Genomic DNA, 288,358 nt, shown 5'->3' with positions numbered 1-288,358 from the left:
TATGATGTTGAAAGAGGAAGAACCTGTCAGTGGGAAAGTAAAATATTGAAAGCGATGCTGGGAAAATGTGTGAATGTACACTAATTAGAATGATAAATTAATGTTTTTTATTTACACTCCACAGAGAGTTGAGAACTACATGTATGTTTAAAAATATGCCGTAGGCAATTTATCAGGTGTACTGATAATTTATTGACTGGTGTACTGATCATTTATTTACAGGTGTACTGATCATTTATTGACTGGTGTACTGACCATTTAGTCACAGGTGTACTGACCATTTATTAACAGGTGTAATTCACAGGTGTAGTCATAATTTATTCACAGGTGTACAGACCATTTGTTCACAGGTGTGCTAATCATTTATTCGAAGGTATAATGACCATTTATTCATATGTGTACTGACTATTTTTGTACAGATGTACTGACCATTTATTCATAGGTGTACTGACCATTTATTCACAGGTGTTCTGACCATTAAGTCGCAGGTGTACTGACCATTAGGTCACAGGTGTACTGATCATTTAGTCACAGGTGTACTGACCAGAGATGGAAGCAATTCTGTATGCAGCTGATGTGGGAAAATATGCAAATGTCGCAGACCACAAGGAATGTACTGAGACTCCCACCTGCAACTTTGTAAATCCCAGCATATGCACACAGAGACACAGAATTGCTTGCAGATCATTCGCTTATTGCAGTTATGAATAACCCTACAGTCGCACAGAATGGCCACGCTAACTGAGACACTGGAGCCATTTTTACTGGATATGGGATCAGAGATGCAGGCTGTGACATGCCCAGAGGTGGCAACATGTCTGCGTTCTTTGTCGCCACTCCCTGTTGCCCTCCACAAATGTTCCTTGACTGTCAAACACACTATGTGTCACTGCGAGTGACTACAGTTATGTACCTTGGTGCATGCACAGTGCAATTTAGATGCATGCACAGGTTACCAATAATTTCTGGGCCTTAGCATGTGCAGAATGGGTCATGCGCTTGTGCAGTCCTCCATCGGGTTTGTGTACATTGTTGAATTAAGCCCCAGGCTACTTGTCTGGATTCTGTCTTGTGGAATGCGTGCATGAAGGGCTGCCATGAGAATTGTGAGGCCCAGTACAGATGAGGCATCCATGCCTTGGGCACCAGAAGTCAGGTGATCCCTGGTGCCCAGAGCAAGCTATGAGGCCCCTTCTCACATTTACTGAACACCTACACTGACTTTAAGAATACTTTAAGAAAGGAATTTGAACATCAATCATCTTATACCATATTCATACACTTAACTTGAGAGCTTTAAGTAATAGTGTGATTTGTGAGCATATTGTCATTCAGTTACATTTTCCTTTATTTGAAACACACATTTCTGAGTAACGTCCTTCCTGGTGCATGAACCCAAACTAGGAGTAATGGTCAAATAACTTCATAAAGTTAGAAATCCCAGTCATCCTTCACATGAGCAAATAGCTTCTTGTGTAAGGTATGTGACTGCAATGTTTGAGGTTGTGGGTCCAAGTCCCAGGTATGCTATTACTGCAATTTTAAATAAAGTATGATGTTACTGAAGATGGACATTTCCGCAACCCACACAACAGCTGAACATTGGACTCTGGGCCTGATTCAGCAGTGCATAATTATCGGGAATCTGTGAGCGCAGGACCCATTCTGCGAGTGTGCAGAATGGGTCCTGCATAGTTCATGTAGACTCTTGAATGCCTCTGCTTGTAAGGGGCAGTGCGGGAGCTGGGTCAGCCAGCATTACCAGAAATGGGTGTGTTTACACCCTTCTTTCCAGGAGTGGCCAGCCCAAGATCTGCGTTGATCAACACAGTGTGCTGGGCTCACAAGCCAACCAGCCTGAGTAAGCTGAGACTAACTCAGCTGGCCAGAGGCCCGGAGCCATCCACCATCATGACCATTGACCACCATCAGTCATGATGGTGATCCCAGCCTGCAACCTTTGTCACAGTGCTGGGATCACAAATGGGATCATATACCTCCTGCTGCATTTGCATAATATCGCAATTGCAAAGCTGCAAGCAGGCAGCTTTGCAATTGTGATCCTTGCTGAATAAGACTCTCTGAGTGGGAGCAGATATAAAACAGAATTTCAATGTCACCCAGAGAGCAACCAACTGCTCAGCTTGATATCAGATACAAAGATAGAGAAGAAAGAAGCAGCTTGTGATAAAATATAGTGCTTATTAAAGTATAAAATATTACTTTAATCTCTATTTTTTTAAGTATAGATTTTACAACTCTTATTCCAAAAATATAAAGAAAAATAAAGAAAAAATGTGGACATATAGAAAATAAGAGAATAAGTGGTTTGAATATTCAAAGACACTGATTTGCTCCTATACTGGGTGTTGTGTGGTCATGGTGGGCATGGTGATAGATGGTGGATTTACTGACAGTATGAGTGGCCCTGAGGTTATTTGGTAATCACCAATCTTTAGTAGCCTGAGCCACCACTATGAGTATCTCTTCAGCCAAACAACAGTCTACCTTTGAAAAAGCTGGGTGTCACCAGCGAAATGCTTTAGATGTTAAGCACCTATGAACTCTGGGGGATTCAACTTGATACACCTTTGCACCATTGTTGGCGATTATACCTGGACCTAACTCCATGGAACATACCATCCACTTGGGTATCAAGTGCAAGACGGACAGAATTTTTCTAAGCAAGAACTTTGCTTCTCCAGCATTTTTAACACTCCAATGGGACTTCATAGAGTGAGACCCAGTTCCGCTTGAATATTGGGATCCCTAAACATTGTGAGTCGGCAGGAGATGCAAGTATTTGGCTATTATCCATGGTCATCACTTTGCCCTTAAACAACAGGAGTTATAGAGGAACAGGACATTGCTACTAGTGTGCATATCAATCCCACCTTTCTTTCCTCCCACTCCCTCCTTGACTCATTTCAATCTGGCTTTTGTTCTCTACACTCGACTGAAACTCCCCTCATGAAAGTCAGCAGCAATCTCCTTCCTGCCAAATCCAAAGGCCACTACTCTCTGCTAATTCTCCTTGACCTCTCTGCTGTATTTGATACTGTAAACCACCCTCTCCTCCTGCAAATCCTTTACTCTCTCGGTTTATGTGGCACTGCCCTCTCCTGGCTTTCCTCCTACCTCTCTGGTCATTCCTTCTCTGTATCCTCTCATGACTCCTCCTCCCCCCACTTCCACTAACAGTAGGAGTTCCCCAAGGTTCTGCTCTTGGACCTCTCCTTTTCTCCCTATATACGTCCTCTTTAGGTGAACTCATTAACTCCTTTAACCTCCAATATCATCTCTATGCTGATGACACTCAAATTTACCTTTCCATCCCTGAGCTCTCCCCCTCGCTCCTTACCCGTATCTCCAACTGTCTCTCTGCTGTCTCTTCATGGATGTCCCAGTGCTTTCTTCAACTTAACATGTCTAAGACTGAGCTGATCATCTTCCCACCCTCTTCAACTACATCACTCCCCACAATTTCATTATCCATTTATGGCACAACTATCTCCTCTAGCCCCAAAGTGAGCTGTCTTGGAGTTATCATAGACTCCTCCCTCTCCTTTAAACCACACATTCAGCACCTCTCGCAGTCTTGCTGTTTCCACCTAAAAAATATCTCCAGGATTAGACCCTTCCTCACCCAGGATGCCACTAAAACCCTCATCCACTCACTAGTCATACCCAGATTGGACTACTGTAACCTTCTCCTAGCTGGCCTCCCAGTCTCTCACCTCCCTCCACTACAATCTGTTCTCAATGCTGCTAGTCGGCTCATCTTCCTCTCCAGACATTCTACATCTGCTTCCCCTCTCCTACAAGCCCTACACTGGCTCCCCTCCCCCTTCAGATTCCAATTCAAGGTTCTTACACTCGCCTACAAAGCCCTCACCAAATCCTCTCCCACATACATTTCTGACCTTCTTTCCCTTCACACTCCCGCCCATCCACTTTGCTCAACAAATGCATGCTACCTCTCTTGCCAACTGATTACTTCCTCCAACTCCCGCATCCAAGGTTTTGCCCGTGCTGCTCCCTACCTTTGGAATGCTCTTCCTCTCCCCATCAGAATCTCCACCTCTCTACAAATCTTCAAACGGGCTCTCAAGACCCACTACTTTATCAAGGCCTTCCAGCACTCATCCTAATCCACCTCATACTCTTTACTCCCTATATTCCCCTTCTGTGTCACACTTGTCTGTCTGCCCCTCCCCTTTAGAATGTAAGCTCTCACAAGCAGGGACCTCTTACCTCATGTGCTTCTCTTTACATTTTCTTCTACTCTTTACTCCCCATAAGGGCACCTAACACGTGACTGCAAACTCCCGGCTGCTTATTGTGAGTGCTTTAATCACTATTGCAGCAATGTATATAAATTGTGTCCTTTTCCTTCACTGTAATGTACTGTAAGTTACTTGTTTCCTGTTCACCTATTAGTTCTATGTACTATGTAAGGCGCTGCGGAACACTTGTGGCACCATATAAATAAAGGATAATAATAATAGGTGAAGTATGCTATTATATTGGCTTGAAAAGTTTTAATGTGTCATTGATTGTTGTATTTTGCATATTTATTTTATTCAATTGATCATTGCAAATCTATGCATCTACCATATTAAACTATATACATTATTGTACTTCATCTGGTTTAGTTACATCTACTTATTTCAGCTCAAGCACTGTATTTTTCTTGTATTTTTCTGAATATGAGCCTTGGCTGGGCCAATTCTGTGACCTTTGTGTGACTTTATATAACTTAGCAATGTTACTTCAAACGTTCGCTTTTCATATAATTGTGTTATTCTTTTATCTTTCCCAAGCTAATCTCACCTGTATATGATACTATGAAATGCCATGCAAATAGACAACCATTAGCTTACCCAAAAAATCTCTGAAAATTTAATAAACAAAGTCCGGATATACAGACAGGATCTCTACATACCCCAAATGGCATTACCATAAGCTCATAGTGTCCAGATTGAGGTGTAAACCGCATTTTACACTGTATATTTTTTTAAATTCAGATACAATTGTATGTTTCAATTGTATATTTTTTTATTTCCCGATGTTTTGGTACTTTCATGACAGAATAAGTTGAACTGTCCTATGTAAGGATAAGTGGCTGCAGCTGGATAAACACTTTTTATTGAAGATCCTACTTTGTGTTTAAAGTCCATAAATTGCCCGGAGATCAATCACTATCAATCACTATCAATTACTATCAATCACCATCAATTACAATCAATCACTATCAATCACTATCAATTACTATCAATAAATGCTACTTGCACAATGGACAAATCACCAAAAGTAACCATAAACGGTAACAATAATGAATATTTCATTTAAAGACACATTTATGGTCCATCCTTGAACACAGCAAGTCCCTGTCATTTCCCAATATACATGAGCTTGAATGAGTAAATTTCCCACAGTATAGGTAGAGACCTAATAGGTGCATTGATCTAATTACTGTACATTAAGTATGTAGGGATTTTTCTTTCTTGCTGATATTGCTATAAAGGTAATATGGCAAGAAGGAATGTAGTTAGTGTTAATTAGACTTGAGTGGATTAGTGAGGGTGCCATGTGTATAAAGAGGGTGAAGGATGTTGAAATTCTAATTACAATGTTATTATAAGCATTGTTAGTTATTATGAGATTAATAGAGGTTTCAGTATATGTGGCAAAGCACCAAGACACAGAGAACAGTGATGATGATCGCAGATACTGAATGGGGCAGCTGAAGATCATTAAGAGAATGACGAACAAAAATAAACAGCGCTGAAAGTTCACTTTGAATGATGGGTGCAGAGCTTAATAAATCTACAGTATAGCTCAGTCTGAGAAACCTTATAGTAGTATATAACATGTAATGCCTGATTCTGAGCCAGAAGCAATGCCGGGCACAATTGTGCGAGTTTTTCTACTGCACTTGCGTCTAATTTGCACTGTGCATGCGCCCAGAGAAAGTGCGCATGTAGTGTGAATGGGAGGTGAGACAAGGAGGTGGCTATGCAGATTTACAGAGATGGTTCATCTTATGGGCATGTTATGGAGATGTCGCGGGTGTGATGCAGAAATGGCTGCAAACTCTGATGCAGTATCACTCACATTGGAGGCCGTACTCTGATGACAGTTCTCACCTAGCATGGAAGGTTTAATGGTGTCTCCGATGGTTGCATCTGTAGATGCACCAAACAGTATTTGAGCATCTACAGGTACGACTCAGACTCAGTCACATAGGAGCTAATGAAGAGTTTATGTGGACAAATATTTGGTTGTTTCTGCATGGCATACTGTATGCCCATCAGCAGGGGTGGCTCTAGGGGTGTTCGACCAGTACGGTCAAACAGGCATGCCACCCATAGAAGCACAGTCCTTCCAACTGTAATGATTTCAGTTTTACAAACCTATTTTTCAGGCACTGCCCTCTGTTCCACCAATGGGCTGAAATATCTTGTGGGTGGTCGGGAGGTTGGGGATACCCACCACCGCAGCTCTTGTTTGCTAAGCAGAGAGCAGTGGTGCTGGTGAAGTTGAATTGATGGCATGTGCATGTGCGTGGAATCCATTCAGTGCAGGGAGATGGCTAGGGGCAGCCCAGCTGCTGACAGAGTACAGGGCTCACCCCCAGCATGACCAAAAACAGGAGGTGTGCCATATGGGCATGCCCCCAAAATGGCACCAACTTGGGGAATGACCTATGTGAATTAGGCAATGCCCTATATTCACTGCAAGCTGGAGGGCTGGGGTGATACAAAATAATGGAACAGGGTGCCACTCCACCAGGAGCCGACCCTGCCCCTCAGTCCAGCGCATGTACAGTATGGCTGAATCCCAGTCATACACAACTTAGTCAAATCTCCATTTGTGGCTGAAGGGCTGGAACTGGCTAGTGATGAGGCATTCATTCAAAGGCTAAATTTATTAAGGGTCTGTTTAGGTTATCTGCCTGAAAGTACAGGCTATGCTGGGCTTGATTTCAGGCTTCTCTTATACCAAGGATAGGGCTTGTGCAAATGCATGCTGATAGTGATGATGGCTATAAAACAAATAAATGCATACAACTCAGCACTCAGGCGCATATCCACACAGCCAATGTTAATACAACTACAGTATATATCTGCCCCATAGTGTATAATAATTAAAGTGCTCGCATAGTTGGACAAATGTCTGTGGTTTTGTGTGTGAGATATTTTCTAGTACTGCACATGAGAATGTGTTCATTAGTTTTTTTGCCTATGGATGACTTGTGCTTTATATGTCTGGTGAGGTGTATTGGGGGCAGGAAAGTTTAGGTGAGGTTGTTTTCACATAATTGGGACACATTTAAACTTATTTAAATTGTCAGGGAACTCTTTGCTGTCAGTGTTGAGCTGGTATTTCAAGGTCTGACCTGAGCATACATATTAGTTCAACCATTTATTGTTACAGTGGCTCCAGCTGTATAAAGCACTCAATGCTAGGTGATTGTCTACTCTGTCTAAGACCAGCTGCTGCTCCTCAATCTTGTGATAGTCTTTTGTGTAAGGATTTTGGCTAAAATGCCCTGATTTTTCTCTCTGACTGGTCACAATACCAACTGCCTGCTTTGTGAACCAGACCTCTACTATGGAACCTGACCATGTACTTGCCAGCTATATTTGAAACTGTATATCCCATTAGTGCATCATTGGGATCCTTGCTGGAATGAGTTAAGATAGTTATACTATAACCTAACAGCAAAAAGGACACTGTGCTAAACACTGGGTAACATGATATGTTGATGAGAAATAGAGTGTCAATACACAACTGAATCAATTACTGAAATAGTTTTACTCATAACATTCTTGATAAAAAAAATACAAAGTAATTGACATATAAAAACAATCCGACAACATTAATAGACACAATGATACCTATGGACCAGTGTTTATGGACCATTGCAGAGCCGTAACTAGACAATGAGAGCATTGGCCCATTTTTTAGAGACATAAGATAGTGCACCTGAAAAAGGGCCATGACCTCATGGGGAAGGGCCAGGGAAGAGATAGGGGAGACTTGTAGATAATGGGGATAAAAGAAGAGAAAGATACAAGTGAGAGGTGACTCCTACAGTTTATTATGTGATTTATATTTATATTTATTCATCAATCTATTAATTATTTCAACTTTTCATCATTAAACCATTTATATTACCTATCAGTTGTACTGCTCTTCTCTTTTCCTTTTTTTTCAAACCTCAGCAGCTGCCTGCAGACAAAGGATACTAGCATTAAGCATTTGAATATTACCGCAATCGTGGCTCCAGCAACAGATGCAAGTGCGGGTGCAGGAGCATCCACCGATGAATCAGGCCCTTCATGTGGAACTTCAAACCTTCACATATATTATTTAGTGCCAAGACAATATTCTCTTTTGTGTATATAATATTTTGTTCCATTATTATTCTGTGTACATATGATCATTAGAATGCTCTTTATGCTGTATGGAAGACATTATGATACACTCTGTATAGCAGTCATTGGAATGCTTTCTATTGTATAGTGAACTCTCAGGACACTAGAATGCACTCTGTATTGTGTGGTGGTCACCGAGACACTCTCTTTATTGTATATCAGTTGCTAGAATGCTCTCTGTGTGATGCTAGTGCATACAGTTATTAATTGTTCTATTTTAAAGTATGTGCATTTTTATTATCTTTTAATTCCACTCCTGCTCCTACAAAGGAGTACAAAGGGCATTAGGAGGATGGAATCTCTTGTAGGGATATGTCCCTACAAGAGGGATGGATGGGGATGGATTTATTTATTTATTACCAGCTATTACCTGGATTGGCCATAGGACTCATAGTGAACTACCCTGGTGGGCCGATGGCCTCTCTGCGGGTGATTTTTTTTAAATTCAGGTGCTTTGTAGCCCACTCTTGTCTCTGTTATGAGCTTATGAGTGGGAACCCTGGGACCTAGGTTTGGTGGTCTGCAGTTATCAAGGTACCTGTATGCCCTATCATTGGAATGGAAGATGTGTTATCAAGGAGGTAGGTGGCATACAGAATACATATGGGATGCAGACATTCAGGATCCCGATGGTCAGAATCTCAATACTGGCATCCCAACAGGGTTAGAATACTAACACTTTGTTGGGTGGTATCCTAACCCTCCTCCTGTCCCTACCCTATCCCTCCCTTCCCGGTGCCTGACTATAACATACCCCCCAGTTCCTAACTCTAAACCTCCCCCTAATTCCTTACTCCAAATAGAGATGAGCAGGTACAGATTAGTTCGGATTTTCCTGCCAAAAATTGTGTCTTAGAAACAGGCAAAATGTCATCTTTCATGGACAAACATCATCATTCCTTGTACAGGAATGATGATTCCTACACACATACACACACACATACATACACACACATACACACACACATATACACAGACATACCCATACACACATACACATACACACTAGGGTTATTTTTTTTGTTGGGAGCCAATTAACCTACCAGTATATTTTCGGAGTATGGGAGGAAACCGGAGTACTCAGAGCAAACCCACACAAGCCCAGGGAGAATATACAAACTCCGCACAGTTAGGGCCGTGGTGGGATTCAAAACTCCTGACCTCAGTGCTGTGAGGCAGTAATGCTAATCACTACACCATATGTGCTATGTACATAGTCCTGTACATGGTTACACTGTCACATGAAGCTATATATGGTGATGTTGGCATATTATGACATATATGGCTCTGTCAGAAGTTGGCAAGGATCTCCTAAGCTGGCATGGGACAAAATGTTGTACTTATAATAATATGTAATAGACAGTGAAATGGCAATGTATGTAACACTAATACTGTCATTAGATAATTACAGAGCTAAACTGATTATAGACACCAAACCAAATGTACATGGAGGGCTTGGTGCTGACCACTGTATAGATTGTGTTGTAATAAAATATATAATTAATATGAAATATTTCTATCTCCTGATCAATGTCAGCTGAGGATAGTCAGCTGGGTGGCAGCAGCTAAGAGCAAACCCTGGAAGGTGATTGCTCAGACACCAGGATATGTATATATAGATGTATACAGAATATCCACAGACATTCAGCCGAGGGGCAGGAGGAGAGGAGAGGTGAGATCATAGCAGCAGCTTGGAACAAAGTAAGTCTTATTGTAATGTGACAATTTACTGATTGTGTCATTTCCTTTATATTTCACTAATCTGTAGTGTTACCTTTTATACTAGCACCTGAAATAGTAACTTCTGAAAAATCCACTTATCAAACCTGTTTACTCCTCCAATAAGTTCTTTTCTGAGCCCTCACTGCTATTCTTCTTTACATAATACATACACTGTAGTTATACCTAACCAGTAACACACAGAAATATGCCAACATTGTTCTCCCTAATATTATTATTAATACTTTTGCTTATTATGTACTAGCTGGGATACCCGGCATTACCCAGGTTGAATATTGGACCCTGAAATACACCTACAGACTTTATTTGTTACATTGTCCTCGCCTATAACCCCATTCCATTGTCCTCACCTATAACCCCATTCCATTGTCCTCAACAATAACCCCATTCCATTGTCCTCACCTATAACCCTATTCCATTGTCCTTGCCTATAACCCCATTCCATTGTAATCGTATATATAATTTCATTCCATTGACCTCACATATAACCCCATTCCATTGTCCTCATATATAACCTCATTCCATTGTCCTCGCCTATAACCCCATTCCATTGTCCTCACCTATAACCCCATTCCATTGTCTATGCCTATAACCCCATTCCATTGTCCTCACCTATAACACCATTCCATTGTACACATATATAACCTCATACCATTGTTCTCGTATATAACCCCATTCCATTGTTCTCGTATATAACCTCATTCAATTGTCCTTGTATATAACCCCATTGCATTGTCCACATATATAACCCCATTCCATTGTCCTCATATATAACCTCATTCCATTGTCCTCGTAAATAACCTTATTAAATTCTCCTTACCTATAATCCCATTACATTGTCCTCACCTATAACTCCATTCTATTGTCCTCATATATAACCCCATTACATTGTCCTCGCCTATAACCCCATTCCATTATCCTTGCCTATAACCCCATTCCATTGTCCTCATATATAACCTCATTCCATTGTCCTCGTATATAACCCCATTCCATTGTCCTCACCTATAACTCCAATCCATAGTCCTTGACTATAACCCCATTCCATTGTCCTTATATATGACATAATTAAAATGTCCTCTTATATAACCTCATTTCATTGTCCTCGCCTATAACCCCATTGCATTGTCCTTGTCTATAACCCCATTCCATTGTCCTCACCAATAACCACATTCCATTGTCTTCACCTATAACCCCATTGCATTGTCTTCACCTATAATCCCATTTCATTGTCCTCACCTCTAACCCTATTCTATTGTCCTCATATATAACCCCATTACATTGTCCTCACCTATAACCCCATTCCGTTGTCCTTGCCTATAACCCCATTCCATAGTCCTCATCTATAACCCCATTCCATTGTCCTCATATATGGCCTATTCACATTGTCCTCTTACATAATCTCATTCCATTGTACTCACCTATAACCCCATTCGCATAGTCCTCACCTATAACCCCATTGCATTGTCCTCGCCTATAGCCCCATTCCATTGTCCTCACCAATAACCCCATTCCATTGTGCTCACCTATAACCCCATTGCATTGTCCTCGCCGATAACCCCATTCTATTGTCCTCGTATATAACCTAATTCCATTGTCCTTGTATATAACCTCTTTCCATTGTACTCGCATATAAACCCATTCCATTGTCCTCGTATATAACCTCATTCCATTGTCCTTGCCTTTAACCCCATTCCATTGTCCTCAACTATAACTCCATTCCATTGTCCTCGTAAATAACCTCATTCCATTCTCCTCATATATAACCTCATTCCATTGTACTCGTCTATAACCCCATTCCATTGTCCTCATATATAACCTCATTCCATTGTCCTTGCCTATAACCCCATTCCATTGTCCTCATCTTTAACCCCATTACATTTTCTTCACCTATAACCCCATTCCATTGTACTCGCCAATAACTCCATTCCATTGTCCTCGCCAATAACCCCATTCCATTGTCCTCATATATAACCTTATTACATTGTCCTCATATATAACCTTGTTCCATTGTACTTGCCTATAACCTTATTCCATTGTCCCCATATATAACCTCATTCCATTGTCCTTTTATATAACCTCATTTCATTGTACTCACCTAAAACCCCATTTCATTGTCCTTGCCTATAACCCCATTCCATTTTCAGTTGGGTAACTACTGTGGGTGCAAGGTGTGCTGCTGCTATGGTGCCCAAGCTGCCTCTGTGACCCGCTGCTCCCCCTGCACCCAGTCATGCACACAAGATGGGCCAGTCTAGTCAGGGCCACTGAGGAGTGCCCAAGTGTCAGTGAAGTTGATTTGTTGCTGGCCCATCAGCTGGTGCACTAGCAGGCAGACATGGAATGACAGTGCCACCATTCACGAAGCAGTCAGAGCTCGATGACCGGCAGCCAATCACCAGTGGTGGCTAGTAATTGGCAACTGGTGCGCAAGCTTTGACTGGCTTGTGTCCAGCACCAAATTCAAATTGCATCAGTGTTGTCTGACCATGTCTGCTGCTGCCTGCTGGTGCATCAGCTGTAATTTTCTGTGGCCCCCAAAACCAAATCCACACCTGCTGGGTACTGATGGCACATAGGAGGAGACAAGAGGCTGCTGGAGGGACAAACAGAGGTGAGTTGCTGGGGGAGGCATAATGTGTAAGGGGCAATACTGTGTGGCATGATGTGTAAGGGGCACTATTGTGTGGAATAACGTGTTATATGGGGCACTTCTACTATTTAGCATAATTTGTAAAGGGCATTACTGTGTGGTATAATGTGTAAGGGGCATTACTGTCTAGTGAAAGGGGCATTACTTTGTGGCATAATGTTTAAGGGGTAATGCTACTGCATGGAATAATGTGCATAAGGGGTACTACTGTGGGGCATAACCTGAATGGGCAATGTGTGGCATAACATGAATGGGCTCTGTGAAAATGTATGTGTTTTTTTTTACCTCTTGCTATGTGGCCCACAACATTCTAGTTATGCCCTTGCATGCAAGCACAGAGGGCTGACTAATGTATATGGTCACTTTAAAAAGGACTAACTCTGGATATAATATGAACTTGCATAAGTCATAAAGTTTGACACTTGCTCAGACTGTGAGGGTAAAATTATACTTTTAAAGCTTTCACATAGATTTTTGGCAGACTGCCAATTTCCACTGGAGCCAGCCCTGGAACCTATGTAATTTAAGAGTGTCCCCATATTTAGGGATTGAGTGACAGTGTGTGGCATTGATGAAGTTCCAAAATAGGCAAAAACCTAATCCTGATCAAACTACACCACCATGCCAAATATGGTGAAACTAGGTTTAACACTCTGGGCATGCATAAAGGACAAATAGACATAGACAGACAGACACACTTATACCCCATTTCCACTGGTCAAAATACCCGGGTTATTGCCGTGTCACCCCGGGTAGAGTCTCAGTGGAAAAGGCTCCTTGGAAAAAATCCTGCGAAAGAACTGGGATTTTGGTGGAAAATGGTCACTACTTGCTTATTATATAGATAAAGATAACACATATTATGTGGCTCTGTAAAATAGGGGAGTATTGCAGATCTACTCTGATATCAGGAATATGCAAGAACATACTGTAACTTGAGACATAATATATGAGGACTCTGGGCCTGATTTAGAGATTTTCTCTACAGGTGGCTGTGTGTAAAATATGTAATAACTGCAGGCAGCATCTTAAGTAAAAAGGCACACACTGCCAGCTTCTCTGATATACTGCTACGTCCAAAGACTCAGCATCAGACCAACTGTGTGACCATCGGACAGCTGAGTAACCGTTAGGTTACTCAGGATGTACGTCAAAATTATTCCAAGGACACAGACACTATCTTCCGCATGCTCAGAACATAGGACAAACCCCACTCATTTTCTGTAATGCTCTCTGCTGCTGCCCCCAAATACCAGCGGCATGTCATTCACATACTGTGGCTTTTGGTGTACTGCAGCCAGGTCTACACATTCACAGAGTGACCCTACCTGCTAAGAAGGGGCGTATCTACCTATTGCCCAGGATGGCACTCGCCAGGGGCATTGACCAAAGGGGTGGCACCGTCCAGCAGTGTCACCAGCAGCCAATGGGTGCACTAAACCTGCTAGTCCCCTGGCCCCACAAGTGTAGGGCAGACCATGAGAGAAGTCTCCCTTACACAGTTTACAAATGGAATCGGTATGATATACCACCTATAACCCCATTTCATTGTCCTTGCCTATAACCCCATTCCATTTTCAGTTGGGTAACTACTGTGGGTGCAAGGTGTGCTGCTGCTATGGTGCCCAAGCTGCCTCAGCGGCAGCCCGACAGGAGCAGAGTGCAACGCAGTGGAAGCCCGACAGCGCTGGAAATCCCAATCGTGGATAGGTAAGTATCCACTAACCTAACCTGACCCCCCTAACCCTAACCCTCCTTAGGGTTGCCTAATGCTAACTTCCCCCCCAAAGTGCCTAACCCTAATCCCCCCTCTAAGTGCCTAACCCTAACCACCCCCTTCCCCGCTACCTAAACCTAAGTCCCCTGGGGGGGTGCTTAACCCTAACCCTCCCCCTAGCCAAACCCTAACCCTCCCGGGGGGTGCCTAACCCTAAGTCCCCCCCGGGAGCCCTAAACCTAACCCTCCCCCCCGCAGCTGTCCGCTCACGGCGCCCGGCAACACTACGATCGTGATGCCGGGCGCCGGTTTCCTGGCGTCGGGGAAATGCGGGCATCTACATATAGATGCCTCGCATTTCACCCATGCCTGGATAAGACAATTGGGAAGTCGGCTGCCGGTATATAGGCAGTCGGCTTCCTGATTGCTTCCCTTTACAAACACACTGCCACCAGCGGCATCTGTGTGTTTGTTATAGCAGCCAGCCAATGAGAGTCAGACAGACTCTCATTAGCTGCTGTGTCATCCACGGAGGGAGCCGGCTTGAGCTCTCTCATGAGCTCTGTCTTCCGGCTCCCCCCACAGCAGGTGATGGGAGCGACGCAATGACATCTCTCCAATAATGCAAGAGAAGAGCCGGGACTCAGAGCAGACAGCGGCCATCACATCAGGAGCTGGAATTAGGTAAGTTGTATTTTATTTTCTTCTGTGTGTGTTTGTGTGTAAGCCTGGCACAGCAGGGGGGCACTGTATGGGGGGTGGCAATTACTGGGGCCACTTTATTGGGGGGTTAACGCTACTGGGGTCACTGTGTAGGGAGGCTGATAATGGGGACACTGTATGGGGGTCTACTACTGGGGGCACTGTATAGGGTGGACTACTACTGTGGGCACTGTATAGGGGGACTACTACTGGGGCACTGTATAGGTGGGACTACTACTGGGGCACTGTATAAAGGGACTACTACTTGGGTCAATGCAGCATAGTGGGGACTACTACTCGGTGCACTGTATAGGGGGACTACTACTGGGGGCACTGTATATGGGGACTAGTACAGGGGGCACTGTATAGGGGGACTAGTACTGGGGGCAATGCAGCATAGGGGGGACTACTACTGGGAGCACTGTATAGGAGGACTATAACTGTGGTTAATGCAGCATAGGGGGACTACTACTGGGGACACAGCATAGTGGTACTACTACTTGGAGCAATATATAGGGGGACTGCTACTGGTGGCACTGTATAGGCAGACTACTACTTGGTGCAATGCAGCATAGGGGGGGACTTCTACTGGGGTCATTGTATAGGAGGACTACTACTGGGGGCACTTTATAGGGGGACTAGTACTGGGGCACTGTATAGGAGGACTACTACTGGGGCACTGAATAGGAGGACTAGTACTGGGGCACTGTATAGGGGGACTACTCCTGGGGCAATGCAGCATAGGGGGATTACTACTGGGGGCACTGTATAGGGGGGCTACTACTGGGGGCACTGTATAGGGGGGATTACTACTGGGGGGGCAATGCCGCACAGGGGGGACTACTACTGGGGACACTGCATAGGGGTACTACTACTTGAGGCAATATATAGGGGGGACTGCTACTGGTGGCAATGTATAGGTGTACTACTACTGGGTGCAATGCAGCATAGGGGGGACTACTACTGGGGGCACTGTATAGGGGGACTAGTACTGGGGCACTGTATAGGAGGACTACTACTGGGGCACTGTATAGGGAGACTAGTACTGGGGCACTGTATAGGGGGACTACTACTGGGTGCAATGCAGCATAGGGGGGACTAATACTGGGGGCACTGTATAGGGGGACTACTAATGGGGGCACTATTTAGGGTGACTAGTACTGGGGCACTGTATAGGGGGACTACTACTGGGGTCAATATATATGGGGGAGTGCTACTGGGGGCACTGTATAGGCAGACTACTACTGGGTGCAATGCAGCATAGGGGGGACTACTACTCGGGGCACTGTATATGGGTGACTACAACTGGGGGCACTGTATAGGAGGACTACTACAGGGGGCAATGCAGCATAAGGTGGACTACTACTGGGGGCAATGTATAAGGGGGAATACTACTGGGGGCACTGTATAGGAGGGACTACTATTGTGGGCAATGCATAGGGGGTTAGGGGGGGCACCAGTCCATTACATTGCCTGGGGTGCTTGGATCCCTAGATACACCACTGCTGCTAAGCCTTAGAATTCATAAGAAATTGGGAAGATAAACTATTTTGCTTAATGAATGGTTGAGCCATACTATAACCCTTTTCTCTCTTCACTGTAATTGTTCTCAGTTATCCATGATCCCTGCTTATTTATAGCGGAAGCCCAGGCTACCAAGTTATTTTTTTTCCACTTAAATTGCATCTTTACAAATCAGGGATAATGTAATAGCCTCTAATTTTTAAAAATGCGACCATGCAAAATCCATTAGATTCACTCACAACTGAATGCAGGTCACCGTACCCATTTTTTAACATCAAACTAGAGATGTGCGCTGACCCCCGTGTTTGGTTTCGGATCTTTTTTTTTTTTATTGATCAAATGTTTTTAAAAACAGCTTAAATCATGTATTTTGCAATCCAAAACCTGAAATTCGGATTTAAAATCCAAATTCTGAACAGTGGGATCTATCCGAAATTGAATTACACATCTCTATGTCAAATATGCAAATTGTGAAATGTAATAGCCTGCAATGGTGCTGGAAATACATCATAAAAACTGGAATAATAATAGAGGTTCATTACAACACATGCACTGTATGTTGTATGTTATCTATCGTGGCAGTTATGTCCCCCTCACAAAAAATAGAATATCTTAATGGGCCATAAGTATTAAATTATTGTTGGCGCAATAATGGTAAAAATAAGAAAATTCTAATATTGAAGACAATAAAATATATATATATATTTTTTTTTTAATGCTTGTTATTGATATTTTCAATACAGTAAATTCAAATGTGAACATTTCAATACCATTAATTCAAATATTATACACTGAAAGTATCAGACAAAACTTGTTTGAAAGAAATATATGAAAAACCAAATATCTTTGTCAGTATATATATTAAACAGCATATAACATAACAAAAAGATATGTAGAGATCACTAATATAGATAAACAAGGAGAAAAAGAGTAGGGGGCAAAAAGTAGGGTTTTATATGGGGGGGAGGGTCACACCAGCAGGGCCGCCAAAAGCCGTCCCCAGCCTGGGTGACAGGGGGCGTGGTCTAATCACGGGAGGTGTGGCCATCACCCTTAGGAAAAAAAAACGAAACAAAAAACATTTTAGCAGCGCTGGGAGGGGGGCGCTGTGTGCCCCTCAGCCCAGCGCACAGCCAATGGGGGGCATGATCAGCATGATCGCTCACCCCATAGGCATAGGAGACTGCTCCAGCAGCGGCTTAGCAACAGCAAGCAGTCTCACACTGCAGCCCAGCACACAGCAGGGTGTGGAGGGAGGGGGAGAGCAGTGCCAGACCTGGACCCCCGCCGGGCCCTTCCAGCAAGCCTGGGCCCAGAAAGGTTGTACTTGCTCCCCCCCTCTCGGCACCCCTGCACACCAGTCAGGGTGACAATAATATTTTTCTGTTAATTAAGGCCATATTAATTACTTAATGAATTAATGAATGATAGAAGTTACATCCATGCTGGCACTTGTAGTGCCACAGGTTTGTACTGTAATCGGGGCACCAAGAGGGGGTGGAGCAGGTACAATTTAACTGGGCCTGGGCTTCCAGAGTGGCCAGTGAGGGCACCTTGTCTGGCACCGCCCCCCCCTCCCTTCTCTTTCCCTCACAGCAGCCCAGCTCACTGTATGTGCTAGGCTGCATTGGGAGATTGCCCAAAGCTGCAAAGCAGCAGCCACAGAAATCTCTTATGCCTGAGGGGAGGGGGGATCACACTGATTGCACCCCCCCTGGCTTTGTGCCAGGCTGAGAGGCTCACATCGCCCCCTCCCATGTGCGCATCTGCAAAGGTGTGTGGTTTTTTCAAGGAGGCGTGAGCATGCCTCTCACAAATAGGCCATGCCATCTCTTTACCAGGGACCGGTGCCACTCTCTAAGGCCCTGACTGTAATTGGTGCTTCTATCATTAATTGATTTACATGTCCCCGATTAACTAAAAAATATTATTGTCACCATAATTAGAAATGTTATTAATTTTAACCATTATTGCTAACTTTACTAAAATATATATTTTTTTATTTTGGGGCCCTTAATTGAGTATCAATGAGTGACAAAGTATTACCTATATTTGCCATCTGCCTCCCGGGCCGGTACAATTCTAGTGTTTCAGGGCCACCAGAATGCGGCAGGCAGAAGATGCGATGCAATACAATTAACGGGGGCTAAAATAAAATGGCTGCCCCTTTATCGGGCTACAAAAAGATGGCCGCTGTCGACCAATGGGCAGCCAAGTTTCCCTACCCACAATTCCAAGAGGCTGGGGAATGGGAAAGGGGGCATGGCCTAATGGGGAAATGGGAAGAGGCTAAGAAGAGCTGATTGATAAAATATATCACAACCATGGAGGAGAGAGGGCAGCGATGAGGAGTGCCTGCTTCATGTCTGCTACACCCATACCAGGTAAGTGGAGGGTGGAGTGGGGCAGATATATGTAGAGTGTCACAGTGGCATAAACTTTGCATTATTTTGTTATTTAAAATATGTGTGTGCTGACTAAGTGTGACTGTGTGTGTAATATATATCCAGTATATATATTATCTGGTTGAAGTAGACATTTTGAAGTGGCAGTATGGAAATATCAGGGGGGCTTTACTTAGGTAGGCCCAAATTCTGAGCCCCCTAAAATTTCCATACCCCCACTTCCTCCTAAACACAGCACACCTTCCCTCACAGTCACAGCACAGCACACCACACATCATAGCTCATAGCATACTTCATACCACAGCACACTGCCCACCTCACCCTGCTCTGCTCTGGTTGTCGCGGTGCTCCCTTCAATGGACCCTTCCCCAATCTTTCTCCTTGGTTGCACTGGCATTTTGAATTTAGCCCTGGCTGTGAGCAAATGACAACTCGTGAACTGGCAGCCAATTGAGGGAGGCCACGTGGCCGCTCCTGATTGGTTGCTAGTCTGTTGACCGTAATTGGCTTATGACTGAAGCCAAATTTAAACATGCAGCTGCTTGGTGACTGGCGCTGAGACAGTTATAGTCCCAGCGCCGGCCTCCCCTGATTGGCTGCCGCTCCGCGAGACATGATTGATTCTTGGCCGGAAATAAATTTAAACAAGCAGAAAGCAGCCGCTTGTTGTCAGTCCCAGTGCCGGACGGGTGCCGAATTGAAGTGACAGCATGACATACCACTTCATTTCAGCACACTTCAAGCACTGTATATACAGTATATATATATATATATATATATATATATATATATATATATATATTTGACAGAAGGTGGAAAACAAGCAACTTGTAGTGTAATAAATTTAATGTCATTGAAGTAAAAAAATTGTAATTTTTATGTGCACCATATAGGTTAAAAAATCAGGCATGTAGTAGTTTACTTTGTCATCAGGCCATGGTACATACCCCTAACATTATTGTCATGCCCATTTTTAAATTTGCATTCACCGGTAGAAAAGCTGGGCCACTTGCTCTGGTTTGCCCCCCAGGCTGAAAGTTGCCAGCCATACCTGTCTCCCTTTAATGCCAGATACATCTGGCTCTATAGTTCCTGTGACTCTGTACGCACACACCGTGGGACGCATGCAACTTTGTGCAATTTAGATGCACGCCCAGTCACAAAAAATCCCCAATTTACATTAAGGGGCCTATTCATCATCACTAAATATTTACAAAAGCAGCTATTCATCAAGAAGGTAAAGCGGGATATATCACAATTATCTCCTGCTTACCTTCCTTTTTGCGGAATGGCCCACTGTCCCCATGTACTAGTATGGGGACAGAATTCATCAAGCTTGGAAAATACAACGTTTGGAGCTTGTTTGTGGTAGCATTTGCCATCTTCAGATGGCAAATGCTCCCGCTTGTGGATTGCAACCCTCTCCTTCCCTACGGGAAGTAGGTCCAGCTTGCGAAGAGGGATACTCTTGGATCCTTCCACCCTGTCCATCTCCTTCCAACGGATGCCAGGGCTCTTGTGCACATGCGTGATCTGTAGGTCATGCATGTGCACTCCCGTTACTGGTCTGAAAGGAGCAGTGAAAAGATTTGGAGTGAAACCGCTCATGGGGATATCTGATTTCGCATCAGCTGTCACCATGCTGGAGCAATGATGAATTGCTCCAGATTCTGCTCGGGCACCTATAATTAACATCATGAATAGGCCCCTAACTATATCTAGTTTAGAATCAGCCTCTAAGCCGCAAAGGCATCTATGTACTAAACCTTGTAGAGAGATAAAGTACTAACCAATCAACTCCTACAGTACTATAACTGTCACATTACAGGCTGTGTTTGAAAAAAGACAGCTAGGAGCTGATTGGTTGGTACTTTATCTCTCTCCACTTTATCTTTCTTCAAGGCTTAGAATATAGACCCCAAAATCTCCTTCTATTACATTCCCTGACTTTGACTGGAAAGTCGCTGGAATCACACCACAATTTCCAGCGAATTTAATCTCTCTGAAAATCTGCAGCCTATTACATCCCCTAAGAGGATTGTAACACAACTAATTACAGTAATTATAACACATAACTTGGGATTAAATGTTCTCACAGCACAGAAATACATATTCCATATTGCCTTTATTCTTCAAAGACTCTGCATCCTAGATATAGATTAATGTCATTTGTCAAGGTCACATATGTGCTTGTGGGAATGAAAAAATCAGTGCAGACATCACTTCAAAATAACCACATGGGGGCGGTGCTGATCATGAGTAAATATTAGACTTTAGTCATCTAATTCATGCTATAGAATACACATTTTTTGTTTCATGGCATTAATCTAGACTGTAATGTAGCAATGTTTTTTGTACCTGCAGATCAGCAATGGGCCATCTTGGGGACCTGCTACTATCTATCTGCACTTTGCTGCTCTGTGGTAAGTTACCTAAAATCTAATAAATAAGTGTAAGATTGTACTGTAGTTATCAGAACTAAATTGTCATTGTATGAAATCTAACACTACAAATTTTACCTGTAAAACTAGAAGGAACATTGGTAAACTTTTCCTCAGGTTTGAGGGATAACTCAGAGATGACCCACACATAACAAATAACACATAATATATAACAATATGACCCTGGTGGATAGACTTCGGCCACAGACTTAGGGGCCTATGTATTAATAATCACGTCACACCCACGATTATTAACAGTCCGTATCGCAATGATTATTTTGAATGAAAATATCCCTGCTATGTACTAAAGTTAACACGTAGGGATAGCGGTAGTGAGAACCACTGTCCCTGAGTTACATTTCTGACATATCAGGGGAGTCTTTCACATTTTTGAAAGACTCCTTCGGGGATTCTGACACTGTGTCAAATGTTTTTGTGAAATTTTATGACAAATTTTTTTTTATAAATTGGCCCCTTAACAAGTTAACCCAGAAGATAGGGAAAGTGCACCACCTGGTGGTCACCCTTGTTACTGCCTTTATTACATTTAGCTTTAAAGTAGTACAGTAATTGAAGTATTTTTTACATATTGGTAAGGGGAAATGCAGGATTTCTAGTGTTGGTTTCCAAATCATTAAATAACACATCCCACTATTTATATGTGACAGTTTTTTATCTGCAGATATATCTTATTAATGTTAATGTGTATCACACATTATTGTATTTATATAACAATTGACAACTCTCCCAGAATGTCAGGGAGAGTCCCAAATGTAAGGCTCTCTGACAGAGTTGGCCCATCCCCTTCAACCTGCCCTCTTCCCGACAGAAGTGTGCAGTCCTGGGGTTGGATGAAGTGATTCTCAATAAACTGTGTTGTAAAGCCCCACCCTTCCACTATAAAATCTAGCAAATTGTGGCTATGAACAGCAGGCGAGTGGTTCTATGACATAATCTTGGCCCATCAGAAATTGCTTCCCCCAGGACTCTCATAAAGGGGGCTTTTTAAACACGGTTATAGCAGTAGTAGTTAGTGAGGGTTGGATTTTAGACCAGCCCTGTGTACTGTTTCCCAAATAATCATTTTCCTATAAATGATAGTTGTGATGTTGATCTAATACTGTGTTTTTGAACTTAGGCGTCGGATCAGAGATGCCGGCAGGAGGTGATTTTTTTTCTTTGGATGCCCCCCCAAGCATTAGTGTATTTTTGCAAAGCAGCTGCATCCAAACAGGGGCATTTCTAGTGAAGAAGGGGCCCATGTTCAGTCTCCGTCACAGGCACCCTCCTCTCCATTTGGCAACCACTCTGAGCTGTGCGTGGCCAGCACTGTAGTTATAGACTCTGGGCTCTAGTGTGCCCAGAGTCTATAGCGCAGGCACAGGTCACTTGGAAAATGTCTGCAGCGGCCTTTCTCCCTGTACTGCGCATGTGCAAATGATGGGCAAACGGCCACTGTGCCCATTTTAAAGACGTTTTAACAACGCCGGACCCCCACGCCGACACAGGACTCCGGAGAGGTAAGTTTATTATGGGTGCAGGGTGTGCGGTGTTGGGCCCTCCTGGACCCAGGGGCCTGTGTGCCCCACACACCATGCACATGCTATAGATATGCCCCTGCATCCAAATAAGATTCCTTATTGCCGCAATATGCACTTTTCACCTTATATGCCCCTAATGGAGTTGTGTAGTTTTCTCAATAAAATTTCCTTCCATATGACAAATATTATACTGATGTGCCCAGCTATAACATGGCATCACAGCGCTATCTCTAACGCCACGCATGGCGCACCACACACCACGCCATGAGTCGCACCACAAAGAAAGTTTAGTAGTGAAAAAAGTCATTACGTGTAATACAACATTTTGCCCACCAGATGTCACTTTTCCTAAACTACATAGCGCATGCGTCTGATTTCATTACGTGTAATACAACATTTTGCCCACCAGGTGTCACTTTTCCTAAACTACATAGCGCATGCGTGTGATTTCATTACGTGTAATACAACATTTTGCCCACCAGGTGTCACTTTTCCTAAACTACATAGCGCATGTGTGTGATTTCCAATGTACCGTACGGTATGTTCTGTATCACCGCCCGATGATTGTTTGACAGAAGCGGTGATTCGGTACACTATACAGTATTACAGCGTTTTCCACATGGAATCAGGAATGTATGGTATAATAAAGCGGTAGAAGAATGTCTAATCCAGTTTGAAATCATTAAGCTCTGTATTATCCACTGACTGTGCGGTTGAAATCATACTGTGTTTGCGCAAATGTAAATGCTGTTGGCACTGTCCCAGACTTAGACATTAGACTTTACAAACTACAGAACTCTAGTAATGGGTGAAGCATGTGGCCTAGCGGTCTAATGCCTAGTCTCACTGCTTCTCCCCTCTTCTTGTTCTGTGGGTTCGAGACCTTGAAAATACAGTATGTTTTTTTAATTTATTTTTAAAATCTTCACTTAAAATATTCAGTATTCAACACAGTACATGTGGAGCGCATGTCTGCCCAGTGCTTCAGGAGTCAAACAGCAAAAATAGGATTTTTATTATTGTACATACAGTGCTGTACCTTAGAACGCAAACTTGCGTCAATGCCGGCGCTGACATGAACGTGAACATTATAGTGATTTATTATGACCATCAAGTGGCAATGGGCCCTGTTAAAGAGACTGGTTTCTGTATATCAAACTGACTGCGCGTTTAAACTGCAAGATTGCGTCAATGTCTGCGCGTGCCCAGTGGTCGGGCTTTAATCACAATGGAATGTGTGCCGCATGTCCAGTGGAGCCAAGCCGTACATTAAGTACCGCTATTTTATGGCGCATGCCCAGTTGTCTGTATTGCTAACAGTACTGTTGAATTTTCACACTAGTGCCATTCTGCACTGTCCGAGACTTACCGCACAGTATACACAATAGTAAATTCATGACTTCATAAGGTGCTACAGTAGTGGACTAACAGCAGTTTGTAGGGCAGATGCAGATGCAGAGCGCAAACTTGCATCAATGAAAATGCTGTCCTAGACTTGGAAACTTTAGTAATTTAATATGTTTAGTAACTGATAGTTGACTGTGTATAAGAGAGGGGTCTCAATAGTACAAACTGACTCCGCGTTTAAACTGCAAAATTGCGTCAATGTCAGCACAGTTTGCATTGTGGTAACTTATAGCCAGTTCTGATGGGTTACGGTACAAATAGGATCTCTGGCGCGTGCCCAGTGGCGGGGTTGCAATGCATTGCCAGTGGTGCTGCGCCATAGCCATACCCTTGTAGCGCTATGGCTATGTACTGTACACCATGGCGTACAGTATGGAATATCATACTGTACAGTAGCGGGTCATGATTCACACACAGTGAAAGTGTTGTTATTATTATTATTATTATTATTACACTGACTGTGTAATAATAATATTAAAAATAAAAAGTGTAACCATCACTGTCTAATAATAATGAAAAAAAAGTTTAAGCTTCCTGGTTTCGAACCCAGAACTGGGTTGTACAGATGTCTGCAATGTAGAAGTTCGATTTCTTACCTCTATGCTACAGACGCCTGAGTACTTCATCGTATGGTACTGTAGATGTCACATAAAGTACTGTAGAGGACTAGGAGAGACTGGTGAGCAAGGGCTTAGGTGATCAATCTTGCTTACACTTCTCTCCTTATTTTCGAGACCTTGCTAATTTAATTTATTTTTTTAATGTTCACTATAGTACTATAGTTCAGTCTTGTTATCCAACCCTTACAAAAATCAATCTATTGTACTGTAGATGTGCCCAGCTACAGTACTGTAGTTTGTTGCTCCATACGGTACACCATACAGTATACCGCATTGCTAGTTGCGTGCTACACTGTGGCGTATTGATTCTCATAGCACTGCGCATGCCCAGTTGTCTGTATTATACGGTACTTATAACTGTAGTTGTAAGTACAATACGGTAGACATTGTAGTGATTCCCTGACTCTAGGAACTACAGTACAGTTGATGCAGTAGTCTAGGGGGCTAATGCCTAGCCCTACTGCATCTACCATTTTCTTGTCCCACTGGTTCGAGACCTTTAAAGAACATACTGTATACGGTAAATTTATTTTGATTTAAATCTTCACTAATACATTATCCAGAAATTCTGGTATTTCTATGCCACAGTACTTTATGACAAAAAAGTGTAACCTTGACTGTGTAATAATAAAAAATAAAAAGTGTAACCTTTCAAGCTTCAAACCCGCAAATGGGTTGTACAGGCAGCGTAATGTATTGGTTTGATTATTTACCATTACACTACAGCCGCCTGCAATACCAGGGTTGCACCTGGCTTGAGTGTTTCCTACAATACTGTACGTCATCGTATCTCAGGCGCATGCCCAGATCTACTGTATACCCATGTAGCGCTTTTTTTTTTTAATTTGAATTCTTCGCTACTTTGGTCCAGTATTGTTATCCAACCCTTACTAAACTCAGTACATTTTATATATTAGGGGGTAAATGTACTAAGATGGGAGTGCTATTAAGAAGTGATGTTGCCCATAGCAACCAATCTGATTCCAGGTATTACTGTACAGTATCTTCTAGAAGGTGCTACTGTAGATAAATGCTAAGTAGAATCTGATTGGATGCTATGGGCAACATACAGTAAAGTAACTTCTTAAATAGATCTCCCATCTTAGTAACTTTACCCCTACAAGTTTCACTTTTCCCCCCAAATTTTTTTTCTTCCGCCCCCAAAATGAAAGTGAATTTTTAGTGTGTTCTGACTTTTTTTTTTTTAAAGTTACGCAGTTTACAGTACCTTTAGGGGACGTTGAAGGCTTCCCGCAACATTGCATCCCAATTCACCAAATTTTTCCGCCTGCTATTCATACAGTAGGCGAAACTTTTTCACATACTGTCTTACTGTACTTTGCATTGACTTCCCGCCTATGGTAGGCAGAAAAGCTTTCAAATTGAATACGGCGAGAGAGAAAGACAGAGGGAGAGAGAGAGAGAGGGGGGAGAGGGAAGGAGAGAAAGAAAGAGGGAGAGAGAAAGAGAGAGAGAAAAAGAGAGAGAAAGAGACAGAGAATGAAAAAGAGAGAGAAAAAGAGAAAAAAAGACAGAGATAAAGAGAAAGAGAGAGAGAGAGAGGGGGGGGAGAGGGAAGGAGAGAAAGAAAGAGGGAGAGAGAAAGAAAGAAAGAGAGAGAGGGAGAGGGCAAGAGAGAAAGACAGAGGGAGAGAGAGAGAGAGGGGGTAGAGGGAAGGAGAGAAAGAAAGAGGGATAGAGAAAGAGAGAGAGAATGAAAAAGAGAGAGATTGAACAATGTACTGTACTTACGCAGACTGTCGCTGGGGCTGGGTGGGGGTACGGTCTCTGGAACTGTGGGAAAAAAAAACATGTAAAGAGAGAGAAAGAGAGAGAGAAAGAAAAAAAAGAGAGAGAGAAAGAGGGAGGGAGAGAGAGAGAGATAGAGGAGGAGAGAGAAAGAGAGAGAGAGAGGGAGAGAGAAATAGAGAGAGACTAGGGAAATAAAGCAGAGAGATACAGTACTGTACTTACATGGCATTGGGAGGCCACTAGTTGGTGATGCTGTTGAAAAAAATGACAGTACACTATGTTACAGAAAAGAGAGAAGACGTTGGAGATGTTTTAAGAGAGAGAGAGAGAAACAGAGGGAGACAGGGAGAGAGAGAAAGAGAGATAGATAGGGGAAGAGGGAAAGAGAGAGAAAGACAGAGGGAGAGAGAAAGAGAGAGATAGAAAAAGAGAGAGAGAGAGAGAAAGAGAGAGAGAGAGAGAGAGAGAGAGAGAGAGAGAGAAACAAAGAAAGGTTTACTGGATTCGCTGCTGTCCAGCTCCAGAATCACTATATGGAGGTGTTCTGCATAAAGAAAATAATAATACACTGTAACATGTAATACTCAACTGTAACATTACTACAGTATACAGTATACTGTACTGTATTACAGTACAGTATTAATACAAAATGTCCTACAGTATAAAACTGTATACAATACTTACTTGGCTGGGGAGGGGAGTCTGGGTCCTCCTCTTGCCCTGGGGAGGGCTGAGGCACTACAATGTCTTCAACTAAAACACACAAGGACAGAAACAATTATTGTGTAAGGAGAAGACGTTGGAGGTGTTTTAAGAGAGAGAGAGAAACAAAGGGAGACAGGGAGAGAGAGAAAGAGAGAGAGAGAAAAAGAAAGAGAGAAAAACAGGGAAAGAGAGCGAAAAAGAGAGAGAGAGGAAAATGAAAGAGAAAGAAAGATAAAGAGAAAGAAAGAGGGAGAGGGAGGTGTACTTTACTTACAGGGCAGGGGGCTTCCTACATCCTCCTCATCAATGACGAGTCTGTCTGTGTGTACAGTATAAGAAAAAAATATATTATACAAAAAAATCAAAAAGGCAGTAGCATGACACTATTGTGTCCATACTGTAACTGTTGTAATCATTACCACTGTCATTTGAGGAGGCTGGAGAAGGTGGTTGTGGTTGTGGTTGTTGTCGTGGAGGTAGGACTGTGGAAAAAGAACACTGTCCTGTCAGTTTCCCTCAAAACCATTTTTAAACAAACAAACTGTACAACTTTTGACCAAAGTCTCCATAACACCAAAAACACCAAAAACAAACACACAAATGAGAGAGAGAAAGAGAGAGAGGGAAAGAGAACAGTGTACAGTAGTGTGTACTGTACTTACTCTGAAAATTCAGCCCACTGGGCCCAGCTGCTGGTGGTGATGGGGGTGGTGGCAGTGATGGTGGCGGCGGTGGTGGCGCTGCCGGGGCAGGGGTGGCTTCTCGCCCTGTGGGGAAAAATACATGTCGTCATTAAGGAGCATTTGAAAACAAGAGTTCAGATCTCTATTCCAAATTGGAGAGGGATTACGGTACAGTACTGTAAATGGCCTTAGGGAATTAGCTATTGATTAAAATACAAACCAATACAGTATACTGTAGTACATAAACTACTGTAGCCTGTGAATCTGGCATTGGGCCCAAAATAAAACAGTATGGTACTGTACTGTACTGTACTGTATATAAAAAAATATACAGTCCAGTAAAGTACTGTATGACCAAGTGGTGCAACGTTACACATAGGCTATGTGGGTGGCACTGTCACCACCCCACGAGCTGTACAAGATGGCACATGCACATGACACTGGAGCCCTAACCCAGCGGAGGACCCCGCTGAGGACTTTGCGAGACCTCGCCAGAGGGGTAAGTATGGTATTAATAAATACAGTACCAGTGGAATTTTCATTTGTATCACAGTAATACCAAACAAAAATTCCCCCTGGTATTTCCCTTCGTTTGTAAAAGGGGCACAGAGTGAGAAGTGATAAGATACCAGCCAATCAGCTCCCAAATATCATTTTTCAAACACAGCCTGTGAGATGACAGTTGGGAGCTGATTGGAGACCCCCTGAATCTGTCCATGACGTACAGTAATAATGTCAGACTTAAAGGGGGCAGGCCCAGCACAGACAAATAGTGTGTACAGTACTGTAGGTTAACATAGATTTGGTCGACAGACATTAGAATGGTGGATCAATCAACTTGCCTTTTGTTACTAATTTATTAATCAAACAAGCCATGTCGACCAATAGTGTGTAACCCTTTAGTCCATGTACAGTACTGTAGATTTAATCAGCCTGTCAATCAAATGTCTGCCAGTCATGTCAGTATGTGTTAAAAACTGTCAGTCATCGTCAGATACTGTACTATCCAACACCCTACAGTGCAGTGTACAGTAATGTAGAGTATGTCACAGTCGTGCATTGTACTGTATTCGTTATTGTACAGTATACTGTAATTCATGTGATTATACAGCAATGCTGTACTTACTTCGAATTATTCACCTCCGAATTTGCTCTAGGCGAGGCCATTCCCTCCTCAGCAGGTCCGACCACCTGCGCTGGAGTGACCGTACTTTTCACCGAATGCCATATAGGCGATAGATTTCTCGACTCGCTCTTCTATAGGCGAGCTCTTTGTCTTGGTTTGTGGCGAACGCTTGGTCCAGCCACTTTGCCAAGACAAAGAGCTCGCCGGACGAGTAGCGTCTTGCCCTGATAGAAGCCATTTTCGCTAACCAGTGACGCACGTCGTACATCACACGTCGTACATCGCACGATGCACGTCGACACTAATTCACTCGTTACAGCAGGCGTCTGTCGTGCACTTTAATGTAGTCATAACCGTAGTGGCAAAGTAGTGTGGGCATCACGGGATTGAAAAGTTTCTAAAGTTATGAAATCACTATGACTACATTGTCACAAGTTTGTGGCGTAATGCTATATACACAGCACCGTCAGCCCTGTCTCTCATTTAAGACAGTAGATTCACTAGCAGTTTCTGCAGTTATGAAATCACTATTCTGTGGTGCTAAATTGTACGGCACCATCAGTTTTTAATATTCAGTACAGGCACATTCATAGCGGCACACTAGTTGTCCTAGCAGACGGGGGATGGTGTCCTTGGCAATGGTGACAATTCATAGCATTTTTCAGGACACTAGGGCAGAGCTGACTGCTTACAGTAAATGGATTAACAAAGCTTCCTTTATTATGGTAATGTGAGGCTCTTTGCTTGCTTTGGGGGAAGGGACCTGATGCACTGTGTATGACTCTTGGCCCACTGGGCATGCGCCAATAATCCCATCGCAACCCTCCTACTGGGCATGCGCCCACCAGAGATGGAAATGCATGAGCATACAATACTGTACCGACTGCAGTAATACAGCAAACTGCGCATGCTCAGTGATAGCATAGCGCTACATGGCATATGGCTTGGTGCCACAGATCCCATTGTACCCCCTCCATTTCTAGTCCATCGCAGATGGCTGACAGCCACCATAGCGCCAACCGTGTAATACAGAGAGCTCTCTCTCATACAGATCCCACTACTACCGTACTTAGGGCCTGATTCAGAGCCAGATGCAATTAGCGCTCGCTCATTCAGAAAAAGGGGGTGACTATTCAAATGAACTGTTCGCTCTTTGCGGTCTGTTGATGCCTCCATGTCTGAACAAGCGAACAAAACATGCGGACGTTTATTTGAAAAATACGCCCCCTGGCCGCTCGCATCATACGTCATGTCCGCTATTGATTAGATTAATCGAGTACATCGATCAGCGTATGAACTGCTCGCTATTCTTGTGGTTGGTTTTTCCAACCACTGTATTGCGAGCAGTTCTGACTATAAAACAACCAGGTGACGTGGTCAATGACGCTGCTGTATTAATTATGCACACCCATAAAATGCCCGTTTTGACCTTTAAGCATGCCTGCGTTCTTGATTCCACTCCCCGTTTTAAAGCACCTTCCCCTGTTATCACCCACATATGCCTCATCCTGTCACTCAAAGTAGCAGGCATTCGCTATATAGCGAACAAACAATTTTCGGCCGCACTGACTGGTTCGCGCATGCGTATTATAAACCATACGCATGCGCAGATGTGCGAACATCGCTCGGAAAGAGCGTACTGTCGCTTACAAACGGCTCTGAATCAGGCCCTTAGTGTGCAAGGTTGGAGCAGCATCACCAATGTCATAAGTTTGCGATGCAACGCTATTTTGCGCTTCAAACACACAGTCAGGTTTGAACACAGAGCGCTCTCTCACAGATGGAAACCACTCTCAGACACAGTCCAAGGGACGTAGCCATAGTGCACAAGGCTAAGACCGCATATGCGTTGTCGCATGTTTGCGTTTTGCGTTTTGGGCACACAGTTTGTGATGCAGAGCCCAGTCTCACATTCTAGACAGTAGATTCACTAGCAGTTTCTGCAGTTACAGTATGAAATCACTATTCTGTGGTGCTAAATTGTACGGCACCGTCAGTTTTTAATATTCAGTACAGGCACATTCATAGCGGCACACTAGCTGTCCTAGCAGACGGGGGATGGTGTCCATGGCAATGGTGACAATTCGTAGCATTTTTCAGGACACTAGGGCAGAGCTGACTGCTTACAGTAAATGGATTAACAAAGCGTCCTTTATTATGGTAATGTGAGGCTCTTTGCTTGCTTTGGGGGAAGGGACCTGATGCACTGTGTATGACTCTTGGCCCACTGGGCATGCGCCAGAAATCCCATTGCAACCCTCCTACTGGGCATGCGCCCGCCAGAGATGGAAATGCAACAGCATACAATACTGTTCCGACTGCAGTAATACAGCCAACTGCGCATGCTCAGTGATAGCATAGCGCTACATGGCGTATGGCTTGGTGCCACAGATACCATTGTACCCACTCCATTTCTAATCCATCGCAGATGGCTGACAACCACCATAGCGCCAATCGTGTAATACACAGAGCTCTCTCTCATACAGATCCCACTACTACCGTACTTAGTGTGCAGGGTTGGAGCAGCATCACCAATGTCATAAGTTTGCGATGCAACGCTATTTTGCGCTTCAAATGCACAGTCAGCTTTGAACACAGAGCGCTCTCTCACAGATGGAAACCACTCTCAGACACAGTCCAAGAGACGTAGCCATAGTGCACAAGGCTGAGACCGCATATGCGTTGTCGCATGTTTGCGTTTTGCATTTTGGGTGCACAGTTTGTGATGCAGAGCCCTGTCGCACATTCTAGACAGAAGATCACTAACAATTTCTGCAGTTACAGTATGAAATCACTATTCATTGAAATACAGAGCCCTCTCTTGGCACTACAGATCCCATTGTAAACCCTCCACTGGGCATGCGCATGAAATCCCATTGCAACCCCTCGAAGCAGACAGCCACCACAGCGCAGACATTGACGAAAGTTTTGCACTATTGAAACAAACAATCTGTTTGTAATGTCTTACTTTTAAGCAGCCTTATAAACATCAACACTGCAGTATTACAGTACAGAACAACACTACTAAAGTAGTTTCACTATAGTGTCCATAGCAGACAGTGACAATAAAAAAAAATATACGGTACGGTATATTCTTTTCCAGGGATCGAACCCGGGACCATAATTCTACCAAAGTGATCACCTAACCACTAGCCCACACGACAGCTACAGTGAACGACAGAGAGTGGTCTCATCCTTGTGCACTCCTTCCGCTGCTGTTTTTTAATAATAAAAAAAAAAATTGTCAAACTGTAATGCATCCCATATCAGTGAAAGCTGTGCTGCATCTCATTAATCTACAGTATCGGTTATACCGTGACAACAACTCCGGCAACTTCTCTACTATTCAGTTACTGCACCGTACCGTATGTACAATACAGTATGTGCAGTGATTTGCATCCTGTTATAAGATGTTACGTACAGTACAGTACTAAATACTGTATATGTATATTATGTGACATTAAAAATACAGTATGGGTTGTGCATACATGCAAATGCTGTGAATGTGATATCCATCAAATTTAGTGTACAGTAAGTTTAACAGTATGGCATTCAGTACAAATTACAACAGTGGAGCACTCGCCACCCAGCGGTTAAGCACTATATTACATGCAATTACAAAAGTGGAGCACTCGCCACCCAACGGTTAAGCACTGTATTACATGCCATAGCATATCCTTCATTGAAGAATACCACGGTATTCCACAAGTCCATGGCACGACTCAGAGGCCTGCACGCCATGCCACAAGCCCATGGCGTGACCCACGCCATGCCATGAGCAACAAAATAGCTGGGCAGATCTGTATGCTGATATTTATTTTTTATCTTGGAGGTATAAGCCATGTGACAGGACAGAAGACATGTGAGCATTCCATATATCCAGGTAAGTATTCCATACATCATAGTACAGTGTGAGACACACTAATGTGCTAGACCTTTACCCCTGTATAGTGGTCCCCATTGTGAGTGATATACCTCCCCCCTGTGGCTGAGGGGTTAGCTCAGATTTCAAATAATTTTATATTAACTGTTACTGTTTTGTGTTACTATCTTCATTAATGGGTCGGGGGCGCTGAGGGTGAGTTTATGGTACAGAGGGGTCAATGGCTCAAAAATTTTCGAGAATCACCATCCAATAGAAGTTTCATTTGAAAAAACACTAATAGAGTCCTTAAAAAAGGCAAAGTGCATGGTAGTAAACGGAAAGGGCAGTTGCCTATGGTGTGGTGTTTATATAATCCAGAAAGGGTCACCTAGGTTATCAATTACTGTGTGGACCATTTAACTGTCCCTGTGCATCAGTCTCACGGGGTCAGCATTAGAAACTTATTTCATAACTGTACACTGTACCCTCTATTAGAAACCTGCAGTTACTACATTCACCCAAACCTAAAGTGCACATACAGAGCATGATCTGCCCTCTTGGTCCGACTGCCACCTCTGGCCATAGAAGTACATACACAAGTGTGGCCACAGTATCTGACTGCTGACTAGGCATCACCAGGCTGCATGCATGGTCAGATACATCACCCTCCTTATCTCCATTCCAGTACCTAATCTCCAAATTGGCGGGCATTTTAGGGTCCATATGTGCTACAATTTCAGAACCAGCCCTAACCAATTTGGTGTCCTAGGCACGATTTTTGCTGGTACCCCTTAGAAGATAATCCGACCATACTGCACTCTTCAGACACTGCAACATTAAGGACCTCATTCAGAGTCGGTCATTGTGGCCGCACGGTCGTAAGGGAAAAGGGGCCGGATATGCAAATGATGCACTCGCAAGTTGCGTCCTTAAGATCGGATCGGTAGCTGCACGTCCAAGGGGAGGATGCGGCCGTAAGACAAAAAATACGCCACCTTCTCGTATGCATAGCATGTCATCTCCGGGCATATAAGGATTAATCAAGACCATCGGGAAACATCGAAACTGGTCGTAGAACTTAAGGTTGACCATACCCTCTCTTAAGCACTACTATTATGTCAGTGTAAAAACCTCCCATGTCACGTGTGCTATGACACTACTTTGTTAATTAGGCACTCCCATAAAATGCCGTTCGCATAATTAGGCACGCCAGCGTTCGGATCTCCACTCCCCCGTTTTCAAGCACCTTCCCCTGTTACTACCCACAAACGGTTCATTCTGTCACTCAAACTAACGACCTGGCTGTGTTCAAGGAGAGACACATTTCTGATCGTAAAAGCTAGTTTGCGCACGCGCATTGTGAACTTTACGCATGCACAGTTTAGTGAACATCGGTGGCGTACGACCGTGCAGCCGCAACGACCGACTCTGAATGAGGTCCTGTATCTTTAAGGTTCTGGCTTTCTTCCCAGATACCTCTGAATATGGACACTGGTGCTCTTAGCAGCAGAGCTGATGTAATGCTCATATAACTTACACTGCTAGAGCGGATGTTACTTATATAACTCATGCTGCCAGACTCAATTTAATTATCGTTTTTGAGCTGATGTAATGCTCATATACATAATGCTGTTAGATTGAATTTAATTATCATTATTGAACTCAACTAATGCTCAGATAACCCTTGCTGTCAGACTCGTCTGCATGCTATCTTGCAGCCAAATGAACAGCAAATGATCACTTAATATCATGTTTAGGGTGATATATGTTGATAATCTGGCAATATATGATGCCATTCCCCTATTTTCACATGGTATTTTTGAGATTAAGTAAATTAGCGTATTAATCTATCAACTTTACGACTCTACTTAATAAACTACACAAGTTGTTCTATATTGACTACATGGTTGCTAGTTTATAAGACATCATCATCTCTATACAGCTACATGCGTTGTTAACACAATATTATTACATGGAGGTATTATAACATTGTATTCTTGAGGATCTGGTTTGAACATAGCTACCGGTTCTCTTAGCAGCCAATATTATTTATTACATGAATGATAGCTCTCTTTTATTAAAGTCTCAGTTGGCAACCTAGGTATATGGACACAATACGGCCACAACAAATGTGTATATCTAAGCAATCTTAGAATGCAGTGGATATTGTAGATTATTATCCCATATTTGGATAGGGATGTCATATTAACACTACTCCACATATAATTGGTCCCAATTAAATGCATTATTGATTTGCTATTCTGGATTTACACATGTTGTGACCTTTTTGTGATAGATTAGATTTTCAATATACCAGTATCCATCCTCAGTTGCCACTGCACGCGTGGGTGTGACAATAAGACAAGATATCGTGCAATAAACAAAAAAAGATGGTTTTCTTATATTTAACAATATTTCACTGGAGAGAATTTAATTTATTATATAAGCTTTTAAACATTAATTAATAAAGGTTCATTTTTAATAAATTTCCATGTAAGTAATCCAGCAAAGAGGACATTTCTGTTTTCTTTTTCTTTTTTCTTGCAAGACTATTCTTGTCCTTGGCAGCAAACCCCGGGACTGTACAAATATCTGTATTTACTACATTTGATATTGGGGTTTAATATCTTTTTACCAGGACACTATATCATTCACTGGTGCAGAAGCTTTTCCCCGATCCCTTTTCCCTCATCATAATGAGTATTGCCCCTTATACATGTTATGCCACACATACTGTAGAAAGTGTGAAAAGAATAAGTGTGCTGGAAAAAAGCTGCCCAGTGGTTCTTTTTGGTGTAGTGGTATCACCTCCAACCACCAAGAAAAGACAACAAGAACAAATATCACCAAAAAATTATACTTTAGGCGCTCTAATCAATATGCTTCTTCTGAATCAGGATATCTCATTCTCAGAATAACACTCAAAAAAGAAGAAAGAACATATCTTCCATAGTGTAATACAGTTTATATAAAATATAGCAGTGTTCTAATCCTGCAGAATGGCTCTCCTACCAGATATGATGGTCTACTATAAAAGTAGACTATCAGGCATGTATTTAAATACTTTTTTCTGTATGGGTATTTTCTCCTTTCTTTGGTTCCTCTGTTCAATATAACAATTCCATATGCAGAGGGTATAATTAAAAAGAGAAATTCTCCATAGTGTGATATTGCATGTATTAACAAATCAGACAATGAATAAATAACACACAGAAAAAAGGAGAAGACATGGCCTCTCACCAGATGTCAATGTCTACTAAATAAAAGTAGACAAACAAGCAAGTTAAACAAAGTCCATCAGGCATCCCAGGTGAACTCTTAACTCCAGTTAAGGTGCCACTGTCCTCCACAAATCAGTCTTTCCCAGACTACGTGTTTCGATACTTGTATTGTGTATCTTTATCAAGGCATACTTTGTTTAAATACCCCACCTATTAAGCTCAATGAAATTCCTAATTCCAGTCATAGATTTCCTAACGACTGTTACATTCATATAAATCCTAAAAAGATTTATATCTTCCATTCCCGTTCAGATTGGGATTTCCTTTAACCCGGTTCCCCGCTATGCCATACACTTAGGTTAATCCTCTTGTCATTGCCCTGCGCATCTTCCAGCAATGATGTGTTTCCGGCGAAACTGGATGTGTCACGGGCGGTATACCGTGATGACAACTTCCTTTGAAATGACACGCACACACCTCTCTCTGACTTCCGATTGAAAATTGAATCTATTATTTCCTTTTCTATAGCAATCCACAATGATCCATTGGCGGTGGCCATTTTGTTGTGGCATTTTTTGGATATTCTCATAATAAATACATGCAAAAGGTAAAAAGAGAACTTTAAAATCATACATACAAACATATAATTAAGAACTTTATAGTAAACATCATAAAAACATCATAAAAACCATTTAACTTCAAAGTCTTTATTAAGACCCATAGGAATTAATGTTTTATACTCATAAATAAATTGCATCTCTTCCCATTCCAATTTTTGTGTTATGTCCTTAATTCTAGCCCCGGGAATAATCTTTTTTAATCCATAACAATTTCTTATCTCTCTAGTATTGCACTGATGTATCTCTTTAAAATGCGCTGAAAGTGCGTGTGTGTTCAATCCACTTTTAATATTTCGTAAACATAAAATTTGTTTCAAGAGCATTCAATACTGTAAATCACATCCTGGGAGTGACAGGTAATATAATGTTTAAAATAGTGAACCTTTTGATAGATCTCCACATTAGTTTTCTTCTGACCTAAATTATTGGGTGTATTTCTACATCCTACACACATCCCACACCTGAAGAAACCTTCTGATATTACAATGTTCTTTTTTGAGGTTGATGGACATAGGCTTTTAACTAGCTTAGTTTTTAGATTCGGGGCTTTTCTAAAAATATAAACAGGATTTTGAGGTATCTCATCCCCTGTTATAGGGTCTTTCCTCAAGAGATGCCAATGGCGTTTCAATATTTTTCTAACCTGTTGGTGTTGGGCTGTATAATTGGTTATGAATGCCCATTTTCCAATATTAGAGTCCTTATTTTAATTAAGTCATTGCCTTTCATCAAAACATCCCTATCCATATTGATGACTTGATCTAATGATGATTTTACTTTTTCTTTATCGTACCCACAATTAAAAAATCGTCTACTCATGTCTTTTGCTTGAGATATAAAAACTTCTTGATTAGATCAATTCCTTTGTAGACATTTAATTGTCCCATAGGAATTGTATTTAACCAATTGACATGATGACAACTACTATCATTTATATATGCTTGTGAGTCTGTGGGTTTGATCAAATTCTTTGTCCTTATTTGATTATTTTCAATATAAATAGTGAGATCTAAAAAATCAACATTACATTCACTAATATTTAAAGTCAATTTTATATTTTTATCGTTTCCATTAAGAAAAGTGCAAAATTTATTTAAAAGTTCACGATCTCCTTTCCAGATAAATAAAATATCATCAATATACCTGTGCCAGGACACTAGGTTCGCCCCAAATGGGTTGTTACTCCAAATATACTCATTTTCCCACTGCCCCATAAAAATATTGGCATAACTGGGGGCGAACTGAGTGCCCATGGCAGTCCCTCTTTTTTGGATAAAAAATTCATCTTTAAAAATAAAATAATTATTAAAAAGTGAAAAACTTATCCCCTCCAACAAAGATTCTTGTAAATCCCATTGGAGGGAAGAGCCTAATAAAGCCTTTTGTATTGATTCCAAACCTTGTTTGTAATCAGTTATCGTATACAATGCAGGGACATCAGCTGTTATTAAAAATTGGTAACTGTCCCATACTATAGTTTCTAAAACTTTAAGAACATCTTTAGTATCTCTTAGATGTGAAGAATTATTTAAAACCAAGGGTTGCAGATATGAATCTATCATCACAGAGAGTGGTGCTGTAAGAGAATCCACTCCCGATATGATAGGTCTCCCTGGAGGGTAGAGGGGGTACTTATGGACTTTGGGCAAAATGTATATAGTAGGTATTGGCTGAATATCATTGAACAAAAATTGACATTCTTTATCATTAAGGATACCTTAATTTTTGTACTTATTGATCAAATTTTTAAGTTGTAATGTGATCTTTTTTGTCGGGTCACCTCTTATCTTACGATAAGTCTCTTTATCGCCCAATTGTTTATATATTTCTGTTTCATAATCTTTTAAATTCAAAAGCACAACTCCTCCACCTTTATCTGCAGGCTTTATAATTACATTTTTGTCTTTTGTTAAGGGTCTTAATAGCTCTTCTTTCTTTGAACGTTAAGTTGAAGTTAATTTTACTTTTATCTAATTTTTCTAAGTCTTCTTTCATCAAGATATTAAAAGTCTCTAAAAAATTACCTTTTAAATATGATGGATAAAAAGACCATTTTGGTTTAAATTCTAAATTATCTGGATTATCCTGGATTTCATTATCTGTATTATTTTTTTAAAAAAAATTTCAAAGTTAACTTTCTTAAAAACTTTTGTACATCAACAAAACATCAAATTGATTAATTTTAGATGATGGGGCAAATTTAAGTCCCTTTTCCAATAAGGACCTCTCCTTTTCCAATAAAATATGGGAACTGAGATTGAAAATTTTTACTTTCTCTAAGACACTGTGTTCTAGCTCTACTTCTTCTGTAGTCTTTTGTTTCAATTATTTTTTCTTTTTCTTTTTTTTGACTATTTTGGGTCTCTTACCCCCTCTTTTCCCTGATAAGGAATCAATGAATTTGGGGGAACCTCCCCCTTCTTTCTAAAAAAGGGGATGAAAAATTGGTATAATCATATACTAATGGAGCAAAAAAGTTTCTTTTTTCAATCAGAGTATATTTAGATCTGTAAAATCTATTCCTCTCATAATTCCTTTTCTTTCTTTATTTGGTATTCTCCTCCAGTCTGGTACTGACGTATCAGGTTCTGGGGATAATCTAGTCCTCTGGTTACGTTGAATCTTAAATTGGAGATTTCTCTCACTTCCTTCTATCCTATTCCATCTATTATCCTGTATTTTGCTAATCATTGGGTGATTTTGTAATTTTTTTGTATGTTTTCTATTTGGTGTATTCTTACAGTGGGTATATTTCCAATTATCCTGTAATGTGTGAGCTTTTAAATTTATCTTTCCCTGTTCTTCCTGGGGTTTCTGGTCTCTAAAAAAATTTGAGCTTTTCTTATCAATTAATTATTTTTCTAACCTCTCTATTTTCCTTTCTAATGATATTTCTTGTTCTTTAAAATAGTTTTGGTCTGAGAAAGGTGTTATTAGCATCCTATACTCATTGATTTCTATATCCAAATGGGTGAATTCTCTTTTCCTTTCTTCAATAATTAAAGATAATAGTTCCCTTGAACATCTTTCTAAAATAATTTGCCATATCTCTTTAAAATGTTCTATGGCCATAGTAAAACTTGAAGTTTTATGGATACTCAACCCTTTAGGAATCATCTTATTCACCATATATTTCTCCAAAGTGGCTAATTCCCACCATATTTTTGTCTCTTTCATTAAAGTGTTTTCCAATTTATACATTAAATTTTCAAAATTTTCATCAGACACATTAGTATTAACTTTTGAATCAAAAAGTTCATTCAACCTTTTAGCTCTATCTTCCCAAGATTTAAACACTTTTTTAGCAGCACTTTACCAATCCACTAGATGAAGAAACATAAATAACAAAGAAAGTGTGAAAAGAATAAGTGCGCTGGATAAAAAGCTGCCCAGTGGTTCTTTTTGGTGTAGTGGTATTACAGCCAACCACAAAGAAAAGACAACAAGAACAAATATCACCAAAAAATGATCCTTTAGGTGCTATAATCAATATGCTTCTTCCGAATCTGGATATCTCATTCAAAGAATAACACTCAAAAAAAGAAGAAAGAACATATCTTCCATAGTTTAATACAGTTTATATAAAATATAGCAGTGTTCTAATCCTGCAGAATGGCATTCCTACCAGATATGATGGTCTACTATAAAAGTAGACAAACAGGCATGTATGTAAATACTTTTCTCTGTATGGGTATTTTCTCCTCTTTATTTCCTCCATTCAATATAACAATTCCATATGCAGAGGGAATAATTAAAAAGAGAAATTCTCCGTAGCGTGATACTGCATTTATTAACAAATCATACAATGAATAAAAAACACACAGAAAAAAGGAGTAGAAATGGCCTTTCACCAGATGTCAATGTCTACTAAATGAAAGTAGACAAACAAGCAAGTTAAACAAAGTCCATCAGGTGTCCCAGGTGAACTCTTAACTCCAGTTAAGGTGCCACAGTCCTCCACAAATCAGTCTCTCCCAACCAACGCGCTTCAATACTTGTATTGTGTATCTTTATTAAGGCATACTTTGAGACTGTTCATGGTGGGTTTAAATACCCCACCTATTAAGCTCAATGAAACTCCTAATTCCAGACATAGATTTCCTAACGACTGTTACATTCATATAAATCCTAAAAAGATTCCAGTCCATTCCCGTTCAGATCGGTATTTCCTTTTAACCCGGTTCCCTGTTCTGCCATACACTGATGTTAATCCTCTTGTCATCGCCCTGCGCGTCTTCCGGCAATGACGTGTATCCGGCGAAACTGGATATGTCACGGGTGGCATACTGCGATGACAACTTCCTTTGAAATGACACGGACACACCTCACTCTGACTTCCGATTGAACATTGGATCTATTATTTCCTTTTCTATAGCAATCCACAATGTTCCATTAGCGGTAGGATTTATATGAATGTAATAGTCGATAGGAAATCTATGTATTTTAACCCACCTTGAACAGTCTCAAAATATGCCTTAATAAAGATACACAATACAAGTATCGAAACACGTTGGCTGGGAGAGACTGATTTGCGGAGGACTTTGGCACCTTACCTGGAGTTAAGAGTTCACCTGGGACACCTGATGGACTTTGTTTAACTAGCTTGTTTGTCTACTTTTATTTAGTAGACATTGACATCTGGTGAGAGGCCATTTCTACTCCTTTTTTCTGTGTGTTATTTATTCATTGTCTGATTTGTTAATAAATGCAATATCACACTATGGAGAATTTCTCTTTTTAATTATACCCTCTGCATACAGAAAAAAGTATTTACATACATGCCTGTTTGTCTACTCTTATGCCACACAGTAGTGACCCTTATACACATAACTACACACAGCCCCTTATACACAAGCTACACTGCCACACAGCACCTACTTTATAGAAGAACGCAACTGCTGGAAGGAGAGTGGGGAATAGGGGAAGTTATCACTTTATCTACCTGATAACAGCAAATTCAAATATCAGACTCTTGATTGACTGAAATCCACAAACACCTTCTACAAACCAGGAGTGGAATGACCTCCCTTGAGGCACAGCCTCCTGGTTAGGTCACATAGAGAAACCTGTTGATCTCCAGCTGTTGTGATACTACAAGTCCCAGCATGCCCTCCCATACAATGGCTGTCACAGTTTTGAGAAATTTGTAGTTCCATAGTAGACCAACATATTGCCTAAGCCTGATCTAGCAGCAGGACAAGTGTTTTTATGGACAAAAAAAACACTACTTCTGCTGCTCAGGGGCACCGAGAGGGGGGGGAACAGGTACTAATTACCCGGGACCTGGCTTGCTGGAGGGGCCCGATGCTCCCCCCTCCTTCTTACATCAAAGCAGCCAGCACACACTGCTGTATTCTGGGCTGCACTGGGAAACTGCTCGTGGCTGCTAAGCAGCAGCCACAGGAGTCTCCAATGCCTGGGGGAGAGTGATCACACTGATTGTGCCCCCAACTGGCTATGCACTGGGCTGGGAGGCACACAGTGCCCCCCTCCCCAGTATGCAGCACTGCTTTGGTATGGCGTCTTCTGCCCCTGGGCCTGGCATGACTCTCAGCGCCCCTGCTTCTGTAACTACTTAATTAAGAGACAACAAAAATAACTAGTCCTGCTGCTAGATTAGGTTTAGTCTGGGGGTGGCATTAGAATGTAACTAATAAATAATAGAACAAAAGTCTAAATAATAAAAATTGAGACAATATAAAATGCATTTGAAGTTAGGACACCTCTTTACTAAATCTAACAACACTATTTCTACACACTTTAACCTACACTAAGAACCTACAGCCAATGCTTTTGGAGAAAATACTTACTATTGCTGGAGCTCAGGGAGGATGAACTGGTCCTGAGTTTACTGCAGACAGGGAGGGGGGAGATGGTCCCAAACCCAGGCCATTGTAATGCAACTGTGGAGTGAGCTATTTATAAAATGGCCAACAACAAGGGGGGTCCTCACTCTCCTTTTATATCTCTAGACAGACAGGAGGGCTGGGTGTGCCTCAGTGGGAAGAAGTAAACCCAGCACTCCTGTCTGTCCCCAGAATCCATCCAATCCCTGCTGCTGGCTGCAAATGTGGAGGGGGAGCACTGAGCACTGCAGAATGACAGCCGGAAAATGCTGACACTGCCAGAAAGTGACTTCAGGGAAGTTCACCAGCTAGTAGGTCAGATGATGCCCAATTGGCAGGTCACTTCAGGCTGTCACTGTCACTGTACAGGGAGACAGGAGAGTTATGCTTCTGCAGGTGCACCGGCTGGGCAGAACTTTTATCCTTTTCCCACTCCCCCCATGTAACACAGTTGCTGCTGCTGCAGCATGATCACATACCTCCCGATGGACTGACTGAGTATGCGCACGGTGATCTATACCGGCAGCGCATGTCAGTCTGAGTCAGTGCAGTATGCGGCGGCAGCCATTATGGGACATGCAAGCTGCTGTCATGGGAGCACAGTCTTACACCCATTATACCTATAGGACATACCCACAGCCAGGGGAGAGCAGCCTCGCAGCCATTATAGCTATAGGACATACCCACAGCCAGGGGAGAGCAACCTTGCAGCCAGTGTGACCGGGACGAATTTCAGAGGGGTTGGCCCAACCACAGGCCCCTTAGGACCCTGCCAAGTTCTAGGCATCATCCTAGGTTCTCTAGCAGTAAATCCAGCTCTACTAGGGACAATGTAAGTATGTAGTGTGATTGCAGGTGAGTGTGAGAGTGATATTTATATCAAGAAAAAAAGAAAAGGAATCAATTTAAATAAGGGTGCACTCAAACCGCTTCTGATAAATAAAATATATAATTTTTTATTGGATATGCTTTAAACAATAGTTTTTAATACTCTGGCTGGTAAGTATATAATAAAGGAGGTTATATATTGCCTCTTCAAGTTGTCAGTTAATAGACTATATAAATGCTCACTATTGCTCAAAAAAATTCAAAAAGTACCCCATTTTATCAGTATGCCCTGAAATAGGGCCTTCTAAAGTGAAATATAATTAAAATATGTTTATTTTCTTATTACACATGGGCACAAAATACTAATTCCTATTATTAGTTAATTAGAAAAAAGTTGTTACAGTTGTCATTAAATACTGGTTAAACCAGCAGATATAAATACTGTTAAATAGATATATTTCTGGATAATTATCCAGATTATGTTGAAGCTGTTAGCTAATGCAAAAGGTCTTTACCACAGATCATAAACACAGTGTTACTTATTATTGTAGCAAATTTAGAGAAGGAAACATTTGTTGCAATTTCCATTAACCAGTAGTGACAGGCAAGTTGTTATAGTTCTAGAGACACAGGAATAAACTGTTTCTGCAGCAATTTATCTTTGCTATTAATTTCTATTCCTTCAATTTGTGTGCCGTTTAACTTGTTGTTATTATCCCTGTATTGTTCTCCCTGTGCTCATACAATTTAACAGAGTAATAAAACTGTCAGTGATTTAGATGAATGAATCAAGATGGCCGTACATCTCACTAGTGTGCCAAAGTGTAACAGTCTTAATACATTCTACATGTGGTGCCGGGATCTAGCAATGTTTGTCCCAAACATAGCCACATTTATTCTTATTTTATAGCAGTCCTTGAGTCCCAGTGCACTACACATCTGATGCCGGGAATGGCATTACTAACGTGCCATCCGCACTATTACTGATATCTCCCCTGAATCATGAGCTTGGTATCTCGTTTACTGTTTAGGGCAAGTTAGATCTTTTTATATCAAATAGACAATCCTCGTCTTAACAGTATCACACATGTAAATATTTGGTCATTTCACATTATATAGAGCAGCACGCGACAGACACCAATGCGCATTTCGCTTAATAGCTTTTTCAAGGCTTATAGAGCTGAGGCCCACCAGAGGGAAGATTTAAATAGCACTGTTCAGCCAATCCCATCGGGCAATAGTTCTCTCCTATCATCACCAGGGTGACTTCTATACTGCTCCGGTTTTGTTTTCCTATAGGTCAACTCAAGTTATAATCGAAAGAACTTTCTATTCTCCTTTCTCTGTATCTTAATGAAATTTATATTAGTCAGATAATGATGAATGTACCAACAATTATACACTAAAGTAGGTTCTATCATATAGTAGGTTTATAATATTTAAATCATCTTCCTACTTTTAAAAATCCCATATGTTAATTATATTTCTATATACAAAAAAATATAGATTTTTCATTTTTATGTTTTCAGATTGTATTCTGGTGTAATTCTTTTGTTTAGCCAAAATAAAAGTTTATATAACTATAGAATTACTATTATACTATTTATCAACAATAAACCTTTCCTATCCATAATTATTCTATAAAAATTATTTTAATTTTTAGTTAAGGTGAGTGTCTATTGTTATAAAATATGAAAGTTTTGTGATACATTAATGTGTGTAAATCAAGTAATGTAGTGAACTCGTGTGACCAATACCAAACAAAAAACAAATTCTTAAAATGAAAAAAACTGTGTAAAACTTATATGTGAATAATCCTATTGAGTGCTAATATGTAATATTATTATATATAGAACACAACCTTAGTGCTATACAAATGTATAGATAAGTGAGCCAGCATGACTCACTCTACTATTGAGTACAATGGATGAGCCGTTCATTGGCTGAGAGGCGGTACCTGACCTCTCTCAGCCAATTAACGCACAGACACGGAGCTTCAAAGGATGAAGCCACATCTGTGCGCTTAATTTGGGAAGGAGTAATCATTCTGGTTAGGATGGTTACTCCTTAATGCGATGGTTGGGTTTTCGTTTTCTTATTTTAACCCATGGATGCCTACTGCAGAAGGGGACCAATGGAGGTAATATAGGTGAGTATGTATGAGTGTGTATGTATGTATGTATTAAAGTTATACTTTGTAAGGTGTCTTTGTGTTTCTTGCAACATTTTTTTACAGGTGAACTGCAAGTCCCAGTGGGCCCTTACTGACCCTCATGCTAGTAATTGTGGCTATCCAAGTACCAGCATGCAAGGGAGGCTTGCTTGCTGCTACTCATTCCCTCATGGCCCAATCTCACCCTTTACTTGTGTATATTTGTATGCAGCCCTACTGGTGTGACTTAGTCATGCCTAATTGAATTGACCCATTTGAATGTTTAATATCCACCCACAATGTTTTTTTCCCCACACTGAAATAAAAAAGGTGTTTCTCTGACTCTCTTTGAAGCTGGCAATAAATAAAATAAAATCTCTAAGATTTTGGGGCTCATTCTGTGTTTAGCGCAAATAAGAATAATCAAGTAACTTTGCATCTGGAACAAACCATGTTGTAATGCACGGGGTGCAAATATATATATATATATATATATATGATTATTTATTTTTGCATGCATGATATATACTAGAGATTATGTATTGTCCCCCATGTTTTGGTTTTGGTTTTACTTCATCATCATGTTTTGGTTTTGCCAAAACCATCCTCATGTACTGTATTTTGGTTTTTGATCTGGATTTAAAATAAATTTATAAAATCAGTTAAAATCATGTAATGTGGGTCTGTTTTTTGTTTGTACAGTATTATTAATCTAATTAAGATTAATTTCCAGTAATTTCCAGTAAATTTTGACCACCTCTTAGCTCCCAATATTGGTCACCAATATTGGCCATAGACTGCAGCGAGCTGGATGGCTAAACTAAGTAACAGAGCAGCGGCACAAACACAAGGCAGTTTAAAATAATATACACTAGCACACCCATAACACAGTGTCTCAACACACAGCATAGTGCCTCTAAGCGCTCCTAGTAACACACAAAATAGAGCCTCACACTGCTGCAGCCCACAGTCCACATTGCCTCTATGGCATTTTCTTTTTTATTATGACACAACAACCCTTTATCACAGTGTTCCAAATGGCGTTTTCTAGTGCCCGGCCTTGAACACAGACACAGCACAGTGCCTCACACTGCTGCAGCACACAGTCCACAGTGCCTCAAAGTGCTCCAATGGCATTTGATTAAAAATGACTGTGCCCATTTATGTTTTAACACAGTGATCCAGTCCTAATGGAGTTTTTAGTGCCTGTCCCTGAACACAGACACAACACAGTACCTCACAGTACTGTAGCCTACAGTCCACAACCCCTCCCTGTGATCTGTGTGAAACCATGCCTGATCACGAGGGAGGAACTTTTATATGCAATCCAAAACATGTGAGATCTGGCACTGGGAATATGATGTTTTGCCTTGTTTTGGGATCTGAGCAAATGCTGGACAGCTTTATTCTTACACTGCACCTTAGATATGAGTTTGGACATGCTCCTGTCCCAAATCTCTCTGCACATTGTACATGCGCCTTATCTGCAGCACATCATAGTTTTACCAATTGTGCACAGTTACTGGCTTTTTTTCTGTTTTGCTCCCAACTCAGAATCTGATACTTTGTGACAGTCCTGAGTGTATCTATAATTTGCAGTAGCTAGAAGAACAATTACAGAAAATAATTTCCTTTTTTATATTTTTTTTAGGTAAATGTATCACTGTCACAGTAATTCCAGAAAACCCTGAGAAAGTTAAACCAGGTGAGTTCAACTACATGAATAGTCTGAACCTGATGTTATATCCAGAAAACACTATTTTGGACACAACCTCTACGTTATCTGTCTGTAGATGCTAAGTTATGTCCTAGGCCCAGGGCAATCAATATACCATGGTTATCATTATAATATGAGCAGACAACGCTCAAATAATTAGCTACACCCCCCAAAAAAAGGTAAATGACTTAATGCAAAGTATAATATTCCTTTGTTTTGTTGATCTAATGACACTTGAAGCTGACAATTCAGATGCAGTACTAATTCTGTCATGATTGACCAATGTTTTCGGCACTACGCCTGCCTCGGAGTTGCAGTGCACACATGTTGTGATGCTGCTGCGGCTCTGGTTACAGTATGGTGGGTAGCCATTTGTGGGCGGCGACAGGGAGGAGCATCTAAAGTGCAGGTATGTCACCATATCAGAAGCAGCTTCACTGGCTAGGCAGCAGGATATTCTGAGCAACCGTCGGGTAGTGCAGATGTCCAATGGGCCGGCTGATGCTCGCGATGATGATCCAATACTGCATCTTTGGAAGCAGGCAGCAGATCTGAGCAGCCGGCAGTTGGTGTCTTTTTATAAAGGTGCCTCCTCTCAGATCCGCTGTGGCCAGACACACTCACCAATCACTCCTGTGTCCATCTCTAAATTATGTCCTTAGGGCCTGATTCAGCAAGGATAGCAACTGCAAATATGCACGCAATCGGCCAATTGTTGCGTTCTGAGCATGCATATGCATCACAGTGCACGTGCGTGAACCAGTCACCGTGTTCAGAACTGCAATTGCAGTGACTACGCAGACCCATTGCAGAGTGATTCATTGGAAGGACCATTTGTGGGTGATGATGGGGGGATGGTTGGTGAAATGCATGCATGCTAGTGCCTTTGAAAGCCGATGCATGGGCGTGCATAAATTATCCATTGATACGCCATATGCAGCTTGGGCTTTCACTACGTGTGATGAGGTTAGTAATTCCTGAGTAAGGTCCGAGCCTGTGTATGTGTGTGTGAGGCTGCGATGGTACTCAATGTTACTGATGGTTTGGCAGTCTTGCTAAGTATTATGGATGTATATAAGGTAAGGTGGGCGCCCTTATGTAGTGCTGCAATGGCATAGTGATCTCAAAGGATTAGCATACAATCGCAGAGAGATGGAATCGCTAAAGCAGTCGCAGTTGTGATCTATACTGGATCAGGCCCATAGCTCTCTATGATGCACCTCTAGAACAAATTCAGAACCATTTTGCAGCTTATGTATCATTGCTCATTTATCCTCTCACCCCATAGAGGTGTAGAAAAACAAATGAGCAAAGATTCCATTTCATGGTGAGATCTGGCACCATGAAACTGGTGATGAGTGCAGACAGCCATCCAGAGAATTATCCCCAAAGAGTAAAATGTTTGGTTCTTAAAATGCAGACAACTCATATAGAGAGATTGCTGGTATTGCATCTGATATCCACATATTCAATACATAATGATTTCTCAATCCCCCAACAAAACTGTGTTCTACAGTAATCTGGGGTCTATTCATCATTGATGGCCGATGATAAAGAATCCACCTCACTGTGGGGGATACTTATTATAACCAGTGCATTGCTCTAGTGTGTATCAGTTGTCCCTGAGATCAGTATTCTGTATCAGGGGCTAGCTAGCAACTTTTAGCCTGGGGGGCAAATGCATGCAGGTGGCCCTGGCAGAGGAGTAGCATGTAGCCAGGGTGACCAGAGCACATGCGTGCTATGGCGCCCCCCCTCTCAAGTGTTCCAGGGAGGAGGCAGGTGCATATGGAATTAATGTAAAGTAAAAATAAAGATTAGGGACAGCCCCTTGTAGTGGTGCCCATATGCAGTGCCCCCTGTGCCCCAGGAGAGGGCCCCCTTATGCAGGCCTAAAGTAGTGCCCCCAGTAGTGATCCCCCTATGCAGTACCCCTCATACAGTGCCCCAAGTAGTGGTCACCCCTGTGCAGTGCCCCTTGTGCCCCCAGTAGTAAGCCCGTTATATAGTGCCCCCAGTAGTGGTCCCCCTGTCCAGTGCCCCTTGTTCCCCCAGTAGTAAGCCCATTATATAGTGCCCCCAGTAGGGGTACCCTTTATGCAGTGCCCCCAGTAGTAGTCCCGCCTTGTAGTGCCCCCAGTAGTGGTCTCCCCCTTGTAGTGCCCCCAGTAGTGGTCTCCCACTTATAGTGCCCCAGTAGTGGTCTATCCCTTGTAGTGCACCCAGTAGTAGTCTTCCCCTTGTAGTGCCCCCAGTAGTAGTCCCCCCCTTGTAGTGCCCACATAGTAATCCCCCCTTGCAGTTCCCCCAGTAGTAGCCCCACCTTGTTGTGCCCACAGTAGTAATCCCCCTTGTAGTGCCCCCAGTAGTGGTCTCCCCCTTGTAGTGCCCCCAGTAGTAGTCCCCCCTCTTGTAGTGCCCCCAGTAGTGCTCTCCCACTTGTAGTGCCCCCAGTAGTAGTCCTCCCTTGTAGTGCCCCCAGTAGTAGTCCCCCAACTTGTTGTTCCCCCAGTGGTGCTCTCCCCCTTGTAGAGTTCCCAGTAGTGCTCTCCCCCTTGTAGTGCCTCCAGTAATTGCTCGCCCCCTTGTAGAGCTCCCAGGAGTAGTCCCCCCATTGTTGTGCCCCCAGTAGTAGTCCCCCCTTGTAGTGCCCCCAGTAGTGCTCTCCCCCTTGTAGGGCACCCAGTAGCGGTCTCCCCCTTGTAGTTCCACCAGTAGTTGCCGCCCTCCCCAGTAGACACACGTAATAAGAAAACCCCCACTTAACTGAATCCCCACTCCCGCCGCCGCCATCTGCTCTTCCGTTTGTCCTCCCAAGCCGGGTCACTCTGCATTATGGTAGATACGTCATGACCTCTCTCCCATTACCCACTGCAGGAGCCGGAAGATGGAGCAGCTCCTGCAGTGGGTGCAGCAGCAGTCAGTGAGAGTTTTACAGACTCTCATTGGCTGCTACTTAAAACAAACAGCGTGTAGTATTGGCTTCTAACCACACAGCCAATACTACATGCTCCCAGAAGAAGACCACACAGGTCGAAACACATTGGAGAGTGACACCCTGAGACTCTATTCATCATAGTGGCGGACCATCTATATTCACCCACCACTGAGACACCCGTTCAGCAAGCCACCAGTAAGAAAGGAGACCGTCACAAGCCCACTACCAACAGGACTAGAAGAAGGGACAGGAAGCGGACAGGACAGGAAGCGGAGCCCCTCTGGATAAGTATCCTCTGTTGTGGGTTAACGTCCACGGCCCCCGGCTCATCCGAGCCAAAACCTCTGCCGTGTCCCCCCTGCTTGCTGGTGCACTTTGAGCGCACTCGTGGTCCTGACCCCGGTTGCAGGGACATATCCGTGAGTGTGCGGAACAGTACGCAGCAGCACAGAGAGATCCCCGCTGTCGGCTCCAGCTGGATGTCCCCGGACCATAAGAAGAATCCCCCCGGGCAACGCGCACAAAAACTGATTCAAAGGTACTGTGTTTTGAGACTAACGGGACGCCGCTAGATTTCACAAGTCTCCACTCCATCATCATTTTACCTTCTTATTGGAATACAGACTGCCAGTGGGAAGATATAGGTGGTGACACGACATATATGACTTTTTATGTTTATTGAACACTACTATCATTTTTCATTCATTTATGTGCAGGATATCCTCAACAGGACATCTATTTTTGCTATTTTTTCCTTTTTTTATATTTTTTCATTTATACATGATCTAAATTACCGTTGATTTATGTAATCAATGACTGATTAGACCATTTTGATATTTAGGACCTTGCGATTAGCAACATTAAACACGATTCCTTTACTTATTTCCATGTTTTTTGACATCTCATTAGTATACGTCTATTTAGTATAAGGGTTGTGCGCAGCATCTGGCTTTCTTTCTATATTGCAATTCTTTGGATGAGGTCAGACATCCCCCAGGGCAGCAGCACACTTTTTTCCAGTCCACATTATCTACATAAGGTGCACTAGACCACGATCCCACATAATATCATCTTCCACTAATACCCAGTAATTTTTGTGTAATATTTATATTTCCAATAGTTATGAAGTTGAGTTATAAGACAGCTAAGATATATATATATATATATATATATATATATATATATATATATAATGAAAATAAGCCATTTACCCTTTTTTCTCTAGTCCTCAATCAACCCCACTTCTTGACAGCCTGCTCTGGTCTGTCTCATATATTATATAGAATTTATAACAAAACAGTGGGCAAAATGTAGACATACACACACATTATTTAAAGGATATTTATTTGAATAAAATAACCCCCAAATCCTCATTCACCATTTAATAAAGTTAAAAAAAAAAATCTACTTTCTTGATCAGGAGTAAAGCAAATCTGAGAAATTCCCCCCAAAAAATTCCAATAACAACATCAACAGAAATTACTAAAATATTAAGAGTTTCTTGGATTCATCTTCTGATGAAGCCAATGGTAAAGATTTTTTTCTTGATGGCATCTTGTGATTGGCTGGCTAGGGAGCTACTGACACTAGTGTTCCGATCTACGGTTTTTGTATGGATTGTTTTGTTTTTGAAAACAAGTTTAAGCTGGCTAAATGCAGGTGTGCAAAAGTGTCATTCCCCCTGTATCAAATTGTGTACCTTTCTACTAGTGTTATGTGCCAGGGTACATTGGGTGATCATCCATTTTAATATTGCTGTACAGTAGTTCTTACACCTAGTCAGCATTACGAGTAGATCTCAGAGAGAAAATTACTTCCTTAAACTGTGTTATGCTGTATTTATATATTGTTGTTACTTATGCTAATTTTAACCTTTCTAAGAAGTGTATTGGGGAAACTATACTCAGATTATCTTTTCCTGAGAGTGGGGGAAGGGGTGGGGGGTAGGGGTGGGGGGGTCACACTGTGATTGTTGCCAGCAGGATTGCGTTTCACAATATCAGGGCACCAGGAAAGTTCTTCAGTTCTTCATGTCAGCCTGAAAAGAATACAATATTAAAATTCCTGTGGTAAATTTACTAAAAATCCGATTTTGGTTCCATTTAAAATAAACCAAAATAGAACCAGCATCCCCACAAAATTGACCACATTGTTTCTATTCAAATTAGATCATTTACTAGCAGACAATTTTGAGTTCCATTCTGATTTTGATGGCACATTGGTTTCTATTTGAGGTTCTAAATGTGTTATATTCACATTTCAGAGATAAAGTACCAACCAATCAGCTCCTAACTGTCAGTGTACAGGCTGTGTTTGAAAAATAACAGTAAGTAGCTGATTGTTTTGTACTTTATCACTCTTCAAGGCTTATACCATCTCCCCATGGTAATATTCCATGCAACTATACCATCCTGCTGTATCCCACAACTTTTAAAGAGTAATTCCATTGTGCACATTTGCAGAACTGAATTTATCCTGCTCCTCAGTCCACCCTAACCCACCCTCTGCTGTGCTCTTCATGTGGGAGAGGGGTAATGTCCCATGGGAGTGTGGGGATTGCAAATGGGGGGGCTCTATTGGCACTGGGAGTGGGGGTGTAGTGCACTATAATGAATTGACTCTGGGGCTTGGAGGAATTTAAAATTAGTTATAAAAACAACACTTTCACTGGGGAGAAGGGGAACTGTGTCTAAAAATCGGTATCTATTACTTTTGTAGTTGGGGGTTTACATAAATTTGAATCCATTACCTCTATGGGGTGGGTAATGCTAATATACACTGGGAGGTTAATTCACTAAGGGTCAATTTTCAGTTCCATTCAATTTTGTGGTGATTTTGAGGTGAATTGGTGGTGATTTTGAAAATCTTGTATTTACTAAAGTTAAAACTGACTCAAAATCTTCATAGAAAACCCAAGAAATTTGACCTCACACACAAATAGCACTTCAAATAGACCATCGGTAAATCTCCATAGCCATTAGTAGAAAAATCTTATTTACTAACAGTCGATTTTAATAGAGATCAAAACTAGACCAAAAATCGACCATAAATCTTTATTTTGAGTAGAACCATCAGAAACATTTTTATTTGATTTAAATCATGTAGAATTGTCAAAAAACTCACTATTATGGAAATAAAAACTTGAGAGGCATGTGGGACACCCTGGATGCATAAATCAGGCATTTAAAGGAGTAACAATGACTTTAAAAAAATCATGGATATGCAAATTAGCACTGGGAAAAAGGTGTTTGTGGGTAATACAGTGCATGTGACATGTTTTGGCCAATATGAATGCTTTTGTATAATTCCGGGTTCTTTTGAGGTTGAATAGAACACATTTAGAACTTCAAATAGAACTTCAAATAGAAACCAGTGCACCATCAAAATCAGAATAGAACCCAAAATTCGACTATTAGTAAATGATCTATTTTGAATAGAAACACTGTGGTCGATTTTGTTGGGGTGTTGGTTCTATTTTAGTCTATTTTAAATGAAACCAAAATCAAATTTTAGTAAATTTACCCCTGGGAGGTTCAAGACACCCACTAATCATATTTCTTATAAATAAAATATTTAAATTCATTTCATTTTTAAAATTGCTTTTTTTAAATTACATTTAAAAACAAACAAACAAAAATTTTTCAGGCCAATTGCACTAATAAAAACATTCAGGTAACTGACTAAGTATCAGGATTTGAAGTAAAGTTTTTTTTTTTTCAAGATGTAATAAAGAAGGAGTTCCACTGCAACAAGGTGATGTATAAATGTGGTATGCTGGCCGTACACGGGACAATTTGAAAACATACGACACCTCGGTACGTTTTCAAATTCAGCCTGATGCATTGCATGCTGCTATGAATGGTAAATGATGCATCTTACAAAATGCTTCATTTACCTATTTAACAGCATGATGGATTGCAGATCTTATGGTTTTTCCATAAGATCTATGATGCTGATGTACGATGGCGGGGACGCGCATTGCCGATGCACAGCATGCCAAAACACACACGATATGCGCGACTGATCATTGCAATCAATCAAAATTGTGCATATCGTGTGTGGGGGCCTATAGTACACGATGTCTGTGATACAATAAATGCAATCTCTCAAACAAGTAGCTTATTAACCAACAAACAAACAGTTTCCAAGAAAGGAATAGTTTAAGCTGTAGTGGCACTAGCACTAATGATAATATGAATCACAGCATTCTCTAAAGAGGCAGGCTGAATTTATTAAATTAATAACATAATAATAATGATAAAACAAATATGAGATAAAAATAGCAGATATTAAGAATGCATAAAATCACAGATTAATTCTCTGTTAAAGTGCATCAAATAACAAACTTCAAAGTGCTTGAGGAATAGCAGCAAATACAATGAGTTAATAGTACCTTAGATAAGTAAATAGCAATCAGAATAGCTCCATAAGGTGATACAAGGCAAAACAAAATGGTCCATACCATATAATGGTGGTGAGTGTCAAAAGCATGCTAAAGCAGCCAGAATTTACCAGTGGTGTAACTAGGGTGTTTGGAGCCCAGGGCAAGTAAAAAAATTGAGCCCCTCCCAAGTATGTGCATGTGCTGAAAAAAGTGGGCATGGTCACATGGCACAAGGGGCGTGACCACTGGAAAATGGGGACGTGTCAACATGACACACCACCGTTTCTTGTCACTCTGGGAACATTCCTTTCCATTCTATATGCACCTTAATGCCCCAAGTAGTAGCACCCCTATTGCAATGCCCACTGCAGTAGTGCCCCTTATGCAATGTCCCCAGTAGCAGTGCCCCTTATGCAATATCCCCAGTAGCAGTGCCCTCTATGCAATGTCCCCTGTAGCCATGACCATTATGCATTGCCACTGTAGTAGTGCTCCTTATGCAGTGCCCCAGTAGTGCCACTTATACAGTGCTGCTTATACAGTGCTGCCAGTTATACCCCCCATGCCACCGGTCCGATGGTGCCCAGGGCATGAGCCCTGCTAACCCCCCCTAGGTACGCAGATATGCCACTGGTATTTACCCCACATGCAAAGAAGTATGTATTTGCACCCCTTACATTGCAGCATGGTTTGTCCAGGTACACAGTTACTTACTCTATCTCCAAGTCTGAATCAGGCCAGGGGGCAGTTAATCATTAATAGCAATGGCCAAAGTAACTCGGACCCCATGCAGTTGGAGAATACATTAGCTACCAAAACTAGGTCAGTTTTATGCACTAGCCACAAGGAAGAGAGTATATTGTACACTAAACCTCAAGGAGTCAGTGCAGTAGACCATGAACAAAATGAAGAGGCCCTGATTCAGAGGAGCACACAAATCCATTTTTGTGGACAGGCAAATCACAGTTCAATCATATCTTTATTTGCATCTTAATGAGACTAACCGGGCAGCAAGTGGGTGTTGGCTCGCAGCCTAAATTTTCGGAGCCATGGCGAGTACATGGAATTGCGGTCTATGTAGAGTTGCACATATGCATTGATGGGGCAGATCTCTTGCACCATGTGTAGGAATGGTGTAAATATGTTGTGATAGTGGTGACAGTTGCCTCAGCAAGCAGATGGGTGTTGGCAGTGCGTCTGCATAGATGTGCGGAACTCTGCCTACTGTTGAATATTGGCAATTATTTCTGAACATGCGGTGTGGCCACATTCGCATGCAAATTAGGCTCAAAGTGTCTCCTTTCAGTCATTTTAATGTATAATATTTTAAGATATATATGGGTTGCAGCAAATGATGTTTTGTTCATGCTGATGAGATAGGCCAGCATGGAACATACAGTACTCTGATTTCAATAACCATATAAAGTGATGTCAGCTCAGAGCCAGAAAAGGGTTCACGGTCAACCTGTGCTGGCCCCAGCCGAGAACCGATGACATCATGGCAGGAGAATGTGTAGAGCTCGCCAGATGCTCCGGGTGGCTCTATGCACTGCAGGCTGCATGCTTGGAGAATCCTTTGGATGCTCTGTGCAGCACTGCAGCAGAGCTACTGGCCACAAGTTGCTGTTTCATGCACCCTGCTAGCCAGATGCAGGGACCACAGGAAAGCAACCGTACCACCCCAATGGCTCTGGGCAACAGTACCACTCACACACCCATTCTTATGGCCCTGTGTCTACTTGCATCAAAAAATATATATATTTTAATTGTATCTTTATTTTTTGCAATGCAAAAAACCAAGAGACTAAAATAAATGGTAAGCAGACAAGCACTGTAGATGCAAAACTTGATTAAATACAACTGACAATTAGAATGGTAATCAAAAGAAAATGGGAATATAAAATGCTTTTTTTTAGCAACTGCTGAAACTATTAAGAGTAAACACCTGCTGCCTCTAGAAATACAAAGTGTAGGTTCCACTATGGCAACAAAGGACAATAATTAAGTAAATGAGGGGAGGTAAAGTGTTGTATCTGCCTCCAAAAATGTTAAATAGAGGGGCAGTCCCTCATTCAGTGGAAAAAGAAGGTGTCACCAAAGCCACACTTTAAACAGGTGATGGCAGCAGTAATACAAATAGCAAAACACAGTGTGGAACATGTTCAGGAACATCTCCCTGTACAAGTTAGCTGCATGAGTAGCAGAATAAAAGGAATGTAGTTTGTGAAGCAAGTCAGGGAAGAGATAACAGAAAATTTCCATCCAGGGGAAAACAACACTTTTTATGGTGGTATGATCCACAATAGAACAGAGATGATTATAATAGGTAGAGGTGGCCTTGCGAGCTCCGTGGACAAAATAGGAGCAAAATGATTAGACCAATCCATAGGAGAGAGTGAATGAGTGACAGTGGAGACATTATTAGGAGCCTGATTGGCAGCAAAGGTGTGACTCAAGACCATTATGGATTTCTGGATTGTGAATAAGGGGCAAAACAAGAAGTGGAAACCATTGAGACCCAATGTCTTGCAAACAGCCTTCCAAGTAGCCCAAACAGATATAAGAAGGAGGTTATCAAGAACATCCAAAAACAGTTCATATTTGTGAGAATTAAAAAAAGGGAAAATATCTGATTACATTGGTATTAGTGTAAATTTGAGTTGTACGAGGCCAATCCCAAATAATTTGAAGGTTAAAAGCCAAACTATAATGAGTAAGGTTGGGGAATTTAATACCACCACTGGCAGAGGCTACTGGAGTTTGAGGAGGCTAACTCTGGGGTGACAATGTTATGGGGAGCATTTGAATGAGGTAAATGAGTTTAGGAAATCTTATCATTCTAAGAGGGTTAGTCCAACCCAAATAACACAGAGGGAGTATAAAATAGATATTTATTTTTAGCAAAACAGACTTGAAAATGTGGCTTTATATTAAGAGACTAGAGAGAATCAATGCACCTGGGAAGATGTATAGTCTTGATTACCAAAGATTTGTCTTGATTAACAGAAAAAAACTGAACTTGGCCATAGTCCATCAACCTGTTGAAGATATGAGGCAAAAATTGGAGGTGTCAGAAATGTGCAGTAACAGATCATTTGTGAAAGCAGTGACTTTGGCGTTCACCCTGCCTAAAGTTATCCCCTGAAAAAAAAGGCAAAGCTTGAAAGATGCAGAGAAGGAAGTCGAGGCCTCAAATGAAAAGTAGGGGCTATATTTACTAAAGTACAGGTTTTTAGAAGTGAAGTTGTTCCTCATAGCAACCAATCAGATACTAACTATTATATTCTACAAGTGCTAGATAACTGATAAGTAGCGAGAACTCCACTTCTAAAAACTAGCACTTTAGCAAATATATTCCAAAGGGTGAGAGGACAGGCCTGACGTGTACCTCGAAATGTGTTAATTCCCACACCCAACAAACCATTAATATTAAAAATGTAGCATAGCGAGGTGTAGAGAAAGTGAATAAGACAGGATAATATGGCATGGAGGTGAAGCTAGGACATGGAGACAAAATCTTTCTCAGCATCTAAGGTGAGAAGCCTGAGTGAGAGGGAGCCTGGGGAAAGGTGATAAGCTAGCAAAACAGATGTTAGAGCAAGCTGCACACAATTAATACTGTAGTGTGCCACCCAAGGGTAAAGCCAATATGGGTGAGAGTGAGGAGAGAAGGAACATTCGAATGAAGCCTATTGGCAAAAGTCTTATCCATGATAGTCCTGATTAAGGAGAGTTATAGGCCTATAAGAAGAGACCTTCTCTGGATTTTTGTTGGGTTTACGAAGAAAAAAATGTGTCAGCATCATTATAAGAAGGATAAAGGGGACATGATACATGGAGCTTTTGATAAGAGAAGTAAGAAAAGGCACAATGTGCAATCCACACTGCTGAACAGTGAAATTATGTGGGCTAAATCCTGTACTAAATCCTGTACTTGATGTCAGTAATATATACAGACAGCGGCTTCTTGCTAGTCGGAGCCTTGGAAATGTCTGTGCACTTAATGGGTTGCGTTACTTCCTTTACATCCAAGTGCCAGGGATGTTCTTAATAGGGAAATGAGCTGGGCTACTAGAGTGTTAAATGGTCTCCAGACTTGACCTCCACTCCATGAGACCAGACAGCCAATGCCTATGGGCAGACGACCCCTGGGGTCTTTCACATAGAGAGTCGGCTGCCATCTGTGGAGGGGAAGCACTGGTTATGGCTTCATAGAACCAACTGCCAGGCATCACCTCCATTACAGAGACTCATCTCTTTCCAACTCAACAGCTACTCGCTCCTGCCCTTTTACAGCTTGCTACAGTGGTGTGCATTGCCTTGTCCCAGATGTCTGAAGATTCCAGGTTAGTGCGTTACATGACCATAGTTGGAACTTATAGTAGAGTCGAAGCTGGTATCAGGTAATGGCTGCAACAACTTATGGTGGATATACTGTGGTAATAGGTGTGTTCCAGCACCTTTCAACCATCGAGGCCTGGGAATATTGTCTGTATGTGGTTCCTTACAGTGGTGTTATGACTAATCTTATAGAAGACCACGATCTTTATATGATAATTGCTTATTCCTGATAGGTTGTCTGTTGTGAGGTCCTGATAGGCAGCTCCAATCTGTCAATTTCTTTAATGGGGAGGTATTCCACTTCCCAGTATGAGCTTTGTTTCTCTTTGTGTTGATGTTCACTTGTTTCACTTGCATGCATTGGTCATAATAATTGATCGATAGATATATAACATAATAACATGCAAACATATCACGTACCATAATCTTGTCTCTAATAGATGTTAGTCTGATTCTGAAATGTAACTATATATATATATAAATATATATATATATATTGTGATAGAAGAACAGGAGAAGTGTTGACTTTCTTCTATGTCAGTCCCAGGTTCCTCTCATATGTGTTCTGAAACCCCCAGGAGAAGTCTGTTAGGAAAGCAGACTAGTAGTGTCGGCTTTTGGAAAAGCTGGTTTGGGTCCTGGGGGTGTGGATGTGAGGAGATGGAGGGCTCCATCCACAGGCCACTCCGGGTCTTGGGCCTCATTAGGGCTTCCACCTGGAACTGGCTGATTTAAGCTGGGTTTGCTTGTGGCTGAGTGTCTCACACCTGGGAGAGCAGGCAGACTAGCCTGTTCAGAATCACTTGGTTACTGGCCTTGTAAGTACTGTGCACATGTTTTGTTGATGGTGAGGGCAATAGGCCCTACCATTATTATAGAGAGGGAATCTGCTGTGTAGCTAGTGCCCCGCCAGGCTAGGACTTATGTTTATGTTTTGTTTATGTTTGCATTAATTTGGCACAAAAAAGACTGGCGCCAACCAGTTTGTATGAGAACCCCAGACATGTATCCTGTTTCTACGGCTGCTGTGTGTGTAAAGAGGGAGTCCATCTACACCAGGAGAGGGACCCCTTACCTGACCGTGTCACATTTGGTGGAGAATACGGGCATAAACACACATTGAAGTTTGCAGCAAGGAAAAATTTCCGTTTAAAATTTAAAGGGACAGGTACCAATTCGTCAGGCTGGATATAAAGTTGTGTCCTTTGTAGTCCATAGAGGTGGCATCCGCAGATACTTAGAGAAGCCAGATTCTTCTTCCAAACTACACCGCAGGACAAAATGGAGGACATTGTTAAAGCCTTGCTCCAAGCTACAGCAGCTCAGCAGAAAATGAACAAAGTTCAGCAAGAAACTACCAGGGCTCAGCAGGAATCCACACGGGTGCAACTAATGGCCTTGGAGGCAGCCCAGAGGCAACAACAAGTCACCATCGAGGAAACTCGCCAGGCAATAACAGCTTAAATGCACAGTCGAGCACCTCTGGAGAAAATTTTGCTCTTTGGCGGACTTCCTTCACTTCAAGTTTGTCCTCTCTTCCTACAGCTCGGCCCTCTCCCTCACCAAGCAATCCTTCTTCCAGTCGCTCATCTCCTCTCAGTCCTCCAAGCCCCACTGCCTCTTTGGTACTTTCAACACCCTCCTCCTCGGCCCCCACATCCACCCCTTCCATCCTCCTTCACTGCATTTGACTGCCTCCTTCTTCTCTTCCAAAATTTAGGCAATTCATCACAGTATATCCTCCAATCTCCCTGCTGCAAACCCACCTCCCCCACCATTCGCACCTCCCGGCCACCCCATCTTGTGCTCCTTCAGCCCCACCACGGGTGATGAGGTCCACTCCCTCATCTTGTCCTCTCCCCCTTCCACCTGCCCTCTTGACCCCCTCCCTTCTCACCTTCTACGCTCCCTCTCCTCCACTGCCTGCTCCCACCTTGCTCATCTTTTCAACTTATCTCTCTCCACCGGCATCTTTCCCTCATCGTTCAAACATGCTCTTGTCACACCTATTCTTAAAAAACCCAACCTCGACCCGTCCTCACCAGCCAATTACTGCCCTATTTCTCTTCTCCCTTTTGCCTCCAAACTACTTGAGAGGCTTGTCTATAGCCACATCACCAGCTATCTCTCTGACAACTCCATCCTTGATCCTCTCCAATCTGGCTTTCGCCAACGTCACTCCACTGAAACTGCCCTGGCCAAAGTCACCAATGACCTGCTTGCAGCCAAATCCAGGGGCCACTTCTCTCTGCTCATCCTCCTGGACCTCTCTGCATCCTTTGACACCATGGATCATACTATCCTCCTTTGCACCCTTCAGACCTTTGGGATCTCTAACACCGTCCATGCCTGGTTCACTTCTTACCTCACCAACCGCTCCTTCTCTGTGTCTTCCTCCGGCTCCACCTACCCCCCTTCCACCCTTCCTGTTGGTGTCTCACAGGGTTCTGTCCTGGGCCCAATGCTCTTCTCCCTGTACACTTCTAAACTAGGAGAACTCATTAGCTCCTTTGGCCTCCAATACCACTTCTATGCCGATGACACACAACTATACCTCTCCTCTCCTGAACTGTCCCCTTCCTGGATGTCCGAGCACTCTCTGAAGCTCAACATGGACAAAACCGAACTCATCATCTTTCCCCCTAATAGAGTCTCCACTCCAACCAATCTCGCTATCACTGTTGACAACACAATCATCTCCCCTGTCCCCCAACTTCGCTGCTTGGGTGTCACCCTTGACTCCACCCTCTCCTTCACACCCCACATTCAATCTCTGGCTCAATCCTGTCAGCTCCAGCTATGCAACATCGCTCCTATTAGGCCTTTCCTCTCCCAAACTGCTACCAAACTGATTATTCATTCACTAATCATTTCTCGGCTTGACTACTGCAACCTTCTCCTTACTGGCCTCCCACATTGCCATCTTGCTCCCCTCCAGTCTGTTCTCAATGCTGCAGCTAGACTTATTTTCCACTCCCGCCGTTCAACTTCTGCTGCTCCACTCTGCCAAAACCTGCACTGGCTCCCATTCCCCTACCGAATCCTCTTTAAACTCCTCATCTTCACATATAAGGCCCTCTCTAACTCTACTGCTCCCTACATCTCAAATCTCATCTCCTTACACACTCCCTATCACTCACTTCGGTCTGCCAATGACTGTTACCTCTCCTCCACCCTGGTTACTTCATCTCATGCTCGTGTCCAAGATTTTGCCCATACAGCCCCTCTTCACTGGAAAGAGCTCCCTCACTCGATTAGGCTCTCCCCGACCTTGCAGAGCTTCAAATGTGCACTGAAAACACACCTGTTCATCAAAGCATACGCTTGCACCACATCTCTTGGACCAAGTCTCTGTCCCTCCTGCCTCAGCCATCTCTACCTCACCTACTTCCTGCACTCAGGTCCCCCTCTACACACTCTTGCCTCATGTCATCTGTCCATCTCCCCTCTCCCCTAGATTGTAAGCTCCTAGGAGCAGGGTCCTCCTCCCCACTGTCTCACAGCCTTCTTCTCTAGCACTTCTATGACAGCCTTCACCTTCCCAGCTGTATTGTGAATGGAGAATTGTGTTGCTAATTGTTTCTTGTGCTCTGTGTATAAGTTGGTTACTGTACTGTAATGTAATGTTCTGTGTACCCTTTACTGTATGTACGGCGCTGCGGACCTCTTGTGGTGCCCTATAAATAAAATGTAATAATAATAATAATCCAATTCATTGTTTCCTATGTGGTGGTTTCTGCCATATTGCAGCTAATTGTTCGCTTACCTCTGAACTTATGCAATGTGATACTGCCCAAGTGGACCACAGGATGTCTTTCTTTGCACAGCCAGCCTGTACTGCTGACCGGCAGGCTGAGACAGACAAGCACATGTGTATACTCACCATAGAAGACAACCTAGTAGAGGCTCTGTTAGATTCTGGTAGCCTAGTTACACTTATGAAAGCTGAACTGGTGAACCCCGTGAAGCATAAGGGGAAAACTGTTGGTGTGACCTGCATACATAAAGATACTCAGTATTATATTACTGCAGAAGTGAACATCGAGACACCATGTGGTTCCGCGATAGTCTCTGTGGGTTTGGTACATGGCTTAATGTATGATGCCATATTGGTGAGAGACTTTACTCACATCTTGAAGTTGTGGGAAAGCCCGATTTAGCACAGAGGTAAATCACCCTGACCCATTTGAGAAGGTTACTGGTGTAGTAGCAAAGGAAGTGTCTTCAGAGTCAGAGATGTTCCCATTTTCTAGTATGATTGGCAAACTAGAGAATGCGGACCATGATGGTGGCTCGCCAAGTGATGTGCCTCCCACTGAGGTGGGAAGTGTTGTTGAGCCAGTTGATTGTCTGCCTGATTTAGAGGTCAGAAGGGAGGTCTTTGACGTGGAGCAATTAAATGACCCTACTCTGGTAAAAGCCAGGGAGAATGTCAAAGTGATTGATGGTAAACCCATAGACCCTGATAGTCCATTGTCATATCCTCACATGGCAATATGTCAGGATTTTTTGTATCAGGTGACTAAGAAAGGTGAAGATATTGTGGAACAATTAATAGACCCAAAGCATACAGGAGAACAGTGTTAGATCTAGCTCATGGTCATATAATGGCAGGTCACCTCAGGGTAGATAAAACCACTGAGAGAATTTTGCAGAGGTTTTTCTTGCCCGGGGTCCATAAAGAGGTATCTGACTATTGTGCATCATGCCCTGAATGTCAGTATCATGCTCCAAGGCCACATTTCAAAAATCCCCCGTTCCCATTACCCATTATTGAGTTACTGTTTGAAAGAATAGCTATGGATTTAGTTGGGCCATTAATGAAATCTGCCCGGGGCCATCAATATATTCTGGTGATAATGGATTACACTACCAGGTACCCAGAAGAGATACTTTTATGCAATACGTCAACCAAGACCATTGCTAGAAAATTATTCCATGTCTTTAGCAGGTTGAGAATACCTAAGGAAATCCTGACTGACCAAGGTACCCCATTTATGTAAAAAATCATGAAGGAATATGCCACCTGTTTAAAATTGACCAATTAAGAACCTCTGTGTACCATCCCCAGCCCGATGGATTAGTGGAGAGGTTTAATAAAACTTTAAAACACATGCTAAGGAAAGTAGTGGACAAAGATTGGTAGAGATTGGGATTACTTGTTACCTTATTTGCTGTTGGCCATAAGAGAGGTTCCCCAATCCTCTACAGGGTTCTCCTCTTTTGATTTGTTGTACGGGAGACATCCAAGGGGGTTACTTGACATTGCCAAAGAGACATGGGAGGGACAGTCCAGTCCGTATAAAACAGTTATTGAGCATGTTTCTCCAATGGAAGAAAGAATTGCTGCTGTGGTGCCGATAGTAAGAGAGCACTTGGAACAGGCCCAAAAGGCACAGCAGAGGGTAGACAACTGCAATGCTCGCTTACACAACTTTGCTCCTGGGGACAGAGTGGTGGTGTTGGTTCCCACAGTAGAAAGTATAAAGTGTACCAGCTGGGGGAAAGAAAGCCAGAACAGATATACCATGTAAATCTTATAAAACCCTGGAAGGACAGAGCAGCACTGTCAGCTGCACGAGCCCCTCCAGTAAACCCAGGGCCCATGGTACCTGAAGTGACAGTGGCAAAAACCCTGTCAGCCAGTCAACAGCAGGAAATAAGGAATTTCTGATCAGAAATAGGGCGCTGTTCTCTGAAATACCAGGGAAAACCATAACCATTAAACATGACATAATCACTGATCCAGGGGTTAAGGTTAACCTAAAGCCCTATCGGTTACCAGAAGCCCAAAGAGAGTCAGTGTCGAAGGAAATTAAAAAAATGTTAGAGTTGGGTGTTATTGAAAAATCGCATAGTGAGTGGTCAAGTCCCATTGTGCTCATTCCTAAGCCCGACGGGAGTGTGCGATTATGCAAACACTTCCGGAAATTGAACAGTGTGTCAAAATTTGATGCCTACCCTATGCCTAGGGTGAATGAACTAATTAAAAGGCTGCGGACAGCCAGATATTTAACTACTCTTGACTTAACCAAAGGGTATTGGCAAGTGCCTTTAACTGAGAATGCCAAAGAAAAGACAGCTTTTTCTGCACCAGAGGGGTTGTTTCAATATAAGATGTTGCTCTTTAGGCTACATGGGGCACCTGGTACCTTCCAAAGAATGATGGATAGGATTCTAAGGCCCCATAGACAGTATGCTGCTGCTTATCTGGATGATGTGGCCATTTATAGTCCTGATTGGGAGTCTCACTAGCCCAGAGTACAAGCAGTGTTGGACTCCATCTTTTAGGAAGGTGTGACAGCCAACCAAAAAAAATCTTGTCTAGGGATGGAGGAAGTAAAGTATCTTGGGTACACCATTGGCAGAGGTTTGATAAAGCCACAGCTCAATAAGATTGGGGCAATACAAAACTGGCCACGACTCCTGAATAAGAAGCAGATGAGAGCCTTCTTAGGGATCACTGGGTATTATATGAGGTTTATACCCAATTTTGCCACCATTGCAGTCCCACTGACTGACCTTACCAAAGGCAAACAGAAAGTCATGGTGGAATGGAGTCCTGAAGCAGAGAAAGTATTCCAGGAGTTAAAAATAGCGTTATGTACCCAACCAGTCCCTATTTGAACCACTATCTGCTATTCACAGTCAGACAGGCAGCCCCAGGGGAGGGTGGTGCTCTCTCCCACTGGGACTTCCAATCAGGACAGAAAGTAGCAGAGTGAGTGCTTATAATGGGACTTCTCTGCCTTTTGTCGAGCCCTACCCAGTTTCTAGGGGCAGCAGCTGATGCAGTCCCTAGAGGTCAGCGTTTGTACATGGAATGGGTATGAAATACCGGCAGTCGGAATACCGACTGCATCATACCAATGGTTGGTATTCCGACAAGGGTCAGAAAAGTATACTAACCCTCCCCCTTCACCCCTAACTCGCCCTTCTTGTAGCCTAACCCCAACCCTCCTCACTTGTACCCTAATCCTCCCCATTTGTGCCTAATCCTAAATCTCCCCCATTTGTGCCTAAACCTACTGCCCCCAGTAGTGCCTAACCCTAATGCCCCCAGTGGTGCCTAACCCTTACTCCCCTAGTGGTATCTAACCCTAACTCCCCTAGGGGTCCCTCACCTCTGCCCAAAACCTAACCCTAACCAGGCTATGCTTTCTAATCTTAACACTCCTCACCTGCAGATAACAGCTAATATGGCCCAATTTACCTAGTTAGGGATGGCATCTGCCTAAATTCTGGCATCAGAATTAAGATAGGTGACAGTATTTCGATGCCTATCTTTAGTCACGTGTTGGGCTTGTGATGTCAGGATTTCGAATGGTGGTATCCCGTCCGCCAGTCTCCTAACTACTTTCCTTGTGCACATGTGCCCATCACAGGCCCTACTAGATATATTGCACATGTGCCCATCACAGGCCCTACTAGATGCATTGCACATGTGCCCATCACAGGCCCTACTAGACGCATTGCACATGTGCCCATCACAGGCCCTACTAGATGCATTGCACATGTGCCCATCACAGGCCCTACTAGATGCATTGCACATATGCCCATCACAGGCCCTACTAGATGCATTGCACATGATCCCATTACAGGCCCTACTAGATACATTGCACATGTGCCCATCACAGGCCCTACTAGATGCATTGCACATGTGCCCATCACAGGCCCTACTAGATACATTGCACATGTGCCCATCACAGGCCCTACTAGATACATTGCACATGTGCCCATCACAGGCCCTACTAGATGCATTGCACATGTGCCCATCACAGGCCCTACTAGATGCATTGCACATGTGCCCATCACAGGCCCTACTAGATGCATTGCACATGTGCCCATCACAGGCCCTACTAGATACTTTGCACATGTGCCCATCACAGACCCTACTAGATGCATTGCACATGTGCCCATCACAGGCCCTACTAGATACATTGCACATGTGCCCATCACAGGCCCTACTAGATGCATTGCACATGTGCCCATCACAGGCCCTACTAGATGCATTGCACATGTGCCCATCACAGGCCCTACTAGATACATTGCACATGTGCCCATCACAGGCCCTACTAGATACATTGCACATGTGCCCATCACAGGCCCTACTAGATGCATTACACATGTGCCCATCACAGGCCCTACTAGATGCATTGCATATGTGCCCATCACAGGCCCTACTAGATGCATTGCACATGTGCAATACACCTGGCAGGCGCAGATGGGGCCAGGACGCTTTTTGGACCGCACCATAAGGGCAGTGCCCTTAACATAAAAAGGTATAAGACGTTACTGCTTTTATTATAATATCAATAATCTGTGCCCCTGTAATTAAAATAATTAAAAATTAATAGCAATAATCTTAGTTACCCTTAGAAAAAAATACCAATAATTGGTGCCGCTTTTATTAGATTAGCAATAATTCACACACACGCACACACATACATAACAGTGTGTACGTGTGTAAGTATATATATATATATATATATATGTATATATATATATACACACACAATGTCCACATACTGTAGGTGCCCGGCATTGCAATCATAAATAGTAAAAGGCACTCTGGGACTGGTTATAATTAGAAACTTGCAAAGTACCATCCATACACACATTGATCGATATAACTATATATATATATATATATATATATATATATATATATATATATACACATACATAATACTATGTAATATGCAGATATACTGCAGGTGTAGGAAACGTACGACATGCTGTGGAAACCCAGTATATATATATAAATATAAATCTTACATTTATCGTCTTATGGCCATTAGCAGGGGTGCACTCATCGTGTGTGTGTTTAATCTATAGGTATGAGCTGACATAATATCCAACAGGTAAAAACAGGGAGGCATTCAGCCATCCTCTGCAAACAATAGAAACATATTTAATTCATTGTAAGAGAAATATAGCAGGAACAACAGTACAAACTGAGCAATGTTGTGATCTCCTCTGGGATCTTAATCATGTCACAATAAAGTGATTAGTTGCAGCCTTACAAAGGATTGTATATATTTATTATGCTTTTGGAAGACAAGTGAGTTCATCTCTGTGTTTATCTGCAGGAGAAGAGAGAGAGAGATAGAGAGAAAGAGAAAGAGAGAGAGAGAGATATTCCATTAGAATGCAAAGTAAAAATGCACTGTCACTTACCACACATAACTGTCATTGAAAATGCAGACAGTCACTCAGAGTTGTCTCTTCCACTTCTTGATTGCTGTGGCTGCCTCATGGTAGGAGGGTGGAGTACTGTAAGTGGTAGTGGTGCTGCTGCAGCTGCTGTGTGGGGTGAGCGGGCAGTGCTGGAGCTTGCTGCTTGAGGTCAGTTCCATTCACACTCCTGCTCCACCTAGGTGATCACAGCGGCAGGGACTCGGGAGACTTATACCCCTTTTACACTGGATCTAAAACCCGGGTTTTTGAAGGGTTAACCCGGGCAGCTCCCTGGTGTAAAAGGGCAGAGGGTTGGATCGCCGGGTCGAGTGACCCGGCAATCCAACCCAGGTAACTAGCAGGGTTTAACACGGGCGTAGCCCGTGAAACCCTGCTATGGGAACAGCGCACTCCAGGTCACGAAGACCTGGAGTGCGCTGCTAGCCGGCCGATTGGTCCGGCTTCAGTGGTGCTTGGAGATGACGTCATCTCCAAGCGTCCACTTTCACTCCACAAAAGCCGGGTCTATGCAGACCCGACTGCGGTGTGAGCGGCGATGACTCGGGAATATCCCGAGTCAGCGCCGGCAAAATTCCGGGTCTGATCCGGATAGGAACTTTGTTCCAACTACGGGTCAGACCCGGAATTTAGGTGGAAAAGGGGTATTATACACCACCAGGGGAAAGAAGCAAAGGGCCGGCTTGGGCACAGCATAATTACATCATTCATTACTGTTTGCTGCATAGTATGGACCAGGTGACTGGAGGGATAGGCCAAGGGGAGGGAGGCTTGAATGATTGCATTTTTAATCCTAGTTGCGTGGCTATGCACGGGCGGAACATGAGATCAGTTTGGGACTGGGCCCCTCTGAAACTTGGGGCCCAGGATGGGGGTACCCTTTGTAACCCCCTGTCACTGGGCCTGCTCCTACCAGGGGACCTGTTGCTATCCCTCCCTATACAGAGCCACTGCTTTGCCCAAATACTAACATAGCAACACCATCGTACTATAGCAGTTTTTATGTGACATATTCACAATGGTCACCCTATAGCATTGTTGGCTAACCTTGACACTCCAGCTGTTGTGGAACTATATATCCCAGCATGCCCTGCCACAGTTTTAGCATGCCCTAATAGCAAAACTGTAGCAGTGCATGCTGGGTTATGTAGTTCCATAACAGCTGGAGTGTCAAGGTTAGCGAACACTGCCCTATAGCTATCTGGAGACTGCATATATTTATTGCAATTCTGGCTTTTTAGTGTTACAGTTAATAGTCATAGGGCCTTATGTACCAACACCAAAGATGAATTGTACCAAGAGCTTCTACACATATATATATATATATACATACATACATATATATATATATATATATATATATATATATAAAACGTCACCAAGGGTGGCACTCCCTTATTGATAAAAACTTGCAGGTGCCTTCCAGTCAAAGCCAGCAGCTGATGGCTTTAACAATAAATAGTCCACATCGGCGGCACTCAGATAAATATCAAATTATACAGGAGAATGTGATGAATATTCATCACATTCTTCTGTATCATTTGATATTTTTCTGAGTGCCGCCGATGTGGACTATATATATATATATATATATATATATATCAGAGAGGGAGAGAGAGAGTTTTCAATTATTTTACGTAATTAATTCTATGTTTTGATTTGTATGTGGCAATGAATGACATATATTTTTGATCCTAAGTGGTCACTATTGTTTGTAATGTGAATTGTGCAGCCAATCATCCTCTAAATTCAGTGCAGCTTAGTCTGCATTAGGAAATAATCTATCAGAAGATTCCAATTTCAAGAGATCTGATTGACCCCTGAACATGTGGTTCCCCTCCCAGTGTGTCCCAGTCACTGCTGGCAACAGTGATCAAGTAGCCCAGTGACATCCCCACCAAATGGTTTCATAGCAGCTGAAGCTGTACTGCAAATGTAGCAGCCATGGTTCTTGATAGCAACAGCTTCTCTCCTGCAGTGTTCCAAACACTGTGGTCAGCATGGAATAGGTAGCCCAGCGACTCCTCCTCCTACTGGCTTCACTGCAGCTTAGTCTGCATTAGAAGCACAGTACCATGGATCTGTCCCCCAGAGTGTCCTTATCACAGTGAATAGCATTGATTGGGCAGCCCAATGGCACTCCCTCCTGCAGACTTCAGTGCACCTAAGTCTTGATTAGAAGCACAGCATTCATTGCACTGCACCTAGTGTGTGCCAATAACTGTGGCCAGCAATGATTGGGCAGCACAACAACACTCCATCCTGTTGTGTTCAGTGCATCTAAGTCTCCATTAGAAGCACAGCAGCCACAGCTCTGCCCTCCTGTGGGTGTCCCAACCACTGCTGGCCACAGTGATTGGACAGTGTAGTGTAACTGCCCACAGCAGCTCCTCTCCCAGGTATTATGGCAACAGTGAATGGTGATCATCACTCACTGCGGCTGGCTTTTCTTTCAGGACTGTGAAGTCATGCAAGAAATAGTTTTACAGTTGAAAAAGAAAAGCTGACTAAATGTGTGTATATATATATATATATATATATATATATATATATATATACAGCTTAGCCCTGCTCCCCGTTCACTACTGCACATGCTAATCTCATCATTCCCATGCCACTGCTCCATCCTGATCCATCCCCACCCCACTCTCTCTGATACATCACCCACACTTTGTATGCACACACATTTATTTATTTACGTAAGTACCCGGTGTTGCCTGGGTTTAAATCTTCAAGTTATTACATTTAATTATGAGATGTCATCGAAATCTTTCCAGTGGAAGGCCAAGAACAGGATCCCTGGATCAAAGTTCAGCCTGGTGCACTCTCCCATGAGGTTCAACCAAGACCCCAACCACTCCATTTTGCATCCAAGAACAAATTGAACCCCATTGTAAAGTTCTCATCCAATTCCATCCACTGGAAGGCCCACAACAGGCTCCCCAGGTCAAAGTCCTGCCCAGCATCCCTTGGTAAAAATTCTGCCCAGCATACATTAATAGGAGGTCTGACCAGGACCCTAATCCCCCTGAAACCTGGACAGGATCCAACTGGACCACCTCATGTTAGTTTCATCCCAATCAGTGCAGGGATGTCTGAATGCATAACCATAGAGACAGACAAACAAGCAGACCATTTAATTTTTCATATAAGGTACACATGCACACACACACACTAATATATATACTGTATTTTTTCTAAAATGAGAATCCACAATCTTTTTTACCTCATACTCATCACCCTGTTCAGTTTGGACAGCAGGAAAATTCGATTTTTGGGAACAAAATTTATTCAGAACAATGGGCCTGATTCAGACCCACTCGCGAGCGGCTGTCCGCTCGCAAGTGGGTCGATGTTATGCACTGAGCATGTGCACGATGGAGGGAGCTACGTCGTGCGCATGCGCCAGACGCGACGAGCGAAGGAAAGTCCTTCGCTCGTTGTGTCCGATCAAAGGGGGCGTGCTGTCAATGTTGATTGACAGCACGCCCCCTTTGGTGGGCGTGCCGGGGGCATGCCTCCCTGACGGGGGCGTTCCCACGGGAACGCCTCCCGTCAGAAGCCGGCCCACTGACATCACTAGTGATGTCAGTGGGAGTGATTTTGGCTCTGATAGAGCCAAAATCACTCTGGAGCTTGCGGTTGAAAACCTCAACCACAGGCTCAGGCTCGCAATTTCGATGGTCGCGATGGTCTCGACCATCGCGGCCATCAAAATGCACGCTCGTATAGCCTGTGGGTGGTGATCCACAGCTATACGAGCGTCCAGGAGGACGCTCCATGAAAATGGAGCCCGGCCCTCATTCAGAGCGTGCGCTCTGCTCAGAGCGTACGGCTCTGAATGAGGGCCAAAGTGTTTAAGCAGAGAAGCATGAAATGAGTTCGGTATCCTGAGTTATGACTTGTATACTTTGAAATAGGCTGATGAATTGAGGTACAAATTTCATGGTTGGTACTCTAAGATGAAGATTATGGGTGAATAACCAAACTTTGTGTTCAACTTTCATGCTGACTATAAGTCTGCATTTATTGTCTGCTTGCACTTTGTAACATTTGGAATACTTCAGCAAGGCTTCTCTCATACAAAGCCAAGTGAAGCAGAAATGAACATGCAAAGAACGGTCTCCAAATCCTGATTGATTTTCTTGGTCTGTCCATTGAATTGTGGATGGTACGCAGATGAGAAGTTGAGTTTAACTTGCAGATCTTGGCACAGTGAATGCCAAAATTTGGCCATTATTTGAACACCTCTGTCCAATATAATATCCTCAGGACACCCATACAATCGGAAACAATTACCCAAATGGTAGTGAAGCCATCAGAGTTGGGTAAGTCAGTCATAAAATATATAGAAATATGAATCCATGGTCTATGTGGTAATGGCAGAGGTAGAAGTTTACCAGCTTTTCCCAGCTCAGAGCTCATGTAATGAGCACAGATGGCACAAGCAGATACAAATTGCTGAACATCTTGAAGAAGTTTGGGACACAAGGATGCCTAGGTCATCTGAGGATTTTTGTCAAAGAACTGCCCCCACTCCAACAAAAAGATGCATCTACATCGAGTTAAAATTTATTATTGATCTCCAGCTGTTTCAGGATAGGAGCTGGAATGATGGCTTATTTCAACTGCTGAAATGCCAATTGGGTTTATTCAGGTCATTTAGCAGATTTGGCCCCTTTTTTGGTTAATGCTGTGATGGGTGCAACTACAGTGGAATAACCTCGGAAGAACCTCCAGTAGTAGTTGGCAGACCCCAAGAAACATTGTAATGCCCATAAGGTGGTTGTCTGTGGCCATTTCAGAATGGCTTGCACATTTTCAGGGTCCATGGCCAGACCAGTGACAGAAATAATATATCCCAGGAATGGAATGGATGTGGTTTCAAAGGTGCATTTCTCCATCTGTAGTACAATTGAATTTGACAAAGCCTTGGAAGCACTTCCTTCACATAATAGATACCTGTTTTTTACTATTATCTCATTGAGACCTCAAGAATCAATGCATGGCCGCAGTCCTCCATCTTTTATTTTACAAAAAAGAACCCTGTTCCAGCTGGAGATGAAGAAGGACTGATGAATCCACATTACAAGTTTTCTTTGATGTAATCAGACATGGCTTGGGTCTCAGGAATAGACAACAGATAAACTCAGCCACATGGAGGAATCTTCCAGGAATGAGATCAATTGGGCAGTACCACAGCTTGTGAAGTGGTAAAGTCTCTGCTGCTTGCTTACTGAAGACAGTGATGAATTTTCTGCGGTGAACAGGTTGTCCAGAGACTTCAGCATTAGAGGGAGAATGATGTGGTAAAATAGTCTGGAGACAGGGCTTGATACAATTGGGATCCCAGGAGAAAATATGTTAGGATGACCAGTCAATGTGTGGGTTATGATACCAAGGGTATCCAAGGACAATTGGACTGGTAGATTCAGGAATTATGAAAAAGGATTTAGTCTCTGAATGTAATACTCCAATGAGAACTGTCATAGGTACAGTAAGGTATTTTATATGACCTCCAGGAATCCAGCTGCCATCTACAGCCATATGAGAAAAATGAACAGTTAATTCCTGTAGAGGTATGGAAAGTATTTTGACTAGTTTGGCAGAAATAAATTTTTTTGTAGCTCTAGAATCCATCAAGGCTGTGATGAAATTATAACTTTGTGGGTATTTCACTTGCACTGATATAGAACACTCTTTATTTTTAGGAGAGCGAAGATACACTGTGATTAATCTCTCCACCATTATCGAAGTGGAAGCATTTCCCAAATTACAGGAGCAATTCTTCAAAGAATGATTAGTGGCTGCACAATAAATGAATAATTTCTCTTTAATTCTTTAATTCATCAATCACATTCTTTAGTGGAAAAGTGAGCATTGCCAAGCTGCATGGGGTCATCTACTGAAGTTGGCATTTACATTTTTTTAAAAATGGATTGAACCTTAGAATGCTCTAATTATTCTTTTCGAATGTTTCTCTCTCAACCAAATATCTACATGATTGTATATGGCTGAGCTTCCCAAACTTTTTTGAATCACAGTGCCCGAGTAACAGCATTGTTTTTATGGTACCCCTAAGTCAAACATTTGTTATTCAGAAATTCAGAAAAAAAATTTGTAAAGTGAAGTCAATTGTTCTTACCTGTCATTCTTCGGTTCAGTTATGTGATTGTGGACAGGTTTAAACATCAACATAATTACAATATACTGACCATAAATAATTTGATTTGGCACTGGATCACCAACCTGAGGCACCTCTGGAAGTGTCCTGAGGCACTCCTGGGTGCCATAGTGCACAGTTTGGGAACCACTGGTTTTTGGTAATTATATTGTCCAGGTTGGTGGGTAATTCTCTGGATGCAAGATCATAAAAAACGTGATCATATAGTGTTTGCCAGAAAACTGCTACTAGAGCCTCATTATTCCATGATAGTTCAGAGGATAATGTCCTGAAACAAATAACATATTGCCCCACATACTGATGACCCTGTCTCAGTTGTATGATGTCAGATGCTGCTGAAGGAGATCTGCCTGGTTCATCTCATATATTTTGTGGAATGTGGATAGAATTCCTTGGATGTCTGATAGGATAGGATTTGACTTCTCCCACAAAGGATAAAACTTGACCTGTTAGGAGGGAAATGATTTATGCAGCCTTAAACCTTCCAGTGGGGAAATTTGTAGCTTTAAATTCAAAATGAATACTGCATTGGTTGAGAAACTCTAAGCAATTTTTAAGGTTAACATCATACTTATTGGAAGTAGGGATGAGCGGGTTCGGTTCCCTGAGAACCGAACCCACCCGAACTTCGGGGATCCAGGGCGATCCGAGCCCAAGCTCGGATCTCCCTGTCTGCCCCGGATCCCTCTCCCGAGGCAAAACCTCGAGATCTGCTGTCGGATCTCGAGGTTTTGCCTCGAGCGGCCATTTAAAAAAAAATGCCTTTGCCTTTAATGGGCAAAGTGCTGATTGGCTGACAGAGCCGTCTGTCACGGCTCTCAGCCAATCAGCATTATGGTGCTCATTTGCATGTAGCACGGACTCGTGAGATCCGTGCTACATGCATCTGTGTGATTGACAGTGACACAGAGCACAGATGGGTCAGTGAGACCCGTCTGTGCTGCTGTGTATTTCAATGACACAGATGCACGCACGGACCAGGAGATCCGTGCTACTTGCATCTGTGTCATTGACACAGAGCACTAACGGGTCCGTGAGACCCGTCTGTGCTGCTGTGGTAAATAAAAAAAAAAAAACCTGTGTAAAAAGAGAAAAAAATGGCGTCCTCCCCCCCAAAAAAAGAGCAACCAGCCCCGGGCATTAGTGACCCAGTGCTGGGTGTGCTTAAATACAGGGGACAAACGACATAGGGGTCCCCTGTACTTAAACACAACCAGCACCGGGCTAGTCAGAACCAGAGCTGGTTGCCAAAATACGGGGGACAAACGACGTAGGGGTCCCCCGTATTCTGCGCAACCAGCTCTGGGCTCTGATCCGGTCCTGGTTCTGGAAATACAGGGGAAAAAAATGAGTAGGGTTCCCCTGTATGTTCCAGAACCAGCACTGGACTTTTTCTAGCGGGGGGCTGATGCCACAGCCAGGGGAGCCCTTTCACCGGGCCCCCCAGCCGCAGCATCAGCCCTGACCGCTAGTCAGCCCAGGCCGGGGATCCCTGGAGAGCTGGGGACCCCCCCAATAAAGGGGTCACCCTCTCCAGGGCACCCCAGGCCCAGGCTGATAGCCCGGGGCTATCCCCGCCACCCCTGGTGGCGGTGGGTGGCGGGTTGATTGTGTGGTGTGGTGTAAATAAAGAATATCAAACATTGTCTTTACAAGTAGAACTGCAAGTCCCAGCAAGCCTGCCCCGCATGCTGGTACTTGGAGAACCACAAGTACCAGCATGCAGGGCATTAAGGGCCCACTAGTACCTGTAGTTCACCTGTAAAAAAATGTTTAAAAAAAACACAGAACACACACACCGTGACAGTATAAGTTTATTAAACATACATACACACACACACACACACACACACACATGTACACATACTCACCTATGTAACCCTGTAGCATCGGTCCACTTGTCCGGTAAAGTATCCATAGGGGACCTGTGAAAAAAAACATACTCACCATCTCCTATGCGAGGTTCTGTCCTCTTCGTTCCAAAGTAGGCATCCCCGGACTTGGCAAAAAAAAAAAACGAAAACGCGATCCACGAACTTAGTACCGTTCTATAGAACGGTACTTCCCGAATGAGAGCTTAGCGGCGGGGTATCACCATGGAAACCCCGCTGCTAAGCGTTCATTGGCTGAGAGAGGTCATCTCCCGTCTCTCAGCCAATGAACGGCTCCCTCCATTGTAGTCAATGGTGGGAACCGCAGGGTAAACTTTAATAACCTTGCGGCTCCCAGCATTGACTACAATGGAGGGAGCCGTTCATTGGCTGAGAGAGACGGGAGATGGCCTCTCTCAGCCAATGAACGCTTAGCAGCGGGGTTTCCATGGTGATACCCCGCCGCTAAGCTCTCATTCGGGAAGTACCGTTCTATAGAACGGTACTAAGTTCGTGGATCGCGTTTTCGTTTTTTTTTTTTGCCAAGTCCGGGGATGCCTACTTTGGAACGAAGAGGACAGAACCTCGCATAGGAGATGGTGAGTATGTTTTTTTTCACAGGTCCCCTAGGGATACTTTACCGGACAAGTGGACCGATGCTACAGGGTTACATAGGTGAGTATGTGTACATGTGTGTGTGTGTGTGTGTGTATGTATGTTTAATAAACTTATACTGTCACGGTGTGTGTGTCCTGTGTTTTTTTAAACATTTTTTTTACAGGTGAACTACAGGTACTAGTGGGCCCTTAATGCCCTGCATGCTGGTACTTGTGGTTCTCCAAGTACCAGCATGCGGGGCAGGCTAGCTGGGACTTGCAGTTCTACTTGTAAAGACAATGTTTGATATTCTTTATTTACACCACACCACACAATCAACCCGCCACCCACCGCCACCAGGGGTGGCGGGGATAGCCCCGGGCTATCAGCCTGGGCCTGGGGTGCCCTGGAGAGGGTGACCCCTTTATTGGGGGGGTCCCCAGCTCTCCAGGGATCCCCGGCCTGGGCTGACTAGCGGTCAGGGTTGATGCTGCAGCTGGGGGGCCCGGTGAAAGGGCTCCCCTGGCTGTGGCATCAGCCCCCCGCTAGAAAAAGTCCAGTGCTGGTTCTGGAACATACAGGGGAACCCTACTCATTTTTTGTCCCCTATATTTCCAGAACCAGGACCGGATCAGAGCCCAGAGCTGGTTGCGCAGAATACAGGGGACCCCTACGTCGTTTGTCCCCCGTATTTTGGCAACCAGCGCTGGTTCTGACTAGCCCGGTGCTGGTTGTGCTTAAGTACAGGGGACCCCTACGTCGTTTGTCCCCTGTATTTAAGCACACCCCGCACTGGGTTACTAATGCCCGGGGCTGGTTGCTCTTTTTTGGGGGGGTGCACGCCATTTTTTTCTTTTTTTACACAGGTTTTTTTTTTTTTTTTTACCACAGCAGCACAGACGGGTCTCACGGACCTGTCATTGCTCTGTGCCAATCACACAGATGCATGTAGCACGGATCTCCCGGGTTCGTGCTACATGCAAATGGGCACCATAACGCTGATTGGCTTCCTGTCTGCCACTGCAGTGCCACTCCTAGATGGGCCACGTGTTTGTGCCGCCCCCTTGTGTCGCTTAGCATAGTCATCCAGCTTCCTCGGTACAACCTTTTGGCCTAAAAACAATATTGTGAGGTGTGAGGTGTTCAGAATAGAGTGGAAATGAGTGGAAATTAATGTTATTGGGGTTATTAATAGCGTAGGAACAAAAAAAGGCCCATTTATGTGATTTTAGCGGGTTTTTTTTATTTTTTAAGAAAAAATCCAGATCCAAAACACAAAACCCAGAACCCAAAACACGGAAGGGTGGTTTTGGCAAAACCAATCCAGATCCAAAACACGAAGAAAGATCCAGATCCAAAACCAAAACACAAAACACGAAAAGTGTCCGGTGCACACCCCTAATTGGAAGTGGTTAACCTGAAATTGGATGTTGGAGGAGAAATAACAGTCCTTAGATTTTTGGCTGAAAAAGCCTAAAAAGTTTTATCTGAATATATAACTCCTGTAGATACTGTATGATCTGTTGTTGCACTGTTTCCTGTTGGTTCACATGATAAGTCAAATCTGACATCATGTCTGCCTTTAGGGTATGTTTTTCCTGCCCGATCCTTTGTTCCTGAACAAACTGTCAGAGTCTGCATTTTAGGTAGATGCAGCTCAGGACCATTAGGGCTGACTGGCATGCATAGGAAATGAGGTGGCTTGATGATACTTTAACTCATGGGTATGAACAGGAGCTTAGGTACACTACTGACAATGTAGGAACCACAGACTTTTGATATGCATGGTTATTGGACTGAAACCAGAATAAACAGACCAGATCCACTGAGAAAGCCCTCATCTAGTGACCTGTGAAGGCCAGTAAGAACAGGAATATACTCCAGGGACAAGGGTGACCTCCAGGACACAGAACAATACAGTACTGGTAGATAGGAATTCAAACCTGTGACAAACTCAAAAACTGAGAGTCAGGATAGGTAATACAGTTTCACACAAAACCCTAGCCCTGGAACGATCACCCTTCTCTGTACCAGCACAAGTCAATAGACAGTGCAGGGAAACCAATACAAGATCCTGGACCACCACAAAGCATAGAGTAAAACCACATAAGCAACTTGCTTGCACTGTCATAGTGGTATGATGGAATGAAGACTGCAGATGAACTTGCTGGTTCAAGTAACAAGTTGGTATGCAGTGTAAGAGTTATCCTGCTGATAGATAATGGTACATAGCGGTATATCAAAAGTGGTATACCTGCTGGCTCAGACATAGTGGTTGAAGCAGGTCTGTATGCAGCATGGATGCTGTGGTGCTGTCCGGTAATGGAGCACAGAAGCAGATGGAAGGCTGATCTGTAAGCAGATTGGAAGTTGCCGTGCCTGGCAGGTGATGAAACTCAGCGCAGATGCTAAATAGTGAGAATCCATGAAGTAGCATATAGAGTCACAGAGGACCCGATCAAAGGATACAGGAGTAAGCCTGGAGCTTAGAACTATATATAGAAGCAGTCGTGGTGATAATTTGAGAATAATTAAGCATCCAAGTCAATACATATAATTAAAAATTCTAAAAGGTTTTTATTAAGAAGAATAAATAAATCATACACAAAGTATTTATCATATGTAACAATAATAAAAAATAGAACAATGCCTATTAATCTCACTATAAAACAATATAGCAACCTGTAATGGTAACATAGCAATGCACGTAATGTTAATTGTAAAGCCCCTTCTGTTTTGAAGGGTGGATGTGACAGGATATCCAGAAATGAAGGACAGAAATAAGCTCCAGCATGTAATGAAGGGGAGTAGCCGGGAGAAGGGAGAGAGCAATCGGGGGAAGTTAATCACCCCAAGATCTCCCTATTAATTGTACTCAGAATTATTGGACAAGGGTATGGATGATCAGTACCTCAGTAAGTCCTGTCTGCTCCGGCAGAAGCTGTGGACTGAATAATAAAGGATTCCTCTGTATAAGCTCCTATGCTCCAGCAAAAGTCATGAATAGCTCCCAGGTATTTCTCAAGGTCGCCTTCTGCTCCTGCAGTGTTAGAGCATTACCATCAGGTAAGTAAGCTGTCTCCGTCCTCCGTCTCCGTCCTCTCTGCTCGCACCTGCTCAAATGAATGTACAGGCACAGGTGTGAAGGTGTGATTATTCTCAAATTATCACCACAACTGCTTCTATATATTGCACTTTTTCTCTTATGAGGCTGACTACCTAATTTCAGTCATTAGGAGATAATTTGATTTTTAACTCGAGAAGCGCCTGGGTCCTTTTTTTGGTTATTTTGGAGCTTAGAACTATCCTGGGTAGAAATACGTTGTTCCGTGAATGGGTTGCTCACAGGAACTGGTTTAAATATGAGGTGGCCATTGGTCTAGGGCTGGTTATATTTCCCTTTCAACTTAAGGACATGGACATGACATGAGAGTGAGAACAGAAGTGTGGTTGCATGCCCTCACAGTGCTGTTATTTCATCTCAGCTGGAATATCTGCACCACGATAGTGGAAATTTACACCCTGATGGGCTCACTTATGTATATTTATTAAGAGACATTCAAAGTACACACAGAAATAGTTAATTTATGTGAACATTATGTAAATAACTTATTGGATTGTCACTTATATACAACCACTGTAAAAACCATCAGTCCTAGGTCCAAATGTCACACAATGATGCCCTGGTGCCTTCCCAATCCATAAGTAGAGAAACACATGTCCATCATAAGAAAGACGCAGGTGGCACTCTGGGACTTGTTTAATACAAAAGTTTATTCAAGTCCCTTAATATACATATTAAGGGACATCTAATGTAAACACATAAATAGTTCATTTATGTGAATACCATGTAAAGAAAAAGGATGAAATTTAGTATTTACTTCTTACAATACTGTTACCAGTGGAATTTGTATATCTTTATAGAGCACTAATATTCCCAAAATATATTTGTGGCCCCAGATTCTTCATATGCACTCCAATATTTGATTGTATCCAATTAATTCAGTTTACTAACAACTTCTTTTCTGTTCTTCATATATGTTGTATTTCATATTCAGCAATATTCACTTAGTAGTGAGTACACTGACTTCATAAATAATTTAAATTAGTACTATCTGCCAACACCTCTATGTTCTTTTTATCTTCATGGTAGATGACTACGATACTATCTTTGAAAAAGTGGTTTATTTTATTCACCGACACATAGGAAAATTGTGTTATTGTTCAACAGCCCTTAGATATCAGATTAGTGTTGGCTCTATACTTCAAAACATGAATCTGTCTATGTCCAGAAGCTACAGATAATAATTATCAATATTTATGTTATAAACTATAAAATTACCACTAAAAGAGTGAAACCTGCAGAGCGACTGTGGACCACATTGGGAATTTAAAATATTGATTTTACTGTTCTTGCAGAGTAATTCTGTGTATTTTTATATCAATGAGTTATACAATTTTTGCCTAAATTTAATTTAAATAAATTAGCTCTAGTAATTAATTCTTTATTTTTATTAATAATAAAGTTATATCTAACAACATAAACTTCCTGACATTTTTATTTTTTCTGTCAAAGGAAAATTGCCACTTAGAATTGGAAAACAGAGTTGGCACATCATTTAACAATTTAATGAAACCTAATTAATGCAATCAATTTCGTTTTTACTTTATCTTACTGAAATGTTTTAAACATAAATACTCTACCTGGGGGGTGATTTTCACTGAAGACTTGCAATTTTTAGTTCAGTTAACTAGATTTTAGTGGGGGAGAGGGAAATAAGAATTCATTAAGCTGCTAAATTATTTCTACTAGTAGTTCTAGTAGTGTTGTTCAAGAAGAAAGTTAACTAAAATGAGGCATTTATTAATAAATAATCAGAGTTGAAAGAAAAATACAAAAAGGGCAATTTAATAATTTTCTTAAAACAATCGTCCAAAAAAATGCATTTTTATGAAGTTTGTGAATTGGCCATCTCCACCTCTACTGATAATTAACTGATTGTAGAAAAAAATTATAAAATATAAAAACTATTTCTGAGATGATAGGAGAAAGTTTTCAAATATACTTGATCAACTAAAGTTAACTAAATTACATTTCATAAGTCAAGTTTTAGTAGAGGGTTATTTAAGTTCTAATTTGTGTGAATTCATGTTAGTGAAGCCTCTGGAAATTATTTATATTGCACTGTTTGTTGTACGTTTGTTCATGGTGCTGAAAACATGTTATAAAAATCACAGGAGTTATTTAAAAATTTTATTACAAATTATTATAGTTATAACAAATGACTTTACTGTTTATATGCACAACTTTGAATTTATCATTGCTTCTTTTTATAACTAATATTTTACTAATGGTTTTTGTTGTAGGATGTTACATAATGCATCACTTGACCCATTTAAAATGCAGTCAGATAAAAGACATATAGATAAAAATGTAAGAATTACTTTTATTGCAGGTTCAAATGTAATTTCACTTGGAAGAGACTTCGTCACAGTATTCTTGCAGAATCAAAACTCTGATGAGATCCCTCAGCAGCAAATTCTCATTTCTGGAACTGTTCCTGACACCGTGGTTTCTGTTTCTGTACTCAAGTCTGATTTTAAGAAGAATGTGACAGTTTCAAAAGGAACAACAATAACAGTTACTATAACAAATCCTGTAGAACCAAAAGGATCAGGAATGTCCCAACGTGCTGTGGTCATTACAGCTAATGCAGATGTCACTGTAATGACTCGTAATTATAAAAAAAATAGTGGTGATCTGGCTTTGATTTATCCCTCTCATCAGCTGGGACTTGAGTATTATATCTTTACCCCTCCAAATGGCCCTGTCAATCAATATAAGCAGTTTTCTGTGGTTTCACATAAAAGCGCAATAACAGTTAACATCTACCTAAAAGGAGAAGTAACACTGAATGAAAAGAGTTATAAAAAGGGAGACAAGATGACATTGAACCTAGAGCCTTTCCAATCGGTGCAAATTCAGAGTAAAGATGATCTCTCAGGCACCAGAGTGGTTTCTGACTATCCTGTTGCTGTCATAACAGGGCACACATGTGCTCAGAATAGCGGAGGTTGCAGCCATGTCTACGAACAGCTCCAACCTGTTACTTCTTGGGGAACTACATTCTTTGTCCCAGCAATGTCCTTCCAGACTAAATTTGATATTGTTTATATTTTGGCTTCCGAAGTCACTTCCATTGAGTACCAGTCTGGTGATAACAAAGTAAAGACTACTTTAAAAGCTGGAGAACGGATTCTGGTTACTCTATCTATATATTCACCACTAACTATCCAAAGCACAAATAAAATTCAGGTCTTACTTTATGGCACAGGTGGAATCAACAACAACAAACAATTTGGCTCATTCCTTACCAAAATACCCAATATTAATTTATTTGCCTCTGGATATAACATCATTGGACAGTTGGGTTTTGACAATAATTTGGCTATTATTACAATCAAAACCTCTGATTGCTCTGGGATCACTTTTAATAGTAAAGTTCTAACTAATATTAAATGGAATGTATTTCCTGGATCTGAATACTCCTGGGCAGAATACAATTATGGTTCCGGTGCCACTTCCAATGTGGTTGAACACTCTACAACCTCCTTTGGTCTCTTAACCATTGGCTACTCCATGAACATGGCCTATGGATCTGTGGCACCCAGTATAAAAGGTATATTTTCCCAAATGTAATTTTGGTTAAGGTTTATTTCAATTCATTTGAAGTAAAGGTACTGTGCTGTGCTATTAAAACAAAATTATTGTTAAAAAGGATCAGGGTCTTCACCTTGATCAAAAAAGAGTTTAGTAGTTGTACCATGGGACTGATGTAGAGTTTGATTAATTTTGCATAATAAAAAGCAAACTCTTTTTTTTGCTTCAGCTGCAGAACTGCAGACATCCCATGATGCATCCATCTTTGTAAGGGTAGCATATGGGCCTGTTTTAGACCATGAGAAAACAGTGTTATTTGTACCAGAATTAGACCAGGACAGAACAGTATAATAAGCACTTTTACATTAGGAGAATTGGCTCAACAGGTTTAGCAAATAAAATGCTAAAGACACAATTCATACCCAATATAGTACTTTAATGATATTTTAACACAAAATAGTCTATGTCTGACCAATATTAATAATAATTAATAAAGTTGCATGCACCATGTAAGATATATTTTGATACAGATGCAAAAACAGAAATAAAGTGATTTTTAAGTTCAATTAAATTGAAAAATATGTTGTCTTCACCCTAAAAAAATGTAAAAGAAATCTGATTTCTTGCCATGGACCTGTTGCAAATATCAGATAAATAAGACAAATAGATCCCAGCATGGTGACTATGTATATATAGTCTGCATTCTAGCACCCTGCACCTCTTATAACCTGTGCAGTTTATCTTTCCTGCCTGGAGTGTCACTCTCTACTCTGGTGCTTCTAGCTCACTCAGCTGATGCAATAAACATCTGATATAAAGGCCAGTTTGTGCTAGAAGCAACGGAGCAGAGAGCAACACCCCAGGCACGAAATAGGAACTGCACAGGTTGTGCCAGGTGCAGGGGGTTAGAATGAAGACTATATAGATCACACACTAATAACATTAACATTAGCAGTGGGATGGAACAAGACTCAATCAGACAATCAAAAGCAGATGCCAATTGCTATTATCAGCATGCATATTTTGCACTAGGATTTCAGGTCCTTCAAGTTATACTGTACAGCTGCTTACAGGTACATATGTGGCTTTGCTGTGGTCTGCATAAGCCTATTGAATCCCAACAATCCTTGCATGCTACTCCCTCCTCCATTCCTTCACTTGGGCCTGATTCAGCAGCAATCACTACTATGACGGCAGCTGCTAATTCACATGGAGCGTATCTGTGAAGATATTCTAATGCTTGCCAAGGCTCTCCGCCCACTACTACTTTCTCATATCCGTCCGTGGTAGCTCTTCTGTGTAAACATCGGTACCATCGATTCACATCAGGCAGTCATGCAGCATTTACAGCTGGTCTTACCAGCAACAGACACTGCAAGTCTCCTGGCACGCAGAGAGATCTCATGCTGCGTATGCAATCGCAGTGCCTAATTGATGCATTCCCATGATACGGCATTCAAGTGGACAGACACGCCTGCATTATTCTATCCACCCCCCATCACCAACCGCAAACACTGACAGCCTGTCACTCACTTTGTGATGGATTCCTCTGTGCATCTATAATCACAATGTAACCGCTGCACGTGCACAGTGCGTCTTATACACATGCATAATGCCATACAATCACCCAATGTGCATGTATAATCACAATGTAACTGCTGCACATGCACAGTGCATCTTATACACATGCACAATGCCATACAATCACTCAATGTGCGTCTATAATCACAATGTAACTGCTGCACATGCACAGTGCATCTTATACACATGCACAATGCCAAACAATCACCCAATGTGCATGTATAATCACAATGTAACTGCTGCACATGCACAGTGCATCTTATACACATGCACAATGCCATACAATCACTCAATGTGCGTCTATAATCACAATGTAACTGCTGCACATGCACAGTGCATCTTATACACATGCACAATGCCAAACAATCACCCAATGTGCGTCTATAATCACAATGTAACTGCTGCACATGCACAGTGCATCTTATACACATGCACAATGCCAAACAATCACCGAATGTGCGTCTATAATCACAATGTAACTGCTGCAGATGCACAGTGCGTCTTGTACACATGCACAATGCCAAACAATAACTCAATGTGCGTCTATGATCACAATGTAACTGCTGCACATGCACAGAGCGTCTTATACACATGCACATTGCCAAACAATCACCGAATGTGCGTCTATGATCACAATGCAACTGCTGCACATGCACAGTGCGTCTTATACACATGCACAATGCCAAACAATCACCGAATGTGCGTCTATAATCACAATGTAACTGCTGCACATGCACTGTGCGTCTTATACACATGCACAATGCCAAACAATCACCCAATGTGCGTCTATAATCCCAATGTAACTGCTGCACATGCACAGTGCATCTTATACACATGTACAATGCCAAACAATCACTCAATGTGCGTCCGTAATAACAATGTAACTGCTGCACATGCACAGTGCATCTTATACACATGCATGATGCCAAACTATCACTCAATGTGCGTCTGTAATAACAATGTAACTGCTGCACATGCACAATGCCAAACAATCACCCAATGTGCGTCTATAATCACAATGTAACTGCTGCACATGCACAGTGCATCTTATACACATCCACAATGCCAAACAATCACCCAATGTGCGTCTATAATCACAATGTAACTGCTGCTCATGCACAGTGCATCTTATACACATCCACGATGCCAGACAATCACCCAATGTGCGTCTATAATCACAATGTAACTGCTGCACATGCACAGTGCATCTTATACACATGCACAATGCCAAACAATCACCCAATGTGCGTCTATAATCACAATGTAACTGCTGCTCATGCACAGTGCATCTTATACACATGCACAATGCCAAACAATCACCTAATGTGCATCTGTAATAACAATATAACTGCTGCACATGCACAGAGCGTCTTATACACATGCACAATGCCAAACAATCACCCAATGTGCGTCTATAATCACAATGTAACTGCTGCACATGCACAGTGCATCTTATACACATGCACAATGCCAAACAATCACCTAATGTGCGTCTGTAATAACAATATAACTGCTGCACATGCACAGAGCGTCTTATACACATGCACAATGCCAAACAATCACCCAATGTGCGTCAATAATCACAATGTAACTGCTGCACATGCACAGTGCATCTTGTACACATACACGATACCAAACAATCACTCAATGTGCATCTATAATCACAATGTAACTGCTGCACATGCACAGTGCATCTTATACACATGCACAATGCCAAACAATTACCCAATGTGCGTCTATAATCACAATGTAACTGCTGCACATGCACAGTGCGTCTTATACACATGCACAATGCCAAACAATTACCCAATGTGCGTCTATAATCACAATGTAACTGCTGCACATGCACAGTGCGTCTTATACACATGCACAATGCCAAACAATCACCCAATGTGCATCTATAATCACAATGTAACTGCTGCACATGCACAGTGCATCTTATACACATGCACAATGCCATACAATCACTCAATGTGCGTCTATAATCACAATGTAACTGCTGCACATGCACAGTGCATCTTATACACATGCACAATGCCAAACAATCACCCAATGTGCATGTATAATCACAATGTAACTGCTGCACATGCACAGTGCATCTTATACACATGCACAATGCCAAACAATCACCCAATGTGCATGTATAATCACAATGTAACTGCTGCACATGCACAGTGCATCTCATACACATGCACGATGCCAAACAATCACCCAATGTGCGTCTATAATCACAATGTAACTGCTGCACATGCACAGTGCATCTTATACACATGCACAATGCCAAACAATCACCGAATGTGCGTCTATAATCACAATGTAACTGCTGCAGATGCACAGTGCGTCTTGTACACATGCACAATGCCAAACAATAACTCAATGTGCGTCTATGATCACAATGTAACTGCTGCACATGCACAGAGCGTCTTATACACATGCACATTGCCAAACAATCACAGAATGTGCGTCTATGATCACAATGCAACTGCTGCACATGCACAGTGCATCTTATACACATGCACAATGCCAAACAATCACCGAATGTGCGTCTATAATCACAATGTAACTGCTGCACATGCACTGTGCGTCTTATACACATGCACAATGCCAAACAATCACCCAATGTGCGTCTATAATCCCAATGTAACTGCTGCACATGCACAGTGCGTCTTATACACATGCACAATGCCAAACAATCACTCAATGTGCGTCAGTAATAACAATGTAACTGCTGCACAGGCACAGTGCATCTTATACACATGCACAATGCCAAACAATCACCGAATGTGCATCTATGATCACAATGTAACTGCTGCACATGCACAGTGCGTCTTATACACATGTACAATGCCAAACAATCACTCAATGTGTGTCAGTAATAACAATGTAACTGCTGCACATGCACAGTGCGTCTTATACACATGCACGATGCCAAACAATCACTTATTGTGCATCTATAATCACAATGTAACTGCTGCACATGCACAGTGCATCTTATACACATGCACGATGCCAAACTATCACTCAATGTGCGTCTGTAATAACAATGTAACTGCTGCACATGCACAATGCCAAACAATCACCCAATGTGCGTCTATATTCACAATGTAACTGCTGCACATGCACAGTGCATCTTATACACATCCACAATGCCAAACAATCACCCAATGTGCGTCTATAATCACAATGTAACTGCTGCTCATGCACAGTGCATCTTATACACATCCACGATGCCAGACAATCACCCAATGTGCGTCTATAATCACAATGTAACTGCTGCACATGCACAGTGCATCGTATACACATCCACAATGCCAAACAATCACCCAATGTGCGTCTATAATCACAATGTAACTGCTGCTCATGCACAGTGCATCTTATACACATGCACAATGCCACACAATCACCTAATGTGCGTCTGTAATAACAATATAACTGCTGCACATGCACAGAGCGTCTTATACACATGCACAATGCCAAACAATCACCCAATGTGCGTCTATAATCACAATGTAACTGCTGCACATGCACAGTGCATCTTATACACATGCACAATGCCAAACAATCACCTAATGTGCGTCTGTAATAACAATATAACTGCTGCACATGCACAGAGCGTCTTATACACATGCACAATGCCAAACAATTACCCAATGTGCGTCAATAATCACAATGTAACTGCTGCACATGCACAGTGCATCTTGTACACATGCACAATGCCAAATAATCACCCAATGTGCGTCTATAATCACAATGTAACTGCTGCACATGCACAGTGCGTCTTATACACATGCACAATGCCATACAATCACTCAATGTGCGTCTATAATCACAATGTAACTGCTGCACATGCACAGTGCGTCTTATACACATGCACAATGCCAAACAATCACCCAATGTGCGTCTATAATCACAATGTAACTGCTGCACATGCACAGTGCGTCTTATACACATGCACAATGCCAAACAATCACCCAATGTGCATCTATAATCACAATGTAACTGCTGCACATGCACAGTGCGTCTTATACACATGCACAATGCCAAACAATCACCCAATGTGCGTCTATAATCACAATGTAACTGCTGCACATGCACAGTGCGTCTTATACACATGCACAATGCCAAACAATTACCCAATGTGCGTCTATAATCACAATGTAACTGCTGCACATGCACAGTGCGTCTTATACACATGCACAATGCCAAACAATTACCCAATGTGCGTCTATAATCACAATGTAACTGCTGCACATGCACAGTGCGTCTTACACACATGCACAATGCCAAACAATCACCCAATGTGCGTCTATAATCACAATGTAACTGCTGCACATACACAGTGCATCTTATACACATGCACAATGCCAAACAATTACCCAATGTGCGTCTATAATCACAATGTAACTGCTGCACATGCACAGTGCGTCTTATACACATGCACAATGCCAAAAAACCACTCAATGTGCATCTATAATCACAATGTAACTGCTGCACATGCACAGTGCATCTTATACAAATGCACAATGCCAAAAAACCACTCAATGTGCATCTATAATCACAATATTACTGCTGCACATGCACAGTGCATCTTATACACATGCACGATGCCAAAAAACCACTCAATGTGCATCTATAATCACAATATCACTGCTGCACATGCACAGTGCATCTTATACACATGCACAATGCCAAAAAACCACTCAATGTGCATCTATAATCACAATGTAACTGCTGCATATGCACAGTGCATCTTATACACATGCACGATGCCAAAAAACCACTCAATATGCGTCTATAATCACAATGTAACTGCTGCACATGCACAGTGCATCTTATACACATGCACAATGCCAAACAATCACCCAATGTGCATCTATAATCACAATGTAACTGCTGCACATGCACAGTGCATCTTATACACATGCACAATGCCAAACAATCACTCAATGTGCGTCTATAATCACAATGTAACTGCTGCACATGCACAGTGCATCTCATACACATGCACGATGCCAAACAATCACCCAATGTGCGTCTATAATCACAATGTAACTGCTGCACATGCACAGTGCATCTTATACACATGCACAATGCCAAACAATCACCGAATGTGCGTCTATAATCACAATGTAACTGCTGAAGATGCACAGTGCGTCTTGAACACATGCACAATGCCAAACAATCACTCAATGTGCGTCTATGATCACAATGTAACTGCTGCAGATGCACAGTGCGTCTTGTACACATGCACAATGCCAAACAATAACTCAATGTGCGTCTATGATCACAATGTAACTGCTGCACATGCACAGAGCGTCTTATACACATGCACATTGCCAAACAATCACCGAATGTGCATCTATGATCACAATGCAACTGCTGCACATGCACAGTGCGTCTTATACACATGCACAATGCCAAACAATCACCGAATGTGCGTCTATAATCACAATGTAACTGCTGCACATGCACTGTGCGTCTTATACACATGCACAATGCCAAACAATCACCCAATGTGCGTCTATAATCCCAATGTAACTGCTGCACATGCACAGTGCGTCTTATACACATGCACAATGCCAAACAATCACTCAATGTGCTTCAGTAATAACAATGTAACTGCTGCACAGGCACAGTGCATCTTATACACATGCACAATGCCAAACAATCACCGAATGTGCATCTATGATCACAATGTAACTGCTGCACATGCACAGTGCGTCTTATACACATGTACAATGCCAAACAATCACTCAATGTGCGTCAGTAATAACAATGTAACTGCTGCACATGCACAGTGCGTCTTATACACATGCACGATGCCAAACAATCACTTAATGTGCATCTATAATCACAATGTAACTGCTGCACATGCACAGTGCATCTTATACACATGCACGATGCCAAACAATCACTCAATGTGCGTCTGTAATAACAATGTAACTGCTGCACATGCACAATGCCAAACAATCACCCAATGTGCGTCTATAATCACAATGTAACTGCTGCACATGCACAGTGCATCTTATACACATCCACAATGCCAAACAATCACCCAATGTGCGTCTATAATCACAATGTAACTGCTGCTCATGCACAGTGCATCTTATACACATCCACGATGCCAGACAATCACCCAATGTGCGTCTATAATCACAATGTAACTGCTGCACATGCACAGTGCATCGTATACACATCCACAATGCCAAACAATCACCCAATGTGCGTCTATAATCACAATGTAACTGCTGCTCATGCACAGTGCATCTTATACACATGCACAATGCCAAACAATCACCTAATGTGCATCTGTAATAACAATATAACTGCTGCACATGCACAGAGCGTCTTATACACATGCACAATGCCAAACAATCACCCAATGTGCGTCTATAATCACAATGTAACTGCTGCACATGCACAGTGCATCTTATACACATGCACAATGCCAAACAATCACCTAATGTGCGTCTGTAATAACAATATAACTGCTGCACATGCACAGAGCATCTTATACACATGCACAATGCCAAACAATCACCCAATGTGCGTCAATAATCACAATGTAACTGCTGCACATGCACAGTGCATCTTGTACACATACACGATACCAAACAATCACCCAATGTGCGTCTGTAATAACAATGTAACTGCTGCACATGCACAGTGCGTCTTATACACATGCACAATGCCAAATAATCTCCCAATGTGCGTCTATAATCACAATGTAACTGCTGCACATGCACAGTGCATCTTATACACATGCACAATGCCAAACAATCACTCAATGTGCATCTATAATCACAATGTAACTGCTGCACATGCACAGTGCATCTTATACACATGCACAATGCCAAACAATCACCCAATGTGCATGTATAATCACAATGTAACTGCTGCACATGCACAGTGCATCTTATACACATGCACAATGCCAAACAATCACCCAATGTGCATGTATAATCACAATGTAACTGCTGCACATGCACAGTGCATCTCATACACATGCACAATGCCATACAATCACTCAATGTGCGTCTATAATCACAATGTAACTGCTGCACATGCACAGTGCGTCTTATACACATGCACAATGCCAAACAATCACCCAATGTGCATCTATAATCACAATGTAACTGCTGCACATGCACAGTGCATCTTATACACATGCACAATGCCATACAATCACTCAATGTGCGTCTATAATCACAATGTAACTGCTGCACATGCACAGTGCATCTTATACACATGCACAATGCCAAACAATCACCCAATGTGCATGTATAATCACAATGTAACTGCTGCACATGCACAGTGCATCTTATACACATGCACAATGCCAAACAATCACCCAATGTGCATGTATAATCACAATGTAACTGCTGCACATGCACAGTGCATCTCATACACATGCACGATGCCAAACAATCACCCAATGTGCGTCTATAATCACAATGTAACTGCTGCACATGCACAGTGCATCTTATACACATGCACAATGCCAAACAATCACCGAATGTGCGTCTATAATCACAATGTAACTGCTGCAGATGCACAGTGCGTCTTGTACACATGCACAATGCCAAACAATAACTCAATGTGCGTCTATGATCACAATGTAACTGCTGCACATGCACAGAGCGTCTTATACACATGCACATTGCCAAACAATCACAGAATGTGCGTCTATGATCACAATGCAACTGCTGCACATGCACAGTGCATCTTATACACATGCACAATGCCAAACAATCACCGAATGTGCGTCTATAATCACAATGTAACTGCTGCACATGCACTGTGCGTCTTATACACATGCACAATGCCAAACAATCACCCAATGTGCGTCTATAATCCCAATGTAACTGCTGCACATGCACAGTGCGTCTTATACACATGCACAATGCCAAACAATCACTCAATGTGCGTCAGTAATAACAATGTAACTGCTGCACAGGCACAGTGCATCTTATACACATGCACAATGCCAAACAATCACCGAATGTGCATCTATGATCACAATGTAACTGCTGCACATGCACAGTGCGTCTTATACACATGTACAATGCCAAACAATCACTCAATGTGTGTCAGTAATAACAATTAGGGGTGTGCACCGGACACTTTTCGTGTTTTGTGTTTTGGTTTTGGATCTGGATCTTTCTTCGTGTTTTGGATCTGGATTGGTTTTGCCAAAACCACCCTTCCGTGTTTTGGGTTCTGGGTTTTGTGTTTTGGATCTGGATTTTTTCTTAAAAAATAAAAAAAACCCGCTAAAATCACATAAATGGGCCTTTTTTTGTTCCTACGCTATTAATAACCCCAATAACATTAATTTCCACTCATTTCCACTCTATTCTGAACACCTCACACCTCACAATATTGTTTTTAGGCCAAAAGGTTGTACCGAGGAAGCTGGATGACTATGCTAAGCGACACAAGGGGGCGGCACAAACACGTGGCCCATCTAGGAGTGGCACTGCAGTGGCAGACAGGAAGCCAATCAGCGTTATGGTGCCCATTTGCATGTAGCACGAACCCGGGAGATCCGTGCTACATGCATCTGTGTGATTGGCACAGAGCAATGACAGGTCCGTGAGACCCGTCTGTGCTGCTGTGGTAAAAAAAAAAAAAAAAAACCTGTGTAAAAAAAGAAAAAAATGGCGTGCACCCCCCCAAAAAAGAGCAACCAGCCCCGGGCATTAGTAACCCAGTGCTGGGTGTGCTTAAATACAGGGGACAAACGACGTAGGGGTCCCCTGTACTTAAGCACAACCAGCACCGGGCTAGTCAGAACCAGCGCTGGTTGCCAAAATACGGGGGACAAACGACGTAGGGGTCCCCTGTATTCTGCGCAACCAGCTCTGGGCTCTGATCCGGTCCTGGTTCTGGAAATATAGGGGACAAAAAATGAGTAGGGTTCCCCTGTATGTTCCAGAACCAGCACTGGACTTTTTCTAGCGGGGGGCTGATGCCACAGCCAGGGGAGCCCTTTCACCGGGCCCCCCAGCCGCAGCATCAACCCTGACCGCTAGTCAGCCCAGGCCGGGGATCCCTGGAGAGCTGGGGACCCCCCCAATAAAGGGGTCACCCTCTCCAGGGCACCCCAGGCCCAGGCTGATAGCCCGGGGCTATCCCCGCCACCCCTGGTGGCGGTGGGTGGCGGGTTGATTGTGTGGTGTGGTGTAAATAAAGAATATCAAACATTGTCTTTACAAGTAGAACTGCAAGTCCCAGCTAGCCTGCCCCGCATGCTGGTACTTGGAGAACCACAAGTACCAGCATGCAGGGCATTAAGGGACCCACTAGTACCTGTAGTTCACCTGTAAAAAAAATGTTTAAAAAAACACAGGACACACACACCGTGACAGTATAAGTTTATTAAACATACATACACACACACACATGTACACATACTCACCTATGTAACCTGTAGCATCGGTCCACTTGTCCGGTAAAGTATCCCTAGGGGACCTGTGAAAAAAAACATACTCACCATCTCCTATGCGAGGTTCTGTCCTCTTCGTTCCAAAGTAGGCATCCCCGGACTTGGCAAAAAAAAAAAACGAAAACGCGATCCACGAACTTAGTACCGTTCTATAGAACGGTACTTCCCGAATGAGAGCTTAGCGGCGGGGTATCACCATGGAAACCCCGCTGCTAAGCGTTCATTGGCTGAGAGAGGTCATCTCCCGTCTCTCAGCCAATGAACGGCTCCCTCCATTGTAGTCAATGGTGGGAACCGCAGGGTAAACTTTAATAACCTTGCGGCTCCCAGCATTGACTACAATGGAGGGAGCCGTTCATTGGCTGAGAGAGACGGGAGATGGCCTCTCTCAGCCAATGAACGCTTAGCAGCGGGGTTTCCATGGTGATACCCCGCCGCTAAGCTCTCATTCGGGAAGTACCGTTCTATAGAACGGTACTAAGTTCGTGGATCGCGTTTTCGTTTTTTTTTTTTGCCAAGTCCGGGGATGCCTACTTTGGAACGAAGAGGACAGAACCTCGCATAGGAGATGGTGAGTATGTTTTTTTTCACAGGTCCCCTAGGGATACTTTACCGGACAAGTGGACCGATGCTACAGGGTTACATAGGTGAGTATGTGTACATGTGTGTGTGTGTATGTATGTTTAATAAACTTATACTGTCACGGTGTGTGTGTCCTGTGTTTTTTTTAAACATTTTTTTACAGGTGAACTACAGGTACTAGTGGGCCCTTAATGCCCTGCATGCTGGTACTTGTGGTTCTCCAAGTACCAGCATGCGGGGCAAGCTTGCTGGGACTTGCAGTTCTACTTGTAAAGACAATGTTTGATATTCTTTATTTACACCACACCACACAATCAACCCGCCACCCACCGCCACCAGGGGTGGCGGGGATAGCCCCGGGCTATCAGCCTGGGCCTGGGGTGCCCTGGAGAGGGTGACCCCTTTATTGGGGGGGTCCCCAGCTCTCCAGGGATCCCCGGCCTGGGCTGACTAGCGGTCAGGGCTGATGCTGCAGCTGGGGGGCCCGGTGAAAGGGCTCCCCTGGCTGTGGCATCAGCCCCCCGCTAGAAAAAGTCCAGTGCTGGTTCTGGAACATACAGGGGAACCCTACTCATTTTTTTCCCCTGTATTTCCAGAACCAGGACCGGATCAGAGCCCAGAGCTGGTTGCGCAGAATACGGGGGACCCCTACGTCGTTTGTCCCCCGTATTTTGGCAACCAGCTCTGGTTCTGACTAGCCCGGTGCTGGTTGTGTTTAAGTACAGGGGACCCCTATGTCGTTTGTCCCCTGTATTTAAGCACACCCAGCACTGGGTCACTAATGCCCGGGGCTGGTTGCTCTTTTTTTGGGGGGGAGGACGCCATTTTTTTCTCTTTTTACACAGGTTTTTTTTTTTTTATTTACCACAGCAGCACAGACGGGTCTCACGGACCCGTTAGTGCTCTGTGTCAATGACACAGATGCAAGTAGCACGGATCTCCTGGTCCGTGCGTGCATCTGTGTCATTGAAATACACAGCAGCACAGACGGGTCTCACTGACCCATCTGTGCTCTGTGTCACTGTCAATCACACAGATGCATGTAGCACGGATCTCACGAGTCCGTGCTACATGCAAATGAGCACCATAATGCTGATTGGCTGAGAGCCGTGACAGACGGCTCTGTCAGCCAATCAGCACTTTGCCCATTAAAGGCAAAGGCATTTTTTTTTAAATGGCCGCTCGAGGCAAAACCTCGAGATCCGACAGCAGATCTCGAGGTTTTGCCTCGGGAGAGGGATCCGGGGCAGACAGGGAGATCCGAGCTTGGGTTCGGATCGCCCCGGATCCCCGAAGTTCGGGTGGGTTCGGTTCTCAGGGAACCGAACCCGCTCATCCCTAATAACAATGTAACTGCTGCACATGCACAGTGCGTCTTATACACATGCACGATGCCAAACAATCACTTAATGTGCATCTATAATCACAATGTAACTGCTGCACATGCACAGTGCATCTTATACACATGCACGATGCCAAACTATCACTCAATGTGCGTCTGTAATAACAATGTAACTGCTGCACATGCACAATGCCAAACAATCACACAATGTGCGTCTATAATCACAATGTAACTGCTGCACATGCACAGTGCATCTTATACACATCCACAATGCCAAACAATCACCCAATGTGCGTCTATAATCACAATGTAACTGCTGCTCATGCACAGTGCATCTTATACACATCCACGATGCCAGACAATCACCCAATGTGCGTCTATAATCACAATGTAACTGCTGCACATGCACAGTGCATCGTATACACATCCACAATGCCAAACAATCACCCAATGTGCGTCTATAATCACAATGTAACTGCTGCTCATGCACAGTGCATCTTATACACATGCACAATGCCAAACAATCACCTAATGTGCGTCTGTAATAACAATATAACTGCTGCACATGCACAGAGCGTCTTATACACATGCACAATGCCAAACAATCACCCAATGTGCGTCTATAATCACAATGTAACTGCTGCACATGCACAGTGCATCTTATACACATGCACAATGCCAAACAATCACCTAATGTGCGTCTGTAATAACAATATAACTGCTGCACATGCACAGAGCGTCTTATACACATGCACAATGCCAAACAATCACCCAATGTGCGTCAATAATCACAATGTAACTGCTGCACATGCACAGTGCATCTTGTACACATACACGATACCAAACAATCACCCAATGTGCGTCTGTAATAACAATGTAACTGCTGCACATGCACAGTGCGTCTTATACACATGCACAATGCCAAATAATCACCCAATGTGCGTCTATAATCACAATGTAACTGCTGCACATGCACAGTGCATCTTATACACATGCACAATGCCAAACAATCACCCAATGTGCGTCTATAATCACAATGTAACTGCTGCACATGCACAGTGCATCTTATACACATGCATAATGCCAAACACTCACTCAATGTGCGTCTACAATCACAATGTAACTGCTGCACATGCACAGTGCGTCTTATACACATGCACAATGCCAAACAATCACCCAATGTGCGTCTATAATCACAATGTAACTGCTGCACATGCACAGTGCGTCTTATACACATGCATAATGCCATACAATCACTCAATGTGCGTCTACAATCACAATGTAACTGCTGCACATGCACAGTGCGTCTTATACACATGCATAATGCCATACAATCACTCAATGTGCGTCTATAATCACAATGTAACTGCTGCACATGCACAGTGCGTCTTATACACATGCACAATGCCATACAATCACTCAATGTGCGTCTACAATCACAATGTAACTGCTGCACATGCACAGTGCGTCTTATACACATGCACAATGCCAAACAATCACCCAATGTGCGTCTATAATCACAATGTAACTGCTGCACATGCACAGTGCGTCTTATACACATGCACAATGCCATACAATCACTCAATGTGCGTCTATAATCACAATGTAACTGCTGCACATGCACAGTGCATCTTATACACATGCACAATGCAAAACAATCACCCAATGTGCGTCTATAATCACAATGTAACTGCTGCACATGCACAGAGCGTCTTATACACATGCACAATGCCAAACAATTACCCAATGTGCGTCTATAATCACAATGTAACTGCTGCACATGCAGAGTGCATCTTATACACATGCACAATGCCAAACAATCACCCAATGTGCATCTATAATCACAATGTAACTGCTGAACATGCAGAGTGCATCTTATACACATGCACGATGCCAAACAATCACCCAATGTGCATCCATAATCACAATGTAACTGCTGCACATGCACAGTGCGTCTTATACACATGCACAATGCCAAACAATCACCCAATGTGCGTCTATAATCACAATGTAACTGCTGCACATACACAGTGCATCTTATACACATGCACAATGCCAAACAATTACCCAATGTGCGTCTATAATCACAATGTAACTGCTGCACATGCACAGTGCGTCTTATACACATGCACAATGCCAAAAAACCACTCAATGTGCATCTATAATCACAATGTAACTGCTGCACATGCACAGTGCGTCTTATACACATGCACAATGCCATACAATCACTCAATGTGCGTCTATAATCACAATGTAACTGCTGCACATGCACAGTGCGTCTTATACACATGCACAATGCCAAACAATCACTCAATGTGCATCTATAATCACAATGTAACTGCTGCACATGCACAGTGCGTCTTATACACATGCACAATGCCAAACAATCACCCAATGTGCGTCTATAATCACAATGTAACTGCTGCACATGCACAGTGCATCTTATACACATGCACAATGCCAAACAATCACTCAATGTGCATCTATAATCACAATGTAACTGCTGCACATGCACAGTGCGTCTTATACACATGCATAATGCCATACAATCACTCAATGTGCGTCTATAATCACAATGTAACTGCTGCACATGCACAGTGCGTCTTATACACATGCACAATGCCAAACAATCACCCAATGTGCGTCTATAATCACAATGTAACTGCTGCACATGCACAGTGCATCTTATACACATGCACAATGCCAAACAATCACTCAATGTGCGTCTATAATCACAATGTAACTGCTGCACATGCACAGTGCGTCTTATACACATGCACAATGCCAAACAATCACCCAATGTGCGTCTATAATCACAATGTAACTGCTGCACATGCACAGTGCATCTTATACACATGCACAATGCCAAACAATCACTCAATGTGCATCTATAATCACAATGTAACTGCTGCACATGCACAGTGCGTCTTATACACATGCATAATGCCATACAATCACTCAATGTGCGTCTATAATCACAATGTAACTGCTGCACATGCACAGTGCGTCTTATACACATGCACAATGCCATACAATCACTCAATGTGCGTCTATAATCACAATGTAACTGCTGCACATGCACAGTGCGTCTTATACACATGCACAATGCCAAACAATCACCCAATGTGCGTCTATAATCACAATGTAACTGCTGCACATGCACAGTGCGTCTTATACACATGCACAATGCCATACAATCACTCAATGTGCGTCTATAATCACAATGTAACTGCTGCACATGCACAGTGCATCTTATACACATGCTCAATGCCAAACAATTACCCAATGTGCGTCTATAATCACAAAGTAACTGCTGCACATGCAGAGTGCATCTTATACACATGCACGATGCCAAACAATCACCCAATGTGCATCTATAATCACAATGTAACTGCTGAACATGCAGAGTGCATCTTATACACATGCACGATGCCAAACAATCACCCAATGTGCATCCATAATCACAATGTAACTGCTGCACATGCACAGTGCGTCTTACACACATGCACAATGCCAAACAATCTCCCAATGTGCGTCTATAATCACAATGTAACTGCTGCACATACACAGTGCATCTTATACACATGCACAATGCCAAACAATTACCCAATGTGCGTCTATAATCACAATGTAACTGCTGCACATGCACAGTGCGTCTTATACACATGCACAATGCCAAAAAACCACTCAATGTGCATCTATAATCACAATGTAACTGCTGCACATGCACAGTGCATCTTATACACATGCACAATGCCAAAAAACCACTCAATGTGCATCTATAATCACAATGTAACTGCTGCATATGCACAGTGCATCTTATACACATGCACGATGCCAAAAAACCACTCAATATGCATCTATAATCACAATGTAACTGCTGCACATGCACAGTGCATCTTATACACATGCACAATGCCAAACAATCACCCAATGTGCATCTATAATCACAATGTAACTGCTGCACATGCACAGTGCATCTTATACACATGCACAATGCCAAACAATCACTCAATGTGCGTCTATAATCACAATGTAACTGCTGCACATGCACAGTGCATCTCATACACATGCACGATGCCAAACAATCACCCAATGTGCGTCTATAATCACAATGTAACTGCTGCACATGCACAGTGCATCTTATACACATGCACAATGCCAAACAATCACCGAATGTGCGTCTATAATCACAATGTAACTGCTGAAGATGCACAGTGCGTCTTGAACACATGCACAATGCCAAACAATCACTCAATGTGCGTCTATGATCACAATGTAACTGCTGCACATGCACTGAGCGTCTTATACACATGCACATTGACAAACAATCACCGAATGTGCGTCTATGATCACAATGCAACTGCTGCACATGCACAGTGCGTCTTATACACATGCACAATGCCAAACAATCACCCAATGTGCGTCTATAATCACAATGTAACTGCTGCACATGCACTGTGCGTCTTATTCACATGCACAATGCCAAACAATCACCCAATGTGCGTCTATAATCACAATGTAACTGCTGCACATGCACTGTGCGTCTTATTCACATGCACAATGCCAAACAATCACCCAATGTGCGTCTATAATCACAATGTAACTGCTGCACATGAACAGTGCATCTTATACACATGCACAATGCCAAACAATCACCAAATGTGCATCTATGATCACAATGTAACTGCTGCACATGCACAGTGCGTCTTATACACATGCACAATGCCAAACAATCACTCAATGTGCGTTAGTAATAACAATGTAACTGCTGCACATGCACAGTGCGTCTTATACACATGCACAATGCCATACAATCACTCAATGTGCGTCTGTAATAAAAATGTAACTGCTGCACATGCACAGTGCTTCTTATACACATGCACAATGCCAAACAATCACCCAATGTGCGTCTATAATCACAATGTAACTGCTGCACATGCACAGTGCATCTTATACACATCCACAATGCCAAACAATCACCCAATGTGCGTCTATAATCACAATGTAACTGCTGCTCATGCACAGTGCATCTTATACACATGCACGATGCCAAACAATCACTCATTGTGCGTCTATAATCACAATGTAACTGCTGCACATGCCCAGTGCATCTTATACACATGCACAATGCCAAACAATCACCTAATGTGCGTCTGTAATAACAATATAACTGCTGCACATGCACAGAGCGTCTTATACACATGCACAATGCCAAACAATCACCCAATGTGCGTCTATAATCACAATGTAACTGCTGCACATGCACAGTGCATCTTATACACATGCACAATGCCAAACAATCACCTAATGTGCGTCTGTAATAACAATATAACTGCTGCACATGCACAGAGCGTCTTATACACATGCACAATGCCAAACAATCACCCAATGTGCGTCTATAATCACAATGTAACTGCTGCACATGCACAGTGCATCTTACACACATGCACAATGCCAAACAATCACCTAATGTGCGTCTGTAATAACAATATAACTGCTGCACATGCACAGAGCGTCTTATACACATGCACAATGCCAAACAATCACCCAATGTGCGTCTATAATCACAATGTAACTGCTGCACATGCACAGTGCGTCTTATACACATGTACGATACCAAACAATCACCCAATGTGCGTCTGTAATAACAATATAACTGCTGCACATGCACAGAGCGTCTTATACACATGCACAATGCCAAACAATCACCCAATGTGCGTCTATAATCACAATGTAACTGCTGCACATGCACAGTGCGTCTTATACACATGCACGATACCAAACAATCACCCAATGTGCGTCTGTAATAACAATGTAACTGCTGCACATGCACAATGCCAAACAATTACCCAATGTGCATCTATAATCACAATGTAACTGCTGCACATGCACAGTGCATCTTATACACATGCACAATGCCAAACAATTACCCAATGTGCATCTATAATCACAATGTAACTGCTGCACATGCACAGTGCATCTTATACACATGCACAATGCCAAACAATTACCCAATGTGCGTCTATAATCACAATGTAACTGCTGCACATGCAGAGTGCATCTTATACACATGCACGATGCCAAACAATCACCCAATGTGCGTCCATAATCACAATGTAACTGCTGCACATGCACAGTGCGTCTTATACACATGCACAATGCCAAACAATCACCCAATGTGCGTCTATAATCACAATGTAACTGCTGCACATACACAGTGCATCTTATACACATGCACAATGCCAAACAATTACCAAATGTGCGTCTATAATCACAATGTAACTGCTGCACATGCACAGTGCGTCTTATACAAATGCACAATGCCAAAAAACCACTCAATGTGCATCTATAATCACAATATTACTGCTGCACATGCACAGTGCATCTTATACACATGCACGATGCCAAAAAACCACTCAATGTGCATCTATAATCACAATATCACTGCTGCACATGCACAGTGCATCTTATACACATGCACAATGCCAAAAAACCACTCAATGTGCATCTATAATCACAATGTAACTGCTGCATATGCACAGTGCATCTTATACACATGCACGATGCCAAAAAACCACTCAATATGCGTCTATAATCACAATGTAACTGCTGCACATGCACAGTGCATCTTATACACATGCACAATGCCAAACAATCACCCAATGTGCATCTATAATCACAATGTAACTGCTGCACATGCACAGTGCATCTTATACACATGCACAATGTCAAACAATCACCCAATGTGCATCTATAATCACAATGTAACTGCTGCACATGCACACTGCGTCTTATACACATGCACAATGCCAAACAATCACCCAATGTGCGTCTATAATCACAATGTAACAGCTGCACATGCACAGTGCATCTTATACACATGCACAATGCCAAACAATCACCCAATGTGCATCTATAATCACAATGTAACTGCTGCACATGCACACTGCGTCTTATACACATGCACAATGCCAAACAATCACCCAATGTGCGTCTATAATCACAATGTAACTGCTGCACATGCACAGAGCGTCTTAAACACATGCACAATGCCAAACAATCACCCAATGTGCATCTATAATCACAAAGTAACTGCTGCACATGCACAGAGCGTCTTATACACATGCACAATGCCAAACAATCACCCAATGTGCGTCTATAATCACAATATAACTGCTGCACATGCTCAGTGTGTCTTATACACATGCACGATGCCAAACAATCAAAAAAGGTGCATCTATAATCACAATGTAACTGCTGCACATGCACAGTGCATCTTATACACATGCACAATGCCAAACAATCACCCAATGTGCATCTATAATCACAATGTAACTGCTGCACATGCACAGTGCATCTTATACACATGCACAATGCCAAACAATCACTCAATGTGCGTCTATAATCACAATGTAACTGCTGCACATGCACAGTGCATCTCATACACATGCACGATGCCAAACAATCACCCAATGTGCGTCTATAATCACAATGTAACTGCTGCACATGCACAGTGCATCTTATACACATGCACAATGCCAAACAATCACCGAATGTGCGTCTATAATCACAATGTAACTGCTGAAGATGCACAGTGCGTCTTGAACACATGCACAATGCCAAACAATCAATCAATGTGCGTCTATGATCACAATGTAACTGCTGCACATGCACAGAGCGTCTTATACACATGCACATTGCCAAACAATCACCGAATGTGCGCCTATGATCACAATGCAACTGCTGCACATGCACAGTGCGTCTTATACACATGCACAATGCCAAACAATCACCCAATGTGCGTCTATAATCACAATGTAACTGCTGCACATGCACTGTGCGTCTTATTCACATGCACAATGCCAAACAATCACCCAATGTGCGTCTATAATCACAATGTAACTGCTGCACATGCACTGTGCGTCTTATACACATGCACAATTCCAAACAATCACTCAGTGTGCATCAGTAATAACAATGTAACTGCTGCACATGCACAGTGCGTCTTATACACATGCACAATGCCAAACAATCACTTAATGTGCATCTATAATCACAATGTAACTGCTGCACATGCACAGTGCTTCTTATACACATGCACGATGCCAAACAATCACTCAATGTGCATCTGTAATAACAATGTAACTGCTGCACATGCACAGTGCTTCTTATACACATGCACAATGCCAGACAATCACCCAATGTGCATCTATAATCACAATGTAACTGCTGCACATGCACAGTGCATCTTATACACATCCACAATGCCAAACAATCACCCAATGTGCGTCTATAATCACAATGTAACTGCTGCTCATGCACAGTGCATCTTATACACATGCACGATGCCAAACAATCACTCAATGTGCGTCTATAATCACAATGTAACTGCTGCACATGCACAGTGCATCTTATACACATGCACAATGCCAAACAATCACCTAATGAGCGTCTGTAATAACAATATAACTGCTGCACATGCCCAGAGCGTCTTATACACATGCACAATGCCAAACAATCACCCAATGTGCGTCTATAATCACAATGTAACTGCTGCACATGCACAGTGCATCTTATACACATGCACAATGCCAAACAGTCACCTAATGTGCGTCTGTAATAACAATATAACTGCTGCACATGCACAGAGCGTCTTATACACATGCACAATGCCAAACAATCACCCAATGTGCGTCTATAATTACAATGTAACTGCTGCACATGCACAGTGCATCTTATACACATGCACAATGCCAAACAATCACCTAATGTGCGTCTGTAATAACAATATAACTGCTGCACATGCACAGAGCGTCTTATACACATGCACAATGCCAAACAATCACCCAATGTGCGTCTATAATCACAATGTAACTGCTGCACATGCACAGTGCATCTTATACACATGCACAATGCCAAACAATTACCCAATGTGCGTCTATAATCACAATGTAACTGCTGCACATGCAGAGTGCATCTTATACACATGCACGATGCCAAACAATCACCCAATGTGCGTCCATAATCACAATGTAACTGCTGCACATGCACAGTGCGTCTTACACACATGCACAATGCCAAACAATCACCCAATGTGCGTCTATAATCACAATGTAACTGCTGCACATACACAGTGCATCTTATACACATGCACAATGCCAAACAATTACCCAATGTGCGTCTATAATCACAATATAACTGCTGCACATGCACAGTGCGTCTTATACACATGCACAATGCCAAAAAACCACTCAATGTGCATCTATAATCACAATGTAACTGCTGCACATGCACAGTGCATCTTATACAAATGCACAATGCCAAAAAACCACTCAATGTGCATCTATAATCACAATATTACTGCTGCACATGCACAGTGCATCTTATACACATGCACGATGCCAAAAAACCACTCAATGTGCATCTATAATCACAATATCACTGCTGCACATGCACAGTGCATCTTATACACATGCACAATGCCAAAAAACCACTCAATGTGCATCTATAATCACAATGTAACTGCTGCATATGCACAGTGCATCTTATACACATGCACGATGCCAAAAAACCACTCAATATGCGTCTATAATCACAATGTAACTGCTGCACATGCACAGTGCATCTTACACACATGCACAATGCCAAACAATCACCCAATGTGCGTCTATAATCACAATGTAACTGCTGCACATACACAGTGCATCTTATACACATGCACAATGCCAAACAATTACCCAATGTGCGTCTATAATCACAATGTAACTGCTGCACATGCACAGTGCGTCTTATACACATGCACAATGCCAAAAAACCACTCAATGTGCATCTATAATCACAATGTAACTGCTGCACATGCACAGTGCATCTTATACAAATGCACAATGCCAAAAAACCACTCAATGTGCATCTATAATCACAATATTACTGCTGCACATGCACAGTGCATCTTATACACATGCACGATGCCAAAAAACCACTCAATGTGCATCTATAATCACAATATCACTGCTGCACATGCACAGTGCATCTTATACACATGCACAATGCCAAAAAACCACTCAATGTGCATCTATAATCACAATGTAACTGCTGCATATACACAGTGCATCTTATACACATGCACGATGCCAAAAAACCACTCAATATGCGTCTATAATCACAATGTAACTGCTGCACATGCACAGTGCATCTTATACACATGCACAATGCCAAACAATCACCCAATGTGCATCTATAATCACAAAGTAACTGCTGCACATGCACAGTGCGTCTTATACACATGCACACTGCCAAACAATCACCCAATGTGCGTCTATAATCACAATGTAACTGCTGCACATGCACAGAGCGTCTTATACACATGCTCAATGCCAAACAATCACCCAATGTGCATCTATAATCACAAAATAACTGCTGCACATGCACAGAGCGTCTTATACACATGCACAATGCCAAACAATCACCCAATGTGCGTCTATAATCACAATGTAACTGCTGCACATGCTCAGTGTGTCTTATACACATGCACGATGCCAAACAATCAAAAAAGGTGCATCTATAATCACAATTTAACTGCTGCACATGCACAGTGCATCTTATACACATGCCAAACAATCACCCAATGTGCATCTATAATCACAATGTAACTGCTGCACATGCACAGTGCATCTTATACACATGCACAATGCCAAACAATCACTCAATGTGCGTCTATAATCACAATGTAACTGCTGCACATGCACAGTGCATCTCATACACATGCACGATGCCAAACAATCACCCAATGTGCGTCTATAATCACAATGTAACTGCTGCACATGCACAGTGCATCTTATACACATGCACAATGCCAAACAATCACCGAATGTGCGTCTATAATCACAATGTAACTGCTGCAGATGCACAGTGCGTCTTGAACACATGCACAATGCCAAACAATCACTCAATGTGCGTCTATGATCACAATGTAACTGCTGCACATGCACAGAGCGTCTTATACACATGCACATTGCCAAACAATCACCGAATGTGCGTCTATGATCACAATACAACTGCTGCACATGCACAGTGCGTCTTATACACATGCACAATGCCAAACAATCACCCAATGTGCGTTTATAATCACAATGTAACTGCTGCACATGCACAGTGCGTCTTATACACATGCACAATGCCAAACAATCACTCAATGTGCGTCAGTAATAACAATGTAACTGCTGCACATGCACAGTGCATCTTATACACATGCACAATGCCAAACAATCACCGAATGTGCATCTATGATCAGAATGTAACTGCTGCACATGCACAGTGCGTCTTATACACATGCACAATGCCAAACAATCACTCAATGTGCGTCAGTAATAACAATGTAACTAATGCACATGCACAGTGCGTCTTATACAAATGCACGATGCCAAACAATCACTTAATGTGCATCTATAATCACCATGTAACTGCTGCACATGCACAGTGCTTCTTATACACATGCACGATGCCAAACAATCACTCAATGTGCGTCTGTAATAACAATGTAACTGCTGCACATGCACAGTGCATCTTATACACATGCACAATGCCAAACAATCACTCAATGTGCGTCTGTAATAAAAATGTAACTGCTGCACATGCACAGTGCGTCTTATACACATGCACGATGCCAAACAATCACTTAATGTGCATCTATAATCACAATGTAACTGCTGCACATGCACAGTGCTTCTTATACACATGCACAATGCCAAACAATCACTCAATGTGCGTCTGTAATAACAATGTAACTGCTGCACATGCACAGTGCTTCTTATACACATGCACAATGCCAGACAATCACCCAATGTGCGACTATAATCACAATGTAACTGCTGCACATGCAAAGTGCATCTTATAAACATCCACAATGCCAAACAATCACCCAATGTGCGTCTATAATCACAATGTAACTGCTGCTCATGCACAGTGCATCTTATACACATGCACGATGCCAAACAATCACTCAATGTGCGTCTATAATCACAATGTAACTGCTGCACATGCACAGTGCGTCTTATACACATGCACAATACCAAACAATCACTCAATGTGCGTCTATAATCACAATGTAACTGCTGCACATGCACAGTGCATCTTATACATATGCATGACGCCAAGCAATCACTCAATGTGCGTCTGTAATAACAATGTAACTGCTGCACATGCACAGTGCGTCTTATACACATCCACAATGCCAAACAATCACTCAATGTGCGTCTATAATCACAATGTAACTGCTGCACATACACAGTGCATCTTATAAACATCCACAATGCCAAACAATCACTCAATGTGCGTCTATAATCACAATGTAACTGCTGCACATGCACAGTGCATCTTATACACATCCACAATGCCAAACAATCACTCAATGTGCGTCTATAATCACAATGTAACTGCTGCACATGCACAGTGCATCTTATACACATCCACAATGCCAAACAATCACTCAATGTGCGTCTGTAATTACAATGTAACTGCTGCACATGTACAGTGTGTCTTATACACATGCACAATGCCAAACAATTACCCAATGTGCATCTATAATCACAATGTAACTGCTGCACATGCACAGTGCATCTTATACACATGCACAATGCCAAACAATCACCCAATGTGCATCTATAATCACAATGTAACTGCTGAACATGCAGAGTGCATCTTATACACATGCACGATGCCAAACAATCACCCAATGTGCGTCCATAATCACAATGTAACTGCTGCACATACACAGTGCATCTTATACACATGCACGATGCCAAAAAACCACTCAATGTGCATCTATAATCACAATATCACTGCTGCACATGCACAGTGCATCTTATACACATGCACAATGCCAAAAAACCACTCAATGTGCATCTATAATCACAATGTAACTGCTGCATATGCACAGTGCATCTTATACGCATGCACGATGCCAAAAAACCACTCAATATGCGTCTATAATCACAATGTAACTGCTGCACATGCACAGTGCATCTTATACACATGCACAATGCCAAACAATCACCCAATGTGCATCTATAATCACAATGTAACTGCTGCACATGCACAGTGCATCTTATACACATGCACAATGCCAAATAATCACCCAATGTGCGTCTATAATCACAATGTAACAGCTGCACATGCACAGTGCATCTTATACACATGCACAATGTCAAACAATCACCCAATGTGCATCTATAATCACAATGTAACTGCTGCACATGCACACTGCGTCTTATACACATGCACAATGCCAAACAATCACCCAATGTGCATCTATAATCACAAAGTAACTGCTGCACATGCACAGAGCGTCTTATACACATGCACAATGCCAAACAATCACCCAATGTGCGTCTATAATCACAATGTAACTGCTGCACATGCACAGAGCGTCTTATACACATGCACAATGCCAAACAATCACCCAATGTGCATCTATAATCACAAAGTAACTGCTGCACATGCACAGAGCGTCTTATACACATGCACAATGCCAAACAATCACCCAATGTGCGTCTATAATCACAATGTAACTGCTGCACATGCTCAGTGTGTCTTATACACATGCACGATGCCAAACAATCAAAAAAGGTGCATCTATAATCACAATGTAACTGCTGCACATGCACAGTGCATCTTATACACATGCACAATGCCAAACAATCACCCAATGTGCATCTATAATCACAATGTAACTGCTGCACATGCACAGTGCATCTTATACACATGCACAATGCCAAACAATCACTCAATGTGCGTCTATAATCACAATGTAACTGCTGCACATGCACAGTGCATCTCATACACATGCACGATGCCAAACAATCACCCAATGTGCGTCTATAATCACAATGTAACTGCTGCACATGCACAGTGCATCTTATACACATGCACAATGCCAAACAATCACCGAATGTGCGTCTATAATCACAATGTAACTGCTGCAGATGCACAGTGCGTCTTGAACACATGCACAATGCCAAACAATCACTCAATGTGCGTCTATGATCACAATGTAACTGCTGCACATGCACAGAGCGTCTTATACACATGCACATTGCCAAACAATCACCGAATGTGCGTCTATGATCACAATGCAACTGCTGCACATGCACTGTGCGTCTTATACACATGCACAATGCCAAACAATCACCCAATGTGCATCTATAATCACAATGTAACTGCTGCACATGGACAGTGCGTCTTATACACATGCACAATGCCAAACAATCACTCAATGTGCGTCTGTAATAACAATGTAACTGCTGCACATGCACAGTGCGTCTTATACACATGCACGATGCCAAACAATCACTTAATGTGCATCTATAATCACAATGTAACTGCTGCACATGCACAGTGCTTCTTATACACATGCACGATGCCAAACAATCACTCAATGTGCGTCTGTAATAACAATGTAACTGCTGCACATGCACAGTGCTTCTTATACACATGCACAATGCCAGACAATCACCCAATGTGCGACTATAATCACAATGTAACTGCTGCACATGCAAAGTGCATCTTATAAACATCCACAATGCCAAACAATCACCCAATGTGCGTCTATAATCACAATGTAACTGCTGCTCATGCACAGTGCATCTTATACACATGCACGATGCCAAACAATCACTCAATGTGCGTCTATAATCACAATGTAACTGCTGCACATGCACAGTGCATCTTATACACATCCACAATGCCAAACAATCACCCAATGTGCGTCTATAATCACAATGTAACTGCTGCACATGCACAGTGCATCTTATACACATCCACAATGCCAAACAATCACTCAATGTGCGTCTATAATCACAATGTAACTGCTGCACATGCACAGTGCATCTTATACATATGCATGATGCCAAGCAATCACTCAATGTGCGTCTGTAATAACAATGTAACTGCTGCACATGTACAGTGTGTCTTATACACATGCACGATGCCAAACACTCAATGTGCGTCTATAATGACAATGTAACTGCTGCACAAGCACAATGCATCTTATACACATGCACGATGCCAAACAATCACCCAATGTGCGTCTATAATCACAATCTAACTGCTGCACATGCACAGTGAATCTTATACACATGCACGATGCCAAACAATCACCCAATGTGCGTCTAGAATAACAATGTAACTGCTGCACATGCACATTGCGTCTTATACACATGCACAATGCCAAACAATCACCGAATGTGCGTCTATAATCACAATGTAACTTTTGCACAAGCACAGTGCATCTTATACACATGCACGATGCCAAACAATCACCCAATGTGCGTCTATAATCACAATGTAACTGCTGCACATGCACAGTGCGTCTTATACACATGCAGGATGCCAAACAATCACCCAATGTGCGTCTATGATCACAATGTAACTGCTGCACATGCACAGTGCGTCTTATACACATGCAGGATGCCAAACAATCACCCAATGTGCGTCTATAATCACAATGTAACTGCTGCACATGCACAGTGCGTCTTATACACATGCACGATGCCAAACAATCACCCAATGTGCGTCTATGATCACAATATAACTGCTGCACAAGCAGAGTGCATCTTATTCACATACACAATGAAAAACAATCACCCAATGTGCATCTATAATCACAATGTAACTGCTGCACATGCACAGTGCGTCTTATACCCATGCACGATGCCAAACAATCACCCAATGTGCATCTATAATCACAATGTAACTGCTGCACATGCACAGTGCGTCTTATACACATGCACAATGCCAAACAATCACCCAATGTGCGTCTATAATCACAATGTAACTGCTGCACATGCACAGTGCATCTTATACACATGCACAATGCCAAACATTCACCGAATGTGCGTCTATAATCACAATGTAACTGCTGCACATGCACAGTGCGTCTTATACACATACACAATGAAAAACAATCACCCAATGTGCGTCTATAATCACAATGTAACTGCTGCACATGCACAGTGCGTCTTATACACATACACAATGCCAAACATTCACCGAATGTGCGTCTATAATCACAATGTAACTGCTGCACATGCACAGTGCGTCTTATACACATACACAATGCCAAACAATCACCCAATGTGCATCTATAATCACAATGTAACTGCTGCACATGCACAGTGCGTCTTATACACATGCACAATGCCAAACATTCACCGAATGTGCGTCTATAATCACAATGTAACTGCTGCACATGCACAGTGCATCTCATACACATGCACAATGCCAAACAATCACCCAATGTGCGACTATAATCACAATGTAACTGCTGCACATGCACAGTGCGTCTTATACAAATGCACGATGCCAAACAATCACTCAATGTGCATCTGTAATCACAATATAACTACAGCACATGCACAGTGCATCTTATACACATGCACAATACCAAACAATCACCCAATGTGCATCTATAATCACGATGTAACTGCTGCACATGCACAGTGCGTCTTATACACATGCACAATGCCAAACAATCACTCAATGTGCATCTATAATCACAATGTAACTGCTGCACATGCACAGTGCGTCTTATACACATGCAAAATGCCAAACAATCACCCAATGTGCATCTATAATCACAATATAACTGCTGCACATGCACAGTGCATCTTATACACATGTACAATGCCAAACAATCACCCAATGTGCGTCTATAATCACAATGTAACTGCTGCACATGCACAGTGCATCTTATACACATGCACGATGCCAAACAATCACTCAATGTGCGTCTATAATCACAATGTAACTGCTGCACATGCACAGTGCGTCTTATACACATGCACAATGCCAAACAATCACCCAATGTGCGTCTATAATCACAATGTAACTGCTGCACATGCGCAGTGCGTCTTATACACATGCACGATGCCAAACAATCACTCAATGTGCATCTGTAATCACAATATAACTACAGCACATGCACGGTGCATCTTATACACATGCACAATACCAAACAATCACCCAATGTGCATCTATAATCACAATGTAACTGCTGCACATGCACAGTGCATCTTATACACATGCACATTGCCAAACAATCACTCAATGTGCGTCTATAATCACAATGTAACTGCTGCACATGCACAGTGCATCTCATACACATGCACAATGCCAAACAATCACCCAATGTGCGTCTATAATCACAATGTAACTGCTGCACATGCACAGTGTATCTTATACACATGCACAATGCCAAACAATCACCCAATGTGCATCTATAATCACAATGTAACTGCTGCAGATGCACAGTGCATCTTATACACATGCACGATGCCAAACAATCACCGAATGTGCATCTATGATCACAATGTAACTGCTGCACATGCACAGTGCGTCTTATACACATGCACAATGCCAAACAATCACCGAATGTGCGTCTATAATCACAATGTAACTGCTGCACATGCATTGTGCTTCTTATACACATGCACAATGCCAAACAATCACTCAATGTGCATCTGTAATAACAATGTAACTGCTGCACATGCACAGTGCATCTTATACACATGCACAATGCCAAAAAATCACTCAATGTGCGTCTATAATCACAATGTAACTGCTGCACATGCACAGTGCGTCTTATACACATGCACAATGCCAAACAATCACCCAATGTGCGTCTATAATCACAATGTAACTGCTGCTCATGCACAGTGCGTCTTATACACATGCACGATGCCAAACAATCACCCAATGTGCGTATGTAATAACAATGTAACTGCTGCACATGCACAGTGCGTCTTATACACATGCACAATGCCAATCACTCAATGTGCGTCTATAATCACAATGTAACTGCTGCACATGCACAGTGCGTCTTATACACATGCACAATGCCAAACAATCACCCAATGTGCGTCTATAATCACAATGTAACTGCTGCTCATGCACAGTGCGTCTTATACACATGCACGATGCCAAACAATCACCCAATGTGCGTATGTAATAACAATGTAACTGCTGCACATGCACAGTGCGTCTTATACACATGCACAATGCCAATCACCGAATGTGCGTCTATAATCACAATGTAACTGCTGCACATGCATTGTGCTTCTTATACAAATGCACAATGCCAAACAATCACCGAATGTACGTCTATAATCACAATGTAACTGCTGCACATGCACAGTGCGTCTTATACACATGCACAATGCCAAACAATCACTCAATGTGCGTCTGTAATCACAATTTAACTGCTGCACATGCACAGTGCATCTTATACATATGCACAATGCCAAACAATCACCGAATGTGCATCTATGATCACAATGTAACTGCTGCACACGCACAGTGCATCTTATACACATGCACAATGCCAAACAATCACCGAATGTGCATCTATAATCACAATGTAACTGCTGCACATGCACAGTGCATCTTATACACATGCAGAATGCCAAACAATTACCCAATGTGCATCTATAATCACAATGTAACTGCTGCACATGCACAGTGCATCTTAAACACATGCACGATGCCAACCAATCACTCAATGTGCGTCTATAATCACAATGTAACTGCTGCACATGCACAGTGCGTCTTATACACATGCACGATGCCAAACAATCAACGAATGTGCATCTATGATCACAATGTAACTGCTGCAGATGCACAGTGCATCTTATACACATGCACAATGCCATACAATCACCCAATGTGCGTCTATAATCACAATGTAACTGCTGCACATGCACAGTGCGTCTTATACACATGCACAATGCCAAACAATCACCCAATGTGCATCTATAATCACAATGTAACTGCTGCACATGCACAGTGCATCTTAATCACATGCACGATGCCAAACAATCAACGAATGTGCATCTATGATCACAATGTAACTGCTGCACATGCACAGTGCATCTTATACACATGCACATTGCCAAACAATCACTCAATGTGCGTCTATGATAACAATGTAACTGCTGCACATGCACAGTGCGTCTTATACACATGCACAATGCCAAACAATCACCGAATGTGCGTCTATGATCACAATGTAACTGCTGCACATGCACAGTGCATCTTATACACATGCACAATGCCAAACAATCACCGAATGTGCGTCTATAATCACAATGTAACTGCTGCACATGCACAGTGCATCTTATACACATGCACAATGCCAAACAATCACTCAATGTGCGTCTGTAATAACAATGTAACTGCTGCACATGCACAGTGCGTCTTATACACATGCACAATGCCAAACAATCACTCAATGTGCATCTGTAATAACATTGTAACTGCTGCACATGCACAGTGCATCTTATACACATGCACGATGCCAAACAATCACCCAATGTGCGTCTATAATCACAATGTAACTGCTGCACATGCACAGTGCATCTTATACACAAGCACAATGCCAAACAATCACTCAATATGCATCTGTAAAAAAAATGTAACTGCTGCACATGCACAGTGCATCTTACACACATGCACGATGCCAAACAATCACCCAATGTGCAACTATAATCACAATGTAACTGCTGCACATGCACAGTGCGTCTTATACACATGCACAATGCCAAACAATCACTCAATGTGCGTCTATAATCACAATGTAACTGCTGCACATGCACAGTGCATCTTATACACATGCACAATGCCAAACAATCACTCAATGTGCGTCTATAATCACAATGTAACTGCTGCACATGCACAATGCATCTTATACACATGCACAATGCCAATCACTTAATGTGCATCTATAATCACAATGTAACTGCTGCACATGCACAATGCATCTTATACACATGCACAATGCCAAACAATCACCCAATGTGCGTCTATAATCACAATGTAACTGCTGCACATGCACAGTGCGTCTTATACACAAGCACAATGCCAAACAATCACTCAATATGCATCTGTAAAAAAAATGTAACTGCTGCACATGCACAGTGCATCTTACACACATGCACGATGCCAAACAATCACCCAATGTGCAACTATAATCACAATGTAACTGCTGCACATGCACAGTGCGTCTTATACACATGCACAATGCCAAACAATCACTCAATGTGCGTCTATAATCACAATGTAACTGCTGCACATGCACAGTGCATCTTATACACATGCACAATGCCAAACAATCACTCAATGTGCGTCTGTAATAACAATGTAACTGCTGCACATGCACAGTGCGTCTTATACACATGCACAATGCCAAACAATCACCCAATGTGCAACTATAATCACAATGTAACTGCTGCACATGCACAGTGCTTCTTATACACATGCACAATGCCAAACAATTACCCAATGTGCATCTATAATCACAATGCAACTGCTGCAAATGCACAGTGCATCTTATACACATGCACAATGCCAAACAATCACCTAATGTGCGTCTGTAATAACAATTTAACTGCTGCACATGCACAGAGCGTCTTATACACATGCACAATGCCAAACAATCACCCAATGTGCATCTATAATCACAATGTAACTGCTGCACATGCACAGTGCGTCTTACACACATGCACAATGCCAAACTATCACTAAATGTGCAACTATAATCACAATGTAACTGCTGCACATGCACAGTGCGTCTTATACATATGCACAATGCCAAACAATCACCCAATGTGCGTCTATAATCACAATGTAACTGCTGCACATGCACAGTGCATCTTATACACATGCACGATGCCAAACAATCACTCTATGTGCGTCTATAATCACAATGTAACTGCTGCACATGCACAGTGCTTCTTATACACATGCACAATGCCAAACATTCACCGAATGTGCGTCTGTAATCACAATGTAACTGCTGCACATGCACAGTGAATCTTATACACATGCACAATGCCAAACATTCACCGAATGTGCGTCTGTAATCACAATGTAACTGCTGCACATGCACAGTGCATCTTATACACATGCACGATGCCAAACAATCACTCAATGTGCGTCTATAATCACAATGTAACTGCTGCACATGCACAGTGCGTCTTATACACATGCACAATGAAAAACAATCACCCAATGTGCGTCTATAATCACAATGTAACTGCTGCTCATGCACAGTGCATCTTATACACATGCACAATGCCAAAAAATCACCCAATGTGCGTCTATAATCACAATGTAACTGCTGCACATGCACAGTGCATCTTATACACATGCACGATGCCAAACAATCACTCAATGTGCGTCTATAATCACAATGTAACTGCTGCACATGCACAGTGCGTCTTATACACATGCACAATGAAAAACAATCACCCAATGTGCGTCTATAATCACAATGTAACTGCTGCTCATGCACAGTGCATCTTATACACATGCACAATGCCAAAAATTCACCCAATGTGCGTCTATAATCACAATGTAACTGCTGCTCATGCACAGTGCATCTTATACACATGCACAATGCCAAACAATCACTCAATGTGCGTCTATAATCACAATGTAACTGCTGCACATGCACAGTGCGTCTTATACACATGCACAATGAAAAACAATCACCCAATGTGCGTCTATAATCACAATGTAACTGCTGCACATGCACAGTGCATCTTATACACGTGCACAATGCCAAAATATCACCGAATGTGCGTCTATAATCACAATGTAACTGCTGCACATGCACAGTGCGTCTTATACACATGCACAATGCCAAACATTCACCGAATGTGTGTCTATAAACACAATGTAACTGCTGCACATGCACAGTGCATCTTATAAACATGCACAATGCCAAACAATCACCCAATGTGCGTCTATAATCACAATGTAACTGCTGCACATGCACAGTGCGTCTTATACACATGCACAATGCCAAACAATCACCGAATGTGCGTCTATGATCACAATGTAACTGCTGCACATGCACAGTGCGTCTTATACACATGCACAATGCCAAACAATCACACAATGTGCGTCTATAATCACAATGTAACTGCTGCACATGCACAGTGCATCTTATACACATGCACAATGCCAAACAATCACCCAATGTGCTTCTGTAATAACAATGTAACTGCTGCACATGCACAATGCCAATCACTCAATGTGCGTCTATAATCACAATGTAACTGCTGCACATGCACAGTGCATCTTAAACACATGCACGATGCCAACCAATCACTCAATGTGCGTCTATAATCACAATGTAACTGCTGCACATGCACAGTGCGTCTTATACACATGCACAATGCCAAACAATCACTCAATGTGCGTCTATAATCACAATGTAACTGCTGCACATGCACAGTGCGTCTTATACACATGCACAATGCCAATCAATCACTCAATGTGCGTCTGTAATAACAATGTAACTGCTGCACATGCACAATGCCAATCACTCAATGTGCATCTATAATCACAATGTAACTGCTGCACATGCACAGTGCATCTTATACACATGCACAATGCCAAACAATCACCGAATGTGCGTCTATAATCACAATGTAACTGCTGCAGATGCACAGTGCGTCTTATACACATGCACAATGCCATACAATCACCCAATGTGCATCTATAATCACAATGTAACTGCTGCACATGCACAGTGCGTCTTATACACATGCACAATGCCAAACAATCACCGAATGTGCGTCTATGATCACAATGTAACTGCTGCACATGCACAGTGCGTCTTATACACATGCACATTGCCAAACAATCACTCAATGTGCGTCTGTAATAACAATGTAACTGCTGCACATGCACAGTGCGTCTTGTACACATGCACAATGCCAAACAATCACCGAATGTGCGTCTATGATCACAATGTAACTGCTGCACATGCACAGTGCATCTTATACACATGCACAATGCCAAACAATCACCGAATGTGCGTCTATGATCACAATGTAACTGCTGCACATGCACAGTGCATCTTATACACATGCACAATGCCAAACAATCACCGAATGTGCGTCTATAATCACAATGTAACTGCTGCACATGCACAGTGCGTCTTATACACATGCACAATGCCAAACAATCACTCAATGTGCATCTGTAATAACAATGTAACTGCTGCACATGCACAGTGCATCTTACACACATGCACGATGCCAAACAATCACCCAATGTGCAACTATAATCACAATGTAACTGCTGCACATGCACAGTGCATCTTATACACATGCACAATGCCAAACAATCACTCAATGTGCATCTATAATCACAATGTAACTGCTGTACATGCACAGTGCATCTTATACACATGCACAATGCCAAACAATCACTCAATTTGCATCTATAATCACAATGTAACTGCTGCACATGCACAGTGCGTCTTATAAACATGCACGATGCCAAACAATCACTCAATGTGCATCTATAATCACAATGCAACTGCTGCAAATGCACAGTGCATCTTATACACATGCACAATGCCAATCACTCAATGTGCGTCTATAATCACAATGTAACTGCTGCACATGCACAGTGCATCTCATACACATGCACAATGCCAAACAATTACCCAATGTGCGTCTATAATCACAATGCAACTGCTGCAAATGCACAGTGCATCTTATACACATGCACAATGCCAATCACTCAATGTGCGTCTATAATCACAATGTAACTGCTGCACATGCACAGTGCATCTTATACACATGCACAATGCCAAACAATCACCTAATGTGCGTCTGTAATAACAATTTAACTGCTGCACATGCACAGTGCATCTTATACACATGCACGATGCCAAACAATCACTCAATATGCATCTATAATCACAATGTAACTGCTGCACATGCACAGTGCGTCTTATACACATGCACAATGCCAAACAATCACCGAATGTGCGTCTATAATCACTAAGTAACTGCTGCACATGCACAATGCATCTTATACACATGCACAATGCCAATCACTCAATGTGCGTCTATAATCACAATGTAACTGCTGCACATGCACAGTGCATCTTATACACATGCACAATGCCAAACAATCACCTAATGTGCGTCTGTAATAACAATTTAACTGCTGCACATGCACAGTGCATCTTATACACATGCACGATGCCAAACAATCACTCAATATGCATCTATAATCACAATGTAACTGCTGCACATGCACAGTGCGTCTTATACACATGCACAGTGCCAAACAATCACCGAATGTGCGTCTATGATCACAATGTAACTGCTGCACATGCACAGTGCATCTTATACACATGCACAATGCCAAACAATCACCGAATGTGCGTCTATAATCACAATGTAACTGCTGCACATGCACAGTGCGTCTTATACACATGCACAATGCCAAACAATCACTCAATGTGCATCTGTAATAACAATGTAACTGCTGCACATGCACAGTGCATCTTACACACATGCACGATGCCAAACAATCACCCAATGTGCAACTATAATCACAATGTAACTGCTGCACATGCACAGTGCATCTTATACACATGCAGAATGCCAAACAATTACCCAATGTGCATATATAATCACAATGTAACTGCTGCACATGCACAGTGCATCTTATACACATGCACAATGCCAAACAATCACTCAATGTGCATCTATAATCACAATGTAACTGCTGCACATGCACAGTGCATCTTATAAACATGCACGATGCCAAACAATCACTCAATGTGCATCTATAATCACAATGCAACTGCTGCAAATGCACAGTGCATCTTATACACATGCACAATGCCAATCACTCAATGTGCATCTATAATCACAATGTAACTGCTGCACATGCACAGTGCATCTCATACACATGCACAATGCCAAACAATTACCCAATGTGCGTCTATAATCACAATACAACTGCTGCAAATGCACAGTGCATCTTATACACATGCACAATGCCAATCACTCAATGTGCGTCTATAATCACAATGTAACTGCTGCACATGCACAGTGCATCTTATACACATGCACAATGCCAAACAATCACCTAATGTGCGTCTGTAATAACAATTCAACTGCTGCACATGCACAGTGCATCTTATACACATGCACGATGCCAAACAATCACTCAATATGCATCTATAATCACAATGTAACTGCTGCACATGCACAGTGCGTCTTATACACATGCACAATGCCAAACAATCACCGAATGTGCGTCTATAATCACTAAGTAACTGCTGCACATGCACAATGCATCTTATACACATGCACAATGCCAAACAATCACCCAATGTGCGTCTATAATCACAATGTAACTGCTGCACATGCACAGTGCATCTTATACACATGCACAATGCCAAACAATCACTCAATGTGCGTCTGTAATAACAATGTAACTGCTGCAAATGCACAGTGCATCTTATACACATGCACAATGCCAAACAATCACTGAATGTGCGTCTATAATCACTATTTAACTGCTGCACATGCACAGTGCGTCTTATACACATGCACAATGCCAAACAATCACCCAATGTGCGTCTATAATCACAATGTAACTGCTGCACATGCACAGTGCATCTTATACACATGCACGATGCCAAACAATCACTCAATGTGCGTCTATAATCACAATGTAACTGCTGCACATGCACAGTGCGTCTTATACACATGCACAATGCCAAAAAATCACCCAATGTGCGTCTATAATCACAATGTAGCTGCTGCACATGCACAGTGCGTCTTATACACATGCACAATGCCAAACACTCACCCAATGTGCGTCTATAATCACAATGTAACTGCTGCACATGCACAGTGCTTCTTATACACATGCACAATGCCAAACATTCACCGAATGTGCGTCTGTAATCACAATGTAACTGCTGCACATGCACAGTGAATCTTATACACATGCACAATGCCAAACATTCACCGAATGTGCGTCTGTAATCACAATGTAACTGCTGCACATGCACAGTGCGTCTTATACACATGCACAATGAAAAACAATCACCCAATGTGCGTCTATAATCACAATGTAACTGCTGCACATGCACAGTGCATCTTATACACGTGCACAATGCCAAAATATCACCGAATGTGCGTCTATAATCACAATGTAACTGCTGCACATGCACAGTGCGTCTTATACACATGCACAATGCCAAACATTCACCGAATGTGTGTCTATAAACACAATGTAACTGCTGCACATGCACAGAGCGTCTTATACACATGCACAATGCCAAACAATCACCGAATGTGCGTCTATAATCACAATGTAACTGCTGCACATGCACAGTGCGTCTTATACACATGCACAATGCCAAACAATCACCGAATGTGCGTCTATGATCACAATGTAACTGCTGCACATGCACAGTGCGTCTTATACACATGCACAATGCCAAACAATCACCGAATGTGCGTCTATGATCACAATGTAACTGCTGCACATGCACAGTGCGTCTTATAAACATGCACAATGCCAAACAATCACCCAATGTGCGTCTATAATCACAATGTAACTGCTGCACATGCACAGTGCGTCTTATACACATGCACAATGCCAAACAATCACACAATGTGCGTCTATAATCACAATGTAACTGCTGCACATGCACAATGCCAATCACTCAATGTGCGTCTATAATCACAATGTAACTGCTGCACATGCACAGTGCATCTTAAACACATGCACGATGCCAACCAATCACTCAATGTGCGTCTATAATCACAATGTAACTGCTGCACATGCACAGTGCATCTTATACACATGCACAATGCCAAACAATCACTCAATGTGCGTCTGTAATAACAATGTAACTGCTGCACATGCACAATGCCAATCACTCAATGTGCATCTATAATCACAATGTAACTGCTGCACATGCACAGTGCATCTTATGCACATGCACAATGCCAAACAATCACTCAATGTGCGTCTATAATCACAATGTAACTGCTGCACATGCACAGTGCGTCTTATACACATGCACAATGCCAATCAATCACTCAATGTGCGTCTGTAATAACAATGTAACTGCTGCACATGCACAATGCCAATCACTCAATGTGCATCTATAATCACAATGTAACTGCTGCACATGCACAGTGCGTCTTATACACATGCACAATGCCAAACAATCACCAAATGTGCGTCTATGATCACAATGTAACTGCTGCACATGCACAGTGCGTCTTATACACATGCACATTGCCAAACAATCACTCAATGTGCGTCTGTAATAACAATGTAACTGCTGCACATGCACAGTGCGTCTTGTACACATGCACAATGCCAAACAATCACCGAATGTGCGTCTATGATCACAATGTAACTGCTGCACATGCACAGTGCATCTTATACACATGCACAATGCCAAACAATCACCGAATGTGCGTCTATGATCACAATGTAACTGCTGCACATGCACAGTGCATCTTATACACATGCACAATGCCAAACAATCACTCAATGTGCATCTGTAATAACAATGTAACTGCTGCACATGCACAGTGCATCTTACACACATGCACGATGCCAAACAATCACCCAATGTGCAACTATAATCACAATGTAACTGCTGCACATGCACAGTGCATCTTATACACATGCACAATGCCAAACAATCACTCAATGTGCATCTATAATCACAATGTAACTGCTGTACATGCACAGTGCATCTTATACACATGCACAATGCCAAACAATCACTCAATTTGCATCTATAATCACAATGTAACTGCTGCACATGCACAGTGCGTCTTATAAACATGCACGATGCCAAACAATCACTCAATGTGCATCTATAATCACAATGCAACTGCTGCAAATGCACAGTGCATCTTATACACATGCACAATGCCAATCACTCAATGTGCGTCTATAATCACAATGTAACTGCTGCACATGCACAGTGCATCTCATACACATGCACAATGCCAAACAATTACCCAATGTGCGTCTATAATCACTAAGTAACTGCTGCACATGCACAATGCATCTTATACACATGCACAATGCCAATCACTCAATGTGCGTCTATAATCACAATGTAACTGCTGCACATGCACAGTGCATCTTATACACATGCACAATGCCAAACAATCACCTAATGTGCGTCTGTAATAACAATTTAACTGCTGCACATGCACAGTGCATCTTATACACATGCACGATGCCAAACAATCACTCAATATGCATCTATAATCACAATGTAACTGCTGCACATGCACAGTGCGTCTTATACACATGCACAATGCCAAACAATCACCGAATGTGCGTCTATAATCACTAAGTAACTGCTGCACATGCACAATGCATCTTATACACATGCACAATGCCAATCACTCAATGTGCGTCTATAATCACAATGTAACTGCTGCACATGCACAGTGCATCTTATACACATGCACAATGCCAAACAATCACCTAATGTGCGTCTGTAATAACAATTTAACTGCTGCACATGCACAGTGCATCTTATACACATGCACGATGCCAAACAATCACTCAATATGCATCTATAATCACAATGTAACTGCTGCACATGCACAGTGCGTCTTATACACATGCACAATGCCAAACAATCACCGAATGTGCGTCTATGATCACAATGTAACTGCTGCACATGCACAGTGCATCTTATACACATGCACAATGCCAAACAATCACCGAATGTGCGTCTATAATCACAATGTAACTGCTGCACATGCACAGTGCGTCTTACACACATGCACGATGCCAAACAATCACCCAATGTGCAACTATAATCACAATGTAACTGCTGCACATGCACAGTGCATCTTATACACATGCAGAATGCCAAACAATTACCCAATGTGCATATATAATCACAATGTAACTGCTGCACATGCACAGTGCATCTTATACACATGCACAATGCCAAACAATCACTCAATGTGCATCTATAATCACAATGTAACTGCTGCACATGCACAGTGCATCTTATAAACATGCACGATGCCAAACAATCACTCAATGTGCATCTATAATCACAATGCAACTGCTGCAAATGCACAGTGCATCTTATACACATGCACAATGCCAATCACTCAATGTGCATCTATAATCACAATGTAACTGCTGCACATGCACAGTGCATCTCATACACATGCACAATGCCAAACAATTACCCAATGTGCGTCTATAATCACAATGCAACTGCTGCAAATGCACAGTGCATCTTATACACATGCACAATGCCAATCACTCAATGTGCGTCTATAATCACAATGTAACTGCTGCACATGCACAGTGCATCTTATACACATGCACAATGCCAAACAATCACCTAATGTGCGTCTGTAATAACAATTCAACTGCTGCACATGCACAGTGCATCTTATACACATGCACGATGCCAAACAATCACTCAATATGCATCTATAATCACAATGTAACTGCTGCACATGCACAGTGCGTCTTATACACATGCACAATGCCAAACAATCACCGAATGTGCGTCTATAATCACTAAGTAACTGCTGCACATGCACAATGCATCTTATACACATGCACAATGCCAAACAATCACCCAATGTGCGTCTATAATCACAATGTAACTGCTGCACATGCACAGTGCATCTTATACACATGCACAATGCCAAACAATCACTCAATGTGCGTCTGTAATAACAATGTAACTGCTGCAAATGCACAGTGCATCTTATACACATGCACAATGCCAAACAATCACTGAATGTGCGTCTATAATCACTATTTAACTGCTGCACATGCACAGTGCGTCTTATACACATGCACAATGCCAAACAATCACTCAATGTGCGTCTGTAATAACAATGTAACTGCTGCACATGCACAGTGCGTCTTATACACATGCACAATGCCAATCACTTAATGTGCATCTATAATCACAATGTAACTGATGCACATGCACAGTGCATCTTATACACATGCACGATGCCAAAAATCACTCAATATGCATCTATAATCACAATGTAACTGCTGCACATGCACAGTGCGTCTTATACACATGCCCAATGCCAAACAATCACTCAATGTGCGTCTATAATCACAATGTAACTGCTGCACATGCACAGTGAATCTTATACACATGCAGAATGCCAAACAATTACCCAATGTGCATCTATAATCACAATGTAACTGCTGCACATGCACAGTGCGTCTTATACACATGCACAATGCCAAACAATCACTCAATGTGCGTCTATAATCACAATGTAACTGCTGCACATGCACAGTGCGTCTTATAAACATGCACGATGCCAAACAATCACCTAATGTGCTTCTGTAATAACAATGTAACTGCTGCACATGCACAGTGCATCTTATACACATGCACAATGCCAACCACTCAATGTGCATCTATAATCACAATGTAACTGCTGCACATGCACAGTGCATCTCATACACATGCACAATGCCAAACAATTACCCAATGTGTGTCTATAATCACAATGCAACTACTGCAAATGCACAGAGCGTCTTATACACATGCACAATGCCAAACAATCACCCAATGTGCGTCTATAATCACAATGTAACTGCTGCACATGCACAGTGCATCTTATACACATGCACAATGCCAAACAATCACCTAATGTACGTCTGTAATAACAATGTAACTGCTGCACATGCACAGAGCGTCTTATACACATGCACAATGCCAAACAATCACCCAATGTGCATCTATAATCACAATGTAACTGCTGCACATGCACAGTGCGTCTTATACACATGCACGATGCCAAACAATCACCTAATGTGCGTCTGTAATAACAATGTAACTGCTGCACATGCACAGTGCATCTTATACACATGCACAATGCCAAACAATCACCCAATGTGCATCTATAATCACAATGTAACTGCTGCACATGCACAGTGCATCTTATACACATGCACAATGCCAAACAATTACCCAATGTGCGTCTATAATCACAATGTAACTGCTGCACATGCACAGTGCATCTTATACACATGCACAATGCCAAACAATTACCCAATGTGCGTCTATAATCACATTGTAACTGCTGCACATGCAGAGTGCATCTTATACACAAGCACAATGCCAAACAATCACCCAATGTGCATCTATAATCACAATGTAACTGCTGCACATGCACAGTGAATCTTATACACATGCAGAATGCCAAACAATTACCCAATGTGCATCTATAATCACAATGTAACTGCTGCACATGCACAGTGCGTCTTATACACATGCACAATGCCAAACAATCACTCAATGTGCGTCTATAATCACAATGTAACTGCTGCACATGCACAGTGCGTCTTATAAACATGCACGATGCCAAACAATCACCTAATGTGCTTCTGTAATAACAATGTAACTGCTGCACATGCACAGTGCATCTTATACACATGCACAATGCCAACCACTCAATGTGCATCTATAATCACAATGTAACTGCTGCACATGCACAGAGCGTCTTATACACATGCACAATGCCAAACAATCACCCAATGTGCGTCTATAATCACAATGTAACTGCTGCACATGCACAGTGCATCTTATACACATGCACAATGCCAAACAATCACCTAATGTACGTCTGTAATAACAATGTAACTGCTGCACATGCACAGAGCGTCTCATACACATGCACAATGCCAAACAATCACCCAATGTGCATCTATAATCACAATGTAACTGCTGCACATGCACAGTGCGTCTTATACACATGCACGATGCCAAACAATCACCTAATGTGCGTCTGTAATAACAATGTAACTGCTGCACATGCACAGTGCATCTTATACACATGCACAATGCCAAACAATCACCCAATGTGCATCTATAATCACAATGTAACTGCTGCACATGCACAGTGCATCTTATACACATGCACAATGCCAAACAATTACCCAATGTGCGTCTATAATCACAATGTAACTGCTGCACATGCACAGTGCATCTTATACACATGCACAATGCCAAACAATTACCCAATGTGCGTCTATAATCACATTGTAACTGCTGCACATGCAGAGTGCATCTTATACACAAGCACAATGCCAAACAATCACCCAATGTGCATCTATAATCACAATGTAACTGCTGCACATGCAGAGTGCATCTTATACACATGCACGATGCCAAACAATCACCCAATGTGCATCTATAATCACAATGTAACTGCTGCACATGCACAGTGCGTCTTATACACATGCACAATGCCAAAAAACCACTCAATGTGCATCTATAATCACAATGTAACTGCTGCACATGCACAGTGCATCTTATACACAAGCACAATGCCAAACAATCACCCAATGTGCATCTATAATCACAATGTAACTGCTGCACATGCAGAGTGCATCTTATACACATGCACGATGCCAAACAATCACCCAATGTGCGTCCATAATCACAATGTAACTGCTGCACATGAACAGTGCGTCTTACACACATGCACAATGCAAAACAATCACCCAATGTGCGTCTATAATCACAATGTAACTGCTGCACATGCACAGTGCGTCTTATACACATGCACGATGCCAAACAATCACCCAATGTGCGTCTATAATCACAATGTAACTGCTGCACATGCACAGTGCGTCTTATACACATGCACAATGCCAAAAAACCACTCAATGTGCATCTATAATCACAATGTAACTGCTGCACATGCACAGTGCATCTTATACACATGCACGATGCCAAAAAACCACTCAATGTGCATCTATAATCACTAAGTAACTGCTGCACATGCACAGTGCGTCTTATACACATGCACAATGCCAAACAATCACTCAATGTGCGTCTGTAATAACAATGTAACTGCTGCACATGCACAGTGCATCTTACACACATGCACGATGCCAAACAATCACCCAATGTGCAACTATAATCACAATGTAACTGCTGCACATGCACAGTGCATCATATACACATGCAGAATGCCAAACAATTACCCAATGTGCATATATAATCACAATGTAACTGCTGCACATGCACAGTGCGTCTTATACACATGCACAATGCCAAACAATCACTCAATGTGCGTCTGTAATAACAATGTAACTGCTGCACATGCACAGTGCATCTCTTACACACGCACGATGCCAAACAATCACCCAATGTGCAACTATAATCACAATGTAACTGCTACACATGCACAGAGCATCTTATACACATGCACAATGCCAATCACTCAATGTGCGTCTATAATCACAATGTAACTGCTGCACATGCACAGTGCATCTTATACACAAGCACAATGCCAAACAATCACCTAATGTGCGTCTGTAATAACAATTTAACTGCTGCACATGCACAGAGCGTCTTATACACATGCACAATGCCAAACAATCACCCAATGTGCGTCTATAATCACAATGTAACTGCTGCACATGCACAGTGCGTCTTATACACATGCACAATGCCAAAAAATCACCCAATGTGCGTCTATAATCACAATGTAGCTGCTGCACATGCACAGTGCGTCTTATACACATGCACAATGCCAATCACTCAATGTGCGTCTATAATCACAATGTAACTGCTGCACATGCACAGTGCATCTTAAACACATGCACAATGCCAAACAATCACTCAATGTGCGTCTATAATCACAATGTAACTGCTGCACATGCGCAGTGCGTCTTATACACATGCACTATGACAATCACTCAATGTGCATCTATAATCACAATGTAACTGCTGCACATGCACAGTGCGTCTTATACACATGCACGATGCCAATCACTCAATGTGCATCTATAATCACAAAGTTACTGCTGCACATGCACAGTGCATCTCATACACATGCACAATGCCAAACAATTACCCAATGTGCGACTATAATCACAATGTAACTGCTGCACATGCACAGTGCATCTTGTACACATGCACAATGCCAAACAATCACCCAATGTGCGTCTATAATCACAATGTAACTGCTGCACATGCACAGTGCATCTTATACACATGCACAATGCCAAACAATCACCTAATGTGCTTCTGTAATAACAATGTAACTGCTGCACATGCACAGTGCATCTTATACACATGCACAATGCCAACCACTCAATGTGCATCTATAATCACAATGTAACTGCTGCACATGCACAGTGCATCTCATACACATGCACAATGCCAAACAATTACCCAATGTGTGTCTATAATCACAATGCAACTACTGCAAATGCACAGAGCGTCTTATACACATGCACAATGCCAAACAATCACCCAATGTGCGTCTATAATCACAATGTAACTGCTGCACATGCACAGTGCATCTTATACACATGCACAATGCCAAACAATCACCTAATGTACGTCTGTAATAACAATGTAACTGCTGCACATGCACAGAGCGTCTTATACACATGCACAATGCCAAACAATCACCCAATGTGCATCTATAATCACAATGTAACTGCTGCACATGCACAGTGCGTCTTATACACATGCACGATGCCAAACAATCACCTAATGTGCGTCTGTAATAACAATGTAACTGCTGCACATGCACAGTGCATCTTATACACATGCACAATGCCAAACAATCACCCAATGTGCATCTATAATCACAATGTAAATGCTGCACATGCACAGTGCATCTTATACACATGCACAATGCCAAACAATTACCCAATGTGCGTCTATAATCACAATGTAACTGCTGCACATGCACAGTGCATCTTATACACATGCACAATGCCAAACAATTACCCAATGTGCGTCTATAATCACATTGTAACTGCTGCACATGCAGAGTGCATCTTATACACAAGCACAATGCCAAACAATCACCCAATGTGCATCTATAATCACAATGTAACTGCTGCACATGCAGAGTGCATCTTATACACATGCACGATGCCAAACAATCACCCAATGTGCGTCTATAATCACAATGTAACTGCTGCACATGCACAGTGCGTCTTATACACATGCACGATGCCAAACAATCACCCAATGTGCGTCTATAATCACAATGTAACTGCTGCACATGCAGAGTGCATCTTATACACATGCACGATGCCAAACAATCACCCAATGTGCGTCTATAATCACAATGTAACTGCTGCACATGCACAGTGCGTCTTACACACATGCACAATGCAAAACAATCACCCAATGTGCGTCTATAATCACAATGTAACTGCTGCACATGCACAGTGCGTCTTATACACATGCACGATGCCAAACAATCACCCAATGTGCGTCTATAATCACAATGTAACTGCTGCACATGCACAGTGCGTCTTATACACATGCACAATGCCAAAAAACCACTCAATGTGCATCTATAATCACAATGTAACTGCTGCACATGCACAGTGCATCTTATACAAATGCACAATGCCAAAAACCACTCAATGTGCATATATAATCACAATGTAACTGCTGCACATGCACAGTGCATCTTATACACATGCACGATGCCAAAAAACCACTCAATGTGCGTCTATAATCACAATGTAACTGCTGCACATGCACAGTGCGTCTTATACACATGCACAATGCCAAACAATCACTCAATGTGCGTCTGTAATAACAATGTAACTGCTGCACATGCACAGTGCATCTTACACACATGCACGATGCCAAACAATCACCCAATGTGCAACTATAATCACAATGTAACTGCTGCACATGCACAGTGCATCATATACACATGCAGAATGCCAAACAATTACCCAATGTGCATATATAATCACAATGTAACTGCTGCACATGCACAGTGCGTCTTATACACATGCACAATGCCAAACAATCACTCAATGTGCGTCTGTAATAACAATGTAACTGCTGCACATGCACAGTGCGTCTTATACACATGCACAATGCCAAACAATCACTCAATATGCGTCTGTAATAACAATGTAACTGCTGCACATGCACAGTGCATCTCTTACACACGCACGATGCCAAACAATCACCCAATGTGCGTCTATAATCACAATGTAACTGCTGCACATGCACAGTGCGTCTTATACACATGCACTATGACAATCACTCAATGTGCATCTATAATCACAATGTAACTGCTGCACATGCACAGTGCGTCTTATACACATGCACGATGCCAATCACTCAATGTGCATCTATAATCACAAAGTTACTGCTGCACATGCACAGTGCATCTCATACACATGCACAATGCCAAACAATTACCCAATGTGCGACTATAATCACAATGTAACTGCTGCACATGCACAGTGCATCTTGTACACATGCACAATGCCAAACAATCACCCAATGTGCGTCTATAATCACAATGTAACTGCTGCACATGCACAGTGCATCTTATACACATGCACAATGCCAAACAATCACCCAATGTGCATCTATAATCACAATGTAACTGCTGCACATGCACAGTGCATCTTATACACATGCACGATGCCAAACAATCACTCAATGTGCGTCTATAATCACAATGTAACTGCTGCACATGCACAGTGCGTCTTTTACACATGCACAATGCCAAACATTCACCGATTGTGCGTCTATAATCACAATGTAACTGCTGCACATGCACAGTGCATCTGATACACATGCACAATGCCAAACAATCACTCAATGTGCGTCTATAATCACAATGTAACTGCTGCACATGCACAGTGCATCTCATACACATGCACGATGCCAAACAATCACCCAATGTGCTTCTATAATCACAATGTAACTGCTGCACATGCACAGTGCGTCTTATACACATGCACAATGCCAAACAATCACCGAATGTGCGTCTATGATCACAATGTAACTGCTGCACATGCACAGTGCGTCTTATACACATGCACAATACCAAACAATAACTCAATGTGCGTCTATGATCACAATGTAACTGCTGCACATGCACAGTGCGTCTTATACACATGCACAATGCCAAACAATCACCGAATGTGCGTCTATGATCACAATGTAACTGCTGCACATGCACAGTGCGTCTTATACACATGCACAATGCCAAACAATCACCGAATGTGCGTCTATAATCACAATGTAACTGCTGCACATGCACAGTTCGTCTAATACACATGCACAATGCCAAACAATCACTCAATGTGCGTCTGTAATAACAATGTAACTGCTGCACATGCACAGTGCATCTTATACACATGCACGATACCAAACAATCACTCATTGTTCATCTATAATCACAATGTAACTGCTGCCCATGCACAGTGCGTCTTATACACATGCACAATGCCAAACAATCACTCAATGTGCGTCTGTAATAACAATGTAACTGCTGCACATGCACAGTGCGTCTTATACACATGCAAGATGCCAAAAAATCACTCAATATGCATCTATAATCACAATGTAACTGCTGCACATGCACAGTGCGTCTTATACACATGCACAATGCCAAACAATCACTCAATATGCGTCTGTAATAACAATGTAACTGCTGCACATGCACAGTGCATCTCTTACACACGCACGATGCCAAACAATCACCCAATGTGCGTCTATAATCACAATGTAACTGCTGCACATGCACAGTGCATCTTATACACATGCACAATGCCAAACAATCACTCAATGTGCGTCTGTAATAACAATGTAACTGCTGCACATGCACAGTGCGTCTTATACACATGCACAATGCCAATCACTTAATGTGCATCTATAATCACAATGTAACTGCTGCACATGCACAGTGCATCTTATACACATGCAAGATGCCAAAAAATCACTCAATATGCATCTATAATCACAATGTAACTGCTGCACATGCACAGTGCGTCTTATACACATGCACAATGCCAAACAATCACTCAATATGCGTCTGTAATAACAATGTAACTGCTGCACATGCACAGTGCATCTCTTACACACGCACGATGCCAAACAATCACCCAATGTGCGTCTATAATCACAATGTAACTGCTGCACATGCACAGTGCGTCTTATACACATGCACAATGCCAATCACTCAATGTGCGTCTATAATCACAATGTAACTGCTGCACATGCACAGTGCATCTTACACACATGCACAATGCCAAACAATCACTCAATGTGCGTCTATAATCACAATGTAACTGCTGCACATGCGCAGTGCGTCTTATACACATGCACTATGACAATCACTCAATGTGCATCTATAATCACAATGTAACTGCTGCACATGCACAGTGCGTCTTATACACATGCACGATGCCAATCACTCAATGTGCATCTATAATCACAAAGTTACTGCTGCACATGCACAGTGCATCTCATACACATGCACAATGCCAAACAATTACCCAATGTGCGACTATAATCACAATGTAACTGCTGCACATGCACAGTGCATCTTGTACACATGCACAATGCCAAACAATCACCCAATGTGCGTCTATAATCACAATGTAACTGCTGCACATGCACAGTGCATCTTATACACATGCACAATGCCAAACAATCACCCAATGTGCATCTATAATCACAATGTAACTGCTGCACATGCACAGTGCATCTTATACACATGCACGATGCCAAACAATCACTCAATGTGCGTCTATAATCACAATGTAACTGCTGCACATGCACAGTGCGTCTTTTACACATGCACAATGCCAAACATTCACCGATTGTGCGTCTATAATCACAATGTAACTGCTGCACATGCACAGTGCATCTGATACACATGCACAATGCCAAACAATCACTCAATGTGCGTCTATAATCACAATGTAACTGCTGCACATGCACAGTGCATCTCATACACATGCACGATGCCAAACAATCACCCAATGTGCTTCTATAATCACAATGTAACTGCTGCACATGCACAGTGCGTCTTATACACATGCACAATGCCAAACAATCACCGAATGTGCGTCTATGATCACAATGTAACTGCTGCACATGCACAGTGCGTCTTATACACATGCACAATACCAAACAATAACTCAATGTGCGTCTATGATCACAATGTAACTGCTGCACATGCACAGTGCGTCTTATACACATGCACAATGCCAAACAATCACCGAATGTGCGTCTATGATCACAATGTAACTGCTGCACATGCACAGTGCGTCTTATACACATGCACAATGCCAAACAATCACCGAATGTGCGTCTATAATCACAATGTAACTGCTGCACATGCACAGTTCGTCTAATACACATGCACAATGCCAAACAATCACTCAATGTGCGTCTGTAATAACAATGTAACTGCTGCACATGCACAGTGCATCTTATACACATGCACGATACCAAACAATCACTCATTGTTCATCTATAATCACAATGTAACTGCTGCCCATGCACAGTGCGTCTTATACACATGCACAATGCCAAACAATCACTCAATGTGCGTCTGTAATAACAATGTAACTGCTGCACATGCACAGTGCGTCTTATACACATGCACAATGCCAATCACTTAATGTGCATCTATAATCACAATGTAACTGCTGCACATGCACAGTGCATCTTATACACATGCAAGATGCCAAAAAATCACTCAATATGCATCTATAATCACAATGTAACTGCTGCACATGCACAGTGCGTCTTATACACATGAACGATGCCAAACAATCACCCAATGTGCAACTATAATCACAATGTAACTGCTGCACATGCACAGTCCATTTTACACACATGAACGATGCCAAACAATCACCCAATGTGCAACTATAATCACAATGTAACTGCTGCACATGCACAGTGAATCTTATACACATGCAGAATGCCAAACAATAACCCAATGTGCATCTATAATCACAATGTAACTGCTGCACATGCACAGTGCGTCTTATACACATGCACAATGCCAACCACTCAATGTGCATCTATAATCACAATGTAACTGCTGCACATGCACACTGCATCTCATACACATGCACAATGCCAAACAATTACCCAATGTGTGTCTATAATCACAATGCAACTGCTGCAAATGCACAGAGCGTCTTATACACATGCACAATGCCAAACAATCACCCAATGTGCGTCTATAATCACAATGTAACTGCTGCACATGCACAGTGCATCTTATACACATGCACAATGCCAAACAATCACCTAATGTACGTCTGTAATAACAATGTAACTGCTGCACATGCACAGAGCGTCTTATACACATGCACAATGCCAAACAATCACCCAATGTGCATCTATAATCACAATGTAACTGCTGCACATGCACAGTGCGTCTTATACACATGCACGATGCCAAACAATCACCCAATGTGCGTCTGTAATAACAATGTAACTGCTGCACATGCACAGTGCATCTTATACACATGCACAATGCCAAACAATCACCCAATGTGCATCTATAATCACAATGTAACTGCTGCACATGCACAGTGCATCTTATACACATGCACAATGCCAAACAATTACCCAATGTGCGTCTATAATCACATTGTAACTGCTGCACATGCACAGTGCGTCTTACACACATGCACAATGCAAAACAATCACCCAATGTGCGTCCATAATCACAATGTAACTGCTGCACATGAACAGTGCGTCTTACACACATGCACAATGCAAAACAATCACCCAATGTGCGTCTATAATCACAATGTAACTGCTGCACATGCACAGTGCGTCTTATACACATGCACGATGCCAAACAATCACCCAATGTGCGTCTATAATCACAATGTAACTGCTGCACATGCACAGTGCGTCTTACACACATGCACAATGCCAAAAAACCACTCAATGTGCATCTATAATCACAATGTAACTGCTGCACATGCACAGTGCGTCTTATACACATGTACAATGCCAAAAAACCACTCAATGTGCATCTATAATCACAATGTAACTGCTGCACATGCACAGTGCATCTTATACAAATGCACAATGCCAAAAACGACTCAATGTGCATATATAATCACAATGTAACTGCTGCACATGCACAGTGCATCTTATACACATGCACGATGCCAAAAAACCACTCAATGTGCATCTATAATCACAATGTAACTGCTGCACATGCACAGTGCGTCTTATACACATGCACAATGCCAAAAAATCACTCAATGTGCGTCTGTAATAACAATGTAACTGCTGCACATGCACAGTGCGTCTTATAGACAAGCACAATGCCAAACAATCACTCAATATGCGTCTGTAATAACAATGTAACTGCTGCACATGCACAGTGCATCTTACACACATGCACGATGCCAAACAATCACCCAATGTGCAACTATAATCACAATGTAACTGCTGCACATGCACAGTGCATCTTATACACATGCAGAATGCCAAACAATTACCCAATGTGCATATATAATCACAATGTAACTGCTGCACATGCACAGTGCGTCTTATACATATGCACAATGCCAATCACTCAATGTGCGTCTATAATCACAATGTAGCTGCTGCACATGCACAGTGCATCTTACACACATGCACAATGCCAAACAATCACTCAATGTGCGTCTATAATCACAATGTAACTGCTGCACATGCGCAGTGCGTCTTATACACATGCACTATGACAATCACTCAATGTGCATCTATAATCACAATGTAACTGCTGCACATGCACAGTGCGTCTTATACACATGCACGATGCCAATCACTCAATGTGCATCTATAATCACAAAGTTACTGCTGCACATGCACAGTGCATCTCATACACATGCACAATGCCAAACAATTACCCAATGTGCGACTATAATCACAATGTAACTGCTGCACATGCACAGTGCATCTTGTACACATGCACAATGCCAAACAATCACCCAATGTGCGTCTATAATCACAATGTAACTGCTGCACATGCACAGTGCATCTTATACACATGCACAATGCCAAACAATCACCCAATGTGCATCTATAATCACAATGTAACTGCTGCACATGCACAGTGCATCTTATACACATGCACGATGCCAAACAATCACTCAATGTGCGTCTATAATCACAATGTAACTGCTGCACATGCACAGTGCGTCTTTTACACATGCACAATGCCAAACATTCACCGATTGTGCGTCTATAATCACAATGTAACTGCTGCACATGCACAGTGCATCTGATACACATGCACAATGCCAAACAATCACTCAATGTGCGTCTATAATCACAATGTAACTGCTGCACATGCACAGTGCATCTCATACACATGCACGATGCCAAAAAACCACTCAATGTGCATCTATAATCACAATGTAACTGCTGCACATGCACAGTTCGTCTTATACACATGCACAATGCCAAACAATCACCGAATGTGCGTCTATGATCACAATGTAACTGCTGCACATGCACAGTGCGTCTTATACACATGCACAATGCCAAACAATCACCGAATGTGCGTCTATAATCACAATGTAACTGCTGCACATGCACAGTGCGTCTTATACACATGCACAATGCCAAACAATCACCGAATGTGCGTCTATGATCACAATGTAACTGCTGCACATGCACAGTGCGTCTTATACACATGCACAATGCCAAACAATCACCGAATGTGCGTCTATAATCACAATGTAACTGCTGCACATGCACAGTTCGTCTAATACACATGCACAATGCCAAACAATCACTCAATGTGCGTCTGTAATAACAATGTAACTGCTGCACATGCACAGTGCATCTTATACACATGCACAATGCCAAACAATCACAAAATGTTCATCTATAATCACAATGTAACTGCTGCCCATGCACAGTGCGTCTTATACACATGCACAATGCCAAACAATCACTCAATGTGCGTCTGTAATAACAATGTAACTGCTGCACATGCACAGTGCGTCTTATACACATGCACAATGCCAATCACTTAATGTGCATCTATAATCACAATGTAACTGCTGCACATGCACAGTGCATCTTATACACATGCACAATGCCAAACAATCACTCAATGTGCGTCTATAATCACAATGTAACTGCTGCACATGCACAATGCATCTTATACACATGCACAATGCCAAACAATCACTGAATGTGCGTCTATAATCACTAAGAAACTGCTGCACATGCACAATGCATCTTATACACATGCCCAATGCCAAACAATCACTCAATGTGCGTCTATAATCACAATGTAACTGCTGCACATGCACAGTGCATCTTATACACATGCCCAATGCCAAACAATCACTCAATGTGCGTCTATAATCACAATGTAACTGCTGCACATGCACAGTCCATTTTACACACATGAACGATGCCAAACAATCACCCAATGTGCAACTATAATCACAATGTAACTGCTGCACATGCACAGTGCGTCTTATACACATGCACAATGCCAAACAATCACCTAATGTGCTTCTGTAATAACAATGTAACTGCTGCACATGCACAGTGCATCTTATACACATGCACAATGCCAACCACTCAATGTGCATCTATAATCACAATGTAACTGCTGCACATGCACACTGCATCTCATACACATGCACAATGCCAAACAATTACCCAATGTGTGTCTATAATCACAATGCAACTGCTGCAAATGCACAGAGCGTCTTATACACATGCACAATGCCAAACAATCACCCAATGTGCATCTATAATCACAATGTAACTGCTGCACATGCACAGTGCATCTTATACACATGCACAATGCCAAACAATCACCTAATGTACGTCTGTAATAACAATGTAACTGCTGCACATGCACAGAGCGTCTTATACACATGCACAATGCCAAACAATCACCCAATGTGCATCTATAATCACAATGTAACTGCTGCACATGCACAGTGCGTCTTATACACATGCACGATGCCAAACAATCACCCTATGTGCGTCTATAATCACAATGTAACTGCTGCACATGCACAGTGCATCTTATACACATGCACAATGCCAAACAATCACCCAATGTGCATCTATAATCACAATGTAACTGCTGCACATGCACAGTGCATCTCATACACATGCACAATGCCAAACAATTACCCAATGTGTGTCTATAATCACAATGCAACTGCTGCAAATGCACAGAGCGTCTTATACACATGCACAATGCCAAACAATCACCCAATGTGCATCTATAATCACAATGTAACTGCTGCACATGCACAGTGCATCTTATACACATGCACAATGCCAAACAATCACCTAATGTACGTCTGTAATAACAATGTAACTGCTGCACATGCACAGAGCGTCTTATACACATGCACAATGCCAAACAATCACCCAATGTGCATCTATAATCACAATGTAACTGCTGCACATGCACAGTGCGTCTTATACACATGCACGATGCCAAACAATCACCCAATGTGCGTCTGTAATAACAATGTAACTGCTGCACATGCACAGTGCATCTTATACACATGCACAATGCCAAACAATCACCCAATGTGCATCTATAATCACAATGTAACTGCTGCACATGCACAGTGCATCTTATACACATGCACAATGCCAAACAATTACCCAATGTGCGTCTATAATCACAATGTAACTGCTGCACATGCACAGTGTATCTTATACACATGCACAATGCCAAACAATTACCCAATGTGCGTCTATAATCACAATGTAACTGCTGCACATGCACAGTGCATCTTATACACATGCACAATGCCAAACAATTACCCAATGTGCGTCTATAATCACATTGTAACTGCTGCACATGCAGAGTGCATCTTATACACAAGCACAATGCCAAACAATCACCCAATGTGCATCTATAATCACAATGTAACTGCTGCACATGCAGAGTGCATCTTATACACATGCACGATGCCAAACAATCACCCAATGTGCGTCCATAATCACAATGTAACTGCTGCACATGCACAGTGCGTCTTATACACATGCACGATGCCAAACAATCACCCAATGTGCGTCTATAATCACAATGTAACTGCTGCACATGCACAGTGCGTCTTATACACATGCACAATGCCAAAAAACCACTCAATGTGCATCTATAATCACAATGTAACTGCTGCACATGCACAGTGCATCTTATACAAATGCACAATGCCAAAAACGACTCAATGTGCATATATAATCACAATGTAACTGCTGCACATGCACAGTGCATCTTATACACATGCACGATGCCAAACAATCACTCAATATGCGTCTGTAATAACAATGTAACTGCTGCACATGCACAGTGCGTCTTATACACAAGCACAATGCCAAACAATCACTCAATATGCGTCTGTAATAACAATGTAACTGCTGCACATGCACAGTGCGTCTTATACACATGCACAATGCCAAACAATCATTCAATGTGCGTCTGTAATAACAATGTAACTGCTGCACATGCACAGTGCGTCTTATACACATGCACAATGCCAAACAATCACTCAATATGCGTCTGTAATAACAATGTAACTGCTGCACATGCACAGTGCATCTTACACACATGCACGATGCCAAACAATCACTCAATGTGCATCTATAATCACAATGTAACTGCTGCACATGCACAGTGCATCTTATACACATGCACAATGCCAAACAATCACTCAATGTGCATCTATAATCACAATGTAACTGCTGCACATGCACAGTGCATCTTATAAACATGCACGATGCCAAACAATCACTCAATGTGCATCTATAATCACAATGCAACTGCTGCAAATGCACAGTGCATCTTATACACATGCACAATGCCAATCACTCAATGTGCGTCTATAATCACAATGTAACTGCTGCACATGCACAGTGCATCTCATACACATGCACAATGCCAAAAAATTACCCAATGTGCGTCTATAATCACAATGCAACTGCTGCAAATGCACAGTGCATCTTATACACATGCACAATGCCAATCACTCAATGTGCGTCTATAATCACAATGTAACTGCTGCACATGCAGAGTGCATCTTATACACATGCACAATGCCAAACAATCACCTAATGTGCGTCTGTAATAACAATTTAACTGCTGCACATGCACAGAGCGTCTTATACACATGCACAATGCCAAACAATCACCCAATGTGCGTCTATAATCACAATGTAACTGCTGCACATGCACAGTGCGTCTTATACACATGCACAATGCCAAAAAATCACCCAATGTGCGTCTATAATCACAATGTAGCTGCTGCACATGCACAGTGCGTCTTATACACATGCACAATGCCAATCACTCAATGTGCGTCTATAATCACAATGTAACTGCTGCACATGCACAGTGCATCTTACACACATGCACAATGCCAAACTATCACTCAATGTGCAACTATAATCACAATGTAACTGCTGCACATGCACAGTGCATCTTAAACACATGCACAATGCCAAACAATCACTCAATGTGCGTCTACAATCACAATGTAACTGCTGCACATGCGCAGTGCGTCTTATACACATGCACTATGCCAATCACTCAATGTGCATCTATAATCACAATGTAACTGCTGCACATGCACAGTGCGTCTTATACACATGCACAATGACAAACAATCACTCAATGTGCATCTATAATCACAAAGTTACTGCTGCACATGCACAGTGCATCTCATACACATGCACAATGCCAAACAATCACTCAATGTGTGTCTATAATCACAATGTAACTGTTGCACATTGCACAGTGCGTCTTATACACATGCACAATGACAAACAATCACTCAATGTGCATCTATAATCACAAAGTTACTGCTGCACATGCACAGTGCATCTCATACACATGCACAATGCCAAACAATTACCCAATGTGCGACTATAATCACAATGTAACTGCTGCACATGCACAGTGCATCTTGTACACATGCACAATGCCAAACAATCACCCAATGTGCGTCTATAATCACAATGTAACTGCTGCACATGCACAGTGCATCTTATACACATGCACAATGCCAAACAATCACCCAATGTGCATCTATAATCACAATGTAACTGCTGCACATGCACAGTGCTTCTTATACACATGCACGATGCCAAACAATCACTCAATGTGCGTCTATAATCACAATGTAACTGCTGCACATGCACAATGCGTCTTATACACATGCACAATGCCAAACATTCACCGATTGTGCGTCTATAATCACAATGTAACTGCTGCACATGCACAGTGCATCTTATACACATGCACAATGCCAAACAATCACTCAATGTGCGTCTATAATCACAATGTAACTGCTGCACATGCACATTGCATCTCATACACTTGCACGATGCCAAACAATCACCCAATGTGCTTCTATAATCACAATGTAACTGCTGCACATGCACAGTGCGTCTTATACACATGCACAATGCCAAACAATCACCTAATGAGCATCTATAATCACAATGTAACTGCGGCACATGCACAGTGCATCTTAAACACATGCACAATACCAAACAATCACTCAATGTGCGTCTATGATCACAATGTAACTGCTGCACATGCACAGTGCGTCTTATACACATGCACAATGCCAAAAAATCACCGAATGTGCGTCTATGATCACAATGTAACTGCTGCACATGCACAGTGCGTCTTATACACATGCACAATGCCAAACAATCACCGAATGTGCATCTATAATCACAATGTAACTGCTGCACATGCACAGTTCGTCTAATACACATGCACAATGCCAAACAATCACTCAATGTGCGTCTGTAATAACAATGTAACTGCTGCACATGCACAGTGCGTCTTATACACATGCACAATGCCAAACAATCACCGAATGTGCATCTATAATCACAATGTAACTGCTGCACATGCACAGTTCGTCTAATACACATGCACAATGCCAAACAATCACTCAATGTGCGTCTGTAATAACAATGTAACTGCTGCACATGCACAGTGCATCTTATACACATGCACGATACCAAACAATCACTCATTGTTCATCTATAATCACAATGTAACTGCTGCACATGCACAGTGCATCTTATACACATGCACAATGCCAATCACTTAATGTGCATCTATAATCACAATGTAACTGCTGCACATGCACAGTGCATCTTATACACATGCACGATGCCAACAATCACTCAATATGCATCTATAATCACAATGTAACTGCTGCACATGCACAGTGCATCTTATACACATGCACAATGCCAAACAATCACCCAATGTGCGTCTATAATCACAATGTAACTGCTGCACATGCACAGTGCATCTTATACACATGCACGATGCCAAACAATCACTCAATGTGCGTCTATAATCACAATGTAACTGCTGCACATGCACAGTGCGTCTTATACACATGCACAATGCCAAACATTCACCGATTGTGCGTCTATAATCACAATGTAACTGCTGCACATGCACAGTGCATCTTATACACATGCACAATGCCAAACAATCACTCAATGTGCGTCTATAATCACAATGTAACTGCTGCACATGCACATTGCATCTCATACACATGCATAATGCCATACAATCACTCAATGTGCGTCTGTAATCACAATGTAACTGCTGCACATGCACAGTGCATCTTATACACATGCACGATGCCAAACAATCACCCAATGTGCTTCTATAATCACAATGTAACTGCGGCACATGCACAGTGCGTCTTATACACATGCACAATGCTAAACAATCACCGAATGTGCGTCTATAATCACAATGTAACTGCTGCACATGCACAGTGTGTCTTATACACATGCACAATACCAAACAATCACTCAGTGTGCGTCTGTAATAACAATGTAACTGCTGCACATGCACAGTGCATCTTATACACATGCACAATGCCAAACAATCACCGAATGTGCGTCTATAATCACAATGTAACTGCTGCACATGCACAGTTCGTCTAATACACATGCACAATGCCAAACAATCACTCAATGTGCGTCTGTAATAACAATGTAACTGCTGCACATGCACAGTGCATCTTATACACATGCACGATACCAATCACTTAATGTGCATCTATAATCACAATGTAACTGCTGCACATGCACAGTGCATCTTATACACATGCACAATGCCAATCACTTAATGTGCATCTATAATCACAATGTAACTGCTGCACATGCACAGTGCATCTTATACACATGCACAATGCCAAACAATTACCCAATGTGCATCTATAATCACTAAGTAACTGCTGCACATGCACAATGCATCTTATACACATGCACAATGCCAAACAATCACCCAATGTGCGTCTATAATCACAATGCAACTGCTGCACATGCACAGTGCATCTTATACACATGCACAATGCCAAACAATCACTCAATGTGCGTCTGTAATAACAATGTATCTGCTGCACATGCACAGTGCGTCTTATACACATGCACAATGCCAAACAATCACTCAATGTGCGTCTGTAATAACAATGTATCTGCTGCACATGCACAGTGCGTCTTATACACATGCACAATGCCAAACAATCACTGAATGTGCGTCTATAATCACAATTTAACTGCTGCACATGCAAAGTGCGTCTTATACACATGCACAATGCCAAACAATCACTCAATGTGCGTCTGTAATAACAATGTAACTGCTGCACATGCACAGTGCGTCTTATACACATGCACAATGCCAATCACTTAATGTGCATCTATAATCACAATGTAACTGCTGCACATGCACAGTGCATCTTATACACATGCACGATGCCAAAAAATCACTCAATATGCATCTGTAATCACAATGTAACTGCTGCACATGCACAGTGAATCTTATACACATGCAGAATGCCAAACAATTACCCAATGTGCATCTATAATCACAATGTAACTGCTGCACATGCACAGTGCGTCTTATACACATGCACAATGCCAAACAATCACTCAATGTGCGTCTATAATCACAATGTAACTGCTGCACATGCACAGTGCGTCTTATAAACATGCACGATGCCAAACAATCACCTAATGTGCTTCTGTAATAACAATGTAACTGCTGCACATGCACAGTGCATCTTATACACATGCACAATGCCAATCACTCAATGTGCATCTATAATCACAATGTAACTGCTGCACATGCACAGTGCATCTCATACACATGCACAATGCCAAACAATTACCCAATGTGTGTCTATAATCACAATGCAACTGCTGCAAATGCACAGAGCGTCTTATACACATGCACAATGCCAAACAATCACCCATTGTGCGTCTATAATCACAATGTAACTGCTGCACATGCACAGTGCATCTTATACACATGCACAATGCCAAACAATCACCTAATGTACGTCTGTAATAACAATGTAACTGCTGCACATGCACAGAGCGTCTTATACACATGCACAATGCCAAACAATCACCCAATGTGCATCTATAATCACAATGTAACTGCTGCACATGCACAGTGCGTCTTATACACATGCACGATGCCAAACAATCACCCAATGTGCGTCTGTAATAACAATGTAACTGCTGCACATGCACAGTGCATCTTATACACATGCACAATGCCAAACAATCACCCAATGTGCATCTATAATCACAATGTAACTGCTGCACATGCACAGTGCATCTTATACACATGCACAATGCCAAACAATTACCCAATGTGCGTCTATAATCACAATGTAACTGCTGCACATGCACAGTGCATCTTATACACATGCACAATGCCAAACAATTACCAAATGTGCGTCTATAATCACATTGTAACTGCTGCACATGCAGAGTGCATCTTATACACAAGCACAATGCCAAACAATCACCCAATGTGCATCTATAATCACAATGTAACTGCTGCACATGCAGAGTGCATCTTATACACATGCACGATGCCAAACAATCACCCAATGTGCGTCCATAATCACAATGTAACTGCTGCACATGAACAGTGCATCTTACACACATGCACAATGCAAAACAATCACCCAATGTGCGTCTATAATCACAATGTAACTGCTGCACATGCACAGTGCGTCTTATACACATGCACGATGCCAAACAATCACCCAATGTGCGTCTATAATCACAATGTAACTGCTGCACATGCACAGTGCATCTTATACACATGCACAATGCCAAAAAACCACTCAATGTGCATCTATAATCACAATGTAACTGCTGCACATGCACAGTGCATCTTATACACATGCACGATGCCAAAAAACCACTCAATGTGCATCTATAATCACAATGTAACTGCTGCACATGCACAGTGCATCTTATACACATGCACAATGCCAAAAAACCACTCAATGTGCGTCTATAATCACAATGTAACTGCTGCACATGCACAGTGCATCTTATACACATGCACGATGCCAAAAAACCACTCAATGTGAGTCTATAATCACAATGTAACTGCTGCACATGCACAGTGCGTCTTATACACATGCACAATGCCAAAAAACCACTCAATGTGGGTCTATAATCACAATGTAACTGCTGCACATGCACAGTGCGTCTTATACACATGCACATTGTCAAACAATCACCCAATGTGCGTCTATAATCACAATGTAACTGCTGCACATGCACAGTGCGTCTTATACACATGCACAATGCCAAACAATCACCCAATGTGCATCTATAATCACAATGTTACTGCTGCACATGCACAGTGCGTCTTATACACATGCACAATGAAAATCAATCAACCAATGTGCGTCTATAATCACAATTTAACAGCTGCACATGCACAGTGCATCTTATACACATGCACAATGCCAAACAATCACCGAATGTGCGTCTATAATCACAATGTAACTGCTGCACATGCACAGTGCGTCTTATACACATGCACAATGCCAAACAATCACTCAATGTGCGTCTGTAATAACAATGTAACTGCTGCACATGCACAGTGCATCTTATACACATGCACAATGCCAAAAAAACGACTCAATGTGCGTCTATAATCACAATGTAACTGCTGCACATGCACAGTGCGTCTTACACACATGCACAATACCAAACAATCACTCAGTGTGCATCTATAATCAAAATGTAACTGCTGCACATGCACAGTGCGTCTTATACACATGCACAATGCCAAACAATCACCCAATGTGCGTCTATAATCACTAAGTAACTGCTGCACATGCACAATGCATCTTATACACATGCACAATGCCAAACAATCACCCAATGTGCGTCTATAATCACTAAGTAACTGCTGCACATGCACAATGCCAAAAAAACGACTCAATGTGCGTCTATAATCACAATGTAACTGCTGCACATGCTCAGTGCGTCTTATACACATGCACAATGCCAACAAACCACTCAATGTGCGTCTATCATCACAATGTAACTGCTGCACATGAACAGTGCGTCTTACACACATGCACAATGCAAAACAATCACCCAATGTGCGTCTATAATCACAATGTAACTGCTGCACATGCACAGTGCGTCTTATACACATGCACAATGCCAATCACTCAATGTGCGTCTATAATCACAATGTAACTGCTGCACATGCACAGTGCATCTTATACACATGCACAATGCCAAACAATCACCTAATGTGCGTCTGTAATAACAATTTAACTGCTGCACATGCACAGAGCGTCTTATACACATGCACAATGCCAAACAATCACCCAATGTGCGTCTATAATCACAATGTAACTGCTGCACATGCACAGTGCGTCTTATACACATGCACAATGCCAAAAAATTACCCAATGTGCGTCTATAATCACAATGCAACTGCTGCAAATGCACAATGCATCTTATACTCATGCACAATGCCAATCACTCAATGTGCGTCTATAATCACAATGTAACTGCTGCACATGCACAGTGCATCTTATACACATGCACAATGCCAAACAATCACCTAATGTGCGTCTGTAATAACAATTTAACTGCTGCACATGCACAGAGCGTCTTATACACATGCACAATGCCAAACAATCACCCAATGTGCGTCTATAATCACAATGTAACTGCTGCACATGCACAGTGCGTCTTATACACATGCACAATGCCAAAAAATCACCCAATGTGCGTCTATAATCACAATGTAGCTGCTGCACATGCACAGTGTGTCTTATACACATGCACAATGCCAAACAATCACTCAATGTGCGTCTATAATCACAATGTAACTGCTGCACATGCACAGTGCATCTTACACACATGCACAATGCCAAACTATCACTCAATGTGCAACTATAATCACAATGTAACTGCTTCACATGCACAGTGCATCTTAAACACATGCACAATGCCAAACAATCACTCAATGTGCGTCTATAATCACAATGTAACTGCTGCACATGCACAGTGCGTCTTATACACATGCACGATGCCAATCACTCAATGTGCATCTATAATCACAAAGTTACTGCTGCACATGCACAGTGCATCTCATACACATGCACAATGCCAAACAATTACCCAATGTGAGACTATAATCACAATGTAACTGCTGCACATGCACAGTGCATCTTGTACACATGCACAATGCCAAACAATCACCCAATGTGCGTCTATAATCACAATGTAACTGCTGCACATGCACAGTGCATCTTATACACATGCACAATGCCAAACAATCACCCAATGTGCATCTATAATCACAATGTAACTGCTGCACATGCACAGTGCGTCTTATACACATGCACGATGCCAATCACTCAATGTGCATCTATAATCACAAAGTTACTGCTGCACATGCACAGTGCATCTCATACACATGCACAATGCCAAACAATTACCCAATGTGAGACTATAATCACAATGTAACTGCTGCACATGCACAGTGCATCTTGTACACATGCACAATGCCAAACAATCACCCAATGTGCGTCTATAATCACAATGTAACTGCTGCACATGCACAGTGCATCTTATACACATGCACAATGCCAAACAATCACCCAATGTGCATCTATAATCACAATGTAACTGCTGCACATGCACAGTGCATCTTATACACATGCACGATGCCAAACAATCACTCAATGTGCGTCTATAATCACAATGTAACTGCTGCACATGCACAGTGCGTCTTATACACATGCACAATGCCAAACATTCACCGATTGTGCGTCTATAATCACAATGTAACTGCTGCACATGCACAGTGCATCTGATACACATGCACAATGCCAAACAATCACTCAATGTGCGTCTATAATCACAATGTAACTGCTGCACATGCACAGTGCATCTCATACACATGCACGATGCCAAACAATCACCCAATGTGCTTCTATAATCACAATGTAACTGCTGCACATGCACAGTGCATCTTATACACATGCACAATGCCAAACAATCACCTAATGAGCATCTATAATCACAATGTAACTGCGGCACATGCACAGTGCATCTTAAACACATGCACGATGCCAAACAATCACCTAATGTGCGTCTATAATCACAATGTAACTGCTGCACATGCACAGTGCGACTTATACACATGCACAATACCAAACAATCACTCAATGTGCGTCTATGATCACAATGTAACTGCTGCACATGCACAGTGCATCTTATACACATGCACAATGCCAAACAATCACCGAATGTGCGTCTATGATCACAATGTAACTGCTGCACATGCACAGTGCGTCTTATACACATGCACAATGCCAAACAATCACCGAATGTGCGTCTATAATCACAATGTAACTGCTGCACATGCACAGTTCGTCTAATACACATGCACAATGCCAAACAATCACTCAATGTGCGTCTGTAATAACAATGTAACTGCTGCACATGCACAGTGCGTCTTATACACATGCACAATGCCAAACAATCACTCAATGTGCGTCTGTAATAACAATGTAACTGCTGCACATGCACAGTGCATCTTATACACATGCACGATACCAAACAATCACTCATTGTTCATCTATAATCACAATGTAACTGCTGCACATGCACAGTGCGTCTTATACACATGCACAATGCCAAACAATCACTCAATGTGCGTCTGTAATAACAATGTAACTGCTGCACATGCACAGTGCGTCTTATACACATGCACAATGCCAATCACTTAATGTGCATCTATAATCACAATGTAACTGCTGCACATGCACAGTGCATCTTATACACATGCACGATGCCAAAAAATCACTCAATATGCATCTATAATCACAATGTAACTGCTGCACATGCACAGTGAATCTTATACACATGCACGATGCCAAACAATCACCTAATGTGCGTCTATAATCACTAAGAAACTGCTGCACATGCACAATGCATCTTATACACATGCCCAATGCCAAACAATCACTCAATGTGCGTCTATAATCACAATGTAACTGCTGCACATGCACAGTGCGTCTTATACACATGAACGATGCCAAACAATCACCCAATGTGCAACTATAATCACAATGTAACTGCTGCACATGCACAGTGCGTCTTATACACATGAACGATGCCAAACAATCACCCAATGTGCAACTATAATCACAATGTAACTGCTGCACATGCACAGTGCGTCTTATACACATGCACGATGCCAAACAATCACCTAATGTGCTTCTGTAATAACAATGTAACTGCTGCACATGCACAGTGCATCTTATACACATGCACAATGCCAACCACTCAATGTGCATCTATAATCACAATGTAACTGCTGCACATGCACACTGCATCTCATACACATGCACAATGCCAAACAATTACCCAATGTGTGTCTATAATCACAATGTAACTGCTGCACATGCACAGTGCGTCTTATAAACATGCACAATGCCAAACAATCACTCAATGTGCGTCTATAATCACAATGTAACTGCTGCACATGCACAGTGCGTCTTATAAACATGCACGATGCCAAACAATCACCTAATGTGCTTCTGTAATAACAATGTAACTGCTGCACATGCACAGTGCATCTTATACACATGCACAATGCCAACCACTCAATGTGCATCTATAATCACAATGTAACTGCTGCACATGCACACTGCATCTCATACACATGCACAATGCCAAACAATTACCCAATGTGTGTCTATAATCACAATGCAACTGCTGCAAATGCACAGAGCGTCTTATACACATGCACAATGCCAAACAATCACCCAATGTGCGTCTATAATCACAATGTAACTGCTGCACATGCACAGTGCATCTTATACACATGCACAATGCCAAACAATCACCTAATGTACGTCTGTAATAACAATGTAACTGCTGCACATGCACAGAGCGTCTTATACACATGCACAATGCCAAACAATCACCCAATGTGCATCTATAATCACAATGTAACTGCTGCACATGCACAGTGCGTCTTATACACATGCACGATGCCAAACAATCACCCAATGTGCGTCTGTAATAACAATGTAACTGCTGCACATGCACAGTGCATCTTATACACATGCACAATGCCAAACAATCACCCAATGTGCATCTATAATCACAATGTAACTGCTGCACATGCACAGTGTATCTTATACACATGCACAATGCCAAACAATTACCCAATGTGCGTCTATAATCACAATGTAACTGCTGCACATGCACAGTGCATCTTATACACATGCACAATGCCAAACAATTACCCAATGTGCGTCTATAATCACATTGTAACTGCTGCACATGCAGAGTGCATCTTATACACAAGCACAATGCCAAACAATCACCCAATGTGCATCTATAATCACAATGTAACTGCTGCACATGCAGAGTGCATCTTATACACATGCACGATGCCAAACAATCACCCAATGTGCGTCCATAATCACAATGTAACTGCTGCACATGCACAGTGCGTCTTATACACATGCACGATGCCAAACAATCACCCAATGTGCGTCCATAATCACAATGTAACTGCTGCACATGCACAGTGCATCTTATACACAAGCACGATGCCAAAAAACCACTCAATGTGCATCTATAATCACAATGTAACTGCTGCACATGCACAGTGCGTCTTATACACATGCACAATGCCAAACAATCACCCAATGTGCGTCTATAATCACAATGTAACTGCTGCACATGCACAGTGCGTCTTATACACATGCACAATGCCAAAAAACCACTCAATGTGCATCTATAATCACAATGTAACTGCTGCACATGCACAGTGCATCTTATACAAATGCACAATGCCAAAAACCACTCAATGTGCATATATAATCACAATGTAACTGCTGCACATGCACAGTGCATCTTATACACATGCACGATGCCAAAAAACCACTCAATGTGCATCTATAATCACAATGTAACTGCTGCACATGCACAGTGCGTCTTATACACATGCACAATGCCAAACAATCACTCAATGTGCGTCTGTAATAACAATGTAACTGCTGCACATGCACAGTGCGTCTTATACACAAGCACAATGCCAAACAATCACTCAATATGCGTCTCTAATAACAATGTAACTGCTGCACATGCACAGTGCATCTTACACACATGCACGATGCCAAACAATCACCCAATGTGCAACTATAATCACAATGTAACTGCTGCACATGCACAGTGCATCTTATACACATGCAGAATGCCAAACAATTACCCAATGTGCATATATAATCACAATGTAACTGCTGCACATGCACAGTGCGTCTTATACACATGCACAATGCCAAACAATCACTCAATGTGCGTCTATAATCACAATCTAACTGCTGCACATGCACAGTGCGTCTTATACACATGCACAATGCCAAACAATCACTCAATGTGCATCTATAATCACAATGTAACTGCTGCACATGCACAGTGCATCTTATACACATGCACAATGCCAAACAATCACTCAATGTGCATCTATAATCACAATGTAACTGCTGCACATGCACAGTGCATCTTATAAACATGCACGATGCCAAACAATCACTCAATGTGCATCTATAATCACAATGCAACTGCTGCAAATGCACAGTGCATCTTATACACATGCACAATGCCAATCACTCAATGTGCGTCTATAATCACAATGTAACTGCTGCACATGCACAGTGCATCTCATACACATGCACAATGCCAAAAAATTACCCAATGTGCGTCTATAATCACAATGCAACTGCTGCAAATGCACAGTGCATCTTATACACATGCACAATGCCAATCACTCAATGTGCGTCTATAATCACAATGTAACTGCTGCACATGCAGAGTGCAACTTATACACATGCACAATGCCAAACAATCACCTAATGTGCGTCTGTAATAACAATTTAACTGCTGCACATGCACAGAGCGTCTTATACACATGCACAATGCCAAACAATCACCCAATGTGCGTCTATAATCACAATGTAACTGCTGCACATGCACAGTGCGTCTTATACACATGCACAATGCCAAAAAATCACCCAATGTGCGTCTATAATCACAATGTAGCTGCTGCACATGCACAGTGCGTCTTATACACATGCACAATGCCAATCACTCAATGTGCGTCTATAATCACAATGTAACTGCTGCACATGCACAGTGCATCTTACACACATGCACAATGCCAAACTATCACTCAATGTGCAACTATAATCACAATGTAACTGCTGCACATGCACAGTGCATCTTAAACACATGCACAATGCCAAACAATCACTCAATGTGCGTCTACAATCACAATGTAACTGCTGCACATGCGCAGTGCGTCTTATACACATGCACTATGCCAATCACTCAATGTGCATCTATAATCACAATGTAACTGCTGCACATGCACAGTGCGTCTTATACACATGCACAATGCCAAACAATCACTCAATGTGTGTCTATAATCACAATGTAACTGTTGCACATTGCACAGTGCGTCTTATACACATGCACAATGACAAACAATCACTCAATGTGCATCTATAATCACAAAGTTACTGCTGCACATGCACAGTGCATCTCATACACATGCACAATGCCAAACAATTACCCAATGTGCGACTATAATCACAATGTAACTGCTGCACATGCACAGTGCATCTTGTACACATGCACAATGCCAAACAATCACCCAATGTGCGTCTATAATCACAATGTAACTGCTGCACATGCACAGTGCATCTTATACACATGCACAATGCCAAACAATCACCCAATGTGCATCTATAATCACAATGTAACTGCTGCACATGCACAGTGCTTCTTATACACATGCACGATGCCAAACAATCACTCAATGTGCGTCTATAATCACAATGTAACTGCTGCACATGCACAGTGCGTCTTATACACATGCACAATGCCAAACATTCACCGATTGTGCGTCTATAATCACAATGTAACTGCTGCACATGCACAGTGCATCTTATACACATGCACAATGCCAAACAATCACTCAATGTGCGTCTATAATCACAATGTAACTGCTGCACATGCACATTGCATCTCATACACTTGCACGATGCCAAACAATCACCGAATGTGCGTCTATGATCACAATGTAACTGCTGCACATGCACAGTGCGTCTTATACACATGCACAATGCCAAACAATCACCGAATGTGCGTCTATGATCACAATGTAACTGCTGCACATGCACAGTGCGTCTTATACACATGCACAATGCCAAACAATCACCGAATGTGCGTCTATAATCACAATGTAACTGCTGCACATGCACAGTTCGTCTAATACACATGCACAATGCCAAACAATCACTCAATGTGCGTCTGTAATAACAATGTAACTGCTGCACATGCACAGTGCGTCTTATACACATGCACAATGCCAAACAATCACCGAATGTGCGTCTATAATCACAATGTAACTGCTGCACATGCACAGTTCGTCTAATACACATGCACAATGCCAAACAATCACTCAATGTGCGTCTGTAATAACAATGTAACTGCTGCACATGCACAGTGCATCTTATACACATGCACGATACCAAACAATCACTCATTGTTCATCTATAATCACAATGTAACTGCTGCACATGCACAGTGCATCTTATACACATGCACAATGCCAATCACTTAATGTGCATCTATAATCACAATGTAACTGCTGCACATGCACAGTGCATCTTATACACATGCACGATGCCAACAATCACTCAATATGCATCTATAATCACAATGTAACTGCTGCACATGCACAGTGCATCTTATACACATGCACGATACCAAACAATCACTCATTGTTCATCTATAATCACTAAGTAACTGCTGCACATGCACAATGCATCTTATACACATGCACAATGCCAAACAATCACCCAATGTGCGTCTATAATCACAATGTAACTGCTGCACATGCACAGTGCATCTTATACACATGCACAATGCCAAACAATCACTCAATGTGCGTCTGTAATAACAATATATCTGCTGCACATGCACAGTGCGTCTTATACACATGCACAATGCCAAACAATCACTGAATGTGCGTCTATAATCACAATTTAACTGCTGCACATGCACAGTGCGTCTTATACACATGCACAATGCCAAACAATCACTCAATGTGCGTCTGTAATCACAATGTAACTGCTGCACATGCACAGTGCGTCTTATACACATGCACAATGCCAAACAATCACCGAATGTGCGTCTATAATCACTAAGAAACTGCTGCACATGCACAATGCATCTTATACACATGCCCAATGCCAAACAATCACCCAATGTGCAACTATAATCACAATGTAACTGCTGCACATGCACAGTGAATCTTATACACATGCAGAATGCCAAACAATTACCCAATGTGCATCTATAATCACAATGTAACTGCTGCACATGCACAGTGCGTCTTATACACATGCACAATGCCAAACAATCACTCAATGTGCGTCTATAATCACAATGTAACTGCTGCACATGCACAGTGCGTCTTATAAACATGCACGATGCCAAACAATCACCTAATGTGCTTCTGTAATAACAATGTAACTGCTGCACATGCACAGAGCGTCTTATACACATGCACAATGCCAAACAATCACCCAATGTGCATCTATAATCACAATGTAACTGCTGCACATGCACAGTGCGTCTTATACACATGCACGATGCCAAACAATCACCCAATGTGCGTCTGTAATAACAATGTAACTGCTGCACATGCACAGTGCATCTTATACACATGCACAATGCCAAACAATCACCCAATGTGCATCTATAATCACAATGTAACTGCTGCACATGCACAGTGCATCTTATACACATGCACAATGCCAAACAATTACCCAATGTGCGTCTATAATCACAATGTAACTGCTGCACATGCACAGTGCATCTTATACACATGCACAATGCCAAACAATTACCAAATGTGCGTCTATAATCACATTGTAACTGCTGCACATGCAGAGTGCATCTTATACACAAGCACAATGCCAAACAATCACCCAATGTGCATCTATAATCACAATGTAACTGCTGCACATGCAGAGTGCATCTTATACACATGCACGATGCCAAACAATCACCCAATGTGCGTCCATAATCACAATGTAACTGCTGCACATGAACAGTGCATCTTACACACATGCACAATGCAAAACAATCACCCAATGTGCGTCTATAATCACAATGTAACTGCTGCACATGCACAGTGCGTCTTATACACATGCACGATGCCAAACAATCACCCAATGTGCGTCTATAATCACAATGTAACTGCTGCACATGCACAGTGCGTCTTATACACATGCACAATGCCAAAAAACCACTCAATGTGCATCTATAATCACAATGTAACTGCTGCACATGCACAGTGCATCTTATACAAATGCACAATGCCAAAAAACACTCAATGTGCATATATAATCACAATGTAACTGCTGCACATGCACAGTGCATCTTATACACATGCACGATGCCAAAAAACCACTCAATGTGCATCTATAATCACAATGTAACTGCTGCACATGCACAGTGCATCTTATACACATGCACAATGCCAAAAAACCACTCAATGTGCGTCTATAATCACAATGTAACTGCTGCACATGCACAGTGCATCTTATACACATGCACGATGCCAAAAAACCACTCAATGTGAGTCTATAATCACAATGTAACTGCTGCACATGCACAGTGCGTCTTATACACATGCACAATGCCAAAAAACCACTCAATGTGGGTCTATAATCACAATGTAACTGCTGCACATGCACAGTGCGTCTTATACACATGCACATTGTCAAACAATCACCCAATGTGCGTCTATAATCACAATGTAACTGCTGCACATGCACAGTGCGTCTTATACACATGCACAATGCCAAACAATCACCCAATGTGCATCTATAATCACAATGTTACTGCTGCACATGCACAGTGCGTCTTATACACATGCACAATGAAAATCAATCAACCAATGTGCGTCTATAATCACAATTTAACAGCTGCACATGCACAGTGCATCTTATACACATGCACAATGCCAAACAATCACCGAATGTGCGTCTATGTTCACAATGTAACTGCTGCACATGCACAGTGCATCTTATACACATGCACAATGCCAAACAATCACCGAATGTGCGTCTATAATCACAATGTAACTGCTGCACATGCACAGTGCGTCTTATACACATGCACAATGCCAAACAATCACTCAATGTGCGTCTGTAATAACAATGTAACTGCTGCACATGCACAGTGCATCTTATACACATGCACGATGCCAAACAATCACTCAGTGTGCATCTATAATCAAAATGTAACTGCTGCACATGCACAGTGCGTCTTATACACATGCACAATGCCAAACAATCACCCAATGTGCGTCTATAATCACTAAGTAACTGCTGCACATGCACAATGCATCTTATACACATGCACAATGCCAAACAATCACCCAATGTGCGTCTATAATCACTAAGTAACTGCTGCACATGCACAATGCCAAAAAAACGACTCAATGTGCGTCTATAATCACAATGTAACTGCTGCACATGCTCAGTGCGTCTTATACACATGCACAATGCCAACAAACCACTCAATGTGCGTCTATCATCACAATGTAACTGCTGCACATGCACAGTGCATCTTATGCACATGCACAATGCCAAACAATCACCCAATGTGCGTCTATAATCACAATGTAACTGCTGCACATGCACAGTGCGTCTTATACACATGCACAATGCCAAACAATCACCCAATGTGCATCTATAATCACAATGAAACTGCTGCACATGCACAGTGCATCTTTTACACATGCACGATGCCAAACAAACACCCAATGTGCGCCTATAATCACAATGTAACTGCTGCACATGCACAGTGCGTCTTACACACATGCACAATGCCAAACAATCACCCAATGTGCATCTATAATCACAAAGTAACTGCTGCACATGCACAGTGCATCTTATACACATGCACGATGCCAAACAATCAACCAATGTGCGTCTATAATCAGAATGTAACTGCTGCACATGCACAGTGCGTCTTATACACATGCACGATGCCAAACAATCAACCAATGTGCGTCTATAATAAGAATGTAACTGCTGCACATGCACAGTGCGTCTTATACACATGCACGATGCCAAACAATCAACCAATGTGCGTCTATAATCAGAATGTAACTGCTGCACATGCACAGTGCGTCTTATACACATGCACGATGCCAAACAATCACCCAATGTGCGTCTATAATCAGAATGTAACTGCTGCACATGCACAGTGCGTCTTATACACATGCACGATGCCAAACAATCACTCAATGTGCATCTGTAATAACAATGTAACTGCTGCACATGCACAGTGCATCTTATACACATGCACGATGCCAAACAATCACTCAATGTGTGTCTGTAATTACAATGTAACTGCTGCACATGCACAGTGCGTCTTACACAAATGCACAATACCAAACAATCACTCAGTGTGCATCTATAATCAAAATGTAACTGCTGCACATGCAGAGTGCGTCTTATACACATGCACAATGCCAAACAATCACCCAATGTGCGTCTATAATCACTAAGTAACTGCTGCACATGCACAATGCATCTTATACACATGCACAATGCCAAACAATCACCCAATGTGCGTCTATAATCACAATGTAACTGCTGCACATGCACAGTGCATCTTATACACATGCACGATGCCAAACAATCACCCAATGTGCGTCTATAATCACAATGTAACTGCTGCACATGCACAGTGCGTCTTATACACATGCACAATGCCAAACAATCACTCAATGTGCATCTGTAATAACAATGTAACTGCTGCACATGCACAGTGCATCTTATACACATGCACGATGCCAAACAATCACTCAATGTGTGTCTGTAATTACAATGTAACTGCTGCACATGCACAGTGCGTCTTACACAAATGCACAATACCAAACAATCACTCAGTGTGCATCTATAATCAAAATGTAACTGCTGCACATGCACAGTGCGTCTTATACACATGCACAATGCCAAACAATCACCCAATGTGCGTCTATAATCACTAAGTAACTGCTGCACATGCACAATGCATCTTATACACATGCACAATGCCAAACAATCACCCAATGTGCGTCTATAATCACAATGTAACTGCTGCACATGCACAGTGCATCTTATACACATGCACAATGCCAAACAATCACCCAATGTGCATCTATAATCACAATGTAACTGCTGCACATGCACAGTGCATCTTATACACATGCACAATGCCAAACAATCACTCAATGTGCGTCTGTAATAACAATGTAACTGCTGCACATGCACAGTGAGTCTTATACACATGCACAATGCCAAACAATCACCGAATGTGCGTCTATAATCACTAAGTAACTGCTGCACATGCACAGTGCGTATTATACACATGCACAATGCATCTTATACACATGCACAATGCCAAACAATCACCCAATGTGCGTCTATAATCACAATGTAACTGCTGCACATGCACAGTCCATCTTATACATATGCACGATGCCAAACAATCACCCAATGTGCGTATATAATCACAATGTAACTGCTGCACATGCACAATGCATCTTATACACATGCACAATGCCAAACAATCACTGAATGTGCGTCTATAATCACAATTTAACTGCTGCACATGCACAGTGCGTCTTATACACATGCACAATGCCAAACAATCACTCAATGTGCATCTGTAATAACAATGTAACTGCTGCACATGCACAGTGCGTCTTATACACATGCACGATGCCAAAAATTCACTCAATATGCATCTGTAATCACAATGTAACTGCTGCACATGCACAGTGCGTCTTATACACATGCACAATGCCAAACAATCACCGAATGTGCGTCTATAATCACTAAGAAACTGCTGCACATGCACAATGCATCTTATACACATGCCCAATGCCAAACAATCACCCAATGTGCAACTATAATCACAATGTAACTGCTGCACATGCACAGTGAATCTTATACACATGCAGAATGCCAAACAATTACCCAATGTGCATCTATAATCACAATGTAACTGCTGCACATGCACAGTGCGTCTTATACACATGCACATTGCCAAACAATCACTCAATGTGCGTCTATAATCACAATGTAACTGCTGCACATGCACAGTGCGTCTTATAAACATGCACGATGCCAAACAATCACCTAATGTGCTTCTGTAATAACAATGTAACTGCTGCACATGCACAGTGCATCTTATACACATGCACAATGCCAATCACTCAATGTGCATCTATAATCACAATGTAACTGCTGCACATGCACAGTGCATCTCATACACATGCACAATGCCAAACAATTACCCAATGTGTGTCTATAATCACAATGCAACTGCTGCAAATGCACAGAGCGTCTTATACACATGCACAATGCCAAACAATCACCCATTGTGCGTCTATAATCACAATGTAACTGCTGCACATGCACAGTGCATCTTATACACATGCACAATGCCAAACAATCACCTAATGTACGTCTGTAATAACAATGTAACTGCTGCACATGCACAGAGCGTCTTATACACATGCACAATGCCAAACAATCACCCAATGTGCATCTATAATCACAATGTAACTGCTGCACATGCACAGTGCGTCTTATACACATGCACGATGCCAAACAATCACCCAATGTGCGTCTGTAATAACAATGTAACTGCTGCACATGCACAGTGCATCTTATACACATGCACAATGCCAAACAATCACCCAATGTGCATCTATAATCACAATGTAACTGCTGCACATGCACAGTGCATCTTATACACATGCACAATGCCAAACAATTACACAATGTGCGTCTATAATCACAATGTAACTGCTGCACATGCACAGTGCATCTTATACACATGCACAATGCCAAACAATTACCAAATGTGCGTCTATAATCACATTGTAACTGCTGCACATGCAGAGTGCATCTTATACACAAGCACAATGCCAAACAATCACCCAATGTGCATCTATAATCACAATGTAACTGCTGCACATGCAGAGTGCATCTTATACACATGCACGATGCCAAACAATCACCCAATGTGCGTCCATAATCACAATGTAACTGCTGCACATGAACAGTGCATCTTACACACATGCACAATGCCAAACAATCACCCAATGTGCGTCTATAATCACAATGTAACTGCTGCACATGCACAGTGCGTCTTATACACATGCACAATGCCAAAAAACCACTCAATGTGCATCTATAATCACAATGTAACTGCTGCACATGCACAGTGCATCTTATACAAATGCACAATGCCAAAAAACACTCAATGTGCATATATAATCACAATGTAACTGCTGCACATGCACAGTGCATCTTATACACATGCACGATGCCAAAAAACCACTCAATGTGCATCTATAATCACAATGTAACTGCTGCACATGCCCAGTGCATCTTATACACATGCACAATGCCAAAAAACCACTCAATGTGCGTCTATAATCACAATGTAACTGCTGCACATGCACAGTGCATCTTATACACATGCACGATGCCAAAAAACCACTCAATGTGAGTCTATAATCACAATGTAACTGCTGCACATGCACAGTGCGTCTTATACACATGCACAATGCCAAAAAACCACTCAATGTGGGTCTATAATCACAATGTAACTGCTGCACATGCACAGTGCGTCTTATACACATGCATAATGCCATACAATCACCCAATGTGCATCTATAATCACAATGTTACTGCTGCACATGCACAGTGCGTCTTATACACATGCACAATGAAAATCAATCAACCAATGTGCGTCTATAATCACAATTTAACAGCTGCACATGCACAGTGCATCTTATACACATGCACAATGCCAAACAATCACCGAATGTGCGTCTATGTTCACAATGTAACTGCTGCACATGCACAGTGCATCTTATACACATGCACAATGCCAAACAATCACCGAATGTGCGTCTATAATCAAAATGTAACTGCTGCACATGCACAGTGCGTCTTATACACATGCACAATGCCAAACAATCACTCAATGTGCGTCTGTAATAACAATGTAACTGCTGCACATGCACAGTGCATCTTATACACATGCACGATGCCAAACAATCACTCAATGTGCGTCTGTAATTACAATGTAACTGCTGCACATGCACAGTGCGTCTTACACACATGCACAATACCAAACAATCACTCAGTGTGCATCTATAATCAAAATGTAACTGCTGCACATGCACAGTGCGTCTTATACACATGCACAATGCCAAACAATCACCCAATGTGCGTCTATAATCACTAAGTAACTGCTGCACATGCACAATGCATCTTATACACATGCACAATGCCAAACAATCACCCAATGTGCGTCTATAATCACTAAGTAACTGCTGCACATGCACAATGCCAAAAAAACGACTCAATGTGCGTCTATAATCACAATGTAACTGCTGCACATGCTCAGTGCGTCTTATACACATGCACAATGCCAACAAACCACTCAATGTGCGTCTATCATCACAATGTAACTGCTGCACATGCACAGTGCATCTTATGCACATGCACAATGCCAAACAATCACCCAATGTGCGTCTATAATCACAATGAAACTGCTGCACATGCACAGTGCATCTTTTACACATGCACGATGCCAAACAAACACCCAATGTGCGCCTATAATCACAATGTAACTGCTGCACATGCACAGTGCGTCTTACACACATGCACAATGCCAAACAATCACCCAATGTGCATCTATAATCACAAAGTAACTGCTGCACATGCACAGTGCATCTTATACACATGCACGATGCCAAACAATCAACCAATGTGCGTCTATAATCAGAATGTAACTGCTGCACATGCACAGTGCGTCTTATACACATGCACGATGCCAAACAATCAACCAATGTGCGTCTATAATCAGAATGTAACTGCTGCACATGCACAGTGCGTCTTATACACATGCACGATGCCAAACAATCACCCAATGTGCGTCTATAATCAGAATGTAACTGCTGCACATGCACAGTGCATCTTATACACATGCACGATGCCAAACAATCACCCAATGTGCGTCTATAATCACAATGTAACTGCTGCACATGCACAGTGCGTCTTATACACATGCACAATGCCAAACAATCACTCAATGTGCATCTGTAATAACAATGTAACTGCTGCACATGCACAGTGCATCTTATACACATGCACGATGCCAAACAATCACTCAATGTGTGTCTGTAATTACAATGTAACTGCTGCACATGCACAGTGCGTCTTACACAAATGCACAATACCAAACAATCACTCAGTGTGCATCTATAATCAAAATGTAACTGCTGCACATGCACAGTGCGTCTTATACACATGCACAATGCCAAACAATCACCCAATGTGCGTCTATAATCACTAAGTAACTGCTGCACATGCACAATGCATCTTATACACATGCACAATGCCAAACAATCACCCAATGTGCGTCTATAATCACAATGTAACTGCTGCACATGCACAGTGCATCTTATACACATGCACAATGCCAAACAATCACCCAATGTGCATCTATAATCACAATGTAACTGCTGCACATGCACAGTGCATCTTATACACATGCACAATGCCAAACAATCACTCAATGTGCGTCTGTAATAACAATGTAACTGCTGCACATGCACAGTGAGTCTTATACACATGCACAATGCCAAACAATCACCGAATGTGCGTCTATAATCACTAAGTAACTGCTGCACATGCACAGTGCGTATTATACACATGCACAATGCATCTTATACACATGCACAATGCCAAACAATCACCCAATGTGCGTCTATAATCACAATGTAACTGCTGCACATGCACAGTCCGTCTTATACATATGCACGATGCCAAACAATCACCCAATGTGCGTATATAATCACAATGTAACTGCTGCACATGCACAGTGCGTCTTATACACATGCACGATGCCAAACAATCACCCAATGTGCGTCTGTAATAACAATGTAACTGCTGCACATGCACAGTGCATCTTACACACATGATCGATGCCAAACAATCACCCAACGTACATCTATAATCACAATGTAACTGCTCCACATGCACAGTGCATCTTATACACATGCACAATGCCAAACAATCACTCAATGTGCATCTATAATCACAATGTAACTGCTGCACATGCACAGTGCGTCTTATACACATGCACAATGCCAAACAATTACCCAATGTGCGTCTATAATCACAATGTAACTGCTGCACATGCACAGTGCATCTTATACACATGCACAATGCCAAACAATTACCCAATGTGCGTCTATAATCACAATGTAACTGCTGCACATGCAGAGAGCATCTTATACACATGTACAATGCCAAACAATCACCCAATGTGCATCTATAATCACAATGTAACTGCTGCACATGCACAGTGCATCTTATACACATGCACGATGCCAAACAATCACCCAATGTGCATCCATAATCACAATGTAACTGCAGCACATGCACAGTGCGTCTTACACACATGCACAATGCCAATCAATCACCCAATGTGCGTCTATAATCACAATGTAACTGCTGCACATGCACAGTGCGTCTTATACACATGCACAATGCCAAAAACCACTCAATGTGCATATATAATCACAATGTAACTGCTGCACATGCACAGTCCATCTTATACACATGCACAATGCCAAAAAAACACTCAATGTGCGTCTATAATCACAATGTAACTGCTGCACATGCACAGTGCATCTTATACACATGCACAATGCCAAAAAAACACTCAATGTGCGTCTATAATCACAATGTAACTGCTGCACATGCACAGTGCATCTTATACACATGCACGATGCCAAAATACCACTCAATGTGCGTCTATAATCACAATGTAACTGCTGCACATGCTCAGTGCGTCTTATACACATGCACAATGCCAACAAACCACTCAATGTGCGTCTATAATCACAATGTAACTGCTGCACATGCACAGTGCATCTTATGCACATGCACAATGCCAAACAATCACCCAATGTGCGTCTATAATCACAATGTAACTGCTGCACATGCACAGTGCGTCTTATACACATGCACAATGCCAAACAATCACCCAATGTGCATCTATAATCACAATGCAACTGCTGCACATGCACAGTGCATCTTTTACACATGCACGATGCCAAACAAACACCCAATGTGCGCCTATAATCACAATGTAACTGCTGCACATGCACAGTGCGTCTTATACACATGCACAATGCCAAACAATCACCCAATGTGCATCTATAATCACAAAGTAACTGCTGCACATGCACAGTGCATCTTATACACATGCACGATGCCAAACAATCAACCAATGTGCGTCTATAATAAGAATGTAACTGCTGCACATGCACAGTGCGTCTTATACACATGCACGATGCCAAACAATCAACCAATGTGCGTCTATAATAAGAATGTAACTGCTGCACATGCACAGTGCGTCTTATACACATGCACGATGCCAAACAATCAACCAATGTGCGTCTATAATAAGAATGTAACTGCTGCACATGCACAGTGCGTCTTATACACATGCACGATGCCAAACAATCAACCAATGTGCGTCTATAATCAGAATGTAACTGCTGCACATGCACAGTGCATCTTATACACATGCACGATGCCAAACAATCAACCAATGTGCGTCTATAATCAGAATGTAACTGCTGCACATGCACAGTGCATCTTATACACATGCACGATGCCAAACAATCACCCAATGTGCGTCTATAATCACAATGTAACGGCTGCACATGCACAGTCCGTCTTATACATATGCACGATGCCAAACAATCACCCAATGTGCGTATATAATCACAATGTAACTGCTGCACATGCACAGTGCGTCTTATACAAATGCACGATGCCAAACAATCACCCAATGTGCGTATATAATCACAATGTAACTGCTGCACATGCACAGTGCATCTTATACACATGCACAATGCCAAACAATCACACAATGTGCGTCTGTAAAAACAATGTAACTGCTGCACATGCACAGTGCATCTTACACACATGCACATTGCCAAACAATCACTCAATGTGCATCTATAATCACAATGTAACTGCAGCACATGCACAGTGCGTCTTATACACATGCACAATGCCAAACAATTACCCAATGTGCGTCTATAATCACAATGTAACTGCTGCACATGCACAGTGCATCTTATACACATGCACAATGCCAAACAATTACCCAATGTGCGTCTATAATCACAATGTAACTGCTGCACATGCAGAGAGCATCTGATACACATGTACAATGCCAAACAATCACCCAATGTGCATCTATAATCACAATGTAACTGCTGCACATGCACAGTGCATCTTATACACATGCACGATGCCAAACAATCACCCAATGTGCGTCCATAATCACAATGTAACTGCTGCACATGCACAGTGCGTCTTACACACATGCACAATGCCAATCAATCACCCAATGTGCGTCTATAATCACAATGTAACTGCTGCACATGCACAGTGCGTCTTATACACATGCACGATGCCAAACAATCACACAATGTGCGTCTATAATCACAATGTAACTGCTGCACATGCACAGTGCGTCTTATACACATGCACAATGCCAAAAAACCACTCAATGTGCATCTATAATCACAATGTAACTGCTGCACATGCACAGTGCATCTTATACAAATGCACAATGCCAAAAACCACTCAATGTGCATATATAATCACAATGTAACTGCTGCACATGCACAGTCCATCTTATACACATGCACAATGCCAAAAAACCACTCAATGTGCATCTATAATCACAATGTAACTGCTGCACATGCACAGTGCATCTTATACACATGCACAATGCCAAAAAAACACTCAATGTGCGTCTATAATCACAATGTAACTGCTGCACATGCACAGTGCATCTTATACACATGCACGATGCCAAAAAACCACTCAATGTGCGTCTATAATCACAATGTAACTGCTGCACATGCACAGTGCGTCTTATACACATGCACAATGCCAACAAACCACTCAATGTGCATCTATAATCACAATGTAACTGCTGCACATGCACAGTGCATCTTATGCACATGCACAATGCCAAACAATCACCCAATGTGCGTCTATAATCACAATGTAACTGCTGCACATGCACAGTGCGTCTTATACACATGCACAATGCCAAACAATCACCCAATGTGCATCTATAATCACAATGTAACTGCTGCACATGCACAGTGCATCTTTTACACATGCACGATGCCAAACAAACACCCAATGTGCGCCTATAATCACAATGTAACTGCTGCACATGCACAGTGCATCTTACACACATGCACAATGCCAAACAATCACCCAATGTGCATCTATAATCACAAAGTAACTGCTGCACATGCACAGTGCATCTTATACACATGCACGATGCCAAACAATCAACCAATGTGCGTCTATAATCAGAATGTAACTGCTGCACATGCACAGTGCGTCTTATACACATGCACGATGCCAAACAATCAACCAATGTGCGTCTATAATCAGAATGTAACTGCTGCACATGCACAGTGCGTCTTATACACATGCACGATGCCAAACAATCAACCAATGTGCGTCTATAATCAGAATGTAACTGCTGCACATGCACAGTGCGTCTTATACACATGCACGATGCCAAACAATCACCCAATGTGCGTCTATAATCAGAATGTAACTGCTGCACATGCACAGTGCGTCTTATACACATGCACGATGCCAAACAATCAACCAATGTGCATCTATAATCAGAATGTAACTGCTGCACATGCACAGTGCATCTTATACACATGCACGATGCCAAACAATCACCCAATGTGCGTCTATAATCACAATGTAACTGCTGCACATGCACAGTGCGTCTTATACACATGCACAATGCCAAACAATCACCCAATGTGCATCTATAATCACAATGTAACTGCTGCACATGCACAGTGCATCTTATACACATGCACAATGCCAAACAATCACTCAATGTGCGTCTGTAATAACAATGTAACTGCTGCACATGCACAGTGAGTCTTATACACATGCACAATGCCAAACAATCACCGAATGTGCGTCTATAATCACTAAGTAACTGCTGCACATGCACAGTGCGTATTATACACATGCACAATGCATCTTATACACATGCACAATGCCAAACAATCACCCAATGTGCGTCTATAATCACAATGTAACTGCTGCACATGCACAGTCCGTCTTATACATATGCACGATGGCAAACAATCACCCAATGTGCGTATATAATCACAATGTAACTGCTGCACATGCACAGTGCGTCTTATACACATGCACGATGCCAAACAATCACCCAATGTGCGTCTGTAATAACAATGTAACTGCTGCACATGCACAGTGCATCTTACACACATGAACGATGCCAAACAATCACCCAACGTGCATCTATAATCACAATGTAACTGCTCCACATGCACAGTGCATCTTATACACATGCACAATGCCAAACAATCACTCAATGTGCATCTATAATCACAATGTAACTGCTGCACATGCACAGTGCGTCTTATACACATGCACAATGCCAAACAATTACCCAATGTGCGTCTATAATCACAATGTAACTGCTGCACATGCACAGTGCATCTTATACACATGCACAATGCCAAACAATTACCCAATGTGCGTCTATAATCACAATGTAACTGCTGCACATGCAGAGAGCATCTTATACACATGTACAATGCCAAACAATCACCCAATGTGCATCTATAATCACAATGTAACTGCTGCACATGCACAGTGCATCTTATACACATGCACGATGCCAAACAATCACCCAATGTGCGTCCATAATCACAATGTAACTGCAGCACATGCACAGTGCGTCTTACACACATGCACAATGCCAATCAATCACCCAATGTGCGTCTATAATCACAATGTAACTGCTGCACATGCACAGTGCGTCTTATACACATGCACGATGCCAAACAATCACACAATGTGCGTCTATAATCACAATGTAACTGCTGCACATGCACAGTGCGTCTTATACAAATGCACGATGCCAAACAATCACCCAATGTGCGTATATAATCACAATGTAACTGCTGCACATGCACAGTGCGTCTTATACACATGCACGATGCCAAACAATCACCCAATGTGCGTCTGTAATAACAATGTAACTGCTGCACATGCACAGTGCATCTTACACACATGAACGATGCCAAACAATCACCCAACGTGCATCTATAATCACAATGTAACTGCTCCACATGCACAGTGCATCTTATACACATGCACAATGCCAAACAATCACTCAATGTGCATCTATAATCACAATGTAACTGCTGCACATGCACAGTGCGTCTTATACACATGCACAATGCCAAACAATTACCCAATGTGCGTCTATAATCACAATGTAACTGCTGCACATGCACAGTGCATCTTATACACATGCACAATGCCAAACAATTACCCAATGTGCGTCTATAATCACAATGTAACTGCTGCACATGCAGAGAGCATCTTATACACATGTACAATGCCAAACAATCACCCAATGTGCATCTATAATCACAATGTAACTGCTGCACATGCACAGTGCATCTTATACACATGCACGATGCCAAACAATCACCCAATGTGCATCCATAATCACAATGTAACTGCAGCACATGCACAGTGCGTCTTACACACATGCACAATGCCAATCAATCACCCAATGTGCGTCTATAATCACAATGTAACTGCTGCACATGCACAGTGCGTCTTATACACATGCACAATGCCAAAAACCACTCAATGTGCATATATAATCACAATGTAACTGCTGCACATGCACAGTCCATCTTATACACATGCACAATGCCAAAAAAACACTCAATGTGCGTCTATAATCACAATGTAACTGCTGCACATGCACAGTGCATCTTATACACATGCACAATGCCAAAAAAACACTCAATGTGCGTCTATAATCACAATGTAACTGCTGCACATGCACAGTGCATCTTATACACATGCACGATGCCAAAATACCACTCAATGTGCGTCTATAATCACAATGTAACTGCTGCACATGCTCAGTGCGTCTTATACACATGCACAATGCCAACAAACCACTCAATGTGCGTCTATAATCACAATGTAACTGCTGCACATGCACAGTGCATCTTATGCACATGCACAATGCCAAACAATCACCCAATGTGCGTCTATAATCACAATGTAACTGCTGCACATGCACAGTGCGTCTTATACACATGCACAATGCCAAACAATCACCCAATGTGCATCTATAATCACAATGCAACTGCTGCACATGCACAGTGCATCTTTTACACATGCACGATGCCAAACAAACACCCAATGTGCGCCTATAATCACAATGTAACTGCTGCACATGCACAGTGCGTCTTATACACATGCACAATGCCAAACAATCACCCAATGTGCATCTATAATCACAAAGTAACTGCTGCACATGCACAGTGCATCTTATACACATGCACGATGCCAAACAATCAACCAATGTGCGTCTATAATCAGAATGTAACTGCTGCACATGCACAGTGCGTCTTATACACATGCACGATGCCAAACAATCAACCAATGTGCGTCTATAATAAGAATGTAACTGCTGCACATGCACAGTGCGTCTTATACACATGCACGATGCCAAACAATCAACCAATGTGCGTCTATAATCAGAATGTAACTGCTGCACATGCACAGTGCATCTTATACACATGCACGATGCCAAACAATCAACCAATGTGCGTCTATAATCAGAATGTAACTGCTGCACATGCACAGTGCATCTTATACACATGCACGATGCCAAACAATCACCCAATGTGCGTCTATAATCACAATGTAACGGCTGCACATGCACAGTCCGTCTTATACATATGCACGATGCCAAACAATCACCCAATGTGCGTATATAATCACAATGTAACTGCTGCACATGCACAGTGCGTCTTATACAAATGCACGATGCCAAACAATCACCCAATGTGCGTATATAATCACAATGTAACTGCTGCACATGCACAGTGCATCTTATACACATGCACAATGCCAAACAATCACACAATGTGCGTCTGTAAAAACAATGTAACTGCTGCACATGCACAGTGCATCTTACACACATGCACATTGCCAAACAATCACTCAATGTGCATCTATAATCACAATGTAACTGCAGCACATGCACAGTGCGTCTTATACACATGCACAATGCCAAACAATTACCCAATGTGCGTCTATAATCACAATGTAACTGCTGCACATGCACAGTGCATCTTATACACATGCACAATGCCAAACAATTACCCAATGTGCGTCTATAATCACAATGTAACTGCTGCACATGCAGAGAGCATCTGATACACATGTACAATGCCAAACAATCACCCAATGTGCATCTATAATCACAATGTAACTGCTGCACATGCACAGTGCATCTTATACACATGCACGATGCCAAACAATCACCCAATGTGCGTCCATAATCACAATGTAACTGCTGCACATGCACAGTGCGTCTTACACACATGCACAATGCCAATCAATCACCCAATGTGCGTCTATAATCACAATGTAACTGCTGCACATGCACAGTGCGTCTTATACACATGCACGATGCCAAACAATCACACAATGTGCGTCTATAATCACAATGTAACTGCTGCACATGCACAGTGCGTCTTATACACATGCACAATGCCAAAAAACCACTCAATGTGCATCTATAATCACAATGTAACTGCTGCACATGCACAGTGCATCTTATACAAATGCACAATGCCAAAAACCACTCAATGTGCATATATAATCACAATGTAACTGCTGCACATGCACAGTCCATCTTATACACATGCACAATGCCAAAAAACCACTCAATGTGCATCTATAATCACAATGTAACTGCTGCACATGCACAGTGCATCTTATACACATGCACAATGCCAAAAAAACACTCAATGTGCGTCTATAATCACAATGTAACTGCTGCACATGCACAGTGCATCTTATACACATGCACGATGCCAAAAAACCACTCAATGTGCGTCTATAATCACAATGTAACTGCTGCACATGCACAGTGCGTCTTATACACATGCACAATGCCAAAAAAACAACTCAATGTGCGTCTATAATCACAATGTAACTGCTGCACATGCTCAGTGCGTCTTATACACATGCACAATGCCAACAAACCACTCAATGTGCATCTATAATCACAATGTAACTGCTGCACATGCACAGTGCATCTTATGCACATGCACAATGCCAAACAATCACCCAATGTGCGTCTATAATCACAATGTAACTGCTGCACATGCACAGTGCGTCTTATACACATGCACAATGCCAAACAATCACCCAATGTGCATCTATAATCACAATGTAACTGCTGCACATGCACAGTGCATCTTTTACACATGCACGATGCCAAACAAACACCCAATGTGCGCCTATAATCACAATGTAACTGCTGCACATGCACAGTGCGTCTTACACACATGCACAATGCCAACAAACCACTCAATGTGCATCTATAATCACAATGTAACTGCTGCACATGCACAGTGCATCTTATGCACATGCACAATGCCAAACAATCACCCAATGTGCGTCTATAATCACAATGTAACTGCTGCACATGCACAGTGCGTCTTATACACATGCACAATGCCAAACAATCACCCAATGTGCATCTATAATCACAAAGTAACTGCTGCACATGCACAGTGCATCTTATACACATGCACGATGCCAAACAATCAACCAATGTGCGTCTATAATCAGAATGTAACTGCTGCACATGCACAGTGCGTCTTATACACATGCACGATGCCAAACAATCAACCAATGTGCGTCTATAATCAGAATGTAACTGCTGCACATGCACAGTGCGTCTTATACACATGCACGATGCCAAACAATCAACCAATGTGCGTCTATAATCAGAATGTAACTGCTGCACATGCACAGTGCGTCTTATACACATGCACGATGCCAAACAATCACCCAATGTGCGTCTATAATCAGAATGTAACTGCTGCACATGCACAGTGCGTCTTATACACATGCACGATGCCAAACAATCAACCAATGTGCATCTATAATCAGAATGTAACTGCTGCACATGCACAGTGCATCTTATACACATGCACGATGCCAAACAATCACCCAATGTGCGTCTATAATCACAATGTAACTGCTGCACATGCACAGTGCGTCTTATACACATGCACGATGCCAAACAATCACCCAATGTGCATCTATAATCAGAATGTAACTGCTGCACATGCACAGTGCATCTTATACACATGCACGATGCCAAACAATCACCGAATGTGCGTCTATGATCACAATGTAACTGCTGCACATGCACAGTGCATCTTATACACATGCACATTGCCAAACAATCACCCAATGTGCATCTATAATTACAATGTAACTACTGCACATGCACAGTGCGTCTTATACACATGCACAATGCCAAACAATCACCGAATGTGCGTCTATAATCACAATGTAACTGCTGCACATGCACAGTGCGTCTTATACACATGCACAATGCCAAACAATCACTCAATGTGCGTCTGTAATAACAATGTAACTGCTGCACATGCACAGTGCATCTTATACACATGCACGATGCCAAACAATCACTCAATGTGTGTCTGTAATTACAATGTAACTGCTGCACATGCACAGTGCATCTTATACACATGCACAATGCCAAACAATCACTCAATGTGCGTCTGTAATAACAATGTAACTGCTGCACATGCACAGAGCGTCTTATACACATGCACAATGCCAAACAATCACCCAATGTGCGTCTATAATCACTAAGTAACTGCTGCACATGCACAATGCATCTTATACACATGCACAATGCCAAACAATCACCCAATGTGCGTCTATAATCACAATGTAACTGCTGCACATGCACAGTGCATCTTATACACATGCACAATGCCAAACAATCACCCAATGTGCATCTATAATCACAATGTAACTGCTGCACATGCACAGTGCATCTTATACACATGCACAATGCCAAACAATCACTCAATGTGCGTCTGTAATAACAATGTAACTGCTGCACATGCACAGTGAGTCTTATACACATGCACAATGCCAAACAATCACCGAATGTGCGTCTATAATCACTAAGTAACTGCTGCACATGCACAGTGCGTATTATACACATGCACAATGCATCTTATACACATGCACAATGCCAAACAATCACCCAATGTGCGTCTATAATCACAATGTAACTGCTGCACATGCACAGTCCGTCTTATACATATGCACGATGGCAAACAATCACCCAATGTGCGTATATAATCACAATGTAACTGCTGCACATGCACAGTGCGTCTTATACACATGCACGATGCCAAACAATCACCCAATGTGCGTCTGTAATAACAATGTAACTGCTGCACATGCACAGTGCATCTTACACACATGAACGATGCCAAACAATCACCCAACGTGCATCTATAATCACAATGTAACTGCTCCACATGCACAGTGCATCTTATACACATGCACAATGCCAAACAATCACTCAATGTGCATCTATAATCACAATGTAACTGCTGCACATGCACAGTGCGTCTTATACACATGCACAATGCCAAACAATTACCCAATGTGCGTCTATAATCACAATGTAACTGCTGCACATGCACAATGCATCTTACACAAATGCACAATACCAAACAATCACTCAGTGTGCATCTATAATCAAAATGTAACTGCTGCACATGCACAGTGCGTCTTATACACATGCACAATGCCAAACAATCACCCAATGTGCGTCTATAATCACTAAGTAACTGCTGCACATGCACAATGCATCTTATACACATGCACAATGCCAAACAATCACCCAATGTGCGTCTATAATCACAATGTAACTGCTGCACATGCACAGTGCATCTTATACACATGCACAATGCCAAACAATCACCCAATGTGCATCTATAATCACAATGTAACTGCTGCACATGCACAGTGCATCTTATACACATGCACAATGCCAAACAATCACTCAATGTGCGTCTGTAATAACAATGTAACTGCTGCACATGCACAGTGAGTCTTATACACATGCACAATGCCAAACAATCACCGAATGTGCGTCTATAATCACTAAGTAACTGCTGCACATGCACAGTGCGTATTATACACATGCACAATGCATCTTATACACATGCACAATGCCAAACAATCACCCAATGTGCGTCTATAATCACAATGTAACTGCTGCACATGCACAGTCCGTCTTATACATATGCACGATGGCAAACAATCACCCAATGTGCGTATATAATCACAATGTAACTGCTGCACATGCACAGTGCGTCTTATACACATGCACGATGCCAAACAATCACCCAATGTGCGTCTGTAATAACAATGTAACTGCTGCACATGCACAGTGCATCTTACACACATGAACGATGCCAAACAATCACCCAACGTGCATCTATAATCACAATGTAACTGCTCCACATGCACAGTGCATCTTATACACATGTACAATGCCAAACAATCACCCAATGTGCATCTATAATCACAATGTAACTGCTGCACATGCACAGTGCATCTTATACACATGCACGATGCCAAACAATCACCCAATGTGCGTCCATAATCACAATGTAACTGCAGCACATGCACAGTGCGTCTTACACACATGCACAATGCCAATCAATCACCCAATGTGCGTCTATAATCACAATGTAACTGCTGCACATGCACAGTGCGTCTTATACACATGCACGATGCCAAACAATCACACAATGTGCGTCTATAATCACAATGTAACTGCTGCACATGCACAGTGCGTCTTATACAAATGCACGATGCCAAACAATCACCCAATGTGCGTATATAATCACAATGTAACTGCTGCACATGCACAGTGCGTCTTATACACATGCACGATGCCAAACAATCACCCAATGTGCGTCTGTAATAACAATGTAACTGCTGCACATGCACAGTGCATCTTACACACATGAACGATGCCAAACAATCACCCAACGTGCATCTATAATCACAATGTAACTGCTCCACATGCACAGTGCATCTTATACACATGCACAATGCCAAACAATCACTCAATGTGCATCTATAATCACAATGTAACTGCTGCACATGCACAGTGCGTCTTATACACATGCACAATGCCAAACAATTACCCAATGTGCGTCTATAATCACAATGTAACTGCTGCACATGCACAGTGCATCTTATACACATGCACAATGCCAAACAATTACCCAATGTGCGTCTATAATCACAATGTAACTGCTGCACATGCAGAGAGCATCTTATACACATGTACAATGCCAAACAATCACCCAATGTGCATCTATAAACACAATGTAACTGCTGCACATGCACAGTGCATCTTATACACATGCACGATGCCAAACAATCACCCAATGTGCGTCCATAATCACAATGTAACTGCAGCACATGCACAGTGCGTCTTACACACATGCACAATGCCAATCAATCACCCAATGTGCGTCTATAATCACAATGTAACTGCTGCACATGCACAGTGCGTCTTATACACATGCACGATGCCAAACAATCACACAATGTGCGTCTATAATCACAATGTAACTGCAGCACATGCACAGTGCGTCTTACACACATGCACAATGCCAATCAATCACCCAATGTGCGTCTATAATCACAATGTAACTGCTGCACATGCACAGTGCGTCTTATACACATGCACAATGCCAAAAAACCACTCAATGTGCATCTATAATCACAATGTAACTGCTGCACATGCACAGTGCATCTTATACACATGCACAATGCCAAAAAAACACTCAATGTGCGTCTATAATCACAATGTAACTGCTGCACATGCACAGTGCATCTTATACACATGCACGATGCCAAAAAACCACTCAATGTGCGTCTATAATCACAATGTAACTGCTGCACATGCACAGTGCGTCTTATACACATGCACAATGCCAAAAAAACGACTCAATGTGCGTCTATAATCACAATGTAACTGCTGCACATGCTCAGTGCGTCTTATACACATGCACAATGCCAACAAACCACTCAATGTGCGTCTATAATCACAATGTAACTGCTGCAAATGCACAGTGCATCTTATGCACATGCACAATGCCAAACAATCACCCAATGTGCGTCTATAATCACAATGTAACTGCTGCACATGCACAGTGCGTCTTATACACATGCACAATGCCAAACAATCACCCAATGTGCATCTATAATCACAATGTAACTGCTGCACATGCACAGTGCATCTTTTACACATGCACGATGCCAAACAAACACCCAATGTGCGCCTATAATCACAATGTAACTGCTGCACATGCACAGTGCGTCTTATACACATGCACAATGCCAAACAATCACCCAATGTGCATCTATAATCACAAAGTAACTGCTGCACATGCACAGTGCATCTTATACACATGCACGATGCCAAACAATCAACCAATGTGCGTCTATAATCACAATGTAACTGCTGCACATGCACAGTGCGTCTTATACACATGCACGATGCCAAACAATCAACCAATGTGCGTCTATAATAAGAATGTAACTGCCGCACATGCACAGTGCGTCTTATACACATGCACGATGCCAAACAATCAACCAATGTGCGTCTATAATCAGAATGTAACTGCTGCACATGCACAGTGCGTCTTATACACATGCACGATGCCAAACAATCAACCAATGTGCGTCTATAATCAGAATGTAACTGCTGCACATGCACAGTGCGTCTTATACACATGCACGATGCCAAACAATCACCCAATGTGCGTCTATAATCAGAATGTAACTGCTGCACATGCACAGTGCGTCTTATACACATGCACGATGCCAAACAATCAACCAATGTGCGTCTATAATCAGAATGTAACTGCTGCACATGCACAGTGCGTCTTATACACATGCACGATGCCAAACAATCAACCAATGTGCGTCTATAATCAGAATGTAACTGCTGCACATGCACAGTGCGTCTTATACACATGCACGATGCCAAACAATCAACCAATGTGCGTCTATAATAAGAATGTAACTGCCGCACATGCACAGTGCGTCTTATACACATGCACGATGCCAAACAATCAACCAATGTGCGTCTATAATCAGAATGTAACTGCTGCACATGCACAGTGCGTCTTATACACATGCACAATGCCAAACAATCAACCAATGTGCGTCTATAATCAGAATGTAACTGCTGCACATGCACAGTGCATCTTATACACATGCACGATGCCAAACAATCAACCAATGTGCGTCTATAATCACAATGTAACTGCTGCACATGCACAGTGCGTCTTATACACATGCACGATGCCAAACAATCAACCAATGTGCGTCTATAATAAGAATGTAACTGCCGCACATGCACAGTGCGTCTTATACACATGCACGATGCCAAACAATCAACCAATGTGCGTCTATAATCAGAATGTAACTGCTGCACATGCACAGTGCGTCTTATACACATGCACGATGCCAAACAATCAACCAATGTGCGTCTATAATCAGAATGTAACTGCTGCACATGCACAGTGCGTCTTATACACATGCACGATGCCAAACAATCACCCAATGTGCGTCTATAATCACAATGTAACTGCTGCACATGCACAGTGCGTCTTATACACATGCACGATGCCAAACAATCAACCAATGTGCGTCTATAATCAGAATGTAACTGCTGCACATGCACAGTGCATCTTATACACATGCACAATGCCAAACAGTCACCCAATGTGCGTCTATAATCACAATGTAACTGCTGCACATGCACAGTGCGTCTTATACACATGCACAATGCCAATCACCCAATGTGCGTCTATAATCACAATGTAACTGCTGCACATGCACAGAGCATCTTATACACATGCACAATGCCAAACAATCAACCAATGTGCGTCTATAATCAGAATGTAACTGCTGCACATGCACAGTGCGTCTTATACACATGCACGATGCCAAACAATCAACCAATGTGCGTCTATAATCAGAATGTAACTGCTGCACATGCACAGTGCGTCTTATACACATGCACGATGCCAAACAATCAACCAATGTGCGTCTATAATCAGAATGTAACTGCTGCACATGCACAGTGCGTCTTATACACATGCACGATGCCAAACAATCAACCAATGTGCGTCTATAATCAGAATGTAACTGCTGCACATGCACAGTGCGTCTTATACACATGCACGATGCCAAACAATCAACCAATGTGCGTCTATAATCACAATGTAACTGCTGCACATGCACAGTGCGTCTTATACACATGCACGATGCCAAAAAATCAACCAATGTGCGTCTATAATCAGAATGTAACTGCTGCACATGCACAGTGCATCTTATACACATGCACGATGCCAAACAATCACCCAATGTGCGTCTATAATCACAATGTAACTGCTGCACATGCACAGTGCATCTTATACACATGCACAATGCCAAACAGTCACCCAATGTGCGTCTATAATCACAATGTAACTGCTGCACATGCACAGTGCGTCTTATACACATGCACAATGCCAAACAATCACCTAATGTGTGTCTATAATCGCTATGTAACTGCTGCACATGCACAGTGCATCTTATACACATGCACAATGCCAAACACTCACCGAATGTGCGTCTATAATCACAATGTAACTGCTGCACGTGCACAGTGCATCTTATACACATGCACGATGCCAAACAATCACCCAATGTGCGTCTATAATCACAATGTAACTGCTGCACATGCACAGTGCATCTTATACACATGCACAATGCCAAAAAATCACTCAGTGTGCGTCTATAATCACAATGTAACTGCTGCACATGCACAGTGCGTCTTATACACATGCGCAATGCCAAACAATCACTGAATGTGCGTCTATAATCACTAAGTAACTGCTGCACATGGACAGTGCATCTTATACACATGCACAATGACAAAAAATCACTCAGTGTGCGTCTATAATCACAATGTAACTGCTGCACATGCACAGTGCGTCTTATACACATGCGCAATGCCAAACAATCACCGAATGTGCGTCTATAATCACTAAGTAACTGCTGCACATGCACAATGCATCTTATACACATGCACAATGCCAAACAATCACCCAATGTGCATATTTAATCACAATGTAACTGCTGCACATGCACAGTGCGTCTTATACACATGCACAATGCCAAACAATCACTCAATGTGCGTCTGTAATAACAATGTAACTGCTGCACATGCACAGTGCATCTTATACACATGCACGATGCCAAACAATCACTCAATATGCATCTATAATCACAATGTAACTGCTGCACATGCACAGTGCGTCTTATACACATGCACAATGCCAAACAATCACCTAATGTGCGTCTATAATCACTAAGTAACTGCTGCACATGCACAATGCATCTTATACACATGCACAATGCCAAACAATCACCCAATGTGCGTCTATAATCACAATGTAACTGCTGCACATGCACAGTGCATCTTACACACATGCATGATGCCAAACAATCACCCAATGTGCAACTATAATCACAATGTAACTGCTGCACATGCACAGTGCGTCTTATTCACATGAACAATGCGAAACAATAACTCAATGTGTATCTATAATCACAATGTAACTGCTGCACATGCACAGTGCGTCTTATACACATGCACAATGCCAAACAATCACTCAATGTGCGTCTGTAATAACAATGTAACTGCTGCACATGCACAGTGCATCTTATACACATGCACAATGCCAAACAATCACTCAATGTGCATCTATAATCACAATGTAACTGCTGCACATGCACAGTGCGTCTTATACACATGAACAATGCCAAACAATCACTCAATGTGCATCTATAATCACAATGTAACTGCTGCACATGCACAGTGCGTCTTATACACATGCACAATGCCAAACAATCACTCAATGTGCGTCTGTAATAACAATGTAACTGCTGCACATGCACAGTGCATCTTATACACATGCACAATGCCAATCACTCAATGTGCATCTATAATCACAATGTAACTGCAGCACATGCACAGTGTATCTTATACACATGCACAATGCCAAACAATTACCCAATGTACGTCTATAATCACAATGTAACTGCTGCACATGCACAGTGCGTCTTATACACATGCACAATGCCAAACAATCACCTAATGTGCGTCTGTAATAACAATGTAACTACTGCACATGCACAGAGCGTTTTATACACATGCACAATGCCAAACAATCACCCAATGTGCGTCTATAATCACAAAGTAACTGCTGCACATGCACAGTGCGTCTTATACACATGCACGATGCCAAAAAATCACCCAATGTGCGTCTATAATAACAATGTTACTGCTGCACATGCACAGTGCGTCTTATACACATGCACGATGCCAAACAATCACCCAATGTGCGTCTGTAATAACAATGTATCTGCTGCACATGCACAGTGCATCTTATACACATGCACAATGCCAAACAATCACCCAATGTGCGTCTATAATCACAACGTAACTGCTGCACATGCTCAGTGCATCTTACACACATGCACAATGCCAAACAATCACCCAATGTGCGTCTATAATCACAATGTTACTGCTGCACATGCACAATGCATCTTATACACATGCACAATGCCAAACATTCACCCAATGTGCATCCATAATCACAATGTAACTGCTGCACATGCACAGTGCGTCTTACACACATGCACAATGCCATACATTCACCCAATGTGCATCTGTAATCACAATGTAACTGCTGCACATGCACAGTGCGTCTTATACACATGCATGATGCCAAACAATCACCCAATGTGCGTCTATAATCACAATGTAACTGCTGCACATGCACAGTGCATCTTATACACATGCACAATGCCAAAACACCACTCAATGTGCATCTATAATCACAATGTAACTGCTGCACATGCACAGTGCATCTTATACAAATGCACAATGCCAAAAACCACTCAATGTGCATATATAATCACAATGTAACTGCTGCACATGCACAGTGCATCTTATACACATGCCCGATGCCAAAAAACCACTAAATGTGCGTCTATAATCACAATGTAACTGCTGCACATGCACAGTGCGTCTTATACACATGCACAATGCCAAAAAACCACTCAATGTGTGTCTATAATCACAATGTAACTGCTGCACATGCACAGTGCGTCTTATACACATGCACAATGCCAACAAACCACTCAATGTGCGTCTATAATCACAATGTAACTGCTGCACATGCACAGTGCATCTTATACACATGCACAATGCCAAACAATCACCCAATGTGCGTCTATAATCACAATGTAACTGCTGCACATGCACAGTGCGTCTTATACACATGCACAATGCCAAACAATCAACCAATGTGCATCTGTAATCACAATGTAACTGCTGCACATGCACAGTGCATCTTATACACATGCACAATGCCAATCAATCAACCAATGTGCGTCTATAATCACAATTTAACAGCTGCACATGCACAGTGCATCTAATACACATGCACAATGCCAAACAATCACCCAATCTGCATCTATAATCACAAAGTAACTGCTGCACATGCACAGTGCATCTTATACACATGCACAATGCTAATCACCCAATGTGCGTCTATAATCACAATGTAACTGGTGCACATGCACAGTGTGTCTTATACACATGCATGATGCCAAGCAATCACTCAATGTGCGTCTGTAATAACAATGTAACTGCTGCACATGCACAGTGCGTCTTATACACATTCACATTGCCAAACAGTCACCCAATGTGCATCTATAATCACATACTAACTGCTGCACATGTACAGTGCATCTTATACACATGCACAATGCTAATCACCCAATGTGCGTCTATAATCACAATGTAACTGGTGCACATGCACAGTGCGTCTTATACACATGCACAATGCCAAACAATCACCCAATGTGCGTCTATAATGACAAAGTAACTGCTGCACATGTACAGTGCGTCTTATACACATGCACGATGCCAAACAATCACCCAATGTGCGTCTATAATCTCAATGTAACTGCTGCACATGCACAGTGCGTCTTATACACATGCACAATGCCAAACAATCACCCAATGTGCGTCTATAATGACAAAGTAACTGCTGCACATCTACAGTGCGTCTTATACACATGCACGATGCCAAACAATCAACCAATGTGCATCTATAATCACAATGTAACTGCTGCACATGCACAGTGCGTCTTATACACATGCACGATGCCAAACAATCACCCAATGTGCGTCTATAATCACAATGTAACTGCTGCACATGCACAGTGCATCTTATACACATGCACGATGAGAAACAAGCACTCAATGTGCATATATAATCACAATGTAACTGCTGCACATGCACAGTGCATCTTATACACATGCACAATGCCAAAAAACAACTCAATGTGCGTCTATAATCACAATGTAACTGCTGCACATGCACAGTGCATCTTATACACATGTACAATGCCAAAAAACAACTCAATGTGCGTCTATAATCACAATGTAACTGCTGCACATGCACAGTGCGTCTTTTACACATGCACGATGCCAAACAAACACCCAATGTGCACCTATAATCACAATGTAACTGCTGCACATGCACAGTGCATCTTATACACATGCACAATGCCAAACAATCACCCAATGTGCATCTATAATCACAAAGTAACTGCTGCACATGCACAGTGCATCTTATACACATGCACAATGCCAAATAACCACTCAATGTGCGTCTATAATCACAATGTAACTGCTGCACATGCACAGTGCGTCTTATACACATGCACAATGCTAATCACCCAATGTGCGTTTCTATAATCACAATGTAACTGCTGCACATGCACAGTGCGTCTTATACACATGCACAATGCCAAACAATCACCCAATGTGCGTCTATAATGACAAAGTAACTGCTGCACATGTACAGTGCGTCTTATACACATGCACGATGCCAAACAATCAACCAATGTGCATCTATAATCACAATGTAACTGCTGCACATGCACAGTGCGTCTTATACACATGCAAGATGCCAAACAATCACCCAATGTGCATCTATAATCACAATGTAACTGCTGCACATGCACAGTGCGTCTTATACACATGTGCAATGCCAAACAATCACTCAATATGTGCATCTATAATCACAATATAACTGCTGCACAAGCAGAGTGCATCTTATACACATACACAATGCCAAACAATCACCCAATGTGCATCCATAATAACAATGTAACTGCTGCACATGCATAGTGCGTCTTATACACATGCACGATGCCAAACAATCAACCAATGTGCGTCTATAATCACAATGTAACTGCTGCACATGCACAGTGCATCTTATACACATGCACAATGCCAAACAATCACCCAATGTGCATCTATAATCACAAAGTAACTGCTGCACATGCACAGTGCATCTTATACACATGCACAATGCTAATCACCTAATGTGCGTCTATAATCACAATGTAACTGGTGCACATGCACAGTGCGTCTTATACACATGCACAATGCCAAACAATCACCCAATGTGCGTCTATAATGACAAAGTAACTGCTGCACATGTACAGTGCGTCTTATACACATGCACGATGCCAAACAATCAACCAATGTGCATCTATAATCACAATGTAACTGCTGCACATGCACAGTGCATCTTATACACATGCACGATGCCAAACAATCACCCAATGTGCGTCTATAATCTCAATGTAACTGCTGCACATGCACAGTGCGTCTTATACACATGCACAATGCCAAACAATCACCCAATGTGCGTCTATAATGACAAAGTAACTGCTGCACATCTACAGTGCGTCTTATACACATGCACGATGCCAAACAATCAACCAATGTGCATCTATAATCACAATGTAACTGCTGCACATGCACAGTGCGTCTTATACACATGCACGATGCCAAAAAATCACCCAATGTGCGTCTATAATCACAATGTAACTGCTGCACATGCACAGTGCATCTTATACACATGCACGATGAGAAACAAGCACTCAATGTGCATATATAATCACAATGTAACTGCTGCACATGCACAGTGCATCTTATACACATGCACAATGCCAAAAAACAACTCAATGTGCGTCTATAATCACAATGTAACTGCTGCACATGCACAGTGCATCTTATACACATGTACAATGCCAAAAAACAACTCAATGTGCGTCTATAATCACAATGTAACTGCTGCACATGCACAGTGCATCTTATACACATGCACGATGCCAAACAATTACCCAATGTGCACCTATAATCACAATGTAACTGCTGCACATGCACAGTGCATCTTATACACATGCACAATGCCAAACAATCACCCAATGTGCATCTATAATCACAAAGTAACTGCTGCACATGCACAGTGCATCTTATACACATGCACAATGCTAATCACCCAATGTGCGTTTCTATAATCACAATGTAACTGCTGCACATGCACAGTGCGTCTTATACACATGCACAATGCCAAACAATCACCCAATGTGCGTCTATAATGACAAAGTAACTGCTGCACATGTACAGTGCGTCTTATACACATGCACGATGCCAAACAATCAACCAATGTGCATCTATAATCACAATGTAACTGCTGCACATGCACAGTGCGTCTTATACACATGCAAGATGCCAAACAATCACCCAATGTGCATCTATAATCACAATGTAACTGCAGCACATGCACAGTGCGTCTTATACACATGTGCAATGCCAAACAATCACTCAATATGTGCATCTATAATCACAATATAACTGCTGCACAAGCAGAGTGCATCTTATACACATACACAATGCCAAACAATCACCCAATGTGCATCCATAATAACAAAGTAACTGCTGCACATGCATAGTGCGTCTTATACACATGCACGATGCCAAACAATCAACCAATGTGCGTCTATAATCACAATGTAACTGCTGCACATGCACAGTGCATCTTATACACATGCACAATGCCAAACAATCACCCAATGTGCGTCTATAATCTCAATGTAACTGCTGCACATGCACAGTGCGTCTTATACACATGCACAATGCCAAACAATCACCCAATGTGCGTCTATAATGACAAAGTAACTGCTGCACATGTACAGTGCGTCTTATACACATGCACAATGCCAAACAATCAACCAATGTGCATCTATAATCACAATGTAACTGCTGCACATGCACAGTGCATCTTATACACATGCACGATGCCAAACAATCACCCAATGTGCGTCTATAATCTCAATGTAACTGCTGCACATGCACAGTGCGTCTTATACACATGCACAATGCCAAACAATCACCCAATGTGCGTCTATAATGAAAAAGTAACTGCTGCACATCTACAGTGCGTCTTATACACATGCACGATGCCAAACAATCAACCAATGTGCATCTATAATCACAATGTAACTGCTGCACATGCACAGTGCGTCTTATACACATGCACGATGCCAAAATTCACCCAATGTGCGTCTATAATCACAATGTAACTGCTGCACATGCACAGTGCATCTTATACACATGCACGATGAGAAACAAGCACTCAATGTGCATATATAATCACAATGTAACTGCTGCACATGCACAGTGCATCTTATACACATGCACAATGCCAAAAAACAACTCAATGTGCGTCTATAATCACAATGTAACTGCTGCACATGCACAGTGCATCTTATACACATGTACAATGCCAAAAAACAACTCAATGTGCATCTATAATCACAATGTAACTGCTGCACATGCACAGTGCGTCTTTTACACATGCACGATGCCAAACAAACACCCAATGTGCACCTATAATCACAATGTAACTGCTGCACATGCACAGTGCATCTTATACACATGCACAATGCCAAACAATCACCCAATGTGCATCTATAATCACAAAGTAACTGCTGCACATGCACAGTGCATCTTATACACATGCACAATGCCAAATAACCACTCAATGTGCGTCTATAATCACAATGTAACTGCTGCACATGCACAATGCTAATCACCCAATGTGCGTTTCTATAATCACAATGTAACTGCTGCACATGCACAGTGCGTCTTATACACATGCACAATGCCAAACAATCACCCAATGTGCGTCTATAATGACAAAGTAACTGCTGCACATGTACAGTGCGTCTTATACACATGCACGATGCCAAACAATCAACCAATGTGCATCTATAATCACAATATAACTGCTGCACATGCACAGTGCGTCTTATACACATGCAAGATGCCAAACAATCACCCAATGTGCATCTATAATCACAATGTAACTGCTGCACATGCACAGTGCGTCTTATACACATACACAATGCCAAACAATCACCCAATGTGCAGCCATAATAACAATGTAACTGCTGCACATGCATAGTGCGTCTTATACACATGCACGATGCCAAACAATCAACCAATGTGCGTCTATAATCACAATATAACTGCTGCACAAGCAGAGTGCATCTTATACACATACACAATGCCAAACAATCACCCAATGTGCAGCCATAATAACAATGTAACTGCTGCACATGCATAGTGCGTCTTATACACATGCACGATGCCAAACAATCAACCAATGTGCGTCTATAATCACAATGTAACTGCTGCACATGCACAGTGCATCTTATACACATGCACAATGCCAAACAATCACCCAATGTGCATCTATAATCACAATGTAACTGCTGCACATGCAGAGTGCATCTTATACACATGCACGATGCCAAACAATCACCCAATGTGCATCTATAATCACAATGTAACTGCTGCACATGCAGAGTGCATCTTATACACATGCACAATGCTAAACAATTACCCAATGTGCGTATATAATCACAATGTAACTGCTGCACATGCAGAGTGCATCTTATACACATGCACAATGCTAAACAATTACCCAATGTGCGTCTATAATCACAATGTAACTGCTGCACATGCACAGTGCATCTTATACACATGCACGATGCCAAGTAATCACTCAATGTGCATCTATAATCACAATGTAACTGCTGCACATGCACAGTGCGTCTTATACACATGCACAATGCCAAACAATCAACCAATGTGCATCTGTAATCACAATGTAACTGCTGCACATGCACAGTGCGTCTTATACACATGCACGATGCCAAACAATCACCCAATGTGCGTCTATAATCACAATGTAACTGCTGCACATGCACAGTGCATCTTATACACATGCATGATGCCAAACAAGCACTCAATGTGCATATATAATCACAATGTAACTGCTGCACATGCACCGTGAATCTTATACTCATGCACAATGCCAAACAGTCACCCAATGTGCGTCTATAATCACAATGTAACTGCTGCACATGCACAGTGCGTCTTATACACATGCACAATGCCAAACACTCACCAAATGTGCGACTATAATCACAATGTAACTGCTGCACGTGCACAGTGCATCTTATACACATGCACGATGCCAAACAATCACCCAATGTGCGTCTATAATCACAATGTAACTGCTGCACATGCACAGTGCATCTTATACACATGCACAATGCCAAACAATCACTCAATATGTGCATCTATAATCACAATATAACTGCTGCACAAGCAGAGTGCATCTTATACACATACACAATGCCAAACAATCACCCAATGTGCATCCATAATCACAATGTAACTGCTGCACATGCACAGTGCATCTTATACACATGCACAATGCCAAACAATCACCCAATGTGCATCTATAATCACAATGTAACTGCTGCACATGCACAGTGCATCTTAAACACATGCACGATGCCAAACAATCACTCAATGTGCATCTATAATCACAATGTAACTGCTGCACATGCACAGTGCGTCTTATACACATGCACAATGCCAAACAATCACGCAATGTGCATCTATAATCACAATATAACTGCTGCACATGCACAGTGCATCTTATACACATGCACAATGCCAAGCAATCACTCAATGTGCATCTATAATCACAATGTAACTGCTGCACATGCACAGTGCATCTTATACACATCCACAATGCCAAACAATCACGCAATGTGCATCTATAATCACAATATAACTGCTGCACATGCACAGTGCATCTTATACACATGCACAATGCCAAACAACCACTCAATGTGCGTCTATAATCACAATGTAACTGCTGCACATGCACAGTGCGTCTTATACACATGCACAATGCCAAACAATCTCCCAATGTGCAACTATAATCACAATATAACTGCTGCACATGCACAGTGCATCTTATACACATGCACGATGCCAAACAATCACCCAAAGTGCGTCTATAATCACAATATAACTGCTGCACAAGCACAGTGCATCTTATACACATGCACGATGCCAAACAACCACTCAATGTGCGTCTATAAGCACAATATAACTGCTGCACATGCAGAGTGCATCTTATACACATGCACAATGCTAAACAATTACCCAATCTGCGTCTATAATCACAATGTAACTGCTGCACATGCACAGTGCATCTTATACACATGCACAATGCCAAACAATCACCCAATGTGCGTCTATAATCACAATATAATTGCTGTACATGCACAGTGCCTCTTATACACATGCACGATGCCAATCACTCAATGTGCATCTATAATCGTATTTGCGTTCACTACTGAATCAAGCCCTATAAGAGCAAGGTAAAGTAAGCAGGTGTAATTGGATAGAGGGCCTGATTTAGCAAGGATCGCTATTCTGTTATACACATGATACGCAGTTGCTAATAACAGTGGTGATATGTAAATGTTTGCATTTGCATTGTGATCACAGCCTAACATTCGAATGCCCACTTTCCCTTACTCACATCCATATACTTGGGCTGCATAGCAAAACAATCGGTAACATCAAATAACATCGGACCCATACACAAAGTTAAGGCAGGGTCAGACCTCAGTCAGGAATTGCTACATTCAGCGCACGCTATGAGGCCTCAGGCCAGGGGCTGGCTGGCAACTTTTAGCCTGGGGGGCAAATGCATGCAGGCGGCCCTGGCAGAGGAGTAGCGTGTAGCCAGGGTGCCCGAAAGAACGTGCGTGCTACGCCCCCCCCCCTCAAGTGTCCTAGGGAGGAGGCGGGTCCATATGGGATTAATGTAAGGTAAAAATAAAGATTAGGGGCAGCCCCCTGTCGTAGTGCCCATATGCAGTGCCACCCTGTGCCACAGGAGGACACCTTTATGCAGGCCTCGAGTAGTGCCCCCAGTAGTGATCCCCCCTATGCAGTGCCCCTTGTGCCCCCAGTAGTAAGCCCCTTATAAAGTGTCCCCAGTATTGGTAACCCTTATGCAGTGCCCCTTAAATAGTGGCTCCAGTTGTAGTCTTCCCCCTATGCAGTACCCCCACTATTGCCCTTTATATAGAGCCCTCAGCAGTGGTCCCTCGATGCAGTGCCCCCAGTGGTAGTCCCCTCCCCCCTATGTAGTGCCCCTAGTAGTAGTCCCCTCCCCCCTATGCAATGCTCCTAGTAGTAGTCCCCTCCCCTTGTAGTGCCCCTAGTAGTAGTTCCCCCAGTAGTAGTCCCCCCCCTTGTAGTGCCCCCAGTAGTAGTCCCCCCCTTGTAGTGCCCCCAGTAGTAGTAGTCCCCCCTTGCAGTGCCCCCAGTAGTAGTAGTCCCCCCCTTGTAGTACCCCCAGTAGTAGCAGTCCCCCCCCTTGTAGTGCCCCCAGTAGTAGTATTCCCCCCCTTGTAGTGCCCCCAGTAGGACTCCCCCCTTGTAGTGCCCCAGTAGTATTCCCCCCCAGTAGTGCTCCCAAGAGTCCCCCCCTTGTAGTGCCCCCAGGAGTATTCCCCCCCTGTAGTGCTCCCAGGAGTCCCCCCCTGTAGTGCCCCCAGTAGCAATACACCTTCCTCCCCCCCCACAGTAGAGACATAGTAAAAAAATAAAAAAATAAAAACTTACCTGACACCCGCTCCTGCTCCTGGTCCCGCCGCCTAGATCAGCTCCACCGTCCGCCGCTTTGCATTATGGGAGTGACGCGATATGGGAGTGACGCGTCACTCCCATTACCCACTGCGGGAGCCAGAAAATGTCCGGCTCTGGCAGTGGGAGCAGCAGCCGATGAGAGTCTGTCTGACTCTCATCAGCTGCTAAAGCAAACACACAGCTTCTGGCTCTGGCGGCTGTGTGTTTGTGCTGTGTAGCGCTGACCGAACTCCGTCCGGTCAGCGCTACACACGCGGTGCAGTCTGTGTCACAGTGACACAGACTGCACCGCGGCCCACATGATGCTGCGGCCCGGGGAGCACATGGCACCCTGCCCTCTGGCCCAGCCCACCACTGCCTCAGGCTGTATCTGGTATCGCAGTGGCCTATTTATGCACACCCAAGCAATGACATATCAATGCACTGGCATGCCTGCGTTCACCCAACACCCCCCATCACTGTGTCACTTATTGTCTCATTATTGTTTGACCTTTATAGTATGTCCACTTAAGGAAAAACTATTTAATGCTGTATATAAAATATCCTTTGACATATTATTATTATTCAGAAAATTTGTTACTAACAGGGAAACAAGAACACATAAATTCCAGATCTACTAGATACATGAAACTTTTACATATTGTATGTCTGTAATTATACTAATACATCATTTCCAAAGCAAATCACACCTCAAGGAATGTTGTAATTGCGTTGCCAGGTTGCCGATCTACCATGCAATTTTAAATGATTATTAAGTCATTTTATTCGTTGACTAAATTGTCATGACTGGACAAGACAAAACACATTTTATTAGTGATCCTGTATAGAATATTGTTATAACGATGAAAATTATAGTAAATGGACAACTAAGATCAGGTCCAGGCTGAAAAATGTCTAACCAGATAAGTTAAATGGACCTTCTTGACCCCACTCTTTTGTCATATTTCTATCATGGAAGATCAGTATCCTTAGGCTGGCCACATGTTTAAGATAAAGAGATTAAATAAAGGACAAGTTGGAAGGAAGAGGATGTAGTACATGGTTGGATAAATAGAGATGATTAGAATGAATGTTTATTTCTTTTGGATGAGGCTGTATGTACGTGGCCATTTTTCTAGCATATATAACATTGTATGTTCTTTATTGGCACCACAGTAGTTAGTTGAGATTGGTTGAAGGAAATATTTACTGAAATCCATTTAGGTAGGACATAGGACATTTTTTATTGCTCTTTAATAACCATTCTGGTAAAGTGCCCTTATTTGGTATTTGACATATCTTTAACCTAAATTAAAATTATGTTTCCTATTTTCAGAGCAACTTCCAACTGAAAAGAAGATTAAAGAAGAGTCTAAAACAAGTGAGTATATTCTGAAGGGTTCTATTATAAATGCAGAAATACCCAATGTAAATCAATCTAAATTGAAAAAGAGTATGCTTTTCCTGCTGGTTTGTTGTAGCTTAGATCAGTGAAGTGGAGATTTGTTTTATTGTAATGATAAATAATACACCCAATGGGGCTCTTTCACCAGGCCAATTGCTTGACATCGGGCAATTTTAAATGATTATTAAGTCATTTTATTAGTTGACTAAATTGTCATGACTGGACAAGACAAAACACATTTTATTAGTGATCCTGTATAGAATATTGTTATAACGATGAAAATTATAGTAAATGGATAACTAAGATCAGGTCCAGGCTGAAAAAGGTCTAACCAGATAAGTTAAATGGACCTTCTTGACCCCACTCTCATGTCATATTTATATCTATCATGGAAGATCAGTATCCTTAGGCTGGCCAGATGTTTAAGATAAAGAGATTACATAAAGGACAAGTTGGAAGGAAGAGGATGTAGTACATGGTTGGATAAATAGAGATGATTAGAATGAATGTTTATTTCGTTTGGATGAGGCTGTATGTACGTGGCCATTAATCTAGCATATATATCATTGTATATTCTTTATTGGCACCACAGTAGTTAGTTGAGATTGGTTGAAGGAAATATTTACTGAAATCCATTTAGGTAGGACATAGGACATTTTTTATTGCTCTTTAATAACCATTCTGGTAAAGTGACCTTATTTGGTATTTGACATATCTTTAACCTAAATTAAAATTATGTTTCCTATTTTCAGAGCAACTTCCAACTGAAAACAAGATTAAAGGAGATTCTAAAACAAGTGAGTATATTCTGAAGGGTTCTATTATAAATGCAGAAATACCCAATGTAAATCAATCTGAACTGAAAAAGAGTATGCTTTTCCTGCTGGTTTGTTGTAGCTTAGATCAGTGAAGTGGAGATTTATTTTATTGTAATGATAAATAATTCACCCAATGGGGCTCTTTCACCAGGCCAATTGCTCGACATCGGGTATGATACCACTGTGGTGTGTGTGGCCAAGCTTAACATGCAATGCAAATTAAGTATGGATGTATATCCTGTAATACAGCTAAAACCATTGTCTTCTCACTATCATGATTCATATAGAAGGATGAACAGGGCAGGATCTTAGGAGAAAAGCTGAGAGGTTTATTGAATAAAAGTGGTGATTGTAAAGTGATTGGACATTTATCATTTTGCACATTGAATGCTTTGCTATGTTTCTGCCTCTTCACCAGCCTGTGCACAATGTTAGTTTGAGGGAGTATCTGTAGATCCCTTGCACATTTTGAACACATTTATATTGAAAAAACTCTTAATATTTTCATGCACATGTGACCAATGTCTCCTCAAATGTCTTAAAATATTTAATTTATTTCTGGTAACCAAAAATTTATTTTCAGAAAAAAAAAATGCAATATTACTAGCTGTGGGCATCACTGAATCCCTCAACTAATGGCCATATGGTACACAGATACCTCACGATTCTTATCAATATACTGCAGAGATACAGTACCTCACAATTACCATCCATATGCTGCACGGATAATTTACAATTACTGGACATATGATAGACAATTACCAGCCTTATGATGCACAGTTACCTCACAATTACTATCCATATGCCAAAAAAATACCTCACAACTACCTGCCATCTGCAGGGTCAGCTACAGGTCTACTAGCACTCTGTCAGAAATGATTTGGAGTGCCTCCTTCTTCAGGTAATAATTTGCCCCCACAGAATTGTTCCAGTTAATTATATGTCCTTCCAGTATTACACCAGTTATTTAAAGATCCCATTGTATTACCAGTTAACAATTTGCTCAAAGTAATATGCACACATGATTAAAAATATGCCCCCACAATAGTACATCAGTTAATAATATGTCCCACTCAGTAGTTCCACAGTTAATGATACACATTTTCATTTTCTACCAGCTAATTAAATGTCCCCACTTTAGCGTCTCAGTTAATAATATGCATCCACAGTAGTGCTCTAGTCTCTCACTTAATATTATGCCCCACAGTATTGAACTTGTTAATAATATGCTCCCCACATTAGTGCCACAGTAAATTATATGCACTTACACTTGTAGTCAAGTTAATGAAATTTCCCACAGTAGTGCCAGTTCTTAATATGCCCCCACAGTAGTGCCACAGTAAATAATAGGCCCCCTCAATAGTTCTTCAGTTAATAATATTAATTTTAATTAAATGCCCCCACAAGATTGTCTCTGTTAATAATATGGATCCACAGCAGTGCCCTAGTGTCTTAGTTAATAATATGCCCCACAGTATTTCCCCTGTTAATAATATCCTCACCACAGTAATGCCCCAGGTAATGATATGCACTTACAGTAGTGCTGAAGTTAATGAAATGTCCCACTGTAGTGCTAGTTAGTAATAGGCACACACAGTAGTGCCCCAAATAACTGTATGCCCCCAAAGTAGTGCCACATGTAAAAATGTACAGTCATAATAGTACGTCAGTTAGTAATATGCCCCCACAGTGGTCCCACAGTTTAAAGTATGCCCCCACAATAGTACCTCAATTAATAATATGCCCCTTCAGTAGTGCCACAGTTAAAAATATGCCCTCATAGTGTACTAGTTAATATGCCCCACAGTAGTGCTCCAGTTAATAATATGCCACCACAGTGGTTCTTCAATTAATATGTTCCTACACTTTAATTCCCCATATTCCCCTAAACTATATAGGCCCATATGCTAACACACTGTAATGCCCATATGCTAACACACTGTAATGCCCATATGCTAACACACTGTAATGCCCAAGAGAAGGACTGAAACACAGTGGTATACAACATAGCATTGGCAAATCTCTGCTTATATGCATAAAGTAGAGCAATTAACCATCAAATAATGAATACCAAACTGAGATACTAGGAATACTATGATACAGATCCTCCAAAGAAACTTTAGATTTTTTTATACAAAAGACATGATATTACAGGTGGAATGTAATTCTGTTATGTGTAATCTGGGAATCCCTTGATTTTAATCGTATATATATATATATATATATATATATTAAATTCAATTTTCTAGTTAAGTGTGCCCCAAGAAAAAGCCCTTCTTTCCCTCTTTTTGTTTATATATCTAAATATTAGTCTTGGGCCTTGAGAGCACCACCAATGATTACATATTACATATTGTACAAAAAATATTAAATAATGTTTTGTGCAGAATCCTTTCTTCCTTCAAGCACAGACTTTTTGCTCCCAAATTAAATCCGGCCCTAAGTCTTAGTACATCTCCCACATAGTATCTTGTTAATGATTTCATTCTCATTAGTATCATTAGCTATCTTTTTTACCATATTGTGGTGTAATAAATAGGTGAATAATACTTCTTGTAAAAATGTATAAATGAAAATCAGGAATAAGCGGTATACAACACTTGCATGCAACAAGTTTTCAGTACATTTTTCCCCTTTCCTTAAACTGAATCCTTAGCGGGACACCCCCACAGAAAAAACCCTCAATCCAAACAAAAAATTACCAGCAAGTTTTTCACGCTCCTTAACCCTATCTCACTTCAATCAGGCACAAATGTTTTTATCTCCAGAATACCATAAATTCACAGCAGTACAGCTGTTCACAATCCTAGACACCTCCTCATATAACCATAAATCCATCTTTATATTAGCCAGTATAAGTCTCCATCCTTACCAAAGGTTGTCATAAACTATGGAAATTAGATATTGTTATTATCATTTATTTACAAGGAGCCACAAGTGTTCCACAGCACCTTACAAAGTACATAAACAAATAAGTAACCAGCAACTTACAGTACAATACAATACAAAGCAGGGCACAGACATGGATAATAAACATAGCTATATATTAGGGACCTTTACACCCACATAAGCAGCCAAGTGTTAGTTGCCCTAGTGGGCAGTAAGACATAAATGAAAATACAGTAGAGAGAAGCACAAGAGGGTAGAGGGCCCTGCTCGAAAGAGCTTACATTCTAAAAGGGAGGGGCAATACATTTGTTAAGTTTATCTAAAGTTTGAGAGTTTACCTTTACAGAGTTGTCAGTTGAATGATGATAGCCTATGAGTATGAAGTATAACACCTCCTCAGTTTACAGAGTGACTCAGAATTCATTTTAAAAGCAATGAGCCATTTGTAAGTTATTAGTTCACAAAAAAAGTACACAATCCATGGATTATTTCAAGCACGCAGACAGTAATTCCCAGTGTAATTGGATATGTAGGTGTAACAACTATATATATATATATATATATATATATATATACATAGATAGATAGATAGATAGATAGATAGATAGATAGATAGATAGATAAATAATGTATTTGATTATAGAACTAACAGTCTTTGGCTAAATGAAGACAATTGTGCTCGACCATTCACATGCGGTGGTAGGAAATTCCCAAACAGTTGCACTTAAGAGTATATCAAGTCCCTCCGAGGCTGTAGGATGGGTAAATTGTAGTACAACATCAAAGTAATAGCAACCTGGCTATTTTACTGAATGGGTGTTGTTTGATGACAGCCTTGTTGCTGGGTAATTTACATAGTTGTGGTTTTAGGTCAGCTGGTTTTATGTGATAATGATATAGCTTGGGGCAGTGGTTGAAGATTATATATGGTATTGCCTGCATGTAATCAGTCTCTCTGCAGGGTCTTCATAAAGGCAAAGGTTGAGTATCATTTGCCCCTGTCATTTGTCATACCCTGTAGTTCTACTATTCCTTACTGCTCACATATTGTACTGCATTGCCTGCACAACTGCCATCGTGGCTCTGGCAGGAGTGTCTGATGGATGCTATGTGCCTGCACCGCAACCCCATCTGGCAGTGGTCATGCACACTGCACCAGCAGGAGCGCTGGTGCTTGCATCTCCTGCTGGTCACTCTGCACGAGGCCCAGCGATGGCTAGCATCATGGGTCACAGTAGGGGGTTAGTGTTAAGCTCTGATAATGTGATGTGTTCTTGATTACTTATAAACCTTACCCATCATGAAGAGAAATTAAATAATTCACACAAATACTAAAATAAATGACAATGCATTTACTTAAAGACAGCTTAATTATACATGTACTTTGCCAGTGCAGACTTACAACAAAAACATACATTAGCAGTAGGGAATACCTGTAAAATAAATTTGTGACACCCAATGCAAAAATACCAGTCAGCCAATTTCATACATAGGTACGGCAACGGCACCCTGCAGACCCTCGTTGTGTACTCTCTCCCCCTCCCTCTCTTTTTAGGTAGTTTTTGTATTATCATTTTGGCTATACCTCCAGTTAAAATCCAAAATGTCGAATATTAATTCATTTAATATTCGTACGTGATAAGCTTTAATTGGTTATGGGTGTCTTAACCATAATATTGACACTTATTCTGTGTTAACTGTTTGTTCTCATGTACGCCCCTTTAAGCTTCAGCTCCTGCTTATTGCAGACAAAGGCTGTCATGATTTAACTCTTTTTGTTTATAACAACAGACTTCCTGTCTGCTTTTCTGACCGTTAAAACCAATACACTTTAAACCCGCAATTCCTACTGCTAAAACAATGGTTAACATACCTTTAACTAAAATACTAAACAAGATGGCTTCTGCATAAGACATGCACTTATTTACTTTAGAGAGAAAAGTGAAGGCCTTACCCTCTCTAGGCCGGAGGCCATTCGACAAATGCGGCCTTCTACAACTCACACTACTAATTTATATATTCTCAATTATTTCTATATACTCTAAATTGCAGTGCAGGAAAATAAAATACATAAGCATGCATATAAACATGAATTGCTGAAGGAACATGTACATCCACATAATTCTGTGTTATCAGCTCTCAGGGAGCGGTTGGCACCACCGACCTTGCTAGTGCGGCGGGCCCGGCAGCTGTCTTAGCTCCAGCGGCCATCTTGGGGAATTTTTCCCCAATGTCAGGCATACCAACCAGGCACTCCACTGGCCCACTTGTTCCACAAATGTCCCTCTCACCTTGGCTGCCCGGTCACAGTGTCGCAGGACCTCTGAGTGCCGTACACCCTAACCATTATCAGGCCCCCTGGTCTCCCGCTTCCAGCTCTCCCCCCCTCCATTAATCATGCACCGCTCATCTCCAATGCCAGTCCTTCCTGAGGTCAGGCTTCCTGAAGCTTTGGGGTTGCACCCCTAGTTTATCCCTCCACCTCTGTGGTATCTTCCTCCCCATTTTATCCTAATTATTCCTCACCCACTTTTGTATCTTACCCCCACACATTTTATTATCCCCAACTTCACTACCCCTATCTTCCACCTCCACAACTGGCATCACCCCGCAGCAGCCTATGCTGTCTGCCATTAGCAGTCCACCCCCCACCACCACCACCCCCGGCATATGGCCCCAGGCTGGTTCCTCCAGCTCATATTTTAACTGCACCTCCACCTTTACCCCTGGTTCCACCCATGGCCAACCCCCCCACTCCCACTGATTTGCCTTCAGGCTCTGTTGCTTACCAGTTCTTTCCAGTTGCAGGTGCCAAGGTGGTGAGAGATGTTGCTCGGACAGATCCGTTAGTCAGTGTGTCTACAGGTCCCTTACGCAAAAAGTTGGCCCCGAAAGGCAAAAATTCTGCTACCTCGCGTAAACAAGTTGAGAAAGCGGTTCCTGGACACTCTGGTTCTGGTGAGCATGATTTGTCTTGTTGTTTTTCTTCTGATTCTTCCTTTTCTTCTCATTCTTCTGGTTACCCTGCATTCCCACGTAAGATAGTCAGGATGGCTGCGAAGCATTTAGCCAAGAAGTCTGGTAGTGCAAATACACAAGCTGCAATTGCAGAGTCAGTGCCATTAACAACAGGTGCTAATTCAATTCATTGAGCAAATACGGCAGTGTTTCACGGTTTGCGCAAAAGTGTGAGAGGAAGGATTCGCAAGGGAAGACTTGTGGATTTCTTTTCACTCACTGATGATATGAAAAAGGCCTTTAGTCAGGCTTACAAGGAAGGGGGTATTGGTGAGGAGGCTTTTTGCAGTTTCACCACTTGTTTGAAGGGCATGCTGATATTCGCGGCTTGCTATTACGAGATGCGGGCTGATGAAAATGTGAACATAGTGAAATATATATTTTTGGCATGGCGTGAATATGATGCAGAATTTTGGTGAAAGCATGATGGTAGTCTCGTCATACCTTTTGGGGTGGCAGATGTTGAGGTGTGGTTAGAGGTGTCGCAGCAACATTGGCCACCCTTGGATTTGATGCCCGCTCAAAAGGGATACCCTGCCAGTAGGCCAGCGCGACACGGGTGGCAAGGGGCAAATGTTTTTCCATTAACGACTCTCGCTGTATGTGGGGATCGTCCTGTCATTTTTGCCACTCCTGTCATCTCTGTGGAAGAGGGCATCCGGCCAAGGATTGCTATTGGAGGTCAGCTGGAGCTGCCCAGGATTGTAGTGAAGGGTCAAAGGGGGCTGTTTAAGGCTAGTTCGCTGATTTGTTTGGCTGCACTGGCTCGATGGTTAGAGCTTTATCCTCATAGGGAGGATGCTTTTTTCTTGGTAATTGATTTATTGTTAGGTTTCCATTTACCAGTAATGAGGCCTTTACTGGTTTTGGCTCCCTGGAACTTGCGCTCAACGAGGGACTACCCAGACGTGTTTCAGGTCAAGGTGGGAGTGGAGGTCCTGCTGGGGAGGATGGAGGGTCCTTTCTCTTGTCCTCCTTTGCAGGACCTTTATATATCTCCAGTGGGTGTGGTGCCCAAGAAGGCACCAGGTAAGTTTTGTTTGATAAAACACCTGTCATATCTGCCTGGGGGTTCTGTTAATGATGCAATATCGGATAGTTTCTGCAGAGTGGAATATCAAGGTTTTGATGAGGTTTTTTATTTAGTTTGCAGCTTTGGGCAAGGTGTATTGCTTGTGAAATTAGACATTGAGGCAGCTTTTCGTTTATTGCCTCTTCACCCAGAGGATATGCAGTTCATGGGTTTTAAGTTAGAGTTTGGTTACTTTGTGGATAAATGTTTGCCTATGGGCTGTGCGGTATCCTTGTGCTTATTTTGAGAGATTCAGCTCCTTTCTTCACTGGTGTATGCATGCTGGAACTGGACAGGTGGGCATGACACATTATTTGGATTACATTCTATTTATAGATCTGGGAGGGAGCAATGTCTGTTTGGACCTCCTTTTTTCCACACAGGCTCTTTTCTGTGTTCTGTAGGTTCCCATTGCACATGATAAGACAGAAAGTCCCATTTCTTGTCTTTCATACTTGGGAATTAAGATAGACACAGATGCCAGTTGTTGTAGGTTGCCATGTAACAAAGTAGATAGGTTGCTAGAACAAATTGAGGTGAGCTTGACAGTAGAAATGGTGAGATTGCATGCAGTGTAGTCACTGTTAGGTTTCTTTAATTTTGCTTGCCGTGTAATTGCCATGGACAGAGTTTTCTGTAGGAAATTGCAAATGGCCCAGGCTGGGTCGAGATGGCCGCATCATCATGTTTGCTTTTCAGCGGAGTTAAAAGATGATCTCGGCATTTGGGCCAAGTTTTTGGTTCAATTAATTTGTGGCAAGTGGGTCATTGCAGCTTTTTACTGATGAGTCTGGTTTTGGTGCCTTTTTTAATGGGGAATGGTGAGTTGCTTCTTGGCCTCCAGTTTGGTGCGAGGAGGGCCTGACAAGTAATTTGTTGCTGTTGGAACTGTTCCTGATTGTAGGTTCTGTGGAACTCTGGTTTGTGCGACTGAGTAACCGGCATGTGATATTTTGGTGCGACAATCTGGGAGTGGTTCACGCCATCAACAACCAGCGATCGTCCTCTCCATTAGTGTCATCCATTAGCATCATCTAATTTTGTGCTGTTTAGAAGCAAATATTAGATTTTGAGCTCGACATGTCCATGGGGTTGTTAACGAGATCGTAGATGCGTTGTCTTGTTTTCAATTTGAGCTTTTTCAGGCTCTTGCACTGTTGGCTTCTGCTGTTGGTTTGATGTTCCCCCATTTGTGTGGCAGATCGTCAGGCCGGCCTAGAGGTTATGGCACTGCAATCACTCGCTTCATCAACTCTCCGCAAATACTAGGCAGCATGGCGGGAATGGAGCACTCACTGTGCACACCCAGATTTGGAGGATAAGTCTCCAAAGGAGTTGCTTTCCTCCTTTGTTTGGAAGAGAAATCAGCAAGGGAAATCCAGGGCATACATGGGATCAGTGCTGGTGGGTGTCTCCCTTTTTGGCGGGCTTAAAGGTTTCCGCGATCCAACCAAATCTTTTATTCTATTCAAGGCTCTCACAGGTTGGGCGAAGGGGGCGCCTGCTTGCACCAATTCCCATCTACCTTATGACACCCAACTGTTAGCTGCATTACTTATGGTTATGGAGAAGGTGGCTTCTGACATGTTTGAGGCCTCTCTTTTTTGTTTGGCTTATTCTGCAGCATTTTGGGGGCGGTTAGCGAGTTAGTGGCAGTTAATAAAGCTTCTGTCCTCTGGGCTGTTGTTTAAGGACATTGTGTTCATGGATTTGGCAGTGATATGCAAACTCCACTTTTCCAAGACAGACCAGACAGGTAGGGGTAGATGGGTTAGTCTGGCACAACATCAGAATGGGACTATTTGTCCAGTTTGTTTGGCACCTCATTATATGGGTTTGCGCCCAGTTGGTTGGTCTCAGTGGTTGCTGCATGCAGATTTAAAGCCTCTCATGAAATTTCAGTTTGCTGCAGTTTTTAGACGAAATTTAGTTGAGTTAGGTTTGAATCCTGCAGATTACGGCACTCATTCATTCCGAATTGGAGCGGCTACTTGCATCCCATTCTCTTCCACCTCCCTTTCTACGACACTTAACTAACTGACTCCTCTAAAGTGGAATGACCCATACACAAATATACTCAAAAGACACATGTTTTATCTTTACCTTCCATTATTTTCCCTCTATCCCTCTCTCCCTCGTCACTCCCTTAGAAGTCACAGAGATGCCATAATGGCTTTTCAATGTTCAAGGTACCTGGAAGGTGTTAAAAGGAACATAAACTTTAATTAGAGTTACTTTCTAGGGCCCTGTCTGCCCTTTCACTACAATTCCATTGTTTCATCTGACGGACCTTATTAGATTTGTGTATTACATTTAATAATAATATGAAAAAATGATTATAAAACAACAATCCATCTTTCTGCCACAGGCTTTGCTTCTCTGCATGTGCAAGGTAAAAAAACTGGAAGAACATCAGTCCCAGTACATGGTCACCAGAAAATACTAATTGGAGGAAAGTCATCCTATGTACATCACAGCCGGGTACACCATATCAGTGGGAAGTCATTCCAAGTACATAGTCACCATGTAAAACACATTAAGAAACATCACATTGGTGGTAGACATAAATCTCATTTTGAGGGAAGGCATCATCATTAGAACAGTTGAATAATGAAAAAGATTAATTGAAGCAATTTTAAGTTGGATAACAATTGTATAATTAATTATTTTAGTTGGGAACATAGAGGCAAAACCCCAACTGATTAATTCATTGAAAGTAGACAAACACAATTGATAAATTATAAAAATGTATTCTTAGTTTTCCTTTCCAGAATTAAACAGTCTACTGAAACTATCTATCTATTTGTTTGTTTTATTTTTTATTTTAATTATGTCCAGAAATTTAAAGTTAGACAATAAGGTGCAAAAATATGGGCTTAATAACATTATATTAATTAGTTGTGATGTTAAATTTCATTTAGAAAAAAATAATTTACACGTCCAGTATTCAATTGATTAAATGCTCTTTAGAAATAATGTTTTGCTTAATCTGTTAATGTACAGAAGAATAGATAAAAATGCAGGTATCAATTTTATCATTTAAGACTATCACAAATAATAATATCATATAAGTAGGCAGGATTTTTCATCTACAAAAAACAGATTTACCCTTTGTAAAATCACAACTACAAAAGCTGTTTTAATAACATATTAAAATGTATGCTAAGAGTATTATTTTCTAAAAAAATATTTCATGGATCCCCTTTGCAAGTTCTTGGGGATCATTGAAGTCCATCTAACTAAACCAGGTTGGTACAAAGTCACCATATGTTCCACTGCTTACAGGGTTAAATTGTCCATTGTCCACCATTACTCAATTTTCAACAGGGTGGAATTCACAAGTCAATTTACTGTAGACCATCTCCTGGCAATGTTATGTAAATGCTTTGGTAAAGAGCTAAGGTTTGGATATAGGTATGTCAATGAGGGATGGGGGCTAGAAACCAGAGTCAGACAGAAATATGTTCCCTAGAACTCTCCTTGGAGAGTCTGATACATTTGGTGAAGAGGTAATGTAAACACCACATTTTAAAAGGGGACCCATTGGGGGAGAGGGGGGGAGAGTTTGGAAAAATGTATGAATGGCCAATTCAGAAGTTTGTAGTGGGTCACTATGATAAAAATATTCAAGGAGCAACCATGTGTGGTCTGATACACTTTGGACCAGGGCAATTGTCCCTGTTTTTAAGATCTATGTCCCCAGGTTTTGTAATATGGGGTAATAAGCTTAATAATTATTCTCTAAAGGGTTTAAAAAGGCTCATGGGTAATTGTTGAGTATTCAAAGTTTCAAACTACTGTTTATGACTTTCAGGCTTCCCATAGAGCCCAATAAAAATTGTAGTTATTTGAAACTTCACATTTCCTTCCTTTGTAGAGAGATTTGTTACTTGTAGTTCGTGAAAAGATGCTAGTCTTCCATTGACCACATGTTGTCCCACTCTTATCACACTGTCTATCTAAATGTCTGTGGAAGAATGGCTGAAACTTGTGTTGAGAAAATTTGGAGTAAAGGTGAGAGTCCATACCTGCCAGAGTTAAGGTTTCTTCCAAAGTTGGCCCTACTGTATTATTGGGTTACATACCCTTGCTATGTTTTTGAGCCAGGGTAGAATATATCGGTGTGTGTCCATGTAAACACCCATAATTGTTTTGACACATCCCTCCAAGACTACTCCAAAATAATATGGTGGTATCATGGACTGCTGCAAACCACCTTGATCTTGGTGCCTATAGCAAATCTGATGTTTCAACCTGACCTATTACCACCCAAGATAAAGGGATGGACAATCTTCTGGTGTACAACAAAAAACATTGAAAAGGACTCTCACAAGACCATCTGGAGTATGCAGACCACCTTTTAGAGTATGTTATTTTTAAAAATATTCACTTTCCCCATATTTGAGGACCAAGCTACCAGGTCTTTTTGAATCTTACAAAAGGAATGAGGAATTCTGCACAGGACTAAATAATTCCTGGAAAAAATATGTATTTGTACCAACATTATTTCTAATATTTAGGGTGATACAAGTCTATCTTGAAAAGGAAGATAGGGAAGGAAACTCATTGTTTAGGGGCACTCTTAGGGGTAAATTTACGAAGAATTGAGTTTGGTCAAGTTTTGTTTTTTGTAAACTCGATTTTCATTGCCAAAACTCTGTGATTTTTTTTTGTTTTGCAAATTTACTAAGAAGTTAGTTTAGCTGAAAGTGTGTTTTTGGATGGTGAAGCAAATCGAGATTTCTGCCCCGAGTTGCAAGTGAAGATGAGATTTCTCACCCGAGATTGCAGTGTTTTCTCTCTGCAAATCTCTCCCAAGCTAGCAGCCTGCATATATCAGTGAAATATGTGCTTGCTGCTTGTGTGTTAGGACCTGTAAAAAAGAGTTACATTTTATTAAAAAAAATGATGTGAGGTCCCCCTGTAAAAGACTAACCAGCCCCAGACTTGTCAGCCTGTCCTGGTACTTAAAATTACAGGGATCAAAATGTGTAGGGTTCCACTGTAAATTAAGAATCAGCACCGGGCAGCAAGGCCAGAGCTGGTTTTAAATATATGGTTTAAAATTTTTGCGTGAGGTTCACCATATATTTAAAACCAGCTCTAGACCCTTTCTAGTGGGGGACTGATGCCACAGCCAGGGGTGCCCTTTCACCAGGCACCCCAGCCGCAGCATCAGCCCTGACCACTAGTCAGCCCAGCCCAGAGATCCCTGGGGAGTTCAGGACCCCTCCAATAAAGGGGTCCAACTCTCCAGGGCACCCCGGGCCTAGGCTGATAGCCTTGGGCTATCGCTGCCACCCCTGGGGGGTGGGTGTTGTATTTACAGTGGAACTACAGGTCCCAGCAAGCCTCCCCCGCATGCTTGTACTTGGAGAACCACAAGTACCAGCATGTGGGGCATTAAGGGCCCACTGGTATGTGTAGTTCACCAGTAAAGAAATGTGTACAAAACACAACACACACCATGAGAATTAACTTTTATTACATACATACATACAAACATACATACACACATACTTACCTGCTGCCAGATATTTACATCCCCTTCTCAACATAAAGTATCCATTGGAAGTACCTGAAAATAAAAAAACAATACTCCCCTTTTATTCCATGATGTTCTCCACAGTAATCCAAAGAGGGCCCCGGACACAATGTATCAACTTGCATCAGCATGTTGATACAGTAATGCTGATGAGAGCTCAGAGCTTGAGCTATCATTTTTGCCGGGATGGCAGCCAATCAGCGGAGGCTTCCATGAGTCCATTCATTGGCTTGGACCCATGTGGACTTAGCCAATGAGTGGCTACTCTTTTTCAGGTACTTCCCCAGGGATCCCTGGTCTTGGCTGAATAGCGGTCAGGGCTGATGCTGCGGCTGGGGGGCCCGGTGAATGGGCTCCCCTGGCAGTGGCATCAGTCCCCCGCTAGAAAGGGTCCAGAGCTGGTTTTAAATATATAGTGAACCTCACACAAAATGTTTTAACCATATATTTAAAACCAGCTCTGTCCCTGCTGCCTGGTGCTGGTTCTCAATTTACAGAGGAACCCCACACATTTTGATCCCTGTAATTTTAAGAAACAGGACAGGCTGGCTAGTAAGTCTTTTTTGGGGGAACTCACGTAATTTTTTTAAAATCATTTAACAACATTTAACAAGTATAAAAAAAAAATAAAAAAAAAGATTGGAGTATGTTTTTGCCAAACTTGCAGATCTGGAGGTGAGTGTTTATATTGTCAATTCGGCAGTGAGTTTGCAGGCATTTCACCTGAGATTCTCATCTCAATTCTTGGTAAATTTGCGAGAAGTATCTTTTAGGTGAAAAGTACTTCAGATTGTGGCTGATGGTGATAAGATTCGAGTCTGCTAACTCGCCCGAGTTTTACGAGTGAGATTAGAGAAATATCCCTGTAACTCATCCGACTTTGCCTTTAGTAAATTTGGGAGTTCAAAAATATGCCTAAACTCACCCGAAAATTGTCATCTCAACCAAACTCAATTCTTAGTAAATTTCCCCCTTACTGTTATACAGATAGTTAGTTCATTAAAACATAAATCTTAATTTTGTCTGCAGATAAAAATGGAGAATTGTAATTGTACACAAAACTATAAGGCTTTATAAGTTAGGCGACACTATGTGTGTCCTTAATGTATAGGCATTTTAAAGCAAGTATTAAATAATTAAAAACGAGCTACCAGACAGTGAACAATTATCGGAGAGGTGGTGGTGAAATATGAGTTTGCTCAGATATATTAGTGAGATAATTCAGTCAAAATATATTTGTTTTTTATCCCAATTTCTACATTTGCATATATCAAGTCATATTTTATGTAGGTTTCACATATACATTGAGAAAATAATGCTGGTTTCCACCAGAAATGTATTGTTTTTGTTTCAAATGGAAGCATATAATTAGATTGTAAATCATACTAATTAATTTGCACACACCATTGAAATAAGATAATATGGCACCTTACATATGGGGATCACTCTCATACTCTGTAAAATCTCAGTGATCAATTCTACACAGAGTGATAGCCTACATGGATATGACTGTTGGAGGTACCTGGCACATACTTTGATCTCTGTTTGATGACTGTTGGAGGTACCTGGCACATACTTTGATCTCTGTTTGGGTAGATCAAGGTGTACAATGGACAATTGGGAATATGTAAAGTACACAGCACATACTGTGGTAAAGGTACCTGGTACTTGGAATACTGTAATACCTTTTTTGATCAGGAATGGGAAAGTTATGTACTGCAGATAATTAACCGTATTTAATCCCAGTTTGTCACATCAAAGTTTAATAGCCCCTCACCACAATTCTGTAGAATCTCTCACTTCTGCACAGAACGGTTACCTAGATGGGTATTCTGGTTGAAGCTACTTGACATATGCATTAATATCTGTTTAGGGTATTCAGAGGTGCAGTCAATTAGTTAATAATTGGTAATGTGTAAAATACATCACATACAGAGAATTTGCCCTATGCTTGAAACAATACCCATTGTTTCCCCGGATTTAGAAAAGGTACAAACAGCAGATAATTAACAGTAATAAACACAGTCTGCCACATCATGGCTAAATAGCCTCTCCCTTCATATGGCTAATAGCTTATGTAATGGTTGTGCCTATCAATTGACACAAGTGTACTGTTTGCACTAAAAATCACTTCAATAAGCTGAGTGTATCATTGCACATTCTTAATAAAAATTGGCAGTCACACAACAGTCATACAATCCATACACCACTTCTACTGTCCTGCAATTTGCATTGCATTGGATTGTAGAATAAGAGAGCAGCACATCGGTGTGGGATCTGCGGAAATGGTAAGATGGTGCTTCTGCTTTATCACATGAGTGGTATTGGGTACACTGTTGTGTTAAACATTGCAGTGCCACCAATATAATAACTAGTGCTATCAGAGAGCAACAGAGATGGGGAACAGTGCCTGAGGGTAGGTGCATTGTGTGCAGGCATGGGATCATCAAATGCTTCTGGACGTGGGCGAAGATCAGCCATCCACAGCTAATTCTCCTACCCTTCCATTGATGCATGTTTCGCCAGGTGGCTTTCTCAGCAGGAAGCCAGGTCTATCTCCACTACTCCCCAAAGTGTCACCAATGTTGAGAAGACTGATACCCCGGATGATCAGCTGCATTTTGGAGAGTGGATGTGACCTGTGGACTGTGTACTCCTGCTTGTTCTCCTTGACACAAGTTTGGACGGATGGCTTTTCTTGCTTCTATGGCAGGGCTTACGCATTGTTAATAGATGTTAGTTAATTTCAGTTTTTTCATCATTTTTTAAGTGTTAAAATAATAGTAACAACTTTCAAAAAAAAATTGCTAATTTTTTTAATTTTTCTTCACTTTTTCTGTATGTAGGCCTTTTTCATAATTCTCTCTCTGATACTCCTTCTGTTACCTATTCAACACCTTTTTTTGAGGGCAGATTTACTCTAATCATTTTCTTTAATATCAACCCCTTACATCACCAACCTGGCATATTTTTCATCTTTAATTTATTTACCTTTTGTGTAATAGTACCCCTTTTTTCCTCAAAAACTCTGCTAAACAATCAACACTTATTTCTTTGTGCAGGTTTACTCTAACCTATTTAGAAGGCCCTTAACATCACCATTATGAATTTGTTTATTATTTTAATATCATTACCTTTTGTGTAATAGTAACTCCATTTTTTCAAGCACAATCTGTTACACAATCAATATTTTTTCTTTACATAACTTTCTCTAATCATGTTGTGTAATAGTAGCCCCTTACATCACCATCTTTGAATTTGTTTCTTTTTAAAGATCATTACCTTTTATGTAATAGTAGCCTCATTTTTTCTTCAACCACCCTCTGTTACACAATCAACACATTATTCTTTGCATGCTTTATTCAAACCATTTTCTGTAATAGTAGGCCCTTACCAACACCATGCTGGCTTGTGGATTTTTGTGTTGGGATGTCTGGCCTGTTCAGAAGGTTGGGAAAATTGTAAAAAGGTGTTGTAAAGTGGGTGTTTACCATTATGGATCACTGGCATGTTATAGGGTGGGCTAAGTGCTAGTGATACCCAAACCATGATCCTCATGGCCATTTGTGCACAGTCCATGTTTTCAGAGATTTACCACACTTGAGTCTATTTTGCCAAATCAGTCAAATACATGGATGTGTGTTGTGCCGAGAGGATTGTTGTTTGGGATTTACTGGTTGGTGTGAATGGTGTAAATAGGCCTGTGTCAGTGTGCAATGGTACTTACCATTCTATGGTCCCAAGTTTCTTGTGATTATCTCTTGTTTTTGGACTTGAATTTCTTCATAAGTTTTATCCATAACAAAATGTACCTAAGGGGAAGAAAAGAAAAATATATGAAAGTACAAGTTTAAACTCATCTCTAAAAGGCATATAAATATATTTGAGAAAAAATTTGGTTCAAAATCCTCAGTTAAGGTCATGTTATACTGCAACCAATTTAAGGCAGCTTTCATTAACCACCCACTATAATACATACATGCATATATATTCCTAACACCCAACTCCCTATTAATTTGTTATCTAAACTGCTGGTGGGAGAAAGTTAAACATTTAACATAAAAAAAAACATTTTATAAAAAATAATAAAGAACATTGGTCCACCGATGGGTCCTCGGCTGTTGGGTCAGGTTTTTCCTCCTCTTGATGTCTTGTTTGTGGTGTGCGCTCTTGTGGTGAAGGTGGTGGTGGTATCAGAGGGTATGATGGGTATCCTCTTGGGTATCCTTGGATGCATTGGGCCTCCTGACCATACTATGGCTCCTATGCTGCAAGAGTATAGGGTCCCGGTGGTGTATGTTGGTGATGCAATTGTTGATAAAAGTCTCATCATTGTTGCATTCATCTGCTACAGAGATGTGGCTATAATACTTCAGCTCACCATAGTTTGTGTATAGCTGTCTGTTATCTGGTTGAGGCTGTTGGCTTGGCACATAGAGCTCTCCACAAGTTTGTCCAGACAGATGATCATGAAGCCCAGCTTGTTTTCAACATTCTTCATGATTTCCATTGAAGCCATGTTGTCCTCCTGTCTCTGCTTCTGCTCTTCTTGTATAGTGTCCAGAATGTGGCCCAGGGTCTGGTTCATCTAGTCAAATCTTCTGTTGACAACTTCCCTGAAGCTGTTCTGGCATTGCTCCATTTCTGCAGCCATTTCCTGGACCTGCTAGATTTGTGATGGTGGCTGTCCTTGTTGAAAGTTCTCGATGGCTTGAAACTGTGAACCTGGAGAAATGATCAGAATAATAGTTTAGTTTTAAATCTAAATTGACAAGATTATGATTTTTTAAAGAAATATTATAGCAATTGGAGTCGATCCTCTATGATGGTCTTCAGCCACATCTATTTCCTCCTCATTGTTGGTATGCAGTAGATTTGGATGGAAGAATGGTCCAATCCCTGAAGCTGTTTCACTGCTTATTCTTGGTCCCACTTGTGTCTCTTCATCTGATAATAAAAATTTAAAAAAATACTAAAATTAAGATTTTGGGGGTCTTAATGAAAATATAAGAGAGTATATATACCATGAGATCCAGAATTTTTTGCATCACTGTGTCCAATTCTTCTTGTGTCCTGCTTATCCTGGTTTCCTCTGATGGCAGAGGTGCTTGGTGACTTCTTTCTCTTGTTCTGGTATCCTGCATCATGCTGTCTATTTTTTTGTTTTAAAAATTAAAAAAAAATGTATACATGAAAAAGACAATTTCAAAGGAAAAGCTACTTTGGAAGGATACTTAACTTCAAATCCTGCAAACATTTCTCTGTGTTTTGCTTGGCCTCAAACAGAGTTACTTATGTCTGGAGTTGCGAGGTCATAGTTTCTGGAACCCTGCAATGCCCAGAAAGCTCCATACAATGGACAGCTACCTGTGTCCTGCAACATCCAGGTTCCTATTCTTGGGGGTATTTTATCTTTGCAGCCAAATCTTTTAAAGAAACAAATAAATGATTTTTACATTTTCAGTACAAAAAATGTGAAGAATGCCACAAATACATAACAGTCATTTAAAAAATGTCAAGTTAGAAGTGTCCCAGTTCAATTAAAACTACCCCATAGTGCCTCTATTTCAAGTTGTTCAACATTACAATGCTCCAGCTCTTAATATACAACATTATAATGCTGACAGGACTACAATGTGTATATACTCTGGGCAGCAAATCAGTGGCAACACTTGTACCAACTATACTTACACACATTTCAATGAACACCACTCTGAGGGCTCGGCTGTACTGTAGCTATTGAAAAAAAGGGGGTGGGGTGATTACAAATAGCGCTGCACTAATGGGAAAGCTGCTACGATGAACATCAAGATTTTAACACTAAAAACCTGAAGTAAATTCTGTAAAATGTTAAGCGAGATGTGTACCCAGGTGCTACCCAAGGTGTGTGTAGATGCCACCATTAAATGTAACCTTAGTGGTACAAATACATCTAGGACCTGACCTTAGAAGGCAATGACTATGATATGGATATAATTCTGAAAAAACAGGTTAATGAGACAAACATTTTGCAGGGTATTAATGCAAAGTACCTTCAAAATATAACCTTAGAAGGCAAATAATGTTGATATTAAAATTATTGATAACAGATTATTTGATTAAAACATATGGTTAAAACATATCTTAAAAGCAATAATCCGCCAGATGGCTGCCTTACCAGATCCGTAAGAAAACCAGGCATATAAATATTCAGGGGAGATTCTGCAGTTCTCCTTACTGTACCACCATCCTGGGGTATAGGTGAATGTGAGTGTGAGTAAACTAACTGGGTGAGTGCTAAGTGAGATGTATATGTACCTTGATGAGTGTGAGAGTAGCTATTTGAGTGTGGAGCTGTATGGGAGACTGCAAAGTGAGGTGTAGATGAATGTGAGTGTGCATAGAACTACCTGGGTGAGAGCTAAGTGTGGTGTGTATGTACCTAAATGAGTATGGTTTCATCTACTTGAGTGTGGAACTACCTGGGAGGCTGTAAACTGAGTTGTTGGAGTACCTGAGTGAGTGTAAGTATACCTGGGTGAGTGTATACTGTGGCTATAAACTGTGCCAGCTCTGTCTTGCCCTCTCTGCCCATCTACCCCTCGGTCATGCCCCCTCTTTCTTTGTCACCTGACACTCATCACAGTTGTCTGGGGACTCTTCAGAGTAGTACGGCAAGTGGGGTGAAAGGGGTCACTTTTCCCTGAAAATTTCTCCTTGGGAACCTAAAGAAAATAAAAAAAACAAAACATAATTACAATTAATGCAGATATGCAAATAACAAATGTGAACATAAATGCGAGTATACTGGGGTGAGGGTATGGCACATGGATGGCTATTTAAGGTGCATGGGTGAGGGAGGAGGGGCTATAGAGATGCAAAGGCAGCTATGTTAGGTGCATGGGTGGGCTAGGTGGTCTATAGGAGTGGTGATGTTAGATGCATGGGTGGGGGAAGGGTGGCCTATAGCAGATCAGGAGATGCTATGTTAGGTACATTGGGGCAGAAGGGGGTCTAGAAGGGTGCAAGGGATCTTAAGTTAGGTGCATGGGTGGGGGGGCAATAGTGGTGCACAGTACTGGCTATTTTTGGTGCATGGAGGGCTATGTGGGTCCGGGGAAGTGTGCAGGGGTGCATGTGTGGGCATTACAAATGGAAGCAAGATGGTCCAAGGCAGGAGTGGAGGGGGCACAAAAAGAGAACTTTCCATTAAAGAAGAGAAATGGGTCCAAAGGATTTTCTCCAAATGCTGTCTTGCCTCCTAACTGAAGCTTTCTCTCTGCTGTGTCTCTGTTCACCAAAAGGTGTTCTCACCACAAGCAGAAAACCAAATTGATCACAACACTGCAGCAGCACTTACTACGCACTGCAGGCTGATCAAAATTGTGGCTGGTCAATGTCCAAACAGACCTTTAATAGCCCAATAAAATGGCACCAATGCAAAAAGATAACACCCCTGAAAACTTACTGCCCCCCAGCTCACACGATAGGCCAGTTTGCTGTGAAAAGGGGCCAGGCATTTGTGTCTAATAGGATTGCTAGTTAAAACCTGTTACGGAAAGAGGATATTTCTCGCAATAAGTGCAACAATGGGTTCTCAGGGAAAATGTCTGGATTTTCATAGCTAATTAAATTCACCCCTAAGTCTTATACAGTGTTATGTTACTATCATTAAGGGCTAACACAAACATAAAGGATAAAACTGTAATGGCAAACAGTTACTAACAGTGCAAGATTGAGACCCAGAGATAATTAAGAACAACAAATCTAATTTTGCAGTATGTCTTTGCTGAATAGATAGAGGGACATCAGAAATTATTCAGAGACTCTGTTTATGTTTACATTTAGAAACTACACATTATTTTCCTTATTATTTATTTGTCTTTGTTTCTTTTTTTACAATAAGATATCATTCAGTTACTTATTTACCATACAAGATTAACCTGACAATCTCAGCTCCTAAGTGACTGTATCGATATTAGTATTGATTAGTGTGTATCTAGTAATCTAGTATTGATAACACAAAGTCATATTTTTGATCTTATGGGCTGTAACTGTAAACTGATGTATCTTATCACTGATATAGTATTATTACCTTGTGTGCTGGTATTGTTTTATTCTTTGATCAAGGCCTAATCCGGTTTTATGCATCTGACAATAACTAGCTTCATTGTTTCTTTGAAAGTACTGATTACATGAATATAGCATGTTCTTTGTCCCCTTCTGGGATGAAGTTTCACTCTTAGCAGCAGTGGACCTAGCACTCAAGCCTTTTTTAAGGAATCCTGGATAGGGGAGGAGTCAGTTAGCCTTATATAATTGGATGCAGGACTACCACTGATCATTAATGAGGAGATTGGTGATGAAGGTGTTGGCAGTAGAGTTTGCAGGTGCTGGGTTCTAGCTCAGCAATAATAACTAGCTGATACTGGATTGCTTCTTCTTATTACTTTACCATATTTTTCAGATTTTGCCAAACACTTTGCATGAACTCGCTGCAAATTATGTAATAGGGAGAAGGTTCCTAGATGGTTAAAGTCCCAACCTCTACTTTCTTTAGCTTTACAAACCATACAGATGGCTTGTTAATTGTTTTCAGGATTTGGTAAAAAATAATTCCACACTTAAAGGGTGGATTTTTTGGTCCTATGCCCAGATATGGCAATGGACTTCTTCTTATCACGGGCAAGAACTGCTTCCACTGGTGCCTGACTTACACAAACAACATCTTCATCATCAACATCCTCATCTACACAAATATCCCCCTCATGCTTTTTGCACTTCCTCAGTAGCATCCTCAATTTATTTGTCACATTTTGACTTGTGCTGCTCTTCCCCACATTAACAGAGGATGCAGAAATGGTGGAAAGAAGCTTCTCTACAAGTACAGTATCTGAAATGACAGCCTCACGCATAGCAGTCATTGATACCCTTAGACACTCCACAGGGATTTTTTACATTTATGAACACACAGTTTGCTCTTCAGCCTGATTGTTTTTTCTGCAATAATTTGCCAGTTTTAATTTTTACACCTCTTCTAGATTCTGAGGGGTAAATTTACTAAGATTTGTGTTTGGTCACGATGGCACTCTCGTGTGTGTTTAGCCTTTTTTTTACTCGCAAATTTTCTAATGCCAAATACGGGTGTAAAATCATGAATCTCTCTGCAAAACACAGGTAAAAATAGAAATAGAGATAAATACACCATTGACCAAACTCGCAAGTACTTTCAATAGACAGGAATGCCACAGGAGAATTTTCCAAGAATTGTGACTGCAATCTTGGGTGTAAATTACGCAAACTTAGTCCAAAATAGAAGTTTAAATTAGACAAACTCCTGAGGAGCATTTTTAGCAGAAACGTACACAGATCAGTTTGACCTGTGCATGTTAATGACTGTAATAATGCAAATATAGGGTTAAATAAAAAACAAAAATTGGCGAGTGGTCTCTGGGCTTGATTCAGCAAGGAATGCAGCTGCATATACGCATGCTAGTAGTCAATAAATTCACACTGAACATGCATATTCATCGCAGTGTGTGTGCACGGACTTGCAATAGCAATGGGAACTGCATCTGCAGAGGCTACGAAGACCAACAGCAGAGTGATTGACAGGAAGTACCATTTGTGGGTGATGACGGGGGGTGGTCAGATGAAAACAGGCGTGTCAGTGCATTTCAAAACTGTTGCAGGGGCGTGCATAAATTACCCTCTGTGATGAGGAGTATGAGTTCTCATTGCGTGTATGACTGTTAGCAATTCCTGAGTAAGGTATGAGCTTGTGCAATTGCTGCATATGGTTCCGATGTTACTTGATGTGACCGATGTTATAGCTCTGCTAAAAGTCCCATTAGATACTAAATATGCTTGGAGAATTATAGCAGGTGAAAGCCATGAGTGTGATTGTATGCACAGATTAGAAATTAGTAATTTTGGTTCCATGTGTGGTTATTGGCAGAGCTGCTGTTATATTGTATACTTGAAAATAATAGTTTAAATAGAATATTTTTTAATAGTTTGTTAGAAAGTTTTTTTATGTTTTCAAGTTGTATTTTTATTTCACTTTTATTCACATATCATTGCTATTATATTGTATTTTAAACATGTTTTATTCATTGAATTATTTTACATGTATACCTTCATTGACTTATTCCAACTATGATTGATTACAAACTATGATTTATATGCTGTTAAATTGTAATGTTTTATAATGTATTGCAGTAGACATGTATACCCAAATAACATTGTAAAAGAACAGATAAGTTGGGTTAGTTATGAAATCCCGGATGGTCAGAATACCGACAGCGGCATCCCAATAGCCTGAATTCCGACACCTATAGGAATGAACTGTAAGTGTTTTCCTAACCAGTACCCTAACCTTTACCCTAACACTCTCTCCCCAGTGCCTAACCCGAACCTCCTCCTAGTGCGTAAGCCTAACCTCCCCCTCCCTGCACCCTAAACCTAATACCCCCTCCCCGGTTCCTAAACCTAGCCTCCCCCCTAGTGCCTAAACCTAACCTCCCCCTTCCACACTCAAATCCTAACACTCCCTCCATGATGCCTAACCCTAACCCTCCACCTAATGCTTAACCCTAAACTCGCACCCTAACCTCCCCCTAACAACCCGATACTTACCTTCAAGATGCTGATGGTGGGGATATTGGTGTCAGGATTCCATCCTGTCTGGATTTTGGCACCAGTATTTAGACTGTCAGTATCTTGCACGCCGGGATGCAGACTACATCCTGTTATTTTGTCTATATTAAATGTCATGCTTATATTTTTTTCAATGCCTGGTGAGTATGAAGTAAAAAGTGTTAAAGAGTATTTTTACAGCATTTTGTCCATGGTATATTACAAGTACCAGATTGGCTGTGTGCTAAATAAATTTTCTACGCTAATCAGTCTATTGACCCATTTTGCTCTGAAGGATATCTGGAGATCTACCAAGTCCTTTTGGAAATCTGAATTCGATCTGGCGTTTGGCTTCCTGCGTGTGGCTGTATGATGTGGGCTTGCAGAGGAGGAGAGGTAAGGAGATAGAGGCGGTCACTGGCTGACACTATGAGCCTCAGGACTGATTACTCTCCTTGAAGAAATTTCTGTACATTTACACCCTGTCCCGCCATATTGGACCATCATTTAAACAGCCCTTATAAATTAAGCATCAATGGAGATTGCTTTGTTTAGTGAACCGGGACTATGTATATATAGCAGTTCATCTGGATTATAGGAGGCAACTGCCGCAGAAATATATTGAATAGAGTCAGCGCTCATCCGGGATGGTCAGAGTTCTGGCATCAGTTTTATACATCTTTGCACGAGGAGTTCATTAAGGAGTGTATTCAGAGTCACTCATCATACATATAGTAAAATCTCCTTTTGTGGATTGCATTCTGGAAAAGCTTTATATGTTTCCTATATGCATGTGTGGTTCTCATAGATAATATATTAATTGGACCCCAGTTATTGGGAAGTCCTCTTAATAGATAAAGAGTGGTTTGTCATGACTTATTAATTATGTTATGCTTTTTAATACATGTATGACTGTCATATGACATTATTTAAATAATATAAAAAAAAATCATGTTATGTATATTTTTGGTGTCCTGAGTTTTCTTGATTTCTGCCATGTTTGGTTTCTATATACTTTTTCATACTAGAAAATTAGCGCAACACCTTCAGTAGTTTTGTGTGTGCCAATAATGGTTTCTGGGGATTGCTGGCACTTAGAGAACCACAAATACCAGCTTCCTCAGGCCCCCATGCCCCAGGGTACCTGTATTGTGCCAGGAAAAATGGAAAGAATAGCACAGACAAAGGTTTACTTTAAAAAACAGAATACTTTAAAAACCACACTGAAAACACGCTCTTAACACAGCCATTCATTTTTAAGTAAATCCAATTAATGTTGGACCACCCAAAACTACTTTCATATACTGGAGAACAAGACTATGAGAAAGTACCATGTTAATTATAGGTGCAATGACTATTTTCATTATTTTTGGGACTGTTAATGTGCCTACACACTTGGGGATGTGCTCACGATCTGACATTGTGTCCGATTTCCCATTGAACTCTCCCTCTCTCAGAGATCCATCTGGGCTGGTGCTGTTTGCTGTGTCCATCTGGGCTGGTGATGTCTGCTGGGTAGATCTGGGCTGTTGCTGTCTGTTGTATCCATCTGGTCTGGTGCTATCTGCTGTGTCCATCTGGGCTGGTGCTGTCTGCTGTGTCCATCAGGGCTGGTGGTGTCTGCTGTGTCCATTGGGGCTGGTTCTTCCTGCTGTGTCCATCTGGGCAGGTGCTGTCTGCTGTGTCCATCTTGGCTGGTGCTGTCTGCTGTGTCCATCTGGGCTGGTGCTGTCTGCTATGTCCATCTGGGTGGCTGTGCTGTGTCCATCTGGGCTGGTGCTGTCTGCTGTGTCCATCTGGCCTGGTGCTCTCTGCTGGGTCAATCTGGGCTGGTGCTGTCTACTGTGTTCATCTGGGCTGGTGATGTCTGCTGTGTCCATCTGGGCTGGTGCTGTCTGCTGTGTCTGTGGGCTGTTGCTGTCTGCTGTGTCTATCTGGGCTGGTGCTGTCTGCTGTGTCTATGTGGGATGGTGCTGTATTTTTTTAAATGGCCACATGTTAGGGCCACCCACTGCTGTCGCTTAGTTTAGTCAGCTAGCTAGCTGGATTCAATATTTTGGCCATAGGCCTAACCTAGATGAAAAAATCTATATTGCGAGCTGTGGGGTGGTCAAAATTGACTGCAAATGACTGGGAATAAATGTTATTAAGATTAATAATACCATAGGAACAAAAGCAGGCCCAAATTATGTAGTTTTACATGTTTTTATCATTTTTTTATCATTTTTTAAAAAAAGATCCAGATCCAAAACTAAAACCAAAACCAAAAAATGCAAGGGTGGTTTTGCAAAACCATATCCTGATCCAAAACACAAAGGAGATACAGATCCAAAATCAAAACATCGGGGTCGGTGCGCATCCCTAAAAACTGTCCAATGTGACAAACGATCTATGATGCCTCCTAACTATTCCAGTACATCGTGACTGAGATTGTCAGATCTGCCCTACAGCATGGCAGATGTGAAGATGTACGAACTGTGGGGACGCGCATCGTGATTGTGACTGGACACTCATGATTTGGACATATTTGACATGATTTGTCGTCACGATGCATCGGAATCGGGCAAATCATGTAAAATATGGCTAAGTGTGTAGACACCTTTAAGGAGATGCAGTATCTTGAGCATATTTACTGCTTATAGCACTATAGTACTTAAGATATGAGGTAGATCCCCCTTTTTGGCTAATGCACAGTCTGGCTAAAATTACCTTTGCGGAAACTCGCACAGTGTACAGAACAACTTAAGAATTTTTTCTAAATATTCTTTTTTTTGTTGTAATTAACCACATGGCATGGAAAGAAGCAAGCTTAGCCACTGTAAAAACAAAAACAAAGCAGGAGAAATAAAAAGATACAATTATTTATTTAAATAAATAAACTAAAAAAGAATTAGGATAGATTCCAAATCAAGACCTAATGCATCATAGGCAGACACTTAACTCGTGAGCTAAAGATTCGGGGCCTGATTCAGACCCGGACGCTGTCCGCAGTGCGCTCGCTATTGTCGATGGTTGCTAATCTGTGCATGCGTATGCATCGCAGTCTGTGTGCGCAAACTACACAGTGCATTCGCAGATCCCTCACGCGCACCGCAAAGCCAGCCCAGCAGAGAGAGCGACAAGAGAGGCCATTTGTGGGTGGTAACAGGGGCAGTCCAGTAAAAATGGGGGAGTGGAGGTGCGAACGCAGGCGTGCCTGAGTGTTTCATCACTGTTTTAGAGGCGTGCATAATTATCAGGCAGCATCATAGTACACGTCACCTGCCATTTTCATACTCTATTTTCCTTGCAATGCTTGCGGTAGAAAAAAGCTACCACAAGCACTGCGTTCACATCCGATAGTGGTCGATGTACCAATGTTTTCACAAACTTCCAGGAGATGACGTGGGGCAGTGGGCATCTCTGTATTCGCTAAGGGGAGTCTGCATACACAAAGCGAATGCTCGTACAGGTAGGATGGGTGTGTTTAGGCCTTGGCGAGCAATCGCTCACCGCCATGTAACTTTCAAATATTTGCATACGCTTCGAGCAAGCGTACACTCATAGCGACCGGGTCTGAATCAGGCCCTCTATTTGGTTACATTAGTTCACAGCAACCATTACACTGCACTTGAGTGATACATTGTGATCACCCTGCACTTGATTTATGCTTTGCAGTTTGGAGAACTGCCGACAACGTGGTGCATCACTGTATCCAGCACCATGGGATGAGATAGAGAGGCCTTTGGTGCAATCTCAGCAAGGCTACCTAAGGACAAGTCTAAAGCTCCAGAAATGTATTTAATTACTTGTTTCCATTAATTTATGCCATTGTTTATATTTACAGAACTTTTTATTGTAAAGACGCTGACAGTGATGTATGTTTCTCATTATTATGAAGTCTGGGCTTCATGCCAGCTGTGTGAGATGAAATATATGCTCTATAGGCTTCTAGGCAACATGCATTGTCTGCTAGATATTTACTTACACTCATCAGTTGCCCATGTAATATTTATTCAAGTACGGAAGTTATTACATTACCTGGATTACAAGGAAATACAGAGGTTTATGAGTTTTTGGTTCATCCATTGTTGTACCAAATGCAATTTAAGACTGATTTACTGAAATGGATCAAACGTGGTAAAAGAAGAAGTCGTAAAGAAAACTAATAAAGTCTGGATCTAGCTGAAAGTAAAATCCTTTGCATGAACAACCATTAAACTATGGGCCTGATTCAGAGATCAATGGATCTGCAGAGCAACACACAAGCGGCTGTGCAAATCCATACATCTCAGATGCAAATGCAGAAGATGGTATCAGACTCCTCCTTGCATTTGCAATCCCAGCACTGCAACCATCGTCACAGGCTAGGATCACCATCGTGAGTGTTGCTCCATTGGTCAGGCTGCAGGAGCTGAAGCTTCCCGCAGCCTGGCCAGTTCCTGGTCACTCATGAAGACAGGAATCTGTGACACCCCCCCGTTTCCAGGAACGACGACTTGTCATGCCCATGCTCTGCCCCCAAATGCTGCAGAATGTCAATCAAATTTTCTTTCATACTATTGAATACACTACACTCTATTTTTTTTCTTTAATATGTCTTATTTTATTTTTCACATTTTTGTATTTTATTTTTATTCTCTCTTTCCACTCAATTGTGTTTTATTATATATTTTTTTCTTTCACCTTATTGCTTTATATATCACATAATTACTCAGCGTTTAATATTAAATTTCAATGTGACCCTATTTATACACTTATGAAATATGCTCCATATTATTGGATGCATACCTATTGATTTACACATGCACATATGTGCACACAGAAATATATACATCTACTTATGTGTGTTTTATTTTATTTTTTTATTTTTGTATGCATGATTGTATTTATATATGAAGACACTACTATTTTCTATTATGTTTTTTTTAATTAAAGAATATTTATTTATGAATTTATAGGATTATTTACACCAGAGGTTGGACATATATAATTTTTTTTTTGCTAAATATGAAATTTATACCATCATAATTATTATTGAAGGGACCTTTATACTAATGATTGATTTATATCAATTTGCTAATTTATGTATGTACAGTACTGTGACCTTGGATAAAAAATCAGGGGTTTTTATTTTATGTTTATTTATTTTTATTTTATTTTATTAGGATATAGAAGATGATGCATGATTGCTAATAACATTATGTACAGATAATTATCCTCCTCTTACCTTTTCTGCTATGCAATCAAGTTCTCTGAGGTACTGTAATTAACTTAAGTGTATGCAAAAAGTGAGCACGACATTAGCTTGATTACGCTCTGTAACCTTTTTACTAAGATTTCCCAGAGCAAGCATTTTATTGGTTGGAACTAATGTCTGTCATACTTAATGCCTTGGGATTGGCCGTTTGTATGTAGATAATAACGGCACCCGGTTGCACCATTAGGTTGCAAGTGAACAAGCTGTAAAGGCAAAACACGCATACTCCACGAGCTCCGTTACCATGGGGTTCATCACCTATCACCCAGGAGGTTTTCAATACTCGACATCAAACAGGTATCTTCTTTCAATGTGAGCAGTACTCCCGCTGTGCATTTGGTCTCTGCAATGCTTACAGCAAAAAGACCATCTAACAACTGGCATGGGAGTTCTCACTCTTACTCTAACTATTTTTCTATTGGCACTGTTGGGGTTCCTCTCTCATCTGGTGTCCTCTCATGCAAGACACTCGACAGCAGAGGGGACGTGAGACATTATAGTGCCATACTTCATCTATCTTTAAATTGCTCCCTACTTTTGCGGTCACTGCTGCAGGTCCCAATACATAATTAACTTCATGTGATCTGCCCACATGTAGGAATCCAAAAGGGGACAGATATATCTTAATGCTTTGCTCTATTTATCTTTAAATATTGTTTTTTCCACTTGCAGATATATCTCTCTGAGCTTTAAAACACAAACTTGATGCTATGCATTCTGCCTTTATGAAGATATGTAATGTGATCTTTTTACAGGTGTAACACAGGTCATGGGCAGTTTTAAATGACAAATTGCGTCTATTCAAGTGCCTATGTATTTTTTGACTTATATTTATGCCAAACCATCTTTTCTATAATAATAAATCTCAGAGGCTTTGAACAAATATTTACCAGCATTACCAACGTTTACACGTATATGATACATTAATTGTCTAAGGATATCCTCAGTGCCCTTTTTCTAAAAGAAGATAGCAATTCATAAAGATTTAATATAATTTCTTATTTGAATAATCTTAGAGGTCTGAGCAATCCCCTTTTTTAGCATCATTGATGCTAGTAATAGTAATATATGATATGCCTATTGTCTTAGGATATCCTCAGTGTCCGTTCCATCAAGAGGGATAGCAATTTATAAAGAGTTATAACTATAGAAACTCTATATTTAAAATTGTGTGAATTGATTATTTTTCATCTTCTGTTTCTTGGGAATACCTGTACCTATATTGCTGTACAACAATAGAGATATGTTTTTATTTGTATCTTTTTTGTAAATAGGATGTTTTGAGTTATACAAGTCAATACAGAGAGAGATTTGTAATCATTATACATTAATAAGCTTGCTGTATACTGTATTTATTTTCAACTTCCAGGTCATTAAATTTCTATGGTTTATATATTCGCCGCTATACCCATCAAGTCTTATACTTTAAAGGAATTTATTTTGGGACAGACTAGCTATTCACACATTGAGTCTGGATAACCATAATTTTTTAAATAATTATAATAAAGGTTATATTTTATGATATATAATAATTCTTTCATTTCATTATTTCTCTTTTCATTTCCGGAATTTTGAATCCAGACTAATGAGTGCCCCATGTAAGGAATATCTTTTATTTGGCTTTTTTTGCCAAATGTTTGTTCTTTAATTGTGTATTTATTCACAAAGAAACAGCCTCCTAACTGAAAACCCATATATTGCATTGCATCAGTGTGTAGAGATAACAAGCAAAAAGCAGCTTCAATATCCAGCTTAGCAAGCAAAGCGCCCAGACCAAAACTACGTATAATACCTAAAGCATCATCAAAGAGTGATAGACCACCCTGTAAGCTGACTCAGGTCTAGCATCATTAACTGAGCTACCATTGGATAAATGCTGAATGAGATGATATTTCCCCGATGCTTTTTTAGGGACCACCCTCAAAGAAGAGACGCAAAGATTCCGCAAGGGATGACAAGGGAATTGGCCCTCCATCCATCCCAGCAACACCTCAGAATCCACCTTAGCTCGCAAAACATGAGGAAACTCCCTGGCAGAACGTAAATTGTGGGGCAGTCTAACATTAGCTGGACCATCAATAAGCCAAACTGAAACCAAACTGGATACCATTCAAAACAAAGGCAGCAGCCTCTTGGTCAGGGTAACGAGCCAGCCAATTAGCAAGCTCTGGCAAACAATTGGGTGATCTAGTTTTAACTAGCACTCTTGGGGCAATCACCCCGGTCAGGAGCTGTGGATCCTGAGCCACGATGGCAATCCATGGCCAGATGCTCCAAATTACAGATGCGGCACAAGTGATGAAAATGACAGGAGGCACCACGTGTACACCTAGAGTTGTTGAAAGCAAAACACTTCCCTTTCGATACCCCCAACCCACCAGATTTTGGTAAAGAAACCTGGTAGGGGGCATCCACATCCAAAGGAGGCCAACGCTGCTGCGAAACCTTGAGCCAAAATTCGACATCCTTAATGCTGAAAGGTATAATATATCTACCCTTCTGTTTGTGCCTGAACTGCAAATCATACTTCTTCCAAGCCAAACCCCTCAACCAGGTGAATATATCATGCATCACATAAATATACCAGATCACATTTTAATGTTCCTCCAGCTGAGTCTCTAGGTAACAAGCTGTGAAAATTAGCATCCTCTTGAGCCAGGTGTTGTAACCACAGTAAACATCCTCCCCAAGTCCACCCGGCTTCCTAGCCCTAGGGTTTTTTGTTGTTATTAAGTAATTATTTAGGGGTTAAGGTAATAGGCATTGGTGATATAGGTGTTTTTTTTGTATTTTCTTTATTATCTTTTGTGAAAGGTGTTTAGAGATGTGAATCTGGTTATGTGAGCTTGCAGGAGTATTATTATAGACAAATAAGAGGAGTATACATGGCTAGATAGTGTAAAATCAATCTGCAGATATTTAAAAAAAAAACAAGATAATATTGATGTGAATGTGCTAAACCCTGGTAATGAAGACAGGGGGGCAAAAGGTAGATGTGTAGTTAAAGGTGGTGTAACAGGTGTGCTAAACTCTGATAGCAAAGACAGGGGGGCACAAGGTATACGTGTAGTTACAGGTGGTGTAACTGAAGTATTAAATCTGATAAATGAAGATAGATAGTACATAAAAGGTGTTGGCCTGATAACGAAGACAGAAAATGTGAATAGGGTAGTTTTTTTGTGTTTTTTTATTTTGACAGACGTGTGATAATTTTAAAGTGAAAGAAAAAGGTTAATCTCATTTATGTTTTTAAAGTACTTGTATGGGATTGGAGAGAGTTCATGTAAGTGATATAGAGGGTACGAGCAAGTGATTTGAATGTGCAGAGGTTGATTGTAGCCTGCAATAATGCTACAGAGTACGGGGAAGGGCGTATGAAGCACCTGGATGGTAATGATTGTTTGAAGATGGTGAAGGAATTGATTTGGTGAAACAGAAAACTGATACCAGGGTAGTTTACCGCAAATTGTATTGCATCCCACTAACATGCTTGTGCTTAGGAATAAATGGAATGTTTCTCATTGCAAATGTAAGGCTAATTTGATACTAGAAAGATTGTTCCCATTTCAAGGTCAAGAGATTAGCTCTTTGAGAAAAAAAGGGAAACAAAACAGTTTTATTTTTGCAGCAGAGAAAAAAAAAGAGAGAGACATTTCTTGTGTATGGCATCGAGTGAGTTGCCAAGAGTTAAGAGGGTAGTCATTTAAAAAAAAATGTTTAGAGCTTTGCAACAGAGAATGGGGAATGAGATTAGCCTAATCCTGGATCTAGGAATAATAAAAAAATGCATATGTGACTAGGAATGACAAGTTTGTATGCAATCATGAAAGACTTCTATGATGATGAGAGTGTAAAATTTGTTTCTAAATGTTTCTGAATGGTCATCAGAACCTTTACCAATGTCTGGCACATTTAATCTGTCTGCTTAAGAAGCTTTTAAAGCAGCAATTATTTTATCCAAATTAGCCAAATTTATTTTATCAAACAATTGCAATTTTTCGCAGTGTAGCAATAAGAAGCTATACAATGACACCTATAGTGCATCCTGTCAGCCAACGGCACCCCCTGCCTTCACACCTCACTCCTTCTTCTTCCTCCCCCTGCCCTCCTTTCCCAAACCCCCTTACCTACTTCCTATAGAAATGTTGTTATTTCTCCTGTTTTGTCTTTTATTCTGTTTAATTTAAGATGTGAACTTCAGAGACTGATGTCTCTGATGATAACAATGCTGAAGTAACGCTTGAGCTTATTGCTATATCTATGCTTGCTTGTTTTAATTAACAATATGTTTATGACCATTCCCAGAAGTGAACTGTTAGATCTGATTCATCTGATTCAATTGATATGTATTACTGATATCCGTGTCCTTTTTACACCTAATCTCACTATCATTAGCATGTTCAATGTGTCCTGGATACCTTACATTTATCTAACCATTTATTGTTTGTGAGTACTTTACAGTTTCCTGATGAAATGACCCAGATGTTGTCACAGGAATCCTACATCATGTGCAACATCATTCGCATTGCAGGAATTTGTGTCCAGATATAGTATCCCATGTGTTGTTGAAGGTGACAGAGGTACACATTTTATAAGGAAGGTAGTCCAAGCAATGTGTCAATATTTTGGTATATAAAAAAAGCAAAATGAAATGTGTAAACACTAACATTGATTACAAGTTGGGTGGGGGGACTGCCATGAGTTGCCTGGGGGCTTTACCTCTGGTTTGTATAGCATTCACACCACTCCAAAGCAGCCACTTAACCTGTGCCTTATGAACTGCTTTTTGGAAAACTGTCTATCCTCATTGCAAGTCCAGCAACAGACTTGTTATATGATTTAACTAAAGAATATGTTATACAATTCTCACAGCATCTGAAGACTTTACAAGAAAAGCAAGGAAAGCTTATGAAGAGACTCCCACAGGGACCTTGTCATGGAGTCCAGCCTGGAGACTATGTAATGATGAGAAATTTCTTATGTTCTGGTTGTCTCATAGATCGATGGCAAGGCCTGTTCCAGGTTCTGCTTACAACCTTGAAGTGGCTGAAAAGGACAATTAGATTCATACATCTCACTGCAAGGAGATTTATGACAAGGTGGTGAGGTCAGTTAAAGCTAGAGAAGATGCAGATAAAGACATTACTGTGATTTAAATTTAACAAACTTATTTGATGATGGGCCTGATCAGAGCCACAGTTCAAACTAAGATAATGGTTCACGGAATCGGGAAATATCCTTAGTGATGTTTCTGTAAGTTGTGGACAAAGAAAAAGAAAGATGGCTGTATGTGAACAAGCCTCTGTGTATCCATTGATTGAGGCAGTTATTTTTGTTGCATTTTTTATTTTTTTCTAACGTATAAGGGCTGTCAAGGACTGGTGGCCGACGAGGATGGTGTGGAGAGTTATCCTAGGGGTACTGCCGGGGTCATATTGGTAGACTCCACTCCTGTTTTGAAATCCATAATTGTAAGGGACAGGATATTGACAGTCAAAAAAGATGCACACACTAATTTTATTACTGATATAGGTATGGATCAGAAGATGGTCAAAAGACCAAGATGAAAAATTCTTAACAGCCCATATGTAAAATACAGGTAAAGAAGGACTCATACTGGTTATAGGTATAATATACATCTAGTGAAATATCAGAAAAGAAGAGCTATTACAGTAAGGTAAAGGTGTGAAGGTTTGCCTCACAATTCCAAGGTGTATATGTGAATATTGTGGTTTAAATCAGATAAAAGGGTTATACAATGGTGCAAGGACAGCACCTCTGTACACAATGACTCTTCTTCCCTGGACACTTATCATGAGCTGATAGGAAGAACAATAAAGTTGATTGTTGGGTATGTAGTCACCATGTCATTCAGGGAATGTTGTGCTAATGTTTATCTCATTGCACTTAAACCAAATAACACTTTACTCACTATGTGGAAATCACACAGTTGAACCTTATAATGTCACATGATCCCTACATTTAAAATTAACAAGGTATCCAAGGTATGATCAGGACAACATCATGTGTATTAACAAAGTGGTACTGGAGCTGAGGGTACTTATTTGGAAAGCAGTATTTGTAACACAATCTTACAAAGAGGACCTTTCAGAATTAAACTTGTTTTGGGGATCTTTAAAAAATTATTAAATGCACAAAACCTAATAATGAAGAATGCGTGAGTGCATTTGTAAACTGTGTAATAACAGAAAAAATGTTGGGGTACAATGAAACATACAGTCATCGTATTGCAGAATGTGACAAGCAAGAAGAAACTGTGGATGAAAAGAGTGCCCGTTGTAATGTTCCTTATAATGTTTTTTTCTAACACATTGTCTAATAAACCATGGCACTACCACAAGGGTTATAATAATATGTGTGGGCATAGGGTTTATAAATGATTACTGGTGAATTATTTTGGAATGGGTCATATAAGAACATTGTTACCTGATGCAAAGTTCATACAACAGAAAAATCTAAAGGAGACATATAAAATAATTACTGTGTAAGAACAGTAAATAGAGATACAAATGGTATATGAAAAGTACAAGCACCTCTGTCCCAAGGTTACAAGGTTGGTTTGGGATTTGATAACATAATAATATTTAGTATATAGAGAATAACTGCAAATCAAAGAATGATACAGGAATTAGGATAATTAATAAACAATATCACAGACATTGTGGTAACAGAGCTTCCAGCAATAAAACACTGAATTAAATGCAGCACACACTACCTTAAAGATGCAACTTAAGAATATTGTGTCACATTACAAACAGTATATGAGCTAAAGTGTCATACATACATCACAAATTCTTCTGATACTGAAGAAATAATAAAAGAAAGGTTGAGTTACATTAATTGGGAAATTTAATAAAAATGAATTTGCTGAACAAATAAACGTGATGGTGTGATTCCCGACAGCTGGTTCACCTGGTTGAACCCCTGTACCTGGTTCGCATGGGTTGGAAATTGGTTAAGCGATATGATGCACATATTGGGAAGGTTAATATTTTTTGTCATGATACTGTTGTTGATTTTCTATATACAGTATTAGTGGAATGCCTCAAGAAGGTTTTCCAATGTATTAAGAAGAAATCAGACGATGCAATTTATGAGAGATATGAACGTTCTTCTGAGTTATGTTCAGAATGTTCAGAGGATGGAGCTGATAATGCAGAATTATGTGGATGTACATGTTCCTTTAGCACTACACGAATATATGCAGGCTTATGTATTTCACTATTAGTTTTATTGCAATTAAGAGTGTACAGAAATGTTTTATTCAGTACTAGTATAGTTTTGTGAGTTGCAGAAGACCGTATTTGTCGAATGGCTTCAGCCTACAGTAGAGAGGATAAGGCCTACCTTTTCCCTCTAAAGTAAATAAGTGCATGTCTGATGCAGCAGCCATCTTGTGTAATATTTTAGTTAAAGGTATGTTAGCCATTTTGTTCTAGCAATAAGAATTATGGGTTTAAAATGTGTCAGTTTTAGTGTGAGCAGACTAGTAGACAGCAATTCTCAGTTTTTATAAACAAAAACAGTTAAAATAAAGATAGCTTTTGTTTGCCATAAGCAGGAGCTGAAGGCTAAAGCAGCCACAATGGGATCAAACAGATAACACAGCATAAGTGTCAATATTATGATTAGGACATATAAACATTTAGGGTCTAGTAGTGAATATTAAATTAATATTTACCATTTTGGATGTATTAGAGAAATGGATGAGTTATAGTATAAAGTATTGAGCAGAGACAGGGGGGGAGGACAGTCGGGGAATACTCGGAGGAAGAAGGAGAGAGCACACAACGAGGGTCTGCCGGGTACCGTTGCCGTACGTATGTATGAAATTGGCTGACTGATGCTGCACTTGGTGTTACAAATTTCATTTACAAGTACTCCCTACTGCTGCTAATATAACCTAAGTGTTTTTGTTGTAACTCTGCACTGGCAAAATACATGTATGATTAAGCTGTCTTGAAGTAAAAGCATTGTCATTTATTTTAGAATCTGTATTTGAAGTGAATTATTTCATTGTCTTTTTATAACAAGTAAGGTTTATAAACAAATCTAGAACACATCGCGTTATCACATCTGTGAGGGTGAAAAAATCAACAAACTTTTTCTTGTGGATCTTTTCTTTAATGCTTTTGTGCAAACCCCTAAGGACAGCTGTATTAGCGCAATGCACAGAATCTATAGGCCTGAAAGGATCACCTTTCTTACCCCTGCCATCAGCTTTGTTAGCTAAATGTTGCACAACCAACTTAGCAATCTTACAAAACCAGACAAAATAGAGGGAGAAAAAGAATCAGACGAGGATGAAGCCCACATGTCATACTCACCACTATCATCTGTATGAGGAACCAAATCACTGGAAGCTTCATGAGGAGGGCCAGGGGTCCGGGATCACCTAGACAGGCTCAGGAACAGCAGCCGCACAAGCCACCAAGGAATCCTGAAGCATTGTAGCAGATGGCAAATCTGAAACTGGAAGAGAATTGTGAGGAGCTGAAACAGAGACCAGGAAAAAATTGGATTGGGGGAGGGGGGTGGTTGGGTTAAAAGAGATGGGGTGTCGGGGGGCAGATGCAGATGGAATAAAAACTGAAAAAGTTTGGGGATGGGGAACAGAAGGTGCAGGAACATGGGGTGCAGGGGATACCAGAAAATGTGTGGTATGATAGGACATTGAAGAAATGAGGCAGGAAGAGGGCAAAATTGCCATAGAGCAGAGCCAGAATATGGGCAGGTTGCCAATAAGGAAAACCATAAGGAGGCAGGGAAGTGGATGCAAAGGATGGATAAACAGAGGAAGGTGGGGCAGCTGAAATGTAGTAAAAAATAAGGGGAGCAGAGCCAGAGCTCCAAGAAACCTGAGGCCAGGGGAAGAAAGAAATGGGGGAGGCCTGGTTAGGGTTGAAAAAGTTACTGGTAGGCAGGGAAGCTGGCAGTAAAGGAACAGACTATGGAGAATGAGAGGCAAAAACAGTGGCAGGGACCAGTGTGATAAGCAGCTGGGATGGCCCTGCTGCCTGTGAAGCTGAAAAAAGAGCAGGAGGCTGAACGCTGGAGCTGGGTCCCACTAAGGAGGTGGGACTCAAAATAGCTGCCACAGTTGAAATGGCCACCAGTCCAGCCACATAAGTGGGGCCATTGGACCACTGGGGGGAAGCAGAAAGGACCCACCAAGCGCGGGGGACCTGGACTGGGTGCGTGATGTAAAAGAATTGAGGTTAATGGACACCATGGCCATGGCGGGTGCCAGAGATGAGATACCAGTGGGAAATGCAAGGGCGGTCAAGCCCACTGGTGCAGCAATGGCTAGGGAGGCTAAAAGCTATACTGAGGAGACACACTCCTGGGAGCAAGAAGAGTGGCCTGTGGGGTGGGGAAGGCCGGCGCTCAGGTGCACGGGCAGACACAGCCTTGAGCAGCTGAGCAAACTCAACCAGGTGATGTGTCAGAGCGGACCTCTTAGGATGGGCCATGGCAAAACAGAAGGCAATAGGAGAGAAGGCAGAAAAAATAAAAGGTACAATAGGGCACAATACGTATCACTGGTCACCAGAATTGACAAAGAGGCTGATCACATGCACAACCATCTCTTTTTATACATACCTTTCAAACGCACCCACAATTCACACATTGCTCAGATAATCAACCACCGGACCAATAACTCAGCTAATCTACCTAGTAACAAGGCTGTCAAGCCAGCCAATCATCAAAAAAACCAGGAATATTATATATATTCTCAAGCCTATACAGCTTTTGACTAACATACTAAGGGGTTTATGGACATGGAGAACTGGTTGTTAACAAAGCACATCACATGGCAGACTTATTGTCGGCCTAGAATGTGCAATGTGTAAATGATACTGTCGTGGCAAGGGTTTCTCGGCATGGTAGTCACCAGGTATTACCTGTGAGGTCGTTATGGCGAGGGGTCTCTGGCAGCGATGCTGGTGTTTGGCGAGGGGCATTGGCTGTGCGTGGTTCTTTGTGGGCACATTGTCACTAAGCCTGGTGGGGTCTGGTGGTGTTTCCATTCCATTGGCATGGGCGCCGCCATCTTGCCTGCGGCCATGTGATTCCAGCTGTTCAATCCTGGTAGGTCATGTGCTCATTCCAACCAGTCACAGTGCGGCACTGAGTATTTAGGAAGGTCCAGAGCTTTCCTTCCTTTGCCAGTGCAACATGTTTCTCAGCTGCAGCTGAGAGAGAGTACCTGTGCCTTAACTGTCTCCTGGGAAGCGCTCTAGCCTGAACCTTGCCTGCTCCAACCTGCTGGACTTACCCTGCACCCTCCACTTACCTTTTCACCTGCCTGAGTACCTGAACCTGCTATTTCCCTGCACCTTGCCTCCCTTCACTCCCAGCTGGACTTCATTACCTCCGCCTGCATTTGTTACAGCTCCCCATACCTGCATTCAGTTACAGCTCACCATACCTGTATACTGGACTGTTCCTGCCTGTCACTATCTGGACATTCTCCCATTAACCCCCACTACAGTTATCAAGTGGACTTTAGTGCTTTACCTGGACTTTTTTCATTTGTCATTCCCATGTCTTCTAAGCCACTTATTAAAAACCCAATTTTTTCATTTAAGTCTGCTTCTGTGTCTGCTCCTATCACCACCCCGGGTCCACAACAAAGTCAGAACCTCACAGATACAGGCTATTCTGAAAAAGGTATATATAGTAAAAAAAACCTATACCTTAAAATGTTAACATGCTTGTTAAATAAATAGGCCACTTACATGTATTTGTGTTGAGCAGGTAAGAGTAAGGGCCTCATGGACCAGGGACATAAACTCATAAAGTACCTATTATATGAATTTGAGGAGGTGAGGGCAATGGTATGTAGCCATGTAAAGATCACACAATATCAGCATCAATGTCTTGCAACATATTTTAGTTAATACAAGCAAGTACATTTTTGGTGTGAGTCTGAAATTACAGGTAATTATTTTGATTTTAAATAAAACAGTTTGGCAAATTGTTGTTGCAAATAAAATCATGCTAGATTTATACAAATAATGGGCCTATTTTTCTGTGTTGGGCTGGAGATATATCTGCAAACATATTGACAATCACATGCACATTAACACACAAATAAGTACCCACAGATTTTAATTTTACAACAAAACAAACCATTACATTACATAATAGCAAAATAACACCTATACTTTAATCTGTGGCACAGAAAAAAAACAATGCAGCAAAACAAAAAAAAAATACTAGAAAAATACCAAATGAATCCTAAAATATTTAACCTAAATACATGTCTGCAACACAAATAAAGTATGAGTACACAACAATAATAACATGACAATAACATCCAGTACACACAATATGAAAATATTCCCTGTTGAGCATACATTCCATTTACCAAACCAAGAAAAAAAGGTGAATTACTTACCAGGCCTCCTTGTAACATATGAGTCCCTCACAAGTGTCGCCCGGACTACCTCAACTGGTATGAGAGTCTTCAGGGGCTCCTCATACTCCAGGTAGGTGGCCACGTAAGGGGACCAACCTCCTGTCTGGCATGCCACCTTTGGCTCTTTGGTTATCTTGTCCTTGACACATGGCTTGATGAATTAGAAGCGCTTTCAGCAGTAGTCAAACATGAGGCACACTGACCCCTCTGTATTTACAGCTGTCACGGCCACTTGCAGAAAAAAACGAAACAATACTGCGCTATGCACTGATATATAGAATAGTATTGTTCATATGTCTATAATAGGTTTGCTGTTTGTTAATAAACAGGAGGCCTTATGAATAAGATAAATGTTTTTAATCAACACAATATAGTTCACATATATATCGAATTACAATCATGTGCACATGAAAAATGGATAGTATAAATACATAAAAACAAATAAATAAATCAATAATGGGCTGAAATAAATTGCTAAATGCAAAAAAGTATCATTGAACTGAGTTATCACAGCATAGAGAAGCCACTGTCGTGACAATATGGCTAGAAAGTAGCAAATATATCTTGATAAAGATTGTCAGAAGGCTTAGATTCGCTACTATGTAGCAATCACTACTGGCGTCCCAGAGGGAAATGCAGTGGAATGGAGAAATAAACAGTGGAAAGGTGGAGAAGGTATTACCTCTACCTCTGGGTAGCCGTATCACTGATGGTTGTCCTAGCTTAAATCTTTATTGTAAGGCCGCGGGTGAGTATTGACTGCTGCCGTGCAATAGGAGACAAATCTCTGCAAGGCAGTGAGCGTGATCCAGCGAACAGTGACCAGGAGCAGGTAATATACTGGAGGTGACTGATTCCACACTGTCCTCCACCCTGACTAGTACGCTTCACTGTGGAGTAGCGGCCGAGTTAGACCAACTTGCCATGCAGCGGGAGAATGGATGGATCTGTAGAATGAATGCCGCGTGCGGCTGGCAGCGCTCCCGGAACAAATGGATGGTTCCGTATATATCATCCAGAGTAACAGACGGTATATGGTGATAATGCTGTGAGCAAACCTCAGATGCCTGGGTGATGACGTCAACGCGTTTCGTCCCACAAAAACCGGATCTTTTTCAAGACTTATTGCCATAGCCACGGCCAGTTGCCACAAGATGTTCTTCCTTTGGGCAGTGATGCCTTATCAGCTCAGTCACCAAGGCCATGTTTTACACATAAGTAAAGTGCACATTTGCTGGAGCCTTGTCAGTGTCTGCTGACGAGGCTTCTTCTCACTCTCCTCCGCAGAAAAGGTTGGCCCCTGAACCGCCACCTCCTCAACATCCCCCACCTGACTATCCTCAATGCCAGACATACTGACAAACAGATAAACACTAAACACAAAAAAATAAAAGACAAACAAACACACTCCTCACCTTCCAACACACAACACACAGCACACACTCCACAGACACACACACACAAACACCGACAATAGACTTTAAATAAAAATTACAAGGCCAGAAAAATGTACACACTTATAAATGACAGCACAAGAATTAATACAAGACAACTTTCAAACACAGTACAGCACTCAGAACTCGCCAAGAAACTACTATCCAACTAACCAACACACCAACTCCACAAAACGCCTCTCTCTCACCACTCCTCTAACTAAACTCAGGAGTTTTGGATGGCTTGGGGCATACTTATATGGCTGTGAACAGACACTCCCACATATGACACAGTAAACCAATCATGCACAATTTCTTCCGGATTTTCTGACATTGGCCAAGTTAGACTGAATGCATATGCATTTTGCATTTGGACAATAAGAACTGATGCAAAATCAAGCCATTTTCGATAAAGTTTGTCAAATACGAACGCCAAACATGAATGAGAATTACAAATAATTATGAATGCATGAACACCATCAAACAACATGAATGAAACAAACTCGACAGCTTAGTAAATTTGGTAACCTGATTGAAAAATAAACCTGAATACAGAAGATGTCAGCTGGGATTGATCTTTGATGACATTGAGTGAAAATCGGCATCATAGCAAATTTACCCCCAAGTGTACAGTCTTATAAAACTGTAATACTGAGAGTTATTTTGGAGAAGTACCTGAAATGTTTCTGTTAGAATGGAATTGGTTGTTCTAAACCTTCTGTACGGAGGAAAGTGCAATAAATAATGTACAGAACATTGGGAAGAAATCCTGGTGCATTCACCTAATACCTCTATTAATCTCCTGTGTTTAGATATTATTCCTGGTTGGTGCTGGCTTCTCTCCCTTCTTCCTTGCTTCAAGTAGCGGCTGCGGTGGCTGTACTTATGTGCGGTTACCCAATCCAATCTCATGGTACCCGGGGACTTGTGCTGACTCCTTCAGCCTACTCTCTCCCACTCGCAGCTAGCAGAGATCTAGTAGCACGGCTGAGGGGGGTAGAGGCTGTCCATGATCGTCCTCACTGGAGGCTGTCAGCTGTTGCTTCTGAGTCTGTTAAATTGGTGGGGGGCGTGGCATATGCATTTCCCCTGGCAAATGGCGCTGGGCTTCATCTGGGCCATAGCACCATTTGTCGGCTGAAACACACAGTCCACACCCACTCTATCTCGTGGACCGGGAAGCGACAGCTGACAGCCTCCTGTCCGGGACTTGAATCAAAAAAAATAGTAGAGCACAGCAATTTTTAAGCACTTACTTTGATTTATTTCACTTTCTTATCTATCGTGCTATATTTAATTTGCATAAATATTGTGTATTTTATATTATCTGACACCTCTATATAATTTTAATGTATATTCAATAAAGATGTTTTTTTATCATCTGAGAAGGCGAAGTTGAAGTCATGTGAAATGTTGATGCCTTTTCGTGTGTTTAACCCATTTTATTTTATTGGGGGTGCAGGGTTGCTTTTGAAAGAGGAGGGCACAACTACACAGACTCCAGTCTTCCTGTTCTCTGGTGAGGCTTCATGCCCTGTCTCAAGATGGCCACCCAGCTCACTACTGAAATTGTGCAGGGGTCATCTTTTCTATACTGTGTAGAGTCAAATGGAGGGAGATAGTAGTCTCATCCTTAGCATCCCTGCAAGACTACCCGTTTGTAGCATACACTCACCAGCTGGTATGCTGTACAGAAACCCACTCCATTTTATTACCAGTGTACATGTAACAGTGAGTATGGCTGTACCTACTAAAGTAAACTAACAGCACTGGTTAAGTAACTGGGCTGTTCATAGTTTGATCCATCCACTGGTGTGTACCTACATAACTGAAACATGAACTCCTGCACACACATAATTTCCAACACTTCTCCTGTCAGACCTCGACCCATCTTATCCGTCCTGGCATTTGTCTGCATGTTGTCCTCATCTTGCCTCACCACACTGTTCATTTGTATGTCCCCTCACTTCCTAGCTCACTAGTGTGTATTCCTCTCCCCACTAGATTACTTGTATGTCATCACACACCCACTAGCACACCTGTATGTCCACTCACTCCCTAGGTCACATTTGCATCCACCCACCCCTTAGTTCACCTCTGTCCCCTCACCTCCTAACTCACCTGTGTTTCTCCCTCACTCTCACAGCTCACCTGTGTGTCCACTCATGCCATACCAGCTAATCTGTGTGCCTAATATAACCCCCAGCTCACCTGTGTGCCCTCTCATACCAGCTCACCTGTTCCCCCCTCACTCTGCCAGCTCACCTGTGTGTCCATGCCATACCAGCTCACCTGTGTGTCTTATTTGACCCCCAAGCTCACCTGTGTGTCTCATTTTACCCCCAGCTCACCTGTGTGCCCACTCATACCAGCTCACCTGTCTTAAGAAGAAATATTCTGCTCCTATGCCTGGCTTCAATGCTGTTATCTTCTTCAGGTTCACAGTCAGCTCAGGAAAGTACCTCTGTGGATGTGAAATTAAAGCAGAAAACAGTTCCACAGCACATTACATTGACTTTCTATATGACAGATTTATTCCCAAGTTTGGTAATGATGGTACAGTATAGCCATAAAGTCACACAGGTAAAAAGGAAAACTAGATAAAATAAAGTATAAAATTTAAAGTGAAAAATTTACAGAATAAACTGATGAAGATCAAAGATTTTCCTTGTTTTCTTAATTATATATTGGTTTATGATATTTGCTCTCTTTACTGTATTACAGTCTATGAAACACTTTTTTGTATTATACATTGGTCTCTGGAAAGCTTTCTGTATTTTTTGGCGGTCACTGGAATACTGTTTTTTATATTGCTCTATGGCAGGGATGGTGAACCTCAGGCCCGGGGGCCATATAAGGCCCCCATAATCATTTGGTCTGGCCCTCTGAGATATTTTCTGCTAGCCTCATCCTGCTAGCCTCATCTGGCCAGCAGGGTGCCTAGAATGTCACCCTGCAGCCAGAATCTATGTAGAAGTGCCACATGGAGTGTCCTTAGGACACTTCAGATGGTCACACTGCTGCTCTTACAGCTCCCCGGAGCATCCTCAGGATGCTCTGGATATTTGCTGTAATCACCAGTGATTGTGGCCCCACCCCCACGTGATGTCACGCGGAGCGGGCGTGGCCTGCACTGGCCCACAAATAATGTTATATATATATATCAAATTGGCCCTTGGCAGAAAAAAGGTTCCCCACCCCTGCTCTATGGAATGATAGAGATCCTTGTAATGTTTGATAGTCTCTGGTATACTCTCTGTATTTTATGGAAGTCTTTGGAATATTCTCTATACTGTATAGAACTTTCTGGAATTCTCTCTGTATTCTATGCCAGTCTCTGAAATAACTGTTGTATTGTACATGGATCTCTGGGATGATCTCTGTATTGTATATCTGTCTCTCAAATGCTCTTTCTATTGTATGGCAGTCACAGAAGCTCCCTGTTCTGTATATGGTCTTTGTAACTGACTCAGCATTGTATTTTAGCCTTTGGGATTCTCTCTGTATTGTGCATAGGTTCCTAAGTGCCATTGGCTTTACTTTCACTACTATGACTAGAGATAATGATTTGCTAACCCTACCTATTTTTGTATTTACTATGGCTATAGTTGATTTGATTCCACCTGTAAAATGCCACTTTTAGAATTTTTTATTGAGACCTGATGTATTCTGAATTTCATGACAAGTTCCCTAAAATACATAGTTGTGGGAAAAAAATTGACATGTGTGCTTCAGTGTCCATACAGAAACTCACCACTCACAAACAATGCAGGAATTGTGATGTGCCAATGATACAGTTCAGATTTTTACCTCAGTGCTGACAGCGTAGCCTGCTATGGGTTGGGTATGAGAAACCGGCATTTAGGATTATGACACTCAGAATCCTGATGCCAGAATCCCAACTAGTTGAGAATGCCGACACCTGCAGGTAAGTATCCTAATGCTAACCCTAACCCTACCGATAACCCTAACCCTTCCTCAGCAGCCGAAACCTAACACTCCCTATACAGTCTATCCTTAAGCCTCCACCAGCAGCCTAAACATAACCTTCCCTTCCCGTAGCCTAAACCAAACCCTCCTCCCTGCAGCCTAACCCTAACCCTGCCCCTAGTGCCTAACCCTAACCCCTAACCCTAAACCTAACCTTAAACCCACATACTTACCAGTGGTCAGGATGCTGGCTGTGGGATTATGACTGGTATCAGGATTCCTGCCATTGGGATCATAAATACATGCCCCTGCTACAGGTGTATCCTTAGTTAACTTTGCTCAGTGAAGACTCATTGTCATCATTAATTACTCTGTTGTTTATATTTACACAACATTTTTAATTTTAAAGACAGTTGACATAAGTATATACTGTATTTCTCATTAATAAGCAGTCTGGGCTTGGTGCCAGCCATGTGAGATGAAATGTATACTCAGTAGTCTTGTAGGCAACATTGTCTGTTAGATATTTAAGGGCTATTCATCAACACTAAAATAAGTTTTTCCTTAATTTCCAGAATTACCGCAGCTGTAATCATTGCTGCGCATGTGCTGCTTTTGTGAAGGTAACGGCATATGCGCAGCACCGATTACAGCTGCGGAAAAGGTAGTATAGGCAGGGAAAAGTATCTCTTTCCTGAAAAGCTGTCATCGCAAAAATGACAGCTTTTCGGAATAGATACTGATGGAGAAGAGGAATGATGAATTCCTCCGGTAATTAGGTAGATCTCCATGCGAGTTCTAAACCCAATTACCTCCAAAGATTTTTTTTGTGTTGATGAATAGGCCCCACTTATCAGTTGTCCACATAACATTTATACATGTACAGAGGTTATTACATTACCAGGATTACAGGAAATACAGAGGTTTAAGGGTTACTGGATTATCCATTGTTGGGCCAAATGTCATTTAAGACCTTTTTACTGAAATGGTCCCAACTTGATAAAACAAGAAGTGCTGGAGAAAAATAACAATGACATGACCGGAATTAAAATCCTTTGTATGAACAACCATTAAACTGTATTTTCTATTAAAAAGCTTCAAAACTTATCAGGTAACCGATTCTTTCATGAACCCTCATTCTTGAATAACTAGACTTGTTTTGTAAAGACTCATAGGGGTAAATTTACTAAGATTCGTGTTTGGTTGAGATTGCAATCTCGGGTGTGTTTAATCATTTTTTACAACTTGCAAATTTACCAAACTTGGGAGAGATTTCTCTTTTGAGAATTGGAAATCTTGGGTGAGAATGCAAACATGAATCAATACACCATCACCCAAACTCGCAAGTACTTTTTATGGAAAATATTCAACTCTGGAATTTACCAAGAATTGTGATCAGAATCACGGGTGTAAATTCAACAAATAGAAGTTTCAAATAGACTACCCCCTGAGCTGCGTGTTTTGCAGAAACACACACAGATCAGTGTGATCTGTGTATGTTTCTGCCTGTAATAAGGATGAAAAAGGGTTAATGTAAAAAAAAATGATGTTGGATCCCCCCCAAAATTCATAACCATCCCTGGGCTCCGGAGACAGTCCTGGTTCTTAAAATACAGGGAAAAAAATAGTAGGGTTCACCCATATTTTATGAACCAGCACTGGGCTCCTAAGCCAGTCTTGGTTTTAAAAATAGGGGGAACAATAGGGGGACAAAGCCTGAGAGTGAAACATCGCGTCGGTCAGCGGAGCATGTTACCTAAACCTCATGGCCAAAAATAATGAACATGTGTTAAAAGTAATGATTGTATACACTATTCCCAGATAAGGCAGAGATTGTACATAACTGCAATGACCAGTATGAGATGGAATCAGCATGAATGACCACCGGATGTCAGACCGGCAGTTCAAATCCTGGTGCCGGCAGCCCGATGGGTGAAAATCCTGACAGTGCAGGTATGTATACCATGCCTACCCCTCTCCCCCCCTAACCCACCCTTAGGGGTGCCTAACCCTAAACTCACCCCTTAGTGCCTAACCCTAACCTCCCCCGTTAGTGCCTAAACCTAACCCTCCCCGCACCCTAAACCTAACCGTCCCAGGGGGATACCTAAACCTAACCTCCCCCCAGTGCCTAAATCTCGGGGTCCTTCAATTTAACCCCCCATCCCCAGCTAAGTGTATACTCACCCTCGACAGAGGACGATCAGTCCGGCGTCCTCTTGGCATTCCGGCATCAGGATTAACATAGGCGTTAGTATTTTGACGCCTATGTTAAATCCCTTGCTGGGATTACAGTGTCAGTATTGAGACCTGTGGCCATGCGGCCGCCAGTCTCAAAACTACATCCCTATGAGATGGTGCTGCCATTCATATTAACACTGCTTAATCTACATAATTCCCAGAAGCACTTGCCAGAATAGGAGACGAACCATTTAATCATCGTATTAAGGTGAATTAAATCTTTAATGAGATCAGAATATTTCTTTTGAATGTTCCCTTTGGTAAACAAAGAGATTACATGGGACATTTAATTAGATATTTTGCAAAAAAATATAATTCACCCTGACACAACAGCTGATTCTGAAAACTACTTTTTGATAATTGGACAACAACTGTGTGTATAAAGAGTAGAACAAATTGTTATGAATCATATGGATACACATCCCAGCAGGGGTATTTCTAGAGAGGAGGGGGCCTGTGTACCCACTGAGCTGTGCACAGCCGGTGCTGGAGTTATAGACTCTGGGCACTAGAGTGTACCCAGAATCTATAGTGTATGCACAGATCACCGGGAAAATGGCCACAGTGACCATTTTACAGTTGTTTTACAGCACTGGATGCCAGTGCCGACATGGGACTGGACGCAGGGGCCCATGTTCCCCACACACCCTGCACCCATTATAGATATGCCCATGCATCCCAGTGTTATAACATCTCATTGAATTTACAATATTATTATTATTATTTTTTATATTATTATCTCAATACATTTGTAAGTGGAGCTGCTATTTAATAACAATCCATTAGCGCGGTGTGATTTCCAACTTTCATTGAACCAGTGAGCACTACAATGCTAGTCTTTTCCACAGCACAGCTGCTGGTGTCTCTTCCGTGGGCCGGATCTGCATGCAATATCAATAGACGGTGCTGATTTTTATGTCTAAGCATGTATAGGTAGTGTATGGGGCATTACTGGGCAGTGACTGGGAGGCAATGGTGTGGGCAGTAATAATGCTGATGCTGCGTATTATGTGAGTGTTCTGGCATGGTGACGAGAGTGATTGTGTACACAGATGGTCACATTAGAGGCTGTACGCAGATGGTCACATAGGAGGCTGTACACAGATGGTCACATAGGAGGCTGTACACAGATGGCCACATAGGAGGCTGTACACAGATGGTCACATAGGAGTCTGTACACAGGTGGTCACATAGGAGTCTGTACACAGATGGTTACATAGGAGGCTGTATGCAGATGGTCACATAGGAGGTTGTACACAGATGGCAACATAGGAGGCTGTACACAGATGGTCACATAGTAGTCTGTACACAGATGGTCACATTAGAGGCTGTACACAGGTGGTCACATAGGAGGCTGTACACAGATGGTCACATAGGAGGCTGTACACAGATGGCCACATAGGAGGCTGTACACAGATGGTAACATAGGAGTCTGTACACAGATGGTTACATAGGAGGCTGTATGCAGATGGTCATATAGGAGGCTGTTCGCAGATGAAACCTATCATTCTCCTTGATCTCTCTGCTGCTTTTGACACTGTGGACCACCCTCTCCTGCTGAATTTCCTTCACTCCCTTGGTCTATGTGAAACTGCCCTCTCCTGGCTGTCGTCCTACCTCTCTGAATGATCTTTCTCAGTTTCCTCTCACGACTCCTCTTCCCCCCCACAGCCTCTTACAGTAGGTGTTCCCCAAGGTTCTGTTCTTGGTCCTCTCCTATTCTCCCTCTATACTTCCTCTCTAGGTGAACTCATCAGCTCTTTTGACCTCCATTATCATCTCTATGCTGATGATACTCAAATCTACCTTTCCTCCCCTGATCTCTCCCCCTCTCTTCTGACTCGTATCTCCAACTGTCTCTCTGCTATCTCTTCCTGGATGTCCCAGCAATTTCTTAAACTTAATATGTCTAAGACAGAGCTGATCATCTTCCCACCCTTCCACATCACCTCACTTCCCACTATTTCTTTATCAATAGATGGAATAACTATCTCATCTAGTCCCAAGGTGCGCTGTCTTGGAGTTATCCTGGACTCATCCCTCTCCTTCAAACCACATATCCAGAACCTTTCACAGTCCTGTCGTTTCCATCTCAAAAATATTTCTAAGATCAGACCCTATCTCACCCAGGATACTACTAAAACACTCATACACTCACTGGTCATCTCCAGATTGGACTATTTTAACCTCCTCCTATATGGCCTCCCCAAATCCCATCTCTCTCCTCTCCAGTCTATACTTAATGCTGCTGCATGGCTTATCTTCCTCTCCTGACACTCTACATCTGCCTCCCCTCTCCTACAAGCTCTCCACTGGCTCCCCTTGCCTTTTAGAACCCAATTTAAGGTTCTCACGCTCGCTCACAAAGCCCTCACCCAATCTTCTCCCATATACATCTCTGATCTCATCTCCCTTCACGCTCCTCTCCACCCTCTTCGCTCAACTAATGCACGCTGCATTTCATGCCAGCTGATTACTAGCTCCCACTCCCGCCTCCAAGATTTTGCCCGCACTGCTCCCCACCTCTGGAACTCTCTCCCACTCCCCATCAGACTCTCCACCTGTTTGCAATCCTTCAAACGGGCTCTCAAGACCCACTACTTCATCAAAGCCTACCAGCTATCATTCTAACTCCTTGCTACATGCTCCTTCGTCCCCATCTACCCCATCTGTGTCAACCCAGTTTGTCTTCCCTCCACCTTTTTAGATTGTAAGCTCTCACGAGCAGGGCCAGCTACCCTCTTGTGCTTCTCCTTACTATAGTGTCATTTACTTCTTACTCACCACTAGGGCACCTAACACATGGTTGCTTATGCTCTGTTGCTTATCTGGGTGATATGGTCGCTAATGTAGCAATATATATTATCCATGTCCTGTATTGTATTGTTTTGTAAGTCACTTGTATACAATTTGTTTTTGTACTTTGTAAGGCGCAGCGGAACACTTGTGGCACCATATAAATAAATGATAATAATAATAATAATAATAATAATAATAATAATAGGAGGCTGTGCACAGATAGTCTCATAGGGGGCTGTACACAGATGGTCACATAGGAGGCTGTATGCAGGTGGAGAGAGTGCACCTAACATAGTTTTGTGGTGCTACCGATGGTTACATAAAGATGCAGCGTCGATGATTTCAGCATCTGATGATGCTCAAAGTGGGTGTCTCAGTCCTTGCACATCCATATGCATGCTTGTACACCTGAGTAAGGACTTGTAGCAGCATCAGTATAAAGTCGAAGATGCGCTATTGTGGTCATAGCAGTGTATGAATCATAATAATGCCCTATATGTCATTCTTATAAAAGTTAGCTAATTGGTAAACATCTATAGGGGTGTGATATGTATTACCGCCGGCCGCATGGTTCAATTCATTACAGCTGCTGCCCGACAAAGAAGGAAATCCTAATCGTCCTAAAGGAAAGTAGTGTCTAACCTAACCTCACCACCCTAACTGCCCCTCTAAGTGCCTAAACCTAACCCCCCCTTCCCCGCTCCCTAAACCTAAGTCCCCCGGGGGGGTGCCTAACCCTAAGTCCCCCCCGGGGGGTGCCTAACCCTAACCCTCCCTCCCCCTAGCCTAACCCTAAACTCCCGGGGGGGTGCCTAAACCTATGTCCCTCCCCGGGAGCCCTAAACCTAACCCTAACCCCCGTGGCTATCCACTGCGATGCCCGCCATCAGCTCGATCTGGATGCCAGGCGACGGTCTCCAGACATCGGGGAAATGACAGGCATCTAGATATAGACACCTGTCATTCGTCCCTAGTCGGGATAAAGCAGTCTGGAAGCTGGCGGTTGGCATTTAGACTGTCGGGTTCCAGACTATATCCCATCAATAGGGCTTACTTACTACTAACATTTAGTACTAGTAATTAGCTTGTATCAGCAATTAGCTTGTATCTGTCTAGTTATACAATGGAAGTGTCTGCAGAATTACTACAGATTGGTACAAATTATTATGCACCTAATACAATGTTAGCAAATGAGTTGTGCTCTGTTCTGGCTCATGCAGCTCTCACACAGAATGTCACAACATGTTCCTGTAAAGTACATAATGCACTTGCAGCATAAGTCTTTGAAGTGTGTGCTTGGGACTGTCCATATTAAAACTCATCACTAACAAACAACTAGAATTAAGCAGTTTGGTTTTACTGAAAACCGAACAAACCCAAACCTTGGGGTTCTGGGGCGAATCATGTCCCAAATCAGTTCTTCTGGCCACATTTGAAATTTGGGTCTAAAACCTGGATCTTGTATGATGTATACTGCATGTACAGTAGGTCCTTCCCAAGTGATCTTAGGTGCTGTGAGGTGGTCATAATTGTATGGAAATTGATGTTATTGATGTTAATAATACTGTAGGAACAACAACATGTCCAAACTACATTATTTTAGTTGTTTTTATCAATTTTTAAAGAAATCAAGGTTACTCCAGAAGTGTATTTATTCATAAATAAGAAAGACTGCTTGTCCCCATTATGTACCCCTTTGCTTATAGTTACACAGCTTTTTCATTATAAAAACACTGACAGTGATATTATATTATTATTATTATTATTATTATTATTATTATTATTATTAATAAGAATTCTGGGTTGGGTGCCAGCCATGGGAGGTGAAATGTGAGCTCTGTAGTCTTGTAGGCAACATTGTCAGATAGATATTTACTTACACTCAAGAGTTGACCACATAACATTTATACTTGCACAGAGGTTATTACATTACCAGGAGTACAAGGATTGGATCAAGGGCCTGATTCAGCACCGATCACAACTGCAAAAGCGCACGCAGATGGACGATTGTCACGTACTGCGCATGCGCATACATTGCAGTGTGCATGCGTGTAAGCAGCTCTGTGATTGCACTGTGATCACGCAGACTATGGATGCCCATTGCAGAGTGATTGACAGGGAGTGAGCATTTGGAGGTGTTGACAGGGGGGTTATTGGTGAAATGCAGGTGTGTCTGTCCATTTGAATGCTATTGCAAGGACATGCATAAATTAGCCACTGTGACAGCATATACAGCTTGTGTACTCAGAATAGTTAGCAATTTCAGAGCAAAGTCCCCCATACATCAACAATCTGAAAACCACATTTGAACAATTTACAGATTTATTGCCCGATTTTAGGATTTCCCAATCTAGCAATCAGCGCCCATACATTACAAATATGTTTCAGTGATTTGCAGACAATTTTCAGCAAACACAGATCTGCCAATCTTGAAAGGCTCCATCATTTTACTAGTAAGGGTCTGCAAATCTGCTGATCATGTTCATAGACTACCAATCTACATCACCAATCCATCTGTGAAATCCAACATGTTGGACAATCTGATTTAACAATTCCAATCACTTTTTGGTTGCAATTTGTGATCTGTGAAGCCCATACATTGCAGATTTTTTTATACAATCATTTGCAAATTTCAGAATTGCCACAATTGATTGCTGATGAATGGGGACCTTAAGGTCTGACCTGCTTTAATTGAACATGAGGCTCCGAAAGTACTCACTGTTACCACTGGATTGCAATGTATTACAGATGTGCGAAAGGGAAAGTGGGCGTCTTTATGTTGGCCTGCGACAGCTTTGAGATTGCAGACATTAGCATACTTTTGCAGCAGAACTGCATACGTGATTGCTACCACAATTGAATTTAGTGATCCATGCTGAATCAGGCCCCAAATGACTGATACAGGGGGGCACATACAGTATTCACCACCATGACTGCATATGTTTTTGGAGCCACAGCTGTGAGAATGCACAAATGCTAGTTGCATCCTTCCCCTTGTGTACTAGAATGCACCAGAGTGTTCAAGCCCTGAGAGGCTCACTATTAGTGACCCATGCATGCTGCAGCACCAATGGTAATTCTGAACAATCCAGCACCTCCCTGTTACATCATTTGCAGAGAGTTTAAGCAAATTATTTAAGAAGATCTCAAAAATCCTGTAAAATAATACCAAGTGGTCCAGCATCATCTAGCAGCAGCATTAAGAGATCATAGGACATGCAATCTCCCCCACTAACACCTTCATCATCAATCTCCTCATGAACGGAGGTAGACCTCATGCATCCAATTTGCCAAATACTACCTGACTCCTCCCCTATCCAGGGTTCCACAGAAGAATCCTTGAGCACTAGAGATGCTACTGATGCTGCTACTGCTGGGGGTGAATATTCTTCAAGGGGACAAAGAAGACTGCTAGTTTCAAACAACAACTGACTGTAAAACTATCCTTTGCAATATGAAGCAAGTATGAAAGCTGCCATTCAATTGCACAGCAGATCACTGAAGTCAAGGCTATGCTAGCAATAGCTCTGCATCCAATATTCATCATCAATGCATTTGGTTTTAGACAGTCAATTGAGGTACTGTGAACCCACTACCAAATTCCATCTCAACTCCATTTTACTAGAACAGTAATTTCTCAAATGTACCAGAATGTTCAAAAAACTAGGTCTTGATCTAGAAAATGCCATTGTACCCACTACTGGTCAAACAAAAGATTACATATGTAAAAGATTACATAAATGTGACAGCCCACTGGGTGGGTGTATCATCTTCAGCAGCAGTATGCAGCAGTATCTAACACACAATGCCAGCTCATTCACAGGCAGTATCACCAGTTTCACTAGGAGGCATACCAGTGTCAACCTGTTAGAAAACCTCAGGGATGTTATAGCAAAATGGTTTACCCCACTAGGACTCTGCTCAGGATTTGTCATTTACAATAACACAAGTAAAATTATTAGAGCATTACAACTGGGTTAATCTAAACATATCTGATGTTTTGCCCACACAGTAAACTTCGTGGCTCATACATTTTTTAAAAATGTCAGTGGTGTCCAGGAGATGCTTTCTGTGGATGAAAAAATTTCTAGACATTTCTGCCATTTAGCAACTGCATGTAGACTATTTCAGTGGCTGCAAGAATAGTTCAATTTGCCATGTCACCAATTGAAGTAAGAGGTAGTGACCAGGTGGAATTCCATACTTTATATTCTTCAATGAATGAAAAACCAGCAAGAACCAATCAAAACCTACACAATAAGCCATGACATAGGGGGAGGGTGGGATGTGCCTTTGTCCAGTGTACTGGAGAATGCTCTCTTTTTACTGCAAGCTACTGATACTATTTGAAGTATTAACTAATTAAGTGAGATCAGACACTGCCAGCCTGAGTCAGGTGATTCCCTTAATAAAACTACTAAAAAGCAGCTAGAGAATCAAAGAAGGAGATAAAATAAACTGATTCCACTAATTATAATGGTCTTGTAGATCAAGTTCTTTATTAACTTTGCCAGGACCAAATGGTTGTCAAGATCTTGCATTTGGATTACTACATTTTGGCAAACATGCATAGTCCTAAGTTTAAGTCATATCTAATGTCTTTCTTTGCAACTGACACAGATCTTAGTGCACCAAAGTAAAACATAATTTTGTCATGATTTCAGGCTTAGAAGAATTGGCCACAATTATTGACATCTTAACTGTGATTCAATCTGATGTACTAAAGATCAATAGAATGGTGGAGGATTTTTTTAATGGCAATGTACAAATTAGCATGTCACATATTTATTTTGATTACTGGGAGGACAAAAAGGCTATATGGATTCACTTGTACAATCTAGCTTTGGTGTACTTAAGCTACCCACCCTACATTGTGTTCTGATAAAAAGTTTTCAGCAGAGTCAGGAACCGTGTGAGCAATCGGCATATGAGGCTACTTCCTCCAAATGTGAAAAAGTACAGAGACTTCAGCAATGGTGCAATGGTGGATTCCAGTGGGGATGAGCTAATATTGTATAAACATAATATCAACAACAATGAAGAGGGTTAGGAGGATGAGGATGATAATGACAGCTTCCCTTTGTAGAGATGATTAACAACACTGTTTGCCACCTTAAGGCCATTGGCAGCTTGTTTTGTGGGGACCCAAACAAACTAAGCACTTCACTCATAAAAGTGGCAGTCCATGCTTCTGAACTGCTTTGTTTGTTAAACTGTGCCTGTCCTTTTTAATATACAACAGAAAGATGGTGGGAGGGCCCAATGTCAATTCCATCTTGCACTACTTTTCATTATGGGCTTTGCCAAGATGGTGTGTGTTTGACAGTGTCTATTACTGTATCTACTGTAATACTATACCTTACAGTGTTGTTTTTTATTCTGCAATGCCATCCTCATTTTTTTTTAGTTTAAATAACACCGTAATCACTCAATCAATGCTTTACCTGGCTTCCACTAAATACTCTGCCTCTATTTACCTGTCCTGTCCTAAGGTATCTGATCTAGTTCATAATTAATGAAAACATTCTATAGATCATATAGTTTATATTTAACTGCCTTCCGGTCTGCCACTGCAGTGCCACTGTTTCCTAAAAGTGCTATATTTTTTTTTAAACTGCCATGTGTTTGTCCTGCTACTATGTTGCTTAGTTTAGCCAGTCAGCTTGCTGCAGCCTTTGGCCAGCATGGGTGAAAACAATATTGTGAGTTGTAGCTTTGTCAAAATTGACCAAAAATTACTTGAAATTAATGTTATTGAGGTTAATACTGTAGCAACAAAAACAGGCTGAAATTACTGTACATGATTGCAGCTGTTTTATAAATTTTCTTGAAAAATCCAGATCCAAAACCGAAATATTTGAGGATAGTTTTGGAAAAACCAAAACACAGCAATGAGTTGTAACCAAAACAAAAACACAGGAGTCTGCAAACATCTCTACTTTATTGTTATTACCATGGATCCTTCTCATAGTTACAAGACCATGAGAAGGTACCATGTTAATTATAGGTGCACAGACTATTTTCCTTATTTTGGTGACTTTTAAGGAGTCAACTTGAGCTAGATTTACATATATAGTGCTTCTAGTATTAAAGTACAAGAGATTTGAGGAAGATCCCCTTATTTTAATAATGCAGAATTTTGCTAAAACTTTCACATTGAGAAAATTGTAGAGAACATCTGTTTTTGCTTTCACTTTAAAAAGAATGTTGGGTATATATAACCACATAGCATTAAAAAGGAAGAAAACTCCACCACTGTATAAAAAAAGATACATTTAAAAAAATACTAACAATTAAAATTAGAAGCAAAAAAGAATCAGAGTAGATTCCAACTCAAGACCTCATGCATCAAAGGCAGACACTTAACTTGCAAGCTAAAATTCTACCAGCTTACATTACTTCACTGCAACCAAAACACCTACAGTAGTGAATTTGATGGAGGACACCCTGTTAGTTTAATGGAAATACTACAGTAGCTTTTATTCAATTGCAGCTCTGTACATCTGAATCACCTGAGGAACTTGCAGATTGCCACAATTTAAAAAAAACAAAGACACATAATTGCTATGTATGTATCACTGCATGGGTAGACCAGGCCCTGGGAGATTCATCTCCATTTCATGCTCGCCCTTGTCAGTGGTAACAGTAATGACCCCACAGGCTAAGATGAGTGATGCTCTGTGATTACCTTGCAGTTGCTATGTATATGTATTACAGTTTTTAAAAACTGCAGATAACAAGGCCAATCACTGTAACTATCGCAGTGGAATGAAATAGAGGGATATGTAGTGTTATTTCAGCAAAGGCAACTAAGGACAGATCTGTACAGTAGCTCCAGAAATATATTTAATTTATTACAAAGGCTGCTTGTCTGTATTAATTCTTCCCATTGTTAATATTGACACAACTGTTAATTGTATTTTACATTTAAACACATTTCTCATTAATAAGAAGGCTGGGTTTTGTGCCAGCTCTGTGAGGTGAAATGTATGCTCTGTAGTCTTTTAGGCAACATTGTATATTAGATATTTACTTACACTCATCACTTGACTACATGCTATTTGTACAAGTACGAAGATTATTACTTTACATGGATTACAAGAAAATACAGAGGTTTATGGTTTACTGGATTATTCATTGTTGGACTAAATGTCAGTTAAGACTGATTTATTAAAATGGAACCAACTCGGGAACAGATTTTCTAAAGAGACGTAATAACAAAGTGTTGACAAGACTAAAAGTAAAATCCTTTTTATAAACAACAATTAAACTGTGTTATCTAATAAAAAGTTTCAGCACAAAACTTATCATGCTCACTGATTCTTTCATTGGCATTCATCACTGAGTAACACGTTAATACTTCCTAGGAAACATTACTAATAGAGATGAGTGGGTCCAATTTTCTGAGAACTTGACCCATTCAAACTCCGCGATTTGGCCCAGGATACGAGTCCAGCTCAGATTTTCCTACCTAACATGGTTCCCAAAATGAGGCAAAATATCATCACCCCACTGTTGGATTCTTGCAGGCTTTGGATTGTATATACGTCCCTCTCCATTGTGATCAGTGCCATTTGCTTGCTGAATCCCAGGCTGTCAGGGCTGTGCTTTGTCCAAGGGGGCTGTGTTGTCCAATACAGGGGTGTGCAGTGCTGGGCTGTGTTGTCCAATACAGGGGTGTGCTGTGCTGGACTGCATTGTTCAATACAGGGGTGTGCTGTGCTGGACTGTGTTGTCCAATACTGGGGTGTTCTGTGCTTGGCTGTGTTGTCCAATACAGGGGTGTGCTGTGCTGGGCTGTTTTGTCCAATACAGGGGTGTGCTGTGCTGGGCTGTGTTGTCCAATACAGTGGTATGTTGTGCTGGGTTGCATTGTCCAGTATAGGAATGTGGTGTGCTGGGCTGTATTGTCCAATACAGAGGTGTGCTGTGTTGGGCTGTGTTGTACAATACAGGAGTGTGCTGTGCTGGGCTGTGTTGTCCAATACAGGGGTGTGCTGTGCTTGGCTGTGTTGTCCAATACAGGGGTGTGCTGTGCTGGGCTGTGTTGTCCAATACTGAGGTGTGCTGTGCTGGGCTGTGTTGTCCAAAACTGGGGTGTGGTCTGCTGGGCTGTGTTGTCAAAAACAGGAGTCTGCTATGCTGGGCTGTGTTGTCCAGTCCAGGAAGGGTGTGCTGTGCTGTCCATCAAGGGGTGTGCTGTATATCTAGTGTTCTGTCCATCCAGTGTACTGTCCATCCATGGGCTGTAAAAAAATAATAATTAGTTAAAAAAGTTACAAATATTTTTTGTGCTGTACCCCACACTGTGATGATGTATGCCGCACTCCCCAGTGTATCCAAAACACTGTGACACTGCTGGCCATATTGTGAGTGACACAGTAGTTTCATCATACTGCAGTGTATAATTTGTAAAGAATTGTGAGTGACACTGTTGGTCAGTAATACCGCAGTGTATTATATTCATAAAACATATTGTGACACTATAAGTGGAAATGCTGTGTTAAATTCAACACGTATTGTGACACTGGAAGTGGCAGCACTGTGTATTCATAAAAATATTGTGACAATGTAATTGGAAATGCAGTGTAATATTCAACACATATTGTGACACTATAAGTGAAAATGCAATCTATTCATAAAAATATTGTGACACTGTAAGTGGAAATGCAGTGTAATATTCAACACATATTGTGAGACTGTAATTGATAATACAGTGTATTAAAAAAAATATTGTGACACTAAGTGGGAATGCAGTGTAATATTCAACATGTATTGTGACACTGTAAGCGGTAGCGCAGTGCAGTCATAAAATATATTGTGACACTGTAAGTGGAAATGCAGTGTAATATGTAACACATATTGTGACACTGTAAGTGATAGCACAGTGTAATCATAAAATATATTGTGACACTCTAAGTGGAAATGCAGTGTAATATTTAACACATATTGTAACACTGTAAGCGGTAGCACAGTGTATTCATAAAAAAATTGGGACTGTAAGTGGTAGCATAGTGTATTCATAAAATATATTGTGACACTGTAAGTGGTAGTGCAGTGTATTCATAAAAAATAATGTGACACTGTAAGTGTTAGCACAGAGTATTCATACACTAAGTGATAGCACAGTGTAATCAAAATATTTTGTCACTGTAAGTGGAGATGCAGTGTAATATTCACCACGTATTGTGACACTGTAAGTGGTAGCTTAGTGTATCCATACAAAATATTGGGACACTGTATGTGGAAAGGCAGTGTGATATTCAACACATATTGTGACACCGTAAGTGGTAGCACAGTGTATTCATAAAATATATTGTGACACTGTAAGTGGAAATTCAATGTGATATTCAACATCTATTGGGACACTGTAAGTGGTAGCACAGTGTATTCATTAAAAATAATTTGACACTGTAAATGGAAATGCAGTGTAATATTCAACATGTATTGTGATACTGTAAGTGGTAGTGCAGTTTATTCATAAAAAATAATGTGACACTGTAAGTGGTAGCACAGTGTATTCATAAACTAAGTAATGCAGTGTAATATTCACCACATATTGTGACACTGTAAGTGGTAGTGCAGTGTATTCATAAAAAATAAAGTTACACTGTAGGTCTTTGATACAGTAGTCTAATATTTAAATCAATACACATTGACATGTGTGTTGTATCCCACTACATTCATGTTTGTTGATATGGAGAATGATCAGATGAGAGGAAAGCAGGAACCACATACTAGTGCTAGAGCTTCTGCCAGTGCCACAAGAAGTGGTATGGAAAGGCTTAAAAATTGGCCTTTTTGTATGACTGGTGGTTCTGCCTTTTATGAGGATGTAAGCCCTTCCCCCTGTACACAATTAAAAAAAATTAAATCATTAAGGCACAAGAACCAACTGTGCACTCATAATGTCACAAATCCCTGAGGAAAGTCTAAGTGTGTTGGTGGGAGCCATGTGTGAGCCTGATGTTTCCAAAACTATATTCAAAGAGGAATTTCCTTCCACCACTTGTGCAACCTCTGCAAATGTGGGGATGAGCAGCACAAGTCAACATGCTGACATAAATCAAGGATTCTTCTGTGGAAGTGCACCAGGATGAGGAGGATATTTGTGTAGCTGAAGCTAATAAGGACATTGATGATGAGGATGCTGATGATGAGGTTGTTGTTGATGAGGATGTTGTTTGTGTAAATCAGGCCCCAGTGGAAACACTTGTTGCCCATGAGAAGGAAAAGCCCATTGTCATGCCTGGGCATAAAATAAAAAAATCCACTTCTTATGTGTGGAATAATTTCTACCCAAATCTGGACAACAATTGTCAAGCTATCTCTACACATTGTCATAGAGGTAGTGACCCTGGCCATCTAGGAACCTCTTCCCTGTTATGTCATCTACAGTGCATCCATCCAAAATGTTTGGAAATTTTAGAAACTTTTGCTAAACAAGTAACAAGAAGTCCAGCGTCAGCCAGCTCCCTTCTCTCTACTAGATCCAAGCACCTGGCATCTTCACCACCAACACCTTCATCGACAATTTCCTTAATCAATTTGAGAAGGCTAACTCAGTCTTCCCCTATCCTGGATTCCTCAGAGAAATACTTGAGAGCTACACCTGCTAATGTAGGGAGTGGATCTTCATCCCAGAAGGGGACCAGGAAAATAACTAGTAGTAGTTAAAAAAATCAATTGACTGTTAAACAATCCTTTGCAAGGGGGAGCAAGTATGAAATCAATTACCCAGTTGCACAGTGGATCACTGATTCCATAATATCTATGCTGGTATTTGATGTGCATCCAATATCCTCCATTAAGGTCCTGTGACCCCGCTACCAAATCCCATAAAGGTTCTACTTCACTAGAAAAGTAATTCCCTGCCTGTACAGGGACATTTAAAAAAACTTAATTAGTGTCCTCCAAAATGCTGTTGTACCCACTGTCCTCTTAACCACAGATATGTGGACAAGTGGAACAGGGCAAACGCAAGACTACATGACTGTAACAGCCCACTGGGTGGGTGTATTGCCTTCAGTGGCATCAAAAGCAGCAGCATGTAAGAAACATCAGCTAATTCAAAGGAAGGCTACTCTGTGTATCACTGGTTTAACTAAGAGGCATACCACTGACAACCTCTTAGAAAAACTCAGGGAAGTCATTGCAGAATGGCTTACCCCGCTTGGACTCTACTTGTGATTTGTGATTTCTGACAATGCCACCAATATTGTGAGAACATTACAGCAGGGTGAATTCCAACATATCCCATGTTTTGCTCACACAATCAACTTGGTGGTGCAAAATTTTAAAAAAATGACAGAGCCATGCAGGAGATGCTCTTTGTGTCCCACAAAATTTCTGGTCATTTTTGCCATTCAGCAGGTGCATGCAGAAGATTGCAGCACCTGCAAGAAATGTTGAATTTGACTTGTCACCATCTGAAGCAAGAGGTAGTTACAAGGTGGATCTTCACCCTTTATATGCTTCAGTGGATAAAGGAACAGCAAAAAGCCATCCAAAGCTACACTATGAACTATGACATATGAATAGGAGGGGGAACGTCCCTTACTTGAGCTCAGTGGAAAATACTTTCCTTTTTGTGCAAAGTGCTGAAACCCTTCAAAGTAGTCATCTGTGAAGTGAGTTCAGGCACTGCCAGCTTGAGTCAGGTAATTCCCTTAATTAGACTGTTGGAAAAGCAGCTTGAGAAACTGAAAGAGAAGATAAAACAAAGTGATTCTTGTAGATCAAGTCCTTTATTCGCTTTGCCAGGATCCAAGGGTTATTAGGATCTTACAATTGGATCAATACATTTAGCCGACCATGCTAGAACCTAGGTTTAAGTTATACATTGTGTCTTCCTCCCCAGTAGACACTGATCTGAAGAGATGCAAAGAGCTGTTGGTAAGGAAATTGTCAGCTCAATTGACACATAATGCAGGGATTGCTCCTACTTCAGTTTCTCCAGCAAAATCGACTGCAAGGAAAAGACTAAACTTTCCAAAAACAAGACCCACTGGTGAGTCAACACAATCAAGCTTTGACATCTGGTCAGGTCTAAAAGAATTGCTTACTATTAATGAGACCTCTACCATAACTTTATCTGATATGGTCACCATTCAAAGAATGGTTGATGACTATTTTAATGATAGCATCCAAGTAAGCATTTCAAACAGTCCGATTCACTGCTGGCAGGACAATAAGGCAATTTGGAAGCCCTTCACAAACTGGCTTTGCTTTATTTGAGCTGTTCACCCTCCAGTGTGTACTTAGAAAGAGTTTTCAGCACAGCCGGGAACCTTGTCAGAGATCGGCAAAGGAGGCTACTTCCTCAAAATGTGGAAAAGATGATGTTCATCAAAATGAACTACACATTTTATAAGGAAGACCTTTACCACCAATTACACCCATAAATTACAGAGGCACCTAATACAGTAATGATGGATTCCAGTGGGGACAAATTAATATTGGGTGAAGACGATGTACACACTGATGATGGTGAGGAATCGAATGATGATGGCAACAACATTTTGCCTCTGTAAAGCGAGTTTGTGCACTGAGAGATCATTGCCAGCAATGTTAGCTGCCCATTGGTAGCTTGTTTTGTGTTAGCCCAAACAAACCGATTGCTTCAGCCACAATTGACAGTTCCTGTGGCTGAAGTGATTGGTTTGTTAAACTGTGCATGTCCTCTTTACTATATACAACATAAGGGAGGGTGAAAGAGCCCAATGACAATTCCATTTTGCAAATCTTTTCTTTGCATTATGTGCTGTTTGGGCACTGCTGCCTGACATTTAAAAATTTATAGTTTATTAAACTGCCATCCTGCCTGCCACTGAAGTGCTACTCTGTGCCATGTTGGATGCTGAACTGTCACATGTTAGTGCCAGTCAAAGCTGTTACTTAGCTTATTCAGCCAGCTAGCTTGATGCAACCTTTTTGCCTAAACTGGATTAAATCAATATTCTGAGCTGTGGGGTGGTCAAAATTGACTGGAAATTACTGGAAATAAATGTTATTGAGGTTAGTAATACTGTAGGAACAAAAGCAGGCCCAAATTATGTGAGTTCAGCTGTTTGTATGATTTTTTTTTGAAAAAATACAGGTCCCAAACCAAATCCAAAACACACAAGGGTAGTTTTGTAAAACCAAATCCAGATCCAAACCCTTGAAGGAGATACAGCTCCAAAACCAAAACCAAAACACGGGGGTCGGCACACATCCCTAATTACTATTGGGCCATGAGCATGTTCAGTTGAGTTCTCCAGGTTGTAGGCACTATGAGGATTTTATGAGAAGGTGGGAGGGAATTTGCAGGAGCAGAGACTGTATGCTATCAGAGGCCAGGTACACAGGGAACTGTTACCAAAAGATTGTTTGTGAACTTTTCCATGTGCTGTTGTCCTGCAATGTGCCGTTAAAATAATAGTGACCAATATTTTGGTCTATTTATTATTATGGCCTGAAATATAAGCCATGGAAGATGAGTAGTTCACAAGGCTGGAAACATTAAGATAACTTTTACTGTATTTTTAAATTAATGAACCTTTTTGTTTCCATTATCGCTCTCCTCTGTAGACAATCAGGGAAAACCTTCTTCTCCAAGCTGCTGCAGAACATGCACTAACTGTCCCGACTCGTACCACCTGCTGGGTGGTTGTGAGCTGAAGGCGGTTAGTGGCTGCTGCTCCTTATACTGATGGTTATACTGGGAATGGGTAAATTCTACTGGTTATATTAGGGGCCCCAGTGATGACTGACTGTCAGTGGTGCCAGCTGCTAACTGGTTTGCACTGCCATCAGTTTATCAATTAGTGAGAGGAAAGGATTTGGTGGCTGCTGATTGGCTGCTGCTGCTGTCTTTCAGGCCAGCTGAGAGGGAGGATAGGAGGAGTGGCTCTTGGCGAGCCCACAGAGCTGGCACAGGGGGTAGGACTCGATGATCCTACCCCCTGACCATGGGAGGTACAGCTGGGTAGTGCTCCTCCCTCTGCTGATGCCCCTGGTGAGTGCCATTCTGGCCAAAGGGTAGATATGTTCCTGAATATACTACTAGTAACAGGTTTTAAAACACCCCACTTATTCCAGTTTTTATTGAAATAAAAGCAATTCAAATCCTGTGAATATCCTGAAGTGGTACAAAAATATTTGGTAAACTGCTAGGGGTTAAAAAAAAATTAGGTTAATGAAGTTGCAAAACAAAGCATTTTTCAGAGAACAATTGGTTAAGAATGTACAGCTGTCCAGCAGCAATGATAAAGAGGCTTCTTTAGTTATGAAGCATGGCCAGTGGGCTACTAAAGGTCTTATTGGCAGATGAATCAAAATGTTAAATTTTTGGTTCATCAGGCAGGGTTTCTGTTTGCCATTGTGAAGGTGAAGGGATGATTCCTTAAACACGTCCATAAGCTATGTCATTTGCAAGACCACAATTAGCAGATAAAACCACTGTGACACCAAGGGGTATATTTACTAAGATTTGTGTTTCACAAATAGATCAAATTTGTATCTAAATCGTATCTTAGTGCACAAAATCAATAGACCACCTAATCAGTGTCATGTTTGGATGTGAAAATGGTTTCTATTCATTCAGGCTCAATCATGATTCTTATAAAAGGAGCCCAATGCCGCTACAGCACTATGTCTGATTACAACATGGCAGAAAGTGTTTTTTTTTTTGCTGGGCAAAGCTGTTTTTTTACTACTCCCAGCTGACTGAAAGGACCCAGGAGCAAGAAACAGAACAAAATCACCAGCAGGTCAAGGTGCAACAGATGCTATGCAGGCTTAGGTTCTTCTGTGGTCGGTTAAACCTCAAAGCAGTCTCTGAAGGTGAGGTCATGCAGATGTTCTGCCTCAATCGCAACAACATAATGCACCATATGACCTGAGCCATACACAGTCAGGAGCCATATCAGGCCTACATAAGCTGCTGGCTGTTCTGCACTTCTTCGCTGCTGAGAACTTTCAGTCAGTCACGGTGCTGTGTGGTTGGGTTTTCCTAAGCCACTTTTTCCAAACACCTGGTTCAAGTCCTAGCTGTACTCAAGACCCTTTCCTGCACCTGTATCTGCTTCCATAGTCATGAGTCACAGTGGCATGAAGTCAGGAGAACTTTTAATGACATCTCAGGTGTGCCTAATGGAATCTTTAGACTGCACACATATTGGGCTGAGACCACCTAGGGCATGGGCCCATATTCATCTGAATCACCACCATGGCAATTCAACCAACCTGCACCCATAATACCTGTATTGCTCTTGCCAAAACACAGTAGAATCTAACCAAAGGGCTACCAGCCATCTTTATACCTGTATTGCTCTTGCAAACATTTGATATTGACTCAGAAAAACTTTGTGTAAGATGGTTTCTTTAATGGAGAAAAATATCTCGTGCCACTGCATGGTATAAATGTCACACTGAGAGCTAACTAAGGACACATTTGTAATTTATGAAGGGTGGATCTCTGTGATTGCTTTTTTTTAATAATCCAAATTTAATAATCCTAATTGCCCAATGTACGGTGCCAGGTGCGCACTTGTAGCCCTTATAAAGGGAGCCCAGCACCAATAAGGTCACAGATCTGGGCAGGAGAGCAGCAGGTAAGCATCTCCAGCGTGTGTGACTCAGGGCAGCCGTTATGTTACACTCATCAGAATAACTGGCAACATTCTTACTGACAATTAGAGCAATTGCATTAACTAGGACAATGATACATTATTTATATAATACATACAAAAGTAAAATAAAATTACCTATATGAAGTTATTTTAGTAGACAATCCAAATATAATAAGTGATAAGATTTTTTTTAATTAAAGGAATTCATTTTATAAGAAGCATTTTCATGATATTTCTGCTATTTGTTAATATATGTACATGATGTGTGCTTATTTATATGTACGTAAAACAACAAAAATAGTAAATAGTACAACTATAAATTTAATTACTGCAAAATACTATGATATTTTATTTTTTATTTAGTAATCTATGAATATTAGCAATATACTGTATAGTGGACCAGTGTCACAAGTAAAACCAAGATTATTGTGGCAATAAGAAATTAAGTATTGGGATAATGTATTAAGAAGCGTTTGTCCTACAAAGTGTAAAATGGGCAGCTCCATTTATAGATGTCATTAGCTATTGGGAGAAAGTTGGTACATTTTATAATTTTGCAGCAGTCATAGAAACCAATGGGGCTATTTTAGGGATAAAAACATAGATATCACTGAATATATCTTCGATAACTCCTGTGTCAACTCTTTATACATTATAGAGATAATTTATTTTTGCAGTAATCATTCAAAAATGTTTGTATTGGAATATTTCCTGAAAAATACTAACAATAAACATCCCCCTTATGTGCCGCATAGTATTACTATGTTAGTGATGTAGATGTAAGGATTAGGATGCACATAGTCTGCAGAATGTTAATGTACAGGTGTAGGATGTATCATTTATCAAATCTGATCTGTCCTCTCTGTGACACCTGTTTATCTAGTTGTGGTTGTTCCTGATACACAGTAACTTGCAGACATGTACATTATACTGTATACCAGAGCCATAACTAGACATTTTGGTGCCCTGTGCCAGAGAGAGCATCAGCGCCCCACCCACACATGTTTTAAGATAGTGCATCTGAAAAATGGCCATGGCCTCATGGGGAAGGGCCAGGGAAGAGATAGGGGAGGCCAGGAGATGCTGGGGATAAATAGGGTCATAATATAGTGCACCTGAGAGAGGGCCATGGCCTCATGGGGAAGGGCCAGGGAAGAGATAGGGGAGGCCAGGAGATGCTGGGGATAAATAGGGACATAATATAGTGCACCTGAGAGAGGGCCATGGCCTCATGGGGAAGGGCCAGGGAAGAGGCCAGAAGATGCTGGGGATAAATAGAGACATAATATAGTGCACCTGAGAGAAGGCCATGGCCTCATGGGGATGGGCCAGGGAAGAGATAGGAGAGGCCAGGAGATCCTGGGGATAAATAGGGACATAATATACTGCACCTGAGAGAGGGCCATGGCCTCATGGGGAAGGGCCAGGGAAGACATAGGGGAGGCCAGGAGATGCTGGGGATGAATAGGGACATAATTTAGTGCACCTGAGAGAGGGCCATGGCCTCATGGGGAAGGGCCAGGGAAGAGGCCAGGAGATGCTGGGGATAAATAGAGACATAATATAGTGCACCTGAGAGAAGGCCATGGCCTCATGGGGAAGGGCCAGGGAAGAGATAGGAGAGGCAAGGAGATGCTGGGGATAAATAGGGACATAATATAGTGCACCTGAGAGAAGGCCATGGCCTCATGGGGAAGGGCCAGGGAAGAGATAGGGGAGGCCAGGAGATGCTGGGGATAAAACATGAGGGAGCTATAAGTGAGAATGAGAATAAACAGGAAAATTGACATGCCCAAACAGCGCCCCCTGCCATGTGGTGCCCTGTGCCATGGCACTGCTCTCACTACCCTAGTTGCAGCCCTGCTGTATACTATATATATAGCTGCCAACTACCCCTAACTTCCAGGAACAGTCCCAGGTTACGGAGATTTGTCCCTGGAGAAGTTTTCCATAGATATCTCCTGATTTGTCATCTAATACACAATAAACTTTCTCCTTTTCTGCCTTCTCCATAGAATTCTTAACACATTTCTTTTTTTTACTGAGCTTTGTAAGTTGCTATTTAGTACAAGATGTTACTTAAAATGCAAACACAAATGTTAGAATGAATGAGATGAATTTTGCTGCCCGGCTCAACTACAAAGTTGCTAAGGAAAATATACTAACATGTAGGTAACTATGCTGCCTGCTGTGATTGGACACAATACACTGAGGGGCTCTGCGATGATAGATATTTCTGATGAATTAGTATTTCAGAGAAAGAGCAGAGCTCACTCTTAGTATAAATTTAAAAAAATCTATATTTTAGTCTTACTTTACCTTATTTTTTTATGCAACAATGTATAACAAGTGTATAAAAGTGGTTGAATATTTAAAGACATAGGGGTCAATTTTTCTAAATTTGGAGAAAGATAAAGTGGAAAGAAATAAAGTACCAACTAATCAGTCCCTAACTGTCATGTCACAGGCTGAGTTTGAAAAATTACAGTAGCTGACTAGTTGGAAATTAATCTCTCTTAAAGCTTTGATAAATCTCCCCAAAGTATCCAAATAAATAAAAAATAATAATAAAAAAATGCCATTAAAAAAATAGAATAAACATCGTAGTGTAATCCAACTGGAATATACAGGGGTAAATGCAATAGGGTCCAAGTTTTGGAGAAGTGAAAGTATAGCACATGTTTAGAACTCACCCTAAGTAATATAGTACGGGAACATGCAAATTTGCCTGTTTCTCACACTCCCGCAACTGGTACTGCCGAAACATGCATCCAGATGGTTTCCTATGAAAAACATAGAACTCGGCCAACCTAATAGAGTGCGAGTTTTTAACTCACATAATATTATTTGCTTAAAAATTGCTAAAAAATGTACTTGCTTCAGGCTAGTGGGTATAGCCTGAGCAGGTGTGAGTTACATAGAAGCATGCACAGATCAGTGATATCCATGCATACCTTTATGTGAAAAAAGATCTCAAAGTCTAAAAATAAAACAAAACAACATAGGTTTCCGTCCTAAAAGCAAAACCAGCACCAGGCTTTTCAAAGCCAATCCTGGTTATGAAAATATGGTGGAGAAAAGATGTAAGTGTCCCCCATATATTCATCAACAAGCACCAGGCTCATTGAGTCAGTGCTGGTTTTGGAAATACAGAGATCAAAATGAGTATGAGTCCTGTATTAGTTACAACCAGCACCAGACTCTTTCTAGTGGTAGTGTAAAGCCACAGCCATGGTGCTCCAGCCAAAGCATTATCACTCAACACTAATCAACCTTGGCTGGGGATCCAGGTGGAGGTAGTGACCACTAACCATAATGGGGTTCACCCTTGCTAGGGCACCCCAGGCCTGGGCTGATAGCAACACTGGGAGGTGGGTGCTGGGTTGAATGTGTCAAATACTGTATATAATAAATAATATTGTCCTTTACAGGGGAACTAGAGGTCCCAGCAACCCTCCTCCACTTGCTGGTATTTGGAGAACCCCAAGTACCAGCATGTGAGGCATTAAGGGCCCGCTGGTCCCTCTAGTTCACCTTCAAAAAAATATTAAAAAAAAACATAGGACACAGAACTGAAGGTTTTATTATTTTATTATACATGCACTCATTCATTTGCTCACTCACACTACATACTTACCTTGTCCCTAGCCTTGTTCTGACCCATTCTCCAGTAGAAACCAGATCGGGACCTGTGAAAAAAATACCATACTCACCTACCACTTGCTTGCTGTCCTCTTTATTCCATGTAGGCATCCTTGGTCTTCTTAAAATAAACAAATGAAATAACATGTACAGATGTAGTCACGCTCATCTATCTCACGATGCGATTGCATTGCGGCATGGATGGTGTGACAAGTGTGCCCACGTCTATGGCATGCATGTACGCATGCCATTGGCTTCAATGGGGAAATGACGGCTAAGCCTAGTTGTGGCTCGTCAAGAGCTGCGCTATGCTGCGATGCGTGTGCCCATGCACACGCATCCTGGCAATGATGTAGATGGCTACATCTGTATCAACAGACATAGGGCCTGATTCAGACCCGGACACTAAGCTGGCCGATGTTTACATTCTTGAAAAGCGTGAACCAGAGATAGAGATCGGGAATCGATCGCTCATTGTGCATAGACTGCCCAGCAGAGTGAGTGACAGGAGAAGCCGTTTGTGGGTGGTAACTGTGGTTGGCTGCTAGAAATGGGGGAGTGGAGCTGCGAATACAGGCATGTGTGAGCATCTTAATGCCGTTTCAGAGGCATGCATAATTAACAGGCAGTGTCATAGTACACGTTACCTGGTTGCATTTCCCACTGAAGTGATCGCAGTGCTTGAGGTAGGGTATAGTCAACCTCAAGCGATGTGTTCGCTTCCGATAGTGCCAGATTTACTGATGGTTACATACACTTCTTGGAGATGCTGTGTGCAAGTGGGTGTCTTAAGACAGGCTGGTTGGCATCTGCATACACAAAGCGATCGCACACCAAGACATAGTGGATGTGCTAATGTATTGCCACGTGATCGCCTGCCGTGCCGTCACTTAGCCGAATTTCCAGACACTGGGTGCAAAAGAATTCATCTAGTGACTGGGTCTGAATGAGCTCCATAGTACAATCCTCTAAGGGAAGTACTTCATGAAAGACATGACAGCTGCTGCATTCCCCATAGAAATGCTTTGGCTGATCATTCATTGGCAAAATATCTCAGCTCTGGTGGTCCTACTCTACATGATAATAGCAGAGATCTCAGTTACATACATTTGTATACATATGGTAAGCCATCAGCCCCAGCAAAGCATCTCTGCTCTGGTGGTCCTATGCTACATTATAAAAGCAGAGATCTCAGTTACATACAGATGTAGCCATGCTCATCTATGCCACAATGTGAGCGCCTCGCGACATGGATGGCACGGCTCGCATGTCCGTGTGTATGGCACGCACATGCCATATAATTTAATGGAGAGAAATCCGGGCATGCCTAGTCGCAGCCTGGCGAGAGCTTTGCTATGCAATGTTGCATGACACTGGCCCTGATTCAGAGCCGGACACTGACAGAGCGCTCGCTCTGAATCTGGGCCGTCCTTTTGAATTTTAGAGCGGCCTCCTGGCTGCTCATATAGATGTGGGTGACCACCCACAACTATAGCGAGTGGCCAGGAAGATGGTCACGATGGTCAAGACCATCGTGACCATCGGGCTTGCGACGAGACCCTTGTGGTAGGGTCTCGTTGCCGCAAGCACGGGAGTGCTTTCGGCTCTATCAGAGCCGAGTGCACTCCCACTGACACCACTTGTGATGTCAGTGGGGCTGGCCCCAGACGGTAGGCATTCCCATGGGAACACCTCTGTCTGGGCAGCCACACCCCTGGCACGCCCTCCAAAGGGGGCGTGCTGTCACTCACCATCGACAGCATGACCCCTTTGTAACGAGACCCATAGCGATGGCTTACCCATCGCTATCCGGGTCTCGCGCATGCGCACGACAGAACCGGGTCCGTCATGCACATGCGCAGTGGGCCAACATTGCCCCGCTCATGAGCAGGTCTGAATTAGGCCCTCTGTGCATGCACATCATGGCAATGATGACGGCAGCTAGATCTGTATATTTTCATACAAATGGTAAGCCAGCAGCCATGGCAAGGCGTCCCTGCTCTGGTGGTTCTATGCTACATGATTATAGCAGAGATCTCAGTTACATACATTTGCATACATATGGTAAGCCACCAGCCACGGCAAGGCTTCTCTGCTCTGGTGGTCCTACACTACATGAATATAGCAGAGATCTCAGTTACATACATTTGCATACATATGGAAAGCCACCGGCCAAGGCAAGTTGTCTATGGCCTGGTGGTCTTACACTTGATGACAATAGCAGAGATCTCAGTTACATACATTTGCATAAATATGGAAAGCCACCAGCCATGGCAAAGTGTCTCTGCTCTGGTGGTCCTACACTACATGATAGTAGCAGAGACATCAGTTACATACATTTGCATACATATGGTAAGCCACCAGCCATGGCAAGGTGTCTCTGGTCTGGAGGTCCTACGCTACATGATAATAGCAGAGATCTCAGTTACATACATTTGCATACATATGGAAAGCCACCAGCCATGGCAAGATGTCTCTGGTCTGGTGGTCCTACGCTACATGATAATAGCAGAGATCTCAGTTACATACATTTGCATACATATGGTAAGCCACTAGCCCTGAAAAGACTTCTCTACTCTGGTGGTCCTACACTACATAGTAATAGCACCTACTTTTGGTCATACATTTATGTATTTATAAATTGAGAGCCAACTTACCTGTAGACACCCCAGGATCCTCCAAAATGGCACTACAATGATCAGCATACCCTCCAGCTACTGATTATGGGCCTGATCCAGACCCACTCGCGAGCGGCTGTCCGCTCACAAGTGGGTCGTTGGTCTGCACTGAGCATGCGCACGACGGAGGGAGCTCCGTCGTGCGCATGCGCCAGACGCGAGAAGCGAAGGACTTTCCTTCGCTCGTTGTGTCTGATCAAAGGGGGCGTGCTGTCGATGCTGATTGACAGCACGCCCCCTTTGGTGGGCGTGCCGGGGGCGTGCCTCCCTGACGGGGGCGTTCCCGAGGGAACGCCTACCGTCAGAAGCCGGCCCACTGACATCACTAGTGAAAATCAAAATCCAAAAGCCAAAATCACTCCGGGCCTTGCGGTTGAAAACCTCAACCGCAGGCTCCGGCTCGCAGTGGCGATGGTCGCGATGGTCAAGACCATAGCGGCCATCAAACTGCACGCTCGTATAGGCTGTGGGTGGTGACCCACAGCTATACGAGCGTCCAGGAGGACGCTCCATAATTATGGAGGGCGGCCCTCATTCAGAGCGTGCGCTCTGCTCAGAGCGTACGGCTCTGAATGAGGGCCTATATCCATGCCTCTCAGAAGATAGATACACATAATGATAGTTGCTGAATCAAGTTATAAACCCCTCTTAGGTCTATGTAAAGGAGGGGTTAATCTAGAAAATATACAAAAATGAAATGTATTCTGCTCATTGCGCTTTTATATAGTATGAGATTTTTCTTTATCTGAGTCATTATGTGCTAGTTCCTACAATTTAATAAGGCAACATGATCCCAGACACAGCCTAAAGCTAGAAGATATATCATTCAATCTGGTGGACTGGAGCAATATATCGAACACATTATCTAAGGTATACCCCCGATTGTGCACTCCCATGTGTCATCAGCAACATCATATGATTGGCTGTGCTGCACGTCCAATCATACAATATCGTATGTGAAGCTGTGCAGTGTAATAAAGGGTGGAACGAGGTATCATTCCGTCATTCATTACATCAGGTTATGTGTACCGGCAATCTTGCATGGTCCGGGGTAATCGCTCCAACCACCGCCAAGATTGCCAGGTCATTTAATGTATACTTGGCATTACTATCAGGGTTACCTAAGCTGGTGGACTGGCCTACAGGAATGGAGTCCTTTATTATAAGAATCCTATACAGTGTTCTTTATCCAAGACTGCAGTATAGCTGGGTCGCTGGGCAGCACTTATTTTGGATCAGACCCTCCTGCATAGAAAAGTCTTGTCCTCCCCTGTCTGGTAGCAATACTCACCTGTATCCTTACTGCATCTAGAGTAATGAGCCATCAGTTCCCCAACCCACGTTGTACAGTGAGAATCATATTAAGAGTTTGCTGGTAACTTTAGCAGTTTTACTTTATGGCTCAAAGAAAATAATTTTGCAGGAGCACAGCTCATTGTCTGTCATCCCTGGCTTCCAAATAGATGTCTGATTGGCCAGAATGCAGATGGCAACGTCTGCCAGCAGCTACAGTAATAAATCTATTTGTCTGTCAGTTACCACTCTATAACTGTAACACATCTTTGTTCCTTTGACTTTGTGACACACTGTAACCTCTGTAAGGATACAAAGTGTCCACCGACCTCCATCTCTGGGACTCAACTGATTCATCCAGTACAACATATATTATAAGGAAATGTCAATTAGGAACTGGAGCAGTGAGTTAATGTCCCTTTCAGTATTTTATTTTTATTACATTGCAACACTTCAAATTCAGGGTCAAAAGCTCAGTGACTAAAAAGAAATGAGAAAGTGTTAAAATACACAGTAATTATGAAAATGCTCTGCAGACTATAGAAATGTATACAAAATTCTGTTCCTTGTATGGAAATAGAATAGCCTCTGTGAACTTATATATACCTGTACTTCAATATGGGGCTAATTCAGTAGTGGATGGATTTGCACAAATGCACGCAAGCAGCTTTACAATTCCATTTTTGCTAATATTTAAATGCAGCAGGAGGTGTATAACATTCCCTGTATGACATCCCTTGTATGACACCCCCTGTATGATACCCCCTGTATGACACCCCATGTATGACATCCCCTGTATGATATACCCTGTATGATATCCCCTGTATAACACCCCAACTATGACACCCCCTGTAAGACATCCCCTGTATGACACCCCCTGTATGACACCCCCTGTATGACACCCCCTGTATGACATCCCCTGTATGACATCCCCTGTATGCAGTGTCGGACTGGGGCATTAAGGGCCCACCAGGGAAATGCAGAGGCAAGGGCCCGCTGAAGGGGTGTTACCTATCACTGGGAAGGTATGGTCATTAACGGCAGGTGCGTGACCGTTCCACATAGGAAACATCGTAATATTATACATTGTCAGACAGCACTATGCCCAATTTAGTCTAATAGATGTCCAGGGGACAGAGGGGCATATTTCTCATAACTGAAATGGCCCGTTAATCATGCGGAAATGCTAGTTTCTGCATATTTAAGGTAACTGACCATTCATCATCAGGAGTCTGATAGCACCACCTGATATTCAGCAAACTCCGTAAACTTTAAGTTTTTGGGGGCTTGCCTGCGAGAACAAGCTTCATCTTTAGATGCCACTTGTTCTCGGAGCCCTGCTCCTTCCAATGGGAAGGAGTTCTGCGAAGAGGGATCTTACCCGGCCACCCGGCCTCACTGACTCACTCATACCCGGCCACCTCCTCACTGACTCCCCTGCAGCTTTGCGCATGTGTCACCTCAGGTCACACATGCACAGAAGATGGCCGCGGGGGGAGGTATGTAACACTGCTACTTCTGTATCAGTATTTCTAATTGTGGGGACAGCTGCTTTTCGGAGCAGCTGTACCCACACCGGAGCAATGATGAATTGCTCCGGTGTTAAGTATCCCCCACAGCAAGGTTGAATACGAGGTTGAATATGATTTTAAATAGGCTCCAGGGGCACAGATGGAATAGTGGGCAAAGGCACAAATTACAGAGGGTCAGTTGTACAAGCTGCATAGGGACAGCTGGGGAAAATGCATAAGGACAGCTGGGGAAGGTGCAGAGGAGCAGCTGGGGAAGGTGCAGAGGAGCAGCTGGGGAAGGTGCAGAGGAGTAGCTGAGGAAAGTGGAAGAGAGACAGGTGGGGAAAGTGACAGAGGGACAACTGTGAAAGTTAGCAGAGGGACAGTGGAGGAAGGTGGCAGAGGGACAGCCGTGGCAGGTGGCAGAGGGACAGGCGTAGAAGGTGGCAGAAGGACAACCATGGAAGGTGACAGGGCAGCTGAGAAAGGGGACAGAGGGACAGCCGGAGAAGTCGGACAGAAGGACAGCTGAAAAAGGTGGCTGAGGTACAGCTGGTGAAGGGGACAAAGGGAAAGCCAGGGAGAGGGGCAAAGGGACAGCCGGGGTAGACGGAAAGAGGGAAGGCTGATGAAGGGGCAGAAGCACTGCTGGTAAGTGGGAGGATTAGAGCTAGGGGTGGGGTGATATGGGGAGGAAGGAAGTACAGCTGGTCTGGGGGCTCCTCAGAGATGAGGTCCCACCAGGGCCGGTGCAAGGTTGTCAGACGCCCTATGCAAAGTTACAAAATACAGCCCCTGCTCTCCCCATTACCCCAACATGCATAACCTTACTGCAATTTTTAGCACCTGCACGTCCCGTTACTGCATCTCCACACCCACCCAGCCCCCATTTCAGGTCCCTAGTCATACACAGTCCCAAGTCTGGCAAAAAGATGTGTACTCCATCTCCATGGGATGCTCATCATCAGTTGCAATAACATAAACTAGCTACTGCAACAGCTTCCACATCTGAATCATCCCCTTAATGTCATAGTGATTTGTTCTATTTTAATAGAAATCAAGAGCTTGGTAAATTTAAAACTCTAAAATATATATTAGTAAAAAAAAAAAAAGATATTGCCCATTAATCAGTTGTATACTGTACACTCCAGTGATTTTTATTTGTTAGTTTTGAAATATATAATTCACACCACAGACACATCTCCAGCATCCTCCTTCCCTCATACCCGGCCACATCCTCTCCTCCATCATCCTCTTTCCCTCATACCACGGACACATCCATCCTCCTTCCCTCATACCTCGGCCATATCCTCTCCTCCACCATCCTCCTTCCCTCATACCCCGGCCATATCCTCTCCATCATCATCCTCCTTCCCTCATACCTCGGCCACATCCTCTCCTCCACCATCCTCCTTCCCTCATACCTCGGCCACATCCTCTCCTCCGTCATCCTCCTTCCTTCATACCACGGACACATCCTCTCCTCATCATCTTCCTTCCCTCATACCTCGGCCATATCCTCTCCTCCACCATCCTCATTCCTTCATACCTCGGCCACATCCTCTCCTCCACCATCCTCCTTCCCTCATACCTCGGCCATATCCTCTCCTCCACCATCCTCCTTCCCTCATACCCGTACACATCCTCTCCTCCATCATCATCCTTCCCTCATACCACGGACACATCCTCTCCTCCACCATCCTCCTTCCCTCATACCTCGGCCACATCCTCTCCTCCATCATCCTCCTTCCCTCATACCTCGGCCATATCCTCTCCTCCACCATCCTCCTTCCCTCATACCCGGCCACATCCTCTCCTCCATCATCCTCCTTCCCTCATACCATGGACACATCCTCTCCTCCACCATCCTCCTTCCCTCATATCACGGACACATCCTCTCCTCCACCATCCTCCTTCCCTCATACCACGGACACATCCATCCTCCTTCCCTCATATCTCGGCCATATCCTCTCCTCCATCATCCTCCTTCCCTCATACCCGGCCATATAGTCTCCTGCACCATCCTCCTTCCCTCATACCACGGCCATATCCTCTCCTTCCTCCTCCTCCTTCCCTCATACCTGGCCACATCCTCTCCTCATCATCTTCCTTCCCTCTTACCTTGGGCACATCCTCTCCTCCTTCAGACTCCTTTCATAACCCAGCCATATTCTATCCTCCTTCATACTCCTTCCCTCACACTACGGCCACATCATCTCCTCCATCATCCTCATACCCTCATACCTCGGCCACATCCTCTCATCCAACGTCCTCCTTCCCTCGTACCCCAGTCACATCCTCTCATATATATATATATATATATATATATATGCACACATAATACAACAATAGGCACTCCGCCAAAATATCCAAACCCTGCCTTGGTGAAGATAGCGGCACTCACAGGACTTTCAATCCGGTTTAAATCATGAAATACTTTATTAGAGATTTTCCTCAGGGGACACCCAGACAGTCCACTCCTACACTGGCAGCACCCAGACACTTTACTCATATAATACCAATACGCAAATACCCCCTTCATACACTACCTGCACCCATACACCCCATCCCTATACTGATAGCATCCAGACACCCTACTCATACAATACCAATACACAGACACCCCCTCCTACAATACCTGCCCCCATACACCCTCTCCTCCACTGCCAGCACTCAGACAGCCCCCTCCACTGCCAGCACCCAGACAGACCCCTCCTACACTGCCAGCACCCAGACACCCTACTCATATACCAATACACAGACACCCCCTCCTACACTACCTGCACCCATACACCCCCTCCTATACTGCCAGCATCCAGACAGCCCCCTCCTACACTGTTAGCCCCCAGACAGCCCCTTCCTACACTGCCAGCCCCCTGCTACATTGCCAGCACCCAGACAGCCCCCTCCTACACTGCCAGCACCCATACACCCCTCCTACACTTCCAGCACCCAGACAGCCCCCTCCTCCACTGCCAGCACCCAGACAGCCCCCTCCTCCACTGCCAGCACCCAGACAGCCCCCTCTTACACTGCCAGCACCCATACACCCCTCCTACACTGCCAGCACCCAGACAGCCCCCTCCTACACTGGCAGCACCCAGACTGCCCCCTGCTACATTGCCAGCACCCAGACAGCCCCCTCCTAAACTGCCAGCACCCATACACCTCTCCTTCACTGCCAGCACCCAGACAGCCCCCTCCTACACTGCCAGCACCCAGACAGCCCCCTCCTCCACTGCCAGCACCCAGACAGCCCCCTCTTACACTGCCAGCACCCATACACCCCTCCTACACTGCCAGCACCCAGACAGCCCCCTCCTACACTGGCAGCACCCAGACTGCCCCCTGCTACATTGCCAGCACCCAGACAGCCCCCTCCTAAACTGGCAGCACCCATACACCTCTCCTTCACTGCCAGCACCCAGACAGCCCCCTCCTACACTGCCAGCACCCAGACAACATATTCATACAGTACACTACCAACAAAATGACATCCTGTCCCCTACATCCCCACTCACCACCTGTTGCTGATCTGGTGTTCAGACTGCAGTGTGCAGCTCCATGGTGCTCATTGCTCCCACCTCTCCATCCAGAGCAGAGGAACTAAGAAGCAGCTGACAGGTCCCGCCTTGGGTGTAACAGGTGGGCAGAGGAGCCGATAGAGCAGGTAGGGGCATGCACTTAAGCATGTCCACAGTCCCATGGCCGCCCCATCTTCCCCTGCTGACTGTAACACCCACGAGTCAGCCCAGTGCTCTTTCGGCAGGAGTCAGGCCCTGCTGCTGATTGCAGAGGAGATGCCGCATGCCATTGTTGAGGACTGGGGAGCCCGATGCTGCTGTCGCTAATGGGGGCGGTGGGGCGCTCTACTGCCAGCACTAAGGATGCGGGGGAGCCCACCGATGCAGAGACAGAGGATGCGAGGCCTGCTGCTGAGGACGCGGGGTAGGGGGCGCGCTACTGTCGGCTGTACGGATGTGAGGGGGCCGCTGGTGAGGTGGGGGGGTGCGCTACTGCGGGCGCTAGATGTGGAGAGGCCCACTGATGCATACACAGAGGATGCGGGGGCCCACTGCTGCCGTTGACGCTGATGATGGATGATGATGGATGATGCCGCCGTTTTGGACGGGACTGGCCCACTGCTGCCAGAACTGACGAGGGGGGGGGTGCTCGCTACTGCTGGTGATGAGGTCTGGGGCTTCCTTGTCACTTTGCGCCCAATTCAATATGCTGCCCGTAAACCCTGATTGTGGCCCTGCCGATAGAACCAGTCTGCTCCTGCATGGTCCCGCCCCCTGGTTAAAGAGGGCGGAGTTACAAAGCAGGAGGGCCCACCGAAGATTTACCCGACTCCCCGGTGGCCCAGTCCGAGTCTGCCTGTATGACACCTCCTGTATGACACCCCCTGTATGACATCCACTAAATGACACCCCCTGTATGACACCCCATGTATGACATCCCCTGTATGATATACCCTGTATAACACTCCTTCTATGACACCCCCTGTAAGATATCCCCTGTATGAGACCCACTGTATGACACCCCCTGTATGACATCCCCTATATGACACCTCCTGTATGACACCCCCTGTATGACATCCACTGTATGACACCCCCTGTATGACACCCCATATATGACATCCCCTGTATGATATACCCTGTATGATATCCCCTGTATAACATTCCCTGTATGACACCCCCTGTATGAATCCCCTCTCTGACACCCCCTCTATGACACCCCCTGTATGACATCCCCTGTATGACATCCCCTGTATAACAACCCCTGTATGATATCACCTGTATGACACCCCCTGTATGACAACTCCTGTATAACACTCCCTGTATGACATCCCCTGTATGACACCTCCTGTATAACACTCTTTGTATGACATTCCCTGTATGACACCTCCTGTATAACACTCCCTGTATGATATCCCTTGTATAACACTCCATTTATGAGACCCTCTCTATGACACCACCTGTATGACATCCCCTGTATGACACCACCTGTATGACATCGCCTGTATGACATATCCGTGTTTGACACCCCCTGTATGACATTACCTGTATGACACCACCTATATGACACATCCTATAAAACACTCCCTGTATGATATCCCTTGTATGACACTCCCTTTATGAAACCCACTGTATGTAAATCCCCTGTATTATATCACCTACATGACATCCCCTGTATGAAAAACCCTGTATAACATCCCCTGTAAGACACACCCTGTATGGCAACTACTGTATGACATGCCCTGTATGACACCCACTGTATGACATCCCTGTTATGAAAAAACCTGTAAGACATCCTCTGTATGACATCACCTGTTTGACACCCCCTATATGACATCCGCTGTATGACACCACCTGTATGACATCCCCTGTATGACATCCCCTTTATGACACCTCCTGTATCATAAACCCTGTATGACATCCTCTCTATGAAACCCCCTATATGACACCCCCTATAAGACATTCCCTGTATGACACCACCTGTATGATATCCCCTGTATGACACCCGCTGTATGACATCCCCTGTATGACATCCCCTGTATGACACCCCCTGTATGACAGTGACTGTATGACAACACCTGTCTGACAACCCTTGTATGACATCTCTTGTATGACACCCCCTGTATGATACCTCCTGTATAACACTCCCTGTATGACATCCCCTGTATGACACCTCCTGTATAACACTCCTTGTATGACATCCCCTGTATGACACCCCCTGTATGACACCTTCTGTATAACACTCCCTGTTTGACATTCCTTGTATGACACTCCCTTTATGACACCCACTGTATGACACCCCCTGTATGTAAATCCAATGCCTGACATCCCCTCTATTACACCCCCCATATGACATCCCCTGTACGACTCCCCCTGTATGACATCCCCTGTATATGACACTCCCTGTATGACATCCCTTGTATGACGCACCCTTCATGACACCCACTGTATGACACACCCTGTATGTAAATCCCCTGCCTAACATCCCCTGTATGACACCCCCTGTATGACATCCCCTGTATGACACCCCCTGTATGACATCCCCTGTATGACACCTACTGTATAACTCTCCCTGTATGGCATCCTTTGTATGACACTCCCTTTATGACACCCTCTGCATGACACCCCCTGTATGTAAATCCCCTGTCTGACATCCCCTGTATGACACCCCCTGTATAACATCCCCTGTATGAAACTCCTTGTATTACAACACCGTGTCATACAGGGTGTGTCTTGCAGCGGATGTCATAAAGGTGATGTCATACAGGGGGTGTCATAGAGGGGATGCCATACAGGTGATGTCATACAGCTAGTGTCAAACAGGGGATGTCATACAGGGGATATCATACAGGCTTTTTCATACTGGGGATGTATGACACCCCCCTTATAACATCCACTGTATGACTTCACCTGTATGACATCCGCTGCAAGACACACCCTGTAAGACACCCCCTGTTTGACATTCCCTGTATGACATCCGCTGTATGACATCCCTTATAAGACACCCCTGTATGACATCCCTTGTATGAAATACCCTGTATGACACCCCCAGTATGACACCCCCTATATGGCATGCCCTTTATGACATCCCTTGTATGAGACCCTCTGTATGACATCCCCTGTATCACAACCCCTGTGTGATAACCCCCTGTATGACATCCCCGTTATGACACTTCCTGTATAATATCCGCTGTATGACATCCTCTATATGATACCCCCAGTATGACACCCCCTGTATGACATCCCCTGTAGGAAATCCCCTGCGTGACATCCCCTGTATGACACACTGTATGAAACTTCTTGTATTTCACCTCCTGTTTGACATCCCATGTGTGACACCCCCTGTATGATGCACCCTGTATGACATCCCCTGTATGACATCACCTGTAGGACATCCGCTGCAAGACATACCCTGTATGACACCACCTGTATGACATCCCGTTTGAGATCCCTCGTATGACACCCCCTTTATGACATCCATCTGTATGACACCCCCTGTATGACATCTACTGTAGGAGATCCCCTGTACAATGTTCCCTGTATGACATCCTCTGTATGACATCCCCTGTATGACATCCACTGTATGAGATCCCCTCTATGACTTCCACAGTATGACATACCCTGTATGACACTGCCTGTATGACATCCCCTGTATGATATCCCCTGTATGACAACCCCTGTAAGAAACATCCTCTATGGCATCCCCTGTAATATATCCTCTTTATGATATCCCAAGTATGACTCCTCGTGTATGACACCTCCACTAAGACACCCCCTTTATGATATCCCCTGTATGACACCCCCTGTATGACATCCCCTGTAGGAAATCCCCTGTATGACACCCCCTGTATGACTCACCTGTATGACACCTCTTGTATGACAACCCCTGTTTGGCATCCCCTGTATGACACCTCCTGTATGACATCCCCTGAACGACATCCCTTGTAGGACATCCCCTGTATGAAAAACACTGTATGACATATCCTGTATGACATCAACTGTTTGACACTCCCTATATGACATCAAATGTATGACATCCCCTGTATGAGACCCTCTGTATGACATCCCCTGTATGACACCCCCTGTATGACATCCCCTTTATGACAATGATATCCCCTGTATGACAAACCCTGCATGACATCCCCTGTATGGCATCCCCTGTATGACATCCCCTGAATGACATCCCTTGTATGACATCCCCTATATGAAAAACCCTGTATAACATATCCTGTATGACATCAACTGTTTGACACTCCCTATATGACATCCCCTGTATGACATCCCCTGTATGAGACCCTCTGTATGACATCCCCTGTATGACATCACCTGTAGGACATCCGCTGCAAGACATACCCTGTATGACACCAACTGTATGACATCCCCTGTTTGAGATCCCTCGTATGACACCCCCTTTATGACATCCATCTGTATGACACCCCCTGTATGACATCTACTGTAGGAGATCCCCTGTACGATGTTCCCTGTATGACATCCCCTGTATGACATCCCCTGTATGACATCCACTGTATGAGATCCCCTCTATGACTTCCACAGTATGACATACCCTGTATGACACTGCCTGTATGACATCCCCTGTATGAAATCCCCTGTATGACAACCCCTGTATGAAACATCCTCTATGGCATCCCCTGTAATATATCCTCTTTATGATATCCCAAGTATGACTCCTCGTGTATGACACCTCCACTAAGACACCCCCTTTATGACATCCCCTGTATGACACCCCCTGTATGACATCCCCTGTAGGAAATCCCCTGTATGACACCCCCTGTATGACTCACCTGTATGACACCTCTTGTATGACAACCCCTGTTTGGCATCCCCTGTATGACACCTCCTGTATGACATCCCCTGAACGACATCCCTTGTAGGACATCACCTGTATGAAAAACACTGTATGACATATCCTGTATGACATCAACTGTTTGACACTCCCTATATGACATCAAATGTATGACATCCCCTGTATGAGACCCTCTGTATGACATCCCCTTTATGACAATTATATCCCCTGTATGACATCCCCTGAATGACATCCCTTGTATGACATCCCCTATATGAAAAACCCTGTATAACATATCCTGTATGACATCAACTGTTTGACACTCCCTATATGACATCCCCTGTATGACATCCCCTGTATGAGACCCTCTGTATGACATCCCCTGTATGACACCCCCTGCAGGACATCCCCTTTATGACACCTCCTGTATGACATTCCCTGTATGTTATCCTCTGTATGACACCACCTGTATGACATATCCTGAATGACACCCCCTGTATGACACCCCCTGTATGACAACCCCTGTATGACATTACCTATATGAGAACACCTGTTTGACAACCCCTGTATGACATCTCTTGTTTAACACCCCATATATGACATCCCCTGTATGACATCCCCTTTATTAGACCATCTGTATGACATCCCCTGTATAACACCACAGGTATGACATCCCCTTTATGACACCTCCTGTATAATATCCCCTTTATGACATCCTCTTTATGAAACCCCTTGTATGACATCCCCTGTATGATATCGCTTGTATGACACCACCTGAAAGACATCCCCTGTATGACACCCTCTTTATGACATCCCAGGTATGACACCCCCCCGTATGACACCCCCTGTAAGATATTCCCTGTATGACAACACCAGTATGACAAGCCCTGTATGACATCTCTTGTATGACACCCCCTGTATGACATCCCCTGTATGACATCACAGGTATGACACCCACTGTATGACAACCCTGGTATATCATACCCTGTATGACACCCACTATATGACATCACCTGTATAACACTCCTTGTATGACATCCTTTGCATGACACCCCCTGTATGAAATTCCCTGTATGTCATCTCCTGTATGACATCCCCTCTATGACAAATCCTGTTTGACTACTGTATATGACACCTCCTGTTTGGCATCCCCTGTTTGACACCCCATGTATGAAAAACCCTGTATGACATCCCCTGTATGACATCACCTGTTTATTACCCTCTTTATGACACCACCTGTATGAAATTCCCTGTATGTTATCCCCTGTATGACATCCCCTGTATGACACAGTCTGTATGATACCTCCTGTGTGACATCCAATGTATGACACCCCGGTATGACACCCCCTATATGACACTTCCTATATGACACCTCCTTTGTGACACCCCACTGTATGGCATCCCCTGTATGACACCCCCTTTATGACATTCACTGTATGACACAACCTGTATGACATCCCCTGTATGACACACACTTTATGACACCCCTTGTATGAAATCCCCTATATGACACACCCTGTATGAACCAAATGTGAGACATCCTCTGCATGATATCCCTTGTATGACACCCCCTGTATGACACCCCTGTATGACACCCCTGATATAACACACCCTGTATGACACCCACTGAATGACATCCCCTGTATGACACCCCTTGTATGACATTCACTATATAAAATCCCCTGTATGACATACCCTGTATAACATTTCCTGCATGACACCTCCTCTATGACACCCCCTTTATGACATCCCCTGTATGACACCCCCTGTAGGAAATCCCCTGCATAACATCCCCTGTATGACTCCCCCTGTATGACACACCTGTATGACACTTCCTGTATTTCATCCCTTGTTTGACATCCCATGTGTGACACCCCCTGTATGACGCACCCTGTATTTACATCCCCTGTATGACATCACCTGCAGGACATCCGCTGCAAGACATACCCTGTATGACACCCCCTGTATGACATCCCCTGTTTTAGATCCCCTGTATGACACCCCCTTTATGACATCCATCTGTATGACACCTCCTGTATGACATCCACTGTAGGAGATCCCCTGTACGACATTCCCTGTGTGACATCCCCTGTCTGACATCCCCTGTATGACATCCACTGTACAACATCCCCTGTATGACACCACCTGTCTGATTCCCCCTGTATGACATCACCTGTATGACACCACTGCAAGACACACCCTGTATGACACACCCTGTATGACATCCCCTGTATGAGATACCCTGTGTGACACCCCCTTTATGACATCCATCTGTATGACATCCCCTGTATGACATCCACTGTATGAGATCCCCTGAATGACTTCCACAGTATGACATACCCTGTATGACACCACCTGTATGACATCCCCTCTATGATATCCCTTGTATGACACCCCCTGTATGAAACATCCTCTATGGCATCCCCTGTAATATAATCTCTTTATGATATCCCGTGTATGACTCCTCCTGTATGACACCTCCTCTTTGACACCCCCTTTATGACATCCCCTGTATGACACCCCCTGTATGACATCCCCTGTAGGAAATCCCCTGCATGAAATCCCCTGTATGACACCCCCTGTATGACTCAACTGTATGACACTTCTTGTATGACAACCCCTGTATGGCATCCCATGTATGACACTCCCTGTATGACGCCCGCTGTATGACATCCCATGTATGACACCCTCTGTATGACGCCCACTGTATGACATCCCTGGATGACATCACCTGTAGGGCATCCACTGCAAGACACCCCCTGTATGACACCCCTGTTTGACATCCCCTGTATGACACCCCCTGTATGATGCCCCCTGTACGACATCACCTGTATGACATCTGCTGCAAGACACATCCTGTATGACATCCCCTGTACGACACCCACTTTATGACATCCATCTGTATGACACCCCCTGTATGACATCCACTGTATGTGATCCCCTGTACGACATCCCCTGTATGACATCCCCTGTTTGACATGACCTGTATGACATACACTGTATGAGATCCCCTGTACGACATCCCCTGTATGACACCACCTCTATGATGCCCCCTGTATGATATCCCCTGTATGACACCCCCTGTATGACACACCTGTATGACACCTCCTGTATGACACCCCCTGTTTGACATCCCTTGTATGACACCCCCTGTATGTTGCCCCTTGTTTGACATCACCTATATGACATACAATGTATGAGATCCCCTGTACGACATCCCCTGTATGACACCACCTCTATGATGCCCCCTGTATGATATCCCCTGTAAGACACCCCCTGTATGACATCCCCTGTATGAGATCCCCTGTATGACACAACCCTTTATGACATCCATCTGTATGACACCCCCTGTATGACATCAACTGTATGAGATCCCCTGTACGACATCCCCTGTATGACATCCCCTGTTTGACATCCCATGTATGGCATCCACTGTATGAGATCCCCTGTATGACATCCCCTGTATGAAATCCCCTGTTTGACATCCCCTATATGACACCACCTGTATGATGCCCCCTGTATGACATCACCTGTATGACACCAGTGCAAGACACACCCTGTATGACACCCCCTATATGACACCCCCTGTATGACATCACCTGTATAAGATCCCCTGTGTGTCACCCCCATTATGACATCCATCTGAATGACACCCCCTGTATGACATCCACTGTATGAGATCCCCTGTATGACATCCACTGTATGACATCCCCTGTATGACATCCCCTTTATGAGATCCCCTTTATGAATCCCACTGTATAACACCCCCTGTATGACATCCCCTGTATGACACCTCCTATATGACACCTCTATTTTGACACCCCCTGTATAACATCCGCTATATGACACCCCCTGTATGACAACTTCTGTATGAAATCCCCTGTATGATAACCCCTGTATGACATCCCCTGTATGAGACCCTCTTTGTGACACCCTCTATATGTCATCCCATGTATGACATTCCCTGTATGACATTCCCTGTATGACACTCCATGTATGTCCTCCCCTGTATGATATTATCTGTATGACACCTACTGTATGACACCTACTGTATGACATCCCCTGTATGACACCCCCTCTATGACACCCCCTGTATGACACCCCCTCTATGACACCCCCTGTATGACACCCCCTCTATGACTCCCGCTTTTTGACACCCCTTGTATGTCATTCCCTTTATGACATTCCCTTTATGATGTTCCCTGTATGACATCCCCTGCTGCATTTGTGATACCAGCACCATGACCGAGGTTGCAGACTGTGATCACCATATTCCTTTGAGTCTGATGAATCCTGCTGTGACAGGTGAAATGCGTAGCATTTCAGGAAATTGGAAACACATGCTAAACACTTTCATAGCATGTGCAAGTCTGCCTGCGGACACCCGTACACCACCCTGATTGCTTACGACCGACCGCGTTGTCAAGCAAATGGCTAGCTATCTTCCCTAAGGAAATTGTGACCTATTCGGATGTTCAGGAGGATGGACAACACTCGGGGGAATTACAAGCTGCAGGACCAGGTGAGTAAAATGCTCTCAAGGAGTATCATTACCACCCTGCTATAATAGCCCTGCCTTTTTACATGTACTTTTGTACTGTGAGACTTTATTTCTCTGGAGAGAGTGCTTGTATGGCTTTTTAAGCAGTGACTATACATATAGATTGATGGGACTTAGGGTATTTTTCGGCCGATGCCCTGCTTCCCTTATATTATCTATGTTTGTGCCTTGTTTGTATAATTAACTGCATCCATACATTTTTTTTAAAGGGGAGTTTGAAAATCAACTCCCCAAAGAAACCAAGATAGGGGGAACAGCTCTGTAGAGAGGGAGTATGGTATGCTCCATGTCTGTTTGATGAATTGCCAAGTTTCAAACCCTACGTACATAAACCTTTATATGTGGAATCTTCAATGTTTTCCTGTGAGTTGGGTACGCTGTGGTCTTTTGTCATAAACAGTAGCTGGACCCTACACTTATAGGTGGTGTTTCTCTATGAGCAGTTATAGACATACTATACCATGATGTGCTTTTTATTTTCTTTTTCTAATGTCTGCTATATGAGACAACTATAACCACCAACCAGTTGTGCCATCATTTTTGGAGACAGGTTTCACCTTTCCCCGATTACTCCCTTGCTCACCTTGTTTCCCAGCTGTATTCTGTACTGAGAATTGTGGTGCTAATTGTTACTTGTTGCTAAATAGGTCATCATTGCACATAATCAAATTCAATTGGAGTGGTAATGCAGGAGCTGCTAAAACTTAGGAGAACACCATCTCCTATTACAATATACAAGGAAATAATAAGATGTTTAGTGCTCACTTTATGATGTGTGAGGACATGTGATTATGTCATCAATAAGTCTATAATAATATGGAGCGTTAATAGAGAACAATTGAAATTTATTTTTTAAAAACCTGTCTCTTTAGAATACATACTTTTTAAAATGTAATACAAGGGGTGATAATTGTGTACATTCATGGGAAACAAACGGGTAACACAATACAAGGGGGTATTGGGATGTGGTAGTGGGGGTTTAAAATAAATAGATAAAAATATAAAACAATTAGAGAGAAGAAAATTGATATAGATAAATTATTTGATGAAAAAATGTGAATGTATTGTAATGCAACGTTCATGAGGTGACCCGCTCTGGTAATGGGCTGGAAGATGTTGAAATGAACAAAACTATCAGTCAGCCTTGGGCTCTGCAGAAGCCTCGGTGTCTATTGGTATTATCCTCTGATGGCAAGTATCAGTGTGCTGGAAGCACCTTTATGTTGGTGCAGTGAGGTATGCACGCCTCACTGCACTAGTCACATACCGGTCACATACAGTTTGCACTGCAGTGACTTGGCTACGCCCTTTAGATAATGGCTGCGGGAAGTAAGATCACGGACCCAGGACTTACTATGATGCTCGCTGTGATAGCGGGGGTGCTGCTGTCACTGCAATCAGCTGAATTTCACCAGGGACTGTCCAATCAATCTCTCATGCATGCATCTGGGACCTAACTTCATCCTCCAGTTGACTATGGCAGTAGGATGATAGGCACTCAGGCACGGTGGTCTGAGATCCTGCTCCTCTGAGCTGGCTGGTGTTTTCCATTTTGTACCATACTAGAGCGGTGGTGGCCGTGAGGTGCAGATCGTAGTCTGTCCAATATGGCTTTATGCTCTGTTTATTTTTTGGTTACTGTAATGTAATGTTATATTCTTTGTACCCTGTACTGTCCTACTGTTGCTGTATGTACAGTTCTGCTAACCCCATGTGGCACCCAAATAAAATGTAATAATAATAATAATAATAATAATCAGTGGTGTCCCTCCTCGTTATTGCACCTGGTGCGGGGTGGGCTTTAATGTGCGCAGCTGAGCCACGTGTTGGGAGAAAGGGGGTGTGTCCTTGCCAAAAAGGCGTGGCCTCATGGAAAGGGTCATGGACTCGCTGCTTGAACCCCGTAACAACTTGGGAGCTCCGGTACTGCCGGCTTCCTCACTTTGTCAGGAGCCAAGTGCTGCACGAAATATTACAGTGCAGCACCTGGCTCCTTTCACTGAGGGAGAGTCGGTACTTTGGTGTCACCCCTCGGTGCCCCACCCGGCTGCGGTCCACACTTCCCGCACCCTCCTTGTGACACCACTAATAATAATAATAATAATACTAATAATAACTTCTAAATAGTTTCTAATAATTATCATCTGAACATATAATCTAATAGGTAATTGTTACTTTGAAATACATTCATAACTAAGTAATATGAGTAGTGGTGTATTGGGAATGAATATTTATTTGTCCACTATCCCTTGGTAAACATTTCCTACTTCAATCAACACAAAGGGGTCTTGGGTTGTGGCACCATCAGAGAACAACAGGCTATTTATTGGTGTGACCTCTCATCCATACTCCATTATAAGGTGAGCATGTGTTACACAGATTACTAGTATTCATGGTTTCATCACTTCTCTAAGACTCCTGTGGCCTCAATTGTAAGGTCAGTGTTCAGTGATAGTAGATAAATTAGTCTCCCTGCATCACATGACACATCTAATAGCACATCATCAGGTCCTGCCTCTGTGATGTTGACACTGAAGGTGGTGTGTTCAACCATGGATGACCCTGGGTGAGGGGAAACAATAATTGATCCATGATAAGATCTTGACAAAGGTCCATTGTTGGGACCGAAACGTTGATCCTGTATTTACTTTTAAATGTTGGAATAAAGGACTTTTTTAGAAGACTGATGAGTGCACCCCTTTCTTTAAAGGTTATATATATATATATATATAAATATATACAGGTTGAGTCTCCCATATCCAAAATGCTTGGGACTAGGAGTATTTTGGATATTGGAATATTCCGTATTTTGGAATAATTACATACCATAATGAAATGTCTTAGGAATAGGGCCCAAATCTAAACACAGAATGTATTTATGATTTATATACACCTTATACACACAGCCTGGAGGTAATTTTATACAATATTTTCAATTATTTTGCGGCTGAAACAAAATTTGTGTACATACATGAAATTCATGTATGTGTAATATACACCTTATACACACAGCCTATAGGTCATTTTATACTTTATTTTTAATAATATTGTGCCTTAAACAAAGTTTGTGTACATTGAACCATAAAAAATCAATGTTTTCACTATCTCAGTCATGCTGAAAATATTCCGTATTTCGGAATATTCCGTATTTCGGAAAATTTGGATATGGGAGACTCAACCTGAATATATATATATATATATATATACAAAGCATACTGTAAATTATAAGGAGAATATAAGTCACTGAGGAGTTCTGTAACATAAAAAGATCTGATGAGGTGCCATCTAATATTCTAATATTTTCCATATCAGTGGATTTCCTCTTTATAATACACATGATTACCTAATGAACACTCATGATAAAATCAGAGCTCAATAATTATAAGCAATGTCATCAAAGTTCAATGTTTACACTGCAATCATATTTAGGAGCTTTATACATACACCAGCATCACCTCTGCTTTATATAGAGTATCTGTGGTAAACAGAAAACAAAGTTAAAACTAACAGGCTTGTGAACACAAGGAAACATTTATAGTGAAATGTTTGACCACTGGAGGCACTGTTCTCCATAGTTCCTATTTGTTTAGTATGTTATTAAATGTAAGTGCAAATAAGTACAAGTCTGCTTACAAAATAACTACTGTACAGTATGCACATGTTTTATTAGATGTGTGTTTTAACACAAGAATAAGTTACATTGAAGTTACATATAGACATATAATGCTCCTCACTGTCTAATAAAGCTTTATTTTTGTTTCTATACTTTTCAGAGATGGGCGCCCATCAGATTGTCCATTTATGTGCATGGATTGCATTGTTTTGTGGTAAGACCTAAATTACTGCATAAGTATTTCAAACACATCCAAAATAGAGGACAGCAGGAAAATACATAGAGTCTATCATGTAAATATGCTTAAAGTGCATCGGGACAGGGACACGTGTGTGTTAGCAGTTTACAGCCTCCCAGAAAAGGAACAGGAACCGGACCCTTGTTAATCTAGTAGCAGCTGCTGCATCAGGTGGGACTGTGGCAGATGCCCAGACTGGGGAGGAGTTAACAAGGGTCTAATGAAGTCAGTTGTCTGACACAATGTGTAACCAGGCCCACTGCACAGGAAGGCCAAGGAAAAGGCACCCAGTCACATACCACATAGACACAGGCAACCAACCCCGCTTAGACAGCCTGTTTATAGAGCTTCATTGGAGGTGTTGAGTGCAATAAAGTGAGAAGTGGATGAGATGCTGAGGTTAGGGCTGAGACAGAAGTATTGCAGTTCATGGGCTGCACCTGTAGTGCTGGTCCCAACAGGGAGATGACAGCAGCCCATGATGCCACCATAATTGCACCTATAGGTAGCCACTACACTAGTGTCTATCAAAGGGGACAGGTGTGATGATGGGGACCCACTCACACCTAAGATATAATCTGCAGGGATGATTAATGTATAATATAACTGCTAAGGAATTATGTAATCTGGAATGAGCATCCAAGCACTTGCTTGTACATATTGTGTGTTTATTGTTTTGAGATGCTGATCAAAGTCATAGATATTCCCTGCTGAGAGGCCCCCATGTAAGCTGCTACCTAATAAGGCTGGGAGACACCTACTCTAAGTTATACATTAGAGAAGACCAGCAATCTGTGAATACCCCCTAGAATGAGCTCTTAGCTGTACCAGTTTAGCCAGGATGAAAAAAATCCCTAGATCTCCTGTCCCCACCCCCATGCTCAAAAACAAGAGGAGGGGGGGAGCTTGCCCTACATGAAAGGGGATAGGGTCCAACCAGTATATTAGATTAGTCCAGTGATCAGCCATTGTTCATTTTCATGAGGAGGCCATAGGGTCAGAATGCACCATATCCCTAAGAATAGACCTAACTTCTGCCATTATTACACCCTGCACAGGTGACCTGAACTTTGTTTTCTCCTTTAAATTTTTCTTCAAATTGCTAGTAACTTGTGTGAACTTTTATTAATTATTATAATCTTTGTAACCTTTGCAAACCACAAGCTTTGAAGTGATTACTTAAAATTAAAACCTAATTTTTAGTTCTGATATTCTGTGATTCTAAAACTCACGGTCTCCTATGGCCACATGCTACTGGCTTAAAGGTATATTTTTCTGGTGAAGAAAAACCAAAGAGCCGCAGTGGGAGGGGCATCTCCAAGACTAACTCTTGGTGATGGCAGGATTTTTATTTTTGGTAATAAGGAAACCCGCAAACAGCAACCTTCACAACCATCCATCTTAGCTAGCGTTCTGAGGGCCTGATTCAGCAAGGAATGTTATTCTGCTTATACAC

General features: G+C 42.1%; 1 protein-coding gene across 1 annotated transcript; it reads left to right on the top strand.

Moving 5' to 3' along the window:
* Positions 1-80,218: 80,218 nt before the first annotated feature.
* On the top strand, positions 80,219-201,239 carry LOC148473847 (peptidylaminoacyl-L/D-isomerase-like). Its single transcript, XM_088459340.1, has 5 exons — positions 80,219-80,285; positions 82,676-83,899; positions 194,312-194,356; positions 195,133-195,177; positions 200,890-201,239. The coding sequence occupies exons 1-5, from the start codon at positions 80,219-80,221 to the stop codon at positions 201,237-201,239; spliced, it is 1,731 nt and encodes a 576-aa protein (XP_088315466.1).
* Positions 201,240-288,358: the final 87,119 nt, after the last annotated feature.

Source organism: Taudactylus pleione, unplaced genomic scaffold (assembly GCF_031769625.1).
Source record: "Taudactylus pleione unplaced genomic scaffold, aTauple2 ptg000906l, whole genome shotgun sequence".
Classification (NCBI taxonomy): Eukaryota; Metazoa; Chordata; class Amphibia; order Anura; family Myobatrachidae; genus Taudactylus; species Taudactylus pleione.
The sequence above is the reverse complement of the archived record's forward strand: the minus strand, read 5'-3'. Positions and strand labels throughout refer to the sequence as shown.

Bases quoted from the DNA above. Each gene is read 5' to 3' on its own strand.
- LOC148473847 (XM_088459340.1), top strand. From the start codon at position 80,219: ATGAATAGCTCCCAGGTATTTCTCAAGGTCGCCTTCTGCTCCTGCAGT. The intron at 194,357-195,132 runs GTGAGTATATTC...TCCTATTTTCAG, and splicing joins TAAAGAAGAGTCTAAAACAA to AGCAACTTCCAACTGAAAAC. The intron at 195,178-200,889 runs GTGAGTATATTC...AGTTCTTTCCAG, and splicing joins TAAAGGAGATTCTAAAACAA to TTGCAGGTGCCAAGGTGGTG.